This window comes from Gorilla gorilla, chromosome 12, assembly GCF_029281585.2.
Source record: "Gorilla gorilla gorilla isolate KB3781 chromosome 12, NHGRI_mGorGor1-v2.1_pri, whole genome shotgun sequence".
Lineage (NCBI taxonomy): Eukaryota > Metazoa > Chordata > Mammalia > Primates > Hominidae > Gorilla > Gorilla gorilla.
Window position 1 is genome coordinate 35555446 of NC_073236.2, and position 240637 is coordinate 35796082.

At 39.8% G+C, this 240637-nt stretch overlaps 2 protein-coding genes and 1 non-coding gene across 5 annotated transcripts; 1 reads left to right on the forward strand and 2 right to left on the reverse strand.

Moving 5' to 3' along the window:
• Positions 1–3415: 3415 nt before the first annotated feature.
• TMEM131 (transmembrane protein 131) lies at positions 3416–240254 on the reverse strand. 3 transcript variants are annotated; one of them, XM_055378493.2, is made up of 42 exons: positions 239553–239644; positions 228522–228602; positions 174845–174906; positions 155104–155144; positions 134769–134837; positions 106312–106435; positions 91148–91264; positions 88802–88924; positions 84114–84194; positions 81817–81967; positions 81663–81719; positions 80409–80470; positions 65706–65814; positions 62309–62417; positions 61350–61503; positions 61086–61256; positions 59753–59863; positions 59535–59669; positions 58241–58345; positions 56804–56890; positions 52648–52800; positions 52473–52548; positions 52185–52302; positions 49746–49884; positions 49522–49631; positions 48990–49056; positions 44440–44591; positions 43914–44056; positions 43288–43474; positions 42003–42188; positions 40467–40625; positions 39460–40058; positions 22936–23111; positions 19386–19513; positions 13560–13684; positions 13196–13345; positions 9119–9284; positions 7879–8000; positions 7679–7775; positions 6738–6835; positions 5977–6137; positions 3416–4463 (listed from the first exon to the last, which is right to left on the reverse strand). In XM_055378493.2, the coding sequence occupies exons 2-42, from the start codon at positions 228565–228567 to the stop codon at positions 4179–4181; spliced, it is 5511 nt and encodes a 1836-aa protein (XP_055234468.1). In that variant the 5' UTR covers positions 228568–228602; positions 239553–239644; the 3' UTR covers positions 3416–4178. The 3 variants fall into 3 exon arrangements, with proteins under 3 accessions (XP_055234468.1, XP_055234467.1, XP_004031514.2); XM_055378492.2 differs by lacking the exon at positions 228522–228602 and having other exon boundaries at positions 5977–6134; positions 239553–240254; XM_004031466.5 differs by lacking the exon at positions 228522–228602 and having other exon boundaries at positions 239553–240254.
• Positions 74325–74659, forward strand: LOC129531710 (non-histone chromosomal protein HMG-14-like). Its single transcript, XM_055378494.2, has one exon. It carries the CDS (start codon positions 74325–74327, stop codon positions 74625–74627), a length of 303 nt encoding a protein of 100 aa, XP_055234469.1. The 3' UTR covers positions 74628–74659.
• On the reverse strand, positions 159482–159541 carry LOC115933622 (U7 small nuclear RNA). The gene has a single exon (XR_004069489.1). It is a non-coding gene; the product is annotated as a U7 small nuclear RNA (small nuclear RNA).
• Positions 240255–240637: the final 383 nt, after the last annotated feature.

The following is a 240637-nucleotide window of genomic DNA, read 5'->3' on the forward strand; positions in this document are numbered from 1 at the left end:
GCATTTTGAAATAGGAACAAGTAAAATTAGGACAAGGCTACTCAAAGGCATCTCTAACAAAATTACTAAAGGGTATTTTTTACATTGAGAGTTAATAATTTGGTGACAAAAAGGAATCTTTCTTCAAATTTAGCATAACTAAATCACTTTACATGTGTGAAAATAATTCAAAATCAAAGCTGTTGAAATTTTATTTAGAGCCTTAAAGGAATGTGATGATGAGGTCTGAGTCATGCAACAGGCACCTATAACCTGTTTCTCTGATTATAGACTATCCTTTTTCTTCACCTACACTGTTTTGTAAAATGTTATAAAAAACTCATGGGCAGCAGGGAAGACCCCTTTCCTCCTAACTGTTGATCGTCATTATAATTTCCCTCTTTCTTCTCTTACACAAGGACCTCACAACTACTATACTGTCTAAATCACAATGTTAAATATAGTCTTTTCAATTGGAAAGAAAAAACATCAAGCTGTAACTAATCAAATTGCTGTAGCTCATAAGCCAGACTCATATGGAAAATGCTGTGATTCCACTAAATCTGTCTTCTGCCTGTATAAAAGAGACCTTAACCTTTTAGCTCCGGAACACTGACCCCTTTCCTTTGGAGGCTGTGTTTCCCGGATGGCTAAAACAGTCTTTTAAATGAGATTCTGATCCTTTACATTATTTCAGGTTGTCATGAAAAATCCAAATTCTAATTCCACTCCTTTGATACACAGTTTAGGTAAAAAACATTTAAAAAAGATTATACCTTTGTTTATACGTATTTATATAAACATATAAGATACCTGGGCATAGCAGCTCATGTTTGTAATCCCAGCACTTTGGGAGGCTGAGGCAGGAGGATCGCTTGCGCTCAGGAGTTTGAGACCAGAGGGGGCAACGAAGCAAGACCTCATCCCTATAAAAAACAAAAAATAAAAAAATAAAAAAAATTAGCCGGATGTGGTGGTCCGTGTCTGTTGTCCCAGCTACCTGGGAAACTGAGGTGGGAGAGCTGCTTGGGCCTGGAAGTTCAGGGCTGCAGTGAGCCTATGATTGTGCCACTGCACTTCAGCCTGGGCGACAGAGCAAGACCCAGTCTTAAAATAAATAAAGACATCCACTATCATTTCATGTAAATATAATTATATACAACCTGTAATTTTAAATTCAACCTTGGCCTAGTACAAAGTGACTATCATGCCAACAAGTGTTCACTGTAAACAGACTGAGTTGTGTCAGATCTTCAGATTTGGTGGGTATGTTGCCACTCAAATACCTACCCTTAGAGTAATTATTTGGAAAGCACAAGTAACAGAAGAGACCCTTGTTTGTATCTTCTCCCAAGTACACAGTGTTTCTCTCAAGCCTGCTGGCGAGGCTCATGGGGTGAAATTAGAACTTAAAAAAGGAGTTTGGTCGGCGGGGGGGGGTCTCAGGCGATTGTTCTGATGAAGCAAGTTTAGAATCAATTTCTGAGATACTCTTTCTGAGGAAAAGTCTGCCAATACAGTTTTTTTCTTATCTTTTTTTTTGAGATGGAATCTTGCTCTGTCTCCAGGCTGGAGTGCAGTGGTATGATCTTGGCTCACTGCAACCTCCACCTCCCAGGTTCAAGTAATTCTCCTGCCTCAGCCTCCTGAGTAGCTGGGATTACAGGTGCACAGCACCACCCCCAGCTAATTTTTGTATTTTTAGTAGAGACGGGATTTCACCACGTTGGCCAGGGTAGTCTAGCACACCTGACCTCAGTTGATCCACCCACCTCGGCCTCCCAAGGTGCTGGGACTACAGGTGTGAGCCCCAGCGCCTGGCCCAGTTTTTCTTTGGTTTAAGTGAGGGTTTATATGAAGCTCACCTGTATGTAGAGCTTTACACCTCATTATCTGCTTTGGTGTAGAAAGAGAATCCCAAGACTTGAATTTGTCCTGATCGTGCAAGTGCACGTAGGAAACCCTGCTGCTAACATTGTACAAGGCCTGATGTCAGCCTACACACCATAGCTCTGGTTGCACAGGAAATCTGGTGTCCCCGAGGGACAAATCACAAGTTGTCAAAACAATGAGACTTGTTCTATGAGCTTTGGTGTAAAGCAGAGAAAAGGTCAGATTCACAATCACGCCAAGTAACATTTTGACTAAATCACTCCCACCTTCATGGGGATAGTTTTGATTTCATGATGTAACTAGCCTCCAACAGAACATTTATGTTACCTAGCAAAGCCTGGCTTTAACACAGACTGGAAACAAGACAATGAGAAAAGCAAGTTGGAACAGGCAAGATTAAACCAACCGATGCGTTGTGGCATACTGAGACTCGCCTCGTGTCTGTGTGAACTCAACAGGGACCATGGAGGAGTTGAAAGTCTTAAAATTGGAAAAGGGTCAACACACTTCTAGTTAAAAGAAAAAAATAAAATTTAGATGTGTAGCCTTTACTACTGCACCTTACAGGCTTGGCTTGGCTAAGTCATTTCCAGCCTGCACCAAGGCTCCGTTTCCAGCAGCCCCAGCTGATATTTCTACATGGCACCCTGTGTGACTGCCACCTGTGGCTCCATTCCTCAGTATCACACAGGTTGCTTTCCATCCAGCCTGGCTTTGGGGTATAGCTGTATCAGCTGGTAAACTGCTAAAGCATTTCAATACCAGTGGGTAAATAGCTGTTTCTAGTACCCCCAGCCCCTGTGCCATAGCCCAAGGCATCCCCCCTTGTCTCCAAGCCACCATTTAGAAATGAAAGGGCCAAAGGGGCACTGCATGCTGTGTTGCTGCTGGTAAGCTCCCACAGGCGGCCCCCAGAGCCCTCCCCCAGGCCGCCCCTGAGTCCCTGCTGTCTTCCCTCTGTGCCCCGCTTCTCTCTTCTGTCTTCCTCGCACCATACAACTTCCTCAGACTGAAGGCTGGTGAAGGTTGGCCAGTGTTAGAACATGCAGTGGTGAGTTGGACACAGACTGTTCCTGAGAATGGTGACTGTGACCAGAAGGAAGGCAGCACAGTGGGTGCCATGTGAATCTGCGGTCAGCCTGACCTGGGGCCTCTGAGCCAGCACTGCCCAGCCAGGTTCCTCAAGTATAATGGAGAAACCCAACATATCCCAAAGTGTTAGCCAGGTACCTGACAGAGTCAGTATTCAATAAATGGTAGCAATTACTGCTTTTTATGAGGCCTTTTAGGATAGTGGCAGAGGGAAAACGCTTACTGGATGAATCCAAACAGGCTTTCAAGTTGTTTTCGATCAAGGACCCTCCATGATTGCCACGGGAACACAGAGAACTCCATTAGACTGCAGGAAGTTCCAGCAATGAGAAGGCAAACCCCGTCTTAACCTGTCAGCTCCACAGAGTAAGGCAAGGATAAGGTGGTTTACTTTGGTGTGAGAAAATCCTAATAAATACACCTTGTGTGTAAAAAAACCACAAAACAAGGCTTTTGAAAAAAGCATCATTTATTTCAAAGTACAACACAAAGTTGTATTTTTAAGAAATACACATTCAATCTTGTATCTCAAGACTTGGCTATGTGCATTTCAGTTCATCTTTAAAATAAGTTCAGGTATACAAATGTTACATACCTCAAGTACAAACAGCACAGAAAATGCATATGGTCTCAACTGAATGTTTTTACATTCATTCACTGTTCTTAAGTTGACTTACATTTCTGTAATCTGCTTTTAAACCAAGACAGCCTTACTTTAAAAAAATACTCTATTTTCAGCACAAAGTCCTCATACAGTTTTAAAATTAGATCTTGGCGCATAATATTGAGAAATTATTAAAAACCAAACTTGGTAATTTAACAAAATTGTCACATGCCAGGATTTCTGAATCAACTCAAATTATTTCCTTAGCTGTAATGTCAAATCTGTGTTCATACAGATAAATAAAGCATGGGGAAGACAGGTGGTGAAAACGCAGTAACGGGAAAGGTTCTCAGATGTACAGGTCTTATTAGAGTTTGTGGCTGAGTCCAAACTTTTCTCTAAAAGCACAACAGCAAATCTCATGTTATCATAATTGCAAGAAAGATCTGAAAGAAGCGAGTGGTCTGAGCCTGCCCTGCTTGGGTCTGTTTTGCAAAGATGAGGAGGGTGGGGAGGGGAGCTGCAGTAAGAGACTTAAAAAGATGTCTCAGAAACTGGCACATCATGATCTAGACGAGGGCCCACTATGTTTGTTTGTTTTTTGCTTAATTTAATTCTCGTGAGGAAAGTGCGAATTAGACCAAGGGTCCGAGCTTCTTCTTCCAATTGTGGGGCTCCATATCCGCCACGGGTTGTAGGTCTGTCCCAAGTCATCAGCTGGACTGGAGGTGGAGGGAGCGTGAGGAGCAGGGGAGTTTTCTGTGCCCATGAGGCCGATGCTTGCCAGCGTGTTTGCTGGAGTGGTGAAGGGAAGGGCGCTGCTAAGGTTGCTGGACCAAATGGAGCTGCTGAATGGAGTGGTGGACCACAGGCCGCTGGTGTTACCGAGGACCGACTGCGACAAAACAGAAAGTGTCCAGCACTGAGCCCGGCAGGCAGAGGGTCAAGTGGGTAAAGGGTAAGGGGGTAAGGCTACAGAAAAGATGAGACTGGGGCATGTGTTCCTCTTACTTTGTTTACTTTAGAACAAATGTTATATATATGTATTTGAGCAGATGGTTCTGATTTTTTTGAGACAGGGTCTTGCTCCATCACTCAGGCTGGAGTGCAGTGGTATGATCATGCCTCACTGCAGCCTCAAACTCCTGGGCTCAAGTGATCTTCCCACCTCAGCCTCCCAAAGTGCTGGGATTACAGGCACTAGCCATCATGCCGGCTGGTTGTGATATTTTAAAAAAGACAGCTTGTGGACCAAATCCAGCTCTGCCTACTTTTGTAAAGAAAAGTTGTATTGGAACACAGCTGCGCCCATCGGCCTGTGCACTGCAATGGCAGTGGTGAAGCATGGCCTTCAGAGCCTCAAATAGTTACTATCTGACTCTTTATAGAAAGTTTGCTGACTCCCACTTTGGGAGGCCGAGGTGGGCGGATCACGAGGTCAGGAGATCGAGATCATCTGGCAAACATGGTGAAACCCCGTCTCTACTAAAAATACAAAAAATTAGCCGGGTGTGGTGGTGGGCGCCTGTAGTCCCAGCTACTCAGGAGGCTGAGGCAGAATGGCGTGAACCCAGGAGGCGGAGCTTGTAGTGAGCCAAGATTGCGCCACTGCACTCCAGCCTGGGCGACAAAGCAAGACTGTCTCAAAAAAAAAAAAAAAAGTTTGCTGACTTCTCTTTTAAAGAGTGGTTAAGGTGGTTTTAAAACAGAAGGCTGAATAATTACACATGAAGACAACCTTTGGAATCTGTAAAGTTGAAATATCTATTACAAAACCTTGCATGTTTAGTTTCTCTGAGAACAAAGAGGCAAACACAGTGGGGTCATATTTTTCTGTCATAATTTTGTGGAAGCCAAAACCACTAATTATTTTCCTTGGCAAGGAAAATACTCTTTTCAGCATGGTCTTTGCAGAAGACTTTAGCCAAGAAGCAAACAAATGCACTCTTGAAAATCTAACCTAAGAGACAGGTGCTTCTCAGCAACAAAGTAAATGCAGTATCTAGCTTGCTCCTGGGTGCCCAGTGGCTGCATTGCACAGATGCCGAAGGCTTCCCTCAACCATCTGAACCTGCCATAGGCCTATGGTCACCCTTGTGGTCCATTTACAGGTTGGGAAGAGGCAGAAAATGCCCTTGATCTATTAGGAGGGACTCCAGAGACCAACCCCATAGCTGTTCAGTTGTTCTTCCTAAAACTTCCTGATTGTAATGGCTCTGAAGAACATCGATCGGTCATTTTGACAGAATATGAAGACAAAGCAATGGAGACAATAAAAGTACTAACCCACCCCTCTGATGCTGCTGTTTGTTGTTTATAACTATGTCAGTGCCATCCATGTCACAGCAATGGCAGACGGCAAGTGGGTGGGCCAGGTCCAGGCCCCAGCCCCAGCCCCAAGTACTCACTGTGGCTGTGTGGGTCGGGGAGCCGGAACTGGCTGGCCAGGAAGGACTGGGATCTGTTGCTGGCGAGTCCCAAAGGTATGAAGGGCCACTATTAAACTCGTTCCAGCTCCTCTGTGAGGCCTGATTGCACGATCGAGATAATCCGAGTTTGCTGAAAACTTCTGGAAATAAAGCAACAGTCATCAAGTCCATATTTGGTTTTGCCATGATCACTATAGCATATGGAGCTTCACTCAATGGCATACCTCCCACCACTGCTCCCGGAGCCACCACACCCACTTCACCAGCCCCACCACAGCCCAGAGGAAGTAGGGGCAGGAGTGTCCTCCAGAACTCAAACGCATAGTGCACGAGCTGATATGCCACCGATCACATCCAAATGCAAACATTCCCCACTCTCACATGATAGCTAATGCGAAGCTTCCATGGTGACCTCTAGTTCTGGACAGCAAGAAGAGGACCCCTGGCACACTCAGGGGTCCCATTTCAGACCAGAACCCTTCTGTGAAGCCCTTCAATACCCGCCATGGAACTCACACCAACTGGTGTGCGCACACCGTGTCGAGCCTGGTCCACTGCCCCTCTGGGCTGCTGGTGTGGATGAGGGAGGAAGAGCGGAGGGGGACCCTTCCCAGGGAGCTTCCTGCGGGGCCTCTTCCACAGTGCTGCTGTGCTGTGTTCTCCAGCACACAAAACCACACCTCCTCTCCCTTCCTCTGTCCACAGGCTTATTAGTTACACATCTAGTGTTAAACACTCACCACCAGTTAGATTAAAAGAGTTTCCAAAGGCGGAGAACGAATTGAGGGGAGTGAAGTCAGGGCTGCTTGGGTTGCTGACGGGACTCCACAAACCCGAGCTAAATGTTACAAGAGGAAAATGCAACACACAAAAATGTATGGTGGTTAGTGCAAACGAATCCATAGTGCACAGCTTCACAAACAGGAGACACTGCTTCAACTGGGGGTACTCAAATATTAAAAACAAAGACAAAAGAGCTGAACAATGGCTGCTTACCACAAGGGTTGAGTTGGAGGGAGCCCCAGAGCTCCAGATGCCCTATCACTAGCTCACAGCCTGGTTCAAAGCAAGTGTTTTGCAGAGAAACAGACATTTTTTCCTTCTGTTTGCTTTTTGGTACTGGAAGATTTATTTAAAACCTATTTCAAATCTAGAACTCATTTCCTATTAGTGCAAAGTAGGTAAATTGGGGCTCTATTGTTGCTTATCTGGAAAAGTCAACCAACGTGACTACTGCAGGCCACCACACCCCCTGCATGATAAACAAGCCTGGCTCAAGAAAGAGGCGTGGCCAATGATTTACTATAAATTGGCTAGTATTTGCTCCAGATTTCCCCCCTCCCAAGTCACTTTTGCTCTTCTGTTTTTAATGATCAGATCACATCTTACCACAGACCAGGAGATGGAGGAGAGTGAGAACAGGTGTAACATGCGTGTCTGCCCGGCTGAGACAGGCATGGGTGCCCCCTTTCTCTATCTGGACCCCCTGGGGAAGGCACCGCAGCCAGCTTTCTGCTTCCACCCAGCAGACATGATTTCTTAGAGGCACTTGACCACTTCTGACAAATGCCTCCTTGTAAATTAGGGGAAAAATGCCCTGAAACCCATTTATGGATAAAAGGTGCTAACCCGACTTGAGAAGCCTTCCGTCTTTCTAGCGGTTAGTGGTGGTCTACCGTACCTGTCTGAGCCATCGCTGTCAACAGGAGCGTGTGAAATGCCAAGGCTGCTGGAGAAACCTGTTTTGTTTGAAGAAACTTTAGCAAAGCCATTCCCACCTGTAACAATGGACGCTCAATCAATGGAAGGCACATTAGGACAGAGGTCATTCCACCAGGCCTGGCGCCTGGCGTGGCAGGTCTCTGAAGCAAAGGCACTGACCTGGGCTCTTGTCGTAGCCAGCCGTGACTGCAGCAAAAGTGGGGTTGCCGTTCTTACCCGGGAGCGAGGCTGCCTTTGTCAACTTGTGTTTGCTTCCATTTGGCTGTTTTATTTTAGGGTCACTTGAAAAAGAAGCAAAGAGATAACTCATTCCTCATCAGCAGTGCCCTGTCTCGGGGAGGTGTGGGGCTGGCAGGACTGAGCCCTGAGTGGGCTTCTCTGCAGTGGGGCAGCTCACAGAGCATCGCTCAGCCTCATGTCACATGCTCTGGGGCCTCAGACTGCTTAATCAGACAGAGATAGAGGGCTTTCTGGAGAAAGGTAAGAAAACAAAAGATCACTATGAAAGAGACCAGGGCAGGGATCACAATTTACGGACTGGCAGAGGCTTCGATCACACTTTTGTGAAGAATGCTAGAGAGCCACTCGGCAGGAAATGCAGAGGGCAGCCACCGACACCGGAAAGGGCGGGGCCTCAGAGAGTCTCCTTCCCTGCCAGGACACGGCGAGGTGCTCCTGTGGCAAGGCCCAGAAGCCGGGTGGCTCCCCCAGCCTCAGTGGTCACTGCCTCTTGGGCAACGGCGGGGAGGACCTGACCCCAGGCTGGCCGGTGACGCGATGCACAGAAGCCCACGCCACGGCGAGGCACACGGTGAGAGTGCCATCCGTGACCGTCAGGCTTGCGGTACACTGTGGCAGGCGGACACGAGTGAGGCTCCGTGCCTCGGAGAACAGCATGCTTCCTGCATCCTGTCTGTGTGGTCAGGAGGCTGCCCTCCCAGGTGCACACATCCCCTACTGCAGCACCTCACCCAGCACAACGGTCTTGGACCAGGTCCTGCCCTTCTAAGTCCTAAGCCAAATTGTCCAAAGGCCAAAATTAGTGTCACATAAACCCATACTCCCAACTCACAGGAATCCCCTTTAGGTCTTCATGTAAGGCTTAGTAAATGTTCATTAGCTCACTGAGAATATCACTCTAGTGAGTTAAATGGTGCATTTCTCGGTCCACGGGTGGTAAGAATGAATGGATTAGAATGGGAACCGGGTTACTGTTGGAGCTGGGCACAGCAGCAGGAAGCGGGGGTGGACCCCAGGTAAAAGGGCCCACACAAGCTGGCAGCCATCAGAAGTAACACCAGACAGTGGTCTGTGGCCGCTGTGTTTCCATTTAAAGGGTGTGACATCGGGTTTTACGCACATTTCAAGCTGAGGACCGGAAAGGAAGCAGCAGGCCTACCTGCTGGAGCTGCTGTTGACGATGCTGCTGTAGCTGCCCCGGGCCACAAAGGGGCAGGGGGCAGCTGGGGGAGACGGGGAAGCAGGTGTCGGTGAGGTCTGGCGTTGTTTTAAGAAAATGTCTGCGTTGAGGGTTTGCAGAGAAAGTTTATAAAGACTATCAGTAGCTGGAAATTAAAAACAAAAGGGCTCGTTAGTGTGGTGTTTTGATTAGCACTCTTCCAAATCACTTTGAATGTTCTCTAAGACTATGCATAACTCAAGCCCTTCTACAAAGAAAACAAACAAAAGCTCTTAGATGTGTTCTGTTTAACAGGTTTTAAAGAGAAAGCAGCCACATCTCTCTGCACTCGGGGATTTGAGGGGAGCAAGAGCGTGCCCGGTCCCTGCTGTGTTGTGTGGCGACAGTCAATGTCTTCACTTCTCCCACCTCAGGTAGGGGAGGAGGGTCTTCCACATCCTCCAGGGGTGGACAGCTGAGGTCGCTGCCTGGGGACCTGGAAAATCCTCGTGCCTACACACAGGTTTACAGCTGTGGGAGGTGCAGTGTTCCGGGCTGAATCCCCAAGTTCAGTAAAGCCTCTCCATTGGCGTGACTGGGATGTGCAGCTCTGATCCCTATTAAGCTCCTAGTATATTCCTATGCCCTTTAAAGTAATGTCTATACAGCTGTTTAAAAAAATCTAAAACAGGCTGGGCACAGTGGCTCGGACCTGTAACCTCAGCACTTTGGGAGGCTGAGGTGGGAGGCTTGAGCCAGGAGTTTGAGGCTGCAGTGAGCTATAATCACACCATTGCACTCCAGCCTGACCCCATCTCTGAAATTAAAACAAAAAATTTCAGTCATAAAATAACGTTCTCTACTCAGTAAACGGAAATATGTATACCTTTTATCAGAAAAATGTATCATTTTGCACACCTATTGTGTGCAACTTGGTGCTGCTGTAGCTACTGCAAGAGGAAGAAGGTGGGGGAGAGCTTGGCCCTGTGAATTCCCATCACCACAGGGCACGACCCCCAGCCCAGGCCTGGCCAGCTCGCTACCTGGCTGGCCCCTCCTGCCTTGTGAGATTTCTGCGTACCCTGAGTACCCCCCACTCCACTTCTCCCATCCCCTCACTGCCACATTGCAGCCGCTCTGCCTGCTGCCTCTTGCTTCCCTGGTCACACCCTGTAGCACAAGCTGCTTCTCCCCTACCCCCAGGGCTCAGGGCTCAAGGTTTCCCATGTCTTGGCTAGGTCACGCCTCCAGCATGGCCCTGCCGAGCAAAGCAGCCTTCCCTTGGAAGCCCGTGCTCTCCACTCCCCCATCCTCAGGGCTGCCTGCTACCTTCTCTCTCACCTTCCCCAGTGCTGCCAGTACTGGTGCCAGACTCACGGTCCTGTCTCCCACCCGCCCACTCTCACCCCTTGATGACATGGGCCCCTCCTCGCTGGCTCTGTGGATCTGCTGACCTGATGCCCACACTCAGGACGTGTCTCACACCGCTCTCCCTTATGAGCCCTGCTCGAATCTCTGTCCCCGTCAAGCTCCTCTGAGGCCTCCCATCTGACACCACGTCTACACTGTCGGCTTGCTATTTGTACAACTGTCCTGACCCTTCCCTAGCCACTTCCTCTGGCCTTGCTCCGCCCCTGCAGTGACTCGTCCCCTCAGGCAGTGCCCACACTTGGAGCAGGCTGTGCTCCGTTTTGTGTGCGCTCTATCCTCCCGAGGTGCCTGTCCTGGGGAAAGGTGCGGGCAGCTCCTGTGCGTGGAATGTGTTTCACAGGGCCCAGTACTGCAGATGCTCCTAAGACAGTGATGATGAAATGAAACAGGAAAAGCAAAGGGAAGTTAGCAAAAGCCCCTACTGAACAGTGCTTGAGGTAGCAGTGAAGGGGAGACTGAACAGTACACGAGCTGCAATTAGAGAACGTTTTGATTCAAATATTAAAATTTTCCTTTGTGGCTTCTGATTTGCTTTTCCTTTTAATAACCCTTTGTATTTTTTGCCTTTTTAAATCATGAAATTATTCAAGGAGCATTTTCTCTGCAACTCATGTGGTACAGATGGTATAGGGCACCATGCTAAGGGGTGCTACTTGGGATGGAGAGATCTTTACACAGAGGCTGCACAACTCCCCCAGCGGCTACTGCCACATGCTGGCTGCACAGTCTTGGGTGGGACCAACGCTTTCACCCCAAGGAACTTGCACTAAGCTTGGCACTGCCAACAGTGCTCGCAGAACTTCAGGTCTAAGCAAGACGAAACACCAAGGGAGGCGAAGGGATAAAAGGGGATGAGAAAGCTGGGGCAGAGCAGGAAGGTAAAAGTGATGGAGAGCATGTGGGACCGACTCTTCTGGGTTTCCTCCACCCATATTCTCTATCGAGTGGAGCTCTGCTGGAACATTTTAGTAACGCTGGCAGTGAGGGCAGAGAGGTCACAGGGCTTGGAACCAGTGTAAGGGATTGCTTGGCTAGAAACACACAAAAGGACTGCACAGACGTGGGCTGAGGAGACAAGCTCTGCATCTCTTCCTCCAGTGCACACCGTGGAGCTCTGCCCTGAGGCGCCATGCTCAGATGCACCAGCTGGCCTCTGTGGAAGAGCCAGGCAGGAAACTGAGGCATGCGGCACTGGGCCCTTCACAGTTCCTCTTCCAGAGGGCTGGCCTGCCATTTCCCACATTCCTGCCCCGAGGAGTGGCACCAAAATCTCCTGCCTGGGGTTGGGTCCTGTCATCCTTTCCCCTCCACACAGAGGGAGTGATGTCAACATGTGGCTCAGGTGCCACCAGGTGGGGATGCTGCCAGCCAGTTTGTGGCTGTGTCTGGCTGTCACCTGCTCTCCCGGCAGCATGGTTCTGCATGCTTGTGTCATTACGTCACCAACACGGCTCATGTCACCTCACTGGGCCTCAGAACACCCCTGTGAAACTGGCTCCAGGGGCTGTGTTCTGTTGCTGAAAGTGGCATCTGTTTAATGGGGAACTGCCTAAATCGTGGAGTGTTAAGCCAAGAGCCAATGGCCAGCAGAAACCTCAGGGGGCGCTAGGAAGCAGAAGCATCCCACCTGGACACACGGACCACCTACGGTCTTCTTCAAGATTTGCTGAGTGAAGGATTTAGGATTGTATCCCACCCCTGGCAAAAAGTAGTACTAAAAGGTGCCAGAAAGTCTCATGGCAAATAGGGCTACAGGATGTATCTCAGAGAGCATCTCTTTCCAGGATGTATCTACACATTCCGGCGAGAGCGTGGACGCCCTACCCGAGCCTCCAAGGCTCTCTGCCCTCATTCAGCCCAGTGAGCCTGCCCTTCGTCCAACTCCTTTCACCTTCAATGACCCGACTGTTGCTCAAACCTGACTGCATCTCTGGTCTTCCTGACTTGCCCTCTGGTACACTCCAACACAGTGGTGAGTGCGGACCAATCAGTCCTAAAGCCAGGACCTCTCTTGATCTCAAATCCCTGCTGTCAGCCGCTCCCTTTTCTGGTCTCTGTTGCCCCCTATTTCAGGTCGAGTGTCTGTAGGGTGAGGATTTCTATTTTGGTTGACTGTGCCTACTGTCTTGATTTACTGCAGGCCAAACTGGAGAAACAAGGTCAAGGTAGTGAGAAAAATAATGAAACCTTTGTGTAGGTTGCGTATGTAAAAAGACGTGGGTAAAGTTGAGAGGATGGAATTCTTACAAAAACAATTACACTATAAATGAGGAACTCATCAGGTAAAGGATAGCTGAGTCAATACTTTTATAAGGCAAACAATTCTTTAGAAGATTAACCACTCCAAACAGACCATTCCATTTTGCACATTGGGCAGTGGTGTGCTAGTATACCAGCTCCCTGAAAAAAAAAAAAAGCCCTGATGTGAATTGTTGAATGAGTCCCCTGATGTAAATAATCTTACCAGGACTGATTTCAACCTACGGCAGTTTAGACACTGATTAGGCTAGTTAACAATGGGCTCTTAGCTGGCAAAGCACTGTCAATGGGTATTTTAAAGCAACATGCCCCTGAAGAGTTCCATGCCCAGAGTGGGGTGGATTGTGGGTAAGTGGAGCCCTGTGGTTTCTAAACTACTATACTTACAGCTGCCGGGTTTGTGAACTGGAACGGAATCCCACTCCGGTGGAGGAGAGTCTTTTTCACCCTCTGAGCTACTGGTGTTGCCTAATTCTTGACTATTCGGGAGGAATTTTGCTAGGGCAGGTGGTCTGTTATCCACTAACTTACTTGTACCTGCACAAAAATCAGAAAAGAACATGGTTAATGGAGAATAATTCCTTTCTTTCAGGTCTATTTCAATGAACCTTCTAATGAGGACAAGAACACAGCCTTAGCCTTGCCTGACTAATAACTACTGACTGCTTACTGATAATGCACAACAATTGTTAATACAGTGCACTATGAAAAGATCCGTAAGGCATGATCATAGAGAACAAGATGACGATACCTTTTGTTTTCTGGGCATTTCGTGATTTGGATCCACTTGTCATTGCAGTTGGAAGAGGAATCTTGCTTGGGAGATTTCTACGTTGCTTACTTTCCAAAGGGGGAGTATATGGTAGTTCTAATGAACTGAAAGACAATCAGGGATGGAAAATACAAATGTATTCCTCTGTTTTGGAGGACGGAAGTCATTAAGATTGTAATTCTTCTACAATACAACTGCATGCAGGAAGCTAATGTGGCTTCCTGGGGCGTTATCTACCCTTGGTCCTAACTCAGGACTGGCTGCATGCCCAATGCTGTAGCTAAGACTGCCCAGCAGACATTCAGCACTTGCAGACTGAACCTTTGCTATTCCGAGTGCTGACAATGAACTGAGGTCCATTATTTAATAATACGTAACGTGAGGGAGGATCTATCTCAGATAAGGCATAGAAAGAAAGCCCTTAGCTCCAACTTGCTGCTCAGGGCTGGAAGTGCGGTCATTCTGCCTGCGAGTGAGTCTCTCCCAGCATCTAGACCACCACCAGTGGGATTCCTGAACATGAAGATTTTGAAAGATCTCACATCTATAACATTAGAGACTCCACTATTCAAAACTGAACAAATTTTTCTCATAGAAATTATGAGGTGACCCAGAGCTAAGTTCCTGGTTACTACAGGGAGTGGGCTAGGATGAATTTTCTTCCTTATTCTTGAACTCAGGGTTAATCTTAAGCAAAAAAATTAAATATATTTTTTATTGATTTATTTAGAGTGACGCTTTCTGAAAGATTTTGAGGTAAGCTTAAGATAATAAGCATGTATAAATATATCTTAAGTTTCCAAAGCTCAATAAGTGAGATAGGAAAACCTGCTGGGAGACAGCAGCTGGAAAGAATGAATCTCTGAGAGAAATGAACTGGGTAGCTGGCCCATGGAAGACAGCATTGTGAGCAGAATACCTATATGAGCTACAAAGGCACTCTTTATGAAGCCACATCTCTAATGCCCACCAAGACCATGTCTGGGACTGGGAGGACCTCCGGAAGGAGCTCAGCTAATGTGGTCCAAGAAGGACCTTTTCCAGCAAAGGCTGAGATGCAGCTCAGAGAGCCCAGTGGCCCCTTTGGAGAAATCTTCCAAGAATCCTCAGGGATCTCCACAGAGCTCCTGGTGACAGCTGTCAGTTCAGGGCTGAGCTGATAGCTAGCTTTTCATTCCAAATCTACAAAGTCTACACAGATGGTGTAAAATGGATGCATCGCCGGCATTTTCCACATTTCAGTGTGCTTTCTGCTCCCAACCCTCAAGCGTGTGATACTACTCAGGACTCCCGGCCCCATCCTCCAAGTTCTTCATGCACCATGTTGCCTTCTGTCCTCCCAGCCCACTGGATACAGTACATTTCAGCTAGGTTCTGGGTCAGAGGCAATCTGCTGTGCTCATTCACAGGAGATTTCAAAGGTGAGAAGAGTTCCAACTTTCCAGATCTAACAGCACCATAACACCCTCCTTCCCCAACATCCTCAATGTAAAGTGTGAGCTCATAAATAAACAAATACATTTAAGAAGGCTATTTACAAACATTTTATAAGGTGGTAGGGTCAAAGGACATTTTCTTTTCATTCTTTTGTTTTGTTGTATTTCACAAGTTTTCCATAATAAGTAGGTATTATATCTGGAATTAGTAAGAGAGCAAACCAAAAAGCCAAAGGGTTTCCGTTAGCCCAAATAAGTAGAATTTTAGGTAGGATAACAAACTGAAGTGAAAAATCCACTGTTTATGGGCCAGATGATGAATGCTACATTATAATATCTCTGGTATCTCTTCTACTTCTGACTGACAGGGTTACTTAAAAAACCCATCTTCTAAAAAAACCCCAAAGGCTCCCATAGTAGACACCAGCCCTCTGGTGGTGGAGGTGGTGTGGGTGTGATCTATTTTTAAGTGTGCGTGGGTAGCTATTTATACAAAACTAAATTCTGTGCCACTGTAAAAGTAATTGGTTTTTAAGAAGAAAGGTGCCAGACAACTCCTGTTATTTTTGCTGATTCATACTTTCCTAAATTAAGCCAGATGATCTCTATCAAGAATCCTTTTTTAAGGCTTCTGAATAAAATGGGTAACGGCCAACTTAATTGAAGCGATTCATTTTTTTGAGACAGAGTCTCACTCTGTCACCCAGGCTGGAGTGCAGTGGCACGATCTTGGCTCACTGTAACCTCTGCCTCCCAGGCTCAAGCAATTCTCCTGCCTCAGCCTCCTGAGTAGCTGGGATTACAGGTGTGTGCCACCATGCTTGGTTAATTTTTGTATTTTTAACAGAGATGGGGTTTCACGATGTTGGCGAGGCTGGTCTCGAAGTCCTGACCTCTGGTGATCTGCCGTCCTTGGCCTCCCAAAGTGCTGGGATTACAGTGGGATTACAGGTGTGAGCCACCGTGCCCAGACTGAAGTGATTCTTTTTAAAAAGGAAAAACAGGTGGTTCAGATGCCAGGTTTTATTTATTTATTTACTGACAGGGTCTCAGTCTGTTCTCAGGCTAGAGTGCAGTGGTGCAATCACGGCTCTCTGCAGTCTCTAACTCCTGGACTCAACTCCTGAGTCTCTAACTCCTGGGCTCTCTGCAGTCTCTAACTCCTGCCTCAGCCTCCCTAGTAGTTGGGACTACAGGTGTGTGCCATCACACCTGGCTAATTTAAAAGAAAAACTTTTTGTAAGATAAGGTCTTGCCATATTTTCCAGGCTGATCTTGAACTCCTGGGCTCAAGCAATCCTCCTGCCTTGACCTCCCAAAGTGCTGGGATTATAGATGTGAGCTACCACACCTGGCTTATTTTTATAATATATTTTCCTCCATTTTTTAATAATAATATTTTTCTTTTTCTTAATATTCTGAGATTTCGTATTCTTTTTATTTTTGCTTTTCACAATGTTACACCTGACTCAAGCCTGGCCTATTTTTATTCCTGTAATACACAGTACACATTTCTGTCTGGGGAGGAGAGAGGCAGAGCTGAGGACACAGCTAGGGACGTGACCCGCTATGGAGCAGGGTTTTCTCAGTGCTGACAGGTCTGGGGCTGGCGTGTGCAGTGTGGTGTTCACGGCCCTTGGCCCTGAGTTGAGCGTGTTATTTAAGCAGATTTTTACAGATAATATGATTAATCTACTTCTTTTGCTTAGATTATTACATTTATGTAAACATATACTGTTGATAAACAAATAGAAAAACAAAAGGATCAGTGAATACTCAGGGTCCTAAACCAGGGATGCCCTGGGCCCTTCCTGGTTCTGCAGAAACCTTCAGTGCCTGAGATCTGATTCCCATTCCTTGGCATCTCTGCCATAGACTACAGTTTTCCGGAGGTCTGCAGGCCCATTTCTATGTTGCCATAGCTGGAAAACACGGTTAGATCAGATTTCTGTTGCTGCAGCCCCACCCTCCTATTTCCTAGCAAGTGATTTTTTTTTGAGGTCAACTCTTGGGAGTGTGGATGGATGGGGCTGAGCCACTCCTCTGGCTTTATCACCTCTCATAAAGCTTCCGAAAGACAGCAATGATATATGCCTTATTAATGACATATCTTATTAAAAGATGTGTACCTGCCCTTCAGATATGTGAGGTTATATATTAACACACTAAAAGGTGACAGGAATTTCAGGAATCACTAAAGCTAGGACTGGCTGTGATTCTGAGTGACAGTGTTTGTTTGACATTTATTATCAGAATGCAGTGGAGTCACAGAATGGCTCTGTTCAGAAAGCCAACCTTCTCCGGTTATTTAAAAAACCAGTCTTTATTTGATTAAATGATTGATGAACTAATAAATTCTGACTCAATACTTTCATCCTCGAGTTCAGAAAAACAAGAGATCAGTGAGTTTAAAGAGATCAGATAAAGGAGGATAGAAGAAAGGTTGCATATAGATTTCTCCAGTTACAAAAGACAGTTTCAAGCACACGGCTTGATTTGTGTTCTGGTAATGATTTATCTTTTAACTACATATTGAGAGAGCACGGGTTATTGCTATAACTGCCCCTTGACTAGGCGGTTCAGGACTGATCACTCTAAGCTTTTTGGTTTACAAGAGAACTAAAAACCCTTGCAAAGGTAATGACACTCAAGCGACCTCTTTGACTAACTTTTCAAATGCAAATTTGCTGATGGTCAACTTGTAAAAAAAATCAGAATACAACGTAAGTCAGTGGAACAGGGATGGGGGTTAGGATTAGTGTGTTCTATCTGCTTAACAATACTAACCTCAGGCCTGAGGGCTAATCAACAGGGCCAATTTGGTGACAGTCACCTATGGAATGGTACCTCTAAGATAATTCTTAGGTGCACTGGTTTTAAAATTTATCATCATAGGAATTACTGCATGTCTGTCTACCTCACAAGATTTCTGCAAATGTAAAAATGAGGATTTTCATTATTTGGACTTACTAGCCTTATTTACTTTAAAATATCTGATCACTCACCTAAGCCTGAAAAAGGCCAAGAAGAAGAATCTCTAGCTAGTAGCCCAGTGTTATTCCTGTCCTGGGGTGCCAGGATATTGGTGTCTCAGGTGGATTTCTCTCAGGAGAGATCCAAGTATGTGAACCTCCTCTTCAGAAGAAGTGGGCTCCTTTTCTCTCTCCCCTTCAAATGATCAACCACCTGATACCACTCTGCTTGACATTCCTTCTACCTGGGCCTGACTGCTCTCAACAAATTGTGGGACCTGGTCACTTGAACTAACAATTTCCACAAAAGAGTAAATTTTAGGTACAAATACTTCATTACTAAGCACCACCATATACTGTATTATTTCATAAATTCAGGGACAAGGTTAAATTTTACTGCAGTTATCACTAATTTCTTACTAGCTTTTGGGTTCTATAGAACAGGACTGGCCCTGCCTGAAGCCATATAATCTAGGGACAGAGTCTAGGTTAGTGGTGTTTTTGCAAAACTCAAGTATGATTCCCAGGATCAGAGTAAGAATAGACCTTCCACAAATCTATGGCCCACACTTATGATGACAGACAAGCCATGTCTTCCTTTTAAATTTACACCTAATTTATTCGACTTCCTCTGTCACTTTCCACTGATCACAACCCACAAGCGGGTAGACAGCAGCTCCCGTGCTGATGACAGTTCTATACAATGAACCAGGAAAGGTATTACTGACGCACCAACACTAAAATTATCAGGTAGATGCTGAGCCAAGGTTTAATGAAAATGTGAAGTAACTTCAGTTAATAATCCAACAGTTCAACTCACTCATCTCCCTGGGGAAACAGCCTGCACAAGCCCTCCCCGGGGGCCACTGAATCCCATTCCATGGGGAGGAACTGGAGTTATTTAATGGTAGAACTGTCTGACTGGTGACACCTGCTCTGAACCATTTTTAAGGTAAGAATAAACTTTTCCAAGTTTTATGGCACGGAACTCTAGATCCCAACTGGGTTAACAATTCAACAGACTCAGAGATCTTTTGGAGGAAAGTTATGCTTGTACCTGTGGTTCAATCGTCAAGGTCATCTTTCTGCAGAAGTAAAATGGATCTCAGCCTGGGACTGAATCACCAACAGAAATTTTCCTCCTAAATTTTTATAACAGATCGTGAGCTCTGCCCTCTGCACATCTGACTTGAGAAGCATATGGCTATTCCGAGTCAACAACAGTACATGTCAGGTGACAGAAAAATCCCAAGAGGAATGTGACGTAGCACCTGGATTTTGCTATCAACTCCCCTAAAAGCCAACCAGCCAGCCAAATGGCCAAATCAAAACAGCACCTGGTTTTCGCCAGCAACTTCTTTATAGACCTTATTTCTCTGTACACTTATTTCTCTCACCTGGGTTTCACATCTGTTGGGATTTCTTTCTTAATATTTAAGAGTTTTTTGCTTTTTTGCTTCACTTGAGACATTTCACTTTCATGTTTTTCAGGCATGGCTTGTTTTCCCTTTTGCTTTTCTGTATCCTGTAAAAAATGGACACTTAATTGCTGAGAAGGATTAATAAAATGACTGAAATTAGTTCCATTTTAAGATACAGACACAAAATCAAAGATGTAAAAATATACACATCATATACGTAAAAACAAACTCGTTTCTTCAAATCTGTCTTCACTGCGGTTCTGTCAATTTTTTGGCCTTCTTTAATTTGTCTCAGCTGTGTGCGGTGGCGCATGCCTGTAATCCCAGCACTCTGGGAAGCCGAGGCAGGTGGATTGCCTGAGCTCAGAAGTTCAAGACTAGTCTGGGCAACATGGTAAAACCCTGTCTCTACTAAAAATACAAAAAACTAGCTGGGCATGGTGGCGCATGCCTGTAATCCCAGCTACTCGGAAGGCTGAGGCATGAGAATCGCTTGAACTGGGGAGGCAGGGGTTGCAGTGAGCTGAGATCATGCCACTAAACTCCAGCCTGGGCGACAGAGCGAGACGCCATCTCAAAAAATAAAGTAAAATTTGTCTCGACTATGTTTTGGTGAATTGGAGTTATAAAGAACGTCATTTTAATTTATACTCATATCCTGACTGGAGGTGGTGGTGGCAGTGGCAGTAGCAAATTGGTAGCTTCTTTTCAAGCACTGGGGAGTAAAACACTGTATTTCCTTAAAAGAAAAGTTCAGTAGAGACTGCAGTATAAAGTCAAGCACTCCAGCCATGCACCCCATCCTGAGCACAACTCTCAGGACAAGAGAGCAGTGCAGCAGCACAAAGGGGCCATGCTCGCCTGCCTGCGATTGCGGCAGGGTTCCGGCTGGTTTAATGCTAAGCTAACAGCTGCTCCATCAATGGGAGGGGCTATTTGTCCAGTTCATCCACACACACTTACGGGTCACCCGCTTGGTGCCAGGCCATAGGATTACCAAGAGGGCCCAGTTTCTCCTCCTAAGGATGGTGAAGTCTAGCAGGAGGGAGACACACGACAGACGTCAGCATGGACCTCTGCTGGGGGAATGTTACTGGCCACTGCAGCAGCACAGAAGGGCTGTCCTGCCCGCTCAAATGTGGAATCTGGAGTGGGCGGCCACATCCAAGACGCATCTTAAAGCTGTGCTACCCAGCTGGCGCAGCCAGGACCAGGAAAGTACAGAACCTGCCCCACGTATTTCTGTGGCAATCTGACATCATTGCAGCATCTGAGTGTTAGATCAGTGGACCTGTCTCCCGAACAGGGTACACATCTACTCATGCATTGTGTGTGGTTTTTTTTTTTTTTTTTGAGACAAGGTACTCACTCTGTCACCCCTGGGCTCAAGCGATCCTCTCACCTCAGCCTCCTGAGTAGCTAGGACTACAGGCACATGCCACCACACCCAGCTAATTCTTGTATTTTTTTGTAGAAATGGGGTTTCACCATGTTGCCCAGGCTGCACTCAGGTATTGCTGAACTCGCCTGGGGAGCTGCAGGTGGAGTGGGCTGTGTACTAAAAGCAACCTGGTTCTTTGCCCCAGACAATCTGTGAAATACTGTGTTTACGGAAGCACTGGCAGGGACAGATGGGGAATGACGTACTCAGCAAAGGGGACAGTGATGGCTTGTGGAGGGGAGCTATAGGCATGTGGTGAATTAGCATCTACCCAAGAGCTTTAAAATTTATGATTATGAAGACAGCCTGGATTTTAATAGGTCACACCAGGTGAATCTATTTAACTGTCAAGAGTAAATAACCAGAGCTAGGGCTAAAACATCTCCCTGGCTCACACATTGTTTGAAACTACTTTGAGTTATTCATGAAGTCCTTCTTGAATACTTGACCCATCAGGTATCTTGTAAACCATAAGCTTTTCGAGGACAAGGACGTGGCCTTTTGTCCACTGTTGTTGCCTACGCACCTAGCACGTGGCCTGGCACATGGGTGCTCAATTCCTATGTGTTGACTGAATGGGTAGAACAGAATTGGAAAAGACATGCAAGAGAAAATGACCTATCAAAGTTGTGATTTAGCTGGGAAGAAAATACACATTAACTGACAAACTGAGATCAGTCGCAGTGAAATAAAAGCACATGGCCTCTATGCAGATTGCTAAGCAGGAGGAATAACTCGTTGAAGGGGACAGGGTAGTAACCAGACAAGGAGGCCTCATGAAGGATGTGAGTTCTGAGCTGCACAAATAGCACGGAAGGAGCTGGGAACACAGGAGGGAATGAACAGGGAGCTAAGAATGACATCAGTGGGTGAGCACAGAACACTGGCCACTGGGGGCCGCTGGAGAGGGGGCCACAGCGGTGTGAGCAGGAAGAGGCCAGCAGGTGGGAAGGGAAGTGGGAGAAAGTCGTGCAGAATGCCTTCCGAACGCTGATGCACAGGGTTTAAACTGCTGGGATTTTACTCAAAGTTTAGCACAGGGCTTTCTGCTTCTCTGAAGTAATTTGTTAAAGTGCTATAAACTACAGAGCTCCAGAACTATTTAGGAGTTGGGCTAGGGGTAGACGGAGGACCATGGTAACGGTGAGGGAATGCAAAGGGAGAGGCGGCTGACTTGAAAGTAAGTTACATATAAATTTCATTTTAAACATTAATGCATGTGAAATGACACTGCTGGAAATCTGTAAGAAGTGATTCCTTGGTCACTAGACTAAAACTAAAAAAGAAAGTCTGTTCTACAACATTAAAGACTATATTAGGATCAGTTTAGATTTGAAATCCATTTATCTAAAAATAAAAGTGCCAGAGTGGAATTATTACCCTTTCTTGCACACCCCATACTACTCACAGCAGTAATCTGACCCCGTCACTAAGGCCCACTGGACCCGACACTTTGCACTGCTCTTCCTGCTGTGATAACAGCCCTGGGAGCCGAGGCCTCCAACGGGCGAGGCAGCTTCTTGGCGTGCTGATGTGTCCTGGGCTGGGTTCCTCGTCCCCGGGGGCCACTAAAGCCTGGGGTCTTTCCTGGGGCCACACTCCCTCCAGGGCGGTCACCACTCTACTGCTTGGGAGTAAGCGGCCACCAAAACCCTGCTTCCAGCAGGTGCTAGGAGCAACATGACAGGAAAAACACAACCTAATTAAAATGGTAGAGTTCCTTCTCATTCTTTTGATCCTTAAAATCTGAAAGAAGTTTCATGAGGTAGAATAGTTACTATTCCAGATAGTCCCTAGCTTTCAAGCAGTGTTTCCAGTTTCTAACCATCTTACTTTATTAACATGCTTCCAGCTGTTCTTCCCTGGAGGACATGGAGCCATTCATCCCCACAGCTGTGACTGTTGTCTGCAGGGGAATGACTCTGGAGGCACGCCCAGCACATGAACCATTCCTCAGTAGGTGCTCATCCTAGATTTAAACATTACTTTTGTACTAAAACCAGAATCTATGAGATGGAAGGTCTTGTGAGCTGCAGGAGACCTCTCTTTCTCCCTCGTGTTTTGTTGTGTGAGATCAGCCCGTACCTCCTTGAGGAGCGGTTCTGTGTCGGGGTTGGAGGTCTCTGTGGTGGTGGAGGAGCTGTCATCATCAGCCAAGGAGTCTTTCAGCTCATCTTCCTGCGGCTTTCCCTTTCCCTTCTTCTCCTTTTCCTCTTGCTTCTTAGGTGGTTTCACCTTGCGCTGAAGAGGTTTTCCTTTCCCTGAGGATAAAAATTAAAGTAAAAGAACTCTTGTTTTTGTTTCTTTTTTTTTTTGAGACGGAGTCTTGCTCTGTCGCCCAGGCTGGAGGGCAGTGGCGAGATCTTGGCTCACTGCAAGCTCCGCCTCCCGGGTTCACACCATTCTCCTGCCTCAGCCTCCTGAGTAGCTGGGACTACAGGCGCCCGCCACCATGCCCGGCTAATTTTTTGTATTTTTTAGTAGAGACGGGGTTTCATCGTGTTAGCCAGGATGGTCTCAATCTCCTGACCTCGTGATCTGCCTGTCTCGGGCCTCCCAAAGTGCTGGGATTACAGGCGTGAGCCACCATGCCTGGCCAGAATTCCTGATTTTTAAATAGCTAGCTTGGAAAACAAAGCAATTACAACTTTTGTTGGAAGAGGCTGGACTCTTCTGATTAAAAAAGGTTTCTTTTTTTCTTCTCTAATTAAAGCTCTCCAAATCCATTTGACTTTGTGATGAGAACAATTTTAAAAATCAACTTTACTGAGATACAACTTATATATAATAGAACACACCCATTTTAAGGGTACAGTTCAGTGAGTTTGGACAAACTCGGCAGTTTTGACAAATCTGTATGTCTGTCTCAGAATGTTCTTATATTCTCCAAAGGGTGATGGAGCTTTGAAAAGTTACAGAAGTGAAAACCAGAGATCCTCTGACATCTGCTGGGAGATGGAAGCCTGATGGTGACATAAACAATGAGCCGCTCAAGTGCTTCCCTTTAGGGGCACTAAGAGTCCCAACAGTGTAGCCATAATGGCTGGGTGCAAACCCTGGCAGCTTTCTACAAACAAGCTGCCTGATCATGGCCTCTCATCTGTACGATGGAGAGACAAGACCACACAGGGCTGTACTGAGGAATTACATAATCCCTGGGAATGGTAACTGGTGCATGAGTACTATGTAATGTTGTGTATATATATGGACAGAGAGTAAAATGGACATACAGAAAGCCAGCTACTTTGAAAAATCTGGATGCTATCAAGACAAATGAGAACCAGCCCCGAACATATTTCCCAGCAGTGTTCTGTGTGCTGGGAACATAGTAGCAAATGACATAACCCCTGCCCTCATGGAGCTTACAATCCAGCAGGACTAGACAGAGGCAGAGAGAGCCCCAGGTTCTAGCACCTCAGATTGTGCCTGCAAAATCACCTGGGCGGGCAGGCAGGTGCAAGCTGCAGAAGACACACAAGCCACATTTTAACCCAGTCTGTACGGGTCATAATTTCTAATACATCTTTTCGATAATGGTGACTTAATACAACTTAATTAAAACTCCAGTGTTTTAGGCGTTATCCCAGAGAATGCCACCATTAATGGGAGACTCAAACCTCAGTGTTTAAAACGGGTTGGCAAACTATGGCCTATGGGCCAAATCTGGCCTGCAGTCTGTTTTTTATGGCTAAAGAGCTAAGAATGATTTTTATATTTTTGAAGTGGTCGAAAAAAAGACACAAATAAGAAGAGGCAACAGAGATAGTTTGTGGCCCATAAAGCCTCAAACATTTACTACCTGGCCCTTTACAGAAAAAGTTTGCTGAGCCTGAGCTAGAAAAAGAGTAAGTAAATCACTTAGTGATTTCCAGGAATGTCATTTCATCATTTATTGCACACTGATTCGAAGAAGTGTTAGATCTGAAACCATAACTTGGATAGTAAGTCTCAAAAATTGAAGGGGCATCTCGTTTCAAGCATAGGACTGACTAGTTTGTTTAATTATAATCGTGCCACTGTGCCCCAGCTTGGACAACAGAGCAAGACCCTGCCTCAAAAAACCAAACCAAGCCAAACCAAGCCAAACCAAACCAAACCAAACCAACAAAAAACAGGCCCCTGACCTACATCGAAGAGCCAGAGCTTCTCCCCATCATGGTAGACAGGAAGGGGAGTGTCCTGCTTTGCTCCATGAGCTCTGGGATTTCTTACATTCTGAGAGTTCAACAGCCAGGCTGAGAATACTTCAAAATTTCCCATACAGTCAAGATCAGTTCCCCATATAATAAACTTCTCACCTGCAATTATACAATTTTATCATGCTTAGGTTCATCGGGTGAGGGGAAGTAAATCTGTATAAATAATCTATTTTTACAATAACCTGAAACTTCCATAATAAATACGAAATGGCTGGAAATGAATTTTCAAAAACTAAACTCAAAAAGTGAAGCTATGAGTAGACAAAAAATACCTAACATAACAATAGTTAAGTTGAAAACTTCAGTAACAAAAGATTAATTTGGCTCACACCTGTAATCCCAGCACTTTGGGAGGCCGAGGAGGGCAGATCACTTGAGGTCAGGAGTTTGAGACCAGCCTGGCCAACATGATGAAACCTCATCTCTACTAAAAATATAAAAATTAGCTGGGCATGGTGGCATGTGCCTGTAATCCCAGTTACTCAGGAGGCTGAGGCAGGAGAATCGCTTGAACTCAGGAGGTGGAGGTTGCAGTGGGCTGAGATCGTGCCACTGCACTCAGCAAGACTTCATCTCAAAAAAAAAAAAAAAAATTATCGCATGGAAGAGTAATTTACCCTTTTTATCTTAAAATCATCACCTTATTAACTCAATATGCAGCCCTTCGACTTCTGTCCCTAGCACCTTAACAAAAGTGATTTTGAAAAGGTTGACAAGAATCTCTAACCTGTTGAAGCCCATGATGCCTATCATTCCTCATTCTACATGACCTTCCCATTCCACTGGACACTGTAGAATGTAGCCCCTGCCAGGCCCCACCATGAACCCCTTCTTCTGACAACTTCTTTGCTGACTCTATCTTTGCTGGTATTCCCTAGAGATCTGCCCTTGGAGCTTTTTCTCTTTTTCCTTTACATTCTCCCTAGGGCTCAATTTCATTAACATCAACAATCCAAGTCCCAAATGTCCAAAACTGAGTTAACTATCCCAAAAACATCGTGTGGATTCTCAAGTTTGTGATTATGGTTCTTAACCAGACACACTTCAGAATAACACATGGAATGTTAAAAAGAAAATACTGCAGTCTGGGCCCGACCCCTCAGGGTCTAGGCCCCACCCCTCAGAGAGATTCTGACTCAACAGTTCTGGATAGAACCTAGGGATTCTACTGTGCACCCAGGCTGAGAGCCACTGGTCCATGGTATCAACATCAATCCAACCACCCAGGCTAGGAGCTACTTCAGGGCCATGTATGATTTCTTCTGCTGTTTGGATTCCCAAAAGTTCAAATGTTAGTGGGAGGGGAGACAATGTGCCTTCCCTAACCTGACTGATAAGACTGGATGGCCGACGTCTAGCTGCAGGCAGTCTCTGTCCCCAAAGGCTGTGCACAGGGAGTGGCCTCTGCCTCCCGCTTACCCCTGGGTGGGCTGAAGCAGTAAGCTGACTCTCAAGGCAAGCGTGTTCCTAAGGGTCTTGTCTCTTCCTTAGGGCTGGGTTCCAGTAGAAAAACTGGGCTTCAGGGAAAGGAGAGACTCTTCCAAATCTTTTGTTAGGTCAGTAGTTCTCAAAGTGTCCCCCGTTGCCCCAGAGTCCGCATCACCTGGGACCTTGTTAAAAATGCAAATTCTATGGCCCCATCCCAGACCTACAGAACCAGAACTCTGCGGGTAGGCACAGCAATCTATTTAACAAGACCTCCAGGTGACAGTAATAATGTATGGTCAATTTAGGAATCCCAGGGCTGGGCGCAGCAGTGGCCTGTAATCCCCAAAGGTTTGGGAAGCCAAAGCAGGAGGATCACTTGAGGCCAGGTGTTCCAGACCAGCCTGGGTAAAATTGTGAGACTTCATCTCTACAAAAAATTTTAAAATAAAACTAGCCGGGTGTGGTGGCACACACCTGTAGTTCTAGCTACTCAGAAGGCTGAGGCAGGAGGATCTCTTGAGCCCAGGAGTTTGAGGTTATAGTGAGTTATGATTGCACCACTGCACTCCATCCTGGGTTACAGAGTGAGACCTTTTCTCCAAAAAAACAAAAACAAAACAAACAAAAAACAAAAAAATAAAAAACAAAAACAAAAACAAAAGAATACCCTGGCTTTTAGGTATAAATTCTATCCAGGTTTATCAGAGACCTGTGTTGGGGAATTGCTGGTGAAAATGCAGGGCCTCATTTCCTATTTCTCTGTCCCCTGGGAATCTCTGGTGGATAGGTGCTGTCATTCAGAACAGAATTGGGGGAATTCTGAGTCACCTGGAAGAAATGATCTAAACAATGCAATTTTACCATCAATCAATCGGTAGGAATGGATTCTACTTCTAAAACCTCAAATGCCTTTCTCATGCACCTCCACTGCCACTTCCTGAGCCCAGGGCTTCCTCAAGTGTTGCCTGGCCACCCGTAATGGCCTTGTCTCCCTGATGAGCATCTCTTCCTGCCCCACTCTCCCACCCCACTCCGTTTTCTACACTGTCAGTAGCCCTGACTTCCCTTTGAAACATTTTTAAAGCTTAGAAATGTTATCCTGTCACTCATTTTCTACAGGATAAAGTTCAAATTTGGATTCACCTACCTTACCAGTGTCTGTTCCAGCCTATCCCTAACTCTTCCACATGCTCCACCCTTGACCTATCAGGGGCAATCATTGTATAACATATATAATTATTATTTGCCAATTAAAAAAACAGAATTCAGAGGGAGACTGTCCTCTCAAAGATGAATTAATGAACTCAATGAACAGTGGGGAAGGCAGGATGTCTCCCAGCTATACGGGAACCACAACTTAACTGGTGCATAATCAGTAATAAAAATTAACCCATCTAAATAAAGATGGTACAAGCTGAATGGAGAAGCGGGTTAGGAAAACTCAGAAGTGTGTTTCCTTTTAAGTGACCAAGTGAGAAATATGCCCAAGGTGAACCTGGTGGCAGGGAAGGAATCTTGGTAGAGCAGCCAGGTTCGTCGGATTCACACCACTGCCTGGATGAAGCATCCCTGAGGCTGGTCACCCTGCTTGCCTGCTCCCACAATCTCCACACAGACTCCTCACCTACTGAGGTCATGCAATCATTCGGGTCTGTCTCTGGACATGAAGCTCTTCCGCGACATTCTCCCTGAGATTGCCCCTTTCCAGGCTCCCGGCATGGACCCCCTTGGCTCTATTCGTCATACAGCCTAAGCACCTAAGGGCAGGGATAAGGCCTTACTGATCTCTCCAGCCCCAGTGCCTTGCACAGCACCCAGCACGTGGCAAGTGCTCAGCAGCATCTGCCAGGCTGCACAAGTCAGTGTTTGGCCTTCTCAACAGTGAAATATACCAATGCTGTGACCTGCTCTGAGACTCACTAACCCAAGTCCAAATGCTTATCCCATCTCAATCCTTTATAAGTAATTTATCCTATCAATAAGTAGACTGTAATGCTCTTCTAGGATTAGTGGTTATGACCAATGAGTTTGGTTTTTGTGAGATTAGTACCAATCTGTGCTTTACAGTGCAAATTTCTACAAATGACTTTCTAATCCCATTTCAGTCTCTACACTTACTGGAGCCCAAGATTTTCCCTAATTGGGAAATATAAATCTCATTTAAACAAACAAAACACCTGGAGACTTACACTTTTGGGAAGATGGAGTAGATCTTTTCCTTATTCTTCCTGCCAAGCACAACTAAAACCTCTAGGCAGTATACAAAGAGCAAAGAAGATGACTCTGAAAGGCAGAGAAGGTGACAGACTGGAGGGAGACTGGGGTCTGAGGAAAGGCATGATAGTAAGGTTCCTGGATTTTCTTTTTGCCACACACATCCACTCAGAAACACCAATGTGCACAGATAAAGCCTCGACAAAAGCCAGCTCTCTCTTGCCAAAGGTGCAGGAAAGGGGCAGCCCAGCAAGACAAAGGCTCCAGGCCAACACCACGGTAAGAACTGGGGTGCCATATCCACCCATGCCAACAAAGGCCAAAGTGGGAGCCAAGACTTCCACCCTTGCAAGGCTGTAACCAGACATCCCAGCATGCTGGCGATGGTGCTATCAGGGAGGGCTAAGCAGGGAGCTGAGCCTTTCATTCCAGACAGTCAGTAATGAACGCCCTTCCTGGCCAGGCACTAAGGAGCCAACTCTCCCCTCCCTTTGCCACTGAGGTGGTGACAGAGGAGGCCGAGTGAACAGTCAGGACTTCTACCACTGCCCAGTGGTGTCAGCAAAGACAACATGGGAACCAGAACTCCCAGCCCTACCCAGCAGTAATGAGGAGCCTCCCTGCCCTTGCGAGTCAACAGAGAACAGCAGGAAACCAGCACTTCTAACTCCACCCGGCAATAAAAAGGTGGTACAACCCCTTCCTCTGCCTCTGCCAGAGCAGTCAGAGAAAGCCAGTTAAAACAGAAGGTTTAGGTAACATCCAGTCTCAGAACATTAATACCCAAATGGTCCAGGTTTCAATCTACAGCCACTCTTCATACCAATAATCAGAAATTTCTCAAATCAAATGAAAACACAAACAAAACAATAAACAGATGCCAACACCAAGATGAGAGAGATGTTGAAATTACCTGACAAAGCCATCATAAAAATGCTTGTTCAATGAGCAATTATGAACATGCTTGAAACAACTGAAAAAACAGCCTCAGCAAAGAAATAGAAGCTAAAGAAGAACAAAATGGAAATTTCAGAACTGAAAAATATAGTAACTGAAATAAAAAGCACACTGCATGGGCTCAATAGCAGAACAGAGGAGACAGGAAATAATCAGTAAACAAATACAGACAATTAGAAATTATGAGAGAAAATGGACTAAAAAAAAAGAACAGAGCTTCAGGGACCCGTGTAATTATAACAAAAGATCTAACATTTGTGTTATCAAAGTCTCAGAAGGAAAGGAGAAAAAGGAAGGGCTGAAGAAGTACCTAAAGAAACAATGGGTAAAAACTTCCTAAATTTGGTGAGACTAAACCTATATAGACTTAAAAAAAAAAAAAAAAAAAGAGCAAACCTCAAAAAGGGTAAACAGAAACGAATCCACATCAAGATGCATTATAATCAAACTTGTGAAAACTAAAGACAAAAAAACCTTGAAATCAGCCAGAGAAAATGACACATTACCTATAAGGAAAATACAATTAGAATGACAGATTTCTCATTAGAAACCACGGAGGCTAAAAGGAAGCATTTTTCAAGTACTCAAAGAAAACAAGTGTCATTCCAGAATCCTATACTCAAATGAAAATATCCTTCAGGAATATTCAGACATTCTCAGATGAAACAAAACTCAGAGAATTCATATCCAACAGACCTACCCTAAAAAAATGGCTGAAGGAAGTTACCAAAACAGAAAGGAAATGATAAAAGAAGGAACCTTGGAGGATTAGGAAAAAAATATAAATAAAACAAGATTTCCTTCATATCTTAAGTCTTCTAAATTATGTTTGATGACTGATGCAAAAAGTCAAACATTATCTGATTTGGTTCTAAATGTATGTAGAGGAAATATTTAAGACAACTGGGGGAAAGCAAAGAAACATAAAGGGAGATAAGGTTTCTATAGTTCACTTGCAATGGTAAAATGATGACCCCAGGACCATGAGAAGTTATGTACATATAATGTATACCTAGAGCAACCACTAAAAAAGAGATACACTAAAAAATGCTACAGACAAAACAGAATTCTAAAAAATATACAAGTAACCCACAAAAAGGCAGGAAAAAGAAAACAGAGAAAACAAAATAAAAATAAAATGGTAGATTTAAGTCCTAACATATCAATAAGCACATTAAAAGTAGACAGTCTACTTATGTAGTTAAAAAGACAGAGATTGGCAGACTGGATTAAAAATCATGACCCAATTATATGCTGTCTATAAGAAATGTACTTCAAATACAATGATATAGGCAGGCTGAAGTAAAAGGATGGAAAAAAAATCATGGAAACATTAATTAAAGGAAAGCAGGTGGCTATATTAATACTAGATGAACTTGAGAGGAAAGAAAATTACTAGAAACAAAGAAGGACATTATATAATGATAAAACAGTCAATCCACCAAGAAGTTACAGCAATCTTAAATGTAAATGCATCAAACAAAAGCACTGAAAACTATGTAAAGCAGAAACATCTAAAAGAGAAATCCACAATTACATTTGGAGATGTCAACAACCTTCTCTCAACAGTATAACAACTAGACAGAAATATCAGGAAAGAACTTAACACCATTATCAACCAACAGACTCTAATGAACATTTATAAACTAGTCCACACAAAACAGGAGAATATACATTCTTTTCAAGTGCCCATGGGTCATAAGCCAAGATAGACCATATACTGGGCCATAAAACAAACCTCAACACATTTAAAAGAAGCGAAATCATTTAACACATTTAAAAGAATTGAAATCAAAAAGAAGTGAAATCATTCTCCCAACTAAAGTGGATTCAACGTAGAAAGCAATAACAGAAAGATAGGAAAAGTCTCCAATCTTGGAAGACTGGAAACTAAGCAACACACTTCTAAATTATTCATGGGTCACAGAAAGTCTCAAAAGAAAAAAAAAAAGGAAGGGAATGAAACTGAAAGTTCCATATATCAAAATTTGTGGGACATCAATAAAGCAGGGGTGAGGAGGAAATTTATAGCACTAAAAGCATACATAAAACGGGAGGGAAAAGTCCTGTATTAACAATTAAAGCTTCCACTTTACATAACTAAAAAAAGAGCAGAAAAATAAATCTAAAGTAAGCAGGACAAAGATAATAACAAAGATAAGAACAGAAGGCGCTGTGATTGAAACAGATAAGCAACGGAGAAAAATCAATGAAACACAAAGCTGTTCTTTGATTAGATCAGTAAAACTGACAAACCTAGCAAGACTGACCAAAAACCCCCAAAAATGAACAAAAATAACTAAAAAAGACACAAATTACCAGTATCAGAAACGAAACAGAATATTCCTATAGACCCTACAGACATCAACATGATGGTAAGGGAATACTATCAACATCTCTATTCACATAAATGTGGTAACTTAGATGAAATGATGGACCACTTGATTGAAAAACACTACTACCACAACTCACTGAATATGAAACAGACGATGTGAACAGCCCTGTAACTGTTAGGAAAGCGACTTAAAAATTAACATCTTCCCCCCACTTTAAGTCAAAGTGAACTCCAAACTAAGTTTCACACTTCATACAAGATGAACTCAAAATGAATCATGGACTATAAAAGGATAAAAAGACACACTACAGGCAAGTAAAAATTATTTGCAAACCACATATCTGACAAAGTACTAGTATTTAGAATGTGTAAATGACTCTCAAAATCAATAGTAGAAAAACCCAAACAATCCAATTAAAACAATGGGCAAAAGACATGAAGAAGGTATTTTATCAAGGAAAACATACAGATGTCAAATAAGCACATGAAAATATATTCAACATCATTATCCATTAGAAAATAACTGCAAATAAAAACCACAAAGAGGTATCACTACACACTTATCAGAATGGATTCAACAGGAAAAAATGAAGATGCTGCTGAGGATGTGGAGAACCTGGATCACTCCTACGTTGCTGGTGGGAATGTAATACAGCACAGTCATTAGAGAAAACGTTTTTGCAGTTTCTTAAAAAATGAAATATGCAACTATCATAAGACCCAACAAATTCACTCCTGGGCACATATCCTAGAGAAATGAAGTTCTGTGTTCATACAAAAACTTGTACACAAATATTTGTAGCATCTTTATACATAACAGCCCTAAATTAGACATAATCCAAATGTTCTTCAATGAGCAAATGACTAAAAAACCTACAGTACATCCATAAGTTGGACTACTATTCAGCAATAAAAAGGAACGAACTGGTGAATCTCCAGAGAATTAAACTGACTCAGAAAAACCAAAATGGTACATTCCTTTTGGGGAAAAGTTCTCCTTAGTCTGGCAACTATTAATCTCCTCCATTTCTACAATTTTGTCATTTCAAGAATGTTACATAAATGGAATCATAGTTGCCAGACTAAGGGGTAGGCTGAAGAAGGAGGGAAGTGAGTGTGGCTAGAAAAGGGCCCATGAGGATTCCTGTGGGCTTGGAAATGTTCTGTGTCTTGGCTGTATCAGCATCACTATCCTGGGTGTAATAGTGTACAGTGGTTTTGCAATGTGTTACCATTGGGAGAAACTGGGTAAAAGGTATAAGAGATCTTTGAATTTATTATTTGCACGTGAATCTACAAGCATCTCAAAATAAAAAGCTAAAAAACAAGTAAGTGGCCAGATACAATGTGGCTCACACTTGTAATCCCAGCACTTTGGGAGGCTGAGGCAGAGGGATTGCTTGAGCCCAGCATAAGCAACATAGGGATACCCTGTCTCTTCAAAAATAAAAATAAAAAAATTAGGCATGGTGGTGCATACCTACAAGTTCCAGCTACTTGGGAGGCTGAGGTGGAAGAATCCCTTAAGTCTGGGAGGCTGCACTGGGCTGAGATCACACCACTGCACTCCAGCCTGGGTGGCAGAGTGAGACTCTGTCTTAACAAAACTCCCAAAAACCAAAAACCAAAACTCTTTATTGACAAAAACATTTGTCTCTGACTGTGGGGTACCTTGGGGCTAACCTCAGTGTGTGGAAGAACACTTAGGCTGCTAAATATTTAGTGTAGAGAACCACCCACTAGCTATACTTACCCATGGTCACCATAAATGCTGTGCATGTGGGGGTGGCTGAGTGTTCATCTGAGAGGCATGGTGTAGGTGAGGAGCTCTCATTCAATGTGAAGATGCTGGGTTTGACGGGGAGGCCGATAGAAAGGATCTATGTGAAGAACACTGCCATAGTCTCTGTAACAGAGACACGATATCCGTTCTACTATTCGATGTCCTCAGATTCAGGCAGGAATTTAATGCCAGCAAACTCTGTTTTTTTCAGATGAACTCCTATGCCCCCTTTTCCTTCAGGAGAACTATATGACATTTTTCCTCAACCATAACTGCCAGAAAATTTGCAGTTCAACTTAACACTTAATGGTAACAACTAACTTTATTCGAGGTTTCTGCTGATAGTACCATAACTAAAAAACAGATGAAACACCAAAAACCATTTCTGAGTTTTATTCATTGTTTTATATGTGCTATGATAATTTAAACTGTCTCTAATCTGTTTTAAATGTAGGCAAAGTATGAATTATCTATGTAAAAAGCATGTCCTAGACATTTACTTCGTCTTTATCTTCACTACATGCTGTGTAATGAATTTGTCTGAGCTAGTTGCTCTGAATGAATCGCTAGTCTGAGCTAGTTAGTTGCCTCTCTCCCACTTTAAATCATTTCATTTAATTGCCACCCAAAAGAACTACTTCAGGGAAGTTTCAATCACTAGCAAATGGGTTCTCTGAACATGTGTGGTCCCACGTTAGGCCCTGTCATATCAGTGACAGCACCTGAGAGGAACATCTCTGGACAACCTCCAGAGAATCACCAACTGTGACCTCCAGAAAGAGTCTCCCCAGGCTTCAGGGGTGCTGGCATCACACTTACGGACTTCTTCTTTTCCTGGACCTCCCATTGTCTGGGCCCCAGGCCTTATACAGGTGGACAATCTCTTATCTGCAAATCTGAAATCCAAAAAACTCTCAAAGGTTTTTTTCCCCAAACTCATTTAGAAACAAAACTTAATATGACTATATATTTTTGGTGGCTGATCTGATGTTCACCTACTTTTACAGTCTTCTGCATCGTGTGGTGCATGACTACATACCTTTCCAAAATTCTGAATTCTCAAACACACGAGGCACCCAGAGTGTTGCATAAGGACTGTGGACCTCACCTCTAGCTCACTCTGACATCCCATTTCCAAGGCTGCACCTACGAACCTGGTATTGCCCAGAACTGCTTTTCCTCTGAAACCTTACACTCACACCTCCTTTTTAAACCTTAAGTCTCCTAACATTCCTTGCTCCCACCATCCTCGAAATTCAATCTGTTGGATTTCCCATCCCTTGACTCATCCATGTTCTCTATCTGTGAGGTTCCTTCTGGCTAAAGGTCCTTCCCCAAGTTGCTAATTCCACACTGCCAGTACAGCACCCCACCGCTCTCCTGCCAGCACTCCTGTGACGTCCTCACTCGCTGTCTTTTTGCTGTCCCTGCCCCACAGAACTCCAGCACTGTCCTACTCCACCAACTACCCAGTTTTCATTCTTCACCAATGGGCTGCAGGGTACAAGTGAGAAAGTGACACAAACCTGAGGCAGTGCCTCAGTGGCCCTCGGCTGGGCCTCCAATGTTGCTGAAGGGGCCAGCGTACAAATCCAAGTTTCCTGCCCCTGCTGACTCCCTGGGCCTACAACATTCTCAGCAACGTGGAATCTGACTATTCCAAACTTTGTCTATTTTGTGTTTCTACCCTACCACTTCCCCCAGCAGTCTCAGAGGATGACTTAGTTCAAGTAAAAACTTCCCTAAACCCACATGCTGCCTCAAGTTGACTCCTCAAGTTCAAGTGAAAACCCGTATCCTGCCTCTCCATCTCTACCAACTCACTCGCATCTGCACACCTGCGGAGTGTCCATCCTTTTATCATCTACCAAACTGGGTCTCGGCCCACTCCACCACCTGGGCACATGGTTTCACCAATTATCTCCTCATTTTCTTCCCCCTCCCTCTTTTTCTTTGAGGAGGCAGCACGGTGCAGGAGTTAGAATCACACAGACTGGGTCTTGCTCCCATTCTGCCCAGCGTTGCCTTACTGGAAAACCATAGCAAGCAGTGCCAGTCACCAGGGTGCATGAGAAATTGTGGTCACGTCTGAAACCTTGGCAAGTGTGGATCAGCACCGCTGTCTCAGCTCTATAGGCTTTCTGACCTTGGCCCAGAGATATTTTCAAGCACCACGTTTCCAAGTATTATTCATTTTTCATAAAAAATATTGCCTTCTTGGTTGTAACTCTCTCTCTCTATTTTTTAAAAACCTACCATACAATACATGCATACTTTTTTCTTGTTAAAAATTAAATAGGGAAAATACAGGTTAAAGAGTAAAAGCTCCCAAAACACTCACTAGTTAGTGGCCACTACTAACTGTCTGATGTGAAAGTTACTCTAAGCCACAGTGACTTGGTCTCAGTCAGAGGTGATGGCGCTTCACACAAACTGTTCTTTCCAAGGTCACAAATAATGTCCTCAAGTCCAGGCTCCACGAGCACTCTTCAGCCTCTGCTTCGCCTGGCCCTGCCTGCTGGGATGTGCTAACCACACTTTCTACTGCTTTCTGTTATGCTGTCTGTCATGCTATCTGCTGGCTGCCTTCTCGTTTGGCCTTGCCCTCAGGATTCTCTGCTTGTCCCAATTCTTACCCTTGAGACCAAGTTCCAAACAGATGCTTCTGCTGGGATGCTCCACAGCCACCTTCAACTCAGCAGGCTACAGATGGCATGTGCCACTTCCTGCCCCAATAATAACCATGGCAGTAGTGATATCCTATGATGTGGGGAGTAACTGTTCTCTTCACTTTAAAAATAACAAGTGGAGGCTCAGGGGAGTCATTTTCTCCCAAGTCACACAGTTAGTAAGGGAGCGGAGTCAAGATATAATCTGCACCCCTGCCTAATGGCAGAACGTGGCCTCAGGATGCCACACCTCTCTGCCTCTCCCTACCCTTGATAAAGCCAAAGCCAGAAACGAGAATGGCCACAGATGCCATCATTTCTCTGGTTAACACAGACACTGAGACCCAACTGTGCCAGGCTCACGGCTTTCTTGGGTTTTAGCCCTCAATCCTGCAGTGGCTGCTGTCCAGTCCATGGGGTTTAAGTGTTAAGAGGTGGGAGAAACCAAAGAAGTACAGAATCTAATGATTATTCAGCAACAAGAGTCCCTGCTCAGGCCAACCATGAACAGGCGGCATTTCTGGGCATCATCTTCCACTGGAAGCAGTGACTGGAGAGATGGCATAGCATGGCTGTGTGGCTTGCAAGCCATCCAACCGCAGAAGGCAAGATCCAGGGAGATAAACACATTCACTAGAAGAGGTCATCCTGAGCAGCTTCCAAAAACCAGAAACTACATAAGCTCATTATAAGAAATAATTTTAGTATGAGATACCAGGGGGAGAAAAAAAAGAACGTGTTGCCTCTAAAAAGAGAATGTTACTATTTAATGTAAATCTGCTATTTGCAGGGGTGTGGGGGTAGGCTCTTGAAAGATTATAAAGGTTTTGCCCAGCTGGAAGCCTACAGTTTCACAACATACTACTAGTTTGCAACCCCAAGATCAATGCCCACCTTTTAAAGTTCATTTTAAAGACTGTCTCTCTATATGCATGCTATACTTCAATAAAAACATTGAAGAAGAAAAAAAATATAGATACAGGCTCCTTCCTTTTTCCCAAACAGCATCAGTGGGAAGGATAGTGAGTAGAGTAGCCGCGCCTGCAAAGCTTCTAACCACTGTCTCCTCACAGGCTCAAGAGTCACCAATAATGTGGCATCCATGCTCCCTCACTGAGTATCTTTTAGTAGGTTGACTCTAGGACCACTGTGAAAATTGAAAAGCATTTCATTTTAAAATTTAGGTTCTCAATGAGTGACTCTGAAAATAGAATTGGCCCATCACGCTGGTGTTGGAAGACTGTGTTGACACAGGAATGAGGTAGTCAATTTGACTGCCCAACTCTTTCTTTGTGATAAGAAAGGATAATACAGATTTATTTTATTCATGCCCTAAATGTGGGAAAAAATGCTATGTAACTTGATCTAATTAAAAAAGAACTTTTAAGTATTCACTTAAGATTATTCTAAAAATTACCCTAAAATATGTAAGCTCAGTTAATAATGGGTTAGCCAAAAAGGATTTCTGTAGAAGAGGTTAACCAATCATATTCAAGACATCTTACTGTTTTACAAATCCGAATGCGTGTAATTCCAAGAGAACTCAATAGAGCTAGTTTTCGTATTCCTGGGACTAAAAAATTATCTAAAACTCCTTGACTCTGGGATGTCAAGCTTCTTCTGGCCTCTTAGGGCTGCCAAGATCCCTGTTTTCTGTATAAATTGAAGCCAAAAACTCCTTGGTAAACCATTCTGGAAGGGACTGATACAGGCTTGGAATAATGTATATTAGCATGGCTGCCACAAGACAGAAAGGAAGACGCAAAAAAGCTCAGGCTGTGAAGGGATGAAATTGCAATACAACTAGAGGCTATTTACTGGTTTTTACCTTTTGATTCTGGAGCTTACAAATTGGTCTATCTATTTGTGTGTGGTGCAGACTTCCAAGCTCCCAGTGGTGCCCACCTCTTGGTATTTATGCCCTTGCGCGGTTCTCTCTCCTGGAGTGTGGGCTGGACCACACTTCGAATGAGCAGAATACTACAACATTGATGGGATGCCACTTCCCAGATTAGATAGTAAGAAACAGTGACTTCCATCCTGCTTCCTCCTTGCCCTCTTGTTTGCTCGTTCTGGGGGAGCCAACTGCCAAGCTGTGACCTGCTCTGTGGAGAGGAACCATGACAGACCTCTGGCCACAGCCAGCAAGGAGGAGCTTGGGCCCTCCATCCAACAGTCCGTGAAGAACTGAATCCCACCATCAACTGCCTGTGTGAACGTGGAAGCAGGTCCACCTTCAGGTGAACCTTAAGATGACAACAGCCTTGGCCAACACCTTCACTGCAGTCCTGTGAGGGCCATGGGACCCCGCTAAGCTGTACTCATGTCCCTGACCACAGAAACTGTGAGATAAGAGTATATGTTCTTTTAAGCCCCTGGGTTTTGAGGTCATCTGTTACTCAGAAATAGGTAATTAATACAGTAAGCAGAACTCTAAAGCAGGGTTGGCTTTTTTTGCAAAGGGCCAGATAGCAAATATTTTCAGCTTTGTGGGCCATATTGTTTTGGTCACAATTACTTAACTGTGCCATAGAAGCATGAAAGCTGAGGATATACCAACAAATGAGCATGCCTCTATTCCAATAAAACTTTATTTATAAAACCAGGTGGTGATTTGGCCCGCTAACTGTAGTCTGCCAACCCCTGCTCTAAAGAAATCCTAATTTGGAGTTAAAAGGCAGATGATCTCCATTTTACTCCTATGCTCAAAATTATTTTAACAATAAAACAAAAGCTAAATCTATCACAATAACACAATCTCAGGCAGCTGAAAAGAAAAGCAGACGTCCACAGAATTTCTGATTTTGGTAAACAATCTAAGAAATACAAATATATCTTTTACGACAGATACCTCTAATTGCATTTTAATGGAAAAGTTGAAGTCCAACACTGGAGATCAATCTGAGCCAGAGGAACCTACTGAATTAGTTGTTTACCACAACTATATTCTTAATAGCTCCTTAAGCATGCACTGGCTTTTCCCTCACACATCACGGATCTCCGGCAGTGGGAGGAGATGATTACCTTTGCTTTTTGGCAATGGCGATGGAGGCTGCTCTGTAAACACTTCTAGGGCTGGGGAGTCATGGTGGTCGAAGTCTTTGTCCATGGCTTCTATGAGACTGGTGATGTCCGAGTCCTCGGAACTGTGCCTCGTGCTGCTGGCACGTTCTGGGTGGGAAGGGTGTGCGAGGGGGGCAGGAGACAGCCTTTCAGGCTGCGGCTCCTGGGGCTGAGGCACTGGTGGTGGCAGAGGAGGCTGAGGGTGCTGCTCCAGCGGGCTGTGGGCATGGTGCTGGCTGCCGTGCTGGCTCTGCTTTGCCCCTTTGGACTTTCTGCCCGCTGTATGACCTTGAGTCACTGTGTTCGAATCTAAGACAAGGGGGCTTGTTTTGTTAGCAGACTGTGAAGAAGCTGCTTGAGCAGAAGTCCTACTAGAGGTACTTGAACTGTTTTTGGCTCTGACGTTTTCCACGTCAGCTGAGTTTCTATTGCTGTGACTGCTGTGTGGGTGAACCGATGGGCCACACTGCTTATGACTCCCGGCACTGGGTCGGGATGATGAACCGCCTGCTCCACAGAACCCCCTACTGTGACCGGGGTCACAGCTGAGTGTGTTCAAGCTGAAAAAGGGACCAACTGCAGATCAGTAAATAGCAACCTACAAAATCTAATATTAAAAAAAAACTTACTTCATCAGTACAGCCACCATAAATATAAACTACACTAGGGAAAAAATAGCAAGAAATAGGGAAATTTCTACAACTCTCTAAGATCTGTTCTATCTGAACATTTATAATTTACCATCAGTGATCTAACTAAAAGTATTTTAACCCTTACCAATATAATAAAAACACAGTATCCAGTATGAGCTCTAAGTCACTCAGAGTTCCATACAGGGTGTTATTAAGTAATCAGAATTAAGATTTTTTTTCTCCTGAGCAAAGATGAAAAGAAACTTATTTTTTCTTGTAATTTTATCAGCCAAATCTATGTACACTAGGGAATTTATTGCCAGCATGTGAACATACTTTCCTTCAGATGAAATACCAACGATTCTCCTGAGATCAAATGGCCTTCCCACATCGAAGGGCGGGTTCGAGGCCTCAAAGGATAGCCGCCTTCGAAATGGCTCCCATATTCCTTGAGCTTCCAAATAGGCTGTTCCAATGACCAAAAGAAACAGTGCACTGCAGGGGTAAAAAAAATTGGAAAATCAGGATTCATTTGTTAGTAGACAAGCAACAAAATTCGATGTTAAAGGCAGAGTTTCTTGGTAAAGTACAATATGATGTAATAGAAAACCAAGTTGTCTGTGACAACTTTTAACAGACAAAACCCACAGTTTTGGCTGGGCACGGTAGCTCACGCCTATAATCCCAGCACTTTGGGAAGCCGAGGCGGGTGGATCACGAGGTCAGGAGATCGACACCATCCTGGCTAACACGGTGAAACCCTGTCTCTACTAAAAATACAAAAAATTAGCCGGCCGTGGTGGCGGGCGCCCGTAGTCCCAGCTAGTCAGGAGGCTGAGGCAGGAGAATGGCATGAACCCGGGAAGCGGAGCTTGCAGTGAGCCGAGATCGTGCCACTGCACTCCAGCCTGGGCAACAGAGCGAGACTCTGTCTCAAAAAAAAAAAAAAAAACAAACAAAAAAACCCCACAGTTTTATGGATAAAAGTTTGCACATCAGTTTTTCTCTTTCTTTCTTTTTTTTTCTGAGACAAAGTTTCGCTCTTATTGCCCAGGCTGGAGTGCAATGGGGCGATCTCAGCTCACTGCAACCTCAGCCTCCCCAGTAGCTGGGATTATAGGGATGCATCACCACATCCGGCTAATTTTTTGTATTTTTAGTAGAGACGGGGTTTCACCATGTTGGCAAAGCTGGTCTTGAATTCTTGACCTCAGGTGATCTGCCCGCCTCGGCCTCCCAAAGTGCTGGGAATACAGGTGTGAGCCACCGTGACCGGCCTGCTCATGAATTTTTATAGAATGCCATCTCACATGGAGGTTTTATATGGAGGCAATAATTATGTGTATTAGAAGAAATGCCTGGAATTTGATTTTTCTTTTACTAAGAAGAATTTTAGTTTCAACTCTCCAACCCGTTTCCTCTAAAGGATGTGTGATATAAATATGTAAATTAGTTTAGAGGTGCATTTATCTGACTCTTGAAACACAAAGTAATATATTGAGAACAGATGAAGACACTGAGAATTTAAAAAATATTTCTAATCAGTTTCAAGTGGCCTACGTACTATTGTGTTAAGTATATTATATATATGCCCAAGTCAAGTAACTTTATCTGAGCATTTTAAAAAGACGTTAAAATGTACTTAATTTGTATAACAAATTTCAGAGGTAAAGAACACTGTTTATTATATATGCCACCCAAGAAGGGCTCTGTTTTAACTGTTCCCACCAGTCTGTGAGATTGATAAAGACAGAGTTCTGTCTTGTTTGCTGGCATATCCTAGAACTCAGAACAGTGGCTGGCACACAGTGGGCACTCGATCAACAGTGTTAAATGTTGAATGAATATGAACCTTGAAACAAGACACAATACCTCATTATTCCTGAGATGATGATATACAGAGCCAGTTCCCAGTTAGGTCTGGGTAGGGCTTCTGCACAGGTTGCTAACATATGGTAAGGAAGGGATGCATTCAATATAAATACAAACTCAGAGCCACTGGTTGTTATAAACTTCAGTTCCCGAATAACTCTAGAAGCTGTAAAATCAGGAGTAAACCTAAAACAGAATGACGGTAGTAAGGCTAAGTTTTAAAAATATCTCACAAGCAGTCTGCATATAATACTGGTCCTATAAGCCTTTGAAATATAACACAGAATTTGCGTTTGATACTTTTACTCAACTTCCGTATTTTAAGATGAAAAAAGTATTGTCCCATGGTCAATAATAGGAACAACTGTATTCTGTGAATAATTAGAGAAATGACACTAAAAAATAACAATAATCAAATTCCCATAATTATTAATTCAGAAAATGGTCCTGAGCTTCATGTCCTTCTCTCCTTCTTTCTTCTTTATCTAAATCCATGCTCTTTTCCCAGGCTACAATCCCAATAATGTCTTTTTTAAAAAAACAAACCAACTGGCTGGGGCCTAGTGATTTTTCCATCATCTCCTGCAGTATGGATTACTGCTGCAATTATTTTATTTTTATTTTTTGCTAATTGTATGCACCTTGAGGAAAGGTGTCTTATTCCTCATTGCATCTTTAGGTGTCAAACATTATGCCTTATATGCAATAATGTAGCTACTTATTAAGTAAATATTCATTAAAGATCACAAAATTAAATATTCAATTAAGGGACAGAAGTTGCATTTTATTGCATAAACTTTATAACAGAACAAGTTATCAATTAATTGTTAAAATATGCTGCAGCTATTACTGAGATAGGTATTAAAACTGTCTTCTGACCAAAATGTTACATATCCGTATACTGCAAAATGTGAAAAAACTGTACATGTATGAAACAAATCTCTGTTGCTGAGGGACTGTGAATTTACACCAACATCTTTTGCTTTAACGTAACCCTGAAAATAATTTTGAAATTGATTTCTAAGATTATCTGATCCACTTCGGAGATAAAGTTTTATAACTTTTGAAAACTGAGATATGAAGAAATGCCTTAACCAAAGATTAAGTGAAAATTTACAACTTTGAAAACTAAGATATGAAGAAACACCTTAGCCAAAGATTAAGTGAAAAAAAAATCAAATGAATGCATTTGTGGATAAAGACCTTTGGTAAATATGAAAACATATCTTTGCACAGAGTTTGAGGAAAGTTAGTGATTCATTACACCTTAAAATAAAATACTTACAATATGATTATATCTCTAGAAGCATTGGCACTTAGAGCAAACTCTTGACAATTAACAACTTTAAAGCCATATCCTTCACATGAGTATCCACTGATTTCAATGGTTTCTATGTGAATTTGAAGTTGTCCTGTATTCTCTACCTTAAATGTTCTTTTCAATGTGAAATTTGGTTCTCTTAGTTTTAAACCTAAAGGATAAAAAATCAGGAATAAGACTAAATCTTGCCATCATGTGCTCCCAGTCCAAATGATAAATATATTATTCATGAATTACTATATGTCACAGGTTATAAACCATCCCTGCATGTCAGAGAGATCAGCTGTTCCTCAGATTTCATCATGAGGTAATCTACTTTGATAAATCATTTTAGATGGCAAAAGTTTACTATACTTCACGTTTCATACTGAGAGTAAATCAGCTAAGGTATGCAATGAGTGCAAACACTTTAAATCTTTTAAGATCCAAATCAAACAACTCTAAACACAACATGGAATTTCCTTAAGCTCTTAAGCATTCATAACTAATATACACGTGTGCACATACAGAAATAATGTTGTTTTTGAAATTATTTACTGTTGAATGCAAATGCTGAAATTAGTGTCCTTGAAACTGTTAGGAAGACTTACTATCTGTACAATCTTTTAACAATGCTTCCGTGATTTTAAAGCGTAAGGAGCTTCCTGGACCTGGAAGCTTGCCTGCCACCCTCAAGTTCTCAGTTGTTCCTTGTCCTTGGACCATCACAGCATCCATCACAGTCAGGTTATTTCTATGCAAGAATGAGAATTATAGATTTTTCTCTCATTAAATCTGCACAATCTTTTGATTTGCAATTTCTACTGTTATTTTACAGAGCACCACATAGAAATTAAATTTAATGGTGAGAATTTATTCTTTAAGAATTCAAAAATACACAGAGAAGAGCAAGTTTTTATTTTTAAGAGACACACATTACATTAGGACACTATTCATGTTTTTGAACTATGCATTTGATAACAAAGGTATGCTTCATCAGGCATGGAGTGTGTGCATGTTTTGGACAAAGTGAATTCAAACTATTTCATAAGTTAGACATGCAAATTCATCTTAAAACAAGTGAGGACTTCTAAGTAAGTAGTAAAAATGAACCCACACCTATATCACAGAACCTACCTGACTATGATAAGTGAAGAAACAGTTCTGTTGTGAACTGGAGTAAACTTTACTTTGACAGATTTCTTTTCTCCAGGTTTTAAAATTAGGTTTAAAATTAAATGTCGAGAGAGGCCCTCCATAAATCCTGTTGAACTCTGCAGTGGATGAGCCTTGAATCATTGGGTAAACAAAGAGGAGTCATGAATATATTCTCTGGAAGAATGTTTCTTCCCTTACACCCCATCTAGAGCCCAGTATAGTTTCTCAAACTGATTAAATGCATAAACAATTTTATCTGTCATGTTTAGATATGGGTTAGCTGGAAAGCAGTGCAGAGTAACCAACGATGAGATTCATATTCTACATTAAGTCCAAAAAGGGGCTTTCTTCCCCAGGTCACCAAATAAAGTCCTCAATGTTTGCACAAGGCATTTGTTTTTGGATACATATCTTTTTTGTTTTTAACCTAAAAATTTGAAATATTATACACACAGAAAAGGACACAAACCTAAGATGATCAGCTAGACACAATAGCACAAAGCAAACACCTGTGGAACCAATGCCAGCACCCCAGGCCTCCTGATGCTTCCCGCCACTGCTCCCCTCTAAAGGGGACCAGGGCCAACACCTCAGGCCTCCTGCCACTGCCACGCCACTCCTCCCCTCTGAAGGGGACCAGCTGAAGGGTCTTCAGGCTGCACCGAATGTTTAAATGTAAAAAGATTTCCAATTCCTATACATTTCTCCTTGAATCTTATTTTGAAGGTTACACACGCTTACTGTTTCATAAACACGCAATGATTTAAAGTTTAAAGCATAGCTTAGTTTAATATTCAAAATAGGACTTTCTGACAGCCAGTTATAGTTAAGGTTGAAAAACATTTGCTTTTTTATTACGAAAACAGTCACAGGTCACATATAAGGATATACTGTTCTGGTTTTTAAGCAACATTAAGTGTAAACTTTTTTGAGGGAAGGGTTGTCAACGCTTGGCTATAAACATCCACCAGTTCTTTATGGCTTCTGCTATCATGGAAGGAAGGTGCATTTTGTATTGTTTTCTACTCCCCCTGGCATAGATCGGTGTGTGTTTCACACATAGAGATCTAGCTACTTGCTTCAGCATGATTCCACAAACATTAACTTAGAGTCAACAGACTTTATGAAGCACATTACTTTTAATTCTTGCTTCTGAGGTAAATACGGTTGTCTCTGTACATGCCAGAGATTGGTTCCAGGATTCCTGGCATAACCAAATCTGCAATTTTCAAGTCGCAGTTGGCCACTGTGGAATGTGCCTACACAAAAAGTAGGGCTCTCCATATATGCAGTTTTGCATCCTGAAAAACTGTATTTTCCATCTGCGCTTGATTGAAAAAAATGTATGCGTGAATCAGCACAGTCGAAGCCTGTGTTGTTCAAGTGTTAACTGCTACTTTTTTCCTTTCTGTCAAAGTCCACTAAGACAGAAGAATATTCCAACTGCTTCAAGATGGTTGGTGAGTAATTTCCCTTTTAAATAAACTACTCTGATTAACTGATGGACACAATGATGTACTATACATATATTCCCAGCAAGCACTAGCTAATTTAAACTCTCATGGTTTGGGGAAAACTTTAAGATGTTGTGATGCCTCCCGTATACCATTCAGGACCTTAATAATTTTATAGTGGTGGTTCTCCAAAAGTGATCCTTGGACCCCTGGGGATCTCAGGGATCCTGTCAGAGTATCCATCACGATGTCAAAACTATTTTCATAATAATACCGATAGACGTTATTTGTCTTTTTCACTATGTTGGCATCTGCACTGATGGTCAGCAAAAGCCATGGAGGGTAAAACTGCTGACCCCTTAGCATGCATCAAGGCAGTGGTATCAAACTTTCCTAGCAGCCATTGTGTTTTTCAGTGTCATGCATTTGTATTAAAAAAAAAAAAAGTCCTTGATTATGCCGTAAAAACTTCAACCCTGGAGCATGTCTTTAATATTCTGTGGGATACAATGGGAAGTATGTAAAAAGTATTTCTACGGCCACCATGTTGTTTTGAAAAGCTGTTTGAGATGCAAGCTGAACTAGCTGCTTTTCTCATGGAACACCGTTTATGTCTGAAAGAATGACTGACAGTCTATGGTTATTCAGACTTGGGTGTCTGGCAGGTATTTTCACAGAAATAAGTGAGCCTACTGAAGTATTTGTTTCTAATAAAATTCAAGCTTTTGAGCAAAATTTAGGATTTTGGATAATTTGTATTCACCATTGTGAGCTTGACAGCTTCCCAATACTTCAAGAGTTTCCTGATGAGCCTGGTGGTTAGATTAGCGAGGATGATTCATTTTTTGGATAGTGCATAGTGAATTGTGGCAACATTTGTAAGGTCTGCATGTCTCTGTGAACCAGTATTTTCCAAAAGACTGATGTACAGTGTTATAAATAAAAAGGCAACTAAAATACTCCTTCTTTTTGTAATTACATGTCTGTAGCAGGTTAGATTTTCATTACATACTTCCATCAAAACAATATATCAAGAGAGACTGAATGTAGAGGCAGATATGAGAATCTACCTGTCTATTAAGTCAGGGTGCCAGCCATTAAAGAGAGTTGTAAAAATTAAAAAAAATCCATTCTCCTTGCTAAATGATTTTTTAAAATATAGGTAGTTTTCATTTTTGATGTTACCTATGTTGAATGGAATAGGTTTATTATTATTTTAAACAAATTAAATCACTATTTTAAAGATCTTCCGTGCCCGGCCTCAGTTTCAGTTTCTAATATGGCAAAACACTGATGGATGTAAACCATATAACCAAGAAACCTCTCTGGGGTCCTTAATAATTTTAAGACTGCAAGGGAGTCCTGAGACCAAGTATTTTGAGAACCACATTCTATAGCACTAGAGAGATGCCTGAGATAGAATTTACTCTAAGCTCACTCTACGACCTCCTCCTGAATTTCTTATTTAGAATACATTTCTGACGTCGAGTACTCTTATTTATTTTCCTATCTCTCACAGTGCTTAGTTCAGTGTTCTACATCTTGTAAATATGGCTTGTAGTTAATAAAATAAGAAAGTTAAATATTAGCTCACTTAATACTTATGTGAAATTTCTCCCTATTATAAAAGCAGAGTGGACCGGGCACTGTGGCTCACACCTGTAATCCCAGTACTTTAGGAGGCCAAGGTGGGTGGATCACCTGAGGTCAGGAGTTTGAAACTAGCCTGGCCAACATGGTGAAACCCTGGCTCTACTAAAAATACAAAAAAAAAAAAAAAAAAAAAAAAAAAAATTAGCCAGGTGTGGTGGCGCGTGCCTGTAATCCCGCTACTCGGGAGGCTGAGGCAGGAGAATTGCACAAACCCGGGCAGCAGAGGTTGCAATGAGCTGAGATTACACCATTGCACTCCAGCCTGGGTGACAGAGCCAGACTGTCTCAGAAGAAAAAAAAAAAAGAAAAAGAAAAGCAGAATGAAAGGAAGTTCTGGTTACTGAGCCTTCTAGATAACTTCCAGTAACATTTGTTACTTTGGCATCTTACAGATGGGAAAAGCAAAGCACGAAAAGATTCCCAGAGCGGGGCATGAGGCTAGAATACAAGACTGTCTAAACTTAGTCTAGTGTCCCAGCCATTATTTGACAGAAAAAAATACTACTTTGAATATTACTTTCTTATGTAAGCTTGTCTTAAAGACAGAGTTATAAAAACTATTCTAATAAGGATTGGGCTAATATATGCCTTACAGATTAAAACATGGAGCTATGGGAAAGAATACAGTATTTCAAGAACTACAAGGGATCTCGTTTGAAAAGGCTCATAGCAATTCCTGATCAGCAATGACCACATGATACAATGGTAAGGGCAAGGCTTCTGGAATCAGAGAACCAGATTTGAATTTGGCCTTGGGCAGAAACAAGGGCATGGTGGCCAAAAGGCTTGGACCAGTTTGCAGGGAGCCTTAGCTCCAAGTGTTAAGTTCCCAACACACACCCTTACATTAGGTCTTATTTAATAACGTGTGGTTAGTGGTTGCTCAGCCTGGCCTGAATGACAGAAAATAGTTTGGTTCCTAGAACAAACCAGTTTATGTATATGTTTATAAATAAAAGATTAACCATTGAGTGAAAATCATGCATATTACCATGCTAAATACAAACACAGCTAGTCATGGGTTTAGCATCAATGGATGGCTTACAATTTAATTACAAAGTATCCAGAATGAAAATGTAAATGAGCTCAATATTTTGATGCTTAATAAAAATCAATGATGTATTAATATTTACCTCATCTATATATTCTCAGAATTTCTGTAATTATTATTACAAACCTTCATGGGCTTAATGTTTAATGCCCATAAATATGAACCTTTTACTCAATGTGCCTCACCTTGATCTAAATCCCACCTACTCTTCCTGATTTATTTGCCTCTGAAATAATTACTGGACTGCTCTGACTTCTTCAGTAACTTACCCTTCAGCCAAATTTAAGAGTAGCCAATAATTTTCTTTCATATTTATATTGATCATATTATAAAATAATTTCTTTGGAATAGTATGAAGTTTGAATACTTACACTGTTTCGGAAGACTTGAAATTCTAGTGTTCTCAAATCTATCTTTGCCACCTTACTCAAGTTAAACCTAAAACAAAAAATGTACACATATTTATTCATAAGCAACATCACAGTTAAGGGAGTTATGGAGTGATTATCAGGTGTGTGCTTTATTTTCAAATTATTGTCTGTCAGGTTTTGAGATCAATATGACCAGATTTATAGCCTTAAGAAAATTAAAGGCCACAACTTGTAATTAATATTTTGTTCACTTTTCAAAACTAGAATATTTGAAAGGTTTCATCTACTTTCTCTTTACACATTTTTAGAAGGGAGTTCCATATTACTTTTTCTTGCCTTACATTGAAAGTTTTTCTGGATGCTTTGCACAGTATCAACCTAAACCTCCCTAAAACCTTCTCTCAACCTTATAGATCCAGAACTTCTCGTCAAATCTATTAATCTGTATGAGCTGCAATAAGGCTTTTTAAGTGAATAAAATACTGATTCAATACTACATAGAAACACTGTGATGATCCCAAGCAATACTTACCTTGATACTAACTTATCTACAAACACTGAAGGGTTGGAATATAAAGCCAGAGGAATAAACTGAACATAGACAGGAACATCTGCAGGATTTTCTAAAGTAATCTCTTCTTCCTTAAACAAAATAATGAAACATTAAATGAAAGATTTCTATAGTTAAAGCTAAGAGTAAATACTTTATAACCCTAGTATGTATTTCCAAAAACCAATGTCACTTTGAATACTTACTGAGGAGCAGTTTGTATTAGTAAGTGGAAATTTCAAGTGCCGGGGTGAGCTAAGTATGGAAGGCCAGGAGAGCTCAGCAGTGATTTTTGATATTATATTTTTTTGAAGGTCTGTATTTACTTCAAATATAGCACTCAATCTAGAAAAACAATTTGTAAGTCACTGTATCAAAATGAAATATTTGAGTCTTCTGAACATAAGAAATTCGATTAGGCTTATGTACTTGAGAAATTTTTTGCTGGCCCTGAAAAAACACATTTATTCATTCTAATATTTTACTATGCTTGTAATGCTATATGATGTCTCTATATTGGTGCAAAGAGTTGCCAAAATATCTGTCACAGATCCTCTGTTTCTGCACTGAACATAGAAAGGATGATAAATCTTAGGAATAATACCAATGGCATTAATGTAATCCTGTGTAAGTTTCGAAAAACCTTTCCAAGTATAAATTCAGTAAGAAAAGCTGGCCTATAGTAGATAACCTATTTAGAAAAGGCAGGCATATAAAGATAATACATGATGTTACGCAGATCCTAAAGGATCTTATGTGCCTAGAGGAAAGATCCAGACATCTACAAGCAGGGTGCTAAAAACATTTTCAGTAGAACTAATGAGAAGGCAGTGCATTGCTTGGCATATGGCTTTTTTCCCCCTTGACATAAAAACAAAACAGAGTCCTCACATTCAATGAAGGCATCAGTTGACAACAGAGGTAAAACCTATGAGGGTTTTGTGCAGACACATGTAAAGTTTTCAGCAATATTCAAGACCTCATCTGAATATCTCCCTACTTATAAGTGTGTATAAGCCAGTTGCTTAGAACTCAGAACACATTCCCAAAGACACAATATTATAAATGGAGCTAAGATTCCTGGGACTAAACACTGAAGCATATTTTAACCCCTAACTCTATTGCTGTAGTGTTATGATACTCTAATACTGGTAAGAGTACAAGTTTACATGACTAGTAGCAGAAATCCTCTGTAACACACACATAACAAAGTAACACAAAGGCAGGATCAGGGAGAATATCATATCTACTGTGCACTCAAGATAGACAGGGAGCCCAGGTCTTAGCAATGGGGTGCTGGGGACACAGAGAGGAGGGCAGGCTTTTTGTGGGTAGGAGGTGAAGAGGCCCCTTAGCAGCTGAGCCTAGGACAGCACTGTAAGTTATTTGTTCATAACTGGACATTAACATTTGGGGCTTGCTTGTCCTTTATAATGTCCACTGTGGAAATACAGGGTACAAAGGAGAGTTTTAATTAGTGTTCTCTTAGCAAGTCCATTAGAGGAGGTCTCTTTTGTATTCATTTTAACCATCTTTTTAAAGTAAACATTCGACTTTCTTTTGCCTTAAGAAAACTTTTCATAGCAGAGAGTTCAGATAAACAAACCCTCCAATTATTAATGGTTTGAGAATTTACAGTACTCTTAAATGGGAATATCCTGATACTAACAAATATATTTCAAATTAGAAGCTTGAGAAGAGCAGTTTCCATCAGCTGCCATACTATCATTATTCTAGTCAAATTCTTTTCTGAAGTACATGAAAAGATCAGATTTCTATACTACCAAATCAATACATTTTTTGTTTTTGAATCTGGGTGTGGTATTGATTTGTCATTAGATGCACATTTCCTACCTGCCAAAGAAACACTGTGGGGCCTGTCTGAATGGAGCCCTGTGTGCTCCCGAATAACTCAGCACTTAGAAAGGAAGGGGGTGGGCCGGGCACAGTGGGTCACGCCTGTAATCTCAGCACTTTGGGAGGCTGAGGTGGGTGGATCACGAGGTCAAGAGATGGAGACCATCCTGGCCAACATGGTGAAACCCTATCTCTACCAAAAATACAAAAATTAGCCAGGCGTGGTGGCATGTGCCTGTGGTCCCAGCTACTTGGGAGGCTGATGCAGGAGAATCACACCACTGCACTCCAGCTTGGTGACAGAGTGAGACTCCGTCTCAAAAAAAAAAAAAAAAAAAAAAAAAGGAAGGAGGTATTCTTTTCACAATAAGAAAACAGACACTCTGGTCTTGTACCAAGTGTCTAGGTGGGGGTAAACCTAGAAAATGTTTTCCTTGCCTTTAACAGACATCAGTGGTAGGTAAAAAACTTTCTTTCCTATGCAAATGGATGAGTCTAAGGTGAATACTGTCGTCATCCTACATAAAAACAACTTCAAATATTTTCTTGGAGTGTAAGAAATATCTAAAGCACCACAGAAAAGAGAAAAATGACAGTATGTATATTTCCAAGCAACATACAGTTAAAATGGCAATTTAAGATGCCTCACTAATAACTTTCTGAAAATTAGGCATTCTTTCTTAGCTATAAAGCAAAATAATCTAACACAAGAATATAATTTAGAAAGCATTATGTTTCAATAGTCATCTTGTAAAGATGGCTAAAATAAATAAACATAAACCACTCACCTATGACCTGAATTTTCCTTTATTCCTGTCCATCCCTTGAACAGGCTTTGATGCAAATCCCAGTCAGCATCCCACATATCTTCCTGCATGGCTACACCAGGCTGCACTTTGGGTTCGGCTAAAACAAGGAAACATACTTAACCTGCATCTATACTCACTTGTCAATTTTCCTTCAAATAATTTCTATAGTAACAAAAGACAGCAATGTACTTTAAAAGTGGCAGCCTCTTACTAAAAGAGTATTTTGGGGGAAGTGAAGACATGAGAGAGAACAGCAAGGTCACTTACATTTGGATAGAAAAGGCAAGCCAACATAGCAATGATCCCCACACTGTAGTCCAGGATCAAAATAAATGTTTGCAATCTATAAAGAGGCACAGGAGAACCATGAATCCCAAATCCACAGAAGGTCATAAAACAAAATGTTAACCAACGGGAATTCTCAAATATAACGTCTTCAAACCTTTGATTTTTTTCCTGGCTCCAAGTCTTCCTTATTGCCCCGTAATCGTTTATAGTAAAATCGCACATCTTCTGACAAAGATCGTATTTGCTGTATTTTTACCTTCTGTGAGAAGGAATTCATAATATTTAAACTTTGATGAACTATTTTCCCCTGAAGGAAGAAAGCAAAAAACAAACTCATTTGTATATGGTTAAATTTTCTTAAGATCACAAGTTTCAGAGTAGACAAGCATACTTCTAGGAAACCAAAGCCCAAAAGACATCTTAGAATGTTCATCAATTGATAATCTTTAAATTGTAATTAACAGACAAAAAACCTCACCAAAAAACTTTTTTTTCTTGCTGTGGCATGTTACAGAAAAATCAGGAGGACAAATCTTTGCAATCTTGTGACAACTGATTGACGTTAACATTCACACTTTCATGTTAAGATACTGAGGATGCCAACAAAGGTACAAACAGAGATAGCTTTAGATAAAGGGAATGGTTACTTTCAGTTTGGTAAGCAAGGTTTGTTTACACCCAGGCAAGAATGCCCTGAAATCACTGAATTCTAAAATCTAAAGCCAAAGGGGACAAAATCACAATTTTTTTTAAAAGAAAGTCTCTTCATTAGGAAAAATATATGTCATTTGTATCAAAGAGAAATTACACATCTTTTGAAATTATGGGTTGTCAAGCATCTTATTAAAACAGTACACAAGCTGGGCGCAGTGGCTCATGCCTGTAATCCCAGCACTTTGGGAGGCTAAGGTGGGTGGATCACTTGAGGCCAGGAGTTCGAGACCAGCCAGGCTAACATGGTGAAACCCTGTTCCTGCTAAAAATACACACGAAAAATTAGCAGGCATGGTGGCACACACCTGTAGTCCCAGCTACTGGGGAGGGTGAGGCAGGAGAATCACTTGAACTCGGGAAGCGGAGGCTGCAGTGAGCCGAGATCGTACCACGGCACTCCAGCCTGGGTGACAGAGTGAGACTCCATCTCAAACAAACAAACAAACAAACAAAAACCCCAGCACACAAATAAAACTGTTAAATAACCAGCAATTGCTTTTACCAGTCACAAGCTTCTGTCTGTGACAGGGTACCAAATTTTAAATTAAAAAATTAAATAATTTACGTAATCCTCCAGAAGAACATTACAATCTTTCTTTTGGCTGAATACAAAATTTTACTTTTTGTAGATTCCTACTCATTTGAAGAGGTCTCTGAAATGATTAAACCCACTTTTTAAATATTTGGAATAAAAAATACAGAAGTGAAGAGCGTGCACAGGAAAAAGGGTGGAATGACTGTGACACTGAGGCCAGCGCTCCTCATTTACAGCCCAGTGAGGCTAAAACACCCGACAGCCAGCAGAGGGCGGGCATGCAGCTGCGATGCTGACAGGAGCCCTCGGGCAGTCACTGCACTTGGCGTACTTGAAATAACTACTTCACTCGTGCCTTGTCTCTTGGGGGTGTTGGGGATCAAAAGAGCTCACAGATATAAATGCTGCTCTCACAATTCTATTCAAATATTAAGCTATGAGTTACATGAAATGTTTATTCTGAGGTATTGTTTCCAGTAAGCTCTAGTATTCTCCGTCTGATAAAGAGATTGACAGGATTTGGTAATATAGAGGTAATTTAAAATTCCAAGCAAGTATCTGGTCCTGTAAGCCTCCTAGAGATATCTGAAAGCTTAATCCGAAGCAGTTCAAAACCAACCCCTCTAAATCTCATGCTGAAATGTGATCCCCAGTGTTGGAGGTGGGGCCCTATGGAAGGTGTCTGTCTGGGCCACAGGGGTGGATCCCTCATGAATGGCTTGGTGCGTTCTGACCTTGTAGTAATGAGTTCTCATGCCATTAGTTCACACAACCACTGGTTGTTAAAAAAGAGCCTGGCACCTCCCTCTCTTCTCTCTTGCCATGTGATCTCTGCACATGCCAGCTCCTCTTTGCCTTCCAATATGAGTGGAAGCAGCCTGAGGCCCTCACCAATGCAGACACTGGGGCCATGCTTCCTGCACAGTCTCCAGAACTGTGAACCAAATACACCTCTTTTTAAAAAATAAATCACCCAGCCTCAGGGATTCCTTTACTGCAACACAAATGGATCCAGACCAACATCTTGTTCTTATACACATGCTTTCTCATTTATTCCACTCATGGGGCTTTTCACTGGGTCATCTGCTGTCTTCTGAACTGAACTTTTCCCTGCCAGAGTTTACGCAGAGATTAAGGACATCATTGATTGAGAAGGTAATGGAAGGAAGAAACATGGCTCTTTTGGATAAATAACGAAGTCAAGAGTTTAGTATAGTCAGTACAAAGCGGAATGACAGGAAGATGAGGATTTAATTAAGACCCAAACTTAAATGTGATGAAACTAGTAATTCAAAGTTTGTATTTTTAAGGAGTTAAATATTGAACTCAGGTTTTACTGTACAGGTTGAGTATCCCTTATTTAAAATGCCTGGGGCCAGAAGTATTTTAGATTATTTTTTTTTTTTGGAATATTTACATATATATAATGAGATATCTTGGGGACAGAACCCAAGTCTAAACATGAAATTCATTTATGTTTCATATACATTTATATGCATAGCCTGAAGGTAATTTTATACAACATTTAAAATAATTTTGTGCATGAAGCAAAGTTTTGACTGGAACCTGTTACAAGAGGTCAGGTGTAGAATTTTCCACTTGTGGTCTCAAAATGTTTCAGATTTGGGAACATTTTGGATTTCAGATTTTTGGGTTAGGGATGCTCAACTTGCATACAGCATTAAGATTTTGCAATGTCTTGTTTCTCTTAACCCACTACTGTCTCCCACCACTAGGATGTGAGACACTTTTACATTTGCCCTGGTATTCCTGAATGGACTGCACCATCTTCTTGCAAAAGGCAGCATCTTCTCCTGGTTTTCTCATTTGTTTTGTCTTTGTTCTCCAGGCTCAAACTCTAAGCCATATTCCTGCCTCCTCTACCCACCCTCCTCCCCATACTTGTTTCAGTCTGTATGACCTCTTTAGGATATAATCACAGTTCAAATGATTCACCTGCAATGTCTCTTGCCTATGTTCCCTCTCCATCATTTGTTCCTTCATCCATACATTATGTACTAAGTGCCTGCTATTGGGAAGAAACGATCTCTCATCCCTTTCCTAGAGGATCTCAGACTCTCACTGGGGAGGCCAACTTATAAGGAAATATTTAGAGCACAATACGAGGCTTGCAGCAAGAGGGGTAATTTCAAAGTATTCTAGGATCACACATGAAACAACCAGTATTGTCTAGAGGAGTCAAGAAATCTTCAGAGAGGAGATGACAATGGAATTGAATCTTGAAAGACACGCAGGAGTTCTTTGAAGGAAGGACAGGAGGAAGGGCATTCGAGGCAGAGAAACAACAAAGGCTTGGAGGTATGAAGGGACTTTACTGCCTCAGCCACAGCCATACGCTCAAACCTCCCCTTGGCACTTTTCACATGGACTCTGGCCAGTCTGCGGGTTGGCCTCCAGGCACTCTATTGTTACTTTCATCTGTGTCCTCTATTTCTTTCTGCAGAGAGCCAGTCTTTAAAGCTCAGCTCTGATGATGTCAAGTCTTCACTCAAAAACTTCATATTCCCATGAACTTAAGTGCATTGAAGTTTTTTCCATGTTATCACCCCCACAGACCATTCCATTTTCTCTCTTAAAACTTTTCTCCATTCTTGCCAAACTGGACAACTCACTATTGCCTGAACCAACTTCAGACTTTACTGCCTCTGCATCCCTGTTGAGCTTGCGCCCTGGCCCTGGATTCACATCTCTGCCACCCCTTCTCCATCTCTGTTGGAAGAAATTCTAAGCTGGCTCCCATAGCCCCTGCATCAGTGAGATGTGTATTTCCCTCACAGCACTTTATTTTCACTCCTCCTAGGGCAACTTCTACATTCCGCTTTATAGCTCTGAATTGTGGGTCCATTTCCCTTTCTAGATAGAAAACTTTTTGAGGAAAAGGACTGTATCTCTTTACCTCTTCTAAAGAACCTGGTATAATGTCTTTAAAATAAATGACTAATAAAGAATAACTGACTTTACTGTAAGATTCTAGGAACACAGAGCTAAAGGCAAAGGCAAAAAACGAGCAATAGAAAAATGTATGTATTAATGGTCTTACTGGAAAGGAAGGTGGAAGAACCATGTGCTTAGGGAAGCAGGTCAGTGAGCCTACTGCAATCACAGCCTTCACAGGGATTGTCAGGATCTGTGAAGTCAAGAAGATGATGATAAATAAGTAGTTAAGACTTAGCCTCATCTTGATAACTATTGCATTATATTTTGGGGTTAACCTAATTTTGGGACTAATATTGACAATAACCAGCTCCATACCAATATTAAAATCACCCATAGATACTGTTTAATCTGTCTAATGTACTCCATAAAATGTAATGAAATATAACACATTTCCACAGATTTCTCAGTGATTCACTGAAAACACGTAAAAAAGACTAAACAACGGGGAAGCAATGAAGACAGATTTTTTAAAATACAAATATTTTTGTATTTCAAAATACAAATAATCTATAAAATAGATTATTTTAAAAAAGAAAGTCAAACTGTACTCCTAAAACAATGTATGTAAAATCCAGCATATCTAGAGTTACATAGCTTTTTTTGATATAGAAACAGACATCAACCTAATTTTTAAAAATGCACTGAACACTCTAGAGTTAGAATCCCATCCCATACTGTTAGTAACTCTCAAAGCTACTTCTCTAGGGTATTTTTCTTAATTCTTATTTTCACCCATATTAACAAAAATTTATCTGAATTCTGAAATGTACTTATTTCTGTCATGAGTGATAACCATGAATTCCTCACCTGACATACTCTCAACAAATCATTTATTATTAAATGGCCAATTCTGTTTATTTTATAATTACATTTTTTTTCCCACGTGGGAGTTGTGTCCACTGAAAACATCTATGAGGGCAAAGGTGGTAAGTTGTTGAATTTAGCAGTGCTTGACTTTCCTAAGAGCTTTTAAATATACAATTAAAAACATTTAGGTCTGGCAGAAATACATCCATTCAAAATCTTACTGAATGCAAAATAAGCTCCACACAGAATATTTTAATTAAAAGCTTAGTAACCTTTAGTCCCTTGACTTTGAATGACTCATGAAAATATAAATGTGAGCACTCAGATTAGGACATGATCTCCTGATTTTATCTTCCTTTTCAGAAATGTTAGACCCTGACTGCTATTTATGATTGTAGGAACAATCAGAGGTATCTAACTCAGGACACTCAGTTGGGGTCTGTGCAATGATATAACCATCTGTTTAAGCAGGTTTCTAACAAAGCAATTCTAAACATGCTACAGGCATTCTTCTGAAGTTGCTTTTTAGGTTAGGAGGGTTGGGTTTTATCAAAAAACTATAAGCCTATGAACATCAATCTTCTATAAACTATTCTCGAAAGCTCAGTTTTTAAGGTATGAAACTGGTAAACTGTAACTTTGAGTAAACTTAATTCTTTGGTTTCATAAAGACAAGAAAGGACTGACTTATTCAGAAAAACCCCACTTCCATGAATCCCCATAAAGTCCTTACCTCATAGTCTGTTGTGATCTGGATGGCTCCATCATGAATCCCCTCTAATTTTTTTGCAGTAAGTTTGACTCTGAAGACTGCAAAATAGCCTGAAGCTAATGTTACCTGTAGATAGTAGAAATGGTATCATTCATTAGCCTCGTTAGCTGAAGTTTCCTATTAAAATGGACATGAAGGGTGTAGTGATAAAATGACTAACAAATCCTAACATATACCAGTATGACACTGAATTACCATATCACTGTGTACAAATATCTCGAAATAGTCTCCATCCCTTGATATTTCTCTACTACACTTGTTCCATGGGCCATTGAAAAAGCTGGTTCCTGAAAGAGGGAGGGGTGTGGTCCTCTTGCTAATAAAGCTCCTCACTCTTTACCCATGGACCTGTATGGCCAAAGGGGCTGGAGCAGAGGGACACAGCCTTCCACCAACCTTTCAGGCACACTGGAGCCACAATTGTATACACAGCTGGCTCTGCTTCAAGCTGTGGATGTCACTCCATAATGTTAATATTCATATCTTCAGGGCAGCTGAGGTCAGATATAACAAAACACCAGACCTATGGCATTCCACGGAAACGTGTTTGTCAACACTCTCTGTGTATAAGGACACTCGCTTTTCCTTTTGTAAAACTGCCCCAAGAAATTCTATTCTAACCTGCAGATGAGATTATCTGATGCTCCTTCTCACAGACTGTGATTCTAATTCTTTTCCCAGTAGGTATAAACTCCAAGTTCCCCTTTCAGTACTGGTGAGTGCTGAAACTAATAAATTTGTTTTCTCTTGTTTAGCGCTCTCTGACAACCAACTGTAACATGTTTATTAGACAGGTAAAAATATGTGGGCAGACTCACAGTGATCAAACAACGTTTGTCTCACTGATACTGAGGCAGTATCTGGACAGACATATTATTGCATAATTGAAAATATTTTCTACCAATGTTCAGGGCCATCTCTTTTTCCCAGTAAACTCAATGAACACAAGGTTAGTTTAGTACACATGGGAATCTCTCCTGTAATGACACTTGTGTTACAAAAAGATAATTAAAAATTTGTGTGTTATAGAACTTTTTATGACAAGGCAGAACTAAACCCCTTTGGGTTTCAGTGCCCTCATCATAAAAATAGGGGGTTGAATTACATTACCTATAAGGTCCTTTTAATAGCAAGTAACCAACATTATTATGAACTGTATAAAAATAATAGTGATACATGTAGCATAGCAATGATCTTCCACTTGCAGTTTAGACATCCATCTTACTTTAAGGAGACAATAAGAAAGTTTACTTACCGATGATTGATCTGATAAAGAGGATTTTTCAAACTCTGGCAGGCTTGAAATTATTGTAGTTCTATTGCCTCTTTCCATAGCTACAAGTTCTATCGATAAACCGTCTCCTATGATATGCCAACTTTTTATAGCCAACTTTAAAAAAAGATATGAAAATGATTATCACAACACAAGCATAAAATCCTTAAACGCGATTTAGAATAAAAACAGGTTTTTACCTCAATTGGATTGCTGTTTATAATTGCAAATAAAATATTACTTGCTTCTGTAGCACTCAGTACTCCAAAATCTATGAAACGTTCCTCTATTTTGGGGGGCAATACAAAGTACTGGAAAGATATAAAAGAACCAGATTAAACAAAAAGTCACATTGATGTAACAATATTATGAAGAGAAAGTAACTATATTAAAGATGTATTAAAGTTCCCCCTAAAATTAGCTGGGCATGGTGGTGTGCACCTATAATCCCAGCTACTCGGAAGGCTGAGCTGAGGCAGGAGAATCGCTTGAACCCGCGAGCCAAGATTGCACCACTGCACTCCAGCTTGGGAAACAGAGCGAGACTCCATCTAAAAAAAAAAAAAATTACAGTTCTATGCTTTCCTATGCTTTTGTATATATGCATAAAACCACACATTTATACAACATAGTTGAGGGCTTTGTATGATTAAAGTCTTTTGAGTAATCAGAAATGAAAACAGCCATGGCTTCTGCTGAGTTGCTATTCTTCCTCTGGGGGCACATGAAAGAGGCAGGAAGCTAAACTACTAAGAGAGGTTTAGTGGAACCCTAGGGGATCGGGCAAAAAGCATGTGGTCTCAGCAAGCATCACCAATGATCACTGAAACAAAATAACTGAAGCAGGAGCGAGACATTACTGAAGGTCCCTCCAGCTCTAAAATTCTAATCGATGCCAACTATTTAAAGGGCTACATTTCTAGATGTCCTAGCTTTCTTTTTATCTTTCCTAACAGTTTTCTCTCTTATCTAAGCTTCTTTCATTGATCACTCTCAAGATAGCTTTGTTTGGAATTTTTCCCCCTGCTTATTTTCTGTACCAGGAGTACCTTCATTGTTTCCTTCTGTGTCATATATAATCTTCCAACTTTGCGTCTTTACCACCTTATTTTCTTCTTTACTATCTGGTTCTCTTCTTTGACCCGATATTTCTCGGTTTTGATCATCTCTTCCCTACGTATATCCCTCTTCACCTTCCTTGTATTCTTCTTTTTCTACCTATCATTTTTCTATTTAGTTCTTTTCTATATTCCCCATTATTACAATAGTTTAAAAGCATATCCAAGAGAAAGCAGAATGTGGAAAAGATCTAAGTAGAGACTGTAACTAGAGAAGTCAACTGTATCACAAGAGAGAGCTGCCAAAAAAGGTAAAAACTAGTTACCTGGAAAGGTAAAAACTGACTAGGAGAATTAGATCAATTTGCAGAGCACAAATAATGGCAAACCGTATGTAACACGACTGCCTAATAAGATCTGAAAACATTAAAGGTGGTCAGGGAGTTTAAATGTTAAAGATGGCTAATATACTTACATCTAAAAAGCCTGTGTATACCCGCACGGGTAAATGAAATTTAGAAGCATTGGTAATAAGTAAAATGTTGTTATCAATGTGCATGGATGATGTGGAAGGCATAAAAAGCAGGGTAAAAATGTATCCTGATTCATTAGGAAGAATTAAGACTGGTTTGCTGAAGTTGTGAACCTGAGAAATGACAGAAGAGAAAAAAAACAAAGTGTCAGCATCACCTAGTTGGTAGACCAGGAAAATTAAAAGTATGAGGGCTCCTGGACATACTTTAAACATTGTTTTGGCTTCTTCTGGTAGCAAAACATCGTGAATGAGGATCGCAAAACTGAAAGTGTTAGTAAGGTAAATTGGCCTTTCCACAGGATCAGCAGGGCTGTCTCGGATGTGAAATAATGTTGCAGCATGATCAAATCCCAAATAACTATTAAAAAAAACAACAAGAACAAAATAAATCATTTTTATTTCCATGTGTTAATTTAAAATCCAAGTTCTTTTGTTGTAAGTAATAATTTACATTTAGCATTAGGGATTGTATTAAAGATTTAGAAGTATAATATTTTAGTGATTGACTATATGATTTAAAACAAAATTTAGCTTGCAAAATACTGAAATTAATATAAAGAACCATTCTCTAATGAATTATATGAATCATACAATTAGAATCAAAGACATATCAACAAAAAAAGCTTTACTTTGAAAAAAATCATGTTTATCACTGAATTACAAGGAGCTTTGCTAAAATGAATCTTTGCCAAGTTGAGTATTAAACTACTATTGGTTAAAGTATAATAGAAAATGAACATGTTACTTCCCATTTATAAGAAGTTGTAATTCTAGAAGTGTTTATGAATTTATAAAGGAATATAAAGAATTCTGTTTCGAGTGTCAAAATAATAATAGGCCACAATCACTTACATATTATAAACAAATGTCAGAAAGGAAATGGTTCAAATGATTTAAATAATATTTAAAAAATCAGATTTTTGAATCATTAAGTCTTCATTTAAGCCCAAATCCTATCATCCCACTTACCCTTTTCTTCTAAAAAAGTAAAATATAAACAAAATATAGGAGGTTTTCTCTTCTATAGTTGGGGCTGTTCTTTCAAAAAATAATTCCATCAAGTTTATGTGAACATGGCTAGTATTTCTGCAGGTCATTTAGCAGGAAAATATAATTTACTGATTAGTCAAAAGTAATAGAATTTATTTTAAAAAGAAACTCACCCATCTAAAACTTCTGCTTGATATGGTATTTCAAGTTTAGAATAACTCTTTTCCTTTGCTTTAACTGTTATTTTCCCAGAAAACTGAGATGGCTTTTTTGCCTTCGATGCTGAAAGGAAGCATAAAAAATAATCTCTGTTACCTTTTACTACCAAAGAGAATTAGTGAATTTATGTAAATTGACAAAATCTTAAAAAAAAAGAAAAAAAGTTGAGCTTCCAAATTGGCTAACAGAACACTTTTTATAACATTTTAAATGAAACATCACATTTTTCATACAAAAGGGGGAAAATGTTTTATATTTCCTGTAATAAGATAAGCAGATAAGGAATTAGCTGGTGAGCATGGTTCAGGAGGTAAAACACCGTACCTAAGCTGCTTTGCTGTAGCCACAGGCTTTGGCTTTACTTACAGCAGAATTTCTCATCCTTGGCACTGTTAACATTTTAGGCCAGATTAATTCTTTGTTGCGGAGGCTGTTGTGTGTACTGTAGGATGTTTAGCAGCATCCCGGACCTCTACTTGCTAGACGGCAGTAGCATCCCTGCAGCTGTGACTACCAAAATGCCTCTCTACACTGCCAGATATCCCCTTGGAGGCAAAATTACCCCTCACTTAGCCCTGCTGATTTACACTTGAACTGAGAAAGAAATAACATTTCTTGTATGGCCAAAGTCTTGCTCTATCACCAATAAAGTAGCATGGTATAAGAAAAGTCAAGAATTCAGAGCTCTTCTCAAAAATCAGCCAACCCTAAAACTCATGGTATAAGAGGAGATAAATCCCCTCTTGTCATCATATTATATTGTCCTCATCTTAGATGAAGTAAAAACTTCAGATTTCATAGCAGTTTTGAATAATCCTGGCTGGGTGCAGTGCCTCACGTTGGTAATCCCAGCACTTTGCCAGGCTGAGGCGGCCAGATCACCTGAGGTCAGGAGTTCGAGACCAACCTGGCCAACATGGTGAAACCCTGTCTCTACTAAAAATACAAAAACTAGCCAGGTGTGGTGGCATGTGCCTGTAATCTCAGCTAGTTGGCAGGCTGAGGCAGGAGAATCGCTTGAGCCTGGGAGGTGGAGGCTGCAGTGAGCTGAGACTGCGCCATTGCACTCTAGCCTGGGCAACAAAGCGAGACTCTGACCTAAAAAAAAAAAAATTAAAAAATAAATAAATAAATAAGGAATTACAGAAATTGATTCAGTTGGGTCCAATCTAGGTACCCATTAGATGGTTCTTTTCAAAGCAAATAAAGAAGCTGTTTATGTTTATCCTCTTAGAGTACTTTAGGAACACTTCCATTTATGTGAAGAATTCATATGTGAGTTCCGCAAATGTGTGTCATCCAACCTCACGACAAAAAAGAACAAGGAAATGGTATGACATCTAGTGTTTGACTATGGCAGACACAGACTTTCCATTTTAAAAATTCCCATTCAGCCTCTTATTTCTCTGCTTGCTAGTTAGCCATCTCTGGATGCTTTCAATTTTTCACTATTTGTTCTGACGTAAGACTGATTACAAGGGCCACATTAAAGCATTTCATGACATTGTATCATACATAGCAAATAAAGTAGTCAAAAAGCTCAAGAAAATTCTGTTGAAAATTATGAAGAATAACTTTTGATGAGAAAGATGCTTGATAAATGAACACTGCAGAGTTAATACATATATAAGGTGCATTCTAAAAATATTAAAAGTTAAATAACACACACTTCCTGACTGATTTTCACAGCAATCTCAGAGGTATTTTGTGTGGGGATCCAGCATGGCAGTGGGAGAGGTGAATGGTGGGGGGATTTTCACATGATATTAAAAACCTACTTTTAAGAAATGTAGCATTTGCTCTTAAAGATGCTTTCCCTTTGCTGTTGTTATTTAATTTTACATATTTCTTTAAGAAACAATTATCTTAGAGCCTACGATCTCAGAAGAACCAACACTAATGACATCGCATTTATCTCAAGAAGGGAAAGATTAAGTGGGTGGTCAATACAGGAGCTAGAGAAGAGTAGCTCTTCAGCCTTGCAGAGCATGTGGAGAATTTTCCGGCACATCTGTGAAGGGTGGGTCCTAAATGCTCTCATCCTGGCTGGGTGCAGTGCCTCACGTCGGTAATCCCAGCACTTTGCCAGGCTGAGGCAGCCAGATCACCTGAGGTCAGGAGTTTGAGACCAGCCTGGCCAACATGGTGAAACCCTGTCTCTACTAAAAATACAAAAATTAGCCTCCTTCTCCTCTGTAAGGGAAGACAATGTACCTCGTGATACTGACACTGGTAGGCATGAGTGTGGTCTCTCAGCAGCATAGAGAACACTTTACCACAAATGTAGAAATAACTGTGGCATTAATGTCTTCTATAATACTATTTCTTGACAACTGTATCATGAAGTATGCTGCCTATGTGATTTTTATTCCTTGGGAGTCCTCACTGAGCTCACAGGATGAACCCTGAGGCCAGCCCCACCTCCGTAGCTGCTCCAGACCCTCCCTAGAACTCTCCACAGTGAGCAGCAGGCATAGATACTCTCATAAACACTGTGTGAAGTGTGCCAGTGTCCTCCTACATTCATTGATCAAATATTCTCATCCGATGAGGAGCTGAGCTTTACCATGTGGACTCTGAGCACAGATAGCTTTATCATAAAGCCAAAGTTTAAGCTTAATAGCAGCTACTCAGTTGCATGGGTGCCTATGAAAAAAGCCCTGTTCAGAGGTTCAATTCTCATTTAATTATCTATATGGTTAAGCAGCCATTAAGTCATTATTTTAAAAATGTTGTGACAGCAAATTCAATGAATGTTCCAATTAAAGTAGGCAAAACTAAATAAAAACATGCTATAAAAATGGTATAGTCTGGCTTGACTTAACACCTCAAGTATCAAAATGTATACTATACACATTAGAAATAATAGCTAATTGGACAATTCTGTCATAAAGTCTATTATTTTAGCTTAAGTAGGGGATCTGCTTTGCCTATAAAAGCCAATATATGAAAATGTTACAAAGAATACTTTTTATTTTTGCTCTCAAATTCAAACATGTTTCAGAACTTCAAATATATTGTAACTTCATAATTAAGATGAATTATAATACATAATATGTGTAAAAAGGCTAGCCCAGATTATGGAAATGATTCCAATCCTAATGTATTTGCTAGTGCTTTTCTATTGCTAATACTGATTTAGCTTTATAAAGTTGTGGTATTTTCTCTCATGAATCAATCAAGTAAGAGTTCATGATGGTTTACGGGGGGGGAAAAAAAAATCAACCTAAGCAGTAATATAAATTCTGATGGTAAAACAGTTTGGATTTTTATATTAAGACGTTAATACAGATGTTTTCTAGTTTATCAAAATAACATCACTCTATCAGAGAGAAAATGGTGAATACTTGCCATCAAAACTAATGCTTGCAACCTTGGTGTATTTACTTTCTGATGCTTTTAATGTAATTGGTTTAAAGTGTACCGTTATAGCATCATTTTGTGGTGTAGGTCGAACACTCTGCAAAGAGAACAAAAATACATACATGGCATTATTTCAGACTAATGGTTCAGTTGCCTTATATTTATACTGGAAAGTATACAGGAGTATACTGGAAAGTATACTGGAAAAGTAAAGTGGACTCTAAATTTGAAAAGTTTAACTTATGTTGTCCCTTTAAATGGAGTAGGCCACACTGGAAAACTTCAAATTAATTTCATCAGAATATCTTTATAAAAGAAAATGACCAGAGAACAAGCATGACAGATTTGTAAGTGTAAGAATCTATTACATTTGGTGTGAGTACACAAAGCATTTAAAAAAGGTACTTATTTTCCAAATGAATGCCTAATTCACACACCAGTGGAGGCGACATGAAAAAGACTTATGGATCCCTCTTAAAGAAATTCACAATACTGAGGAAATATCTGAACCATATGATGGTGAAGAATAAACATGAACTTGGAAGCTGGTGTGTCAGTGCCAAGGTAGTTCTGCACACTTCATTTCTAATGGCATTTTCTCTTTCTCTCTAGACATGGCTCTGCGAGTGAGGCGTGCTGCTATCCAGAGAGAGGGCTATACTGCTGGCTATGGGATTGAGCACTGAGGCAGCCCACAGGGATGTTCAGCTTGAAGCCAGAATGCTTAAATAACAACAAACAGGAAAACCTTGTACTTGGAGAGCATGCTTTTTAAAAATACATTTTAAGGTACAGTTATTTTTTATTTCCTCACTGACACAAAGCCCTTTCAATTGGAAGGGACTTAAAAGATTCCAACCTCCTTCTCTGTTTTACTAATGAAATTTCCAATATTGATGTTTCAATAGCTAGGCATCAACAGGTAGGAATGAAATAAGAATGCCTGGGTTGGTGCAGGGCCTTCATCTGACATCCTGTTGCACAAACATGTATCACAAAATCGTGGTACTGTATACAACTCTTGATTAAAAAATAATCTTCCTTTATAATTACTTTGAATCTGAACCTTGGTCTGAACCCTCGTGGGTTGTATTTGTTGAATTTTGAAGGGCTTTAAAAACTTGTCAAAGCCTGCTATTTCCTAGAGAAAAGAACATTGTCCTTTTCTGTGAGACTTATGAGGCAAGCCCCTTAACAGGGGCACAGTCAGATCCAGCAAGTCACTATGTTCTTCCCCCTGGATCCCTGCCTGCTCTTTTCCGCCCATTTATAAAGGTGAAATCTGCCTCAACAGAACATCAAAGGGCAGTCTCTTGAAGGTGCGATAAGCACCTGAGAAGAGCATGGAGAGAGAGAATGATCCTTGTGCCTTGTGTGTGGGATCACAGGGTACGGATCTGATTATATGATAATGATCAAAGACACTGCTGGAGCAGCTCCCTTTCCATTGGTGGGTTAGTCCTGGGCTGTCAGCAAGTGTTCATTCACAGGGTCTGAAATGAAGGCCCTAAGGATGGTTCTGTGGACCTCAGGCTCTCTTGGCATTTTAACTCTTTTTAACTTCCTCCCTTTTTCTTCTTCAAGAACTCCTTCTCAATTGCTTTTGGATCTCTAGCTGGGGCTGGGAATGATTTGTTCATATAATATTTTTACTTATCAATAAGTTTGCTGTTATTAGCGACATTTAAAATACAAATTTCTTCATTCACTGAAAGGTGAGTGTGTGTATTTTTAATAATAAAACAAAGTAGAGTTTGAACTGTAAGACAAACTGGGAAAAGTTCCATTTGGTTATACTATACTATATTACCATGCTAATACTTTTTCCAAAGAGAGGAAATCAGTACAGAAGTATATGTGACAATCCAGTGGCATCACTTTATGCAACAAAAGGATGTTTAACTAGAGATGTGAGCTTGAGTCAGCTGCCCATCTACTCTGGGGCTCATTTTTCCCACCTGTAAAAAATATCCTGGCTGGGCATGGTGGCTCATGCCTGTAGTCCTAGCACGTTGGGAGGCCAAGGCACGTGGATCATGAGGTCAGGAGTTCAAGACCAGCCTGGACAAGATGGTGAAAGCTCGTCTCTACTAAAAATACAAAAATTAGCCAGGCGTGGTGGTGGGTGTCTATAATGCCAGCTACTCGGGAAGCTGAGGCAGATAACTACTTGAATCCGGGAGGCGGAGGTTGTAGTGAGCCGAGATTGGGCCACTGCACTCCAGCCTGGGCAACAGAGTGAGACTCCTTCTAAAAGAAACAAACAAACAAACAAACAAAAAAAAAGCAGCCCAGCCAAGGGAATGGATTGTTTTCTGAGATCCCATCATCTACAACATTTTGTGAGTCAGTTAATTTTGCTTTTTTTCCCCCCACAAATGAGCCACTTTATCTTGAGGCCAAGCTTTGTTACAGGTGATCACATGAAACTCTGTAGTTTGCAGAGGACTTCCACAGACATGGCTCCTGAAGTTCCTCATTTGCTCTACTGAATATGATCCAGCAACAATTCAGAGGTGAAGTCAGCTGGACTTCCTGGGTTGAGTGGGGACTTGGAGAACTTTTTTGTCTAGCTAGAGGATTGTAAATGCACCAATCAGTGCTCTGTGTCTAGCTAAAGGATTGTAAATGCACCAATCAGCACTCTGTAAAAACGCACCAATCAGTGCTCTGTGTCTAGCTAAAGGACTGTAAATGCATCAATCGGCATTCTGTAAAAACGCACCAATCAACGCTCTGTAAAATGGACCAATCAGCAGGACGCGGGCAGGGCCAAATAAGGGAATAAAAGCTGCCCACCCGAGCCAGTAGAGGCAACCCGTTCGGGTCCCCTTCTAGGCTGTGGAAGCTTTGTTCTTTCACTCTTCACAATAAATCTTGCTGCTGCTCACTTTTTGGGTGTGCACTACCTTTATGAGCTGTAACACTCACCATGAAGGTCTGCGGCTTCACTCCTGAAGTCAGCAAGACCACGAACTCACTGGAAGGAATAAATCCCGGACACATTTTGGCGACCCACATGGGATACATTTTGGTGACCAGGAAGGGACTATCGCCAAGCAGTGAGCACCACTGGACCCCTTTCGCTTGCTATTCTGTCCTATTTTTCCTTAGAATTTGGGGGCTAAATACCGGACACCTGTCAGCCAGTTAAAAGCGACTGGCACAGCCACCGGACTAAAGACACAGGTGTCAGGCTTTCTGGGAAAGGGCTAACAACCCCCAACTCTTCAGAGTTGGGAGCGTTGGTTTGCCTGGAACCATCTTCCACTTTTCCTGTACTTCTGGGCTGAGCTGAGGGTCAACAGAGAGGAAAGCCATTCAGCTCCGGGATCCCGACAAAAAGTTGGTTGACTGTGGCCATGAGTGGGATTCTCAAAGTTATGTTGCCCAAGCAAGACTCGCCTATCTATCCTGACCCTTGCCCCCTGGGTCCTAATGCCTGTCAGACAAACTTCCTCTTGCCTCTCTTCTCCAAGGATAGTTCCGCTTCTAAAAACCACTCTCTGTCTCTGGTGCTTTTCTAGTTTCTCCTATAAGAATGATTTCTAGTATAAACTCCAGGACTCTATTCCCTCCTTTAGGCACCTGGACTCACCAATCAAAGACATAATTTTTGCCCAAAGCCCCTTTGAGGGCAGGGGGACTACCTGGAATTTTAGGATCCCTCCTCAGATTAGCAGGCCTAACAAAAGCTATTCCTGAAGCTAGGATATGGGGAGCCTCAGAAACGATATCCTTCCTATTCACATGATGAGAAGTGAGGATAAAAGGCGTCACTCTTCCAACCCTGGAGATCCCTTCCCTTGCTCAGGGTATGGCCCTCCACTTCATTTTTGGGGCATAACATCTTTATAGGATGGGGTAAAGTCCCAACACGAACAGGAGAATGCTTAGAACTCTAACAGGTTTTCGAGAATGCGTCAGTAAGGGCCACTAAATCTGATTTTTCTTGGTCCTCTTTGTGGTGTAGGAGGACAGGCAAGGGTGCAGGTTTTCGAGAATGTGTTGGTAAGGGCCACTAAATCCAACCTTCCTTGGTCCTCCTTGTGGTCTAGGAGGAAAACTAGTGTTTCTGCTACTGCGTTGGTGAGTGCAACTATTCCGATCAGCAGGGTCCAGGGACTGTTGTGGGTGCTTGGGCTGGGGGGAAACAAACAAACCAAAACCACAGGCGGTTTTGTCTTTCAGATGGGAAACACTCAGGCATCAACAGGCTCACCCTTGAAATGCATCCTAAGCCATTGGGACCAATTTGACCCATAAACCTTGAAAAAGAGGTGGCTCATTTTTTTCTGCACTACGGCCTGGTCCCAATATTCTCTCTCTGATGGGGAAAATGGCCACCTGAGGGAAGTATAAATTACAATACTATCCTGCAGCTTGACCTTTTCTGTAAGAGGGAAGGCAAGTAGAGTGAAATACCTTATCTCTAAGCTTTCTTTTCATTGAGGGAGAATCCACAACTATGCAAAGCTTGCAATTTACATCCCACAGGAGGACCTCTCAGCTTACCCCCATATCCTAGCCTCCCTATAGTTCACCTTCCTATTAATGATAAGCCTCCTCTAATCTCCCCCACCCAGAAGGAAACAAGCAAAGAAATCTCCAAAGTACCACAAAACTCCCCGGGCTATCGGTTATGTCCCCTTCAAGCTGTAGGGGGAGAGGAATTTGGCCCAACCTGGGTACCTGTCCCCTTCTCCCTCTCTGATTTAAAACAGATCAAGGCAGACCTGGGGAAGCTTTCAGATGATCCTGATAGGTATACAGATGTCCTACATGGTCTAGGGCAAACCTCTGATCTCACTTGGAGAGATGTCATGCTATTGTTAGATCAAACCCTGGTCTTTAATGAAAAAAATGCGGCTTTAGCTGCAGCCCAAGAGTTTGGAGATACCTGGTGTCTTAGCCAAGTAAATGATAGAATGACAGCTGAAGAAAGGGACAAATTCCCTACCGGTCAGCAAGCCATCCCCAGTATGGATCCCCACTGGGATCTAGACTCAGATCATGGGGACTGGAGTTGTAAACATCTGCTGACCTGTGTTCTGGAAGGACTAAGAAGAATTAGGAAAAAGTCCATGAGTTATTCAATGATGTCCACCATAACTCAGGGAAAGGAAGAAAATCCTTCTGCCTTCCTCGAGCAGCTACGGGAGGTCTTAAGGAAATATACTCTCCTGTCACCCAACTCCCCTTGGGGGTCAACTGATCCTAAAAGATGAGTTTATTACCCAATCAGCCACAGATAACAGGAGGAAGGTCCAAAAGCAAGCCCTGGGCCCTGAACAAAATCTGGAGGCATTATTAATCCTGGCAACCTCGGTGTTCTATAATAGGGACCAAGAGGAACAGGCCCAAAAGGAAAAGCGAGATCAGAGAAAGGCCACAGCCTTAGTCATGGCCCTCAAACAAACCTTGGTGGTTCAGAGAGGAAAGAAAATTGAGCAGGCCAATCACCTGGTAGGGCTTGTTATCAGTGTGGTTTACAAGGACACTTTAAAAAAGATTGTCCAACAGAAAATAAGCCACCCCCTCACCCATGTCCACTATGCTGAGGCAATCACTGGAAGGCACACTGCCCCAGAGGGCAAAGGTTCTCTGGGCCAGAAGCCCCCAACCAGATAATCCAACAGCAGGACTGAGGGCGCCCGGGGCAAGCGCCAGCTCATTTCATCACCTCACTGAGCTCTGGGTACATTTAACCATTGAAGGCCAGGAAATTGACTTCCACCTGGACACTGGTGCAGCCTTCTCAGTGTTAATCTCCTGTCCTGGACGACGGTCCTCAAGGTCCGTTACCATCCGAGGAATCCTGGGACAGCCTGTAACCAGGTATTTCTCCCACCTCCTGAGTTCTAACTGGGAGACTTTGCTCTTTTCACATGCCTTTCTCGTTATGCCTGAAAGTCCCACACCTTTATTAGGGAGAGATATATTAGCCAAAGCTGGAGCTATTACCTACATGAATATGGGGAACAAGTTACCCATTTGTTGTCCCCTACTTGAGGAGGGAATCAACCCTGAAGTCTCTGCATGGAAGGACAATTTGGAAGGGCAAAAAATGCCCACCCAGTTCAAATCAGGCTAAAAGACTCCACTACTTTTCCTTATCAAAGGCAATATCCCTTAAGGCCTGACGCTCATAAAGGATTACAGGATATTGTTAAACATTTAAAAGCTCAAAGCTTAGTAAGGAAATGCAGCAGTCCCTGCAACACCCCAATTCTAGGAGTACAAAAACCGAATGGTCAGTGGAGACTAGTGCAAGATCTTAGACTCATCAGTGAGGCAGTAATTCCTCTATATCCAGTTGTACCCAACCCCTATATCCTGCTCTCTCAAATACCAGAGAAAGCAGAATGGTTCACTGTTCTGGACCTCAAGAATGTCTTCTTCTGTATTCCCCTGCACTCTGACTCCCAGTTTCTCTTTGTCTTTGAGGATCCCACAGACCACATGTCCCAACTTATGTGGACGGTCTTACGCCAAGGGTTTAGGGATAGCCCTCATCTGTTTGGTCAGGCACTGGCCCATGATCTAGGCCACTTCTCAAGTCCAGACACTCTGGTCCTTCAGTATGTGGATGACTTACTTTTGGCTATCAGTTCGGAAGCCTCATGCCAGCAGGCTACTCTAGATCTCTTGAACTTTCTAGCTAATCAAGGGTACAAGGCATCTAGGTTGAAGGCCCAGCTTTGCCTACAGCAGGTCAAATATCTAGGCCTAATCTTAGCTAGAGGGACCAGTGCCCTCAGCAAGGAATGAATACAGCCTATACTGGCTTATCCTCACCCTAAGACAAAACAGTTACGGGGGTTCCTTGGCATCACCAGCTTTTGTTGACTATGGATCCCTGGATACAGCAAGATGGCCAGACCACTCTACACTCTAATCAAGGAGACCCAGAGGGCAAATACTCATCTAGTAGAATAGGAACCAGAGGCAGAAACAGCCTTCAAAACCTTAAAGCAGGCCCTAGTACAAGCTCCAGCTTTAAGCCTTCTCACAGGACAACACTTCTCTTTATACGTCACAAAGAGAGCAGGGATAGCTCTTGGAGTCCTTACTCAGACTCGTGGGACAACCCCACAACCAGTGGCATACCTAAGTAAGAAAATTGATGTAGTAGCAAAAGACTGGCCTCACTGTTTATGAGTGGTTGTGGCAGTGGCCATCTTAGTGTCAGAGGCTATCAAAATAATACAAGGAAAGGATCTCACTGTCTGGACTACTCATGATGTAAATGGCATACTAGGTGCCAAAGGAAGTTTACAGCTATCAGACAACCGCCTACTTAGATAGCAGATGCTACTCCTTGAGCAACTGGTGCTTCAAATATGTATGTGTGTGGCCCTCAGCCCTGCCACTTTTCTCCCAGAGGATGGGGAACCAATCGAGCATGACTGCCAACAAATTATAGTCCAGATTTATGCCACCTAAGATGATCTCTTAGAAGTCCCCTTAGCTAATCCTGAACTTAACCTATATACTGATGAAAGTTCATTTGTGGAAAATGGGATATGAAGGGCAGGTTATACCATAGTTAATGCATAGTTAATGATGTACTTGAAAGTAAGCCTCTTCTCCTAGGGAGCAGCACCCAGTTAGCAGAACTAGCGGCACTTACCTGAGCCTTAAAACTGAGAAAGGGAAAAAGAATAAATGTGTGTATACAGATAGCAAGTATGCTTATCTAATCCTACATGCCCATGCTGCAATATGGAAAGAAAGGGAGTTCCTAACCTCTGGGGGAACCCCCATTAAATACCACAAGGAAATTATGGAGTTATTGCACGCAGTACAAAAATCCAAAGAGGTGGCAGTCTCACACCGCCAAAGCCATCAAAAGGGGAAGGAGAAGGGAGAACAGCAGCATAAGCAGCTGGCAGAGGCAGGGAAAGACCAGCAGAAAGGAAAGAGAGAAAGAGACAGAAAGTCAGAGAGAGAGAGGAAGAGACAGAGACAAAGAGGAAGTCAGAGAGAAAGAGAAACAGTGAGACAGGGGAACAGACAAAGAGGGAGTCAGAGAAAAAAAGAGACAAAAAAGAAGTCAAAGAGAAAGAAAAAGAAATGGAAGTAGTAAAGAAAGAAGTGTACTCTAGTCCTTTAAAAGCCAGGGTAAATTTAAAACCTATAATTGATAATTGAAGGTCTTCTCTGTAACCCTATAACACTCCAATACCACCTTGCTGTCAGAGTAAACAAGGACATAGCCTGAAAGCACTGAGGTCACTGACAACCAGTAGCCTTCCTATCAAAAATCCTTAACCCAGCAGGTTTCCTAACAGGGGATCTAAATCTTAACTAATTACTATACAAAGGTCCGACCAGACCTAGGAGGAACTCCCTTCAGGACAGGACGATAGATGGTTCCTCCCAAGCAATTAAGGGAAAAAGACACAATGGGTATTCAGTAAGTGATAAGCAAAAAAAAAAAAAAAAATTTAAAATCCCAAACTTACACAAGGTTTTCAACAAAAGTTTGCTAAAAGTTAACAGTGTTGGGGAGGAGTGGCCAGCGGCAAGGCAGCCCAGTTTCGTGAAGGCTCTTGGTGCGCCGCGGCCCGCAGGCACCTGGCACGCGCCTTCCCCGCCGCCAGGATGCCCAAGAGGAAGGTCAGCTCCGCTGAAGCTGCTGCCAAGGAAGAGCCCAAAAGGAGATCGGCGCGGTTGTCAGCTAAACCTCCTGCAAAAGTGGAAGCGAAGCCGAAAAAGGCAGCAGCGAAGGATAAATCTTCAGACAAAAACGTGCAAACAAAAGGGAAAAGGGGAGCAAAGGGAAAACAGGCCGACGTGGCTAACCAAGAAACTAAAGAAGATTTACCTGCAGAAAATGGGGAAACGAAAACTGAGGAGAGTCCAGCCTCTGATGAAGCAGGAGAGAAAGAAGCCAAGTCTGATTAATAACCATATACCATGTCTTATCAGTGGTCCCTGTCTCCCTTCTTGTACAATCCAGAGGAATATTTTTATCAACTATTTTGTAAATGCAAGTTTTTTAGTAGCTCTAGAAACATTTTTAAGAAGGAGGGAATCCCACCTCATCCCATTTTTTAAGTGTAAATGCTTTTTTTTAAGAGGTGAAATCATTTGCTGGTTGTTTATTTTTTGGTACAACCAGAAAATAGTGTGGGATATTGAATTATGGGAGGCTCTGATTGTCTCGGGTGTCAGCTTAACATTCCATAGATGGGGGGTTAGTTTTTATATCCTATAATACAAAGCATATTAAATGGCAATATGGAGTCAGTCCTGCATTTAATGTCTTGAACATTTTAAATTACTTCTATTACCATGTTGTTTTTTAGTAGAATTGTTTCCTAAAGAAAACCACTCTTTGATCATGGCTCTCTGCCAGAATTGTGTGCACTCTGTAACATCTTTGGTTGTGGTAGTCCTGTTTTCCTAATAACTTTGTTACTGTGCTGTGAAAGATTACAAATTTGAATATGTAGTGTACGTGCTATTAAGTTGTGAACTGGTGGGCTGTATGTAACAGCTGACCAACATGTGAAGATACTGGTACTTGATAGCCTCTTAAGGAAAATTTGCTTCCAAATTTTAAGCTGGAAAGTCACTGGAATAACTTTAAAAAATAATTACAATACATGGCTTTTTAGAATTTCGTTATGTATGTTAAGATTTGTGTACAAATTGAAATGTCTGTACTGATCCTCAACCAATGAAATCTCAATTATGAAAAAAAAAAAGTGTAACATGTATTATCCTAACTTCTAATCTTATGGAAATCAGACATAGGGTCTGTGCCCCTCAAAGCTCAAGTGTCTCAGCACAGGGCCATACAACTAACACCCCTACTTATAGGGTTAGAGATAGCCACTGCTACAGGAACCAGAATAGCAGGTTTATCTACATCATTATCCTACTACCACAAACTCTCAAAGGATTTCTCAGACAGTTTGCAAGAAATAATGAAATCTATCCTTACTCTACAATCCCAAATAGACTCTTTGGCAGCAGTGACTCTCCAAAACCGCTGAGGCCTAGACCTCCTCACTGCTGAGAAAGGAGGACTTTGCACCTTCTTAGGAGAAGAGTGTTTTTTTACACTAACCAGTCAGGGATAGTACAGCGTTTACAGGAAAAGGCTTCTGAAATCAGACAATGCCTTTCAAACTCTTTCAATGCCTTTCCAACTCTTATACCAACCTCTGGAGTTGGGGAACATGGCTTCTTCCCTTTCTAGGTCCTGTGACAGCCATCTTGCTATTACTCGCCTTTGGGCCCTGTATTTTTAATCTCCTTGTCAAATTTGTTTCCTCTATGATCAAGGCCATCAAGCTACAGATGGTCTTACAAATGGAACCCCAAATAAGCTCAACTAACTACTTCTACCAAGGACCCCTGGATCGACCCACTGGCCCTTTGACTGGCCTAGACAGTTCCCCTCTGGAGGACACTACCACTGCAGGGTCCCTTCTTTGCCCTTATCCAGTAGGAAGTAGCTGGAATGATCATTGCCCAATTCCCAACAGCAGCTGGGGTGTCCTATTTAGAGGGAGGATTGAGAGGTGAAGCCAGCTGGATTTCCTGGGTTGAATGGGGACTTGGAGAACTTTTCTGTCTAGCTAGAGGACTGTAAACACACCAATCAGTGCTCTGTGTCTAGCTAAAGGATTGTAAATGCAACAATCAGCACTCTGTAAAAATGCACCCATCAGCGCTCTGTATCTAGCTAAAGGATTGTAAATGCACCAATCAGCACTCGGTAAAAACGCACCAATCAGCACTCTGTGTCTAGCTAAAGGATTGTAAATGCACTAATCAGCACTCTGTAAAAATGCACCAGTCAGCACTGTGTCTAGCTAAAGGATTGTAAATGCAACAATCAGCACTCTGTAAAATGGACCAATCAGCGCTCTGTAAAATGGACGAATCAGCAGGACATGGGGGGGAGCCAAATAACGGAATAAAAGCTAGCCACCCAAGCCAGCAGAGGCAACTAGGGTCCCCTTCCACGCTGTGGAAGCTTTGTTCTTTCGCTCTTAATAAATCTTGCTGCTGTTCACTCTTTGGGTCTGCACCACCTTTAAGAGCTGTAACACTCACCACGAAGGTCTACGGCTTCATTCTTCAAGTCAGAGAGACCAAGAACCCACCAGAAGGAACCAACTCTGGACACACAATGAAGGCTTGACCATTTTTCAATATGCTTAAAGGCTAGAAGTGGGAGTTCATCAACAACAAGCACAATATTTTTTGAGTGTTATCAGCCTGTACAACACCAAGCCAGAAATAGCAAAGCAAGGATGTTTGTTAAAATATAGTCACTATTAGTAAGAATTTAAAATAGTTGATGAAATTTTTTTCATATGAAACACACCACTTTAAGATTTTCCTTACCAGATAAAAACTTTACATTAGTATTGCTACCTTAAAATACGCTGCAGTAATAACAAAGAAATATTCAACTGAAAACTCATGTTTTATACAAATGGTCTGAATTCTTCACTCATTATCAGTAAAAAAAAAACCAAACCCAAATTGTTAAAACCCATTTTCCAGGGAAACAAAAAGCCGACAAACAAACCCAAGACAAAACACTCAAGTAGCTGGCCCATTCTGGTGGCTTTAAATGACAACTAATACACAATCAACACCTTGTAGTAAGCATATTTATACAACAACCTGTTAGTGACTATTGCTAACTCAAAGATAATCAAGAAGTATAAAACTATTGCAAGTTTCCCAGGAAAGGCAGTTTGCAAGCTCGCATATGTTCTAAATATAGTTCTAGGCTTTTCTCACAACATTCAGACCCAACTAATGCTCAGTAACCCTCAAGTGAAATTCAACGGTCCGGAACATTCTAAAACTGCTTATAAAAGCACTTGAGCAAATAAGGAAAATAACCTTTCAGCATTTAACATTGTATTTCTAATAATTTGTGTACGAATTCACTAAAGCATATGTTAAGCTGATATTATGATTCCGATTTGTTAATTACCAAGGGAAACCTCATGCAAACATTCCTCTGAAGGCATCTCAGGCAAACTTACTCCATCATTTATACAGCACTAATGTTTTGTAAATGCTGAGGAAAGCCATTTTCTCAAAGTTGCATTATAGACATATTAGGAGAGTTTGGACCCGGGCATCCTGTCTGTTAGCAGGTGAGGAACTTCTATTTGGAATTGCTTGCTTTAGTAATCCTATATTTAGAAAGAGAATGAATTCCCTGAAGGGGAATTTAAAAAAAAAAATCTCCAGCTTCTAGCACTGCTTAGCAAATCCTGAAAATTCTATGTTTGTGAAACAGAAGGAGACAGGAACCCTTCTAAATATCTATAGTCTCTAAGCCTGGTGAATTATGCAGAAAATGCTGAAACACACAGGGAAAACCTTAAGAAGAGCTCAGAAAACTCAGTTTCCACGGTAGGTGGGCTTGCCCCATAGCTGATAAGGTGGGAAATCTAAGCCACCATCATTTCTCAGGCTGATTGCTAAATCAGATCCCAAGTGGTCTCCTTTGCTTTCTGCCCTTCCATGTCTGTAAGTTCACTCTCCACAAAGTAGCTACAGTGACCTTTTACAACACATAAATCAGATGATGTCACTCTCGTTTAAAATCCTGTAATAATTTCCCATTACACTTAGAATAAAATCTAAATATCTCCCAGAGTTCCAGAGAGCCCTGATTAACAGTGAGCTTGATGGGTGGGGTAGGGAACCCCAGTGGTCTGATTCACTGCTGTATTCTCAGTCAGCATAGCAGCTAGCATACAGTTGATGTTCATTAAATATTTATTGAATGGGTGAATGAAGGCGGGAATAAGAGAAAACTACCAAAACACTGGCAGAGTTTGGGCTTTGGATATTATAAAAGATACACACATAGGTAGGTACAGATGTATTATATTAATAGATATATAGGTTTTTAACAGAAATAGACTATGCAATTAAAATGATATATTCATAAAGATGTGATTGCTAAGTGGCACTGTATAATATACTTTCATGTTTCATATACTTTTTTTTTTTTTTTTTTTTTTTTTTGAGACAGTCTCGGTCTGTTGCCCAGGCTGGAGCACAGCGGCGTGATCTTGGCTCACTGCAGCCTCCACCTCTGAGGTTCAGGCAATTCTCCTGCTTCAGCTTGAGTAGCTGGTACTACAGGCACATGCCACCATGCCCAGCTAATTTTTGTATTTTTGGTAGAGACAGGGTTTCGCCATGTTGGCCAGTCTGGTCTTGAATTCCTGACTTCAAGTGATCCACCAGCCTCAGCCTCCCAAAGTGCTGGGATTACAGGCGTGAGGCCACCATGCCTGGCCTATTTTTGCATTTTTTATAGTTGCATAAGTCACTTCCAAAAAAAAAAAAAAGCAGCTCTAACTCAGCTTTCCTATCTGGAAAACTAGGACCACTGCACCATATAGGTATTAAGTAATACATTTATTACATAGCAGTACTAGCATAGTGCCTGACCCAGTAAGAGCAAAAATGTTCACTTACAATATATCCTAAAACTCCTTAGTGAATAAGAAAAACGACAAACATGGGCCTATTTAATTCCATGTCATAAGTGACCTGAATACTAGTTCTTCATTCACATTCTTAGGGTTAATTGCCAATTTCATTTTTCTATAATATGTTTATTGAAAAAGATACTTGTTTCAGTCCATTTATTGTACGTAAAAAGTTAGGCTGGTTTGCTTGGGCTAAGTAAAGGCACTTTCCCATCTAGGAGAAATGCTAGGTCAGATATGAAGACACTGCCTGCATCCCGGTCCCACTAGTGAGGAAGGTCACTGCGCATCAGAATGTGGTTACCTGGGAAGACCATCTCTTGCTTCCTCGCTGGGGTTTGTATATTCTTCTCTCTTTGGTCTACTCCACCAGCTAGTGATAAAATCTGGGTATGGCCATCGATGGACAAAGGTCCCTTAAATCTCAAGCCCACATGATCTATATCTCATTTTGTCAGTTCACTGAAGTTAAGTTTCTGGCATCAGCACAAATTATAATAAAAATGTTCTATTTTCCTATATAATGATTACATATGTATATATCTTGGGGACCTCATCAGGGAGAGATGTTGTGGGCCAAGGCAAAACTTAGATATCCCTTTTTTTCCTAAAACTATCTAACGGCACCTCAATTCCATATGGCCTAAAAGTTACTTACTCTGTATGTATGTGTGAGGGAGAGAGGGCCTTAGTTTATAATGTGCTGCCTACGGTAACTCAATAACTGCTAGTTAGGAAGCCTGTGACAAGTGTTAACAGCACTTTACCACTACCTACAACATTTTTTTTGCTTATTTTCTTCCCAATTCATCTGACTCTTTTTCTTCTTTCCTGCCCATACCTTAACTCCAACAACCAAATCTGATGAAATCCTTATAACCTGTTTTTCTATACACATGGCCCACAGAGTTTAGGATTTATCAGAACAGGCCTTTTATATGACTGTGCCTGTATAAGAAACTCATGAACTTTGGTTCAAACTTACTTTGAAAAGATTGACCATTTCCCTCTCATCCTTAAAATCCGGGTGGCTGGGGCAGAACAGGTTTCTCACATCACACTTAGAACCAAAGTGTCACCAGGTCATCACCAAATATAATTATTTTAGAGTAAGGGTTTAATTATTTTTAACTTTGTCATACATTTAAAAACAAAGAATATATAAATTAGGAAAAAAAAAGAAGTAAAAACTTACTGTTATTGGTACATCTTTTGTTCCTGAATTTAATAAATGAAGGTTTAAAACTTTTGGTAGATCTGTTAAAATTGAGGAAAAGAAATATTTCTTAAAAAGGTGCTTTTTAGCCAAGTTAGAATCTTTACCTTATAAGATATCAAATTGAAGCTATCAATTTGTGAAATACAATGACAATAAGATTAATAAAAAGAAACATTAGGTGGTAATTGCTTTACTCATAAGCACATTGTGTATTATAAGAACTGTTCCCTCTTAAACCAGATTTTTGAAAACCCCAAAATACATACTTTTTTTTTTTTTTTAAATGAGACAGAATCTTGCTCTGTCACCCAGGCTGGAGTACAGTGGGGCATTCTTGGCTCACTGCAACCTCAGCCTCCTGGGTTCAAGTGATCCTCCTACCTCAGCCTCCTGACTAGCTGGGACTACAGGCATGTACCACCATGCCCAGCAGACTTTTGTATTTTTTTTTTTAGTAGAGATGGGGTCTCGTCATGTTGGCCAGGCTAGTCTTGAACTCCTGGCCTCAAGTGCCCTGCCTGCCTCCACCTCCCAAAGTGCTGGGATTATAGGCATGAGCCATCATGCCCAGCCCCCCAAATATTATTTTTTTGTGAACTCAGACATTACTAATCTTTTAGCTTTCCAGCAAAACATAATGAAGCAAATTAATAATTTACAATGTAAAAATATACTAACAGCAAATCTAATTTTTAAACATGTGGTCTTCAATCTTAACTACATATTATTATATATAGTCCATATACTTCCCAAATTACAAGTGCTCTTAGTTTTTCCTTAGTAAAAATCTTTACTTAGTTGTTTTTAATTTCAGAATTTGAGTTTTCTGAACAGCTGCAACAAACTTTCAACATTTTGTCAAAATGTAATTTAATAACTCATATCTAAACAAAATCCAGAAGTAAAAATCAAGATTCAGCGTAACTGAATTGATGAGCAACTGGATTAAGAAACTATAAAAGTACTTTCTGCCTCAATCTTCCATTTAGATGATTTAAATTATCCCATGGCCTTGTTTTCCAACCTGTTAAGCAATGCCACCCACCCCTCAGCGGAATGGGGTATAAACCTGTAAAGGCGCTGAGTCTGAAAAGGAGATTTGTACAAGATCATGCAACCAACTGAGAAATAATGTTTAAAGCTGAATTACATAGTAGAGCCATTCAGCACTGAATACAGGGCTTTAAAAAAAAAAAACTCCATAAAGACTCTTTTAAAAGATTTTTTTACCTTGTGTTCTTAGTGTACCAAAATCTAACATTTCAGTTGAGGAATAAATTCCAGGAGCTTGGAAAAAAGAAAAGTCAACAATTATTGTTCACTTTGCCAGAGTAAGCTATACTGAAAACAAAACAACTTTCGATTTCATCAGTTTTCCACTAACCTGTTGTAACTTCAACCTCAACAGGAAGAATGATAAACTCTGTGCTGTCTGAAGCATTAGTCTTTATTCTTATGAAGGCTGTGTGATTATCTGCTTCTCTAGATGAAAAACTGGCTCTCATCACTCCCTTGGTTTCATAAGGAGGAATTTCCTGACAAGTTAACAGACCATAATGTAGCACAGCTTTTGTAATGTAGCAAAACCACCATTTTTTATTGAACTGGATGACACTGACTGAAAGATGAGTATTCTATATACCTATTAATAAAAAAAATGCATTGCTAATTAAACCAATATGTAACACACACTCCATTTCTGGAGAACTTTAAAATGTGAAAAATGTGCTGTTTAGAATTGATGAAATACGATATGTAAGGTAGGCAAAGTAAAAGAAGTCAAATGATCCGAAAACAAATTGTCAGTTACAAAATCACCATTAAAAGGTAAAACTAATCTACAAAATCAGTTATTTTTTAATATGCTAGTTAGTGGTGTTTGGGTATATAACTCAGTCTTGAAATTTAACCAACAGAAATGTCACCATCAGAGGTAAATACTTTTCTAGAAGTCCACAAGAACCTCCATAAATGATAACCAGCAGGGCTTACACTGCTCTTTCATGGAAAACTTAACAATGCAAAGCTTCTCAAGTAAATCCACAGTTTACCAACTGCATTCATGTAAGACAGCATACATTTTCAGTCCCGTAATGAGAGAACATTTATATACTAAAAGGAAGACTTACTGGAAAAAAAATTTTGAGGAGTAATCTCTTTCCTGGTTTTAGAACAACATGGCTCCCTGGGACTGCTTGAATTTCTTCTCTGCACAAACCTTTCAGCATATTTTAGGAGATTCTTGTGTTCTACAGCTTAGTGGCCTTCACTTATCCCTACTCTCTTTTTTAGTCCCAAAGTAGAAAACAGGTGATTGGGACCCTCCTAAGATTGGAGGGATGGACCATCCACTCCCCCAGCTCTAGGGAGTTGACTTGGTCTCTGGGGTTTTCACCTATACACCGAAATAGGCTGGAGGTGAGGTCACAGCCCACTGGCTTTTTTCTCAGTCTAGGTTTGTAGGAATCAGAACTACCATATCTTTTTTTGCAGCCACTAGGACTATAAAAACATGCTATTCTCTGTTATCATTATCACTCTTGACTATTTAAAAATCTGAATTCTCTTAGGTTTATTTATTAGATACCAATTATGTTTCACAGGAAGTTCTTACTTCTGTCTAGAATAATATATACAGATTTAATAGTCTGAATTTAATCCTCTGAAGGATTGTTTTATAGATGATTTTTCCCTCAAACACCATAATTTCAAGGTGAAACATTTTTGTGAAAGGATATAAATGAACTGTCCATTGCATATTTCTTTTTGCTGGTTGTGTTTCTATATTCTGGGAATTAACCAAATAACTGGCTGATAAACTTGTTTCTAGATGTTCATATTAACATTCTAAAAACATAATCTCCACATCTCTTCTGTGGTCAAGACTGGTCAGAAGACAGAATCAAGAGGCTGTGTCTGTGTAACAGCAGTTAATAAAGAAACTCTGATCCTCAAACCTTATTCCTGGTTGTAAAATTTGTGTTCCTCCATTACAGATGAGCAGTGATCTGAGTGAGCTGGATATGGAACTGAATTGACCACAATTGCCTTCTCCCTCTTGAATTAGAGCATGGTAAACATTTTTAAAACTCACAAATGGCAAGAATCTTTATAAATAAGGTTCTCTTACATATTCTTTAATTTGGTTAATATTGTTAAATATTCAACAATATTGAAGGTGAACATAGATCACCTTCAAGAATTAAAAATTTTCTAAGTTATCGCAGGCACTTGACTAGGTTCTCTCTGCAAATGCGATCTCCTTTACCAATGGTGAATCTGAACATTCAATTACTTACCTTCAAAAACAAAACAAAAACATAATGAATGCTTCCTACATTTTTTAATCATTTACTTTTTTTTTATGTGTAAAGCACATCATAAATTATCAGACTCAGAGACAATTTTACCCATATAATTCTGAGGAAGAATAGCTGAAGTTACTTTCTTTCCATGTAGTGGGGTAGAACTCCCACCAATTTTACTCACTGCCCTTTCCAAAAATTACTACTTATATTCTTTCCTCCTCCAATTTTCATATATACTTGACATAAATTAAGACAATGATTAAAGAGAAGTCATCCATATTTGTTAAGCCTATTAAGGAGTTAAATATTTTCTAATTTAAGAATAATTGGTTTCATGGGAGCACACACAAGAGAAAACTAGGTTACAACTCACCCACAGTTTTCTGGTACCTCCTTGTTGACCCGTTGGGAGTTCTAGGTGAAGGTCTCCTCCACTAGAGTACATTTCTACAACCTGGGGCAAAAGAGCACATGATGGCTACGTTCAAAGTCATATTCTCAAAGCAGGTGACTTGCTATTACACAGAAATAATTCTGACATCCTAACTGTTTATCACAAAACATTTAAAGATATAAACGTAGGATATGTATAATATCACTAAATTCAGTGCTCTGTATGTGTAAGCAATAGTTGTATTTTTAATTAAAATAAGGTAACTTTGAAAATTTAACTTAGAAACAGTGTAAGTACAATAGTTGTTCCAGAGACCAGATTTTAGAAAGTAACAGGATACTTATTTTTCTTTTTTCCAAAGGGAATCATTTACAAAAATTACCAAGTTTTGGAAACATAAATTTTGTATTTCTTACAGTAACACAAAGTGCTTCTTTATCCATACATTTATAACAAGAGCCAGCAGTGGATCAAATAACTACCATAATTGTGAAATGGTGAAGAGTAAAAATATTATTTTGAGATATATACAAAATAACTCTAATGGAACATGAAAATATGTGGTTTCTACTGGTAGCAAAAATATTTTTGTGGCTTATGCCTAAGCTTATTTTTTTAAACAGCTTTATTGAGTTATCATTTATGTAAAATAAATAATACATATTTAAAGTATACAATCTGATGAATCCTGAAGTATGTGTTCGGGCATAAAACCATCACTGTAATTAAGATATTAAATATATCCATTATCCCCAAAAGCTTCCTCATGCCTTATGCAATCCATCCATCCTTCTCTGTCCCTTCCTATTTCTAGGCAACCACTGATCTGCTCTCTATCACCTCAGACTAGCTCATATTTTCTAGAGTTTTATCTAAATGGAATAATACAACATATACTCTTGTGTCTGGCTTCTTTTGCTCAGTGCAATTATTTTGAGGTCTACCACTTTGTTTATGCATTAATAGTTCGCTTCTATTTGATGACTATACTGCAGTTTTTCAATCCACACATTAATGGGACATTTGAGTTGTTTCCAATGTCTGGCCATTAAAGAGAAAGCTGCTGTGGATACTGAGTACAAGTCTTGGTGTGGTCATCTGCTTTCCTTTCTTTTGGGTAAATATATATACACAAAATGGGTCACAAGGCAGGAGACCTTCCTTTAAATGTAAGCTAACCCTAGCTCTTAAAAAGAAAAAATATATTTAATTCAATTAAATTTGGGGTGAAGTATGAGAATGGGTGGAAAACGTTCACTTGTTTCATCACAAGAAGTCCTCCAGGAGTGAATAAAAAAGGATAAAGCAAGAAAAATGGCAATTCTTAAGCTTAAAGGTTTTTTTTTTTTTTTTTTTTTGAGACGGAGTCTCGCCCTGTCGCTCAGGCTGGAGTGCAGTGGTGCGATCTCGGCTCACTGCAACCTCTGCCTCCTGGGTTCAAGTGATTCTCCTGCCTCAGCCTCCTGAGTAGCTGGGATTACAGGCACATGCCTCCACGCCCAGCTAATTTTTGTATTTTTCGCAGAGATGGGGTTTCACCATGTTGGTCAGGCTGGTCTTGAACTCCTGACCTCGTCATCCACCCACCTCAGCCTCCCAAAGTGCTGGGATTACAGGCATGAGCCACTGCGCCTGGACCCTTAAAGGTTTTTTTGTTTGTTTGTTTTTTTGGCAGAGGCCGGGGGGTTGCTGCTGTAAAAGTAATGCATTTACCAAAGACTGATAAGCTATAGATTTTCTGTGTGTATTATTACTTGCCTGCTGATTTGTTACAGTGCTCATCTATAGTGCTTATTGTGTTAATAATAATAGCACCTTAAATGATAGGATGACTATAGAACTTTTTCTGGAAAACCAGAAAACATCACACATTATTTCATCAATCTTTCCAAGTATCAAGCAAACAAGCATAACAATGCTTGAAAACAGAAGATTAGACCAGACTCAGTGGCTCATGCCTGTAATCCCGGCACTTTGGGAGGCCAAGGTAGGGGGGATCACTTGAGCCCACGAGTTGTAGGCCAGCCTAGGCAACATAGTGAGAGTCTGTCTCTACAAAAAAATAAAAAACATTAGCCAGGTGTGGTGGCGTGCACCTGTAGTCCCAACTACTCAGGAGACTGAGGTAAAAGGATTGGTTGAGCCTGGGAGGTCAAGACTGCAGTAAGCCAAGATGGCACCACTGCACTCCAGCCTGGTGTCTGGAAAACCAACCAACCAACCAACCAACCAACCAAAAAAAACCCCAGAAGATTAAAAAGTCACCTACTGATAACAGAGAAAATGAATAAAGAAATAGAGACAGAAAAAGTCTAAATTACAAAGTCAAACAAATAATTACACTAAAACTAGGAACCTGACACACTTTATTTTTAGTCCAGTGCTATTTGTTCTAATTTAGTATAGTTTAGGAAAAAAAGGAAGCCAAACATTATATACACAATATATTATGTGTAAACAAATTCCCACAATAAATGTTTCTGTGCCCACATACATGCATGCACAAGAGAAAGGTCTAGAATGATACATACAAGGTGGCAAAAGTGGTGTCCACGAGGAAGGGCTTGGACTGCAACTGTGCTGTCTATGCAATAGCTATCAGCTACATGTGGTTATTTACATTTAAATTAGTTGAAATAACATTTTGGCCACCCTAGCTGAATTAAAGAGCTCAACAGTCACACGTAGCTAGCGGCTACTGTTTTGGACAAAGCAGGAAAGGAACTATTCCATCATCACAGAAAGTTCTGCTGGACAGCTGGACTGGGAAGTAGGAAGTTCAAAGGGACGTTTTTGCTTCATTCATGTTTGAATTGTTAACATTTTTTTCCTGAGGAGAACATACTCATGTATTTATGTTGTATAATCAACAAACGATATACATTTTCTCGCTTTACAATCTTTTCTTACTGTAATATTGACAAGACTAGTGACACACAGTAACACTGGACTACAAGGGTAAGAGTGTCTTCCCAGGTAAACAATCTATATTTGGTTCTAAGAGAGTAACTCTGGTGTTCCATTTGCTCTCTTGTGTAAATCTTGAATTAAAATGTTTTAACTGGAAAAAGACTAGATGAATTGAATTCGAAGTGATCACTGTGCTGGGCTTGGTAACTCCAAAGGCTGAAGAGAAAAGGTACAGACTGTAAGGCGACTCTGGCAATTGTAGACTGACCAACATCTGCTGAGTCCTGCAAGCTCCATCCTTGTGGTCTGGCCACCACAATGAGGCAGCACCCTTGGGGCACTCTGTTAACAGCCCTTCTACGGCACAGTGGGGCAACTCATGCAGCCGGGTCTAACGGAGTAAGAGGCCAGGCACAGTGGCACATGCCTGTCATCTCGGCACTTTGGGAAGCTAAGGCAGGAGGATTGCTTGAGGCCAGGAGTTCAAGGCTGCAGTGAACCATGACCGTGCCACTGCACTCCAGTTTGAGTGACAGAGTGAGACCTTGTCTTTTTTAAAAACAGGAAAGAAAGCAGCAAGAATTTCTGAAGTTTCTACATAGATTTGTAATAACAGCCAGAACAGGGAAACTACACCATTACCTAAAGTATCAAAAGGACGTAAACAACAGAAGGATGGTGAGGATAAGAGGGAATACTTCCCACTTGAAAAGCAGAACATAAGAACAGGTTCTTCTGTGATGAAGATATCCAGCTACAAAAATTAAAACTGGGGCTATCTTCACCCAGTTGTTGCCAAGTGTTGGGGAGAGATTTCTTTCGTGCTGCTTTCACTTATCATTTCTAAGCATTTCACTATTCAGGCTCTGAACATTTCCCTGGTTCATCCTCATTTCCTCTTCCATTGTTTATGAACAGTTATACCAGGGTGGTCTGGGACAACAGCCATTTTAGTTGCCAAAGCCCTATACTTACCACAAAATATAGTATTTTTCCTCCACCTGTCATTTTCAAGCTGCTTTTAAGTCCTGCAGTGTTGGTCCGAAAGAACTCTGGCACCCTGGACTATTCTAGAAAGCATTCACATCTACTTTTAACACAGACAACACAACTAGAAGCCACAGAGGCTGCACATGTCACACAGCTAAGTCCCTAGGATGTAAGGTAGAGATTTCAGAAAATCTCTGAAGGAATGACACTAGCCACTTCCACTGTGAAAGAGACAAGGAGCTAGTGACGAGGAATTTCACACTTGAAAACAATTACTGCTAGAAGATTAGGTAAGGTAAGTTGAATTTTTTAAATAAAAAACAAGTTTGCTTTTAATCATAATTCTATATTACCCTTTCCCTGAATTTTAATTTCTAGGTTGCCATCACCAAAAATTGATTATTTCCAGAAATAAACTTGAACTGTTTTAAAAAACATGGATATTGGGCCAGAAAGTGTTTACAGGCAAGAAAAAAAGCAGCCTTGTGTAGCTAAAAACTCTTCTTTATAAACGCAGAGCTGCCTAAACTATAACACCAGAGAAGACACAGTCATTTTAAAAATGATTCAAAAAATTCAAAATCCAGACTGCTGTATTCCAAAATTCAGACTGCAGCAAGCTGTACTAAAAGTAATACCCCTCTTCAATACACTATAAAACCCTATTATTTTAAATAGTCTTGGAAACTGTAACAAACTGAGATTTCATGCTAAGCATTAATTCCCACCAAAATGAAGCTTATTCAAAATTACCATCATAAACTCACCTGTAAAGGCTCACTGTGAGGATTGTGGATGTTTATTATAGGTGAGAAACTGCTATTCACAGGGACTCTGGCCCCAAGGAATGGCCTCAATCGATATGGATTTGGAACTCCAACACCAAATACCTGTTTCAGTGGAGGAAAAAAATGCAATTTTAGTTGCTTTTATAATTAATATTTTTAGTTATAACTGACTGATCTAGGGAGACTGGCAAATCTAATTTATGTATAAAAAATTAATCCCTTTATTTAAAAAAAAAACCCCACAAATGTTGTTTCTGTACATGATTTGGCTACATATTTGATTGACTATGTATGTGAATTTAGAATGATTTCTTTAATATATTAGAAATTGAATAACAGTCCTTCAAGAAGCCATGCAATAGACAAAAGAAGAAAATAGGGAGTCAAAAGATTTCCTGACCCCAACCATCAGAAGATGGATCTACGGCCCAGACAACCTCTCAAATACCAAGCCCAGCCCCAGGTCATTCCCACATGGGATGGCCCTAGGTTGACTAAGCAGGGTAAACCAGTAATTCAAATGATATTATTAATATATTGCTATTTATTAAGTGTCTATGAGGTGCTAGGCACATATACAATAGTGAACAATTCAATAGTAAAAAAATAGATAATGTGCTGGGTCTCATGAAACTTACATCGTAGTATTGGAGACAGACTGGATACCAATAAAAAGATTTAAAAAAAAAAAAATCCCTCTGCCAGAGAGTGAGTAACAGACGGTGTTGGGGGAGAGTGGAGGGCATTCAGACAGCTAATGTGTAATCCAGTGAGAGTGGCCTGGAAGACAGCAGTGGTAGTGAGGAGGAGGGAAGTAAACAGACTGGAGATATATTTAGGAGGAAGACTTGGTGAAAGACTAGATGTGAAGAGGTAAAGAAAGAAGACAGCTGGCCATTGGGGTCACCTTGAGAACAACCTGATCATGAACCTCAATAGTCCAGATTGGCTGCCATCACCTAGGTCTGTTGTGGGATGCCATCGTGGGGCAATGACCTTCATTTTTATGATAGTCTTTTCATTTACTCAACAAGTACATGCTAAATGGGTAAGATCTGTCTAGCACTTCAAAATTACTGAACCAACCATCAACAGCGTACTGAATGCCTATTAAGCAACCGCTAAAGATTTACTCACCATACATAAGCAGAAGACACAGTCCTTACTGAAAGGGAACACTGACTCTGACTGACCCTTATTTTATTTGGTATGTCAGAGTTAATGGGTACTGGAGAGGAAATGTTTAAAAAAAAAAAAAAAAAAGCACAGGAACTGTAAAGTAATGTGTCAGAGCTAACACTCAAGTTCCATTGGCAGCACAGCACAGTGGTAAAGATTATGGTCTTTATACTTACAAAGACATGAGTTTGAGTCCCCCTCAACAACTTACTAATAGCATGACTTGGGCAAATTATTTAACCTTTTAAAACTTCAAGAATAACTGTACCTATAACATAGGTAGAAGGGCATGTATAGTACACTGCTGGACAAATATGAGCAATTATTGTTAAGAATCTTTGTTTTTCTTCATTTAGAGATGCGGTCTTGATCTGTCACCCAAGGTGGAGTACAGTGGTGTAATCATAGTTCACTGTGGCCTTGAACTCTTGGGCTCAAGTGATCCTCCCACTTCAGCCTCCCGAGTAGCTGAGACTACAAGTGCTCACCACTGTGCCCAGTTAATTTATAAAAATGTTTTTTGTAGAGATGAGGTCTTGCTTTGTTGCCCAGGCTGGTCTCGAACTCCTGGCTTCAAGTGATCCTCCCACCTTGGCCTCCCAAAGTGCTGGGATTACAGGTGTCAGCTACCATACCCAGCCTTAGTCCTGACATATAAAAATCTTGATTCACAAACAGAATAATGGCTGATATACAAAAAGATTTACTATATGACTCCTATATACATTAACTTTCTTTAATGACCTAAACCAAAATTCTATGTAACAATAAGTTTATCAAAAAATGCCTACTAAAGGAAAGTAGACATGAATGTTTTAATCTTGACACTATTATCAAGTATGCTTCATAAGTGTGTAAAAGTAAAAATTAAACAAAATTTTATAAGTCAGTATGAAAATATTTTTTCACTATTCTTTTGTCAATCTTAAATTAACACTTTAGCTGTTGCTTTAAAATCACCTGTTCAGTCTGATTTGAATAGAGATATTGAATAGAGATATTCACTGTAAGTATAAAAATGCTCTAAGTCTAAACTCCTACATTTTCTATTATCCTTTGAGTTCCTGAGTTCTTAAAAGGCTGTCATATGATAAGGCAGAGGTAATGATTATATTGTATAAAATAAGTTTTAATTCTGGTTCTTACCTGGTAAGTAAATACCCCATGATTAGATGTATTAATAAATAAAGTATTTTCTACATTTCCTACTACTCTTGCAAGAAAAACTACATCAAATGATGTATTTCCTCCTGGAAGAATTTTCTGAAACAGAAAATAAAGTTAAATTTGTAACAAGAAAAAAAATTATACAGCTCAAGTTCCTTAAACAAGTATCTTAGAATCATTTCCATAAACTAGTTTTTCCTTTAAAAGTTTAAGCTTTAAGTTAGCAATGGAAAATAATTAAAAAGATGTCTTCCATATTGAATGTCTACAGTCACATATCTTTGTCAATTACCAGACACAGCCTTGTACAACAGATGGTTTCCTGGATTCTGTTCATTTAACAATCACTAGGCTGGCATGAAGTACCTAATTACAGGCTGTTCCACGATGAGACAGTCAGATAGGAGTTGCGTTGAGGCTGAGCTTTTCATATAGATATACTGCTGTACTACTAAGCAGTGACTTGTTTTAGTCCAAAGAATAAGCCCAGGCCTCAACCTTCTGAAATCTGCCTTCCATCCACACAAGGAACAAAATGTCCCAGCAACTTAAATAGGAAAGGAGGCAGGGGTGAATGAATGTATGAGCAGGAACTCACTCCTGTTACTTTCTGCAGATTGAGAATGTCACTATAGTTAGTAAAATAAAATGTTATTACCACAAAACAATAGGGCTACTCCCATGTTCAAGAGACTGAAATTGTGGTTCTGCCCTGAAACAAAGCCTTAAAATGCATTTTAATATGTAAAGCCATCAACCTCTCTCATTCTGCCTCTATGGCTAGAACTCTAAAATGCTACCTAAATGATATCTCAAAATACATGGTAGTAAGACTCTGGCTTCACCTTAGTCTGAAGAAAGCTAGAGAGAGTATGTCTCCCACATTACCACCAACAAAAGAATAACTTACAAGTTGTGAAGTATTGTAATTATTCTTTTGTTGCATTATATTATGGTAACGTAGTGCAACAAAAGAATAATTACAATAATTCACAACTTTTCTTGAACCTATCACAGAGTGAGATTATCAACTAGCCTGAAATTGTAGAAAAGACAAGCACCTCCAAGGACAGATAGAATGGGAATACTGGCTCACCCATGGCAGAGAAGGGAAGAAGATGAGGCTATCATACAGGAGTGTCAGCTAGAAATGCAGCTAACATGTTTACACATTGCTAGAGGCTGACTGTGTGAACTTGCACGGGAGCACAAAAGCCCTGGAAGCTGTAGACACTGGTGTTATTCACACCTGAGCCAGAAATTAGCAACAGAAAGATACCCGGCAAACCCTCAAAAAGTCTGAAATTCAACAACATACTTCTAAAATAAGCCACGGGTGAAATGAGTAGTAACAAGAGAAATTACAAAATATTTTGAATTGATTGGAAATGAAAGCACAATATTAAAATCTGTAGGCTGCAGGTAAAGCAATACTTGGAAGAAAATTTACAGCATGACATGCTTATTTTGAACAGAAATGTTTCACATCAATAATCTACATTTCTGTTTTGAGACACTAGAAAAAGAATAAATTAAACCCAGAGTAAGCAAAAGGAAGGAAAATAAAGCATAAAAATTAATGAAATAGAAAACAGAAAGTAGCAAAAAAAAAAAAAAAAAAAAAAAATCAATAAAACCGAAGCTGGTGCCTCAAAAAGTCCATAAAATGGATAAAACTCTACAGAGAGTAACTGTGATAAAAAGGGAGAAGTCAAAAATATAAGGAACTAAAATGTGGACATCATTGCATACACTTTACACACAAAAAGAATGATAAAGGAGTATTACAAGCAACTCCACGCCCACAAATTTAACAGCTAGGAGAAATGGACACATTCTTTGACAGTCGGCTAGATCTGACACAATCTGCCAAAGCTCACTCAAACTGAAATAGTCGTGCACGCAGTTAAAATTTAATTTGTGGTTTAAAATCTTCCCACAAAGAAAAGCCCGAGCTTAAATAATTTCACTCATGGAAAAGAATCCTCTACCAACCATTTAAGAAAGAAATAATACCTACGTTACATAAACTTTCCGACATACAGGAGAGAACATTCCTAATTCAGCATTACCCTGAATCAGGACCACATAAAGACTTGAAAAGTATAAGCCAATATCCTTCGTAAACATAGAAACACAACTTTCTACAAAGTACGGCAAACTGAATCAAGGCAAGATATAAAATGGGCAACACATCATGACCAAGTAGTTTTTAACCTAGAAATGCAATTCTAGTTCAACATTCAAAAATCAAATCAATGTAATTTACTTAACAGACTAAAGAAAAAGCACAAGATCATCTCAACAGCAGCATATAATTTGACAAAACTGAATATCAAGTCATGATTTAAAATCTCAGTAAACTAAGTCAATAGAAGAGAACTCCCTCAATATTATAAAGAACACCTACAAAAACCCTAAAGAAGCTTGTCCATCCTGCAGCCCATGGGCTGCATGCAGCCCAGGATAGCTTGAATTGGGCCCAACACAAATATGTAAACTTTCTTAAAACATTAAGTTTTTTGGTGCCTTTTTATTTTAAAGCTATCATTAGTGTATTTTATGTGTGGCCCAAGACAATTCTTCTTCCAATGTGCCCCACGGAAGCAAAGATTGGACACTCCTGCCCTAGGAGCTACCACAGCATTTAATGGTGAATGATTGAATGATTTTCCTCCAAAATTTAAAACAAGGCAAGGATGCCCTCTCTTATGACAGCTATCTAACACTGTATTGGACGTGCAATGAAGGCCGGCGCGGTGGCTCACGCCTGTAATCCCAGCAATTTGGGAGGCCGAGGTGGGCGGATCACAAGGTCAACAGATTGAGACCATCCTGGCCAACATGGTGAAACCCCACCTCTACTAAAAATACAAAAATTAGTTGGGTGTGGTGGCGCGTGCCTGTAGTCCCAGCTACTGGGGGGGGGGGGGGGGGGGGGGCGAGGCAGGAGAGTCGCTTGAACCCGGGAGACAGAGGTTGCAGTGAGCAGAGATTGCGCCACTGCACTCCAGCCTGGCGACAGAGTGAGATTCGGTCTCAAAAATAAAGTGCAAAGAAGCGCGAAAAGGAGATAAAAGGCACTACACATTAGTACAGAAGAAAAATCTGTTTTTATTCAGATAACATGGCTTTCTACACAGAAAAATCCCTAAAAATATCTATAAAAATGCTCCTAAAAGAGTTTAACAAAGTCATGGGAATCAAGGTCAACATATAATGATCAATTGTATCTCCATATACTAGCAATGAACAAGTGGAATTCTAATTTTTAAAAATGTACTATTTAGGATAACACACACACGAAGAAATACTGAGGTATAAATCTAATAACATACAAGTTCTGTAAGCTGAAAACTATAAAATACTACTGAAAGTAACTGAAGAAGACAAATTAATGAAAATATTGTGTTCATGGGTTAGAAGACTCAATATTAGATATTAGTTCTCCTGAAATGGATTTATATATCTAATGCAAGTGGAACCAAATTTCAGTCTAAGGAGAAGTAACAACTAAATGCAATATGAAATAGGATCCTAAAACAGAAAAAGCAGTACACTGATAGAAAAACTGATGAAATTCATATAAGTTCTTTAGTTAATGGTATCGTACTAATGCTAGTTTCCTGGTTTGAAAATTGTACTATGATTAGATAAGATGTTAACATCAGAAGAATGTTAGAGTGAGGAATATATGGACAGTATTACTTTCCTGTACATCTTTAAAGTTAATTCAAAAGAACATTATAAAAAAAACTCAGCAGTATTTTTTTTTAAAGAAACTGACACGCTGATTCTAAAATTTAGATGATAAAGAAAGGAAATAAGGAAAGCCAAAGCAATTCTGAAAGAGAAAATCAAAATTGGAGGATTCATAGTATCTAATTCTAAGAATTAATATAAAGCCACAGTTATCAAAACAGTATGGGCTGGTGAAAGGACAGGTATTTCAGAGTATTAGATACGTATTAGAACATAGTGAAGAGTCCAAAACCAGACTCACACATACAAGGTCAACTGACTTTCAACAAAAGTACAGTGGGATTTCAATGAAAAAGAATAATTGTTTTCAACCAACAGTCCAGGAACCAATGAATATCCATACGCAAAACAAATCAAAACAATCCTCAATCCATATCTTATACCATAAACAAACAGTAGCTAAAAATGGACTGTAGATCTAAATATAAAATCTAAAACTATTATGGTTGTCCCTCAGTATCTGTGGGATTGGCTCCAGGACTTCATGCAGATACCAACATCTGTGGTTGCTGAAGTCTCTGCTAAAAAACAATGTAGCATTTGCATATAACCTATGCCTATCCTCCTGGCTATGCACGTATCTCCTGGGGATACTTTAAATAATCTCTACATTACTTGTAATACTTAATACAATGTAAATGCTATGTAAGTAGTTTATACTGTATTATTTGTTTGAACATGTACAGACAAGAAAAGTCTTGTTCAGTACAGAAGCACTATTTTTTTTTTCTCAAATAGTTTTGACCTGCAGTTGACTGAATCCATGGATGAGAAGCTCATGGATACACAGGGCCAGCTGTACTTCTAGGAAAAAAAAAAGGAGAAAATCTTTGTGACTTTGGATTAGGCAAAGATTTCCTAGCTACAACTCCCAAAGCATGACCCATAAAAGAACAATTTGATAAACTGGACACCATGAAAATTATAAACTTCTGCTCTTTCAAATATTATATAAAAAGAATGAAAAGGTATGACACAAACTGGAAGAAAAGACTTGCAAATCATGTATCTCAAGAAAGACTTGTATCCTGAACACATAAGGAACTCTCACGAACTCAATGAGAAAACAAACAACTCAACTTAAAAAATAGGCAAAGAACTGAACAGACGCTTCACCAAAGAAAACATATGGATGGCAAATAAAAAGATGCTCAAAATCAATTTTCACTGGAGAATGCAAATTAAAATAAAAATGGCCTAACACTGTACACCTAGCTGAGTGACTCGCATCACAAAAAACCCAAATCTCACAATACAGAGTGCTAATAAGGATGTGGAGCAACCAAAACTCTCATGTTTCTCATGGGAATACAAACTGGAACAGTTGTTAGAAAAAACTGTTAAAATCTGTAGGTAAATATTTACAGTGAGTTTATTTATAATAACTCCAAACTGGAAACACCCCAAAAGTCTTCAACTAGTGAATGAATAAACCACACAGTGACACCGCCAGCCAATGAAATACTATTCCATAATAATAAAGTGGTACAAAGAACTGATACAGCCTACTACACCAACCAATATGAAATGCATTATGCTGAAAGAAAGAAGCCAGACTAAAAATGCTATATGCTACATGGTTCCATTAATACAGTCTTCTGGAATAGGCTACACTCAGTGGTTTGAGTTGACCAAATTGTTGACTGTATGACCTTATGGGTTTGTCAAAACTCAGAACTATATACTAAAAGGGTGAATTTCACTGCAGGTATACTGTAATTTAAAAACAAATACATATAAAATATATATTAAATATATCAGTGTGTGTATGTATATATATGTGTGTGTCTGTGTGTGTATCTCTTTTTTTTTTTTTTTTTTTTTTTTTTTTTTTTACTGTTTTGGGTGAATCCACAAGGGTTGCGGATTCACTCAAGCATATTTTAGCCTGGACCTTTTTTTATAAGGGTCTCAGTGTTCATGTTCCCCTGGGGCAAGAACAAATAATTGAATGTTCAGGTTTAACTCTTGGTGGGCAAGATTAAAGCCAAATTAACTTTAAAACAACAAAATCTTGAAACGAAGTAGATAATATCACTGAGTTCAGGCAGTCCACCCACACTTTTTATTGTTGTGAATTTAATTCTACAGAATCATATGACTGGTCACCCTTTTATCACCTTCCTAACTCCCTCTGACAATATAAGGATTCACAGAACTGACACTGAGAGACATAGAGAGGACTCTCCGGCAGTATGAAAAAAACAAAACAAAACAAAACAAAACATGACAATATCATTTTCCCATCTAAGATGCCAGTGCTTGTAATACAGATGTTTTATACCATACCGAGAAAAAAAAAAAAAAGAGAATGTTCAAAAATGCAGACCTAACAGATCTTCAAATAAAACAAGGGGTGAGGATGACAAGTACAAACCTGACCCACAGAAAGGGGCAGTGAAGAAAAGTTATGTGAGTCATTCTGGGCACCGCAGGAAGGGAGAAAAACTAACTTATTCTTAGAATTTGCGCTATATATCAGTACTCATAGAGGTGTGTGGTCTGAATACATACCAGTGGTCTAAAAAACCTCAAGCAGACAATTTAATGTTTCCTTGGTAGTGTTGAGACCACCAGTGCCATCCTCTCTGGAAAAACACACCCTTAATCCAGGCTGACCATGACTGTAAGGTGCTCTTGACTGTAACATGGGTCTCAATTTCTGATATAAAAAATGTGAAAAAAACATTTACCTATGTTACGAACCTGCACATCCTGCACATGTATCCCTGAACTTAAAATAAAAGTTGAAAGAAAAAAAACAGTAGCAAAATTAGTACAATAAATGCTGTGTATCCACCTAAAAAGAAATCTAAAATGTTCTCTAAAAAAAGGTGAAAGTTTTAGAATTATGGTATTCCTACCCAAGAACAGTTCTAGTGTCAATGAAGAGATTCATAAGGCCTATGTTTATTACTGAAAATGTATCCAGAGGAAAATTGGTTTCCTTTAAAGTTTTTATGGGAACTTAATTTGATTTAAAAATGTCTATATTCAAACAATACCCTTTTAAGGCCCATCTAAACTCCAAAGAGTTAGAAAAATCACCATGGAATGTTTAATTTTTAGTGCAGTTTTCTGCCACTATCGGAACTGGACATCTAGTATGTAGATGATGGATAGGAGATCTGAGTTTCTAGTAATACCACTAAGAAACCGTAATTTTCCCAAGTCAGCACTGTACCATAGCTCAGTCCCTGGGCTTTTTCCTTCCTTGGTGATCTCATCCAGATCTATGGCTTCAGATCTACACTAGTGACTCCTAAATTTCTATTTCTAGTCGAGTTCTCATATACCAAACTCGAATACTAACTGCCTACTTTCCACCTCCTCTTGGATATCTAAGAGATACCTGAAATCTAACATGTCCAAATTGAACTACTGATTGTACCTCTGAAACCTGTTCTACCCTCTGCCTTCTTCAATTCAGCTGACTCCAACTCTGTCCTTCTAGTTGCTCAGGACAAAACTCTAGAGTCAATTTTGACTCTTTCTCTCAAATCCCACATCAGGAAATCCTGTTGGGTGTATCTTCAAAACATACAGCATATCTCATTTTATTGTGCTTTGCTTTACTGCACTTCGCAGGTACTGCAGTTTTTTGTTTGACAAATTAAAGGTTTGTAGCAACCACGCATCAAGCAAGTCTATCAGTGCCATTTTTCCAACACCATGTACTCACTTTGTATCTCTGTGTCACATTTTGGCAATCTTGCAGTATTTCCAAATTTTTCATTATTATTATATCTGCATGGTGATCTGTGATCTTTGATGTTGCTGCTGAAATTGTTTTAGAGCACCACAAATTATGCCCACATAAGATGGCAAGCTTAAATCGAAAAATGTTATGTGTGTTCTCATTGCTCCACCAACCGCTGTTCTCCCAACTCCCTTCCTCTCCTCAAGCTTCCCTATTCCTAAGATACAATAACATTACAATCAGGCCAATTAGTAGCCCTACAATGGCCTGTAAGTGTTGGAGTAAAAGGAAGAGTTGCACATCTCTCACTTTAAACCAAAATCTGGAAATAAGGTTAGTGAGGAAGACATGCTCAAAGCCAAGAGAGGTTCAAAGCTAGGCCTTTAGTGCCAAACAGCCAAGCTGTGAATGCAAAGGAAAAGTTGTTGAAGGAAGTTAAAAATGCTATTCCAGTGAACACACATGTGGTAAAGAAGGAAAACAGCCTTATTGCTGATAGGGATAAAGCTTTAGTGGCCTGGATGGAAGAGCTAAGCAGCCACGGCATTCTGTTTTTTTTTTTTTTTTTTTTGAGATGGAGTTTCGCTTGATGCCCAGGCTGGAGTGCAATGGCGTGGTCTTGGCTCACTGCATCTCTGCCTTCCAGGTTCAAGCGATTCTTGTGCCTCAGCCTCCTGAGTAACTGAGATTATAGGTGCACACCACCACACCCAATTTTTGTATTTTTAGTAGAGACGGGGTTTCACCACGTTGGCCAGGTTGGTTTCGAACTCCTGACCTTAGGTGATCCACCTGCCTCAGCCTCCCAAAGTGCTGGGACTACAGGCGTGAGCCACCACGCCTGGCCTTGCCATACCATTCTCTTAAGCCAAAGTCTAATCCAGAGCAAGGCCCTGACTCTTTAATTCTGTGAAGGCTGAGAGAGGGGAGGAAGCTGCAGAATAGCTGAAAGCTAAAAGGGATCGATTCATGAGGTTTAAGAAAAGAAGCCAGCTCCATCACATAAAAGTGCAAGGTGAAGCATTAAATGCTGATGTACAAGTTGCAGCAAGTTATCCAGAAGATCTAGCTAAGATCATTGATGAACGTGGCCACACTAAACAAATTTTCCATGTAGATCAAGCAGCCTTCTGTTGGAAGATACCATCTAAAGAGAAGTCAGTGCCTGGCTTCAAAGCTTCAAAGGACAGGCTGACTCTCTCTTATTAGGGACTAACACAGCTGGTGACTTTAAGTTGAAGCCAGTGCTCATCTGCCATTCTGAAAATTCTAGAGACCTTAAGAACTGTGCTAAATCTATTCTACCTGTGCTCTATAAATGGACAAGGCCTAGATAACAGCACATCTATTTATAACATGGTTTACTGAATATTTAAAACCCACTGTTGAGACCTAATGCTCAGAAAAAAGATTTCTTTCCAAATATTACTGCTCAGTGACAAGGCAACTGGTCACCCAGGAGCTCTGATGAAAATGTACAACAAGATGCACGTTGTTCTCATGACTGCTAACACAACATCCATTCTTCAGCCAAGGATCAAGGAGTAATTTCAAGTTGCAAGTCTTGTTATTGAAGAAATACATTGCTTAAGGCTACAGCTGCCACAAAGGGTGATTCCTCTGATGGATCTGGGCAAAGTCCATTGAAAACCTCCTGGAAATGAGTCACCATTCTAAATGCCATTAAGAACATTTGCAGCAGGGCACAGTGGCTCAAGTCTGTAATCCCAGCACTTTGGGAGGCTGAGGCGGGTGGATCACCTGAAGTCAGGAGTTCGAGACCAGCCTTGCCAACATGGTGAAACCCCATCTCTACTAAAAAAAAAAAAAAAAAAATGTAGCTGGCAGTGGTGGGACGGGCCTGTAATCCCAGCTATTCAGGAGGCTGAGGCAGGAGAATTGCTTGAACCTGGGAGGCGGAGGTTGCAGTGAGCCAAGATTGTGCCAGTGCACTCCAGCCTGGGCAACACAGTGAGACTCCGTCTTGGAAAAAAAAAAAAAAAAGAACATTTGTGATTCATGGGAGAAGGTTAAAATGTCAACAATAGGAGGCTGGAAGAAGTTAATCCCAACCCTTATGGATGACTTTGAAGGAAGGGTTCAAGACTTCAGTGGAGAAGTCACTGTAGATGTGGTAGAAACAGCAAGAGAAAAGAATTAGAAGTGGCATCTGCAGATGTGAATGAATTTGTGCAATCCCATGATAAAACTTGAACGGAAGAGGAGTTGTTTCTTAGGGATAAGCAAAAAAAGTGGTTTCGTGAGATGAAATCTACTCCTAGTGAAGATGCTGTGAATATGCTGACAATGACAGCAAAGAACTTAGAATACTACATAAACTTAGAGGCAGGGTTTGAAAGGATTGACTCCAATTTTGAAAGAATTTCTGCTGTGGGTAAAGTGCTATTAAACAGCATTGCACGCTACAGAGAAATCTTTTGTGAAAAGAAGAATCAATGAATGTTGCAATTACTGCTGTCTTATTTTAAGCAACTGTCATGGCCATCCCAACCTTCAGCAACCACTACCCTGATCAGTCAGTGGCTGTCAACATTGAGGCAAGGCCCTCCACCAGCAAAAAGATGACGACTTGCAGAAGGCTGACATGATCATTAGCAGTTTTTAGCAATAAAGTATTTTTGAAATTAAGGTATGTACATTTTTTAGACACAATGCTACTGCACTTAATAGGCCACAGTATAGTATAAACATAACTTTTATATATATGGGGAAACAAAAAAATTCTGTGACTGGCTTACTGCAGTGGTCTGGAACGGAACCCATAATATCTCCAAGGTATCCCTGTATCCCAAGTCCAACTCCTTTCTTCACCTCTTCCACGTACCACTCTGGTCAGAGTAATCATCTAATCATCTTCTTACGCTGGAGTATGACAACAGCCAATGTGACTGGTGTCCCTTGTCCTATTTTTGATGAACAATGATCCTATTAAAACCTAAAGCTACAATTTCACTCCTCTGTTCAAAACCCTTTGATGGCTTTCCACATCATTCAGGAAAAAGAGTCAAGTCAAACCATAGTTTGTAAGACCCTTCATAGTCTGCCCCCTTACTTCTCCTCTCACCCATGCTCACTCTGGTCTGGCTGTCTTTGCACAACAGGCCTGCTTTCAGCAATGGAGACTTTATACTGCTTGGTCCTTCCGGCTAGAATGCTCTTCTTCCATATATTTCACTTTCCTCCAAACAGTCCTACCTCACGCCCTTCGAGTCTTTGTTCAAATGTCACCTTCTGAATAAAGCCTACCCTGACCACCCTAGTTAAAATGGCACCGCCTTCCCTGTGCACACCTAAGTCTCTGATCTTATACTTTTCTTCTGACCTTGTAACATCTTCTAAGATCTTATAAAATTTACTTATTTATCATGCTTGCCTTCCCTCTGCTGCTGACTTTACCCAAACTCCCCAGAGTACGTATGATAAGCATCTCTGTTTTCACTGGTAAAAACAAAAGTGCCTGGCACTTTAAGTAGACGCTTCATAAATATTTGTTAAATTAATTCCTTCTTTCCACATAGGTGGGGTGGCAAAACTATTTTTAATTTACATTTTCTTGTATGTTTTAAACTGCAAAAGTAGCAAGTGCTTATTTTACTTAGTGATGCAGTGCAAAGATGACTGAATAAAAAGCTAATACCCTCAAACTTCCTCCATTCTCACCATTATTAGGTTATCCAGTCAACCTGGCAAATCTGTGCTTTATTCTGGCTCTTATTAATATACCCAAATAAATACACACAGATTTTTTGCTTTTTATAAAAATGGCATTATAGGCCAGGCACGATGGCTCACGCCTGTCATCCCAGCACTTTGGGAGGCTGAGGCAGGCGGATTGCTTGAGGCTAGGAGTTTGAGACCAGCCTGGCCAACATGGCAAAACTCCATCTCTACCAAAAAATACAAAAATTAGCCGGGTGTGGTAGCAGGCGCTTGTAGTCCCAGCTACTGGGGAAGCTGAGGCACGAGAATTGCTTGAACCAGGAGGCAGAGGTTGCAGTGAGCTGAGATCATGCCACTGCACTCCAGCCTGGGTGACAGAGAGAGACCCTGTCTCAAAAAAAAAAAAAAAAAAAGGCATTATATTCTACTCTACAATATGCTTTTCTTACATATTAGCATGTCATGTATATTATTCCAGATCAATAGACAGAGACCTATTTCATTCTCTTTATTATCTGCATAAAATTCCATACTATTGCTACATCGCATTTTGTTAAATTCCCAAAAACATGCATGGAATCAATAGAATAATGTCCTTCTATATCTAATTAAAATAATCATTAATATTTATTAACACCCTTCAACCCATGAGAAGAGATTGATCATTAAGTATACTGAAATAAGTGAACTATAACATTTTAATTTTAGTCACAGACTGAAACAAAGTTGTCCTAATCTTCAGTTTGTCTGAAAATTTAATTAATCAGAAGGTTCTAGTCAATAAAGAAAACATTTTTGTTTCCTACTGTGTGTAAGGCACCCCATTTCCACAATTGGACTTGTATAGAATATTATTATAAAATTCTGTATTTTCTGATGCAAAACATATTGCATATTTTATGGCCTACATATAATATGGCAATGAAAGATGAATGGCCTAAATGCAGTCTATTACATAATTTTGAATTATAATTAGATAATTATATTCAATTAACAGATAATTATAGATAATTACAAAAACTTATATACAGAGAAATAAATTGTCATACAACCATACCCCGTACCTCTCTTAGTATTCCTATTCTTTTTGATTTTCAGGTGGTCTTAAAATCAAAACCTTAACAAGATTACTTGCATGTGCGTGTTAAAATATAATTATGTAAAACTTGGTTTGAACAATAATTAAAAAATAGTCTTTTCTGTATTTCCTACTTTTTGGTTAATGTAGAGATAACAGTTAATAACTAAAAACTCTGAGTTATAGACAATGTTTTGTTGTTAAAGAAATAAGACCTGACCAGGAATTCCGAGCAGACAAAGGCAATTAGAGTAAACATACAGAAAGATTTTGCTCTCCTCGACATAAGAAACTCTATTCATCTTTCCCCAAGGCTCTTATTGTTGGCATAAAGCTGAAGTGGAGAGGAAATAGGTTATTTCTTCCCCCAAGAGTTCACACTATCTCTCCCCTCTACTTCTCGAGCTTAAGTCAGTGTCTTATTGTAGGGAAAAAAAGATGCAAAGCAAGAAGAAGAAAAAAGGATAAGAGGAGAGAGTAAAGATTTTGGCCATCTCCTTTGAGCTAAATCTTGACTATTTAAATGTGGATTTTGATAGGTGTAATTATTTTTATTGTTTAATTCCATCATCTGACAGCACAAAACAGATTGGTTAACTTGTTCCTTGATTACCTACACATTTAGTTTATCTTTTAAAAAATTTCCAGAGAAACTATTCTCTTTGCCTAACATTCATATATAGAAATAGTCCCTGGGAGAGTCTAGTTCAGAAATGTCAAGTTAGTAGCCTTTAGCCTATGTTATTTGGCCCATACTGTCTTTCTAAAATTGAACTGATTTTCAATGTGTAAAGACTGGCAGATACATGAAACTTCTTATTTCTGACTCTTCTTGGGAATCAGCAGAACTGCACATGGGCTTAGACTCCCAACATGGTAACCACTGGGCTGGAGCCCGGTGGGGGCTGATCTCTTCGAATGGGTCACATGTTCTCTAGGACACCCCCTCATCCCACTTGGCTTGCTTCCCTCATTTATATTGTTTACCTAGCCCAGTTTAAAAATCTGTTTGCAACTCTTGTTCTAGTCTCTGTATTACGGTAGCAATGAAAAAAATAAAAACCCTGGCCTTTAACACAGGTGAAGCTTGGAGTGTTCAGAAACAACAAAATATTGCTTGACTTAGCAAAAAGTTAACAAGTTAGAAATAAAATGCATAGTGCAATCGTGAACTATTTTTTAACTGATTCCATTTTTACTTCACAATTTTGCCCTTTAACCTAACCTGTCTCTGCATACTGACAATGCCTGAAAGCTGGATGGTTTCATTACACATAAATACATCTCTCTATAGAAGCTATTAGGTACAGGCCACTCACTGAAGTGTAATATGATATAAATCACTGGGGATGATAATAGAACACTGACACCTTCACCTTGGCACCTGTCACTCACTGCATGACTGGAACAGGCCTCTCTGGAGCTCGGCCTGTGTATACACAGGTCTCTCACAGCATTAGAATTATATTGTTGGAGGCTATTATTAATAGCACATTTATAAAAAGTGTGGAAATATCTTTTAGATAACAAAGAATAACTCAAGGGAAAGCTATTTTAAGAAATAATTTAGAAAAGGGATATTTCCACAAAGATCCCCCCAAAATTAAACTTTTTATTACCAGAAGTAATATGCTGATTTATCAGTCCCTTGTTTATAAAATACCTTTAAATGAAAAAGTTATGCTTTTTAATTTTACTCTAGAGTAAACAACATATGATGAAACAGGATTTTAGAAAGGAGAAATGTAAACATCAAATAAATGATATAAAAATACAGCAACCAATATCTTACATGGCTAAAAAGGTTTCTTCTTTGTTACTCAATCACATCCCTTCAAAGGAGTCAGTGAAAATTCTGGGAAGATGAAATTCGGTCCTATTCATTTACTTCCCTCTGATCTTTGTTATTTTGTTAATTATTTTGGAAACCTATATATTAAAGTTTTAGGTATTCTCTCAAATTTAAAATGTACTTAAGATACCGTTTTTATTTTTTTGGTCAGAGAAAAAGTTTTTAATAATGAGTTTACATACTTCCTATGAAAATTACAAATAAAATTTTAGAGGATATTTGTGGTAAGGAGAACCTTAAATTGGAGCCCAAGATTTTATACCCTAATATCTGAGGCTGTGACTAAGACGTAATTAAGGCTCCCAACCAGTTGCCTTTCAGTTAATCAAAAGGGAGACTATCCAGAGAGTCCTGACCCACTGACAGGAGCCCTTTAAAGCAGAGTTTTCTCACTGGAGGCAGAAGAGGGCGCCAGACAGGTACAAAGTGCCAGGGGAAAGATGCGCTGTTGCTGGCTTGAAGATGGATGGCCCGTGAGAAGGAACCTGGAGGCCCTGAGGAGCTGAGAGGGGTCACTGGCCAAGAGCCAGCAGCGAAACAAGGGTTTCAGTTCTACAACCACAAGGAACCTAATTCTCTCAACAACTTTAATGAGTTTGGAAGTGATTTCCCCTCAGAGCCTCTGGACAAGGACTCAGCCCGGATGACATCTTAATTCAGTCCGATACACTGAACAAACAACCCAGTGTGCTTACGGTTTACAGAACTGTGTGCTAAGTGGCTGTTGCCACAAGTCTCAAGTTTGTGGTAATTTATTATGTAGCAAGAAAAAACTAACACAATGTGAAGGAATTACCTATTATTAGGAAGGAAAATAAAATGTACTGAATGTAAGAATGCTACCTTTTTCAGAGTATTTAAGGTTCACTGCTGATTTGTTAAGCTGTTTCATGTTGAGAAAAACAATATGGTTAAGGGTAGAAGTAATCATTCTCAGGAAGTGAAACAAATCTAGGAACAGATTTGAAATATTCAAACCCGATTCTAATCACAGCAAGTTATTAATCAATAAAAATCTAGACATTTCAACTTCAAACTCAGGAAAGATCATGTATAGCAGAGAAACTTACCCTATTTTGAAAAAATGATGCATGAAAATGTGATGTTGTAGCAGATATTGATACTAAAGTAATCGTTTCTTCAGAACTAGGATTATGTAAGTAGACTTTTTCCATTTTTGGCATTCCAACTGGTCTGTAAAACAAAAAGAAAATTATCACAAATATTTCACAGATAATTCTGATTGATGATTTCTAGTTGTTAAAAAATTAATCAAAATTGTTAGACAAATACATAGCTAAATATATTAAAATGCTTTCTGAATTTATATTTAAAATTATACATAAAAATGCATTTAGTCTTTCAATAAATATCTCCTGAGTGCCAGTTATGTCACGTACAGTGCCAGGTGCTGGGATACAATGAAGCAAGTTTCATTCCTGTGAGGCTCAGAACCCAGTGAGGCGGCGGACGGGGCACAAAATGGTCAGTTCCTTTTCTTTCTTTCTGTACCACCACCCGGCCTCCTACCAATTGTGTCCTCTTCTCAAATTCCACGGATACGTGCTCTTCATTTTAGGAGCAGAAACTGAGTAGCAAAGTTGTGTGAGGAAATCTTGTGAGTTAGGGGCTTTTACTATACTCATTTCATAGATGAGAATACTGGGGTACAGAAAAGTTAATTAACTTGTCAAAGGCACACTTGGAACCTGGATGTGAATCTAAGTCTTCTGGGTCTAGTCTGCGCTTTAACCACCAGTAATGAACTGCCTCTTGTCAAACCTAAACACACTCAATGGTATGAAATCCACAAATCCATTTTAATGACTCCCTTGGCATCCATGCCATGGTTTGCCTTAGAAGTGAAACTTTATTCTATAGTCCACTTACTACTTCTGTAGCTAATCTTATTGGTACAGGCCTCCTAACTTCTATAGCTTCCTTGCTTTTTCTAACTACCTATACACACCCACTAGTTATTAGGTTCCTTCCTAATCTCACATGACCCAACCTAAACAAGTAACCCTGTTTTCAATCCAGACCTTCCACCTGAGCCAGGCTAGTTCCATGGGCAAGTCCCCCACGGCTCTGCTAATCTGCCTGCCCTGTGTTTTTTCCCCTACCCTCCTATACCAATCCAAACCCTCATTTCTAATTCAAATATACACCCTTCTTTCACAAGGTCCTCTCCTCATGCAATCATTTTGGTCCATGGTTTTCGAAATTTTACATTTTGTAATTAACATTTAAAGTATGCATATAAACCTCAAATCCCAAGCAGTTGAAAACGCAGAGCCAGAACTTCATTTTATATTTTGTTCAACTGTCCACCATGCTTTTGTTCTTCAAGAAGTTCTGTCTCTACCTTTTCTTCAGTTTAGTTGCTCACCTCTAATTCAAGACTTGGGAAAGTTGATAAACAGTGAACAGCTGATAATTTTCAATAGTTTAAGAAAATGGAATGCAGGTGGAAGGGCAGGGCATGATGGCCAAATAGAAGGCTCCACCTTCATTGTCCCTTCTCCCCACAGAAATACTAAATTTAACAACTCTCTATGCCAAAAAAATCACCTTCATAAGAACCAAAAATCAGGTTAGCACTCACAGTACTTGGTTTGGTTTTAACTTCATATCACTGAAAGAGGCAATGAAGAGGGTAGGGAAGAAAATCTTGAATCGCTGATGCCACCCTTTCCCACCTACCCCCCTCCACCCGGCAGCAGCCAAGTGGCACAGAGAGAGAGTCTGTGCACTTGGGAGAGGGACAGTGCAGCGACTGTGAGACTTTGCCATGAACTCAGTGCTGCCCTGTCACAGCAGAAAGCAAAATCTAGCTGAACTCAGCGGTCGCCTGCCCAAGGAGACAGCATTTAGATGAACTCTAGCTGGGGGGAACTGCCCATCCTAGCAGTCCTAACTTGAGTTCCCACTAGCCTTGCCACCTCAGGCTAAAGTGTTCTGGGGCCCTAAATAAACTTGAAAGGCAGTCTAGGCCACAAGCACCGCAATTCCTAGGAGAGTCCTAGTGCCGTGCTGGGCTTGGAGCCAGTAGACTTGGGGGGCATGCAACCTACGGAGACATGAGCTGAGGTGCCCAAGGGAGTGCTTGCACCACTCCTCCTCCAACCCCAGGCAGCACAGCTCACAGCTCTGAAAGAGATCCCTTTCTTCTGCTTGACAGAGGAGAGGAGGGGGAAGAGAAATGAGGACTTTGTCTTGCATCTTGGATACCAGCTCAGCCACAGCAGGATAGGGCTGCTGTGGATTGGGGAGGGAGCCCAATTCCCTGAAGGGTGAGTCCCAGACCTGGCAGCATTTACCACAAGCTGACTGAAGAGCCCTTGGGCTTTAAGTGAATACTGGTGGTAGCCTGGCAGTATTCTCCGTGGGCTTGTGGTGGTGGTGGCCATGGGGTAGGGATCTTCTGCCTGTGGAAAGGGGAGGGAAGAGTGGGTAGGACTGCATCAAATGGGTTGAAGGCCAGCTCAGCTGCAGGACAACAGAACACTAGGTAGATTTCTAAGGTGTTTGACTCCAGTCCCTGGTCTGGACTGGTCTGGACACACCTACAGACCCACCTGGGACCTGGGGGAACTCACTGTCCTGAAGAGAAGGACACAAACCTGGCTGGCTTCACTATCTGCTGATTTTAGAGTCCTAGGGCCTTGAAGAAACACACCTGGAAGCCAGGAAGTGGTTACAGTGGGCCTTGGGCGAGACTCAGTGCTATGTTGGCTTCAGGTCTGACCCAGTGCAGTTCCAGTGGTGGTGGCCACAGGGATGCTTTGTCATTCGACTCCCAGATCCAGGTGGCTCAGCACAGAGAGAGAGAGACTGTTTGTTTGGGAGACAGTAAGGAAAGAGAACAGGAATCTTTGCCAGGTAATGCAGAGAATGCTTCCTGATCTTATCCAAGACCACCAAGATGGTACTTCTACAAGTCTGCAAGAACCACAGTGTTGCTGGGCTTGGGGTGCCCCCTAATGCAGATATGGCTTAGATCACTACACCCAAGTCCTTCTGAATATCTGGAAAGCCTACCCAAGAAGAAGGGGTACAAACAAGCCCAGACTGTGAAGATTACCATAAATACCTAACTCTTCAATGCCCAGACACTGATGAACATCTGCAAGCATTAAGACCAGCCAGGAAAACATGACTTCCTTAAATGAATTAAATAAGGCACCAGGGACCAATCCGAGAGAAACAGAGATATGTGACCTTCCAGACGGACAATTCAAAATGGCTGTTTTGAGGAAATTCAAAGAAATTCAAGATAACATAGAGAAGGAATTAAGAATTCTATCAGACAAATTTAATACAGACACTGAAATAATTAAAAAGAATCAAGCAGAAATTCTAGAGTTGAAAAATGCAACTGACATACTGAAGACTGCATCAGAGTTTCTTAATAGCAGAATTGATCAAGCAGAAGAAAGAATTAGTGAGCTTGAAGACAGGCTATTTGAAAATACAGTCAGAGGAGAGAAAACAAAAAAGAATTAAAAAGGAGGCACACCTACGGGACCTAAAAAATAGACTCAAAAGGGGAAATCTAAGAGTTAATGGCCTTAAAGAAGAGGTAGAGAAGGAAATAGGGGTAGAAAGTTTATTTAAAGGGATAATAACAGAACACTTCCCAAATCTGGAGAAAGATATTAATATTGAACTACAAGATGGTTATAGAACACCAAGCAGATTTAACTCAAAGACTACCTCAAGGCATTTAATAATCAAACTTTAAAAAATCAAGGATAAAGAAAGGATCCTAAAATTAACAAGAGAAAAGAAACAAAATTCGGTACAATGGAGCTCCAATACGTCTGGCAGCAAACTTTTCAGTGGAAATCTTACAGGCCAGGAGAGACTGGCATGACATACTTAAAGTGCTGAAGACAACAACAACAAAAAAACCCCCCACACTTTTACCCTAGAATAGTATATCTGGCAAAAATATCCTTTCCAGCGAAAATATCCTTCAAATATGAAAGAGGAATAAAGACATTCCCAGACAAACAAAAGCTGAGGGATTTCACTAACATCAGATATATCTTACAAGAAATGCTAATGGGAGTTCTTTCAAACTGAAAGAAAGGGACATTAATTAGCATCTCTCCAGGACGTTGGAGTGGGCACAGATTTCTTGAGTAATACTCCGCAAGCACCAGTAACCAAAGCAAAAATGGACAAATGGGATCATATCAACTTAAAAAGCTTCTGCACAGCAAATGAAACAATCAACAAAGAGACAGCCCACAGAATGGGAGGAAATATTTGCAAACTACCTATTTGACAAGGGATTAATAATAACTAGAATATATGAGGAACTCAAATGACTCTAAAGGAAAAAATCTAATAACCTGGTTAAAACATGGGCAAAGTATCTGAATAGGTATTTCTCAAAAGAAGACATACAAATGACAAAGAGGTATATAAAAAATGCTCAATATGACTATCAGCGAAGTGCAAATCAAAACCACAATGAGATATCTGATTCCAATTAAAATGGCTTTATCCAAAAGACAGGCAACTACAAATACTGGCAAGGATATGGAGAAAAGGGAATGTTGGTGGGAATGTATTAGTACAAACACTAGGAAGAACAGTTTGAAGGTTCCTCAAAAAACTAGAAGTAGAGCTACCATACAATCCAGCAATCCCACTCATAAGTATACACCCAAAATAAAGGAAATCAGTATATTGTAGCGTTATCTGTACTCCCATGTTTATTACAGCACTATTCACAATAGCCGAGATTTGGAAGCCACCTAAGTGTTTATTACCAGATAAATGGATAAAAAAAATGTGGTACATATACACAATGGAGTACTATTCAACCATGAAAAATAATGAGATCCTGTCATTTGCAACAACCTGGATGGAGCTAGAGAACATTATGTTAAGTAAAATAAGCCAGACCCAGAAAGACAAACTTTCCATGTTCTCACTTATTTGTGGGAGCTAAAAATTAAAACAATTGAACTCATGGAGATAGAGAGTAGGAGGATGGTTACCAGAGGCTGGGAAGGATAGCAGCGGGGATGGGTAGAAATGGGGATGATTAATACGTATAAAGAAACTGAAAGTATGGATAAGACCTAGCATTTCCTAGCACAACACGGTGACTACAGTTAAAAAAAAAAATTAACTGTACCTTTTAAATAACAGTAATATAAATGGATTGTTGGTAACACAAAAGATAAATGATTGAGGTGATGACTATCCCATTTACCCTGATGTGATTTTTATGCATTGCATACCTGTATCAAAATATCTTAGGTAATCCATAAATATATATATCTACTATGTACCCACAAAAATTTAAAAATAATTTAAAAAAAAGCATCAAATTAATCAGGGGCTAATTTAGGTTCCTTAAAGATAGTGAATTAGTACATGCTGGCTCTTCCTGCCATCTTCCTTCCCCACAACAATAATGCTGAAAAAATTTAGAAGTCAGAGGGAGGTACTGACTCCAAGAAGTAACCAAAAAACAGTGAGAAGCCCTTGGGAGAACTGAAGGCTGCCTTAAAGTGGCAGGCGAGGGAAAATGAGTGTCAATAGGCAGCCTGAGCTGACAACGAGAGGCTAGGCTATGAGAAGGCTTCCAAACTTTATTATTCTCCACTTTCTTCCCTGTCTGCCTTGAGATAGAGCCAGATCCTTCAACCTAGAATAGAAAAGCTTGCCAGGGTAAGGAGTTGATGAGCAGCTGCCCTTGAAATGCTCTCCTCTAACGTCTCTCTCTGGTCCTCCACAGTCCTAGGGCTACTGAACTATGATTTAGGAAGACACCTTTGTCCCACGATGCTTCTGCCTAAGCATTGTCAGTTAAGAGTGGTGACAAATATGGGGCAATCAAGAGTTCTTATGTGTATGTGTGGAACTGGGGCTCTCCATTTTGGGGATTATCTCTCCTTTTAAATTCACAAGAAGAGACAAAGACCAGGGCTTGGCCTTCTGCCCTTCTCAATATGCATTACCAGACAGTAGCTCATAAGTTCACACACCCAAGTAACATGATATGTTTGGAGTAAATTAATTGGATAACACACACAATGTTGTGATAGATTGTAATGCGGTCTATTGCCATGGTCAAACTTGGAACAGAATGTTGAAGAGAAGTGACAAGAATAGATCTCCTTGTGTTGTTCTTGATGTAGGGGGAATTTTTTCATTCTTTCACCATTAAGTACGATGTCAGCCTTCAGGTTATCATAGATGCTCTTTATTAGGTTGAAGAAAATCCCGTCTATCCTAGTTTGTTAGGCATTATTATCATGAAAGGATGTTATTTTCTCAAATGCTTTTTCTGTGTTTATTGACTTGATTATTGGTTTTCCCTGTATTGATTTTTTCAATGTTAAACCAACCCTGCATTCTTGAGATAAATGTCACTTGGTCATGGTGTACACTAGATTCTTTTTATAATCTATTAGCATTTTGTGGAGGGTTTTTGCGTCTATATTCAGCAGAAGTATTTGTCTATATTTTCTTGTAGTGTCTTTGTCTGGTTTTGGTATTAGGGTAATACAGATCTAACAGACTAAGTTGGGAATTGTTTCCCTTTCTATTGTTTGGAAGAGTTTGGGAATAATTGGTATTAATTCTTCTTTGATTGTTTCATAGAATCCTTAAGTAAAGCTATGTGGAGCAGGGCTTGCTTTCTGGCAAGTTTTTGTTTTGTTTTGTTTTGAGATGGAGTCTTGCTCTGTCGCCCAGGCTGGAATGAAGTGGCACGATCTCGGCTCACTGCAAGCTCTGCCTCCTGGGTTCACGCCATTCTCCTGCCTCAGCCTCCCGAGTAGCTGGTACTACAGGTGCCCACTAACACGCCTGGCTAATTTTTTTTGTATCTTTAGTAGACGTGGGGTTTCACCGTTAGCAAGGATGGTCTCGATCTCCTGACCTCGTGACCCGCCTGCCTCGCCTCCCAAAGTGCAGGGATTACAGGCGTAAGCCACCGTGCCCAGCCACTTTCTGGCAAGTTTTTAAATGACTAATGCAAACATTTCACTTGTTATAAGTCTATTCAGATTTTCTATTTCTCCGTGAGTCAGTTTGTGTATTTTGGGTCTTTCTGGAAATTTGTCCATTTCAACTAAGTTAATGGATTTATTAGCATACAGTTGTTTATAATATTGCCCTGTAATCTTGTTTCTATAAAGTTGACAGTAATGTCACCTCCTACACTCCTGATTTTAGTAATTTGAGTCTTTTCTGTTTATTCCCTGGTCAATATAGCTAAAGGTTTGACAATTTGATCTTTTCAAAGAACCAACTTTTGGTTTTGTTGATTTTGTTATGTTTTTCTATTCTGTATTTTATCTATTTCCTCTAGTTTTTATTATTTCTGTTTGCTTTAGTTGGCTCTTTTGCTAGTTTTTTTAGGGAGAAGGTTAAGTTTCTGATTTATTTTGGTGTGTATATGTTTCCTTCCCAGCAATGTTTTTGCTGCATCCCGTAAGTTTTGATATGTTTTGTTTTTGTTCATCTCGAAGTATTTTCTAATTTCCCTTTTGATTTATTCGATTAACTGATTATTAAGGAGTATGTTTATTATCCCAAGACTTTTTTGATTTCCAATTTATTTCAGTAGAAAATTAAGACAGAGAACACACGTTGTACAGGATGAGTATCCCTCTTACCTGAAATGCTTGAAACCATAAGTGTTTTGAATTTCAGATTTTTTCAGATTTTGAAATATCTGCATTACACTTATCAGTTAAGCAACCCTAATCTGAGAATCTGAAATTCTTCAATAAGCATTTCCTTTGAGCATCATGTTGGCACACAAAAAATTTCAGATTTTGGAGCATTTTGGATTTTCAGATTAGGAATGTTCAGCCTGTATTGTTTAAATCCATTTAAAATTACTAGTGTTTGTATTATGGATTAGCATATGGTCTATCTTGGAGAACATTCTACATATGCCTGAGCTGAATAAGTATTCTGTTGTTGAGCATGGTGTTCTACAGATGTCTACAAGTTGGTTTATACTTTTTCCAAGTCTTCTATATCTTTATCTTCTGCCTAGATGGTATAGCCATTATTGAAAATGGGGATACTGAAGACTGTCATTATTACTGTTGCATTGTGTATTTCTCCCTTCAGTTCTGGCAGTTTTGCTTCATATATTTTGGGTGGGTCTCTGTTATTAGTTATATATATATATGTTTATAATTGTTATATCTCCCTGGATTGACCCTTTTGTAATCATAAAATGTCCATCTTTATTTGTAATAACTTTCTGGTTTTAAAGTCTGTGTTGTCTGATCTGCTCTTCCCCTAGTGATGCCCTGCTGTACAAGTAGTGGTCACTGGGGAAGGGGTGGTAGACCCTGGTCTTCTCAGCTTGCTCTTCCTAGTGTGGAACTTATCCTACTAGTGAGGTGAGCAAGATTGGGTTCCCCAGGTTTCAGGCCTGCTGCATCTGGGATACAGCATCTGTCCTAGAGTGGGGTGGGTGAAGAGAGACCCAGTCCTTTCTGAAATGTGCCTGAAACAGAACTTCTGCAACATAAAGTTGGAGATGATGAGAAATGCTAGCAGCCCTCCCTTCTCAGGGTGAAACTGCAGTCCCAGAGTATAAACTGGGGTTAGAGGGAGCTTCTATAACAAGGAGCTGGGGCTTGAGGGGTATGTGGTGGGGAGCATAATAGAATAGGTTGTAGCCCAAATGCCAGAGACTGCCACTGTTCTTATGAAGATTTACAACATTTTTTTGAATGAATAATTTCCTGCAACTTTAAATAACTTTTTTAAAAATAATTCTCATCAGTTAAAGTACTGTTTGTTGAGATGGTCCATTGAGCTCCTTACTCCATTCTTAAAATCCCATGCCCTAAGGGTATATTTGCTTCAAATATTCGGAAGCTCCATTGTTAGATGCATGCATATTTCGAGTTGTTATTTTTGTGTGTCTAAATTAACCCCTCTATATTTATGTAATATCCCCCTTTATTCCCAGTAATAGTGCTTGTTCTGAAGTTTACTTTGTCCAAATTAACACAGCCCTTTCACGGTTCTTTTGGTTAGTGTTTACATGGTAATATCTTTTCCATCCTTTTATTTTTAACTTGTCTATCTATCTATCTATATATAAAATATTGTCTATGTCTTTATATATACACACACACACACATATATGTAGGTTTTTTGCTAGTTGTGTCTCGCTTTTTTATTCAATCTGACAATCTTGGTCTCTTAATTGATGTGTTTAGATTATGTATATTTAATGCAATTATTGATAGAGTTAAAGTCTATCATCATGCTAGTTATTTCATTTTTTTTTACTAACTAGGAAAGCTGTGCCCACAGACTGCACTGGAGAGGTAGGATCCCACAGGAGAGTTTCTCTGCTTTACCCAGGGAAGCAAAATCCTGGCCAAAAATCATTCTGCGGCTGACATTCTGTGGATTGCACATTATGAGGTCCACAATCATCCTGTGGCCTAACAGTTCAGAACAACAACAACAACAAAAAGTGGGAATAGGGTTTGGGTCCTGAGGCAGTGATAGATAGGTATCCAGAACAGGTCTGTAAGAACATATTTGGAGTTAGACAGTAGAACTCCTCAAACCAAGAAGCACTCAAATTGTTGAATTCCTCTTGCCTCAGTGGAGACTCAGATCCTTTAAATGACAGGCTCATCAATCCCAGGTGGGGTTATGACACCATGAAACAATTAGGGAAATGGGTACAAACCACATGGGGCCTCAAACTACAGCCATGATACTGCAGGAAGAAGCTCAATAGATACAATATAGAAGATAAAAGTCTTCTTCCTCAAGCTTCATATAGACATTTACGTAGAAAACAACAGCGCACAGAAATAAAAACATCCTCCTTGCATCCTGAAAGTTCACCAACTGTATGCTTTCTTAAAAAAAAAGATGCTTTTACAATTCAAATAGACTTCAGGCTAACTGGCAACCATTCATGCACATCCCTGTGAATTCCTTCTCAATGTTTTTCCTTGTGTGACTTTAGTACAATCAATCTCAGCTAAGATAAAGAAGACAGGATACATAACGGACAGGTAATTTGGGGTATCCTTCAAGAAGACAGGATTGGAGATGGCCTCCTGCAGGAGAGGGCTGTGGGGAAAAGAGACAAGTGTGGAAGTGCTAGGAGCCTGGAAGCAGGAGTGGATCAGAATGCTTGATCTGCAATGCTTCTGAGGCTGGCCCTGCCCTTTCTTCCAGGGATCAAAGAGGAAAGGCATGGGCCACATCCCATAGAAATGAATGAACCCTTGCTCAGAGGAGAAGAGTCATCTACTTATGTTGTTCAAAGTAGCTTGGAGTAACAAGAACAGAGGGAAGGTGTCAGGAAGGACATCAGCAGGCTATTTTAGTCGTTGCGTGCTCAAACGGGGCAGGCTGCCTCTAGCTCTGGGCAGTCCACATCACAGGAAGCAAAGGGAGCGGGCACTCCTTGGACAGACTTGCTCACAGACCTCATAGGAACAGCTTGCCTTCCCCCTCACCATCCTCCGTTCCTTTGGTGACATGAGCAGAATCTAGACCATGGAAAGTACATGACCATTTGTAAACTCACAATGTGTTGCTTTTCTATACTATGTAACAAATTACCACAAACTTTGAGGCTTAAAGCAATGCCCGTTCATTATCTTACAATTCTGTAAGAATGCCTGGTTTATCTGCTCAAGGTCTCACAAGAAAATGCGGGTGTCAGCAAGATGTGTCCTCATCTGAAGCTCAAAGTTCTTTTAAGTTCATTCTGGTTGTTGATAAAATGCAGGTTGCTTTCAGTCTTTTGCCATATGACCCTACCATTTTCAAAAGCAGCACGAAGAAACTCTCTTGCATCCAATATCTCCCTTACCTCAAATATCTGACATTTCTGTTTCTGATTGCTAAAGCCAGATTTTAAAGGTTCATGGATAGGTCAGGCTCACCCAAAAAAAATCTATCTCAAAGGTCAATTGATTTGGGGCCTTAGTTACAGTTTCAAAATCCTCTATAGCAACACCTAGATTGGTGTTTGATTGAATAATTGGGAGAATGTATGTACAGGTATATTAGAGGCCAGAAATTTTTGGAATTCTGGTCTATCTTAGAATTCTGCCTATCACAAGCAGGATATATGACTACTTGGCTGAACAGGTAAAATTTAAAAATAAAACAAAGATTTCCAAATGCCTGCCAGTGCTGGTCCTGTTTGTTTCCATTACCGGCTGTCCAAAGACAGAAGTAGGGCCAAAAGGGACAGTGTGAGGTATTTATAAACCAAGCTGAAGCAGGCAGACAGCTGTTCTCTGTGCTGTTGCAGCAGAACTACGAACTGTCCATATTTTTGAATAGTCTGAGGCTCCAAAGAATTAGAAAGCAGCAGCTATGAATTAGAGACTAGCTTGGAAAGTAAACTGCAATTTTGTGGTCAAGGGCAAGTTTCCTACACCACAGAAAGATGACACTGCAGTGCCAGGAAACAGCTGAAGAAATGGCTTAGCAACTGCCCTGAGGCAGACCTTATGAATGACAGTGACACAGTACTCTGTTAAGCATAGTTTTGGGCAGGAAGTCAGGTCAAATCAATATGCACTACTTTGTACCACTCAATTACCGCAAAATACTACTATCCTCCTTTCGAAAACATTTTAGATTGAAGGCTGAGCTGGGGAGTTGATGTAAAATCTTCTATGGAAAGATTGGGTAGGTAGGAATTGAAAAGCTAAGAGGCACCAAGTATCCCTTTAGGGGGCCTATTTGATTTTCTTGGAATACCAAAAAGTCATCAGAGAAAAATACCTTTCATAAACTAAATTTATCTTGACAATAAAGACATCTATTTTTAGCAATAGTCTATTCAACGTCCATTTTTTTATAGCCATGAAGTACCTACTTTAAACTTTAGATCTGAAATCAAGATTTTCTGAATGTAATAATTATATAAGCCAAAGATTTTAGTAAACCAAGTTTCTACCCAAAGCATCTTTTACAGCCTGCAATGAATGTCTGGAGTGAAACTGCCTTTGCAAAATTAGAACAGTAAGAGAAATCTGACATAGTTGACTCCATCTTGCTTCTGACCTCCAAGCTGTCCTTTGTCATTTCTGGGAACAGGCAAAGCTAACTTTGGGAGCAATTTAGTTTATAGTTTAACATTAAAGCAAGGATGATAATAACCTTTCCCAAAACGAAACTGCTTCTGAAAACTAATGAAAAGCCATGAGGTTAGTGTTATGAGAGGGGCCTGAGATAACCGGCCATTGTCTGGGAGATCATAAGGTTTCTAAATTTCCCAATCACTCCTGTAGGAAGCATTACTACTACAGAACCTAAGGTTGGTCTTTTGAGAGATCCTTTCAGATGTTTGCATTTCTGACAACTGGCTGACTCAACTGGTCCTGTGGCCCCCACCCAAAGGCTGACTCAGCAGGAGGACCATATTCCACACCCCTATGATTCCATCCTCAACCAATCAACATTCCTCATTTCCTAGCCCCCTGCCCACAAAACTATCCTTGTAAAACCCTAATCTCCAAGCCTTCAGGGAGACTGATGTGAGTAATAACTCTATCTCCTGTGTGGCTGGCCTCATGTTAGTAAAACTCTTTATTGCAATACCATGGTCTCGGTGAACTGGTTTTGTCTGTATAGCAGGCAGAAAGAATCCATCAGGTAATTATAGGAGTTGCTATGGAAACAGAAAAACATTTAACAGCACTGGCATAAAAATGGGGTGGGGGGGGAGTGGAGAATGGGAGGGGAGCCAGTGGTGTCTAGATTGCCCCATGGGATTGTTACAAGGAGAGAGGAGGAGAGAAAGGGGGAAAAGAAAAGAGGGGGAGGGAAAGGGAGGAAGGGCAGAGAGAATACAGGTAGGCTTAAAGAATAAATTTAAACAAAAAGTCTGAAAACAAAGAAAGCTAATTTGATCTGTTTATTGTGAAACAAATTCTACGGGAGAGTAGGAATGATCAGGGTAATGACAGGAGTCAGCACTGGGGTCAAGAAAGAAGCAAGGGAAATTCTAGATGCACCCTTCCTGAAGGGCCTGATACTTTTTAGAAGATGCCATGAGTTAGAAAGACTCTAACTCCATTTTTGATATTCAACTGTTGATAGTTTTCAAGCCCCAATGATGCCCCTTTACCTTTAGCCCCAAACCTGGGCAAGCCAACAAAAAAGCCCTTCTCTCTCGGAGCTAGTGAGAAGTTCCAATCATGCAAACCCACTCCAGCCTTGCTCCCCAACCACAACAAAAACCAATTGCTGGCAAGATGGCCGAACAGGAACAGCTCCAGTCTGCAGCTCCCAGCAAGATGGATGCAGAAGGCGGGTGACTTCTACATTTCCAACTGGGACTGGTTAGACAGTGGGTACAGCCCACGGAGGGCGAGCCGAAGCAGGGTGGGGCATCACCTCATCTGTGAAGCACAAGGGGTCGGGGAATTTTCTCTTCTACCCAAAGGAAGCTGTCAGGGACTGAACCTGAGGAACTCTGGCACAGATACTGCGCTTGTCCCATGGTCTCTGCAAGCTGCAAACCAGGAGATTCCCTCCGGTGCCTACCCCACCAGGGCCCTGGGTTTCAAGCACAAAACTGGGCGGCCATTTGGGCAGACACCAAACTAACTTCATGAGTTCTTTTTTTTCTATACCCCATTGGCACCCGGAACACCAGCAAGACACAACCATTCACTCCCCTGGAAAGGGGTGCTGAAGCCAGGGACCCAAGTGGCCTGGCTCAGTGGGTCCCACCCCCATGGAGCCCAGCAAACTAAGATTCACTGGCTTGAAGTTCTCGCTGCCAGCACAGAAGCAGTCTGAGGTCAACCTGTGACAATGGAGCTTGGTGGGGGGAGGGGCGTCCGCCATTGCTAAGGCTTGAGTAGGTGGTTTTACAATCACAGTGTAAACAAAGTCACAAGTCACGGGGAAGTTCGAACTGGGCAGAGCCCACTGCAGCTCAGCATGGCCGCTGTGGCCAGACTCCCAGATTTCTCTTCTCTGGGCAGGGCATCTCTGAAAAAAAGGCAGCAGCCCCAGTCAGGGACTTATAGATAAACCCCCAGCTCCCTGGGACAGAGCACCTGGGGAAAGGGGCGGCTGTGGCCGAAGCTTCAGCAGACTTAAACATCCCTGCCTGGCAGCTCTGAAGAGAGCAGTGGACCTCCCAGCACAGCGTTCGAGTTCTGCTAAAGGTCAGACTGCCTCCTCAAGTGGGTCCCTGACCGCCGTGTATCCTGACTGGAAGAAAACTCCCAGTAGGGGCCAACAGACACCTCATACAGGAGAGCTCTAGCTGGCATTTGGCAGGTGCCCCTCTGGGAAGAAGCTTCCAGAGGAATGATCAGGCAGCAATCTTTGCTGTTCTGCAGCCTCCGCTGCTGATACCAAGGCAAACACCGTCGGGAGTGGACCTCCAGCAAACTCCAGCAGACCAGCAGCAGAGGAGCCTGTCACAAGGAAAACTAACAGAAAGGAATAGCACGTCCACTCAAAGACGCCATCCAAAGGTCACCAACATCAAAGACCAAAGGTAGATAAATCCACAAAGACGGGGAGAAATCAGCACAAAAAGGCTGAAAATTCCAAAAATCAGAAGGCCTCTTCTCCTCCAAAGATCACAACTCCTTGCCAGCAAGGGAACAAAACTGGATGGAGAATGAGTTTGACAAACTGACAGAAGTAGGTTTCAGAAGGTGGGTAATAACAAACTCCTCCAAGCTAAAGAAGTATGTTCTAATCCAATGCAAGGAAGCCAAGAACTTTGAAAAAAGGTTAGACAAATTGCTAAATAGAATAACCAGTGTAGAGAAGAACATAAATGACCCGATGGAGCTGAAAAATACAGCACGAGAACTTTGTGAAGCATACACAAGTTTCAACAGCCAAATCAGTCAAGTGGAAGAAAGGATATCAGTGATTGAAGATCAACTTAATGAAATAAAGAGCGAAGACAAGATTAGAGAAAAAGGAATAAAAAGGAATGAACAAAGCCTCCAAGAAATATGGGACTATGTGAAAAGACCAAATCTACGTTTGATTGGTGTACCTGAAAGTGACAAGGAGAATGGAACCAAGCTGGAAAACACTCTTCAGGATATTATCCAGGAGAACTTCTCCAATCTAGCAAGACAGGCCAACATTCAAATTCAGGAAACACAGAGAACAGCACAACAACACTCCTTGAGAAGAGCAACCCTAAGACACATAATCGTCAGATTCACCAAGGTTGAAATGAAGGAAAAAATGTTAAGCGCAGCCAGAGAGAAAGGTTGGGTTACCCACAAAGGGAAGCCCATCAGACTAACAGCAGATCTCTCTGCAGAAACTCTACAAGCCAGAAGAGAGTGAGGCCCAATATTCAACATCCTTAAAGAAAAGAATTTTCAACCCAGAATTTCATATCCAGCCAAACTAAGCTTCATAAGTGAAGGAGAAATAAAATCCTTTACAGACAAGCAAATGCTGAGATATTCTGTCACCACCAGGCCTGCCTTACAAGAGCTCCTGAAGGAAGCACTAAACATGGACAGGAACAACCAGTAGCATCCACTGTAAAAATATACTAAATTGTAAAGAACATCAACACTATGAAGAAACTGCAACTAACAGGCAAACAACCAGCTAGCATCATAATAACAGGATCAAATTCACACATAACAATATTAAACTTAAATGTAAATGGGCTAAATGCCCCAATTAAAGACACAGACTGGCAAACTGAAAAAAGAGTCAAGACCCATCAGTGTGCTGTATTCAGGAGACTCATCTCACATGCAAGGCACATAGCCTCAAAATAAATGGATGGAGGAATATTTACCAAGCAAATGGAAATGAAAAAAAGCAGGAGTTGCAATCCTAATCTCTGATAAAACAGACTTTAAACCAACAAAGATCAAAAGGGACAAAGAAGGGCATTATATAATGGTAAAGGGATCAATGCAACAAGAAGAGCTAACTATCCTAAATATATATGCACCCAATACAGGAGCACCCAGATTCATAAAGCAAGTTCTTAGAGACCTACAAAGAGACTTAAACTCCCACACAATAATAGTGGGAGATTTTAACACCCCATTGTCCATATGAGACAGATCAACGAGACAGAAAATTAACAAGGATATTCAGGACTTGAACTCGGCTCTGGACCAAGCAAAGCTAATAGACATCTACAGAACTCTCCACCCCTAATCAACAGAATATATATTCTTCTCAGCACCACATCACACTTATTCTAAAATTGACCACATAATTGGAAGTAAAACACTCCTCAACATATGCAGAATAACAGAAATCATAACAAACAGTTTCTCAGATCACAGTGCAATCAAATTCGAACTCAGGATTAAGAAACTCACTTAAAACTGCACAACTACATGGAAGTTGAACAACCTGCTCCTGAATGACTACTGGGTAAATAACGAAATGAAGGCAGAAAAAAGATGTTCTTTGAAACCAATGAGAACGAAGACACAATGTACCAGAATCTCTGGGACACATTCAAAGCACTGTGTAGACGGAAGTTTACACCACTAAATGCTCATCAGAGAAAGCAGGAAAGATCTAGAATCGACAACATAACTTCAAAATTAGAAGAACTAGAGAAGCAACAGCAAAAAAGTTCAAAATCTAGCAGAAGACAAGAAATAACTAAGATCAGGGCAGAACTGAAGGAGATAGAGACACAAAAAACCCTTCAAAAAAATCAATGAATCCAGGAGCTGTGTTTTTGAAAAGGTCAACAAAATAGATAGACCACTAGCCAGACTAATAGAGAAGAATCAAATAGATGCAATAAAAAATGATATAGGGGATATCACCACTTATCCAACAGAAATACAAGCTACCATCAGAGAATACTATAAACACCTCTATGCAAATAAACTACAAAATCTAGAAGAAATGGATAAATTCCTGGACACATACACCCTCTCAAGACTAAACCAGGAAAAAGTCGAATCCCTGAATAGACCAATAACAAGTTCTGAAATTGAGGCAGTAATTAATAGCCTACCAACCGAAAAAGTCCAGGACCAGACAGATTCACAGCCAAATTCTATCAGAGGTACAAAGAGGAGCTGGTACCATTCCTTCTGAAACTATTCCAAACAACAGAAAAAGAGGGAATCCTCCCTAACTCATTTTATAAGGCCAGCATCATCCTGATCCAAAACCTGGCAGAGACATAACAAAAAAAGAAAATTTCAGGCCAATATCCCTGATGAACACTGGTGCAAAAATCCTCAATAAAATACTGGCAAACTGAACAGCACATCAAAAAGCTTATCCACCACGATCAAGTTGTTTTCATCCCTCGGGTGGAAAGGCTGGTTCAACATAAGCAAACCAATAAAGGTAATCCATCACATAAACAGAACCAATGACAAAAGCCACAGGATTATCTCAATAGATGCAGAAAAGGCCTTCAACAAAATTCAACACTCCTTCATGCTAAAAACTGTCAATAAACTAGGTATTGATGGAACATATCTCAAAATAATAAAAGCTATTTATGACAAACCCATAGCCAATACCATACTGAGTGGGCAAAAACTGGAAGCATTCCCTTTGAAAACTGGCACCAGACAAGGATGCCCTGTCTCATCACCTCTATTCAACATAGTATTGGAAGTTCTGGCCAGGGCAATCAGGCAAGAGAAAGAAATAACGGGTATTCAAATAGAAAAGGAGGAAGTCAAATTGTATCTGTTTGCAGATGAAATGATGGTATGTTTAGAAAACCCCATCGACTCAGCCCAAAATCTCCTTAAGCTGCTGATAAGCAACTTCAGCAAAGTCTCAGGATACAAAATCAATGTGCAAAACTCAGAAGCATTCCTATACACCACTAACAGACAAACAGAGAGCCAAATCATGAGTAACTCCCATTCACAATTGCTACAAAGAGAACAAAATACCTAGGAATCCAACTAACAAGGGATGTGAAGGACCTCTTCAAGGAGAACTACAAACCACTGCTCAAGGAAATTAAGAGAGGACACAAACAAATGGAAAAACATTCCATGCTCATGGATAAGAAGAATCAATATCATGAAAATGGCCATACTGCCCAAAGTAATTTATAGATTCACTGCTATCCCCAACAAGCTACCACTAACTTTCTTCACAGAATTGGAAAAAACTACTTTAAACTTCATATGGAACCAAAAAAGAACCCGTATTGCCAAGACAATCCTGGGCAAGAAGAACAAAGCTAAAGGCATCACACTATGTGACTTCAAACTATACTACAAGGCTACAGTAATGAAAACAGTATGGTACAGGTACCAAAACAGATATATAGACCAACGGAACAGAAGAAAGGCCTCAGAAACAACACCACACATCTACAACCATCTGATGTTTGACAAACCTGACACAAACAAGCAATGCAGAAAAGATTCCCTATTTAATAAATGGTGTTGGGAAAACTGGCTAGCCATATGCAGAAAACTGAAACTGGACCGCTTCCTTATACCTTATACAAAAATAAACTCAAGATGGATCAAAGACTTAAACATATGACCTAGGACCACAAAAATCCTAGAAGAAAACCTGGGGAATACCTATCAGGACATAGGCATGGGCAAAGACTTCATGACTAAAACACCAAAAGCAATGGCAACAAAAGCCAAAATTGACACATGGGATCTAATTAAACCAAAGAGCTTCTGCACAGCAAAAGAAACTATCATCAGAGTGAACAGGCAGCCTACAGAATGGGAGAAAAGTTTTGCAATCTATCCATCTGACAAAGGGCTAACATCCAGAATCTACAAGGAACTTAAACAAATTTACAAGAAAATAAGATCCCATTAAAAAGTGGGCAAAGGATAGGAACAGACACTTCAAGAGAAGACATTTATGCAGCCAACAAACATATGAAAAAATGCTCATCATCACTGGTCATTAGAGAAATGCAAATCAAAACCACAATGAGATACCATCTCACACCAGTTAGAATGGCGATCATTAAAAAGTCAGGAAACAACAGATGCTGGAGAGGATGTGGAGAAATAGGAACGCTTTTACACTGTTGGTGGGCAGGTAAATTAGTTCAACCATTGCAGAGTACAGTGTGGCGATTCCTCAAGGATCTAGAACTAGAAATACCATTTGACCCAGCAATCTCATTACTGGGTATATACCCAAAGGACTATAAATCATTCTACTATAAAGACACATGCACACGTATGTTTACTGTGGCACTATTCACAATAGCAAAGACTTGGAAGCAACTCATATGTCCATCAATAGGCTGGATAAAGAAAATGTGGCACACATACAACATGGAATACTATGCAGCCATAAAAAAGGATGAGTTCATGCCCTTTGCAGGGACATGGATGAAGCTGGAAATCATCATTCTCAGCAAACTACCACAAGAGCAGAAAACCAAATACTGCATGTTCTTACTCGTAAGTGGGAGTTGAACAATGAGAACACATGGACATGGGGGGGAACATCATACACCAGGGCCTGTTAGGGTCTGGGGGGCTAGAGGAGGGATAACATTAGGAGAAATACCTAACGTAGGTGATGGGTTGATGCATGCAGCAAACTACCATGGCACGTGTATACCTATGTAACAAAACTGCACGTTCTGCACATATACCCCAGAACTTAAAGTATAATAATTAAAAAATAATAATAATGAGCAAACAAACAAACAAAAAAACCAAGCTAGTCTTTCTCTGCTCTCTCCAGCCCTTTCTCACATCTGCCTGCCATGGTCATCCCCTAGAATCTTCATTCGGTGAGTACAATAAACTTTTTCATTCTGCTGGTGTCTGTGCATATGTGACATCAACAGTCTTGATATCTGAACCAAATTTTGGGTGGGGCTCCATCTCATCTCAGCAGGATTAACACCACCCTGGAAGCAGAGAGGAGGCAATTTCCACCCCTGCTAGTTAGACTGGGGAAAGGCTTGCTTTACAACAGAGCTTCCCAGTGGAGGGAAGACACAGAATGCAAGGCTGAAGAGCAGTCAGCGAATTTCTTCCCATTGCTGTAGGGAAAGGATACCGGCAGTGAGAGAGAATAAGCCAATACATAGACAGGCAGAAATAAGAGACAGAAGACTCCTGGTGGTGTTAGAGCAAGTGAATGCTGTTGTTCCCAGGTGCCAGCTGCATCTCTGACTTTCCTGCAGATATATTACGGTCCTCAGTATTCCAATATATTATCATTTTTGCCTCAGTTAATTTCAGGTTTCTGTCACTTACAACCGAACAACTACAGCCTTGACCAAAACAGAGGGAGATTAAAAGCACTCCATAATTACTATTAATTTTCTCACAATGTCAATAATGGTACTGTAATTATGCAGAATGTCCTTATACAGTTGACTCTTGAACAATATGGGTTTGAACTATGAGGGTCCACACAGATTTTCTTCCACCTCTGCCACCTGTGACAGCAAGACTATCACTTCCTCCTCAGCCTACTCAATGTGAAGATGAGGTGAAGACCTTTATGATGATCTACCTCCACTTAATGACTGAGAATTTCCTTACTGTTTTGTTAACATTTTTTTTAGCTTCCTTTATGGTAAAAATACAGTACATACAATACCTATTACATACAAAATACATGTTAACTGACTGCTTATATTATCAGTAAGGCTTCTGGTCAAAAGTAGGCTATTAGTAGTTAAGTTTTTGGGGAGTCAAAAGTTACATGTGAATTTTCAACTACACAGTGTGGTGGGGAGTCCATGCCCCTAACCTGCCATGTTGTTAAAGGATCAACTGTATGGCAGTGTGTGCTCAAGAATTAGGAATGAAAGGTCATGAGGTCTGCTGCTTTCAAATGATTCAAAAACAAAAGTATAAATATGCAAAAATGGCAACAACCCCTGAGTTTATGTTAAAAGTACATTCATTATTTGTTCTTTCTACTTTCCTATATGTATGAAAACTTCCATAAAAAACTATCTTTAGAGGGGAGACTCAAGGTATGAATAACAAGCCCAGCCCTTATGAAGATCAGTGCTTTCAGGAAATGACATGTAGTTCTCCCCAGGTGTGGAGGACACATAAGGAAGGTAAAAAGGCAGGTTTTATAATGAATTTAGCATTTATCCTGAAGGCAAATAGGAAACCATTAAAGGAATTTTGGGGGAGGGGAAGTGGGAAAAACGACATGATCAGATTTTGATGTGAAAAACATTTCCCTGTTGACAGCATGAATCCTGAACTAGAAAGTGGCAGGCATATGGTAACAGTCCAGATGAGAAATGATGCGGACCTGAGTTAAGAGGAGAGGGGTAAGTAGTGAGGATTAGAGAAGAACAGACATGAAAAATTCATAGGATTCCTTCCTGGAATGGATTTGACGGGAAGGGGATGGAGTGCTGTGAGGGAAAGGGAGGAATCCAGGAAGCCTGAAGATTCTGGCTTTGGTGACTGTGGTACCGTTCATGGACTGGAGATACAGAAGAGCAAGACATGGTGAGTTTAGGGTGGTGTTGGAGACACATGGTAAGTGAGGGGGGATGACAGAGATTGGGAGATTACAGACATATGCCAAAGGCATGGAAGAGCCCACCCAGTAAGAAAGCACAGAGTTGGTTGAAATGAGGTGAAGAAAGAAATGCAGCCGCACACAACCACAATTTGGGGATACACAGAGGAACATAAACCCTTGAAAGATAATTTTAAAAATAGCCTCAGGCACAGGAGGAAAACATGGATAATGGTTCACAAGGGTATAGGCAGGGAAAGATCTGAGAGGGAGGAAGAAGTCAGTGGTGCCAGGTGCCATGCACTCTCCAACAGATCAAAGTGTCACCAAACAAAAAGACCTAAAGTAGGGCAGTTCCAGGGTTGATTAATTTAGCAGTTCGACAACATTATGAAAGACGCAGGTTCTTTCCATCTTTCCACTCTGTTAGACCAGTTGCCTTTCGTGACTGCATGGCATCAGTCCTCAGGCTAGAACCCCTCACTGATAGCAAGATGATTGCCACAGTATCCTAGGCACTGCATGCAGACAGTATCTGGCATAGAAGATGGGCGCTTCTTTCTTGCGACTCTTTTTTTTTTTGAGACAGGGTCTGGCTCTGTTGCCCAGGCTGGAGTTCAGTGTTGTGATCTCAGCTCACTGCAACCTCTGCCTCCTGAATAGCTGGGACTACAGGTGCATACCACCATGCCCAGCTACTTTTTAAAATTTTTTGTAGGGATTGGGTTTCACTATGTTGCCCAGGCTGGTCTCAAACTCTTGAGCTCAAGCAATCCTCCCACCTCCGCCTCCCATAGGGTTGGGATTACAGGAGTGAGCCACAGCATCTGGCTGTGACTCTTTTTAGAGTAAAAAAAACAATCCTTCCCCAGAAACACCTCAGTTGACCTGCCCTCATGTTACAGAGTAAAACTGGGTCACATTCACCCTTGAACAGACCACAAGCAATAATAATGGAATTATTACAACTGACTTGATTAATCAAGATTTACCCCTGAGCTAGGGACAGGGTGCCAGGCCTAAAGGCTGGATAACTGCAAAAAAAAAAAAAGGTGGGGGGGGGGGGTAGATGTTGACTAGGTAGCTAACAGGTATTAAGACGGGCCATTCTGTATTACAGTATTCTAATCTTTTTTCACTTAATAACATTCATGTTAAAAAGAGCAGTGATTTGTGGGGGCAAAAATAAATGCAGTTAATGCAGGAAAAAACTTGAATCAACAAGTTGTATGCTTCTGAGAGTGGAAAAAACATACAATAACTTTAAAAGAGGATATATTCTAAAATATCTGATTTCCTTTAGCAGTCACTTTCTGAAGACATTGATAATTTACTTTCTGCAGTGAAAATGTACAAATTTCATTTTCTTTCTCCCAAGACTACTTTCAAGTTTCATAAAAAGAACCTTACCTTAAAATTACTAAGCAAATTCTTTCAACCATATCTCTCTTCGTTTTCTAGAGTCAGAAGTTCAAAATTTAGGAACCTCTTTGTTTGTATCTATGGGGTAGCTTTGTGATATCAACTTGACTTGAACTAAAGTCCCCAGAATTCCCTTTCTAGTATGTTTCTGGTTAGGGTGAGTTACAAGTAATATTATCTCCTTAGAGACAGAAGAGAAAAGTGAGACAGCAGCTATTTTGTAGCATAATATACCTTTTCCCAGTTATTCAAACACTAACCTAAGTGCTGCTGGGAGAGATTTTGCCAACATAATTAAAGTCCCTAATAGGCTGATTTCAAGTTAATAAAAAGGATTATTCTAGGTGAGTCTGTGACTTTGTCACTGGGAAGCGCTTTCAAAGAAAGCTTAGGCCCTGTCTGAGCCAAGAGGCTTCAAACAGCAGCTAGACCTGCAATTTCTCTCCTCTCCTCAGGATCTTCCCTGGATACTTATCTGTGGACAAGAAACTTCAGTCTGTGCCCTTGGGGTTCCAGCCCGCTATCCTCCCTTACTGACTGCCTGGCCCTGCGGGCTTTGAGCTTGCTTAACCAGCTCTCTCAAATGTATAAGCCAATTCCTTATTATAAACCCATGTGCATGTATATATACATATACATTCATTTAAAATCTGACTGGTTCTGCCTCTGATTGAACCCTTACACATGTTGGTTCACACCTGCCTGCAACCCCTACTTCTACAGATCCACTTCTACACTTGCGAGATGTAACAAACTCCGCTCAGTGTTCTCTGACTTGATCCAGAAAGTTTTAAATAATAGTAGAATGGTGGCTCAGTCCTTTTGGGCTGCTATAGCACAATAAATGACAAATTTATTTTTCATAGATCTAGAGGCTGGGAAATCTGAGATCGCGGTGTCGGCATGGTTGGGTTCTGGTGTGGAGCCTTCTTTCTGGGTCACAGGTGACACCTTCTAGCTGGGTCCTCACATGGCAGAAAGGGGACAGTAGCTCTATGGGGCCTCTCTTGTAAGGTCACTAATCCCATTTGTGAGATTAGGTCTGCGCTCCTGACCTAAACACCTCCTAAAGCTCCACCTCTGAACACAATCACATCAGAGATTAGGTTTCAATGTATGAATTTTGGGAGGACACAAACATTCAGACTATAGCGAAGTTTGTTTGTCTGTTTCCACTATTTTGGAGCAGCATGTAAATCCACTGCTTTGGGTAACAGTCTTATATAACTATACTCCTTTGCTATGCTTCAAATAAATTTTCTTTACTGTGTCAACTGACCCTTGCTTGTACTGGAGTTCATCTATCCATTCACACTTCTTCCACAAATCTTCCACAATTTCTCTCAGCTCATGAGATTTCAGGTTCTCTATGACTAGTAACAGTCTCTATGAGAAATCCCATTTATTTCCTCACTTGTCATAGACTGATTCTTTTATTTCTTTAAGTTGCTCCTTGTTCATGACACCGAACTGTTCTCTAGGCTAAAGGTTAACTAAAATCTTTAATATTCTGTATATCCTTTCATTAGGACTCTCTCTTGAGGAAAGGAAATAGTCATGGTTGTGTTTAAATCATCAGTTTCAGCACTGATCACAAAATAAAAAGTTTAAAACAATTAAAAATAAGTGAATTTAACAAATATAATATACCCATAAGTTTTGATGTTCTTTATTATAAAATAACAGAAAATTCAATGGAATTTTTTGAAGTATGCACAATATATTGCTATAAAAATGGTATATTGAGATAATATGGTTAGATTTTTGTAACTCAACAAATAAATACAGATGTTCCCCACTTTTTGTAGGTATTTTTAGTCTCAATTTCATTTATTTTGATTTTGATCTTACTTATTTCCTTACACTAATTTTCAGGCTTTGGTTTGTTCTTTTCTAGTTCTTTAAGATGCATCATTAGGTTGTTTATTTGAAATCTTTCTAGTTTTTTGATGTAGGATTTATTGTTATATAAATTTGCCTCTTAATATTGCTTTTGCTGTGCCCCATAGGTTTTGGTATATTGTATTTCTATTTTCATTTGTCTCAAGAAATATTTTAGTTTACCATTTAATTTATTCCTTCACCCATTGGTCATTCAGGAACATGTTGTTTGATTTTCACGTATTTGTAGTTTTGAATGTTCCTCTTGTTATCGATTTCTAGTTTTAAATTCCATTGTGGTCAGATAAGATAGTTGATAAAATTAATTTAAAAAGATTTTTTTGAGATTCGTTTTGTGTCCTAACATATGATCAATCCTGAAGAATGCTTCATGTGTTGACAAAAGAAATGGTATTCTGCAGCTTTTTGGTGAAATGTTCTATAAATGTCTGTTAGGTCCATTTAGTTGATGGTGTAGTTTAAATCCAATGCTTCTTTGTTGATTTTCTGTCTAGATGACCTGTCCAATGCTGAGAGTGGACTGCTAAAATCCCCAACTCTATTATTGTACTGGGGTCTATCTCTCCCTTTAGATCTAACAGTTGCTTTTTATATCTGGGTGCTTTAGTGCTAGGTGCATATATATTTCCAACTTTTATATCTTCTTGCTTAACTGATCCCTTTATCTCATAATGTCCTTCTTTGTTGCTTTTTATAGCTTTTTACTTGATGTCTGTTTGGCCTTATGTAAGTAATGCTACTCCTGCTGGCTTTTGGTTTCCATTTGGATGAAGTATCTTTTTCTTTCCCTTCACTCTCAGTCTGTATGACTTTACAGATGAGGTGAGTTTCTCACAGGCAGTATATAGTTGGGGTTTATCCATTCAGCCAGTTTATATCTTTTAGATGGGGGAACTGAACCCATTTACATTCAAGGTTATTGATAGGTAAAGACTTGTTCCTGTCATATTGTTCTCTGGATGTTTTATCTTTTGTTCTGTACTTCCTTTCTTATGGTTTTTCTGTGCTTGGGTGATTTTCCACATTGATACAGTTTGATTCTTTTTCCTTTCTTTGTATTTGGGCTCTACCAGTGAATTTTATAGTTTCACATGTTTTCATAATGGTGGTTATTTTTTCATTTCCAGATATAAGACTCCCTTGAGCATTTCTTGTAAGGCCAGTCTAGCAGTGATGAATTCCCTTCATTTCTCCATGTTTGTGAAAGATTTTAATTATTTTTTATTTCTGAAATGTAGCTTTGCAGGGTATAGTGTTCTTGGCTCACAGGTCCCCCACCTCCACTTTGAGTATTTTAAATATATCATTTCATTCTTTCCTGGCCTGTAAGTTTTCTGCTGAGAAATCTGCTGTTAGTTTAATGGGAATTCCCTTATATGTGACTTGACACTTTTCTCTTGCTACTTTTAGAATTCTTTGCCTTTAACATCTGATAATTTGACTATAATGTGCCTCAGAGATAACCTGTTTGGGCTGACTCTAATTCGAATTCTTTGAGTTTATTGGACCTGGATGTCCATCTCAAATTTCAAGACTTGGGAAGTTTTCAGCTGCTATTTCATTAAGTATGTTTTCTAAGCCTTTCTCCTTTCTCTTCTCCTTCTGGAATGACCATAATATATTTGTTCACTTCATGGTATACAATACATCCTGTAGGCTTTCTTCACCCTTTTTTCTTTTTTTGTCTGCCTGTGTTATTTCAAAAGATCTGTCTTCAAGTTCAGAAATTCTTTCTTCTGCTTGGTTTAGTCTGTTGTTGAAGCTCTTGACTGTATTTTTTATTTCACTCATTGAATTCTTCAGCTCTAGGATTTCTGTTTGGTTGTTATGTTACCTGTCTCTTTGTTGAATTTCTTATTCAAATCATGAATTGTTTTCTTGATTTTGCTGAACTGTAAGTTTTCCTGTATCTCATTGAGATTCTTTAAGATTATTTTGAATTCTTTCTCTAGCATTTAGTATATTTTCTTATGATTGGGGTCTGTTACTGAAGAATTATTGTTTTCCTTTGGAGGCGTCATGTTTCCTTGCTTTTTTATGTTTGATGTGTCCCCATGTTGATTTCTATACACCTGGTAGAAAAGTCATTTCTTCCAATTTTATGGAGTACATTTCACAGGGAAAGACTTATTCGTATAAATGGGTCTTGGAGTGTCAGATTGGTGGGGTGCATTGGCTTTGGTGCATCTGTGTCTAGGTGGGCACTGTAGTGTAGTCTCTGTGTACTTTCCTCAGCTGTCAGTCACACTTGACGTCTGCAAGTATCTCAGTAGCCTAGGCTGAGAGAGTCTGTGGTGGTAGTGGTGCAGCTTTGTTGAGGGTGGGCTCACAAGGCTGTTTCTCAGGTCAGGGATGTGTGCATCCACACAGTGGGTCAGGCAGCTTGGAATCTGGCCAACTTAGGGTCTGGCTCTAAAACACAGGGCTGTTACTCTGGACAGGAGCACAAGCACGTGTTTAGTTGGATGATGTGGGTGTATGCCTGCCAGGAGTAGCCCAAAGGGCTGTTTCTCAGGCCTAGCTATCTGTGAAACTGCTTTTTGATGTGTGGATTTATGTCACAGAGTTAAAACTTCCTTTTGACTCAGCAAGATGAAAAAACTCTTTTTGGAGAATCTGAGAAGGGACATTTAGGAGCCCGCTGAGGCTGCTCAGCTGAACTGGGAGTTATGTTTGCCAGGGATGGCCCGCAGGGCTGTTTTTCAGGCGTGGGATGCAGTCTCATGGCTTCTCAGATGGCTTGAGTGTCTGTTGGCTTGGGGTGGCCCATGGGGCTGTTTCTCAGGGTGGGGGTGCAGACACATGGGTGTTTAGTTGGCCTTGAAGTGTGTCTGCCCTATGGGGCTGTTTCTCAGGTCCAAGACACAGTTGCAAGTCTGCTCAGCTGGCCCGAGGATGAGTCTGCCAGTGGCAGCCTATGCAGCTGCTTCTCCGGTCCAGGATGTGAGCACAAAGCTGCTTGGCTGGCCTGGGGACATGTTTGCTAGTGGTGACCCACAGGGCTATTTCTTAGGCCTGACACAGGCACAGAGATGCTCAGCTGGTCTGGAGGTGTGTCTGCCGGTGGTTGCCCACAAGGCTGTTTTTCAGGCCCTGATTTCAGGTGCAGGGCCACTGGGCAGGCCAAGGAAATATCTTGGGGGTGCACTGTGGGGCTCTTTCTTAGGTGCTGAGTGCAGGTATGTAGCTGCTTTGCTGGCCCTTGGGTATATTAGCTGCTTAGAGGCCCGGGGGTCTCTCCTGCTTGGGGGAGGGTGTGCAGCGGTTTGCTTAGCTCATCAAGGCAGAGTTCTGTGAATGAACCATGTCTGTCTGTGCGTTTGCTTTTACCTGCCATTATGGGTTGGTGATAATACTATTTGGTGATATATAAGAGCTTGTCTATTAAAAGCACATATATTAAACAAATAGAATATATTTTATTCATAAGAAGATTTTTAAATAGTAAAAATAAAAATGAAGTGCTAATCAAAACAGCTAACTATAAGTTCTTTGCTGTTTCCAAAGAGTCTCTGAACCAGAGACTACAACAAGCGAGTATTTTTCAAGCTTTAAAAGTTAATATCACATGTTAGACTCCTAATAGATACTTACTTCCCATTTTCAAACTGCATTCAGTATCATTTGTTTTCCTGATGACTAGAACATGTAAGTTTCCCACATAGATGTAACACAGGCAAAAGACAAGACAAATGCATGTAAAATACATTTAATAGTTTAATGGGAAAGTACAGTTCAAAAATTTTAAACTTACTGTTCATGGAAATCCAGCATTGGTGGCTCAAATCGTATGGGCCTGCAATTCCCCCGGTAGAGAGATATACTGTAAATAAAAAGAAAACAACTAAGAAGCAATTCTTCAAAATATATGTTTCCCCAAACTCTATTCAGACAGCTGACTTTTGTCATAACAATGCCATTTTAAGAAAAATTGGGTCTAACAATCTATCAGAAATGTGCGTTACTTTTTAAATTAGCAGAAACCAATAAAGATTGCGTTTTAGAAAATGAAAAAGTGGGAGTATTTTTCTTCTTCAAAGGTATATGAAAATAGAAAATGCTCAGGCAGACTGAATGTTGAAATTTATTTGGTTGGTATAATTGGTAACGATATACTTTAATAGGTCGCTTGGATTTTTTGATACATGTATGATGAATAAAGAGTTAATACAACTACATACATTTAGCAGACAATATATGAAGACAAAAATCACAATCAGATTGTAACTAGAGTGGCAAAGGACTAAACAAAAATGAATTTGGGATACAAATTTCCAAGAATTGAAATATCTATTTCATCTGAGAGTTTGGAATACACTAGAACTGATCTCTGATGTCCTGGCCTCAATATTTCAGTAGCATCTTCTAACTAACCCACCTGATACCAGAACTTCTCAATAAAACAGATTTCTGAATAGCAAACCTCAGACAACATCAGGGCCTAACGCTGATATAAAACATAAATGACTTTTGGTGGGGTAGGGGGAGTAGTGGTGGTGGTTCACATGCCTAAAGTGTCAGAAATTCAGTCAGAAAGTCAGAAATTCAGTCAGGCACTAAGTTTCAAAATAGTAGATTTTGATGTTTTTGTTCTAGGAAATGATGTCAGAGCAAAACCCATTTTGTGAGACTACTTTATTTCCATCATCACTGAAATTCATAGTAACGTAAGCTTTGAAATGATATAGTAATTTCATTCAGGATTCAGGAGTCAGAGGAAATATCCAGGATTTAGGAGATACAGGAAATAATTAGAAATAGACAAGGACATTCATAATATGGAGGAAATTTGGCTTTAATTCAATTCTATAAAGATTAAATAATCTGAGTAGTGGAATAATTTAGCTGAAGGTAATAAAATCCAAACATGTTTTTAGCCCTACCAATTTAGAACATTCTTTTGTGTAGCTTGAGAATCTCTCTGCATATGTTGAACAGAAAAGATGACAAACAAAAAAAGAAAGCAAGCACCAAAAGTAAGATTATATTTTACTAAAGCACGAAACTAAAGACACCGGGACATGAAGGCACAATTCCTTGCAACACAGGGTTGGCATCTATTCCTTCTTGCTTTCTGCCCTGTCTGTTTCTTAGACGTTATATAACAACAACATTCTTTGGTGCCTTTAAAACAAGAGATGCTCCTCAGCTCATCAGTTTCATTAGTATGAAACTCAAATTTACATAAATCTTAATCGAATCAAGGAAAAATAAAGTATAAGGCATAACTGTATAAGTCATTAATTCCTATATAATATTACATTCCTATATATAATATATATTCCTATAATGTAATATATATTCCTATATATAATATATAATTCCTATATATTAATTCCATGGACTGTTTAGATGTTGGAGAAAAAGGAAATTAAGATACAGTGTTTTTCTCTCACAGAGCCAAGAGGCTGTTCTGCAAATTACAAATGGAAATGTCTAAAGTGGCCAGGTGGGGTAAAAAAGTATATACCCCATCCATTCAATACAAATGTATGAATGTGTACTATATGCCAGTTACTGTCTATTGGCTGGGGCTACAGTGGGGAATAAAGAAAAGCACCTGCTCTCATGGCACTAACCTCCTAGTAGGGGGAACAAAAGTTGAATATATTAGGTGAAAATGTGTGTATAAAGAAAAATCAAACACGGCGGGGCTGTGTTTAGAACCGAAAATGCCTCTCTGAGGAGGGACACTGCTGCCAAGACCTGAACGACAGAGATCTAGGGGAAGAAAGTAGGAATGTATTTGGCGAGTTGAACAAGGAGGCTGAAGTGACCACTGTGCAGTGAGGGAGGAGTAGGAGGTAGGAGCTGAGCTCAGAGGTACAAGAGCCAGGTCTCCTTGTAGGAGTATAGATTATTCAAAGTGTAACAAACTACAGTGTTTTTGAGCAAGGAGTAGCATGATCTGACACATATCATAAAGTTAATTCTGGCTACTTTGTGAAGAACCAAGGAAGTTCCTGTAGGAGCCCAACAGTGGGAAGCAGGGAAGTCCTGGAGTGCTCCAGGCAACTGGTGACGGCAGATACAATCTAGGGTGGCTGCAAGGGAGAGTAGCGAGCAGTGGCTGGTTTCTGAATATATTTGGAAGCTTGAGAAAACAGGTTGTGCTGATGGATTGATTTTGAGGGATCAAGGATAACTCATTCTAAGATTTTCACTGGATACACAGTCATGACATGGGAGGAGTGGGTTGGAAGTGGGAAGAGGTAGATTTTCAAGAGCATTGTTTTAGACATTTAAATTTAGATGTCTTATCTAGATGGAGATGTCATAAAGTAACTATACATGGATACTGTTCATATTAAAAAGTTACTAATTTTCACGTACTGATCTTATACCTAGTCACCTTGGTGAGTTTAATTCCAACAGTTTGTCTGGATTCTCTCACGATTTTCCACTGCTGCTATATGTGCTGCCAAAATGAGCACTATCTTGGATGATCACTGTAGACAAATCATCTGCAAGTAACAATTTGACTCTTCCTTTCAAATCCTTAGGTAAGTTTTATTTTTTATGTCTTGTGCTAAGATCTCCTGTAAAATGCTTCAAAGATGTGATGTCCAGCAACTGTTACTGTGATATTTACAAAGTGCTCACAGAATGATAAAGAAACAGTACATCAAATATGATTCCCTCATAAATAAAAGCATATTTTCAAAACAATACCAGATCTATATCTAAGGAACAGTTTAATATCCGAGTGAGTAGGATACAAGTTGACACAGGTACAATCCTATGTTAACCAAACCAAAAATGCAGTAACACAGCTGTCATGTCTCCACAGCTGATTCAAATGGTTCCTATTCACGTTTATTTAACATGGCACTGTTTAGTGCTTTATTAACAGAAAGCAAATGTCTGCAAATATGTAATACTGAAAAACAAACTAGGGAAGATGCAATATAAAGAGTGGTAGCCTTTGCTAATATCATTGCAGTTTTTTCCCTGATTTTTAAAATTATTATTATTACTATTTTTGAGAGACAGGGGTCTCGTTATGTTGCCCAAGCTGGTCTCAAACTCCTGTGTTAGAGCCTCCTGAGTAGCTGGGACTACAGATGCAGCATGCCAGTGTGCTGGGCTCACCCTTTGACAATTTCAAAGCAACAAAATCTGAGACACTATGATAGCATATTGCATTATTTTATGCTTTCTGCAATGATTACACATGTTCTGAAGTGTCAATACAATTGGTTTTATAAATTTTCACTAAAATCTTATTTATATGGAGATGAACGAAGACTATTTTCTGATTTCAAGCTAGGAAACAACTGAAGAGATACAAGAAATCTTGTGGGAAATGGTCATACTGCTTGTTGAACTGTCAGGTCAAAGTTGAGCAGGAAACTCCCAAATCAAACATATGGGCTTCTTGGGTCTCTCGGATTTTAAAATGTTTTCCTAGGATCAACTACTACCTGAACAAAAGATACTCTTTGGCCCAGCATTTTTAAAACAATTGTTTGTGATGTACCTGCATCATAAACACCTACAATGTTTGTGGAAATGCAGATTCTGGGGCCCCACCTCCAGAATCTAATTCCTTGTAAGCAGAATGGACCCCAGAAACCTGCGTTTTTAAGCACCCTCACGTTTAGGAGCCACTATTTTGCATCTTGATCCACAAACATTACAGCCACAAATAAGAGGTGGGGAAGGAAGTGCCTTAACCAGTAAAACTATCAAAGTCACCAGCAGTTTAAATTGATTTCAAATACGATTTTTATTAAAGAGCCAGCTAAATAAACAGTGACTTAAAAGAAATGAATGACTTCTCCTATATGATATATATTCTCCCATAAACACATTTTTAGTTTGCACTTCCCTAATGATGAATAATGTTGACCATCTTTCCATTTACTTGGTGTACAATTAGGTATCTTCTTTTGTAAACGTCTGTGGAAAGTTTTTTAACTGGGATGTCTGTCTTATTATTCAGTTGTAAGAGTTCTCTGTTATGTGCTGCAAATATTTTTACCCTGGTCCTGGTTTACCTTTTCCTTTTATTAATGGTGTCTTTTGAAGAGCCTAAGTTTTAAATTCTGATGAGGTCGAAATGATGATCACTTTTTCTTTTTTGAGATAGGGTCTCACTCTGTCGCCCATGCTGGAGTGCAGTTAGTGGTCCAATCATGGGTAACTGCAGCCTTGACCTCCTGGGCTCAAGCCACCCTCTTGCTTCATCCTCCCAAGCAGCTGGGACTACAGACACACACCACCACAACTAGCTAATTTATTATTATTTTTTGTAGATACAGGGTGTCACTATGTTCCCCAGGCTAGTTTCAAACTCCTAGTCTCAAGTGATCCTCTCACTGCAGCCTCCCAAAGTGTTAGAATTATAGGCGTGAGCCACTGTGACCAGCCTCATTTTTTCTTTTATGGTATGTGTTTTTGGTATTTTAAAACTTTGTCCAGTTTGCAAATATTTCTATGAAAAGCTTAGTTTTATCCTAAAAGTTTTACACCTTTAACTTTTAGACATGAGCCTATTTATTATTGTCTGTTTTAAGTTAATTGTGGCGATGGTGTGAGTTAAAGATTAAAGTTCACTTTTCCTTTCTCTGTAAATATCCAGTAGGCCTAGTATCTTTTGTTGAAAAAGACTTTTTTTAATATACTTTAAATTCTGGGGTACATGTGCAGAACGTGAAGTGTTGTTACACACGTATACATGTGCCATGGTGGTTTGCTGCACCCGTCAACCCATCACCTGTATTAGGTACTTCTCCTAATGCTATCCCTCCCCTAGCCGCCCAACTCCTGACAGGCGTGTGATGTTCCCCTCCCTGTGTCCATGTGTTCTCATTGTTCAACTCCCACTTATGAGTGAGAACATGAGGTGTTTGGTTTTCTGTTCTTGTGTTAGTTTGCTGAGAATGATGGTTTCCAGTTTCATCCATGTCCCTGCAAAGGGCATGAACTCACCCTTTTTATGGCTGCATAGTATTCCATGGTGTATGTGTGCCACATTTTCTTTATCCACTCTATCACTGATGGACATTTGGGTTGGTTCCAAGTCTTTGCTATAGTGAATAGTGCTGTAATAAACACATGTGTGCATGTGTCTTTATAGCAGAATGATTTATAGTCCTTTGGGTATATACCCAGTAATGGGATTGCTGGGTCAAATGGTATTTCTAGTTCTAGGTCCCTGAGGAATCACCACACTGTCTTCCACAATGGTTGAACTAATCTACACTCCCACCAACAGCGTAAAAGCGTTCCTATTTCTCCACATCCTCTCCAGCATCTGTCATTTCCTGACTTTTTAATGATCGCCATTCTAACTGGCGTGAGATGGTATCTCACTGTAGTTTTGATTTGCATTTCTCTAATGACCAGTGATGATGAGCTTTTTTTCATATGTTTGTTGGCTGCATAAATGTCTTCTTTTGAGAAGCGTCTGTTCATATCTTTCACCCACTTTTTGATGGTTTTTTTTTTCTTGTAAATTTAAGTTCTTTGTAGATTCTGGATATTAGCTGTTTGTCACATAGATTGCAAAAATTTTCTCCCATTCTGTAGGCTGCCTGTTCACTCTGATGATAGTGCCTTTTGCTGTGCAGAAACTCTTTAGTTTAATTAGATCCCATGTGTCAATTTTGGCTTTTGCTGCCATTGCTTCTGGTGTTTTAGATATGAAGTCTTTGCCCATGCCTACGTCCTGAATGGTACTGCCTAGGTTTTCTTCTAGGATTTTTATGGTTTTAGGTCTTACGTTTTAAGTCTTTAATCCATCTTGAGATAATTTTTGTATAATGAAAGGGTCCAGTTTCAGTTTTCTGCATATGGCTAGCCAGTTTTCCCCACACCATTTATTAAATAGGGAATCCTTTCTCCATTGCTTGTTTTTGTCAGGTTTGTCAAAAGATCAGATGGTTGTAGATGTGTGGTGTTATTTCTGAGGCCTCACTTCTGTTCTATTGGTTTATGTATGTTTTGGTACCAGTACCATGCTGTTTTGGTTACTGCAGCCTTGTAGAATAATTTGAAGTCAGGTAGCATGATGCCTCTAGCCTTGTTATTTTTGCTTAGAGTTGTCTTGGCTACGTGGGTTCTTTTTTCATTCCATATGAAGTTTAAAGTAGTTTTTTTCAATTCTGTGAAGAAAAGTCAATAGTAGCTTGATGGGGACAGCATTGAATCTATAAATTACTTTGGGCAGTATGGTCATTTTCACGATATTGATTCTTCCTATCCATGAGCATGGAATGTTTTTCCATTTGTTTGTGTCCTCTCTTAATTTCCTTGAGCAGTGGTTTGTAGTTCTTCTTGAAGACGTCCTTCATATCCCTTGTAAGTTGGATTCCTAGGTATTTTGTTCTCTTTGTAGCAATTGTGAATGGGAGTTACTCATGATTTGGCTCTCTGTCTGTTATTAGTGTATAGGAACGCTTGTGATTTTTGCACAGTGAAGTATCCTGAGACTTTGCTGAAGTTGCTTATCAGCTTAAGGATATTTTGAGCTGAGATGATGGGGTTTTTTAAATATACTATCATTTCATCTGCAAACAGAGACAACTTGACTTCCTCCTTTCCTATTTGAATACTCTTTATTTCTTTCTCTTGCCTGACTGCCCTGGCCAGAACTTCCAATACTGTGTTGAATAGGGGTGGTGAGACAAGGCATCCTTGTCTTGTGCCAGTTTTCAAAGGGAATGCTTCCAGTTTTTGCCCATTCAGCTTGATATTCGCTGTTGGTTTGTCATAAATAGCTCTTATTAGTTTGAGATATGTTCCATCAATACCTAATTTATTGACAGTTTTTAGCATGAAGGGGTGTTGAATTTTGTCGAAGGCCTTTTCTGCATCTATTGAGATAGTCATGTGGTTTTTGTCGTTGGTTCTGTTTATGTGATGGATTACGTTTATTGATTTGCGTATGTTGAACCAGCCTTGCATCCTAGGGATGAAACCGACTTGATCGTGGTAGATAAGCCTTTTGGTGTGGTGCTGGATTTGGTTTGCCAGATTTTACTGAGGCTTCTCGCATCGATGTTCATTAGGGATATTTGCCTGAAATTTTCTTTTTTTGTTGTGTCTCTGCCAGGTTTTGGATCAGACGATGTTGGCCTCATAAAATGAGTTAAGGAGGATTCTCTCTTTTTCTATTGATTGGAATAGTTTCAGAAGGAATGGTACCAGCTCCTCTTCGTACCTCTGGTTGAATTTGGTTGTGAATCTGTCTGGTCTTGGACTTTTTTTGGTTGGTAGGCTATTAATCACTGCCTCAATTTCAGAACTTGTTATTGGTCTATTCAGGGATTCGACTCCTTCCTGATTTAGACTTAGGAGGGTGTATGTGTCCAAGAATTTATCCATTTCTTCTAGGTTTTCTAGTTTATTTGCATAGAGGTGTTTATAGTATTCTCTGATGGTAGTTTTTTATTTCTGTCAGATAAATGGTGATATCCCCTTTATCATTTTTTATTGCATCGATTTGATTCTTCTCTCTTTTCTTCTTTATTAGTCTGGCTAGTTATCTATTTTGTTGATCTTTTCAAAAACACAGCTCCTGGATTCATTGATTTTTTGAAGGGTTTTTTGTGTCTCTGTCTCCTTCAGTTCTGCTCTGATCTTAGTTATTTCTTATCTTCTGCTAGATTTTCAATTTGTTTGCTTTTGCTTCTCTAGTTCTTTTAATTTTGATGTTATGGTGTCGATTCTAGATCTTTCCTGCTTTCTCTTGTGAGCATTTAGTGCTATAAATTTCCCTCTGCACACTGCTTTGTGTCCCAGAGATTCTGGTACATTGTGTCTTCGTTCTCACTGGTTTCAAAGAACATCTTTTTTCTGCCTTCATTTCGTTATTTACCCAGTAGTCATTCAGGAGCAGGTTGTTCAACTTCCATGTAGCTGTGCAGTTTTAAGTGAGTTTCTTAATCCTGAGTTCGAATTTGATTGCACTGTGATCTGAGAAACTGTTTGTTATGATTTCTGTTATTCTGCATATGTTGAGGAGTGTTTTACTTCCAACTATGTGGTCAATTTTAGAATAAGTGTGATCTGGTGCTGAGAAGAATGTATATTCTGTTGATTTGGGGTGGAGAGTTCTGCAGATGTCTATCAGGTTCGCTTGGTCCAGAGCTGAGTTCAGGTCCTGAATATCCTTGTTAATTTTCTGTCTCATTGATCTGTCTAATATTGGCAGTGGGTGTTAAAGTCTCCCACTATTATTGTGTGGGAGTTTAAGTCTCTTTGTAGGTCTCTAAGAACTTGCTTTATGAATCTGGGTGCTCCTGTATTGGGTGCATATATATTTAGGATAGTTAGCTCTTCTTGTTGCATTGATCCCTTTACCATTATGTAATGCCCTTCTTTGTCTCTTTTGATCTTTGTTGGTTTCAAGTCTGTTTCATCAGAGACTAGGATTGTAACCCCTGCTGAAAAGGAGTATTCTTGTGCCATTGAATTACCTTGACACATCTGGACAAGAAGTTTTAAACTTGATCTTCAAAACATGTAGTTTAAATCTTCGGATGTTTATTCTTTTTAAAACTTGTTTGGTCTATTCTAGATGCTTAACGTTTTCCATCTAATCTTGAAAAGCAGCTTATCGATTTCTAAAAAAAAAAATTGTCTGTTGAAATTTCTATTGGAATTGCTTAATCTAAAGCTGATCTGGGGAGAATTATCATCTTCACAGTCTTCCAATCCACGAACGCGGAATCTTTCTCAATATATCTAGGAGTTCTTTAATTACTCTATTATATTACAGTTTTCAGTGTACAGGTCTCAACATTTTTTTTGTTAAATTTATCCCAAAGTATGCAGTGATTTATGCCATTGTAAATGACATTTTTCTACAACATTTTATTTTTGTACTTGTTATGAAGAAATCAGTTACTTCTGATTACTGACTGTATTACTTTTTGGTATATTCCTTAGGACTTTCTATGCACACAATCACATGGTTTGTAGACAAAATCCTTTTTGTTTTTCCTTTCCAATCTGATGGCTCTTATTTCTGTTTCTTGTCTTAATGTAATGACTACCACATCCAGTACAATGTTTAATGTAAGTGATGAAAGTGGACATCCTTGCCACTTTCCCAATCTTAGAAAGAAAGCATTCAATCTTTTACCATTAATACCATGTTAACTGTTACTTTTCCATAGATACTCTTTATCAGGTTAAAGACATTCTTCTCTATTCTTAATGTGCTGAACAGATGCTGAATGTTGTCACAGGCTTTTTCTACATCTATTCAAATAATTAGAAAGGCGTTTAAAATTTTGTTAACAAGAAAAATTATATTGTTTTCAAATAATAATCTTGCATTCCTAGGATAAACCCCTGTTGGCCATGATGCATTACCCTGTTATCACGTTTCTGGATTTGATTTGCTAATATTCTGTTAGAGATTTCTGAATATATGTTTGAAGAGATGTCACTTCTAGCTTTCTTTAATGCCTGCAATAATCACCTCATAAAACGTGTAAGGAAGGACATTCTATTCCTCTTTTCTAAAAGCGTTTATGTAAGACTAGTAATTTTTCACTAGGTGTCTGATCGAATTTACCAGTTTAGTCATATGAGCCTGCAGTTTTCTTTGTGTAAAGGTTTAAAACTGTAAATTCTATGTCTTTAACAGATATTTAAAAACTCATTTTCTAATTCTCTCTTGGTTAGTTTTAATAATTTGTATCTTTCAAGTATTTGACCACTTCATCTAAATTGCTGAATTTGAGAATGAAGGGATTCATAATTTCTCTTATTCTTTGAATGTTTATAAGATCTGTAGTGATATCCCCTATTTCATTACTGATTATTTTTGTCTGCCTTTCTTAACCAATCTAGCTACATTCAAAGAATCAGTTTTTGTTTACATTGATTTTTTTTCACTTTCTATTTAATTGATTTCTAGTATATCCTTTATTTTCTTCTATTTAAAGTTGATGCTCTATGTCTTAAACTGGAAATGTAAATTGTTCATTATAAAATTTTTCTTCTATCTGATAAAAACTTTTAAAGCTATAAATGTCTATTTAAATATTGCTTTGGCTAAATTCCAGAAAACCTGGTATGTTGTTCTATGAATTGAATTCTCCCCCACCCGACCCGCTACCTCCAAAATTCACATATTGAAGCCCTAATCCCCACTATGACTATTATGTGGAGACAGGGTCTATAAGCAGGCAATTAAGGTTAAATGAGGTTATAATGGTGGGGGCCCTAATATAATGGGATTAGTATCCTTACAAAAAGAGACACCAGAAAGCCCCCATGCACACATGTGCACAAAGAGGGCATGTGAGTTACACAGTGGAATGGCTGCCACCTACAAGCTAGGAAAACAGGTCTCAGTGTAAAGTGACTATGCTGACACCTGATTTCAGACTTCCAGATTCCAAACTGTGAGAAAATAAATGTCTATTGTTTAAGCCACCCAGTTTATGGTATTTTGTTATGGCAGTCTAGCCCAAGCAGACTAAGATATGTTATACTTTTGTTTTCAAAGCATTTTCTAATATCCCTTATGATTTCTTTCTTAACCCATGAGTATTGAAAAGCTTCTGGTTTAATTTCTAATTATAAAATATCTGGATTTTGTTACTGATTTCTAATTTAATTTTGCTATAATCAGAGAGTATAATCTATATAATCTGCTCTTGGTGGATGTAGTGTTTAATAAATACCTATTAGGTCAAGTTACTTAATAGTGTTCTTCAAATCTACACCCTTACTGATTTTCCATCTATTTTATCAGTTACTAACAGATGAATGTTGAAATCTTCCCTTAGTTTTATTCATTTTTTTCCTTCACGTACTTTAAAGCTCCAATATTAGAATCTGGGATTGTTGTATCTACCTGGGGGACTGTCTCCTTCATAACTGTAAAATGTCCTTCTTTATCTCTGATAATATTCCCTGTCCTAAAGTCTACTTTGTCTGAGAGTAACATAACCACCCCAGCATTTTAAAGATTAGTGTTTACTTGTTTTCCTAGGTCTTTTTACATTTAACCTACTTGCATACTTACGAAGAAGTGCATTTCTTCAAAATCAAGACTACTGATGAACAGGAGAAGACACTTGCAAAATAGGGCTAATATCTCCAACATATAAAGAACTCTTAACTGAATCAGAAAAAATTAAAAGCACTATAGAAAAATGGGTAGAACAGACATGAACAGACAACATCAAGAGACAAATATAAGCATGGCTCTTAAATACCAGGAGATGGTTAACCTTACACATAATTAAAGACAAACTAAAACTACACTGTGATAAAATTTCTGACCTATCAGATCAGCAAAAATAAAAAATGTAACACATTCTCTTGGAAAGGATGTGGGAAACAGGCACTTTTTTTCACCAATGAGGGAATGCAAGGTGGCACAGACCTTGAAGGAGAATCTGGCAATGCTTAATGAAACAATGTCAGCATTTACTTTTGACTCACCAACCCCACTTCCAGGAATTTATCCTAAACATAAACTTTATATCTATCCCTTTCCCTATTTGACAAGTGAAAACTGTATATATTTTTGATGTACAACATATTTTAAAATATTTACACATTGTAGAATGGCTACATTGAGCTAATGCATGCATTACCTCACATAGTTATCATTTTTTATGGTAAGAACACAAAATCTATTCTCAGCAATTTTCAAGTACACAATACAGATGCTTCTTGACTTATGATGAGGTGACATACCAATAAATCCATAATAAGTTGAAAATCACAAGTCAAAAATGTATTTAATACACCAACTTACTTTTAAGGTAGCCTAGTCTCCCCTTAAACATGCTCAGAACACTTACATTAGACTACTGTTGGGCAAAGTCATCTGGTAACATGGTACAGGTAGAGTATCAGTCGGTTTACTCTCTGGATTGTGTGGCTGACTGAAAGCTGCAAGAGAGTATTGTACAGCTAGCCCAGGAAAGATCAAAATTCAAAATGTGAAATACTGTTTCTACTGAACATATACTGTGCTTTGGCACCATCATGAAGTCCAAAAACTGCTAAGCTGAACTTACACCTTCTAACTGAAATTTTGTGTCTTTTGACTAACATCTCTCGAATCTCCCTGGTCCCCACCCTCAAGCTCTGGTAACCACCATTCTACTCTCTGCTTCTATATTCTCCCTTTAAGTGAGATCATGCATTATTCATCTTTCTGTACTTGGCTTATCACATTTAACATAATGTCCTCCAAATTCAACCATGTTGTCATAAATGACAGGATTTCCTTATTTTTTAAGGCTTAACAGTATTCCACTATATATGTGTGGAATACTATTAAGAATCCACACAGACACACACACATACACCCCCACATTTTCATTACCCATGTGTCCACTGATGAACACTTAGGTTGATTGCTCCCTGTCTTGGCTATTGTGAATAATGCTTCAATGAACATGAGAATGCAGCTATCTCTTTGACATAATTATTTCATTTCTCTTGTATATATACCTAGTTATGAATTTGCTGGATCACACAGCAGTTCTATTTTTAATTTTTTTAGCAACTGCCACACTGTTTTCCATAATAGCTATACTAATTTACATTCCCACCAACAGTGAACCAGGGTTCCCTTTTCTACACATTCTTGGTCAATATTTGTTATCTTTTGTCTTTTTGATGACAGCCTTTCTAACAGGTGTGAGATGATAACGCATCTTTGTTTTGATTAGCATTCCTGATGACTGGCCATGCAGAGCATTTTTTCATATAACCGTTAGTCATTTCTAAACATATACATTCAACAATACAAATTACAGCTACACTTATCTTTTGATTGAACAATTCAAGTTGTAGGAATTTACCCTGAATAGTCTTTAATCCATTTTGAGTTGATTTTTATATATGGTGAGAGATAGGAGTTGACCCAGCAATTCCACTACTGGCTATTTATCCAAAGGGAAAGAAATCAGTATTTCAAAGATACACCTGCAACCCCATGTTTACCGTAGCACTATTCACAGTAGCAAAGATATGAAATCAACCTAAGTGTCCACCAATGGATGAACAAAGAAAATAGGTATATATTAAACACAATGGAATATTATTCAGCCATAAAAAACAATAAAATCCTGTTATTTTCAGCAACATAACTGGAGTTTATGTTAAGTGAAATAGGCAAGGCACTGAAAAGCAAATATTGCATATTCTGACTTATAGAAGGGAGCTAAAAAAGTTTATCTTGTGAAGGTAAAGAGTAAAATGACAGTCACCAGAGGCTGGGAAGCATTTGCTTTTTGGTGTGAGAGGGAGGATGAAGAGAGACAGGCTACTGGGCTCAAGTATACAGTTATTAACAGACAGAAGGAATAAGCCCTAGTTTTTAACAGCAGGGCAGAGTGACTATAGTTAGCAACCATATATTGTATATTTCAAAGTCACTAGAAGAGAAGATTGGAAATGTTCCTAACACAAAGAAATGATAAATGTTCAAGGTGATGCATATCCTAAACACCCTGATTTGATCATTACACAGTCTACGCATGTATCAAACTATCACATGTACCCCATCAACATGTATTATGCAATAATAAAAAAAAATTTTTAAAGTAGAGTAAAAATCCTAAATGGGATACAGAGAGAAACAAATAAACTAAACTTCATTTAAAATGTACAACACAGATGGGTGTGGGGGTGGGAGAAGGATGAAGAGAAAGATGAAGAACATTATAACCCATGTAAATTTAGAATACAGTATTTTGACAATATACACTCAGACTAAAGAAAAAACATGAACTCTAAACAAACACCGTGCTCTTTTTTTTATGGCTGTATCAGTTAACAATTTTGAAACTAATTTATCTGTATTCTAGGATTGAACAAATCAATACACTTACTGTAGACAGATAACTGAAGCCAGATTTCTCATTGTTGGAGAATGGACAGAAACAGAATAGACAGAACACTGGTTTTGTATCAAAATTGGAGGCATCAGTAACTCATGGTTTTTAATATACACAGATACAAGAATAGGAATATGTTTGTGTATACTGTACATATTCATACACATAAACATAAACATTTTCTTCCTTTTACTAAGAGTCTAGAGATAATGACACCTCACTAATAATGACACCACTTGTGATGGTTAATACTGAGTGTTAACTTGATTAGATTGAAGGATATGATACAAAGTATTAATCCTGGGTGTGTCTGTGTGGGTGTTGCCAAAAAGAGATTAACATCTGAGTCAGTGGGCTGGGGAAGGCAGATCCACCCTTAATCTGGTGGGCACAATCTAATCAGCTTCCAGCAAATATAAAGCAGGCAGGAAAACATGAAAAGAGAGATGGGCCTAGCCTCCAAGCCTACATCTTTCTCCTGTGCTGGATGGTTCTCGCCCTTGAACGCTGGACTCCCAAGTTCTTCAGTTTGGGACTCAGACTGGCTCTCCTTGCTCCTCAGCTTGCAGACAGCCTATTGTGGGACCTTGTGATCGTGTAAATTAATACTTAATAAACTCCCCTTTATATATTTATCCTAACAGTTCTGTTCCTCTAAGAGAATCCTAATACATCACAGTAGCAACGAGTACACATGGCACATAAAGATTAATTTTTCAATATTATCTTCCACTAAAATGAAGCAGGAGTCTTTCAAGAAATAGGTTGTTCCAGGGCTGTGGCAAGAAAATTACAAAACAAGCCTGGAACATCCTAACATACCAGAAAGTAAGAAGTGCTCAATGATTGCTGGGGACACGTAAATGACACAGAATAGACCTAACTAAGCACGTGCGATTTTTTTATGACAGCACAAATGATGGTGAAATACCTGGATAAAAATGAACTGTGACCTTAATCTTAACTTCAATCAGAATGTCAACTAAGAAACATAGATTAAGTGTGATAGAATTTTTAGAAAACCCAGCCAGTGCAATAACCATTCCAGGCAAGAATCATCAGTAGATTTTAAAACTAGTCAAGAGTTTCATGTGAAACACAGTACTTGCATAGTCTCAAAGTACTTCTCTGCAAGACACTTATGAATTATAAGAGAAAAATGGAACAAAGAGACGCCAAGTGCTTCCTGATAGGATGCATTGGGAGAGACACAAACTTCAGTAATATTCCACCAAAAATGCAAATTCTGAATCAAATAATGAGTAAATATCAGAAAACTCTAGCTGGGCTTGTTTGTTTGTTTGTTTGTTTATTTTGAGAGAGAGTCTTGCCCAGGCTGGAGTGCAATGGCGCAATCTCGGCTCACTGCAACCTCCGCCTCCCGGGTTCAAGCAATTCTCCTGTCACAACCTCCTGAGTAGCTGGGATTACAGGCGCATTTTGTATTTTAGTAGAGATGGGGTTTCACCGTGTTGCCCAGGCTGGTCTCGAACTCCTGAACTCAGGCAACCCACCGCCTCAGCTTCTCAAAGTGCTAGGATTACAGGCTGTGAGCCACCGTGCCCGGGCCCATCTGGGTTATTCTATAAAATAAATAGCATCTACTCTTCAAAAATGTCAAAGTTCTAAGAGAGTAAGAAAGACAAACCAATAGTTCTACATTAGAGACTAAAGAGAAGTGGAAATTAAATATGAGGGTCTGAACCCTGGACCTCAAATTTTTTAAAATAAAAGACGTTAATGGGACAATTTACAAAATTCCAATGAGGCCTCTAGATTAAACAGCAGTATGAGACAGTCTTAATTTCCTTAATTTGATGAGTATATGATGATCTCTAAAACAATGTTCATGTTTATAAGAAATATACACTGAAATATTTAGGGGTAAAATAGCATCATGTCTACAAATGATTTTCAAATGCTTCAGAAAAATTATAAATACATGTACATGTACGTATAAAAAGGTAGCTATGGGGAGGGAAGGAAAAGGAGAGAGTTAAAAAAGCGAGATTAGGAGTGATAAAGCAAATATGAAAAAACATTAACAAATGAGGAATTTGAGTCAAGAAGATATAAGAATTATTTGTACTATTTTTCCATCTTTTCTCTAAAATTATTTCAAAACAAAAGGTAAAATATTAAATACAAAATTAAAGTTCTTGTAGACAAAATATGCTTGGGTCTTGCTTTTTAAATATAATCTGACAATTGGTGTTGAAATTATTCATTTACTACAGTTTCTGATATGTTTGGGTTTAAGTCTGCCATATTGCCATTTGTTTTCTATTTTTCCCATCTGCTTTTTATTCCTCTTGTTCTGTTTATGCCTTCTTTTAGATCAACTGAGTATTCATTTAGTATTTCATTCTATCTTCGTGACTAGTTTATTGGCTATAGTTCTTTTTTTTAAAATGATTTTAATGTTTCGTGTGGGGCTTATTTCATATTACCGCAGTTTAACTTCAAATAATATTGTACTACTTTACATAACATCTAAGAACCTTACAACTCAATTCTTCCATGCAACCCTCCTGTCCTTTGTGCTGTTATCACATATGCAATGTATACATGTTATAAACAATCATTTTTGTTTTTAAAATGTTAGAAATTAACATTTTGTTAACCAGAAAACATTTTTTATATTTTTCCACATATTTTTGCCTTTTTGGTGGTCTTTGTTCTTCGTAGGATCCGTGTTTTCACCTCAAATGGTTAACTACCTTTAGCCTGTAACATTTCTTAAAAGTGCCAGTCTACTGCAAATTTTCTCAGTTTTGTCTGAAAATGTCTTCATTTTTTTTGAAGGATATTCCTGCTGGATGCAGTGTTTTAGATTAGCGATTTTTTCTTTTGGTACTTTAAAAATGTAATTTCATTGGTTTTGGGGTGGCATTTGTCCTTGATGAACAACCAGCAGTCATTCCTATCTTTTGAACTACTATATTTAGTTTTCTTCCCTGGCTGTTTCTCTATTTATGACTGATTTTCGACAACTTGAATATTATCTGGCTTGGTGTGACTTTCTGTGTTACTCTTGCTTCAGGTTTATTAAAGTTCTTCGACAGCTCCTCCCTCTCCCAATTCCTAGGAACTCACTTAGACATGTGTTAGACTGCTTGCTACTACTGTACCAGAGGTCACCAAGGGTTTATTTGTTTTTTAGTCATTTTTCTCCCTGTGCTTCAGTTTAAATTACTGCTGTCACTGTCTTCAAACTCACTAAGCTTTTCTTTTGCAATGTCTAGGTTGTTCTTAATCCTATCCAGTGAAATACTCATTTCAGAAACAACATTTTTCAACTCTAAAGGCTTCATTTGTTTCTTTTTTATACTTTCCATTTTCCCTCATTATGTTCATGTCTTCCTTTAAATTGCTGAACACATAAAATTGATGTATTAAATTCTCTGTAGAGGAACAGGCATCACCTGGATGCCACCGGCCCTCCTCAAGATAAGCCTCTATAGCACAAAGCCTGTAGAAAATGAGATCTGCCAATATCCTCTGGCTGTTAAACACATCCAAATACCTCTGGAGGATATTGGAGACACCACTTCTGATGAGGTTATAAAGCATATGTGTTGATGAAATGACAAAATGCAATCTACTCTAAAAGAAAGCAGTGCTTTTGAAGAGGGTCTTATAAACGGATGCTGTAAGCCTCTCAGGGTTTAGTTGTAGGGGGTATCAAGACACCTAAGGTATATGTTAGTGGTCCATATGGTTATCAGTCTTTCATCAGCATCAAAACAGTCTGCCAGGCCCAAGTCTGCAAGACCTTGATCCTAGACTTCTGAGCCTCTAGAACTGTGAGAAATAAATGTCTGTTGTTTAAGCCACTCAGTCTATGGTATTTTGTTATAGCATCCTGGGCTCACTAAGACATGTTTTAGTGCTTAACCCAGCCCCATACCCAATCTGCATACTAATTTGAATTAAATATTTACCCAATTCATGATCCTGGTCACACACACACAAAATGTAAAATGTGACAGTTGTAAATTGTGTCTACAAACCTAATATTCCTGTCATCAGTAGGTACAGAGCTCTTTCTCCCCACCCTTATCTTGAATCTAGGCCAATCTAAGTGACTTGCTGACTAATAGCATATGGCAGCAGAAGTAATATTATGACTTCCAAGGGCAGATTAAGGTGATACAGCTTTCACTAGTTTCCTCTGGGACATTCACTCTTGGAGTCCAGCCATCATACTAGGAGGAAGCCCAAACTAGCCCATGTGAAGGCCACACAAAGAGGCCTACATATAGGCATTCTAGTTGAGAGCTCAGCTGAGGTCCCAGCTAGAAACTAGCATCAACATGTAATGAACATGCCTCCAGCTCCCAGCCATCAAGTCATTTCCAGCTCTGAAATCTCCCCAGCTGAGTCTCCAGATCATGGAGAAGAGACAAGCTGTCTTTGCTGTCCCCTGCCTGAATTTCTGACAGAGTTTGAGAGCATCATAAAATGGTTATTTTATGCCAGTAACTTTTAGATAGAAGTAGATAATAGATAAGTAGAGCATGAGATGAGAATATAATTATATACTGAGGTCAACTCTTCATTATACTAGGAAAATACTTAAAGCCCAAATTTTGATCACAAATGAACATCCTCATCTTCATAAATGTAGTGCAGTCTAATTCCACAGCTAATTTCCTAATTGCTGGAATAAAGAATCAAGGAAGAATCACAAGATAACATATATGTTTTTCTCACCATTATTTTGACTCTAGATGTGGTTAGAGAGTTCTAGGGTTCTTAGATGGTCCAGCCAAGGAGGAATCAGGCTAAACATGCAGTGGTTTGGAGAGAACCCATGCCAGTGTTAAATATTTGGGCAAGATTCACAGACAGGGCAGGTCCCAACAGGGCATATAACATTAGAGAGAACGACAGAACAATGGGGAAAAAGGGCCATGTTACTGCAGAGATGAAAGAGTGAAAAGAGAAAAAATAGTGAATACTAAAGAATTTTCATTATTTATGAGGTAAGAAGTTTTAATTGTCCTCCTAATAGTCTGAATATTTTATATTTCTCTCTCAAAGCAAAATTCTTTGTTGATGCAGTCTGCATTTCGCTAGTCTGGAGACATTCATAGATGTACTTTAAACATGAAGGCCTAGGAGGAACAAATGCTTCCCTGTTCCTGCTACATCAGAATGGAAACTGCAGTGATGACAGCAAGGGTGGGGACATCTTCTGTTGCCATAGCCACTTTGGTAGCTAAATGTCTGATTTCAGTGGATAGTAATAATTTTTAAGGATAAATTTGCCTTGCTGTCATTTAAGGAATAAATATACTGACAGAATAAAACATACTTCTAAAAACACACACTGTAAAATAACTGGGTTCTTAAATCCATGATGTGGGCTCCTTACCTGAAAGCCCTACTGACACCACTGCCAGCCGTTCAACTGTTACTAAAGGGCGCTCACTAGAACAGGTACTGGTGCCTGGCTAGTTGTTTCTGGCAAGCAGGAAGAGCAACTATACCATTACGCTGAATCTTCTAAGCTAACCTCCTTTACATCTATGGTCCTCCGGGGAGCAATCATTAAGAGCTGGGAGTGAACACAAAATAGCTGCTGGAGGGACTGTTTTATCCACCTCAAAGAAAGCTCTCACTCACTTTTAGGCACCAGAACAGACTTTCACCGCATATAGAAAGAGAATCAGCACAGTATGTCTCTTTACAGATGTGAGAAGGTACCAAAAGACCAAATAATTTGGTCATGAGGAGGCAGGAAAAGTGTCTCCAAATTCACATGCATGTACCTATTTTCCTTAACACCTGAGGTAAAACCATCCCCCTGTTATCATAGGGAAGCTGTATTTAAAAGCGGTCTCTCCAAGTCACAAGACTGGGTTTCGCAGGTCTGAGATCCTTCTCTGGGGGCCTGCGGGCAGACCCCTGGTAACTGAAGGCAGCAGTGGTCAGTACATCAAAAGCAGGGATAGCCACAAGAGAAGCCTCTAAGGAGTTACACAGCTGATCCTCTCACAAAGCAAGGGGAGTTTCAGCTCTGAGTAACAGCCCTTCGTACACGACAGGGGAGGCATGCTACACAACTGCATGACGTGCACATTCAAACTTAAACCTGGTTTCCCACACACAACACTTAGAAATAATCATATAATGTGATTTACAATTTGCTATTCCTTCTTCACCAAAATGAGCAAGGAGAAAGAGGAGGGAGAACCACAGGAATCCCCCAGAAGGAACCGAAAGTATGTTAATTATCTTACTAAATATACTTACCTTTTCTGCTGATATGAACTGAGTCCAAGTGTTGTCTCGGTCTGTAAAAGGAATAAAATAATGATTAAAAAACTGAAGCCAAATATTTATACTACAGACATACGGAATATCCAAAATATTCTATTTTAGTTTCAACATTCATTTTATACCCACTTGGATTTTAAGGTTAAACCTGGTCTCCAAATCACATACAATGACTAGATCAAATTGTAAACACACATGAAGTAACAGAAAGTAATGCGATGGATTTTTAAAAGTGTGCCAAACCGACACATCCTGAGAACAGCCCCTTTGATAATCACTTTGTGAGGCTGCTGTGCCTCGGACTGTTCCCTGCTCACTAACTGCTTGCCAGGTGCTGGTGGTAATGATTCCCACTGTCATGGAACTCGAGGTACAGTGGGTGGTGTGTGTGAGGGAGATAGTCATTAAAAAATACATATTTATATACTGAAATAGGATTATCAAAATATTGAAAAGGTGCTGTGAACAGGAATAAATAGTTGCCATACTTAAATACATCATGAAGGAAGGCCTGTCTGAAGAGACAATATTTACATAAAAACCTGAAGGATTAAAAAAAGCAGTGTGGCAGTGGGATGGATGGTGGTAGAGAAAACAGCACATGTGAAGGCCCTCATAGAGAGCAGAGGTCGGTATGTTCAAGAAACAGATGGCAGGTCTCTCTGCTGGAGCTGGGAGAGAAGGAGAAAATGAGACTGGAGGGCTAAGCAGAGGCCAGATAATGCTCTGCCTTGTAAGGAAGTCATGGGAAGAAGTTTGGTCTACTTTAGGTTTTAAAGATAAGGAAGATGAGAAAAAGTAGGAAGTTGGAGGCAACAGCTGTAGTTCAGGTGATGAAGAAATGGAAGTTCTTATTGATGTACGAGAAAATGCCAATGCTATAAGGAATACCATCAGTGAACTGCTACATCAAAATGAGAAAAAACAGCATTATTTTTTCCCAATAATCCATATTATTTTGAAATAGTATTTTGGAGACTGTTTATGCAGAAAATGTGGCAGATGTAGAAAACTGTCCTAATTTTTTCAAGATGCGTACTAGGTAAAGTGTAAGGGTGTCCTTAATTTTCTTTGAGATGTCTTGGCAAAATAATTTGTGTGTGTGGGGAGGTGTACGGATAAAGCAAACACAGCAAAATGGTAATAACCGTTGAGTCTGGGTGGTAAATGAGTTGGTATGGGTTGAGCTCTTCTATTTTCTGTAAAGAAAAATTTCTTTAACTTTTTATTATGAAAATTACATCTATTCCCCATGCAATGGGATAAAATATTTATAAATCAAATATCTGATGAGATTAATATCTAGAATATATCAAGAACTCCTGCAACTCAATAACAGAAAAACAACCAAACTAAAAGGTGGGCAAAGGACTCAAACATTTCTCCAAAGAAAATACACAAATGGCCAGTAGGCACTTAAAAAGATGCTCAACATCACTAACCATTAGGGAAATGCAAATCAAAACCACAATGATACCACTTCATACCTGTTTGGATGACTACTATTTAAAATTTTAAAAAGAAAATAAGGATCTTTGGCAAGGATGTGGTGAAACTGGAACCTTTGTGCACTGTTAGTGTGAATATTAAAATGGTGCAGCCACTATGGAAAACAGTATTGTGGTTCCCAAAAAAATTAAACATAGAATTACCATACGACCCGCAATCCCACTTCTGTGTATATACCCTAAAGAACTGAAAACAGGGGCTCAAAAAGATACTGCATGAACCCACATTCACAGCAGTATTATTCACAACCGTTAAGGGGTAGAAGCAACCCAAATGCCCATTGACATGTGAACAGATAAACAAAATGTGATTTATACATACAAGGGAATACGATCCAGTCTTAAAAAGGAAGAAAATTCTCACACATGCCACAACAATGTAAAAGCATTCCTATTTCTCCACATCCTCTCCAGCATCTGTCGTTTCCTGACTTTTTAATGATTGCCATTCTAACCGGTGTGAGATGGTATCTCATTGTGGTTTTGATTTGCATTTCTCTAATGACCAGTGATGATGAGTTTTTTTTTCTTATGTTTGTTGGCTGCATAAATGTCATTATTTCTGAGGCCTTTGTTCTGTTCCATTGGTCTACATACCTGTTTTGGTACCAGTACCATGTTGTTTTGGTTACTATAGCCTTGTAGTATAGTTTGAAGCCAATTTCTTACAAAGTTAAATATACACCTACCATATGACCAAATCACTCCACTCCTAGATATATGCCCAAGAGAAACAAAAGCATTTGTCCGTACAATGAATGGCTTGTACATAAATGTTCGTAGCAGCTTTGTTACAGCTCAGTATTGGAACAGCCCAAATTTCCACCAGCCCAAACTTCCACGTATCCAGGTGAACAGACACATGAGTTGTGTTATATCCGTACAATGGAATACTCCTCAGCAATAAAAAGAATAAGCTATTGATATACAAAACAACACAGATTAATCTCAAAATAATTATGCTGAGTGGAACAACCCAGACCCTCAAAAAAGTACATTCTGTATGACTCCATTTATATAAAGTGTTTTAAAATGTAAACTTCCTGACAGTGACAGAAAGCAGACTGGTGGTTGCCTAAAGATGAGGAGCGTAAAGGGATTACCAAGAGGCACAAGTAGACTTTTAAGGGTCATACGTATGCCCATTATCTTGATTGCAGTAATAATTTCACAGGTACATAAATATGCCAAACTTTTTAAATTACATAATTTAAACACATGCAGTTTATTGTATGTCATTTATACATCAATAATGGTTATGACAGAATTCTAGAGCATGAGAAGCTATGGTCTCACATGAAGTCTACAGAAAAGGAACTCAGGACGTGCATCATTCATGTGCACTTTCTTGAGGAGAAAAAAATTATCATGAAGACAGAATCTGACCACTGAAATTACTCATACGAAGACTCACAAATGAGGAAGCTGTCTTGTGAAAGATAAGCAGATACTCAATGCAAAGGATCTGTGGAAATAAAGTTAGAAAAGCAGAAAATAAATATTGTTTTTGAAGTATATGCCACAAAACAGAAAAATAATCATTTAACTGTAATAAACAAGAATAAAAATCTCAGAACATGCCAACACATCCTTAAGTGTTATAAGAATAAGGAAGATCACAATAGACACTATTTTGTTTCTGAAGCAATTTGAGAAATAAAGCCATAAACATATCTTAAAAGTATATCTGAAAATTGAGCCCCATTATCAAGAGATTAAAAACAAAACAAAAGCCAATATGAATGCATAAAAAGCAGATGGAAAAGATTAAACACATCTACAGTGAGACTAAATAAGATAAACTCAATATATAAAGACAAAAGGATTGCATCAAACAACTGGAACCTAACTATAACAATTTAATACAAAATGCAGAAATGTCAAAGGTCAGAGAATGGGCAAAAATAAACACTGAATAAGGATAAAAACAGGCAAATAAGGATTACAACATTAATAACTTTACAATGTAAAGATACGTAAAAACTGTTATAATTCGACAGTGAAAAGGAAAAAAGGAAATGGGAAAACCAATGTTGTGACTGAAATGTAAGCAAAGGGCAAGAAGACAATTCACTAAAGAAAAATAAATGGCCAATAACCATATGAAAAAGATGATCAACCTCATTAGACAGTAAAGCAATCTCTAGAGGACAGGGAAATTCCATAGTTTGCCATTTGACTGGCAGGGACCTTTGAACCTCATGAATTCACATCCAGAGATAAGGGTCTATTAAGAGTACTCAGAGCCCTAGAAAATGCCCATGCCATGCATTTTTTTAATCTTCTATCAAATATAAGACACTCCTACAATGTTTCAAAGGCAATTTCACTGAATCACAGAAACTTTAGTGATTCTTAACTCACTGCAAATTCTCTTCACCACATCTCTTTAGAACAGACAAGATATAACAGGGGTGTTCTTTCACCTCAGGTGTTAAGGAAAATATGTATATGCATGTGAGTTTGGAGACACCTTTCCTACCTCCCCATCCCCAAATTCTTTGGTCTTTCGGTACCTTCCCACCCATGCTTCTGTCATACTTAAGGACTTCAGCTTCAACCTCGCTCCTCACTAGGCTGCAGATTCCAAATAATCTGAGCACAGCTTCTCTCAGAACGCACTCCCAACTCCAAAAGGGGATATGTGGGAGGAAAATGGACTCTTCTTCCAATCAAATAGACCAGCCTCGGCAAAAATATATGTGATATGCTTTAAAATATTATTAAATTCTTTTATAAAATGAACACATCTGATAATTTTATCCCTGTAACTCAGTGGTTCTCAACTGAGGGCAATTTTGTTTCCCTGGGGGCATTTGGCAACGTCCAGAAGCATTTCTCTGTGTGCGGGTTTTTATTAACACCAAAAAACATGCTGGACAAACTCTAAAAGAGTTAAAGAACTAAGAGGCATTTTTGTTTGTCGCAAATCAGGGGGCCACTAACATTAAGGGTGTAGAGTCCGGCCTGCTGCTGAACACCCGGTAATGCACAGGACACTCTTTCTTCTACCCTACAACCAATTATCTGGTCCAAAACGTACACAGGCCAAGACTGAACATTGTACTACAACCTCAATTTTATAGAGATATCAATAATTTAGATGTTCATTTGTAATAACATCTCCTTGCCTTTTAATTCAAAGTGTGTTACTGTCTTAACTGTGTTTGTATTCCCAGTGGTCCTTGCAGTTCTTAACACACTGGAGATAAATACAGAATTCATTTTATGGATAAAGAAACTAAGCCTCTAAATGTTTTAAATTAGCAAATGGTAAGAGTTAGAATTCAAATCCTTCGATCTGGTCTAGTACTGCATTCATATAATAACATATCCTTGACAGAACTGCATATGCCTAAAACCAACTTTTAGCTTACATGAGCTGAAGTTGGCTATATTATTGCTAACAAATTTTAAGATGGCCATACTTTTATACTGCATTATTGTTAAACAGAAGATTTAATCTTGTTAGAAAAATAAAATGAAATTCACTTCAGAATGAGGTACGTGGCAGTTGTGTACACGGCATGGATGCTTAGAAATAAGACAAGGTCTGCACACCCTAGAATTGAAGCTTCTTGATGGTACAGGCAGCACATGCACACAAACCCATGGTACCAGGAAGCCACACCAGGCGCCATGTGAGTATTACTTACATACTGGGCAGCTTTCCCCAGGGATATACCTGGGAGCCAGTTTCCTTGCAGGCGATGAGACTATGCTTCTCTGTCACCTTTAGAGACAAAATTACATACTTCCTCCAGGACTGGGTTGGGGGAAGGTAGAGGACGAGGTCTGCTTTTGATTATGAAGATCTCAACATGTAATCCTACTTCTTATCAACCCAATCTCCCCCACAAAGTTCTCTGCAAATCATCTCATAGTGAAAATGGATGACATCTGTGAGGGAGTTTTAAGAATTTTTAACTCACAAATGGGGTCTTTCCTGACTTTCTAATTGTTTTGCTTCCTGTGCTTCTCTGTGTGTATGTATTTTTAACATGAATTTTCACTGAGATAACTGTAGATTCACATGCAGTTGCAAGAAATAGTAAAAAGAGCTATATTTTAACTCAGTTTCCCCACTATATCATTCTGCAAACACTATAGCATAACATCACAAGCAGCACAGCGACACTGGTACGATCCACCTGCCTTGTTCAGAAGGTCTCAGAGTTTTGTATGTCTTCATTTGTGTTTGTTCATGTATTTAGTTCTACACAATTTTCTCTGCTGTGTAAGTTCATGAACACCAGTCAAGACACAGAACAGTGTCAGCACCCTGAGAATCCAGTGTGTCGCTTTTATAATCACACTCATCTTCCTCCTGCCCTCCCCCACAAGCCCTGGCAGCCATTCCTCTATTATTCATGACTAAAATTTTTTCATTTTAAAAAGGTCATATAAATGAAATCATGCACATGTAACCTTTTGGAGTTGGCTTTTTTCACTCAGCCTAATTCTCTGGAGACTTACCCAGGTTGTTGTGTGTGCCAACACTTCATTCCTTTTTACTGCTGAGTTGTATTCCATGGTATGAACGTATCACTGTTTAACAGTACATCTACTGAAATACATCTGGGTTGTTTCCAGTTTGGGGCTATTATAAACAGAGCTGCTATGAACATTTATATACATGTTTTAGTGCAAATATAAATTTTCATTTCTTTGGGAGAATCCCCAAGAGAGCAATCAGTAGGTCAATTATAGTAACCACATGTTTAGATTTATACGAAACTGCCAAACTGTTTTTTCCAGAGTAGCTGTATCACTCACATACCCACTAGCAATGCATGCGTGATCCAGTTTCTCCACATCCTTGCCAGTATTTGGTGTTGTCACTGTTTTGTGTTTTGGGTTTTAATTTGCATTGCCTGGTGGCTAATAATGTTGAACAGGTTTTCATGTCCTTTTTACCATCTGTATTTCCCCTTCAGGGAAATGTGTGCTCATGTCTTTTCCCTGTTTCCTTTATTTTTATACTATTGAGTTTCGAAAGTTCTTTCTATATTCCAGAAACTAGGTCCATTGTCAGATACGTGACTTGCAAATATTTTCTCCTAGTCTATATTTATCTTTACATCTTCACATGGTCTTTTGCAGAGAAAGGTTTTGTTTGCTTGTTTTTGTGAGACCAGTCTGGCTCTGTTGCCCAGGCTGGAGTGCAGCGGTGTGATCATGGCTCACTGCAGCCTTGAAGTCCCAGGCTCAAACGATTCTCTGCTTCTGACTCCTGAGTAGCTGGGACTACAGGTGCACACCACCACACCCGGCCAATTTTTTATTTATTTTATTTACTTACTTTTTATTTTACTAGAGACAAGGTCTCACTATGTTGCCTAAGCTGGTCTTAATTAAACTCCTGGGCTCAACGGATCCTCTTCCCTTGGCTTCCCAAAGTGCTAGAATTACAGGCATGAGGTACTGCGTCTGGCCCAGAGCAAGTTTTAAATTCATCGATCTTTCCTTTATACATTGCACATCTGGTATTAATTCTTTGGTGTCAAGAACTCTTTGCCTAGCCCTGTAAGCTGAAGCTTTACTCCTAGTTTTATTCTCCCTAAAGGTTTTATTATAGTTTTACATTAAGTCCATGATCCATTTTGAGTTAGTTTTTGTTTAAGGTGTGAGATCTTTCTATATTCAGACTTTCCATATCATTTTAGTATTCTGTGGTATTCTTTATTCCTAGTTTTTAAGGCTGTTTCTTATTTTATTTTAATAAAATAAAATTTTGCCTGTTGCCCAGGCTGGAATGCAGTGGCGTGATCTCAACTCACTGCAACCTCTGCCTCACGAGATCAAGCAATTCTCCTGCCTCAGCCTCCCAAGTAGCTGGGACTATAGGCATGTGCCAGCAGGCCCAGCTAATTTTTTTTAATTTTTAGTAGAGATGGAGTTTCACCATGTTGGTCAGGCTGGTCTCAAACTCCTGACCTCAAATGATCCGCCTGCCTCGGCCTCCCAAAGTGCTGGGATTATAGGCGTGGGCCACGGCACCCAGCCTTAAGGCTGTTTCTGAACCCGCTATTTATTCTTTTGTACCACTTTTTGTACCACAACAGAGGGCAGGAAATAGTAGTAAAGGGAGAATCAAAACGGGGATGAAGTGGGGAGCAGGTATTTCTGAGAAGACTCAAAATTTAAAGTAGAAAATAAAAACCTGTGTTCAAACACCAGCTCTGCCCTCACTAGCCAAATACCCTTGGGGAAAGTCTGTAAAAGCAGCATTCTGCCAACTACAAGGAGCTGCAGAGCTGTTGGCCTCTGATGACGGCTTTCTAGTGTCCCACCCACTTCTCTCTTCAGCCACAGGTAATCAACTTGACATGACATGAAGTGGCTGTTTTGAGTACAAAATTAGTTGTAATATTGTAAAACTGATAATGTAGAGTGAGAAAATCTAGCTTTGTTTGCAGAGAGAAAAATAACTGAAAAAACAAAAAGCACTACCTTGTAGTACATTTAGGTAGTGGGATACAAGGGTAATGACCCCTGCTATTGCAGAGCGGTTAAAAACTTAGGCTTCAGAGTCAAATGCTTGGTTTTCAATTCTAGCTTTATCACTTAATAATCATTTATTTGGTTAGGTTAAACTCCCTGCACTTTAATATGCTCACCTGTAAAATGATCATAAAATGAATACCATCTCATGTATTTAAGAATTTAGAAGAGTACCTGACACTTGTCAACATCCAATAAATATTACTTATATTTATTATTTTTTCACATTTTTCAAATTTTCTACAAGCTTATATTTCTTTTATAATAGAAGTCCTTTAATTTAAAACAAAAGATGAGTACTTCTAGGCCTCCTTACAAGTCAAAATCACAGCTCCTTCTCCATTTCCTTTTCTCCTGGGAGAACATTAAAGCCCATTTCCAAGACAATTTAGAAAAGAAGTTGGTAATCTATTAGCCCATGAGCCAAATCCAGTCTTCTGCCAGCTTTTGCAAATAAAATTTTATGCCCATTTCTCACATACTGTTACGGCAGCTTTCACACTACGATGACCAAAGTTGAATAGCTGTGATAGAGACCATTCGGGACACAAACCCTGAAGTAGTTAATATCTGGCCCTTTACCGAAAAAGTTTGCCAACATCTGGCTTAGATCAACAGAAATAATGCCACAATATCTTATTTCCAGAATCATTAAGTCCCTACATAAGAAAATCTGTGACCTAAAAATCTAAGGCAATCTGGCATAGCATCTCCTCAAGAAAAATACAGACAACGTACAGTCCCACTAGTGAACCGCAGTACAATTCTGATGCTAACCATCTGCATTAGTCTGTTCTCACACTGCTAATAAAGACATACCCAAGACTGGGTAATTAATTCATAAAGAAAAGAGGTTTAACTGACTCACAGTTCTGCAGGGCTTGGGACGCCTCAGAAAACTAACAATCATGGCGGAAGGGGAAGCAAACATATTCTTCTTCACATGGCAGCAGCAAGAAGTGCTGAGCAAAGGGCAAAAAGCCCCTTATAAAACCACCAGATCTCATGAGAACTCACAATCACAAGAACAGCATGGGAGTAACCGCCGCCATGATTCAATTACCTCCCAGCAGGTTCTAGCAAGCTTCAGTATCCAGAGTTTCATCAGGTAGGTATGGCTGATTCAATCACTGACCACCATGTGACCCAACTCACATTCCAGCTTCCCTAGAGGAGGGTGGGTTGGCTCAAAGCCCAACCCTCTAATCACATGATTGGTTTTTTTTCTTTTTTCTTGAGACGGAATCTTGCTCTGTCACTGAGGCTGGAGTGCAGTGGCACGATCTCGGCTCACTACAACCTCCGCCTCCCGGGTTCAAGCAATTCTGTGTCAGCCTCCCGAGTAGCTGGGACTACAGGCGCATGCCACCATGCCTGGCTAATTTTTGTATTTTTAGTAGAGACGGGTTTTCACCATGTTGGTCACACTGGTCTCGAACTCCTGACCACAGGCGATCCACCGGCCTCAGCCTCCCAAAGTGTTGGGATTACAGGTGTGATCCACTGCGCCCGGCCAACATGGTTGGTTTTTCTGATGACCAACTCCCATCTTGAGTATTCTCATTAGGTATAAACTCAGATGTGATCCAAGGGACTCATGAATAACAAAGACACTCTTATTATTGAGCAAATTCCAAGATTTAGAGCATCTCCAGGACCAGAGACAAAGACCAGATTACTGCACAACTAGCTATAAAATCTTCTTGCCAAGAAAAACAAATGAATTTAAACCTAATCAAGACTCTAGATTTAGCTAACAGTTTACAGAAAATTCACACCATAAGTGAATGTTAAATAACACCAAGAGGATGAAAATAACCAAACTGAGAATGTAGGAAATCCCACAGACAAATGAGCCAATTTCATTAACAACAACAACAACAACAACAAAAAAAAAAAAAAAAGGCGGGTGGGGGAAATAGCATAAAGGAGACTTAGGAGACATAGCAACCAAATGCAATGTGTAGACCTTGTCTCGATCCTGTTTTGGACAAACCAAATGCAAAAAGGCATTTCTGAAGCAGTGGAAGAAAACTGAACACAGACCAACCAAGTCTGATATGATATCAAGCATTCTGGTTATCTACTGCTGCATAATAAACCAGTCTAAGGTTTAGCGGCTTAAAACAACAATTTATTCTCACTTAAAGTCTCTTTTGTATTGCAGTTACATGTGATTTCAGGCAGCATTTATCTGAAAGTTCAAATGTGTTGGTTGTCTAAGATGGCTCATTCACGTGATGGGAAAGTGATGCTGGCTGTCAGTTGGGAGCTCAGCTGGGACTGCTGACCAGAAGACTACATGTGGCCTTTCCATGTGGCTTCAGTTTCTCACATCACGGTGATTCACTTCCCAAAAGAAACGTTCCAAAACTGACAGACCCAGGTAGAAGTCGTCAAGCTTCATAAGATTTAGCCTTACTGGTACCAAAATGTTCTGCCACAATGCATTAGTCAAAACATTATTATTATTGTTCTACAGAGTATACATTCATTTAGTTATCCACACACTTAAACATTTTTAATGTTCTTTATTCCTTTGCGTTTCTGAGCTTCTAAAATCATTTACCTTCAGCCTAAAGACTGTATTATTTCCTTTGGCACAAATTTTCTGGTGACAAATTCTCTCCATTCTTATCTATTTTAAAATGTCTATTTCACTTTCATTTGTAAAGGATATTTTCATTGGGTATAGAATTCTCGTTTGGCAAATTTTTTCAGTAAATTTTATTATATATTATTTTTGCCTCTCACTGTTTCAGTCTATAAGTCAGCTGTCAGGCTAATTCTACCTTCTTTGAAGGTCTCTCTTTTTCTCTAGTTGCTTTTAGAATGTATCTCTTTGGCTTTGACTTTTCTTTTTTTGAAATGGAGTTTCACCTTTGTTGCCCAGGCCGGAGTGCAATGGCACGATCTCGGCTCACTGCAACCTCCGTCTCCCGGGTTCAAGCGATACTCCTGCCTTAGCCTCCTGAGTAGCTGGGATTACAGGCATGTGCCACCATGCCTGGCTACTTTTGTATTTTTAGTAGAGACAGGGTTTCACCATATCGGTCAGGCTTGTCTCGAACTCCTGACCTCAAGTGATCCACCCGCCTTAGCCTCCCAAAGTACTGGGATTACAGGCATGAACTACTGCGCCCAGCCTGGCTTTGATTTCCAATATTTTTTCTATGAACAGCTCAGATCTCCCTACAAGGAAGAACTTGGCATTGAGTTGTGAAAAACACTGTTGGCTACCAGCCTCCACCTATATCCTCTGGGATCAACTGTGGCATTTGAGGTAAGGCCACGTTCTTCTTGGGCTCCTCCCAGACAATGAATGAGCACAGCAGGTATACTAGGGCCTGGCCAACTCTACCCAGTGCAGGATGCTTCCAATGGGCAATCTTTGCTCCAGAGCTCCCCACTGGGTTGGCCGAGATTCTGCATCACAGTCTGAGACTCTCCTTGCCCAATTCTGCTTTCTTTAGCTTATTTTTCACAGGCAGTAGCCCTCAATCTCTTGCACTCCTAATTCTGTCTCAGGATCTTGTTGAGAACTCAAACTGACATGTGATAAAGGCTATCTTGGGTGGGGGTGGCAAAGGGGGCAGTGAAGAAAAAATCGTTTCTAACCGTGAAATACTGAATGTTGTATTTCTGAGATGAGGAAAGTGTCAAAGAGGACTACACTAAATAGCACTGAATTAACATCATACTGGCTGTAGCTAGTAAAGTTAAGGTAAGAAAAAGAAAAGGTAGAATGTGTGACAGTTGATTTTGAGTGTCAAACTGAATAAATGTCATCAAGCTCAGATGATAGTTTATGGAGGTTGTTCAAAAGCATCTAGAGCTAAGTTATTAGAATCAATAAGTAATTTAGCAAGTTTTCAGGATACACAGTAAATATATTAAAAGCAACCACATTTCTACATTTTATGTTGAGTCGTATGAAATTGCCACTTTCATAGATCAGTAAAGGCCGGGCATCAGCAATATGCTTCAACCTAATAATGACAAAAAGCGAACATTTTGAAAAGATGTCACTTACAATAGTATTAAAAAATACCAAAGCCCCAGAAATAAATCTGTCGAAAGATGTTCAAGATCTTTATGCAGAATATAAAATTATGAGATAAAGAAGACCTAAATAAGCTGAAAAATATACTGTCTCAGACTGTCAGACTGAATACTGAAAATTCTGAAAGATTTTTAATTCTTGCCAAATTGATTTTCAGATTCTGAGTGACGCTAATAAGAAATCCTGATTGTGTGTGTGTGTGTGTGTGTGTGTGTGTGTGTGTGTGTGTGTAAAGCTAATTGAAAAGATACATATGGAAGGCAAAGAACTGAGAATAACCAAGACATTACTGAGAAGAATAACAAAGTGTCAGGATTTGTTCTACCAAATATCAAAACTTTAAAAACTATAGTCATTAAAACGGTGACCCTGGTATTAAGGATAGACAAATAAGCCAAAGAAATCCAATACAGTGCCCAGAAACAGGCTCACACATATATGGACACTTGATTTATGAATAAAGTGTCACTGACAAATACTAGGGAAAGAAAACATTGGGAAATAGTCAATAAAGGATGCTGAGACAATCAAATACAAGGAATAAAATCTTGATCTCACATCAATAACAAAAATTTATTCCAGACGGAATTTGAGCTAACTGTGAAAGGCAAAACAGTAAAATTCTAGAATACAGGAGAATATCTTCATGACCTTGGGATAGAAAAACATTGAACAAGACACAAAATAAAAAGTATTAACCATAATGGAAAATACTGACAGACTGAACTTCATTAAAATTAAGAATTTCTGTTCACTAAAACTCACCATTACATAAGCCAAAAGGGCAATCCATCCAGTGAGAGAAGCTATTTTCAATATACGTAACCAATAAAGAACTCATGTAATGGAACTGATTTTTGTTACTGGTGTGAGGTTACGGCTCCAGGAAAGATCTTGTATTCAGAACTTATAAAGAACCTCTACAAAACAATGGGAAAAAAGACATGCAAACCAACAGCAAAATGGGTAAAAGACTTAACGGATGTCACAAAGGAAGATATCCAAATGGTCAAGTAAACATGAAAAGTTGCTCAGCTTTACGAGAAATCAGGGAAATGAAAATAAAATGGAAATTACAGATCATTAGCCATTCTCCAGAACAGAAGGAGGGAAGGAAGAAAACACTTTACAAAGTTGTTGCAGAGGAATTCCTGATGACAGGTTTGCAAACTAAAACAACCACTTTGGAAAACTATATGCATTATCTATTAAAATGGAAGATACACATACTCTATGACAGTGGTCCCCAACCTTTCTGGCACCAGGGACTGGTTTCATGGAAGACAATTTTTCCATGGATGGGGGGTTAGCGGGATGGTTTCAGAATAAAACTGTTCCACCTGAAATCATCAGGCACTAGTTAGATTCTCCTAAGGCACGCGCACAACCTAGATCTCTCATGTGCAGTTCACAATAGGGTTTGCACTCCTATGAGAATCTAATGCCACCACTGATCTGACAGGAGGCTGAGCTCAGGAGGTAATGTTCACTTGTTCACCCACCACCTGCTGTGCAGCCCTGTTCCTAACAGGCCACAGACCGGTACTGGTCCATGGCATGGGGGTTGGGGATCCCTACTCTATGACCCAACAACTGCATTCTAATCCCTCAGAAAAAAATCATTTGAACACATATATTATGTTCACCAAGAGACAGCATTATTCTTAATAGCAAAAAACAAGAAGCAACCAAAATACACATAAACAGCAGAAATAATACATAAATTGGGGCATATCCATACAATGCAACACTATTCAGCAATGAAACTGAAGTAACTACAGTTACACTCAACACATAATGCTGTGAATCTTAGAAACATAATGCTGAGAAAAAGGAGCCAGAAAAAAAAAATACAAACTGTATGAACTTGAAAAAATATGTGACCCTGTAGTATTTAGAGATATACACTCAGATGTTAAAATTACAGGGAAAGGCAATTATTATAAAATTCTAGAAAATGGCTAACTTTATGGGTAGTAACTAGGAGAGCGCTTGAGGGGAAACTTTGGAGGGTAATGGCCTGTTTTTAGTTTTTAATCTGGGTGGTGGTTACACAGGTAAATGCCTTGCATTCCCTCCCCAAATTTAAGCATCTATATGTAAATTATATCTCACAATAAACACTTTAGAGAAAAAAAATAAATGAATCAAAATCGTATACTCTTTGCAAGAAGGCTCAATATAGGTTCTCTAATTAAGTGGTTAGAATTCCATTTATAAAACATGGCTTTTGCCAGGCATAGTGGCTCACACCTGTAATCCCAGCATTTTGGGAGGCCAAAGCAGGTGGATCACTTGGGGTCAGGAGTTCGAGACCAACCTGGCCAACATGGTGAAACTCTGTCTCTACTAAAACTACAAAAGTTACCTGGGTGTTGTGGCACACGCCTGTAATCCTGGTGGCTGATGCAAGAGAACTGCTGGAACCCAGGAGGCAGAGGCTGCAATGAGCTGAGACTGCTCACTGCACTCCAGCCTGGGTGACAGAGCGAGACTCCATCTCAAAAAAAGTAAATAAATAAAAATAAAATAAAATAGGACTTTAAGTTTTAAAAGACAAAATTCTGCCAGGCATAGTGGCTCAGGTCTATAATCCTAGCATTTTGGGAGGCTGAGATGGGAGGACTGCTTGAGCCCAGGAGTTTGAGACCAGCCTGGGCAACATAGTGAGACCCTACCTCTATAAAAAATGAATAATTAGCCAGATGCGGTGGCATGTGCCTGTAGTCCCTGCTACTTGAGAAGCTGAGGTAGGAGGGTCACTTGATCCTGGGAGGTTGAGACAACAGTGAGCCATGATTGTGCCACTGGCCTCCAGCATGGGTAACAGAGCAAGACACTGTCTTTTTAAAAAAAAAAAAAAAAAAAAGACAAAATTCTGTTTGTGTTTTCAACTCACAAACATTCTAGAGCTTGCTTTCCAAAATTTTAAAATTCTGTTTATTATTCTGGCAGGATAGTGAAAAAAATACAGAGCTAGCTTTTTTCCTGAGCTTTATCTTCATATAAAAAAGTTAGATTAGGCCGGGCGCAGTGACCTAATCCCCGCACTTGGGGAGGCTGAGGCGGGTGGATCACGAGGTCAGGAGATTGAGACCATCCTGGCTAACACGGTGAAACCCCGTCTCTACTAAAAATACAAAAAATCAGTCCGGCGTGGTAGCGGGTGCCTGTAGTCCCAGCTACTCAAGAGGCTGAGGCAGGAGAATAGCGTGAACCCGGGAGGCAGAGCTTGCAGTGAGCCGAGATTGCGCCACCGCGCTCCAGCCTGGGTGACAGAGCGAGACCCCATCTCAAAAAAAAAAAAAAGTTAGATTAGAGGCCAAGCATGGTGACTCACATCTGTAATCCCAGCACTTTGGGAGACCAAGGCGAGAAGATGGCTTGAGGCTAGGAATTCAAGGCCAGCCTGGGCAACATAGACCTCTGTCTCTATAAAAAATACAAAAAATTAGATGGGTATGGTGGCATGTGCCTGTAGTCCCAGCTACTCTGGAGTCTGAGGCGAGAGGTTCACTTGGGCCCGGGAGGTCAAGGTTGCAGTGAGCTGTCATTGCGCCACTGCAAACCAGCCTGGGCAATAGAGTGAGACCCTGTCTCTATGACCTGTGTGGTCAGTCAACTGTGGAGCTCCATATGCTGGCCAAGCTCTGATGTGCTCTCTGGACCTCCAAGGTCAGGACGTGGGGGTCCACTGGCCCTGTGGGGTCAGGCATGTATTTTTTACCCCAGCTCAGCCACCATCTCCCTGCCTGTGGTACACCTGGCCCCTGTCCCCACCACATCCCACCACCTGTACAATGGGACCCTTGGGTACCATGCCATCAGTTGCTGGTGAGGCCCAGGTGAGTTCGTTCCTGTAATGCCCTTAGGAAAGTACCTGTCACCAGAAATTTTTAAAGCTCTCAAGGTGATTCCAATGCGGAGCTGGGGCTGAGATGCTCCAGGTTTTGAGGACTTTGGCCAAGGGTGTGAACCTCTTAGAGGAGGAATGGCTAGGCAATAATGGGGGCTTTGCCCACCACTTTAGCTCAGGACTCTCAACCCCCCTTTTAAAATGAGGTGCAAAATAAATTTAAGGGACTTGAACTCAGGGAACACTTTTTTGTAGTTGTTGATACAGGATCTCACTCTGCTGCCCAGGCTGGAGTATAGTGGCACAATCACAGCTCACTGCAGTCTCGACCTCCCAGGCTCAAGCAATCCTCCTGCCTCAGACACCAGAGTAGCTGGGACCACAGGTGTGTGCCAACACACCTGGCTAATTTTTTGTATTTTTTTGTAGAGACAAGGTTTCCCTATATTTCCCAGGCTGGTCTTGAACTCCTGGACTCAAGCGATTGACCCGTCTCAGCCTCCCAAGCTGCTGGGATTACAGGCGTGAACCACTGCGTCCACCCCTGCCTCTATTTTTTTTAAAAAGAAAGTTAGATTAGGAAGCAGATTCAGGTTTATTAAATTATGCTTGTAAATGAAAGAATCTTTTGTTATTCCATTTTATAATCTTTCAAAGGAACAGGTTAGAAGAGCCAACCATTCTGATCAGTTAGGATGGGAATGATGGTTTGAGATACCTGACCAGGGCATCCTGTGGTTATAGCCTTAATGTGGATTTCTTCTGTTGAGATGCAGATTCCTCAGAGTCTGTGTCATCTTAGGAACTGTCTGATCTTTATGTATTCTGGATGCTAAGTCTTAGTCCAGCCAAACAGGAATGACAATGGCCAAAGCATCAACTATAGAAAACATGATCTATGGGGGTTATAATTTCTATTCATAACAAGTGCAAACCCATGGAATATCTGAGAGCACTGCACATGCATCGTGCCGTGGAGAGTTTTGAAATTAGACATGGTGAGTATGGTACTTACTGGATAGTGAATTCCTGCTCTAGCAATTGAGTACTACAGAATAAATTATTTAACTTCCATAAACCTAATTTTCCTTATCTAAAAATAAAGAAAACAAGTCTAATCTTTTTGGCAATTTTTAAAATTTATTTTTTACTGATTTCTTATCAGTTGATTTTTGAGGATTAAAAAAATTACTATGAGTTGGCCGGGCGCGGTGGCTCACACCTGTAATCCTAGCACTTTGGGAGGCCGAGGCGGGCGGATCATGAGGTCAGGAGATTGAGACCATCCTGGCTAACATGGTGAAACCCCGTCTGTACTAAAAATACAAAAAAAATTAGCTGGGCATGGTGGCAGGCGCCAGTAGTCCCAGCTACTTGGGAGGCCTAGGCAGGAGAATGGTGTGAACCCGGGAGGCAGAGCTTGTGGTGAGCCGAGATCGCGCCACTGCACTCCAGCCTGGGTGACAGTGCGAGACCCTGTCTCAAAAAAAAAAAAAAAAAAAAAAAAAATTACTATGAGCCAAGCCACATGAATGTACATGAATTGCAGGTCTAAGAAGGAATGTTCTTGGGCAAAATTCACATTTTAAATAATGTAAAACAAGGTTGTTGCTTTGACACTCTCCTTGCTTTAGCTTAAATTTAAATTAGAGAAAGGATATATATTCTGCCATAGAAATGCTACTTGTACATTTTTCTGTTCTAATCATAGCATAAGAAACCAGGAGTTATTTAAAATCATTAAACCTATTGGTAAATTATAGTCAGAAAAAGATAACATTATGTCAAAATAAAAATTGTTTCTGAGAAACACTCTTCAACATTAAAATGAACAATTTTACATCTACTCAAAAGGGTCTTCTATTCAGCTATTTAGGGGTCATATACTATATTATATAGCATCTCAATATTAGACATTCTGTAGGAGTCTTAGGTTTTTTTGTGGCTTAAGTAACCAATTGATACTACTTGCCCTCAACATTTTTCTAGACCAAAATTACCTTTGCCACAGAATTCTGAGATCTCACCCAAGCTCCTGTCCAAGCATCTGAGCAGATCCAAAGACTATTAGTGAATCACATCCCAGTTCACAAGCTTTTCCATAGCCAACTCCATCTAGATACAAATTAGCAGCCTCCCTCAGCAAAAATACAAATCATGCTCCAGAATTTTTAGAATGGATTATCAACCTGCAACCTAGATGTCCAGTTCCTAACAGACACAAATCCTTCCTCAGTCAATACAGAGTAACCACACTTAGCGAATTTTCCAGAAATTCAGTCTTGATTTGCCTGCCATCCAGATCCTATAAACAACCACCTAAAGGGAGATATTTAAAACATTTGTTCCCATAGTTTCTCCAAGTTCTCACCTTGAAACAGATTAAAGAACTAGAAAAAAGAGACTTAAGATCATTTTTTAGTAGGAAGGCTTTATAAAATTAGAGCTCATTATGTTCAGTTTTTATTCAGTTTTAAAATATACAAAGCTGACTCTAGGCAAATACTATGCAACCACTCTCTATTACATTTCTCAACACCTCTTACGTAAAGATAAGAATGATACATTTATTAAAAAATTTAGAAGCAAGAGAAGTTTGTCTTCCAAAAGACTTACTAGCTTCATTGCCAGAGAAAAAGATTCTTAAAATCTATCACTTTTTTTCTCGCTCTCTTCATCTGGTTTAATGTATAAAATGTAATCTAAATGTATGCTAAAATGCAAATAAAAATCTTGTTCCATGTCCCTAGTATAATTATTTTCTCTATTGTCTTGATTTAATTTTAATTTTTACTTTCCTGCCTTTATTATAAACTACAGGAAATATTTTTCCAAAATTATTTAGGTCACTTAGTTATAAATAAATTAAAAATACTACAGGTAGTATTATGTACTAAAGAGACTAAGAATCACATCTAGAAGGAGAACACTGGGATTCTCGTGCCAGTCCCAGTACCACAAAGTCATGGGATCTTGATCACCTTTCCTAACCTAAGCATTGTTTTCCCTTGAATATAAAACTAATTAAAAAAGTATCAGTCATGCTGGCAAACAGCATGTTACTTGAAAAAAAAAGTTATCATTACAAAGTTATTAAGGACAAGCACAGAATATGATAAAAGTTTGTAAGAAAGGAGAAAACACCTAGCCATAAGAAATCAGAGGGGTAGTTAAGATGGCATTTACTCCGTCTTTCAGCTCTGAAATTCTCAAACTCATTTTCAGCTGGGAAGCCTGAAATAGGCTTCATGGTGATATCTGAACTAGGTCGGAAAGGAAGGACAAGATATTTATTGGATTATACTTTCAAATTTTATGTATATTTAATGATGTGACTTAGGATGGCAAGTAGAAGTACAGTATAGGTAAAATCTATAGTACTTATTCTCCCTAGAGAGGTTCTCTTCTAGATAAATATTTTGAGATCCTCCATCTGAATTCACACTCAGAGAACCCCTGCTCCTGATCTGAAGAGAACCCCAGGTCCTGATCTGACCCCTTCCCCTCAGATCCACAGGCACAAACACTTGCCACAGACTGATGATGTACTTATTTACAAGGTTTTAATACCACAAGGAGTTTGCATTTTAAAGAAATATTTAATCTAAAAGATAACTCACGTAACTACAGAGGTTTTTATATTACTAAAGACTCTACTGACCTATCTTCAAAGCTCATAAAATATAAATATATTTCAGATAAACCAATTACATTTTTAAAAGAAAAATAATAACCAGATATTATTCAAGGCTTAACAATAACTTCTCTACTTAAAAAAAAAATTACCTGTAGTAGCCCTCCATCATCAAAACGCAGTACTTCTATTATGCTCTCTGACTGAATGAATGCTGTGAAGAAAACAAAACATACCATCACTTATAGGAACATAAATTTGGTTTTCATAACATCTTTGACCTTAAAATTAATATAATTTTATATCTAAAAATGGACTGCTTAATGGTGATGGTTGAAAAGAAAAATATGACTAATACTTCAGAATTTTACAAACTAAGAAATACTTTAAAATAAAACAAATAATAAAGTAACTTCAACAACCTACAGGCTATATGCATCAACTTCAAAATATCCATTACTGTTATATTATGAGAAAGCACACAATAGTCAAATTCAACAAGCTGCAACTAATTATTTTCCCTGATAGATTAATTGAAAATATCAAAAGCATACAGAAAAGATCACTACAGTATTATATTTCCCCCAAGAAATGATCAGCTGAAATTCGGTATCATCTGCTTTTTTGTAGTGATGATATGACCTGGGATCCACAGTCAAAGGGATTTGGTGAGGAAGTGGGCAGGGAAAATAGCAAAAAATTATTCTGATCCAAGAAACAGCAATGCAAAGGTAATATATTTAAAAGCTAACATAGTTATACCATACAATCTGGCGATCGTGCTTCTAGTATTGACTGAACTGATTTGAAACATACAAAAATCTACATACAATTCCTTAAAGCAGCTTTATTCATAATCGCCAAAATCTGGGCATAGTCAAGATGGCCATCAAAGGTGAACAGACAAACTGTGGTATATCTATACAATGGAATATTACTAAAAGAAAAGGCTACATACTGTATGCTTCCAAGTACATGACATTCTGGAAAAGGCACAATTATGGAGATAGTAAAAAGATCAGTGGTTGCTAGAAGATCGGGGGAGATGGGAAAGGTTGAATAAGTGAAGCACAAATATATTTTAGGGTGGTAAAACCATTCTTTATCAAATTGTAATGGTGGATACAGGACATGATGCATTTGTCAAAACAGAACTTCACAGCACAAAAAGTGAATCTAAATGTATGCAAATTTTAAAAATTTATTTAGAAGACTGGGAGACTCCAGGATGGAATGCATAAAATGACAAAACAATTTAACTGTATTACAAATGAATGAATCAACCTTACTGAAGTGGGGGGAGAGGGGAGAGTGCTCACCTAAGTAATTCTGGAAATGAGTAGAATCTGTAAGGCTAAAGGCAAAAGAAACCATACACACGCAATGTATTCTAGTTAATAATGCTTTTTCCCATGGGAGTTTGGGTTAACCATTCTGATGCCACTATACATGTACCCTGAAATCGAACAATTAAGTACACAGATGGTGGATACTGGGAGCCAGGTATCTCACTGTTGGAATAGCAATTTATACAGAAACAAGGCGGGGGAGGCCAAAATGATCCAGGTGGTAATGGTTGAGAGTCAGTGATATCAGTATGAATTCATGTTTAGTGAAACATATACATTATTACATACATATAAGAATATTTATAGATGTGTATATTCATAGGTTAGTATACATACATGTATTTCCTTGCTCTGTCAGCTCTAAGAGCCTAAAGCAATGACATGCCAATAGCAAAGAACACACCTGGAACTCAGATCTTGTGTTCTAATATTATTTTCCAATAAAAGAAACCAGGGCTTCCTGGAGCAATGGCTGATTTGAGGACAGGGGCAGGAAATACACGAGATGAGAATGGAGCATCCTATAGTGCCGGAAAGTAAAAAACAGAGAAAACCACCCAAATCCTATACTGATGGGGATAGAGAAAGGAAGGTAAGAATCAACAGAAAGAGCTCCCAAATGACCAAAGCTGAAACAATCTGAACAACAAAATGAAGAAGTACCAGATGTAGCCCAAAGTATAAAATAAATATCGATAAACCCATGCTGCTATAAATTGCTGAATAAATGGGAGAAAAGGGACAAATTTCACATGCAGAATTTCAACTATGTGATATTTCATTTGGCTTAGTATGGAATTCACTGACTCCCATTTGTTGGTCTTTTGGAAATCAGGGAAGACACTCACTGTCCCACATATGTACCTGGCTGCTCCGGTATGACAAAAGTGGACAGTCAAGCAGCAGAATAAGATACTAGTTAATTAGATTACATTACCTCATTGGATGTTTTTTCTGCCTGCCAAGCATCCTTTTCTCCTTAGTCTAGTAGTCACATCCTGATTTTATTTTGGGAAAACTCCTGTCCTCCATTTCCTGTGTTTCTCTTCAATGACAGTGCCAACCTGCGCCACTTCTATTCATCCCCTACCAGTCTGTGGCATATAGAGAATATTCAATAAATACTGAAAGCATGAATGATGTCCCACCTTTTTGCTCAGGTACAATAAGCACTGGCATTTGTACTTACTGATGCAAATGACCTTTTTCTGGTTATGTTATCTCTAGTCCTGGCTTATAGTGGAATTTCAATATCAAGATCAGAGCTAATGGCTCCAACAGAATTACTGACACAGTATACTTAGAATGTCTCTAAGTAAAGTGATAAACTCGTTACAAGAAAGGACTATGAATATAAAAGGCTCTGCTCAGCTCATCCATCCCATTCCTCACCTGTTCCCCCCCACTTTTTAACACAAACTGAAATTTCACAGGATCCAGAGAATTTTTTGGTTATTTCCTACTGAAGACAAATTTATTGACATAAGAACACAATGAACTAACAAGAAATAACTGAACAGCCAGATGTTCACAATGTAAAAGACATAAAGTCAAGGCCTCTAATTAGAAGCTTTATGTCTAATTGGCAGAGGAAACCAACAAGAAACAACTGGAAACGAGCTATAGGTGGCTGCTATTAGAAATGTTCCAACAGAACGACCACTGAATGAGTTCCAAAATGAACAACCACTCAATGGTGGGAACCATTGAGCCAGAAGAAATGCTGATCTAACTGAAGAGAACTACACAAAGGCAGTAGTTTGGGTATACTGCTTTTTAAATCAGAAGCTTTAAAAATATATAAAAATTCTATTATGAATTATGAATTCATATTTTAAAAAGTATGAGTTATGTTAAAAATATGAATGTTAGTTAAAAAAATTAATAGCAGCTGATTATAAAGTCTCAAAAGGAAAATACTATGTTACACATCACTGGCTTTCCTTAAAAGACGTAGAGATAAATAGGATTCAACTCTGGCATAAAACAAATTAACGTATTTTGCTTTAAACAGCCAATTATAATACCTTTCAATTATATGCCTCAAAAAACAGAACACTAGATATAGACTTAATCATTTCACATGCAAAGTTATTAAGCTATAAAATATAAAATGTAACAAGTCAGTCAAGTTATCACATCTCCAGATTCAAAACCAGAACTAGTAACAGCTTCCTCTCCCAAAAATATTTCCCCTAATTTTATGCTGTTAATGAATCTCAAACTTTCCTGATGTTCCCTAGTTCAAGCATCAAACAAATGTAATTGAAATAAAAATAAACTAATAATTACTGATCACTGTTGTTAAAATTCAAACTAACCCTATGACACAGACATTATGATCCCATTTTAAGGTAAAGAAATAGACACAGTGAGATATACTTAGCAAGAAAGTGGCTAGAGAAAAGTATGAATTCTGGCAATGTGAATCTGTGCTTCTAAACCCATCCCTATTTACTTTCAAAATAAACTTTACAGAATGCTCATGACTAACAGCACCTTTTAGCAACCAAATTTTTTTAATTGGGCATATATTTCTGACAATAAGTGAGGAAAGGAAGATTTATAAAGGAAAGAAAATGATTTACATTTCTGGCTTTTATGATTCTACTCATATTTACTCTGAAGCTGGGCTCAGTAAGATCTACTTTAAGCTCCTCATACCGACCCACATCTCTAAAATGTCTGTGAGTAACAAAGCCATTTATAATCAGTGTAAAAATGTCAATGTGTCAGTTGTTTCAAAATAGGAACACTTGCTTTCAAAACAGAAGTTCACAAACTGTTTACTTCCCTATTTCATTTAGTTAAGATTAAAAATATCTTTCACTTTAAAGACAAATCTTTGTCTACTAAGTTTTTGTTTTTTCTTTTAGGTGAAGATATTTTTCTGAATATTACAACTGATGAATAAATATAATTTGCGATTTAATACATCTAAAATAACTCATGAAAAAAACAAATGCTGTAAATAACTAGTAGAAAAATATATGCCATATTGTGGGGGGTGGTATCAGGCATTAGGAACCTAGGTTGCCATTGCATATCTTTACCTTCTAGCCTTCACAATCTCCTAACCCACAAAAGGAGAAGGCTGGACTAGTCAAATCAGTGATTTTTAAACTTTCTTCTACAAAAACTAGGAACAGAAGAAAGGGCCACACAGGCAGGCCTCAGGAGGGTCCCCAAAGCTGTGTTACAGAGTCACCTTGCCTAGCATGCTGTTGTTATGGCTGGCATCTTCTCCTCCTTCAAGTCTCAGCCTTGACCCCACTCACAGTGTGGCCCTCCTTGGCTTCTCAGAGCAGCCCGGTTATCCTCTATTATATTCCCTATCTTAATTCTTATCACAATCTGTAAAAGTTCCTAGTTTGCTTGTCAATAATCTGTGCCTAGAAGCAAGTCTGAAAAACATAAGATAAGAAATTCTGGTTAGGATAATGACATTGTGCTTGAGCCCAGGGGGCAGAGGTTGCAGTGGGCTGAGATAGTGCCAATGCACTCCAGCTTGGGTGACAGAACAAGACCCTGTCTAAAAAAAAAGACACTGCTATTTTAGAATTCAACATTGTTAAATACATCAATATCTCTTTTATAGTTACACTTGCTCAATATTTTGTTTCAACGAAGGGCTCAATAGCAATTTTAAAACATCCTGGACTAGGTTCACATGGGTCCCTTTGAGCTTAAAGACATTTTATGATCAAAGCTTTGTTTCTTCCCTCCTTAGTTTTATTATCTGAAAAATGTAACATATACTTGTCTTCTTGCCACATTAAAAGTACAAGTAAACTCATATAAGCCATATTTTAATTTTATCAAGACCACTCAATATCATCAACTTCCTAAAGAAGCTAATGCCCATGTTGTTTACTAAAACTCAAAATATAATCCTATGTAATTCAGATGTGCAGGATATATACCATACATCTAAAAAGATGAGCCAGAAAGGTTTTTCAAAATTAATTTTACAGCTAAAGACAAAATACCATAATTAATTTTCACCTTATCCTAAAGTATCTAAGTCATCTAAAAAGATCTGTAAACTTCAGTTATAAAATGTAGAACTAATGCTCAAGAACCACCAACTACTCTTAGCAGCTTCAGTATCAGAAAATCACTAAAACTCTGAAGCTCGCACTGCAAATGCTCTAAAAACTAAGCTATTACTGGAACTACAGCCCCAAACAGTAGGCCCTAGTCAGGACCTATATGATAAACCTAAATAGGCTGACTGTTAAAACAAAGTATTTAAATGCAGTCATGTGCCATGTAATGTTTTGGTCAACGATGGACTGCATAGATGATGGTGGCTCCATAAGATTATAATACTGTATTTACTGTACCCTTTTCTATGTTTAGATACACGAAAACTTGCCATTGTGTTACAACTGCCTACAGTATTCAGTATAGTAACATGTTGTACAGGCTTGCAGTCTAGGAGCAATAGGCTGTATCATATACCGTAGGTATGTAGTAGGCTATATACCACCTAGGTTTGTGTAGGTACACTCTATGTTAGCACAATGATTAAATGGTCTAACACCACTTAGGATGTTTTCCACATTGAGTGATGCGTGACCACAGTACCCAAAGTCTCCAAACAGAAACACCAAGTGTCCATCACAGAAGAATGGATCAACATGGCAGTTACATAATGAAATATTATTCAGCCACAAAAAAGAATGAAATTCTGATATATGCTACAACATGGATGGACCTTGAAAATATTATAGTAAGTGAAATAAGCTAGACAAAAAATGGCAAATACTGTGCTTCTACTCACATGAAAAATCTAGAATAAGCAAATTCACGGGGAGAGAAAGTAGATTAGAGGTTACTGGGCAACAGGGTAGGGGGAAGTGAGGAGTTGTGGCTTAATGGTTACTGAGTCTCTAGGGTAATGAAAAAAGAATGGTGGTGTTTGTATAACATTGTGATTAATGCTACTGAACTGTACACTTAAAATAGTTATAAATGGTGAATTTTATGCTACATACATGTTATTTAAAAAACTACAAAACTCATTAACTTAGGCAAAAAAAAAAATTACAAATTGAACCCAGCAATGTATAAAATTATGCATCACGACCAAGTGACTTTTACTCAAGGTATGCAAGACTCACCCAAAATTCAAAAACTGATCATTGTAACTCACCCCATCAACAGGCTAAAGAGGAAAAACACATGATCATATCAACTGACACAGAAAAAGTATTTGACGGCCGGGCGCGGTGGCTCACGCCTGTAATCCCAGCACTTTGGGAGGCCGAGGCGGGCGGATCACGAGGTCAGGAGATCGAGACCATCCTGGCTAACACAGTGAAACCCCGTCTCTACTAAAAAATACAAAAAATTAGCCGGGCGTGGTGGCGGGCGCCTGTAGTCCCAGCTACGCGGGAGCCTGAGGCAGGAGAATGGCGTGAACCCGGGAGGCGGAGCTTGCAGTGAGCCGAGATCGCGCCACTGCACTCCAGCCTGGGCGACAGAGCGAGACTCCATCTCAAAAAAAAAAAAAAAGAAAAAGAAAAAGTATTTGACAAAACCCAACACCTCTTCATGATAAAAACTCTCAAGAAGATAGGAGAAATGTAGAACTACCTCAATCTCAACCTCTAGGTAATATCCTTCTTACCAGTAAAAGACTGAATATATAGGCCCTGAGACTGGGAACATGTCAAGGATGTGGCTCTCACTCTACTCAACATGTGCTAGAAGTTCTGGCCACTTTAACAAGGCAAGGAAAAAAAAAGACGAACACACTGGAAAGGAAATAAAACTCCCTAATTGCAGGCTACATACCTGTCTATGTAAAAACCCCAAGGACTCAAAAAGAAAAGTCCTTCTTAAAGGTAATAAGTACATATAGCAAAGTTGCAGAATACAAGGTCTAAATCCTAAAATCCAGTACATTTCTATATACTAACAATGAATATGCAAAAATCAACATTAAAATGCCATTTACAACGCCATTTACGACTCCAAATAAAATGAAGTACCTCAGATATAAATCTAAGAAAGCATGCACAGGATATATGTACTGAAATATACAAAATGCTGATGAAATAAATCAAAGAAGATCTACATAAACAAGAAGACACACTATATTCATGGATTAAAAGACTCAAAATGTAAAGATGTTAATTCTTCCCAAATTAATCTGTGGGCTTAATGTAAACCCTGTAAAAATCCCAGGATAATTTTTTGTTGACGAGCTTATACAAAAAATTAGATAGGAACAAATCCTAGAATTGCTAAAAACAATCTTCCAAAATAAGAATAAAGTGAGAGGAATCACTCCACCAGACATTATGTCTTACTGCATAACTTCAGTAACCAAGGCAGTGTGATATTGGCAGAGGGATAGACACATAAATCACTTGCAGAGAGTAGAACACCTAGAAACGGAACCATATACGCCTCACTGGTTTTGACAAAATTGCAAAAGCAATTCATTGGAAGAACAGCTTTTCCAACAAATAGCACAGAAGCAATGAGACATCTATAGACCAAAACAATATTTTTTTTAAAGAACCCTGACCTAATCCTTACAACTTATACAAAAATTAACTCAAAATACATCGCTGCTCTAAATTTAAAATGTAAAACTATAAAACTTTTTAAAAAGGATAGAGAAGATCTTCAGGATCTAAGGTTTGGCAGTGTTCCTAGAGTTGACACCAAAAGCACAATCCAGAAAAAAAAAATGATAAATTGTGGTACCTCATTCAAAATTAAAAACTCTGCCCTTCACATGACCCTGTTAAGAGTAGGACAGGACAAACTACAAAAAGGTATAAAATATTTGCAAACTACATATTTAACAAAAGTCTAAAGATCTAGGCTATACAAAGAACTCAAAAACAAACAGAAAAGAACAATCCAATAAGCAAGTGAAAAGATGTTCAATATCATTAACCATGAGGGAAATGGTAATGAAAGCCACAATATCAGGATGGTGAATATGAAATACCCATTCCTATCAAAAGATCAACATCCTGGTTGTGACTTTGTAGTATTCTTTGTCAAGATATTGCCATTGGGAGGAACCAGGTACAGGCTACACAGGATCTCTCTGTATAACTTCTTATAACAGTGTATGATTCTAAAATGATCTCAATTAAGAATCTGTATTAAAAAACGAAATAGCTAATGATAAATTCTGGTAATTAGTTCTACCTGCTCAATAGTTTATCTTCAAAATGTTTTTGTAATAGTGATTCTTAAATGGGTTAATATTTATAATATTAAGATAATGAAATTTAATTTCAGGACCTACATACCATTATCAATGTTAATTCAATCAACTGGTTTTGACAGCAAAAGTTGAGAATGGTTTGAAAAAACAAAATAGCACAGGAGAAGAAAAAAAAGCAACAGAGAGTACTGTCAGTGAAAACAGCAAAGTTAGGGACATTTGAAAATTCTAACAAGAACAAGAAAATTGGCAGCATCAGAATAAACTTTCTAAGAACTCTGGCAATTAACCAAAAGCTTGCAGCAATCTCCAAAAGCTTGCAGCAATCCATGGAATGTTAATACATTTTTAAAAAGCTGAATCTCAACAAGAACAGTGAAATATGTGGCATTTAACTTTTCTATTCTCATTCTCTTCTCTCCAGCTCTGTGACAGCACTATAACCAACAGCCCAATCACAGTGAAAATCAGCAGCCTGACAGGCAATAAGGGTGGCAGAACAATGCTGCAGCTCCTCGAAAGCCTGATTTCCAGAGAACTGTCTTTATCTGATCTGTGTGGTGAGTCCCAATGAGGCCCCACCTGGAAGGAAGGCTACTTTTATTTGACCTCACTCAGAGCTTTCCCACTGTGAAAAGCCTTGACCCTGGTAACAGTTGTCAAAAACCTTTAGGGGAAATTTTTAAAAATTTGGCTGCAGAACAATGTGGTAGATGACAGTTGGGCCAAACAATAAGCAGACCCAAAAGTTTAAAAGGAAAAGTTGGGAATAAGATGTCCACAGGGGCTGTAAAAAGTGTTGACACCTTCCTGCCAATCTAGAAGGTCCTGTGTACGCATCAGGCTCTGGCTCTGCCTGTGCTCAGAAGAAACCTGAGACATCCCTAAGCTCTCACACCTGGGGCTGACCCCAGGCTTTGTGTAAACAGGAGGGGAAGGCTAAGGAACAGCTGTCAACTGCCCGGCTGAGTGTTTTGATGTGCCCCAACACACACATATGTACGCCAACACAGGCCTCTCAACAAAGATGGGGAGAATTACTGGTTCCAGGTTTTTAAGGAAATCTCTGTTCAATCATTAGATGACTATGAAGCTCACCACACGGAGACTTCAGTAGCCATGCACCACAAATAATATAGATTTAAAATAACTTGTTCAGAAAGCCACTAAACAAACAGCAACAAAAACAACAACAAACCTTAGGGAGGGGAAAATCTAATTTCCAGAGTTGCCACCTTATATGTTAGTTGTCCAGTTTTCAACAAAAAATTGAGAGACATACAAAGAAACAAAAAAGTATAAAGGGACAAAAAGTATTTAATAGAAACTGCCCTTGAGAAAGCCCAGGTTTTAGAATTACTGAATAATTTAATTCAGCTATATTAAATATATTCAAAGAACTAAAGGAAATGATGTCCAAAGAACTAAAAGTCACACCAAATGGAGAATATTAAGAAGAGAAAGAAATTATTAAAATAACCAAATAGAAAAGCACAGTAACTGAAATGAGCCCCTCCCACTGCCCAGTTTTCAAAGAAATTTAAAGAAACAAGAAAGTATGGCTCATACATAGGAAAAAATGCAATCAACAGTAATGGTCCCTGAGGACAGGACTTACTAGAAGACTTTAAATAAGCTATTTTAAATATGTTCAAAGGAAAAAAGGAAACCACGTGCAAAACTAAAGTATGAGAACAACGCTTCACCAAATAGAAAGTATCAATAAAGGAAAGAAATTGGAAAAAACAAGCAAATTGAAATTCTGGACATAAAAGTACAATAACTAAAATAAACAATTCATCAGAGGGGCTCAATAGCATATTTTGGCAGGCAAAGGAAAGAATCAGCAAACTCAAAAATAGGTTGGTTAAGATTATCCAGTCTGGGAAACAGAAATAAAAATGAAGAAAAATGAAAAGAGCCTGAGTGATTACAAAACACCATCTGTACAACAGGAGTCTCAGAAGAGGAGAGAAAAAAAGGCATGAAGAGTATTTGAAGAATAGGTGACATTAATCCAAACTAAACTATTACAAGTTGATGTTAATTGTAATTCTCACAGCAACTATTAAAAAATAAATTTTAAAAATTCAGACTTTAAGATAAAAATTGCTACAAGAGGAAAAAAGACATTTAATAATAATAAAGGCATCACTCCATTAAGATGACATAATTATAAACATACGTGAACCTAACAAGAGAGCTCCAAAACACAGGAAATAAAAACATGCAGGATGAAGGGATAAAGAAGAAATTCAATAAAAATATTTGGAGAATTCAATATCCCACTTTCAAACATGGGTAGAACAACTAGAGAGAAGGTCAATAAGAAAATAACAAGGAAATCTGAACAATACTAGAAACTAATTATAGAGTCCTCCACCCAAAAACAGAATAGACATTCTTCCCAAGTGCACACGGAACATTTTCCAGGATAGATTATGCTAGATGTTAGGTCATAAAACAATTCCAATAAATTTAAAAGGACTGGAGTCATACAAAGTATGTTCTTCAACCTCAATGGATGTGAAATTGAAATTAGAGGGAAATTTGGGAAAACTCAGAAAATATGTGGCTATTAAAAAAATACAATCCTTCATAATCAGTGTCTGACAAGAAGTGAGAAGGGAAACTAGAAAATATTTTGAAATAAAAACAAAGACACAAAATATCTTATGGAATATAGAAAAAGCAATACTAGAAGAAAATTTATAACCATTCATGCCTATATTAAAACAAAGATCTCAAATTAATAACCTACCATTTAAAGAGAAACTAGAAAAATAAGAACAACCCAAAGCAAGAAGGAAAGAAACAATACAGGTTGTTAGAAATATAAACCAGAAGAAAAAAAAAAGAGAAAATTAATGAAAACAAAAGTTGGTTCTTTGAAAAGATTAACAAAATTGGTAAGGCTTTAAGCTAGGCCAACCAAGAAAAAAATCGTGAATGAAACAGGGAGCAGAACAAAAGGCAGCAGAAACTTCTGCAGACTTAAACGACACTGTCTGACAGCTTTGAAGAGAGTACTAGTGCTTCTCCCAGCATGGAGTTTGAGATCTGAGAACGGACAGACTACCTCCTCAAGTGGGTCCCTGACCCCCAAGTAGCCTAACTGGGAGACACCTCCCAGCAGGGGCTGACTGACACCTCATATAGCCAGGTGCCCCTCTGAGACGAAGCTTCCAGAGGAAGGATCCAGCAGCAACATTTGCCATTCTGCAATATTTGCTGTTCTGCAGCCTCTGCTGGTGATACCCAGGCAAAGAGGGTCTGGAGTGGACCTCCAGCAAACTCCAACAGACCTGCGGCTGAGGGGCCTGACTGTTAGAAGGAAAACTAACAAACAGAAAGGACATCCACACCAAAAACCCATCTGTACATCACCATCATCAAAGAACAAAGGTAGATAAAACCACAAAGATGGGGAGAAACCAGAGCAGAAAAACTGAAAATTCTAAAAATCAGAGCACCTCTTCTCCTCCAAAGGAAAGCAGCTCCTTGCCAACAATGGAATAAAGCTGGACAGAGAATGACTGACGAGTTGAGAGAAGAAGGCTTCAGAAGACCGGTAATAACAAACTTCTCCAAGCTAACAGAGGACATTCAAACCCATCACAAAGAAGCTAAAAACCTTGAAAAATGATTAGACGAATGGCTAACTAGAATAAACAGTGTAGAGAATAACTTAAATGACCTGATGGAGCTGAAAACCATGGCAGGAGAACTACGTGATGCGTGCACAAGCTTCAGTAGCCAATTTGATCAAGTGAAAGAAAGGGTATCAGTGATTGAAGATCAAATGAATGAAATGAAGCAAGAAGAGAAGTTTAGAGGAAAAAAAGAGTGGAAAAAAGAGTAAAAAGAAATGAATAAAGCCTCCAAGAAATATGGGACTATGTGAAAAGACCAAATCTACATCTGATTGGTGTACCTGAAAGTGACGGGGAGAATGGAACCAAGTTGGAAAACGCTCTTCAGGATATTATCCAGGAGAACTTCCCCAACCTAGCAAGGCAGGCCAACATTCAAATTCAGGAAATAGAATGCCACAAAGATACTCCTCGAGAAGAGCAACTCCAAAACACATAATTATCAGATTCCCCAAAGTTCAAATGAAGGAAAAAATGTTAAGGGCAGCCAGAGAGAAAGATCGGGTTATCCACAAAGGGAAGCTCATCAGACTAACAGTGGATCTCTCTGCAGAAACTCTGCAAGCCAGAAGAGAGTGGGGGCCAATATTCAACATTCTTAAAAGAATTTTCAACCCAGAATTTCATATCCAGCCAAACTAAGCTTCATAAGTGTAGGAGAAATAAAATCCTTTACAGACAAACAAATACTGAGAGATTCTGTCACCACCAGGCCTGCCTTACAAGAGCTCCTGAAAGAAGCACTAAACATGGAAAGGAACAACCGGTACCAGCCACTGCAAAAACATGCCAAATTGTAAAGACCATCAAGGCTAGGAAGAAACTGCGTCAACTAACGAGCAAAATAACCAGCTAACATCATAATGACAGGATCAAATTCACACATAACAGTATTAACCTTAAATGTAAATGGGCTAAATGCTCCAATTAAAAGACACAGACTGGCAAATTGGATAAAGAGTCAAGACCCATCAGTGTGCTGTATTCAGGAGACCCATCTCACGTGCAGAGACACACATAGGCTCAAAATAAAGGGATGGAGGAAAATCTACCAAGCAAATGGAAATCAAAAAAAAGCAGGGGTTTCAATCCTAGTCTCTGATAAAACAGACTTTAAACCAACAAAAATCAAAAGAGACAAAGAAGGCCATTACATAATGGTAAAGGGATCAATTCAAAAAGAAGAGCTAACTATCCTAAATATATATGCACCTAATACAGGAGCACCCAGATTCACAAAACAAGCCCTTAGACACCTACAAAGAGACTTAGACTCCCACACAATAATAATGGGAGACTTTAACACCCCACTGTCAACATTAGACAGATGAACGAGACAGAAAGTTAACAAGGATATCCAGGAATTGAACTCAGCTCTGCACCAAGCAGACCTAATAGACATCTACAGAACTCTCCACCCCAAATCAACAGAATATACATTCTTCTCAGCACCACATTGCACTTATTCCAAAATTGACCACATAGTTGGAAGTAAAGCACTCCTCGGCAAATGTAAAAGAATAGAAATTATAACAAACTGTCTCTCAGACCACAGTGCAATCAAACTAAAACTCAGGATTAAGAAACTCACTCAAAACCGCTCAACTACATGGAAACTGAACAACCTGCTCCTGAATGACTACTGGGTACATAATGAAATGAAGGCAGAAATAAAGATGTTCTTTGAAACCAATGAGAACAAAGACACAACATACCAGAATCTCTGGGACACATTTAAAGCAGTGTGTAGAGGGAAATTTATACCACCAAATGCCCACAAGAGAAAGCAGGAAAGATCTAAAATTGACACACTAAGATCACAATTAAAAGAACTAGAAAAGCAAGAGCAAACACATTCAAAAGCTAGCAGAAGGCAAGAAATAACTAAGATCAGAGCAGAACTGAAGGAGATACAGACACAAAAAACCCTTCAAAAAATCAATGAATCCAGGAGCTGATTTTTTGAAAAGATCAACAAAATTGATAGACCTCTAGCAAGACTAATAAAGAAGAAAAGAGAAGAATCAAATAGACGCAATAAAAAATGATAAAGGAGATATTACCACCGATCCCACAGAAATAAACTACCATCAGAGAATACTATAAACACCTCTATGCAAATAAACTAGAAAATCTAGAAGAAATGGATAAATTCCTGGACACATACTCCCTCCCAAGACTAAACCAGAAAGAAGTTGAATCCCTGAATAGACCAATAACAGGCTCTGAAACTGAGGCAATAATTAATAGCCTACAAACCAAAAGAAGTCCAGGACCAGACAGATTCACAGCCGAATTCTACCAGAGGTATAAAGAGGAGCTGGTACCATTCCTTCTGAAACTATTCCAATCAACAGAAAAAGAGGGAATCCTCCCTAACTCATCTTATGAGGCCAGCAACATCCTAATACCAAAGCCTGGCAGAGACACAGGAAAAAAAGAATTTTAGACCAATATCCCTGATGAACATCGATGCAAAATCTTCAATAAAATACTGGCAAACTGAATCCAGTAGCACATCAAAAAGCTTATCCACCAAGATCAAGTTGGCTTCATCCCTGAGATGTAAGGTTGGTTCAACATACGCAAATCAATAAACGTAATCCATCATATAAACAGAACCAAAGACAAAAACTACATGATCATCTCAATAGATGCAGAAAAGGCCTTTGACAAAATTCAACATCCCTTCATGCTAAAAACTCTCAATAAACTAGGTATTGATGGGACATATCTCAAAATAATAAGAGCCATTTATGACAAACCCACAGCCAGTATCATACCAAATAGACAAAAATTGGAAGCATTCCCTTTGAAAACTGGCACAAGACAGGGATGCCCTCTCTCACCACTCCTATTCTACACAGTGTTGGAAGTTCTGGCCAAGCAATCAGGCAGGAGAAAGAAATAAAGGGGTATTCAATTAGGAAAAGAGGAAGTCAAATTGTCCCTGTTTGCAGATGACATGATTGTGTATTTAGAAAACCCCATCATCTCAGCCCCAAATATCAAGCTGATAAGCAACTTCAGCAAAGTCTCAGGATACAAAATCAATGTGCAAAAATCACAAGCACTCCTATACACCAATAAGAGACAGAGAGCCAAATCATGAGTGAACTCCCATTCACTACTGCTTCAAAGAGAATAAAATACCTAGAAATCCAACTTACAAGGGATGTGAAGGACCTCTTCAAGGAGAACTACAAACCACTGCTCAATGAAATAAAAGAGGACACAAACGGCCTGGCGCAGTGGCTCACACCTGTAATCCCAGCACTTTGGGAGGCCAAGACGGGCAGATCATGAGGTCAGGAGATCGAGACTATCCTGGCTAACGTGGTGAAACCCCGTCTCTACTAAAAATACAAAAACTTAGCTGGGTGTGGTGGCAGGCGCCTGTTAGTACCAGCTACTTGGGAGGCTGAGGCAGGAGAATTGCGTGAACCTAGGAGGCGGAGCTTGCAGTGAGCCAAGATCGTGGCACTGCACTCCAGCCTGGGCGACAGAGCGAGACTCCATCTCAAAAAAAAAAAAAAAAAAAAAAAAAAAAGACAAAAACAAATGGAAGAACATTCCACGCTCATGGATAGGAAGAATCAGTATCATGAAAATGGCCATACCACCCAAGGTTATTTATAGATTCAATGCCATCCCCATCAAGCTACCAATGACTTTCTTCACAGAATTGGAAAATACTACTTTAAAGTTCATACGGAACCAAAAAAGAACCCACATTGCCAAGACAATCCTAAGCCAAAAGAACAAAGCTGGAGGCATCACACTACCTGACTTCAAACTATACTACAAGGCTACAGTGACCAAAACAGCATGGTACTGGTACCAAAACAGAGATATAGACCAATGAAACAGAACAGAGCCCTCAGAAATAATACAACACATCTACAACCATCTGATCTTTGACAAACCTGACAAAAACAAGAAATGGGGAAAGGATTCCCTATTTAATAAATGGTGCTGGGAAAACTGGCTAGCCATATGTAGAAAGCTGAAACTGGATCCCTTCCTTACACTTCATACAAAAACTAATTCAAGATGGATTAAAGACTCACATGTTAGACCTAAAACCATAAAAACCCTAGAAGAAAACCTAGGCAATACCATTCAGGACATAGGCATGGGCAAGGACTTCATGACTAAAACACCAAAAGCAATGGCAACAAAAGCCAAAATTGACACATGGGATCTAATTAAACCAAAGAGCTTCTGCACAGCAAAAGAAACTACCATCAGAGTGAACAGGCAACCTACAGAATAGGAGAAAATTCTTACCATCTACCTATCTGACAAAGGGCTAATATCCAGAATCTACAAAGAACTTAAACAAATTTACAAGGAAAAATCAAACAACCCCATCAAAAAGTGGGTGAAGGATATGAACAGACACTTCTCAAAAGAAGACACTTATGCAGCCAACAGATACATGAAAAAATACTCATCATCACTGGCCATCAGAGAAATGCAAATCAAAACCACAATGCAATACCATCTCACACCAGTTAGAATGGTGATCATTCAAAAGTCAGGAAACAATAGGTGCTGGAGAGGATGTGGAGAAACAGGAACACTTTTACACTGTTGGTGGGAGTGTAAACGAGGTTCAACCATTGTGGAAGACAGTGTGGCAATTCCTCAAGGATCCAGAACTAGAAATATCATTTGACCCAGCCATCCCATTACCGGGTAGATACCCAGAGGATTATAAATCATGCTGCTATAAAGACACATGCACACGTATGTTTATTGTGGCACTATTCACAATAGCAAAGACTTGGAACCAACCCAAATGTCCATCAGTGATAGACTGGATTAAGAAAATGTGGCACATATACACCATGGAATACTATGCAGCCATTAAAAAGGATGAGTTCATGTCCTTTGTAGGGACATGGATGAAGCTGGAAACCATCGTTCTGAGCAAACTATCACAAGGACAGAAAACCAAACACCACATGTTCTCATTCATAGGTGGGAACTGAACAGTGAGAACTCTTGGATACAGGGTGGGGAACATCACAAACAGGGGCCTGTCGTGGGGTGGGGGGAGGGGGGAGGGATAGCATTAGGAGAAATACCTAATGTAAATGACGAGTTAACGGGTACAACACGCCAACATGGCACATGTATACATATGTAACAAACCTGCACGTTGTGCACATGTACCCTAGAACTTAAAGTATAATTAAAAAAAAAATACAAAAAAAAAAGGAAACAAAGAAACAGGGAGCATTACTAATGCTACAAAAAGAAATGAACTTTCCAACCTTACAGTAAAAGGGATTAAAAGAGAACACAAGAAACAACTATACACAAACAAATTAGACAGCCTACATGAAATGAACAAATAACTAGAAAGCACAAATTATTTAAATTAACTCCAAAATAAACAGAAAATCTTAACAAACCTAATTAGCAATCAAAGTTTCCCCGCAAAGAATAGCCTAGGGACAGGTGGCTTCACTGATGAATTCTACTAAACATTTAAAGAAGAATTAAAACATATCCTTCACAAGCTTTTTTTAAAAAGCACAAAGAAGGACAAAAAACAGGCTGGGCAAGGAGAACGGCTGTAATCCCAGCACTTTAGGAGGCCGAGGCTGAAGGATCATTTGAGCCTAGGAGTTCAACACCAGCCTGGGCAACATAGCAACACACCATGGCTACAAAAAAAAAAGAAAGAAAAAGAAAGAAAGAAAGAAAGAAAGAAAGAGCTGGGTGTGGTGGTGCATGCCTGTATTCCCACTACTCAGGAGGCTGAGGCAGAAAGATTGCTTAAACCCAGAAGTCTGAAGTGACAGCGAGCTATGACTGTACCACTGCATTCCAGCCTGGGCAACAAGGCAAGACCCTGTCTCTAAAAAAATTTAAGTAACAAAAATTTTAAAACTCAAGAGAAAACATCACGTTCCAAATTATTATATGAAGCAATTCATACCCTGATACGTAAATCAGACACGGTCATCACAAGAAAAGGAAACTACAGATGTTCTTATGAATGTGGATATAAAAATTCTCAACAAAATACAAGCAAATCATATCTAGAAACATATACAAAGGATTATACATCTTGAACAAGTACAAGACTTGTACACTGTGAACTACAAAGCATCACTGAAAAAAATTTTAAAAGACCTAAATAGAAAGATATCTGGTATTCATAAGCTAAAATACTTAATAATGTTAAAATGGTAATATTCAGATCCAAGGCAATCTTCTCAAAATCTCACCTTGCTCTTTTGCAAATCGACAAGTGGCTCCTGAAGTTCATAAGAATATTCAAGAATAGCCAAAACAGTTTTGAAAAAGAAGGACACAATGGAGGACTCAAAACATCCCGATTTCAAAACTTAACTACAAAGGTATACTAATCAAGACAGAACAGTACTGGAATAAAGGTAAACCTTATCAAGGTTGGGCGCAGTGGCTCACGTCTGTAATTCCAGCACTTTGGGAGGCCGAGGCGGGCAGATCATGAGGTCAAGAGATCAAGACCATCCTGGCCAACATGCTGAAACCCCATCTCTACTAAAAATACAAAAATTAGCTGGGCATGGTGGCGCACGCCTGTAGTCCCAGCTACTTGGGAGACTGAGGCAGGAGAATCGCTTGAACCCGGGAGGCGGAGGGTGCAATGAGCCAAGATCACGCCACTGCACTCCAGCCTGGGTGACAGAGCGAGACTCCATCTCCAAAAAAAAAAAGAATTGTTCGGTCTGAACAGCTGCAGAAAAAATAGGCTGAAACAAAAAAATGAACAAAGCCTCAGGGACCTCCAGGGCAATAATGAAAAATCTAACATTAGGAGAGGAGAAAAAATGTGACGCTGAGGGAGGATTTGAAAAATTAATAAAGGAAAACTTCCCAAATTCGGTGAAAGACATAAACTTACAGAGCGAATTCCAGATAGAATAAACCCAAAGAAATTCATATCAAGACACATCACAAACTTCTGAAAACTAAAGACAAAAAGTCTTAAAAGGAACCAAGAAAAATGACACATTACCTATACTAGAACACCAATTCGAATTGGTGTTCAGTCTGAAACCACGAAAGTGCAAAAGAAGTGGCATATTTCTTAAATGCTGAAATATAAGAACTGAAACATAAGTACTGTCAATTGTGTGGGCCCAGCACGGTAGCTCATGCCTACAACCCCAGCACTTTGGGAGGCCGAGGCGGGAGGGCCACTTGAGCCCAGGAGCTCGAGACCAGCCTGGGCAACATAGTGAGACTACATCACTACAAAAAAATTTTAAAAATTAGCTCGGCATGGTGGTGTGCATATGTAGTTCCAGCTACTCAGGAGGCTGAGGTGGGAGGATTGCTTGAGCCCAGGAGGTCAAGGCTGCAGTGAGCCATGATTGTGCCACTCACTGTACTCCCGCCTGGGTGACAGAGTGAAACGCTGTCTCATCAAAACAAACAAAAAACAACAGGAAACTGTTAATTATGAATGCTATAACCAGCAAAGCTATCCTTCAAAAAAGAAGGTAACATAAAGGCATTAGCAAATTAAAAACTTTGTCACTACCAAGCCTACGCTTAAAGAAGGTCTAAAGGAGTATCTTCAAAAAGAAAGAAAATAATAAAAGGCAGCTTGGAATTTCATAAAGGAAACAAGAGCAAAGGAAGGGGTAAATATAAGAGACCATCCTTTTCCATCAAGTTTCTTAAATCATACTGACGGTTAAAACAAACTTAACATCTGCTTTGCTCAATGTATGGAAATGAAATAACTTCAGAAAAGTACATTTTAAAAAACAGAGAAGGCAAAGAGACCTTAATGAAAGTCAGACAAAACCCAACTACATACTGTCTAATAAAACTTATTTCAAACACATCAGTTTTACATAAAAGGTCGTTAAAAGATATATCATGCTAACATTATTTTTTTAAAACAGGTATGGCTATGTTAACACAGATAAGGTAGATTTCAGAGGAAAGAAAATTAGTAGAGACAAAGACATTACATAACGATACTTTAAAAATCAATCCATCAATAAAAAAATACTGCTCCTAAAAGTAAATGCACCAAACAACAGAGTTGCAAAATAATAAAACAAAAACTGATAAAGCTAAATTATAGGTGGAGACTTCAACACTTCACTGTCAGCAACTGGTAGAACTAAAAGAAAATTAGCAAAGACAGAAAAGAACTGAACAACAATCAACCAACAGGATCTAAAAGACATCTCTAGAACACTCCACCCTACAACAGAATATTCATTCCCTTTAAGCTACCGTGGACCATGCACCAGGACAGACCATACCCTGGGTCATAAAACAAACCCCAACTATTTTAAAATAATTAAAATTATTCCATTTTCCAACTATAATGCTGGTGAACCTTAAGTTCATATGATTTCCAATCACAATGTAATTAGACTAGAAATCAGTAACAGAAACACAACACAAAAATCTTCAAACACTTCTGTATACCACACGTCTAAACAAATCATTGGCCAAAAAGCAATAGAACAGCAAAAAATACATAGACGTAAATAAAAATAAAAACGCAAAATATCAAAAAACAGTTCTGACCGAAACACTTATGTCACAGTGACGCTTATATTAGAAAAGAGGAAATGGTCTCACATTAATAATCTCTGTCCCCTACTTTAAGAAACTAGAAAAAGTAGAGCAAAATAAATTCAAAGCAAATAGAATGAAAATTATAAAAACAAGAGCAGAAACCAATGAAATTGAAAACAGGAAAATAACAACAACAAAAATCAATGAAATCAAATACTGGTTCTCTGAAAAATAATCAAAACTGAAAAGGCTCTAACAAGACTGACAAAAAGGTGAAGACACAAAGCACAACCATCAGGAATGAAACAAGGGATAGCTTCATGCTATAGCCATTAGAAGATTACTAAGGGCATAGAATGAATAACTTTATGCTCATAAATTTGACAACTTTGAAAATACGGACCAATTCCTCAAAAACCACAAACTACCAAAGCTCAACCAAGATGAAGGAAATGGCCTGCATATACCCATAACCATTAAAGACAGTGAATTTGTGAAGAGAAAGATCTCAGCCGGGCGCAGTGGCTCATGCCTGTAATCCCAGCACTTTGGGAGGCCAAGGCGGGTGGATCACCTGAGGTCAGGAGTTCGAGACCAGCCTGACCAACATGGTGAAACACCATCTCTACTAAAAATACAAAAAATTAGCTGGGCGTGGTGGCGTGCGCCTGTAGTTCCAGCTACTCAGGAGGCTGAGGCAGAAGAATTGCTTGAACCCGGGAGGCAGAGGTTGCAGTCAGCTGAGATCACGGCATTGCACTTCAGCCTGGGAGACAAGAGTGAAACTCCATCTCCAAAAAAAAAAAAAAAAAAAAAGAGAAAGATTTCCAAAAAAGAAATTCCCAGGCCAAAATGGCTTTACTGGAAAATTTTACCAAACATTTTAAAAAGAATTAGGGCCAATTTTACATAATCTAGTTTAAAAAAACAAAGAACATTTCCCAGCTCATCTAATGAAGCTAGTGTATTACTCTTGACATCAAAGCTAGACAAAACCATTGCAAAATTTTTTTAAAACTATAGACCACTATTCCTTATTAAGTTAGATGCAAAAACCCTCAAACAAATACCAGCAAACTGAATCTAGTAATATAGAAAAAGGACTACACACCATAAGCAGAATTTATCCGAAATATGCAAGACTGAATCAACATTTGAAAAAAAATTAATGGAATCAAATATACTAATAAATAACAAAATCATATGATCATGTCAATTGATGCAAAAAAAATCATTTGACAAAATCCAACATCCCATCATGATACAAATTCTCACTAAAATAGGAACAAACTGGAACTTCCTTTACTTGACAAAGAGCATCTGCAAAAATCTACACCTTAATGGTGAAAGAATGGTTTTCCCCTAAGACTGGGAAAAGGTGATCCACAACTTTTTTTCAGCACAGTACTAGAAATTCTAAGATACTGCAATAAGGCAAGGAAAATAAAATGCATACAGATCAGGAAGGAAGAATAAAATTGTCCGTATTGGCAAATGATACGATCGTTTACATGGAAAATCCAAAGGAACCTGTGAAAATCATCTAAAACTTCTCGAATAAGTAAGTTCAGCAAGGAAGCAGGAAATAAGATTAACACACACAAATCAATAACATTTCTATATACTAACAATGAACATATGGAAACCAAAAAGTTAAAAACAAGACACTATATACTAACAATGAACATATGGAAACCAAAAAATAAAAAACAAAACACCATTTACAATCACTCTGGAAAGTGAAATACTTGCAATCACTCCGGAAAGTGAAAGCTATGTACAGGATCTATATACTAAAAAATTTTAAATGCTGATTAAAAAAAGAAAACCTAAATAAATGAACATATATAATAGAGTACTTAACACAGGAAAAATGTCAATTCTCCCCGAATTAATATACAGGTTTAATGCAATTCCTATCAATATCTCAGCAACATATTTCATACACATAAACTAGCTTATTCTAAAATTTGCATGCAAAGGTACACACCCTAAAATAGTCAAAACAATCTTGAGAAATAAGGAAAAAGTGACAGAAATTACTCTCCCCAATATTAAGGTAGCGTAAGAGTAAGGGTAGTATTATTCTAGTAATAGAGTACCTGAGACAGTGTGACATTGCCAAAATGACATGCACAGACTAATGGAATAGAACAGATGACCCAGAAAGAGAGCCACACAAATATGCCCAATTGATTTTGATACAAGTATGAAAATAATCCACTGGAGGAATTTTTTCAATTTTCAATAAATGGTGCTAGAGCAACTGGACATCCACAAGCCAAAAAGTGCCAAATATTTTTGTATCTCGGAACCAACTTGCTAAATGGAAATGTGAAATAGTTACAATGGCCCATCAGATAATTTCTTGATTATACAGAGAACAATTATATTCTTACTCCATTCTTTAACTCATGTGGTATTGATCTCCTATTACTTTGATCAAAGTTTCAGGGTACAAATTAAAATTTCGATTTTTTTTCTAGGAAAGTTTATAAATAACAGGTCATACTCCAAAGTGGTAAAAGAAAAAAAAGACTTAAACTTTGGAAAATTTTCTTGGGCATAGTAGTAACTGGGGTAAAAAGAGAAAAATTTATGTCAAAGTGAGAATGTGTTATATATATTTAAAAATATTTCTCTTTTTTCATTAAGTAGTGTAAACTAGATTTTTTTTTACTACTAAACATGACTTTTGTAAATACATGGTCCAAAAATTTTATTCTCTATTAGGCTTTAATAGTTTATTCTCCATCTCTGACATAAATTTTAAGTTAAAAAATTATCCAACAGCGGCTAGGCACGGTGGCTCACGGCTGTAATCCCAGGAGTTTGGGAGGCCAAGGCAGGCAATCACCTGAGGTCAGGAGTTCGAGACCAGCCTGGCCAACATGGTGAAACCCCATCTGTACTAAAAATACAAAAATTAGCTGGTGTGGTGGCATGTGCCTGTAGTCCCAGCTATTCAGGAGGCAGAGGCAGGAGAATAGCTTGAACCCAGGAGGCGGAGGTTGCAGTAAGCCGAGATCGTGCCACTGCACTCCAGGCTGGGCGACAGACTGAGACTCCGTCTCAAAAAAAAAAAAAAAAAAAGTTATCCTACAGCAATAATTTTTAAAATGAAGTTAAATGTTTGAATAAATGTGAGACTTTGTTCACATTTATTCAAATGTGAACATTTATTTCAAAAGGAAAAAAATTGAAAGACACCAAATTTGGCAAGTTCTAAACACAATAATGTTTACATAAAAACAAAAAGCAAAGAAACAAAAATTTTGTTGTGCCCGGTACTTAATGATTTACATAAACTAAATTTTAGCATTACTATGAATTTGAGTTTATTATTTTTAAAATTTATTTAGTCACATGTTTTACTTTTGACTACATACATATGAAACAACATTATATATTTTATTTTTCCCCCTCTAGTAACCAGGCACAAATTTTAATGTACCTCTAGTCTGTCCTGGCTTGCTTCGAAATTCAAGGGATACTATTTTGGTGCTGACCACTGACTATAAACAGAAAGTACCAGCTAACTCATAGGATGGGGAGAGGCAAGGTTATTTCATGATCTCATTGTGGGATGAGGCAAACCTAAACTTAAAAAAAGAAACAAGTTACCTCTTCAAGACATTAGTTTAAAAAAAAAAAAAATGTGCTCAAGTGTTAGAACTTCTATTCCAAAGGACAAAAGTTTCCTGTTTTGAAAACATGCGGGAAAGCTTATGCCTGCTGGCATGGCTGCCAAGTATGTTGACAAATAATGAAAGTTTCAAAACTAGGCCTCTGAAATACAATTAGCTAATGTCATAGTAGGTGCCTTGATTATTCCAAAAAAAAAAAGATAACTTTTAACTAAAAGCTACTGTACATAAGCACAGCGCTAACGGCTAAGGCTGGACCTCCTCAAGGAACTCATACACTGAGATGAAACACAGACGAATAAATCAAGTACTGGGTGCTCCAGGTGCACTGAAACCACCAAATTCAGCCACAAGGGTTTATGGAGTGGTTACATCTGAAGGAAGAGTCAGGTGAACACAGAGGTTAAGGTAGGGCATTCCTACCAGAAAGCACAACAGTGCAAAGGAATTTGAGGTATGAAAAATCATGGTTCTTTAAGAAGATAAGTCATTTCATAGGTCTGAAATCTGGGGAGCATTGAAGAGAATTAAGAAGAGGCTGGAGAGGGGGGCAGAAGCTGAGCCACCATCCACACCAAACCCTCGAAGTTGTGTGCTATTTTTCCCATTTTCCAGTAATTTGCCCAAGGTCAAACTTCTGGCAAGTGGCAGAGATGAGAGGACAGATCAGGTCTGCATCTCTACAAAGCTCAAGCTCAGGCTGTCTCTCAACGACCTTCCAATACTTAGAATAATCTCCCAACAGGTGCAGCTTCCTGAAGACAGAGAAAGCCCATGGTGAAGCAGAACAGTAACAAACCCTGAAACTAATCATTAAAGTAGCTGTTCTCAAAGTGGAGTTCTTGGATCACTGCGTTAAAATGACTTGGTACTCAGCAAAAGGTAGATTCTGGGCCTACATTCAGACATACTGAATCGCATTCTCTGAGACTGAGCCTGGAAGTCTGCATTTTATGATACCCACAAGCTTTGAAGGCTGGTGATTTAAATGCCTGTTACGCCTAGGGCAAGTGACCAGATTTGAAGGGGCATATGAAGAAAGGAAAGGCTTAATTCAACTTCAGATAAATGGGATCTGAGTTAACAATGAACTATGCAAAGAAAAATGCTGAAGCAGGCAGTTCCAAGATAGTATTTGAACTTGGGGAAAGGGACACCAACAGAGGGACGAAACTGAAGCTCTCAGCTTTCAAAAATCAAGGAAGGAATGGTAGAGGGCTGAGCTCTGCAACTTATTATGGGCAGAACCTCCCTCCAGCAGCAGTGGAGCACTGACAGTGGAGGTTTATGAGGAAGAGGAACAGAAGAGGGCATGTGTCATGGAAGCCAAGAAAGGGCTCAACAGTGTCAAAGACTATCCCACAGAGAAAAGAAGAGGACAGAGGGGCAGAGACTTGAAAATAAGCCACCAGAGTTGGCCAATTGGAAGCCACTGGTAAGTCTTGAGACAGGTTTCTGAGTGGCAGAGAGAAGCCAGACTCTAAAGTAGAAGCCTTGGAAAGTCAAGAAAACAGGAGAAGAGAAAGGAGAAGAAAAGCTCTATCTAAAGACTGAAGTAAAGAAATGTGGGGGGAGACACAAACTGAGGTTACAAGAAGGGAGAAATAGAAGGAGCTGACACTGGAGGGTCTGTTTCAATGAGCTAAGATACAAGGTCATCTGTGTCTCGGGGGAGGTGGGGAAGAGCTGGACAGGTTTGAAGAACCAACTGCTTCAGCCCCATGGTCAAGGCCTGGAAGAGCCACTGTGGTCCTGACTCTCAAACAGGGAAGTATTTTCTTGCCACACCTTTTACTGTAGAAAAGGTTAACCTACAGAATAGTTAAAACAACTGTATTTAGCAGATTTGTTTCAGCACATTCTCCCTTTCTCTCTCTCTCATATATATGAGAAAAAAATATATATGTCTGTGTGTGTGTGTGTATATATATAAATATATGGCCAAACCATTTGAAAGCAGGCTACAGACACCACCACACTTCCCAGTAAATACTTTCAGCACAGATCCCTTAAGAACAAAGACATTCTCCTACATAATCACAATTTTATTACCACAGCCAACCATTTTAATACTGACATATAACATTTAAAAAATACAGTCGGTATTTAAGTTTCCACCCCAAAATGTCCTTTATAACCTTTTTTTTCAGTCCAGCATCCAATCAAGGATCATGCATTACAGCATTATATTTGGTTGTCACTTTAGTCTCCTTTAAATTACAACAGTCCCCCTCAAAAGTTTTTCTTTCATGACATAATTTTTGAAGAATCAAGACCTAGTGTTTTACAGAATATCCCACAATCTTGATTTGCTTTATTGTTTCCTCATGATTAGATTCAGGGCAAATATTTTTGGTAAGAATAATATAGAAATGACATGCAACCCTAACAAGAGACTGATATTTCCATTTGTCACTACTGGTGATATTAAATTGGATCACTTGGTTAATGTAGTATCCACCAGATCTTTGCATCACAAAGATGTATTTTTCCCTTTGTAATAGATAAGTAATTCATAAAAAGAATTTTGAGATAGTATACATATACCCAATAACCTTTACCAATAATTTTTAGCATCCATTGACAATTCCTGCCTGAGTCAATGATTACAGTGGCAGTTGTAAAACGGTAACTTTCTAATTCAATCATTCCTTGTACATTTACTAGAAGGCATTCTTTGGTAATGTCATTTTTATTTCCATCCACCTTCTTCATGTTTAAGTATCACTATGGACTCATATTTTCCTCCAATATAATTGATTACTTTTTTTTTTTGATGTTCAAAATGTTCCAAATTTGGCCAATGAGAATCCCTTCGAGCCGGTTTTTGTGTTGTTCTAACTTGTTTCCATTAGTCCTGGAGCACGTGTTTGCTTTATGACACAAAATGATCCAGTATCATTTTGCAGTTTTCCTGTCTGAGCCTTAGATGGTTTCACTGGTTAATTCTAACAAATGATGCTGAAACGGCTTAAAAGAAATAAGACTAATTCTATAAAAATGATTCAACATTGTAAGAAAAATCCTTCCCAACTCATTTGATGAGACCAGCATTAATCCAACACCAGAAATAAAAATAGCATACAAAAACTAAAACCAATAGACTTCATTAATGCAGACATAAAAAATGCTTAAAGGTGTTTTACCAAATTGAGTCCAGCAATATGTAAAAATGAGTAATATATAACATCCAAACAGAGTTAATACCAGAAAAGCGAGGATGGTTTACATTTTTAAAAAGTAATGTATTTTACCATATTAACATTCTAAAAAAAGAAAAACTAGTTACTTCACCATCTTAATATAGAGAAAAAGAATTTGACAAAATTCACCAATTCATGATGAAAATTACCAGTAAGCCAATAGAAAGAACTTCCTCAGCGATTATGAACACTTATTAAAAACTTACAACTGACATCATACTTGATGGTCAAAGACTGAATGCTTCCCCCCAAAATTGGGAACAAGGAAAGGATGTATATTCTTGTCACTTTTATTCAACATTGTTCTCTATTGTACAGAGGCAATAAAAAGAAACAGAAGGTTTACAGATTGGAAAGGAAGCTGTAAACACTATCTAAAAAAAAAAAGGTGCTATTAGAACAAGTAAGGTTATAGCACGTAAAGTTAATAACAAATATCAATTACATTTCTATATACAAGCACTGAACAATTGAAAAATAAAATAAAATATAATTTCATTGTATTTGGAAAAAATACAATCGGTTGTATACAGAACAAATATCCAATTGTTTGTATACTTGTATACAATATACAATTGTTGTATATGGAAAAAATACAATTCCCTATACAACAGCCTCCAAAAACATGAGAGATAAATACTGTTTAAAGAAATTAAAGAAGATCTAAATAAAGAGATGAATCTTGTTTGGGATTAAAAACTCAATGTTGTTACATCAATTCTCACCAGTTTGATTAGAGTTAATGTGCTCTCGATCAAAATCTCAGGTTGTTGTTGTTTTCGAAATTGACAAGTCTGAAATTTACATGGAAATGGAAGTAACTAAAACAGCCAAAGCAGTTGCAGTATTCATACTGCCTCCCTTTAAAGACTTACTAAAAGACTGCAGTAACCAAGCTAATACAGAACTGACAAAATGATATGTAAATCAACAGAACAGAATTGAAAATCGAAAAAGAGACACGCAAATATATGGTCAACTGAGTTTCAATAAAGGTGCCAAAGCAACTCAATGGAGGAAAATGAAAGTCTTTTCATAAATTGTGCTGCAACAGCTGAATATGCAAATGCACTTTAAAAAGTGAACTTACAGGAAATTGTATGTCAATATTTTAAAAGTCAACAACAACAAAAAGCATGCTTTTGTGTTCTATTCCCTATTGCAATATGCATTATTTACATATTCCCATTATTTGAATATGCAAATAATGAATATTGACTCCCACCTCCTACCATATATAAAAATTAGCTCAGAATGGATTACAGACCTAAATAAACAGCTAAAACTATAATGTTCTAGAGAAACACATAGGAAAAAATTTTTGTGATCTTGTGGTAGGCAAAAATTTTTACAGGATACAGAATATACACAGACTTGTAAATGAAAAAATTGAAAAACTGTACTTCATTAAAATTTAAAATATTTACTCTCAAAAAACGCTGCTTAAAAAATGAAAAGGCTGCCTGGCGCAGTGGCTCAAGCCTGTAATCCCAGCACTTTGGGAGGCCGAGGCAGGTGGATCACAAGGTCAAGAGATTGAGACCATCCTGGCCAACAGGGTGAAACTCCATCTCTACTAAAAATACAAAAAAATTAGCCGGGCGTGGTGGTGGGTGTCTGTAGTCCCAGCTACTTGGGAGGCTGAGGCAGGAGAATGGTGTGAACCCGGGAGGTGGAGCTTGCAGTGAGCTGAGATAGCGCCACTGCACTCCAGCCTGGGGAACAGAGTGAGACTCCATCTCAAAAAAAAACTATAATGAAATACAACTAAGTACCCACTGAAATGACTGACAACATCAAGTGTTGGGCAAAGACACACTGTAAAATCAACTGGAACTCTCACATACTGCTGGTAATGTTTGACAGTTTCTTCTGAAGTTAAACATAATCTTACCATACAACTCATCAATCTACTCCCAGGTATTACTTGCGAGAAATGAAAATATTTGTCCACAAAAAAACTTTTACTTAAACCTTCATAAAAGCTTTAATCATAATAGCCCTAAACTTGAAACAACCCAGAAATCTATTAACAGGTAAAAAACTAAATTGTAGTTTACTTAGCAATAAAAAGAAACAAACATGATAAATGTAACGTGAATTTCAAAAGCATTATGCAAACTGAAACAAGTCAAAACAAAAGACTGCATGTAGTATGATTCCATTTATTTACAATTCTAGACCACGCAGCAACTACAGAAAGTGACAAAAAGCAGAGCAATAGTTGTTGCCTGAGACCAGTGATAAGGGAAAGGCACTGATTGCTAACAGGCACAGGGGAACTTTCTGAGATGATGGAAATGTCCTACATTAAGATGGTGGCATTTTCACAACTGTATGTTTATGAAACTAACCAAAATGCACACTTCAAACTAGTGAATATTACTGTATGCAAATTATACCTCAATAGAGTTGGTTAAAACATTAAGGAAAGAAAAAGAAAGCTGGCACAAGTTTAGTCATGTTCAACCTTACAGCATTGTTTTAAAGTAGGTTATTACCCCGGGCTCTTAATACCCTGAAGGCACATAGATGTCACCTCATTTCTGTCTTTCATTAATCTCTTGTATGTTAAAAGTGGGAGAAAAGGAGCTTTACTAATTTTTGATAGCTTTTTTGTTTCCTTAAGGTCCCAGGAACCAGTCAGCTTTAAGAATTTTTGAGATTGCAGGCCAGGTATGGTGGTTCATGCCTGTAATCCCAGAATTTTGGGAGGCTGAAGTGAGCAGATCACTGGAGGTCAGAAGTTTGTGACCAGCCTGGCCAACATGGCTAAACCCTGTCTCTACTAAAAATACAAAAATTAGCTGTGCTTAGTGGTGGGCACCTGTAATCCCAGCTAGTCAGGAGGCTGAGGCAGAAGAATCGCTTGAACCAGGGAGGCGGAGGTTGCAGTGAGCTGAGATTGCGCCACTGCATTCCAGCCTGGGTGACAAGAGTGAAACTCCATCTCAAAAAATAAATAAATACAATAAGAATTTTTGAGATTGCTAGAATAATTTCCCTTTGTTGTTGTTGTTATATATAAGCTAGAATAATTTTATCTTCACTTATAAATCAGATGTTTATATACATCACATATTTTTAAAAGTTTTTCTTCTTTTTTTTTTTTTTTGAAAGTTTTTTTTTTTTTTTTATTGATCATTCTTGGGTGTTTCTCACAGAGGGGGATTTGGTAGGGTTACAGGACAATAGTGGAGGGAAGGTCAGCAGATAAGCAAGTGAACAAAGTTCTCTGGTTTCCCTAGGCAGAGGACCCTGCGGCCTTCCGCAGTGTTTGTGTCCCTGGGTACTTGAGATTAGGGAGTGGTGATGGCTCTTAACGAGCATGCTGCCTTCAAGCATCTGTTTAACAAAGCACATCTTGCACCGCCCTTAATCCATTCAACCCTGAGTGGATACAGCACATGTTTCAGAGAGCACAGGGTTGGGGGTAGGGTCACAGATCAACAGGATCCCAAGGCAGAAGAATTTTTTCTTAGTACAGAACAAAATGAAAAGTCTCCCATGTCTACCTCTTTCTACACAGACACGGCAACCACCCGATTTCTCAATCTTTTCCCCACCTTTCCCCCCTTTCCATTCCACAAAACCGCCATTGTCATCATGACCCGTTCTCAATGAGCTGTTGGGTACACCTCCAAGCCGGGGTGGTGGCCGGGCAGAGGGGCTCCCCACCTCCCAGTAGGGGCGGCCGGGCAGAGATGCCCCTCACCTCCCGGACGGGGCGGCTGGCCGGGCAGGGGGCTGACCCCCCCCACCTCCCTCCTGGTCGGGGCGGCTGGCCGGGCAGAGGGGCTCCTCACTTCCCAGTAGGGGCGGCCGGGCAGAGGCGCCCCTCACCTCCCGGATGGGGCGGCTGGCCAGGCGGGGGGCCGAACCCCCACCTCCCTCCCGGACAGGGCGGCAGGCTGGGCAGTGGGCTGACCCCCCCACCTCCCTCCCGGACGGGGCGGCTGGCCGGGCGGGGGGCTGACCCCCCACCTCCCTCCCGGACGGGGCGGCTGGCCAGGCGGGGGGCTGACCCCCCACCTCCCTCCCGGACAGGGTGGCAGGCTGGGCGGTGGGCTGGCCCCCCCACCTCCCTCCTGGACAGGGCGGCTGGCCGGGCTGAGGGGCTCCTCAATTCCCAGTAGGGGCGGCCGGGCAGAGGCGCCCCTCACCTCCCGGACGGGGCGGCTTGCTTGGCGGGGGGCTGACCCCCCCACCTCCCTCCGGGACGGGGCGGCTGGCCGGGCGGGGGGGCTCCTCACTTCCCAGTAGGGGCGGCCGGGCAGAGGTGCCCCTCACCTCCCGGACGGGGCGGCTGGCCAGGCGGGGGGTTGACCCCCCCACCTCCCTTCTGGACGGGGTGGCTGGCCGGGCGGGGGGCTGACCCCCCCACCTCCCTCCCGGACAGAGCGGCTGGCCGGGCAGAGGGGCTCCTCACTTCCCAGTAGGGGCGGCCGGGCAGAGGCGCCCCTCACCTCTCGGACCGGGTGGCCGGCCAGGCGGGTGGCCGAACCCCCACCTCCCTCCTGGACAGGGCGGCAGGCTGGGCGGTGGGCTAACCCCCCCACCTCCCTCCCGGACGGGGCGGCTGGCCGGGCGGGGGGCTGACCCACCCACCTCCCTTCCGGACGGGGCGGCTCGCCGGGCGGGGGGCTGGTCCCCCCACCTCCCTCCCGGACGGGGCGGCTGGCCGGGCAGAGGGGCTCCTCACTTCCCAGTAGGGGTGGCCGGGCAGAGGCGCCCCTCACCTCCCGGACAGGGTGGCTGGCCGGGCGGGGGGCTGATCCCTCCACCTCCCTCCCGGACGAGGTGGCTGCCGGGCGGAGACGCTCCTCACTTCCCAGACGGGGTGGCTGCTGGGCGGAGGGGCTCCTCACTTCTCAGACGGGGCGGTTGCCAGGCAGAGGGTCTCCTCACTTCTCAGACGGGGCGGCCGGGCAGAGACGCTCCTCACATCCCGGACTGGGCAGCAGGGCAGAGGTGCTCCCCACATCTCAGACGATGGGCGGCCGGGCAGAGAGGCTCCTCACTTCCCAGATGTGATGGCGGCTGGGAAGAGGCGCTCCTTGTTTCCTAGATGGGATGGCGGCCGGGCAGAGACGCTCCTCACTTTCCAGACTGGGCAGCCAGGCAGAGGGGCTCCTCACATCCCGGACGATGGGCGGCCAGGCGGAGACGCTCCTCACTTCCCAGACGGGGCGGCAGCCGGGCAGAGGCTGCAATCTCGGCACTTTGGGAGGCCAAGGCAGGCGGCTGGGAGGTGGTTGTAGCGGGCCGAGATCACGCCACTGCACTCCAGCCTGGGCACCATTGAGCACTGAGTTAACCAGACTCTGTCTGCAATCCCGGCACCTCGGGAGGCCGAGGCTGGCAGATCACTCGCAGTTAGGAGCTGGAGACCAGCCCAGCCAACACAGCGAAACCCCGTCTCCACCAAAAATATACGAAAACCAGTCAGGCGGGTCGGTGCGCGCCTGCAATCGCAGGCACTCGGCAGGCTGAGGCAGGAGAATCAGGCAGGGAGGTTGCAGTGAGCTGAGATGGCAGCAGTACCGTCCAGCTTCGGCTCGGCATCAGAGGGAGACCGTGGAAAGAGGGGAGAGGGAGAGGCAGAGGGAGAGGGAGAGGGAGAGGGAGAGGGAGAGGGAGAGGGAGAGGGAGAGGGAGAGGGAGCAAAAGTTTTTCTTCTATGCAAATGCATAGTGGTAAATTTCTGCTAAAAGTCTGAAATATCTAGATACAGAATGAATTAATATTTGGAAGAATAAGTTATCTTCTCAAATATAAATGTTTTCCAGAATCCAGTTCTAACAGGCTTACATAAAAGTGGCACAGGTATAGTGTATAGTAATATTCTAATACTCCAACCAACTTCCAAGGAAACTGACAAATCAAGCATTCACATTCCTGAATGTTCTACTAATAGAATGACAGCAATCCCTACACACTTATTACCACATACGGCTGCAGTTAAAGGTCTTTCTCAAGAAATCTCCTATGTCCCCAGACAAAATAATAATAATAAAGGAGACCACCACCTACAAGGTCAAAAATACTGCTGTAATACAATTTAGGAAATTAGGAGAAATGTTAAGGCATTCTACTTTTATATTGGATTTATTCAAGGCTGATCTCTAATCTCTGTTTCCTTGCAATTTTGCTCATGTCACTTCCTATTACTGAAAATGATATGCAAGCCACATACCTCCTCTTTAGAGTAAATTCAGTTCCACTGCAAACAAATTGCAGGGAAATACAGTTGGGAAAGAAGTCAATGTTTTCCATAATTTCTTTAAAACAGTCAAATAAATATTACAAAGGAAAGCAAAAATCACATGCAACTAAGAATTGGATCTATTTTTATCATATCAAGCTTGTTAAACACACATTTGAAATATACGTCCTTGACTAAGTCAATTCTACTGCAATCAAGATTTTTCCTTAAACCACCTGTTTACTCCCAGACAGAAAAACACATCGAAACAGAAATAACCCGAGTAAAATGTCTAACCATATCTCCTAAATGCTTTCTACATCCTGACACTGTACTATGCAGTCTGCATGCACTATTCTTATTTAATTCCAACAAATCCTGGGAAGGAAGATACTAATCTATAAAACAGAAATAAGTTACCAAGCAGTAAATTAATACACACTATTATCAGCAAACTTTGGGAAAACACTGACTCTTGGTCTTTACAACCTCAGTCTCTTCATCTATAAAATATAGATACAATTCTTTTTTGTGGGAAAGAGAGTTTCTAGGGTGCCAGATGAGTTGGTCTCCCCTGTGTGAGACACCCACTGGGAGCCATGGGCGGCCTCTGAGGAGAAAAGTCTCCTTATTGCCTTCATGTCTTTATGCCCCAAGAGCATAAGAGCTCCGCGGCATGCCACAGGTTGCTCAGGGAAATAACACTCCCTTGAAGCAGTGGAGTATAATCAAACATCTTGGTTCCTCTTGAAACCCACTCCCACCCATTTCAGTCCCAGTAAGTTAAAGATCTTAAACCGTTTAGACACACGCCTTTGCTTGGGGAAATTCACAGAAACTGCCACTGCTATATATCTTATTGAATGACTGACGAGTTCTCCTTCACCGATTAATTCTTTTCCTCATCCCTTCGTACCCCTCCCATTTACCCTAAGAACAAAGAGCTTGTAAACCAATAAATTGGGTGGAGGCTGAGAGTTCCGGGCTGTGAGCAAGCCTCTGACACTCTGGTCCCCTGGACCCACCTTTTAAACTCTTATTCTGTCTCTTTCTAACTCCTTTGTCTCCACTGGACTCGGGGTACCCGCCAGGTGGTGTGGGGCTGGTTTCTCCAACATTTTTAAAACAGGCACTACTGCATAGATTACCTGGCACATAATAGCTACCACTTACTACCAAGGGCCACGCTGCTAAGCACCAAGTGGACACCAGGAATGATGAATCTGGATGGCTGTGACAAGCCCCATGGCTGGGCACCAATTCATCTATCTCACAAACAGCACAGATTACTTAAAAATTTCCTAATGAAATTAGGGAATGTGTAATGAAAATTACTGCTCCTAAAAATCTGAAGAAATTCTCCTGTGAATTTAGATTGTGTAAAACTTACCTACTCCTAGACAGGCTAACTTCAAAAGCTATTTTCTACCTTTCTTTTGCCTGCCCATGGAGAAGTGATTTAAATGTAACCCTGAAATTCACATAAAGGTAGAACTAGATGGCATTAGTCAATTTTCCTAGGGTGGCTTTTCCTGCTAGAGCGAAAAATTTGAGTAGAAAAAGAACAGTAATGCAAGGATAATTCAGTAAAAGAGAAAGTAAGCAAAGCCTAGAAACAAAAAAATTGAACAAAAGCAATTTTTTAAAAAAAAAAACTTAAATTGCAAAATTATCAAATTTATTTGCTATCATTTTGACAGGGGTATATTTTTCCCTTGTCATAAAACAAATTTCTATCATGAATATCTAGTATGTTAGAATAATTACTAGAGCTGACAATGCATACACTGAACATGTAAGCCTCACAGGGTAAATCGGCTGTTCTCTGCTCACTGCAACATAACTTAGCAGTAGTTAAACCAGCAAGGTGTCTGGCATTCGACTCAAGACAAAATCTTTCTGGGTGGTTAACAGAGTCTGGAAGGGACAATTTCTCCCTAAATTACCTAATACATTACTTTAAAAGAACACTTTCCTAATTTTTTAAAATTTCTTCCACTCTTCAAATCTTAATTCTTTGAATGTCTTGATCTTAAAAGTATTTTGAGAAACTAAAGAGAATACAATAAATAAAAGGTATAAACTACTTGAGGCCAGGAATCACCCCTTCTTCATCTCTTAGGTTCCAACGACCAATCCAGTGTCTGACACAGTGGCCCTCAATAAATGTTTGTTGAGCTGACTACATGGATTACCTTCAGACTAAGGAGTTGGTCTGGTCCAACTGAAAATAGCTTCAAGTTGGCTCATCTAAGTAGTCCAGAGTCAAACATAACATGAATATGCAACAAGAGCTAGCACTAATCCAGCACTTACTACGTACCAAGCCCTACAGATGATTCAATACTCACACCAACCCTAGAAGACAGGTATTCCTATTATCCCCATTAAAACAAATTAGGAAGGTGACACATGAGGACTAGGTAACTTGCTCAAGGTCACAGTCAAGCCCATATTCCAAGTCAGCAGTCTGTTTACTCTCTACACCACTGAGAAAGGTAGCCAGGCAGGTCCCTCATATAAGATGACAAGACTAATCACTTACGAAGACAAGCCCTTGCTTTGACCAAACTTGTTCCAGGGGTGTTCACAGGTGTGAATTCAACCACACCTGCCCACCACCTAAAACAAACAAACAAACGGCACACTTCTTAGATGGGGGCAGTGAGTCAGATGGAACTTATGGAGTATTGTTTTGACTCACCATAAAAGGGAGTTACTCAGATCCAGACCTAATGCCCCATTAGAACTGTCCTCTCTATTTCATAAGCTGACTGATACACAGGTCTGTGTATACAGTCAACCTAGCTCTCTCCTGTGGCACACACATATTAATATGTACCTTTAATCTTACACCGTAATTGTTTACGCCTGTCTCTAACAAAAAAATTCTTGGAAGCTAATTACTATCTTATTCATAAACATATCCAAGGGCCCAGCAGTGTACTGAAAAATATACTGGTTGCATGAAAGATGCACACTGACAGAAAACAGGAAGTGTAACATAAAACAGTACAGTGTGTAAATTTATTCATATGTGACTACAAAATGAAATGTTTATTTATTTAAATTCCCTGGGTACAGACCAATTGTCAGAAAGGAAAGAGGAAAAAAAAATAAAGAGTATAAAGATCACATGGAAATAAGAAATTTAATAAGTAACAAACTGCTTATAATAAAAAACTGTATACTCAACTAATTCGAACGGTGCAATGGAAAATTTTTCAAGAGAGTTGATAGTGGGGAGAGAGAAGATGAAGCTAAACAGATTAAGCATCCTCAAACCAAAAGTTTAACCTCTTCAACATTCCACAGAATACTTTTATTCCCACTTAGTCTAAGAGGAAACAGACTCTCAGGGATAAGTAACTTGTACAAGGTCACAGAGCTAGTAAGCACTAGAGCCTCGATGCTCTTCTTATCATACCATGTTGTCTTCCCATGTAACACATCCTGTTGGGATGTCTTATGCCACTTTTTTTAGGTTGCTTTTTTTTTTGGAGAGGTTTTTTAAGGTGAGAGGCACAGAAGAAAAATCTCAGAACTCTGAGACACAGACACATAACAAGGCTATAATGTCTTACCGCCTAAGACCTCAAAATGAGTTACTTATTCTAAGTAATGCCCTAGTACACTAAGTCCTGTCCCCAGCACCCGACCTATCCTGGCAACCACTTATAACTCAGCATCCATCTGTAGGCCTGTTCACTCCACCACACTGAAAGCTCTTGCAAAGCCAGAATTGTGTCATTATCTTTCTACACCCAGCCTAAGACATGGCACCTACTGAATAAAAATTAACGAATTAATTTGCTGGTGTTCTGTCTAGCCTAGTGACCAGATAAGAACCGAGGAGTGACTACCAGATAAGGGCGCAGAGGGTCTATGTTTCCTTTATTATATATATATTATATATTATGTATATCTCAATGTGGTGTTTTAATATTTTAAGTGTTAACACTTTGAGACACCAACATGAACTTCGGACGTAAACATGGGAATAGTCATGAACCTGCCTGTCAGTGTGTAATTCAACTTTCAACTGAATTGAGACTTACTGAGCACTTGCTGTGTACCACACACATTTCAGACAACACAGTGGGCACTCCTATCTCCCTGCAGTAGGGTCTCAGAAAATGAGTTCTCCCTTTGGAGGGGCAATGTTCAGACAAAAACATAAGTTTCAGGAAGTATGCCAAGCAGTGCTGACATGTTTGTAGGGAAGCCTGCACAAAGCAAGAGTGACTCCCAACATCTCCCACTCATCTGTGTGTAGTGAAGACGAGACCTGGCAAGTTTCCTGGCTCCCATTATCCAGAAGATTATACTCCTTCCCCAACTTGTCATTTGAACCAGTTTGCTAAGGCACATCCTTCCCATCAGAATAAGGATATCGGGCAGGTGCACTGGTTCTTGCCTGTAATCCCAGCACTTTGGGAGGCCAAAGTGGGAGGATGGTTAGAGGTCTGGAGTTCGAGACCAGCCTGGGCAACAGAGTGAAACCTCATCTCTATAAAGAAAAAAAAAAATTAGCTGGGCCTGGAGGCGCACGTCTAGTCTTAGCTACTTGGGAGGCTAAGATGGGAGGATCACATGAGCCTAGGAGATCGAGGCTGCAGTGAGCCATAATTGTGCCACTCACTGCACTTGAGTCTGGGTGACAGAGACAGACTCTGTTTCAAAAAAAAAAAAAAAAGGAAAAGGATATGACAACATTTACGTTAGTTAATTCAGCTGACAAACTAACTCATTTAAGAGCAATCTGTTGATGTATTATGACCACTAGACATGTATAAATTAAGCCTTTTATCTTCAATTGTACAAAAGAGAAGTTACCCTGTACACAGTACATATCATAAGGCCAGCCGCCTAATGATAGGGGCAGGGTAAGGGTGTGTGTGCTTAGACAGACAATTGTTGCTTTAATCACCAGTTTCTTCCAGGCCCTCCACCAAGCTCCCCATGTTTGGGCCCTTCTGCCCCACCACCTCCTTCCCTGACAACTCCCCTCCATTAGTCTGTTACTTCTTTCCTTCTCTAACTCTCTGGCTGCAGACACCTAACTGCCTGTATTATTTATGTTTTCCAAAATATTTCCTTTTCAGATTCTAATTAATGACACTTGCAGGTCTTCTTGGATATCTAAGAATGATGTATCTTTCTGTGCTAACATTTGTCTTCCCAGGCTACTATTCTAAGGCCTTAGAGTACTTATTCTGCCATGAGTCAAAAACATATCTACACACTATTTGGTGAAGATTATTCCATACATCACTGTACACAAACTGCTCAAATAAAACAAGTTGATGCAATAAAAATCTGCAGGAATAGAACTATGAAACTGAAAGCCACGCATATTCTCCTACAAGTAGCTGGTATCTAACCACATGCTCTTTATTAATAAGCAGTGTTTCATACAACACTGGACTTTCTGATGTTACTGTAAAAAATGCAAAATCATCCACTTATCTAAATGTTACTCAGTGCCTTTCACAACGATCTGTCTGATGTGGAGTTGTTCAGGGTCCCAGGAAGGTCAAAGTTAGTCTACCTCTGTGAACCAAGACCCTGGCAACATTCCATTCCATTCCATTCTCCTTGTTGACGAAGAATGACTGTTATAGTACTGCTGAAACACAGAAATGTTTCCAGAAACGTGCTATTGTGAGCTCTAAGTACAAAGCATGAGACACATCTTAAGGTATATCCACTTGGGAAAATTTGTTTTTCTACTGGAACCAGCATGGATACTGAAACAGAATGCAAAATTTGAATAAATAAAACACAGTACCTTAAAGAAATGGCTACCTCTTTTGGGGATGGCCTTAGACTCCCCTTGCCCCCAAGGAACTGCTCAGTAGAGAGCATAAGGGTATCAAGGCTGATCCAAGAGACAAATGCTCCATGCCTGGTTTCTTTCACTGGAGGCAAGGTGTGGGAGGAGGTAAACAGAGACATAGGCCAAAAGAAACAGTACAGAGAGAGGAGACAAAAGATAGCATGCCTAATCTGCAAACATATCTGAAAACTAACATTTCAAGACCTATGGCAAAGTGCCTAACAACTCTATTAAGCATGTTTATGCCCACTGTACAGTTGAGAAAGGTCCACAAATAATTTGCCCAAGGACACACACAACAAGTAAATGATAAACCAATACGTGAAGAAAAGCCATCCATTTGCAAAGCCTTGACCTCATCTATTCACCACTCACTCCAGGCACAAACCAGCCTGGTGGAAGAGCAGGTGCTCTGCTGACTGGGCTTCTGGTCCCAGGATTGTGGCCAGAGAAGAGTAACCATCTGGGCCTATTCCTGAAGCAAGGACAAAGTGCTGAGTGCTTTGGCCAACTTCTGGTGGTCTGCCATGCTGGACATATCTCATTCACTTTTACCCAGGAGTGTGCAAGTAGAAGCAAGCAGAACACAGCAGAAGAGAAGGTATTACAAATACCTGCTGGCTTGACTATGTGCTCTGGAACTGGCTCTACTGACCTACTGACACTCAACCATTCTTGGACAAATAAAAGCCGGGTTTGTTTTTAATGTAGCCTATGGTGGGGGGAGTATAAAGAATGATTAAAATTATTATTCACCTTGCACATTAACTTCTGGCTTAAATAAACTACTACTTTAGAATTCTATCGATAATTATTTAAACATATGAAGAAGATGGGAGTCAAATACAATATGAAGACAGTTATGGTAGCAAAAGTGCTAACTTCAGCTCAGAGCTGCTATACATAAATTATTCCATCAAATCAGGTATACATAACCCTTTACAAAGGACACTGGGTAAAGGTCAGGGAGAAAATCCTGGGCTTTTTCAGAGATCACTGAAATTGCTGACAATGTGGGGGATGACACACTGAAGTCCTGACAGGAAAACAGCACACAAGGAGGTGTTCCACGTGACAAAAGCAACAAAGAACATAAGGCATTAGCTGTGATAAGCGGAGGAAGGGGGGAAAATATACCATTCTTCAATTTTAAAAGAAAAAAATACTGAAATATAAGATAGTTGATACTGATCTAAAATTACATTTGTGGCTATCAATCAATTTCCCAAGCTTGAAAGTTTCTATACATTGCCAAATGCAATGGGCTGAGAAATTCTCAAATCAAAACTTTGTGAAATAATCCATAAAGTTTTCTGAATCATACCTGAAATTAAAATAAGCTACTTCTAAATGCTATGTATGACAGACAGGCTATATATAACCAACACATTTTTAAAGTATAGGTTTGTAGTCTCATTGTTTCTAATAATGTCTTACTGTGTGTAGGTTAAAAAGAAAATCCTAATTAGCTGGGCATGGTGGCGCATGCCCATAGTCCCAGCTACTCAGGGGGCTGAGGCAGGAGGATTGCTTGAGCCCCAGAGGTCGAGGCTGCAGTGAGCTGCCATCACACCACTACATTCCAGCCTGGGTGACAGAGCAAGACCCTGTCTTAAAAAAATAAGCAAAATAAAATAAAATCCTATATAGACAATTCTTCACTGTCATCAAAAGAAAGGAACGGGCACAGTGGCTCACACCTATAATCCCAGCACTTTGAGAGGCCAAGCTGGGTGGATCACTTGAGGTCAGGAGTTTGAGACCAGCATGGCCAACATGGTGAAACCCCGTCTCTACTAAAACTACAAAAATTAGCTGGGAGTGGTGCCACATGCCTGTAATCCCAGCTACTCGGGAGGCTGAGGCAGGAGAATCCCTTGAACCTGGGAGGTGAAGGCTGCAGTGAGCCAAGATCTGCCATTTCAGAAACAGAAACACAGGGTCAGAAACAGTGCCTATTTCTACCAACTGGAAAAATCCAGAACTCATGACATACCGGAGAGACTGCTCAGGAGGGCCTTACCTCAGCTGTGGGGAATAATCAGTCCAAAACTGAACAATGTTCCAGGCCCACCTAACACATCTTAAAAGCAAGACCCCCCAGAAACTGCACTACTCCCACCTGGGTGACAGAATGAGATCCCCTGTTAAAAAAGAAAGAAAAGAAAAAGGAAAGAAAGGAAAGAAAGGGGAGGGAGGGAGGGGACGGAGGGAAGGCGGGCAGGCAGGCGGGCAGGCAGGCGGGCAGGCAGGCGGGCAGGCAGGCGGGCAGGCAGGCAGGCATGCAGGCAGGCAGGCAGTCTTAGGCAGAGACCATTCTAAAAACCATCAATCTGTGGTGGGCAAAATAATAGTCATCAGCCCACTCCAAGACGCCCACATCCTAACCTCAGGATCTTGTGAATATGCCAAATCACATGGCAAAGGGGAATTAAGCTCCCAGATGCAATTAAGGCTCTAATCAGCTGATGTTAAAATAGGGAGGTTATTCTGGGTTATCTAGGTGGGCCCAATGTCCTTAAAAGTGGAAGAGGGAGGCAGAAGAGGGTGACCCACAGAGAAGGCACATAAGGAGGACTTGGCCCAATGCTGCTGGCTTTGAAGGCAGGGGAAGGGGCTGCAAGCCAAGGAATGTAGGTGGCCTCTAGAAGCTGGAAAACTCAAGCCAACAAATTCTCCCCTAGGGCCTTCAGAAAGAAATAGTCCTACAAACACATATTAAAAAAAATCTTTTTTAATTTTGTGGGTATAGAGTAGGTGCCTACAAACATCTTGATTTTAGCCTGTGAGACTCACTATGTACAGACTTCTGATCTCCAGAACCATAAAATAATAAAGTTGTGTTGTTTTTAAGCCACTAAATTTGTGGTTGTTACAGTAACAGCAAAGGGAAACTAATACACCATACTACCTCACATTAATTACCAAAAATTTTCTGTACCAAGAGGTTTAGGAATAACATCTGAAAATAACAATGCCAGTTACACTGTAGAATAATAACTGATGCAGACATATGAACTTCTACTTCTGGGCATGATGTACCCTCCCATCCTGAAGCAACCAGAAACTCACACGAACTGCATTAATTAAATGATCATTTTCAGACCCTAAACATCAGTCAACGAAGGACATGGGAAACAAACAAGGTAAGCCCTATGATTGGCCCAGCTTACTGCCTCAAGGGAGTTACTAGGCCACAGTGCAGGGAGGGAAAACAGTGGTAGAGCTTGGTGGATTTTCCAAATTGATGAGACAAAGCTGAGAGTCTGAGGAAACCAAGGCAATTAGAGTTCATAGAAAAGAATACCAAAATGGAGTGAGCTGCATAGAGAACCCTGGAGAACTACAGAGGGTCCCCATTGAGTCCTCGGTGAAGTACTGATCAGTGCGTTTGTGTGAAGTAACTCCCCAACGCTGGGGAAGGAACCATCCAAAAGGATTAGAGGAACAATGCCCACCATTCAAACAGGGTCAGAAACAGTACCTATTTCTACCAACTGGAAAAAAATCCAGAACTCATGACATACTGGACAGAGTGCTCAGGAGGGCCTTACCTCAGCTGTGGGGAATAATCAGTCCAAAACTGAACAATGTTCCAGACCCACTTAACACATCTTAAAAGCAAGACATCCCAGAATATCAAACTGTCAAGTAACTTAACTGCATCTTAAAACAAAGCTCAAGAATATTTATGGGAATACAAAAATAGCAGCACCCAACAACGTAAAATTTGCAATATCTGGCATCCAATCAAAGATTATCAGGCACACACAAGAGACAGAAAAGCATGACCCAATATGAGAATAATCCATTGAAACCAACCTAGAACTGGCACAGAAGTTAGCAGACAAGACAATAAAACAGGTATTATAAATGTGTTCCATATGTTCAAAAAGTTAAGTAGAGAGATGGAAGATACAAAGACAAATTATACTTCCAGAGATGAAACCACAATTTGTGAGATGAAAAAATGTGATGGATGGGATTAAGGGTGGATTAGACATGCAAAAGAAAAAATTAGGGAACTTGAAGGCATAGCAGTAGACCCATCCAAAATGGAACACGCAGGAAAAGATCTAAAAAACCTAAACAGTGCAATGTGCTGCGGGATCAACTTCAAGCTGTCTAATGCCTGCAGAACTGGAATCCCCAAAATGGGGTTCGGAGGAGGAGGAGGACAGGAAAAATGTTTAAAGAAATAGTAAGCAAAAATGTCCCAAACTTAATGAAAACTATAAATCCAGAGATCCAAGAAGCTCAACAAACCCTGAGCTCAACAAACATGAAAAAAACTACACCAAGAGATAATCAAATTATTTCAAACCAGATTTACAAAAAAAATCTTAAAAGCATCAAGAGAAAAAAAAGACATGTTATATACAGAGGAACAAAGATAACGATGACATCAAATTTCTTCTGGAAAACAATGCAAGTGGGAAGACAGTATCTCTTTAAAGACTAAAAGAAAAAGAAAAAAAAAACATGTCGACCTGTAATTCTATAGCAAATAAAAGTATCTGAGAACAAAGGCAAAATGAAGACATTTTCAGAGATATAAAAGCTGAAAGAATTCATTACTGGCAGATCCACACTACAAAAAAATCCTTCAGGCAGAAGGAAATGATACCAGGTGGAATACAGATATGTGTTTCTCAATAATTGATGAATAAAGCAGGCAAAAAATCAGCAAGAAAATGGTGAACTTGAACAGCACTACAACCAACCTGACTGACATTGACAGAGTACTCCAACAACAGCAGAAGACATATTCTTCTCAAATGCACACATTCACCAAGATAGCCTATATTCAAAGTCACAAAACAAGTCTCAGAAGAACTAATGTCATACCAAGTACGGTCTCTGGCCAGAATGGAATTAAATTATGTATCAATAACAAAAAGATCTTTGATAAATACCCAAAGACCTCAAATCAAAAACCTCAGTATCCACCTTAAGAAACTAGAAAATAAAGGACAAATTACACTCTAAGTAAGCAAAGAAAAAAAAAAAGAAATAAAATTCAAGTGAAAAAGTCAATGAAACAGAAAAAGTGAGACAAATACAAACATATACAGAGAATAATAAAGCCAAAAGATGCTTTTTGTGAGATTAAAATTAATAAACTTGTAGCCAGTCTGATCAAGAAAAAAACGACAGAAAACACAAATTATAAGTTTCAGGAATATGAGAAGTGTCATCATTACAGTTGCTACAAATATTCAAAAGATAGTAAGGGAACATTATGAACAACTTTGCCAATTAATTTGACAACTTAGATGAAATGAACAAATTCTTTGAAAGATATTAATTACCAAAGTTCACTCAGGAAGAAATAGATAACCTGAAGAGCCCTACTTCTTAAAAATTGAAATTGTGGTTAAAAAAATCCCCATAAAGTAAACTCCAAGCCTAGATGGCTTCAATGGCAATTCTTACCACACATTTATGGAAGAAATAACACCAGTTTTATACAGATTCTTCCAAAAAATTAAAAAGGAAAAACACATCTCAACTGATTTTATGAGACCAGCATTACTCTAATACTGAAAGGGAAGGTATTACAAGAAAAAAAAAAAAAAAGACCAATATTCCTAATGACCAAAGATACAAAAATTCTAAGTCTTAGCAAACAAACAAACAAAACTTTAAAATAAATTGCATAATACCTATCATGACCAAGAAAAAAATGCAAGGTTAGTCATTCATCATGTTAACCAAAAAAATCCATGATACAGACAAGGCATTTGATAAATATCCATTCCTGTTAAAAACTCTCTTCAAACCAGACATAAAAGAACTTCCTCATCCTGGGAAAGGGCATCTATGAAAAACCTATGGCTAACAGCATACTTAATGGTGGAAGACTGAATGCTTCCCCCCTAAGATTATGAACAAGACAGAGATGTCCACTTTTACTACTTCTATTCAACATTGCACTGGAGGTCATAAGCAGCACAATCAGGTAAGCAAAACAGAAGGTATCCAGACTGAAAAAAACGTATTTGCAGACATGATCATCTACGTAAAAAGTCCAATGCAATCTACAGAAAAGCTATTAGAACTATTAAGTCAGTTTAGCAAGATTACAGAATACAAGATCAACATAAAATTTATTTCTATATACTAGCAATGAACCAGAAATTGAGATTTTAAAAAAATATCATTTATTAATAAACTAGTATCAAAAATAGGAAATACTTAGAGATAAATACGACAAAAGATACTTTAAAAATTTTATACTGAAAACTACATTAAAGACCTAAATAAATGGTGAAAATATCCCTGTTCATGTGTCAGAAAACTAAATACTGTTAAGAAGTCAGTTCCCCCCACAAATTCATCTATAGATTCAACACAGTCCCAGTCAATACCCAAGAAGGCTTTGTTGTACAAATTGATAAGCTGATTCTAAAATTCATAATGAAATGTGAAGGATCTTGAATAGGCAAAACTCTGAAACAGAACAAAGTTGGTGAACTGACGCTGTTTCGGTAACTATAATACAGCTACAGTCAAGACAGTGTGGTACTGGCATCAAGGTAGAAAAATAGATTAACAGAACAAAAGAGAGACAGACAACCAGAAATAAGCTCACACATGTACATGCAATTGATTTTCAACAAGTACAAGCACAATGCAGTGGGAAAAGGGTAGTAGTCTTTTTAATAGACTTTTTAATAGACACTAGAAGAACTGGTTATTTATACGCAAAAAAAAAAAAAAAAAAGAACTTGGGTACAAAACTCATATGTAAAATTAACTCAAAATCAATCACAGATCTAAATGAAAGACCTACCACTATAAAACTTCCAGAAAAGAATACAGGAGAAAATCTTTGTGACCTTGCATTAGGCAGAGATTTCTTAGATACGATACCAAAAACATGATCTATAAAAGAGTAAATTTGTAAAGTAGATTCAATCAATTAAAAACTTCTGCTCTTCAAAAGACTGTTATGAGAATAAAAACACAAACCTCAGACTTGGAAGGAATCCTTGTAAATACGTATCTCCAGAATACTGGTACCCAGAACATATAAAGAACTCTCAAATCTCAAAAATAAGAAAATAGCCTAATAAAATATGGGCAAAAGATGTGAAAAGACACTTTACCAAATGAGATATATGGATGGCAAATAAGCACATGAAAAGATGCTCAACATCATTATTCACCAGAGAAATACAATTAAAATTACAATGAAATGCAGGAATGCCTCAGAGATATTGCCAGGTTTGGTTCCAGACCACCACAATAAAACCTATATCACACAATAAAGCAAGTCACGTAAGTTTTCTTGATTTCCCAGTGCTTATAAAAGCTACATTTACACTGTATTGTAATCTATTAAGAGCGCAATAGCATTGTATCTAAGAAAGTATATATCTTAACTTAAAAATACTTTATTGCTAAAAAATCCTATCAATTATCTGAACCTTCAGCAAGTCATAATCTTTTGGCTAGTGGAGAGTCTTGCCTCAAGGTTGATCAGGATCAGGATAATGGTTGCTGAAGGATGGGGTGGCTGTGGCAATTTCTTGAAACAGCAATGGGCCAGGCGTGGTGGCTCATGCCTATAATCCCAGCACTTTGGGAGGCACAGGCAGGCGGATCATGAGGTCAGGAGTTCGAGACCAACCTGGCCAACGTAGTGAAACCCCGTCTCTACTAAAAATACAAAAATTAGCCAGGTGTGGTGGGGGGGCGCCTGCAATCCCAGCTACTCGGGAGGTCATGGCAGAAGAACTGCTTGAACCCGGGAGGTGGAGGTTGCAGTGAGCCGAGACTGCGCCACTGCACTCCAGCCTGGGTGACAGAGCAAGACTCGGTCTTGGGAAAAAAAAATAATAAATAATAATAATAAACAGCAATGAAGTTTGCTGCCATTTCATGAAAGATTTCTCTGTAGCATGCAATGCTGTTTGACAGCATTTTACCCACAGAAGAACTTATTTCAAAACTGGAGTCAATCCTCTCTAACCCTGCTACTACTTTATCAACTAAGTTGATAATACTAAGTTGATAATACTCTGAATCCTTTGCTGCCATTTCAACAATGTTCACAGCATCTTCACCAGGAGCAGATTTCATCTCAAGAAATCACTTCCTTTCATCTATAAGAAGCAACTCCTCATTTGTTCAAGTTTTATCGTAACACTGCAGCAATTCAGTTACATCTTCAGGATGCCAGCCACTCTGTTGCCCAGGCTGGAGTGCTTACTGCAGCCTTGACTTCCTGGGCTCTAACAATCCTCCCACCACAGCCTCCTGAGTAGCTGGGACAACAGGTGAGAGCCACCACACCTAGCTAATTTTTGTAGTTTTTGTAGAGACAGGGTTTTGCCACAGTGCTCAGGAGGTCCTTGAACTCCTGGGCTCCATATTCCTCCCACCTAGGCCTCTGAAAGGGCTACCATACCCAGCCCAAGCTTCACTTCTAATCCTAGTTCTCTTGCTATTTCCACTGTATCTGCAGTCACTTCCTCTACTGACATCTTGAACTCCTCAAAGTCATCCATGAGGGTTGGAAGCAACTTCTTCCAAACTCTTGTTGATATTCTGACCTCCTATGAATCACAAATATTCTTAATGGCATCTAGAATGGCGAATCCTTTCCAGGAGGTTTTCAATGGACTTTGCCCAGATCCAACTGAGGACTCACTCTCTGTGGCAGCTATAGCCTTAAAAAATGTATTTTTAAAATAAGACATGAAACTTGAAATTACTTCTTGATCCTTGGCTGCAGAATGGATGCTGCGTTAGCAGGCATGAAAACAACATGCAGCTCCTTGTACATCTCCATCAGCGCTCCTGGGTGACCAGTTGCCTTGTCAACAAGCAGTAATATTTGGAAAGTAATATTTTTTCTGAGCAGTAGGTCTCAACAGTGGGCTTAAAATATTCAGTAAACCACATTATAAACAGATGTGCTGTCATTCAGGCTTTCTTGTTCCAGTTATAAAGCACAGGCAGAGTAGATTTAGCATAATTCTTAAGGTCCCTAGAATTTTTTCAGCATGACAGATGAGCATTGGCTTCAACTTAAAGTTACCAGCTTCATTAGTTCCTAACAAGAGAGTCAGCCTGTCCTTCGAAGCTCTGAGGCTAGGCACTGACTTCTCCTCTCTAGCTATGAGAGACCAAGATGGCATCTTCCAAAAGAAGGCTGTTTCATCTACATGGAAAATCTGTTGTTTAGTGTGGCCACGTTTATCAATGATCTTAGCCAGATCTTCTGGAAAACTTGCTGCAACTTGTACATTGGCACTTAACCACTTCACCTTGCACTTTATGTGATGAAACTGTCTTCTTTCCTTAAGCCTCATGAACCAACCTCTGCTGGCTGCCAACTGTTCTTCTGCAGCTTCTTCCCCTCTCTCAGTCTTTATAGAACTGAAGACAAGAGAGGGCCTTGCTCTGGATTAAACTTTGACTTAATAGAATGCTCGTGGCTGGTCTGATCTTCTATCCTGAACACTAAAGCTTTCTCCTATCAGCAATAAGGCTGTTTTGCTTTCTTATCATTCATTTGTTCACCAGAGTAGCACTTTTAACTTCCTTAAAGAACTTCTCCTTTGCATTCACAACTTGGCTGTTTGGTACGAGAGGCCTAGCTTTTGGCCTATCTCAGCTTTGACATGCTCTCCTTGCTAAGCTTAATCATATCTAGCTTTTGATTTATAAGGGAGAGATGTGTGACTCTTCCTTTCACTTGAACACTTAGATGCTATTTAGTACTACTAATTGTCCTAATTTCAATATTGTTGTCTCAGAGAAAAGGACAGCCTGAGGAGGGGCGAGAAGTGGGGGAACAGCCAGTTGGAGCAGTCAGAACACAGGCATTTATCAGTTAAGCCTGCAGTGTCATATGGGTGTGGTTTGTGGGCATCCCAAAACAATTACACAATCACATCAAAGACCACTGATTGCAGATTACCATAACAGATTTAATACTGAAAAAGCCTGAAATATTGTGAGACTTACAAAAATGTGACATAAAAATAAAAGTGAGCATATGCTATTGGAAAAATGGTGCTAATAGATTTGTGTCAGGCAGGATTGCCACAAACCTTCCATTTGTAAACAGCATATTGGCTGTGAAGGAGGCAAAGTGCAATAAAATGAGAAATGCCTGTACCACTACACACCTGTTAAGATGGCTAAAATTAAAGGACTGACCATACCAAGCACTGGCAAGCATATGGAGGAAATGGAACTCTCATACACTTCTTATGGGAATATAAAATGATACAGCCGCTTTGGAAAACAGGTTAGCAGTTTCTTAAGCATACAGCTACCATAGGATCCAGACATTCCACTCATATGTACTTACCTGAGAGAAAATAAAATACATGTGCATACAAAGACTTACACATGAATGTTCAAAGTGGCTTTATTTATAATAGCCCCAAACTGGAAACAACCCAAAATTTCAACAGATGAACAAATAAATCATGGTATATTCATACAACAGAATACTACTCAACACTAGAGACTAACTATCAAGACACACAAGTTGAAAGAATCCCAAGTGCCTCATGCTGAGTAAAATAAACCAGTCTTAAAACCATACAATCTCAAATTATACACACTAATTTCATTTATATGATATTCTCAAAAAGAGAAAATTACAGTGACACATAACAGATCAGTGGTTGACAAGAGTCAGAAGTGGACTATATGGAGATAGCACAGGTTTTGGAGGGTAATGAAAATGTTCTGTATCCTGACTATGGTAGTGGTTATTCAAATCTATACATGTGCTGAAACTCACAGAACTACACACCAAAAAAAAAAAAAAAGTTTAAAAATCTGTTAAGGTAGCTATCCACACACATACACTCTTTATAACCTTGCTGCTTTCATTTATCAATATACTTGGGAAATCACTAAAAAGCATATTCTAGAGGTTTTCCTCATTCTTTTTTAAGGTGCCTAATGATCCATTATGTGGATGTAACAATTTATTCAACTATATAGGGGCATTTAGGTCATTTCCAATAGTTTTCATTCACAAATCATCATGCTATGAATAACCTTATATATATGTATTTGTATTGTTAAAACAGCCAATTCCTAAAAATGAGATTGCTAGGTGAAAACCGTAACATATATGTAATTTTGTTAGACACTGTGCCGAACTTTCCATTAAGGTTGTATCTTTTTTGCATTCCAACTAACAAGGTGTGAGAACACGTGCTTTCCTGCAGTCTCATCGAAAGTGTTGTGAAGCTTTTAGAACTTTGCCACCCAAGTAAGTGAGAAATGGTATCTCATTTAGGTTTTTTCCCCCTTAGATGAAAAGCCTATCAATTTTTAATAAAACTTGTTTAATAACAGCTCCCATTTTAAGTATATAATGCATAGTTTTCAGTGTATTCAGAGTTGTTCAACCACCATCCCAAAGAAAAACCCTTGTACCCATCATCAGTCACTCCCTACACTGCTCTCCATAGTTCTAGACAACCATGTTATCTATTTTGTCTCTGTGGATTTGCCTATTCTGGACATTTCATATAAATGGCTGCTATGGTCCTATATGGTCTTTTGTGAGTGGCTTTGTTCACTTATCACAATGTTTTCAAGGTTCACCTGTGTTGTAACAAGCATTCATAATAATACTTCACTCATTTCTATGGCTGAATAATATTCCATTTGATCTATTCTTCAAACATTTCAGTTGTTTCCACTTTTTGGTTACTATAAATAATGCTGCTATGAATGTTCCTGCACAAGTTTTTATGTGCAAGTTTTTGTGTTTTCGTTTCTTTGGAGTATATACTAAGGAGCATAACTGTGGGTCATACAGTAACTCCGTATTTTCAGGACCTACCAAACTGTTTTCCAAAGCAGCTGCACTATCTTATGTTACCCATAAAGCAACAAGACATTCCAATGTCTCCGCACCCTTGCCAACATTTATTATCCATCTGTTTGATTGTAGCCATATTGGTGGATGTGAAATGGAATATCATTTTGGTTTTCATTTGTATTTCTCTGATAGCTAATGATGTAGAGCATCTTTTCATATGTTTATTGTATATCTTTATTAGGAGAAATGCCTATTCAGATCCCCTGCCCATTTTTTAATTGCATTGTCTGTTGTAACTGAGGTTATGAGTTCTTTATACATTCTAGATACATATCCCTTTACCAGATACATGATTTGCGAAAATTTTTCTTCCATTCTGTGGGTTTTCTGCTTTCTTTATAGGGCCTTTTAAAGCACAAAACTTTCAAATTTTGATGTCTACTTTATCTATTTTCTCCCCTTTTGTTGTTTGTGCTTTTGGTGTCACATCTATCAAGAAAGCTCATTAGAAACTCAATGTCTTTGGTTGGCTGAATAATGACTTCCCAAAATGTCCATGTCCTAATCCCAGGAAGCTGTGAATGTTACCTTACATGGCAAAAGGAATTTTGCAGATGTGATTAAATTAAGGATTTTGAGAGGGGGAGATTATCCCAGATTAGTCAGAGGGCCAAATATATTAACAATCACACTCAGAGGAACAGAATGTGATATGCAAGATGTTTGGATTAGGAAAAGGATGATGTCAGAGGCCATGAACCAAGGAATTCAGGAAGCCTCTAGAAGCTAAAAAAGACAGAAAAAGATTCTCCCCTGAAGCCTACAGAAAGAGCACAGCCCCAACACCCTTGTTGGAGGCCACACAAATGTTTCTTGTAATTAGGTACAACTGAAGCCTGTTAGTAATAATATGAACCTGTGATCAATTAAGCAGCCAACCAATCGTTACCTCCTCCTCCATGCTCTTGTTACCCAATAAATACAAAAGGGCTGTAGAAGCTCAGGGGTTGCCTTTGCTCACTAGAAGCAGGGAGCCCTTTTATTCTTTTCTTCTCTCTTCTTCTTCCCCATGCTAGCCTTTCCTTAAAAATTACTTTTGTTTTTTGTTATCATTTCTACGTTTGTGCCTTCATTCAGTCTCATAATGACGGTCTCAGGCAGTAACAGTAGAAACTGCTGTAGTGACAGTCTCAAGTAGTAGCAGTGACAGTCAGCTACAAGTGGTGCCTGAATTCCAAAGGGAGGAGGGTATAATGAGACATGTCCGACCCCCTCTTCCCATCATGGCCTGAACTAGTTTTTCAGGTCTCTTCGGGTCTCTTCAGGTCTCTTCAGGTCCCTTTTTGTCCCTGATAAGTCCCTTCAAGTTCCTGTCTAGGCGCCACTAAGGGCTGCATAATCTGCAATTGTCTTGCTCAATTAATTTAAAAACAAAAAGGAGATGTTGGAGGCTGCACAAATGTTTCTCATGATTAGGCATAACTGAAGCCTGTCAGTAACAATATGAACCTGTGATCAATTAAGCAGCTGACCAATGGTTACCTCCTCCTCCTTGCTCTTTACCCAATAAATACGAAAGGGCTGTAGAAGCTCAAGGGGGCTGCCTTTGATCACTAGAAGCAGGGAGCTCTCCTCTTCTCCCCATGTTGCCTTTCCTTAAAACAGTTTCTTTTGTCTTTTTTCATTTCTATGTTCGTCCCTTCGTTCAGTCTTGTAATGATGGTCTCCAGTAGTAACTGCTGTAATGACAGTCTCAAGCAATAACAGGAGTTAACTGCTGTAATGATTGTCTCAAGCCATAACTGTGGCAGTCAGCCACACACCCTGACTTTAGACTTCTGCCCTCTGGAATGATAAGAGAATAGACTTGTGTTTTAACCCACTCAACTTGTGATAATTAGCTACAGGCACAATAGGAAACTAACACAGAGTTCCAAGGTTTCTACTTGGGGCTAGCCACACGGTACCCCTCTGCCTAACACATACCAAAGTTCCAGACTCCCAGAAGAAAAGTAGGTTAACATAAACCATATATACTTAGGTCTATTACTAGAATTTCTATTCTATTCCATTAATTTGTCTATTTATATACCAGTACTTATTCTAATTATACCAATTACATAATAGTTTAAGAGCAAGTTTTAATAACTGCTTGTGCTAGTCATTCCTCATAACTTTTCCAGAATTTTCCCAATATTTCTACATTTTCATTTTTTCATAGAAAATTTAACAGCAACTTTCCTAATTCCATAAAGTTTTCTTGGTATTTTTTTTTTAAATATCAAATTAATTGACAGCAAACTGATGTCTCAGTCCATTTGAGTTGCTTTAAAGGAGTACTGGAGGCTGGGTAATTTATAAAGAAAAGAGGTTTACTTGACTCATGGTTCTGCAGGCTGTACAGGAAGTGTGGTACCAACATCTGCTTCTGCTGAGGGCCTCAGGCTGCTTCCACTCCTAGAAGGCAAAGGAGTGTGCAGATCACATGGCGGCAAGGGGGGTGGTGACAGGCTCATTTTAATACCAGGTCTCAGGTGAACTCTCTTGGAAATTAAATGTGAGAACTTAGTTCCCCATCCCCCTGGGGAGGGCATTAATCTATTCATGAGGGATTATTAATATATATTATATATAATGATATATTACTATAATAAGTACTATATATTGATACATCAATACTCATGAGGGATTATATCGATATAATAGCTTTTTAAAAAGAGTTTTAGTTAAAAACAAAACCACAATATAAAAATATGCACATTAACTAAATGGAGCAAATGTGGAAGTGTGTGAGTGTAGCTTGGCAGCTGCAGGCAGCCCAAGTCCAATGGGTATCCCTGGAAGAGTTTACTAGAGGGAAAACAGACATGGGTATAAATTCACCAAGAGAGTTCAGTGCAGCTGAGTTAAAAGGACTGCTCCTACAGCTTAAGGTAAAAAGGTCATAAAATAACTCCATGGGATAAAATGTAGTACCTGTCCCTAACAACTCTTAAAACTAAAACTCTTCAAAAATATAAGAAATTTCCTATTATTAAGAACATCTAACTTCAACCAACTACCCCAATCATACTACACAATGAAACACTTAAGGTATTTTTCTCTTAAAAAAACAGAAAAACATAAGGATGCCTGCTTTTTCATCACTCTTATTTAACAATGTTCTGAAGCTCTAGCCAAAGCAATAATGCATAAAAACATACATATTAATATTAGATTGAATAAATTGTTAATTATGTTGGACTGACAAAAATTATAATTTCATACAGTTTTACTTAATACATATATATATACACACACACACAGACATAGGAGAAAGACAAACAAAATGGAAAACCCTATAAAGATGTCAAATTCCAAATTTATCTAACGTTTTAATGTAATTGTAACCAAAAAGCAAATAGCAATTTTAAATTTTCTTTACAAAATGATTTGAGGATTCATAGGGAATAAAAACAAGATAGATAAGAAACTGCTTTTTGAAGAATAATCATTTAGGGAGAGGGGATGACCTGCCAAGCCAGCTAATGAAATGTATAAATAAGCTATATTACCTAAAATAAAGTTAAAACAGAAATGTACAAATGCATAGACATATACATGAGAAAAAAAATACCCTGGGGAAAAAAAAATCAAGAAATAGGTCCCAGTACATAACAGAACTTGAATGAAAGGAAATACTGTATATAATTCAATAAGTGGTGTTAAGGCAACTGACTAATGATTTAAGGACAAACAGATTCTCTACCTGATGCCAACGGACTGAAGAAATAGAGATTTGCATTTAAAGATGGAAGCACAGACATAAAATATTGGTGAATATATAATCTTTAGGGTTGTTAAGGTATAAGAAAGGCAGAAACCATTTTAAAAAAAAGAGAGAGAGTTGCCTGACAGGTATAAAAATAATAGAAAATAAAAAATTCAAATGCAAATAGAAACTCAGAAAAATATTAAATCCTTAAAGTCAAAAGACTAAGTCAAAAAGAAAAATTCAAACATCAATGGGAAAACTGACAGACTGATCAAACACAAACACAAATGGTCGCAAATGTATAAAAGTATTCAGTCTTAGTAGTAATTGTTTTAAAATAAATTAAAACAACGTGACAACTTTATTGGTAGACTGGTAAGAAAAGAGTAACAGCCAGTGTGGGGAAGTAAGCACATGCATACAGTATGGTTGAGATGTGAATTGATTGCCTTTGAAGAAAACTATTGGCAGTATCTATTTTTTTAAATGGGGAATAGGGGCAGGAAAAGAGTGAGGAGAGGGAAGAGAGATGAGGAAGGAACAGAGACCAAAACATGGATGACTCATGTTAGTTCTTGACTGGTTACAGTTTTTCACCATTTATTAATCTGCATTTTATAATTTGTTTTATTCTTACAATCAATTTAAACAAGAATTTCTAGGATTCCAACAAAACTGGACCTAATTCCTTGCCTGTTTTTTCCTTCCTACATCTCTCTTCAAAACAATTCTCAGTAACCTATTTTCATGCCCAGCCATAACTCAACAGAAGCCACCCAGAATAATGAGGTGGACCCCTAAATACCTAAGAACTCCCCTATATCTGAAACATAACCACTGCTGCACCCATTCTGAAAGAGACATTACCTCTTGGTAGTGCTGACCACTACTTCATTTCCCGTTTGCTAATCAAGAAGCAATACTTCAGATGAGCCCATGTCACCAATCCATAGAAGCATTTCTAAAGGTGGTCCAATTTCGCCCAAAGGTTTGAAAGCACACTACCCTCTCTTGTACACTGCTCTACCTAATAACTTTTGGAATGACAAACATAAACTATCTCAAAGCTCTTTATAAATACAGTTAGGTTTCACAGAGCACCTTTGTACCATGAATAATTGCCTAGAAAATCTTCTGCTCCCAATTTAATCATGCTCTAAAAAGAAAATCCATGTAGGGCCCTTGCCATACCATGAATACAAACCACTAATTAACCTGAATCCATAAAGTTGGCTATGCTATTTCTCAAACTTCACTGCCAAGAGTTTTTAACTAGCGCATCCTTTGATCCAAATGTAATACTAGAACTATACAGAAAAAATTAGCTTTCAAGAACCAAACTGCCATATCACTTTGCAATCATTATAACTGATTTAAAAAATAGTCACAAATTGGCCAGGCACAGTGGCTCATGCCTGTAATCCCAGCACTTTGGGAGGCCGAGTCAGGTGGATCATAAGGTCAAGAGATCGAGACCATCCTGGCTGTGAAACCTCATCTACTAAAAATACAAAAATTAGCTGAGCGCGGTGGCACACACCTGTAGACCCAGCTACTCAGGAGGCTGAGGCAGGAGAATTGCTTGAACCCGGGAGACAGAGGCTGCAGTGAGCTGAGATCACACCACTGTACTCCAGCCTGGCAACAGAGTGAGTCTCTGTCTCAAAAAAACAAAACAAAAAAAAAGTCACAAATTGTTAGAACTAACGAGGGCTTAAATGTCTTTCATTTTATAGGCAGGTAATTAACGAAATACCTTAAGTACACAGCATTTTTTCTTGTTTCAAATATGGAGTGTTTACTAAAAACTATGTATTTACAACTATTAATGATACACTGATTAAAATCATTAGTTCAAAAATGCATGTTTTATTTACAATGACATCAAAAAGAATAAAATACTTAGGAATAAACCTAACCAAGGAAGTGGAAGATTTGTACACTGAAAATTACAAAACACTGCTGAAAAAATTAGACAAATAAATGGAAAGACATCCCAAGTTTATGGGTTAAAATACTGTTAAGATATCAATACTACCCAATGTGATCTATAGGTTCAACACAATCACTATCAAAATCCCAAAATCCCAAGGCAAGTAGAAAAGTGCATCCTAAAATTCATACAGAATCTCAAGGGACCCCAAATAGCCAAAATAATCTTGAAAAGGAAGAAGACAGAGGTCTCACATTTCCTCATTTCAAAACATATTACAAAGCTATAGTATTCAAAATAGTCTGGTACTGGCATAAAGACAGACACACAGAGCAATTAAATAGAACAAAGTGTCCAGAAATAAACCCTTGCATATATAGCCAATTAATTTTCATACAACGACACAAAGACTACTCAGTGAAGAAAGGACAGCCTCTTCAACAAATGGAACTGGAGACACTGGATATCCACATGCAAAAGAATAGAGTTATACCCTTTATCTTACACCATAAATAAAAGTTAACTCAAAATGGGTTAAAGACCGAAACATAAGACCCAAAACTATAAAATGCCTAGGAGAAAGCACAGGGAAAAAGTTCATGACATTGGATTTGGCAATGATATCTTGGATATGACACCAAAAGCAAAAGTAACTATATCAAACAAAAACTTCTGTTCAAAGAATATGATCAACAGACTGAAAAGGCAACCTGCCAAATGGGAGAACATAGTTGCAAATCATCTGATAAGGGGTAATATCCAGAATATATAAGGAACTCCTATAACTCAACAACAACAACAACAACAACAACAACAACAACAACAAAACCTGAATATAACATGGGCAAAGGATGTGAATAGACATTTCTCCAAAGGAGATATACAAATGCCCAAGAAAGATATGAAAAGATGCTCAATATCATTAATCATTAGAAAAATGCAAATCAATACCACAATGAGATAGCACCTCACACCACTATCAAAACAAAACAAAACAAAAACAGCTGTTGGCAAGGGCATGGAGAAATTGGAATCCTTGTGCATTATTCATGGGATTCTAAGATTATGCAACCACTATGGAAATGTGGTGGTTGCTTAAGGAATTAAATATAGAACTATCACATGATCCAGAAATCTCTCTTCTGGGTAGATATGCAAAATAGTTGAAACCAGGGTCTTGAAGAGATATTTGCATACTCAACTTCACAGCATTAGTCACAAGAGCCAAGAGGTAGGAGCAAGCCTAGTGTCCACGGATGGATGAATGGATAAACAAAATGTGGTATATCCATACAATGGAATATAATTCAACCTTAAAAAGGAAGGAACTATAAATGTTGTCTTTTTTATATTTTTATGAAAAAGCAGAAAATTACTTTTGAAGAAAACAGGCTATTTAAATATTGAAATATATGTATGTTGTGAGTTTAAGGAGCCTGTAATTGTCAGTTTTACAAAATCATCTGTGTTCAATGGTTGTAAATAAATTCTCAAAACATCATTTCAAAAAACAAAACAAAAAAAAAAAAAGGAAGGAACTGTCACATCCTACAACATGGATTAACCTTACAGATATTATGCTAAGTAAAATAAGCAGGTCACAAATACTGCATTATTCTACTTATATGAAGTATCTAAAGTAGTCAAATTCATAAACATAGAAAGTAGAATGGTGGTTACCAGGAGCCTGGGGGTGGGGATTAAGGGTAGGGAGAGAGATAGGAAGTTGTTTAATGGGTATAGACTTCCAGCTTTACATGAAGAAGTTCTGAAGATCTGCTACACAACAATGTGAATACACTTAACACCACTGAACTGTACATATAAAAATGGTTAAGTATTTTGTTATGTGTTTTTTTCACCAAGTTTCTAGAAAATAAATAAATGAAAATAAATAAAAACGTAGGTTTCATACTCTATCATGACTGACCATCTAAAAGATCCTCTTAAACATCAAACCTCTGCCCTAAAACGGCAGAGTTGTATGCAACAAAATCAATCAGGCAAATGGCAAAGGCTTTCTAGAAACCCTCCATCTGTGGTTTTAAAAGTAATCACATGGGAATTAAAAAACAACAACAACAACAACAAAACAGATTTGGAACTACAGATGAGAACTAATGACCACCTAATTCCAAAATGCCCTAATAAGAACAAAGCACCTTTGAACTTCTTCTGGAGCCCTTGGACCTCTAATGGAAGTCTGCGAGAGATTTCTGCCTGCCGAGGCAAATGCCACTACCAGCCCTTGCATTATCTCCAGCACCTGTTAATCCAGGGCCAGCTTCTGAGAATATTCCACAAGTCTAGACTAACTCATCACACCAATCTGGAGCTAAGCAGTATCTACAGAAGGCAATATTGCTTAACCTTAGCAATACAACCAGGTATCTAAGTCATCAAGAACAAAGAGACAGTAGCTTCGAATACCAAATATTCATTTCCCTGTATTATCCACTCACTGGTTTCCTTTTAAGAACCTTCATGATCCAGAATGGCCTGTGATTACTTAAACTGTTAACAAGTCAACAGAAAGTGATATGAAAGCTTGTGGCTGATTGAAAAAAAAAAAAAAAGTACATTTTACTTGAATACTAATACATGGGTTTTGCATGAACTGTCAAGTCTGTTCTTTTTGCAGTTGGTACAATATAACAAAATCTAATTCCTGAAGTGCTCATTTGGGGTTACATAGTTTGGCTCAATGGACAGATGTCTTAGGGCGGAATCCTGGCTCCACTATTTACCAGCCCTATCACGCTGGGTATATTACTTAACCTCTCTAAGCCTCAGTTTCATGATCTCTAGATTAGGGTTTTATGAGAATCTGAAAATCTTAAAATCAAAAAGTTATAAAAGTGATGGTTTAGATAAGTGTATACAACTCCTTTTAGTTACAAGGAAAAGCAACATGTGGGGAAGAAAAAACTGGTGTTACTCAATGTCCTACTATAGCAGACTTCCTCATGACATCTGCACCAGAACTGAATTTTACCTGTACTTCTGACTCTCAGGTTCTCAGGTATAAAAAGTCCTATGCACTTTTTTCATATGCTTTGTAAATAGTTTTGTACTGTGTTTTGCACCTACGTCACAAATACAGCTTAAAACAAAAATTTGTGCATGAAACTATAGTACACTGGCAAAAATTTTTAAAAGTCCTAATAAAGGCTGTCAAACGTTACCCTGCCATTTAATTGCCAATTGATAGAACATGTGACTATGAAACTTAAATTGTCATAGGTTGAAACAATCACTCTTGAAAATTTATTCGAATTTATATTTACTAGATACATAAACTATAGCTTCTCATTTATAATAAATTAAATGCCTTCCAAAAACCCACTTCACAATGAAATTATATTACAATAAAAGTTTAGGCAAACTTTCATTCAAAACTGAATGCCTGCTATTTATGTACTACAGATGTTGACAAAGGTTCTGCCCTACAGAAATTCCAGTCTAGGTGAAGAACGACACCCCTGAAATCATTTAAGTAGCTAACAAGGCAGTACACAATTAGGTGTCAAAATGAATGATGAATGATTAACAAAGACCACAAATTCAGGGGGAGCATGCAGGACTGAACAGAAATGGCGAAAGGCGGTAGGAGAGAGGCTGCTGCAGTGCCCCATGGTGAAGGCAGTGGGAGAGTGATCAGAAGAGGATGTAACAGGCACTGATGCCACTTGGTGAAGGGTCAAAACTGAATCCAGTGGGGCAGGCAGAATAATCATAGCATTAATAAAAAACTGAAAACTGGAGGTGGCGCAAGATAATTCTGCCCTGGACATATGCAGTGTGCACCAGCAGCTAAACACACACAGGGAGGAAGACAACCAACAGGCAATTGGAGAGCAGCAACTGTCAGCTAGGGCACAACCAGAACCGAGAAGTACAGAGTCACCAAAACAATGCCAGATGCTGCTTACAAGAGACAGTAGGGGAAAATTCAGCTGTAGGAAAAGGGCCTCTTGGTCTGGCAAGGCCAATCAGAGCGCTTGAGTCACATATAGGCAAGAGAGAGAACACCTAAAATATCAAGCACCTAGCAAAGATTTTATTTTCCTCCAAGAGTAATTTGGCTTATTGCTACTCTGGATGGTAACAATTAGATGAGTTTACACCTACTCCCAAAGCAATCTTTTTGGCAGATGTCTATGAGAGTCCACTCTAAGAATTAGAAGGAGGAGGAAAATGGTCATTAGCAAGAGGAAAAGAGGACACACTTTTTCCAACTACAAAACTCCAATGCTCCATCACGCAACAGCCTTTACTAAAAGCAGGCTACAAACGTTCAGTAGTGAAGCACTTATTAAATAACATTCTATTTACAAGGCCCTAAATTAAAAGGTACCCACTCTACCCCATACAAAGGGTTAACACATCTCACTCTTAAGAAAATCACTTTCAAAAACATTTTAACATTATCGAGTAATAAGTAGGTTAAAAATAATCTGGTTAAGAAAAAGTAAATAACACTCCTAGTCAATTCGGCTACCCTTAGAAAACTATTAGATTCTTATCTGTTTTCTTGTGGTCTTTAGTCCTATGCACTTTTCTCATATGCTTTGTAAATACTTTTGTACTGTGTTTTGCACCTATGTCACAAATACAGCTTAAAACAAAAATTTGTGCATGAAACTATAGTACACTGGCAAAAAATTTTAAAAGTCCTAATAAAGGCTGTCAAACGTTACCCTGCCATTTAATTGCCAATTAATAAAACATGTGACAATGAAATTTAAATTGTCATAGATTGAAACATTCTTGAAAATTTATTCGAATTTATATTTACTAGATAAACTATAGCTTCTCATTTATAATAAATGCCTTCCAAAAACCCACTTCACAATGAAATTATATTACATGATATATAATGCTTTTTAAAAAAAGGTCTTATTTGCCAGTCATAATGGGCTGCTTTATAATTCAAAAGACTACTAAAAGTATACATTTAATATATACACATACACATGTATTTTCACTATATATTTTAAAAATATATTTTCACAACTCACACATTTTTGCTATTCTCAGTATCTAGATATTAGCCTCAAGAAAAAATCTGGCCACCAATCTAGAACTAGTTATTTGTAGTGATTATAATAACTTCTATCTCTGGAATCTCTTTCAAAGTCCTTACAAACTTTACATCACAGCCAAAACCGTCTCAAAGGTACCTTTCCTCTGGACTAGTGATAGCACACTCCCATAGCTCAGTTAAGACATATAGGATGTTAAGACAAGGAATGGTCCATGCTTCTGACTCAAGAAAATCAACATCAAGTCCAAACATGAAAAACTACATTAGGTAATTTATTTCTGCAGCTTTTCTTCAGGAGACAATGAGTTGTATTGTCTTTTAAAGATTTTGCAGTGAAATTATACAGTAATGAAGGAAAAGAAATACAAACATACAAAATACCTGCAGAATCATCATTAAAACTGCAGGTAAATCTTAACTTTGAAATTTTAAACTAGTTTATGCTACTTCAATAGACACAAAATTCCTCCGGGTGTGAATGATCAAACTGAACTCAGCCATCTTCAGAAATCTGCCCAAACTTGCTGAAAAACTCAACAGTACCTTTTAGGACAAATACTGTATTTGTGCCTCATCAGATGCCAGACTCACAGTGTCACAATCACGTAAGAAAATAAATTGCTTTTCCCCTACTTACTCAGAAACAATACTGGAATATGATCAGTTTTAAAGAAGAAGCCATTTCTGGAGATACCTTCACAGAATATTTGATTAGAACCAGATCTGTTTATGATGGGTAGAGGCCTATGTTCTATATCAGCATCATCCCCATTAATATCTTGGATAACGCACACACAAATTGTTCATACAGAAAAGCATGGGCCACAAAGGATATCTGATTCACCCAGGCCACTGGCTGATTCAACCACCCCTTTAATACATACTTAACACCCTGGCAAGTATTCTCCTCATCCAATCCTTACACACATTTATGGGTATTAGAGAGGTGCACTAACATGTATAAACTATGCAAATGAGAAATTAGCAAATATATTTTAGGCTGACAGTTCTCAAACAAAAGGTTTGTTTACTTAACTTTACCCAGAGTAAAGTTTTTATTAGCATATAAAATGGCTGTTGGAAAAATCAGCAGCAGTAGAAAGAAAATACAAACTTAATGCTTTACTAGATTCAACCATTATTTCAATTCCCTGTGCTAAGGGCGCATGAAGACAGTCATTCACTCAAAGGCTAAGCGCCAGTGTGTCTGGCACTGTGCAAGCTAAGCAAAGGAACAGAAAAGCAAGGACACAATACCCACCAAGGTCTACTTGAAGTCCCACCCAAAAAATGTCCATTAAATTACCGCACTATTTTGGGTTCACTGAACACCCACCCACTACAGGCCAAAATGCTAGGTGCCACGATCACACATAAGAACACTCAACTAACTGCAGATCTGTGGCCAATGATGTATTATGACAACCCCAGGACTGACTAGTCCTAAAGCGGCAATATTTTATTCTGGAAATAATTTTGCTTCCATCAATTAATTCTTTCTATAGACGACAATTCTTTGAATAATTTCCACCAATGTTAACTCAGACTAAGCTTGCTTAGAGAGTTAAATAAGGGAATGTAATGTGGACAAAAATAAAAGAAACAGTATACTGAAGCACATTTGCACTTTAATACTAATTTGGTTTGTATTTGCTTTTACCTTCAGTAACAATAAAAAGCAAGTGACTTTAGTCATAAAGTAGAATGTTAACTCTAAAGTTACCGTGGCAAGAAATTGTTTTCTTGCACGGGCAGTTTCATGTGCAATGCTAAACTAACAAGTTTTGCGTGGTTTGTTTTTTTTTTTAAACTATTCACTTAGTCAATTCTTCATGAAGGCTCTGTGACCATTCACATGTCCCTTGGCTCAAAAAGAGGTAGTGTAGATGAAATTACACTGATTTGGTCTTCAAGATTACAAAATAATTTTTGACCCTGTCCAAGTACCCGTTTTGCAGCAGTACAATACTAATGAGATTTTTAAAACAGGGGCCAGCCCTTAACTGTAAATTATAGATAAATGCTTGCAAGCTGGCAACTTCACGTTTATTTTTAAAGGCTTTCACATCAAAGATAAAGGCACCGAATCATGTATTTTAAAATAAGAAATGTAAACAGGCTTTCAACAGCTTACTAAAGAGTTAAATGGAATTGTATTTAGGTCTAATAATAAAGTCATCAATAACGCAGAGACACTAAAGGAGGAAGCTACAGGACCAAGATTCCCCTCGAAGAAATGTCTGAACAAATTCAAAGTGAAATTTTTTAAGCTGTGTCTCGCTATTTTTACCACATTTTAAAGTAAGCTCTGTCTGCATGCAACCAACCGCAACCAAGAAAACAGAAGTGTCCTAAAATGTACCTATTAGCCGCAATAAAGCCAAAAACTATGCCCCTCCTACCTAGCGGGCCAAGTGGCAAGAACGTACGAGAACTCAGGAAGTTTTGAAATGGCAGTGACAGGAGACAGGGGGAAGGCAGGGGAAGGAATCACGGAGAGCGAAGGCCACTCCGTGCGGCGGGCGCCGCGAGGTCCCGGCTCGGGACGATACCCGACCGCCCAACTTCGCGCCGGAGCCCCGGCCGCGGCCCTTCCTCCCGGCCCAGCCCGCCCGGCCTCCGCGAGAGCGGGGTGACAGCCCCGCCGCAGGGACGCCGCCGGGGGACACCCACCTTCCTTCTCGGCCCGCGCCGCAGCCACTACGAGGGTCATCACCAGGTGCAGCGCTCCTAGGAGGCCGGCGGCCGCGCTCCGCGGGCCCCCGCTACGGGCGGCCGCAGGTTCCAGCCCGGCCCCGGCGGACGTGGAGACCGCGGCGGTGGTGGCTCCGGTTGCTCCTCCTCCCGCCCGCTTCCCCATCCCTGCCGGCCGGGGGCCGCCGCGCTCGAGGTCCGGCGCGGCCCTTCTCGGCGAGGCGGCGGCGGCGCGGAAGCCGTGGTCCGGGCTCTGGCCGCGGCGCCGGGAGCGACAACGGTTGCGAGCCCGGGGCTCGATCTCCGGGCGTGGGCCTGGGTCCGTGCGTGCGTGTGAGCGAGAGTGTCAGTCACGGTCTTTGCCTGGGCATCGCCTACAAGCAGTCGGAGCGGAGAGGCCGCGGGTCAGGCGCGGCGGGCGGCCATACTGGAAACGGGCACGGGCCGCGAGCCCTGAGCGCTGGCCTGCGAGGGGCGGGGCGCGGCTCTGGGCGCCGCCCACGCTGTGCCGACACCTGGGCTGTCCCACGGTCAGTCTGTCCGCCCCGGAGCCCCCTGGGCCCCACCTCCTCGTCCCGCTCTCGGAGGCCTGCGGCTTCACGGCCAGACAGAACCAGGACAGAACAACTCCAGCCCGTTACCGCTACCCGGCCCAGGAGGAGGGAGGCAGGCCCAGGTCCAGCTGCCAGGACTTATGATGGCCGCTTCTGCTTCGCGGAGGCGGTGACGGCAATCACGTGGAGACGGGGCGGCCTCGCCGCGCAGCCGCCGCGTCGCGTGGGCGGGGCAGGGGCGGAGTTGCGGGGTGCTGGGAGGCTTAGCCTCGTCTCCGGCGCCTGGGCAATCCTCCGTGCTCTGTCCTACAGTGGTAGAGCCTTCCAGGGGTGTGAGTGCGCATACAGACCGCGAGACGAGCGCGGAAGGTCCGTTCCAGTGACTCTTCCTGGTGGCACCCCCACCTCTCGGCCGCTTTGACGTCGAGAGTACCCCGGGCCTGACTCAGTTCTTGGTGGTGCTTCCTTGAGGATGGTGGCCCGCTGAACTCATCCTTGGGTCTTCCAAAT

What these genes read in the sequence shown, in the direction of transcription:
- LOC129531710 (XM_055378494.2), top strand. Translation starts at nt 74,325, where the DNA reads ATGCCCAAGAGGAAGGTCAGCTCCGCTGAAGCTGCTGCCAAGGAAGAG.
- TMEM131 (XM_004031466.5), bottom strand. Translation starts at nt 239,739, where the DNA reads ATGGGGAAGCGGGCGGGAGGAGGAGCAACCGGAGCCACCACCGCCGCG. An exon ending in CTTGCCTTTTCTATCCAAAT is followed by an intron (nt 52,303 to 52,472) that starts GTAAGTGACCTT and finishes TCCTTGTTTTAG; the next exon opens with CCGAACCCAAAGTGCAGCCT. An exon ending in TTCAAGTCTTCCGAAACAGT is followed by an intron (nt 44,592 to 48,989) that starts GTAAGTATTCAA and finishes CAATGATTCAAG; the next exon opens with GCTCATCCACTGCAGAGTTC.